This window comes from Syngnathus leptorhynchus, chromosome 5, assembly GCF_054491065.1.
Source record: "Syngnathus leptorhynchus isolate UIUO chromosome 5, UIUO_Slep, whole genome shotgun sequence".
Taxonomy (NCBI): Eukaryota; Metazoa; Chordata; class Actinopteri; order Syngnathiformes; family Syngnathidae; genus Syngnathus; species Syngnathus leptorhynchus.
This window is the reverse complement of record NC_141199.1, coordinates 13792318-14072634: the sequence shown is the minus strand read 5'-3', so window position 1 is coordinate 14072634 and position 280317 is coordinate 13792318. Positions and strand designations below refer to the sequence as shown.

The 280317-nt window shown below is 42.1% G+C and overlaps 22 protein-coding genes and 2 long non-coding RNA genes across 46 annotated transcripts in view; 12 read left to right on the top strand and 12 right to left on the bottom strand.

The window, feature by feature from the left end:
• ntn1a (netrin 1a) overlaps window positions 1-322 on the bottom strand; it is a 22790-nt gene extending 22468 nt beyond the window's left edge. The window contains exon 1 of the mRNA XM_085911462.1: window positions 1-322. This exon is cut by the window's left edge and continues 720 nt beyond it. Within this exon, the coding sequence (XP_085767588.1) occupies window positions 1-322 (322 nt within the window).
• Window positions 1-9773, top strand: part of pik3r5 (phosphoinositide-3-kinase, regulatory subunit 5) — a 25554-nt gene extending 15781 nt beyond the window's left edge. For 2 of the 4 annotated variants that reach the window (XM_085911456.1, XM_085911458.1), the window contains 18 exons: window positions 1689-1818; window positions 4816-4928; window positions 5555-5670; window positions 5743-5811; window positions 5934-6072; window positions 6161-6230; window positions 6306-6480; window positions 6594-6762; window positions 6846-6914; window positions 7033-7715; window positions 7795-7923; window positions 7994-8125; window positions 8210-8303; window positions 8767-8843; window positions 9082-9175; window positions 9259-9341; window positions 9408-9523; window positions 9623-9773. In XM_085911456.1, the coding sequence (XP_085767582.1) occupies window positions 4829-4928; window positions 5555-5670; window positions 5743-5811; window positions 5934-6072; window positions 6161-6230; window positions 6306-6480; window positions 6594-6762; window positions 6846-6914; window positions 7033-7715; window positions 7795-7923; window positions 7994-8125; window positions 8210-8303; window positions 8767-8843; window positions 9082-9175; window positions 9259-9341; window positions 9408-9523; window positions 9623-9773 (2466 nt within the window). In that variant the 5' untranslated portion in view covers window positions 1689-1818; window positions 4816-4828. Of the gene's footprint in view, window positions 1-1685; window positions 1819-4815; window positions 4929-5554; window positions 5671-5742; window positions 5812-5933; window positions 6073-6160; window positions 6231-6305; window positions 6481-6593; window positions 6763-6845; window positions 6915-7032; window positions 7716-7794; window positions 7924-7993; window positions 8126-8209; window positions 8304-8766; window positions 8844-9081; window positions 9176-9258; window positions 9342-9407; window positions 9524-9622 lie in introns of all 4 variants that reach the window. The other 2 variants (XM_085911457.1, XM_085911459.1) reach the window with 1 other exon arrangement.
• A 736-nt stretch (window positions 9774-10509) lies between these two features.
• pik3r6 (phosphoinositide-3-kinase regulatory subunit 6) lies at window positions 10510-20925 on the top strand. 2 transcript variants are annotated; one of them, XM_085911461.1, is made up of 23 exons: window positions 10510-10590; window positions 13099-13154; window positions 13591-13668; window positions 13939-14043; window positions 14205-14296; window positions 14731-14799; window positions 14912-15044; window positions 15156-15225; window positions 15289-15466; window positions 15870-16011; window positions 16903-16989; window positions 17333-17564; window positions 17882-18145; window positions 18386-18485; window positions 18599-18718; window positions 19035-19142; window positions 19302-19404; window positions 19477-19538; window positions 19620-19710; window positions 19793-19854; window positions 19940-20049; window positions 20418-20614; window positions 20680-20925. In XM_085911461.1, exons 3-22 carry the CDS (start codon window positions 13611-13613, stop codon window positions 20572-20574), a joined length of 2343 nt encoding a protein of 780 aa, XP_085767587.1. In that variant the 5' UTR covers window positions 10510-10590; window positions 13099-13154; window positions 13591-13610; the 3' UTR covers window positions 20575-20614; window positions 20680-20925. The 2 variants fall into 2 exon arrangements, with proteins under 2 accessions (XP_085767587.1, XP_085767586.1); XM_085911460.1 differs by having other exon boundaries at window positions 20418-20925.
• Window positions 20926-21254: 329 nt separating this feature from the next.
• Window positions 21255-22926, bottom strand: LOC147057098 (uncharacterized). Its single transcript, XM_085913209.1, has 4 exons — window positions 22758-22926; window positions 22090-22380; window positions 21750-22016; window positions 21255-21614 (listed from the first exon to the last, which is right to left on the bottom strand). Exons 1-4 carry the CDS (start codon window positions 22813-22815, stop codon window positions 21502-21504), a joined length of 729 nt encoding a protein of 242 aa, XP_085769335.1. The 5' UTR covers window positions 22816-22926; the 3' UTR covers window positions 21255-21501.
• A 1408-nt stretch (window positions 22927-24334) lies between these two features.
• sumo2a (small ubiquitin like modifier 2a) lies at window positions 24335-26288 on the top strand. Its single transcript, XM_085911804.1, has 4 exons — window positions 24335-24502; window positions 24868-24996; window positions 25571-25642; window positions 25919-26288. Exons 1-4 carry the CDS (start codon window positions 24482-24484, stop codon window positions 25982-25984), a joined length of 288 nt encoding a protein of 95 aa, XP_085767930.1. The 5' UTR covers window positions 24335-24481; the 3' UTR covers window positions 25985-26288.
• Window positions 26289-26897: 609 nt separating this feature from the next.
• On the top strand, window positions 26898-30542 carry jpt1a (Jupiter microtubule associated homolog 1a). Its single transcript, XM_085911803.1, has 5 exons — window positions 26898-27137; window positions 28126-28268; window positions 28639-28724; window positions 29286-29313; window positions 29489-30542. The coding sequence occupies exons 1-5, from the start codon at window positions 27082-27084 to the stop codon at window positions 29620-29622; spliced, it is 447 nt and encodes a 148-aa protein (XP_085767929.1). The 5' UTR covers window positions 26898-27081; the 3' UTR covers window positions 29623-30542.
• Window positions 30543-31008: 466 nt separating this feature from the next.
• Window positions 31009-37511, top strand: LOC147057095 (uncharacterized). The gene is made up of 8 exons (XM_085911802.1): window positions 31009-31257; window positions 33398-33477; window positions 33574-33912; window positions 34146-34460; window positions 35339-35467; window positions 36166-36204; window positions 36291-36347; window positions 36428-37511. The coding sequence occupies exons 2-7, from the start codon at window positions 33402-33404 to the stop codon at window positions 36344-36346; spliced, it is 954 nt and encodes a 317-aa protein (XP_085767928.1). The 5' UTR covers window positions 31009-31257; window positions 33398-33401; the 3' UTR covers window position 36347; window positions 36428-37511.
• A 1459-nt stretch (window positions 37512-38970) lies between these two features.
• septin9b (septin 9b) lies at window positions 38971-75823 on the top strand. Of its 4 annotated transcripts, none has more exons than XM_085911955.1 (11): window positions 38971-38990; window positions 56080-56754; window positions 69583-69780; window positions 70879-71007; window positions 71111-71192; window positions 71373-71510; window positions 72521-72638; window positions 72729-72824; window positions 72897-72993; window positions 73810-73861; window positions 73954-75823. In XM_085911955.1, the coding sequence occupies exons 2-11, from the start codon at window positions 56175-56177 to the stop codon at window positions 74171-74173; spliced, it is 1710 nt and encodes a 569-aa protein (XP_085768081.1). In that variant the 5' UTR covers window positions 38971-38990; window positions 56080-56174; the 3' UTR covers window positions 74174-75823. The 4 variants fall into 4 exon arrangements, with proteins under 4 accessions (XP_085768081.1, XP_085768082.1, XP_085768080.1 ...); XM_085911956.1 differs by lacking the exon at window positions 38971-38990 and adding an exon at window positions 42092-42184; XM_085911954.1 differs by lacking the exon at window positions 38971-38990 and adding an exon at window positions 48333-48449.
• A 461-nt stretch (window positions 75824-76284) lies between these two features.
• LOC147057093 (uncharacterized) lies at window positions 76285-79568 on the top strand. The gene is made up of 3 exons (XR_015066121.1): window positions 76285-76459; window positions 76654-76770; window positions 78770-79568. It is a non-coding gene; the product is annotated as an uncharacterized LOC147057093 (long non-coding RNA).
• A 46726-nt stretch (window positions 79569-126294) lies between these two features.
• tnrc6c2 (trinucleotide repeat containing adaptor 6C2) lies at window positions 126295-158861 on the top strand. 2 transcript variants are annotated; one of them, XM_085911038.1, is made up of 23 exons: window positions 126295-127047; window positions 134107-134207; window positions 134449-134470; window positions 140454-140831; window positions 144821-147253; window positions 147823-148026; window positions 148276-148445; window positions 148546-148623; window positions 148732-148789; window positions 148862-149004; window positions 149092-149238; window positions 149318-149461; window positions 149686-149805; window positions 149933-150016; window positions 150245-150374; window positions 150444-150530; window positions 150886-151050; window positions 151122-151313; window positions 151391-151540; window positions 151885-152100; window positions 152470-152543; window positions 152722-152861; window positions 152940-158861. In XM_085911038.1, exons 2-23 carry the CDS (start codon window positions 134145-134147, stop codon window positions 153295-153297), a joined length of 5556 nt encoding a protein of 1851 aa, XP_085767164.1. In that variant the 5' UTR covers window positions 126295-127047; window positions 134107-134144; the 3' UTR covers window positions 153298-158861. The 2 variants fall into 2 exon arrangements, with proteins under 2 accessions (XP_085767164.1, XP_085767163.1); XM_085911037.1 differs by having other exon boundaries at window positions 150245-150530.
• Window positions 158862-159479: 618 nt separating this feature from the next.
• On the bottom strand, window positions 159480-163165 carry cd7al (cd7 antigen-like). Of its 3 annotated transcripts, none has more exons than XM_085911041.1 (6): window positions 163110-163165; window positions 162579-162649; window positions 161801-162151; window positions 161174-161527; window positions 160458-160558; window positions 159480-159995 (listed from the first exon to the last, which is right to left on the bottom strand). In XM_085911041.1, the coding sequence occupies exons 2-6, from the start codon at window positions 162628-162630 to the stop codon at window positions 159816-159818; spliced, it is 1038 nt and encodes a 345-aa protein (XP_085767167.1). In that variant the 5' UTR covers window positions 162631-162649; window positions 163110-163165; the 3' UTR covers window positions 159480-159815. The 3 variants fall into 3 exon arrangements, with proteins under 3 accessions (XP_085767167.1, XP_085767165.1, XP_085767166.1); XM_085911039.1 differs by lacking the exon at window positions 163110-163165 and adding an exon at window positions 162970-163003; XM_085911040.1 differs by lacking the exon at window positions 163110-163165 and having other exon boundaries at window positions 162579-163066.
• A 6753-nt stretch (window positions 163166-169918) lies between these two features.
• Window positions 169919-173787, top strand: nuf2 (UF2 component of NDC80 kinetochore complex). The gene is made up of 13 exons (XM_085911816.1): window positions 169919-170171; window positions 170485-170559; window positions 170831-170907; window positions 171118-171179; window positions 171269-171366; window positions 171538-171611; window positions 171918-172011; window positions 172086-172148; window positions 172221-172358; window positions 172455-172595; window positions 172717-172892; window positions 173318-173453; window positions 173513-173787. The coding sequence occupies exons 1-13, from the start codon at window positions 170049-170051 to the stop codon at window positions 173621-173623; spliced, it is 1368 nt and encodes a 455-aa protein (XP_085767942.1). The 5' UTR covers window positions 169919-170048; the 3' UTR covers window positions 173624-173787.
• Window positions 171181-173271, bottom strand: LOC147057090 (uncharacterized). The gene is made up of 2 exons (XR_015066028.1): window positions 171849-173271; window positions 171181-171579 (listed from the first exon to the last, which is right to left on the bottom strand). It is a non-coding gene; the product is annotated as an uncharacterized LOC147057090 (long non-coding RNA).
• A 1208-nt stretch (window positions 173788-174995) lies between the features above and the next one.
• znf207b (zinc finger protein 207, b) lies at window positions 174996-180790 on the bottom strand. 7 transcript variants are annotated; one of them, XM_085911823.1, is made up of 11 exons: window positions 180587-180790; window positions 179976-180102; window positions 179756-179894; window positions 179291-179467; window positions 179114-179192; window positions 178951-179012; window positions 178467-178606; window positions 178190-178270; window positions 176516-176767; window positions 176111-176267; window positions 174996-175724 (listed from the first exon to the last, which is right to left on the bottom strand). In XM_085911823.1, the coding sequence occupies exons 1-11, from the start codon at window positions 180625-180627 to the stop codon at window positions 175573-175575; spliced, it is 1407 nt and encodes a 468-aa protein (XP_085767949.1). In that variant the 5' UTR covers window positions 180628-180790; the 3' UTR covers window positions 174996-175572. The 7 variants fall into 7 exon arrangements, with proteins under 7 accessions (XP_085767949.1, XP_085767948.1, XP_085767945.1 ...); XM_085911822.1 differs by having other exon boundaries at window positions 178443-178606; window positions 179120-179192; window positions 180587-180788; XM_085911819.1 differs by lacking the exon at window positions 178190-178270 and having other exon boundaries at window positions 174996-175366; window positions 175541-175724; window positions 180587-180782.
• Window positions 180791-181262: 472 nt separating this feature from the next.
• rhbdl3 (rhomboid, veinlet-like 3 (Drosophila)) lies at window positions 181263-199725 on the bottom strand. The gene is made up of 10 exons (XM_085911388.1): window positions 199521-199725; window positions 198913-199376; window positions 197902-197925; window positions 187642-187800; window positions 186104-186328; window positions 185810-185958; window positions 185011-185123; window positions 183334-183434; window positions 183057-183117; window positions 181263-182975 (listed from the first exon to the last, which is right to left on the bottom strand). The coding sequence occupies exons 2-10, from the start codon at window positions 199030-199032 to the stop codon at window positions 182704-182706; spliced, it is 1224 nt and encodes a 407-aa protein (XP_085767514.1). The 5' UTR covers window positions 199033-199376; window positions 199521-199725; the 3' UTR covers window positions 181263-182703.
• A 563-nt stretch (window positions 199726-200288) lies between these two features.
• rhot1b (ras homolog family member T1) lies at window positions 200289-208008 on the bottom strand. Of its 2 annotated transcripts, XM_085911385.1 has the most exons (20): window positions 207638-208008; window positions 207164-207222; window positions 206977-207058; window positions 206584-206627; window positions 206447-206500; window positions 206132-206184; window positions 205785-205893; window positions 205202-205303; window positions 204722-204820; window positions 204528-204636; window positions 204309-204429; window positions 204147-204231; window positions 203777-203922; window positions 203488-203588; window positions 203215-203345; window positions 203049-203132; window positions 202830-202952; window positions 202549-202751; window positions 201545-201667; window positions 200289-201136 (listed from the first exon to the last, which is right to left on the bottom strand). In XM_085911385.1, the coding sequence occupies exons 1-20, from the start codon at window positions 207672-207674 to the stop codon at window positions 201019-201021; spliced, it is 1983 nt and encodes a 660-aa protein (XP_085767511.1). In that variant the 5' UTR covers window positions 207675-208008; the 3' UTR covers window positions 200289-201018. The 2 variants fall into 2 exon arrangements, with proteins under 2 accessions (XP_085767511.1, XP_085767513.1); XM_085911387.1 differs by lacking the exon at window positions 201545-201667 and having other exon boundaries at window positions 200295-201136; window positions 207638-208007.
• Window positions 208009-208162: 154 nt separating this feature from the next.
• On the top strand, window positions 208163-211018 carry tefm (transcription elongation factor, mitochondrial). The gene is made up of 5 exons (XM_085911389.1): window positions 208163-208508; window positions 208813-209303; window positions 209419-209568; window positions 209658-209836; window positions 209908-211018. Exons 1-5 carry the CDS (start codon window positions 208466-208468, stop codon window positions 210173-210175), a joined length of 1131 nt encoding a protein of 376 aa, XP_085767515.1. The 5' UTR covers window positions 208163-208465; the 3' UTR covers window positions 210176-211018.
• Window positions 211019-211985: 967 nt separating this feature from the next.
• Window positions 211986-217097, bottom strand: suz12b (SUZ12 polycomb repressive complex 2 subunit b). 2 transcript variants are annotated; one of them, XM_085911383.1, is made up of 17 exons: window positions 216715-217097; window positions 216394-216538; window positions 215847-215893; window positions 215705-215769; window positions 215539-215607; window positions 215399-215448; window positions 214989-215074; window positions 214687-214918; window positions 214499-214604; window positions 214321-214426; window positions 214069-214246; window positions 213615-213703; window positions 213332-213475; window positions 213062-213219; window positions 212734-212932; window positions 212521-212600; window positions 211986-212412 (listed from the first exon to the last, which is right to left on the bottom strand). In XM_085911383.1, exons 1-17 carry the CDS (start codon window positions 216775-216777, stop codon window positions 212097-212099), a joined length of 2133 nt encoding a protein of 710 aa, XP_085767509.1. In that variant the 5' UTR covers window positions 216778-217097; the 3' UTR covers window positions 211986-212096. The 2 variants fall into 2 exon arrangements, with proteins under 2 accessions (XP_085767509.1, XP_085767510.1); XM_085911384.1 differs by having other exon boundaries at window positions 216763-217096.
• Window positions 217098-217538: 441 nt separating this feature from the next.
• utp6 (UTP6 small subunit processome component) lies at window positions 217539-222785 on the top strand. The gene is made up of 19 exons (XM_085912960.1): window positions 217539-217787; window positions 218015-218099; window positions 218187-218228; window positions 218320-218412; window positions 218574-218621; window positions 218694-218757; window positions 218826-218944; window positions 219027-219104; window positions 219265-219346; window positions 219430-219511; window positions 219584-219762; window positions 219849-219928; window positions 220025-220102; window positions 220161-220340; window positions 220833-220913; window positions 221002-221111; window positions 221179-221245; window positions 221748-221820; window positions 222401-222785. Exons 1-19 carry the CDS (start codon window positions 217696-217698, stop codon window positions 222553-222555), a joined length of 1788 nt encoding a protein of 595 aa, XP_085769086.1. The 5' UTR covers window positions 217539-217695; the 3' UTR covers window positions 222556-222785.
• LOC147057082 (uncharacterized) lies at window positions 221209-224573 on the bottom strand. Of its 3 annotated transcripts, none has more exons than XR_015066124.1 (3): window positions 224415-224573; window positions 223471-223766; window positions 221209-223297 (listed from the first exon to the last, which is right to left on the bottom strand). XR_015066124.1 is itself a non-coding variant. In XM_085912961.1 (3 exons), exons 1-3 carry the CDS (start codon window positions 224496-224498, stop codon window positions 223271-223273), a joined length of 396 nt encoding a protein of 131 aa, XP_085769087.1. In that variant the 5' UTR covers window positions 224499-224573; the 3' UTR covers window positions 221209-223270. The 3 variants fall into 3 exon arrangements, 1 of the variants encoding a protein (XP_085769087.1); XM_085912961.1 differs by having other exon boundaries at window positions 223516-223800; XR_015066122.1 differs by having other exon boundaries at window positions 221209-223766.
• A 3647-nt stretch (window positions 224574-228220) lies between these two features.
• LOC147057081 (uncharacterized) lies at window positions 228221-253361 on the bottom strand. Of its 2 annotated transcripts, XM_085912700.1 has the most exons (6): window positions 253240-253361; window positions 252550-252946; window positions 252292-252345; window positions 234400-234512; window positions 230175-230245; window positions 228221-228460 (listed from the first exon to the last, which is right to left on the bottom strand). In XM_085912700.1, exons 1-6 carry the CDS (start codon window positions 253358-253360, stop codon window positions 228290-228292), a joined length of 927 nt encoding a protein of 308 aa, XP_085768826.1. In that variant the 5' UTR covers window position 253361; the 3' UTR covers window positions 228221-228289. The 2 variants fall into 2 exon arrangements, with proteins under 2 accessions (XP_085768826.1, XP_085768827.1); XM_085912701.1 differs by lacking the exons at window positions 228221-228460; window positions 230175-230245; window positions 234400-234512 and adding exons at window positions 250838-251459; window positions 251551-251672.
• A 322-nt stretch (window positions 253362-253683) lies between these two features.
• rab11fip4b (RAB11 family interacting protein 4 (class II) b) lies at window positions 253684-266203 on the bottom strand. Of its 2 annotated transcripts, XM_085912802.1 has the most exons (14): window positions 266106-266203; window positions 265840-266033; window positions 260553-260785; window positions 260284-260469; window positions 258686-258820; window positions 258321-258356; window positions 257492-257591; window positions 257316-257419; window positions 257084-257224; window positions 256902-256983; window positions 256669-256806; window positions 256435-256593; window positions 255576-255719; window positions 253684-255187 (listed from the first exon to the last, which is right to left on the bottom strand). In XM_085912802.1, the coding sequence occupies exons 2-14, from the start codon at window positions 265903-265905 to the stop codon at window positions 255071-255073; spliced, it is 1641 nt and encodes a 546-aa protein (XP_085768928.1). In that variant the 5' UTR covers window positions 265906-266033; window positions 266106-266203; the 3' UTR covers window positions 253684-255070. The 2 variants fall into 2 exon arrangements, with proteins under 2 accessions (XP_085768928.1, XP_085768927.1); XM_085912801.1 differs by having other exon boundaries at window positions 265840-266194.
• A 4408-nt stretch (window positions 266204-270611) lies between these two features.
• On the top strand, window positions 270612-274001 carry LOC147057079 (uncharacterized). The gene is made up of 11 exons (XM_085912550.1): window positions 270612-270751; window positions 270882-271030; window positions 271114-271267; window positions 271865-272221; window positions 272295-272576; window positions 272663-272686; window positions 272754-272855; window positions 272926-272956; window positions 273028-273077; window positions 273169-273203; window positions 273658-274001. Exons 1-11 carry the CDS (start codon window positions 270691-270693, stop codon window positions 273733-273735), a joined length of 1323 nt encoding a protein of 440 aa, XP_085768676.1. The 5' UTR covers window positions 270612-270690; the 3' UTR covers window positions 273736-274001.
• A 532-nt stretch (window positions 274002-274533) lies between these two features.
• Window positions 274534-279607, bottom strand: misp3 (MISP family member 3). Its single transcript, XM_085913026.1, has 3 exons — window positions 277819-279607; window positions 276963-277036; window positions 274534-275602 (listed from the first exon to the last, which is right to left on the bottom strand). Exons 1-3 carry the CDS (start codon window positions 279560-279562, stop codon window positions 275507-275509), a joined length of 1914 nt encoding a protein of 637 aa, XP_085769152.1. The 5' UTR covers window positions 279563-279607; the 3' UTR covers window positions 274534-275506.
• Window positions 279608-280317: the final 710 nt, after the last annotated feature.

Below are 280317 nucleotides of genomic sequence, written 5' to 3'. Positions count from 1 at the left end.
TGGGGTCGGCCGCGTCGCACGTGTGGCAGCTGCGGCTCCTCTCGTCCGCCTTGTCCGCCGCGCTGAGCATGCAGAAGCGGCTCGCGCTCCGGTGGCCGCAGGTGCTGGACACCTTGACCTCCTTGCCGAAAGCCGAGTTGACGAAGTCCGGGATGCAACGACGCGGGGTGCCGTGCTCGTCGTAGCACGGGTCCGGCGGCGAGCTTTGAGCCGAGGAGAGAGCTGAGCTCACGCCGCCGCCGCCGCCACCGTAGCCACCCGACGTGCGCCGCAGAGAGGCGGCCAGCAACACGACGAGCGCAGCGTCCAGAGTTCGGAACATGTTCGGTGCGTGTCGGGTCCCAAAGTGTCGGTGCTGCTACTGCTGCTCTTGAAGGAGGAGGAGGAGGACCGCGAGAGATTGAGAAGAGGAGAGGGGGCGGGGGCAGGTTTAGTTGATGAGCTGCTCTTGCATGCACCATCTATCTATATATCCGCGCCTGATTCTGCACAGGGATTGTGGGGGGGGGGGGGTTGGAATCAAATTTGTATTTGTCTGTCCATATAATCCAGAAAATATCATTTATAGTCATGGCAAAATTAAAGCTATGTCTTATGTCTGAAAATAAATGACCATGTAAAGGCTACATTACTTATTTTTTTGTAGTACATTACAGGGGGGCTTATAAAGACACTTTTAATTTCATTTACTGTTTATATGTCGTATGTTATATGCACAGGAACTTTTTAGAATTTTTTTTTTTTTTTTGGTCATAGGTGAGCTTTTAATGAATGCATCGTGTGCAGTTTTATTTTGTCCTGAGACAAATTTACCGTAATCATCTGTTTTTAGTTTTCATCCGATGAACGGAGCCTGTTTAAGTGTCCCTGATTGCCATGCAGATAACATATTGGTGGATTGCAGCGTAATAGTGACATCTAGCGATTAACTGGCCGAATAACAGAACAGCCTCTGAAAAGAAAGCTTCAGGCATCTTGCATCTTTTAAGTGGGAGAACTTGCATAATTGATGGTTGACCAAATACCAAAAAAAGTATGAACATAATGCTTTAAAAAAAACTTTTTACAGAGCCAGAGAGAGAGATTAACATTGTTCTTATCCTTGAACATTTTTTAACACAAATATCAAGTTTTGAAAGTGAATCGAAATGTCTTCTGTTTTCTCACACATTTAAAGTTTTGAACTTGAAGCGAAATTTCTTCTATTTTCTTGAAGAGTTTGTTTCGTTTTAGAAGACCCTTAGATTTATAAAACATAAATTGTATTAATCTTGTCGGCGTAACTGGCAAGTTGCATGTTACGTAAAAAGCTCTGACTAATTTGATTTTTAATTCGATTTTGATTGTATTTTGATGATCATTTTTATAGCTTTTTATTTGCTATTTCATGTATTAGCCATTCTTGTCTTGGAGCGTCATGATGCACCAGAAACTTTGAAGAATACATGCAATTCCACATGAAAACTCTTGACTAAGCAAGAAGTGGGACCAAAGAAGAAGAGAAAAAAAAAACAAGTTATCCGAAGTTTTCATTCAGCATTACTTGAAACGGTGAACCAAACCAAACAATCAGTTGTGTGCAAGAAACTCGTCAAGCAGATGACTGACTTCCTGTATCCTTTCAAAATTAGACAGTGTCTGCCTTCCTCATATAGTATACTTCTTCCTGTTTTTTTGCGACGAAGCAGAGAGCGGCCGCTTGCCGCTCAGTTCCTTCTACTGAGCTGGAGACCCTTCTCGGCTCGCGGAGGGAGGCTCGGTCTGGCACTCTTCTGAGACGCTCGCCGCGAATGATGGATGCCGGACAATAGATTGCAGGTAAGATCAAAAGTTTTGATAGAACTATAACCGCGGTCGAACTATGGAACAGTCTGAGGAACTCACGCAAAGTTCAAATATTCGCCAGTAAAAAAAAAAAATAGATAGATAGATAGATAGATAGATAGATAGATAGATAGATAGATAGATAGATAGATAGATAGATAGATAGATAGATAGATAGATAGATAGATAGATAGATAGATAGATAGATAGATAGATAGATAGATAGATAGATAGATAGATAGATAGATAGATAGATAGATAGATAGATATGTTGATTAGCGGGTACAAGGAGTAAAAATGCCAAATGACTCCACAAAAGCATAAATGAAACAGAAAAATAACTTTAAAAGTATATCTACTTGTATTCTGTTGTAGATTTATATCTTGAATGGATAAAATGAAAAAGGGGTAGGAATCTAAAACGCTATGCTTCACCCCGACTCCTTTTCAAGCATTCTTTATTGTTTCTTTTCTTCAGTTTGTTGATTTATTGTTTGTTTGTTGTACGGACTTATAGATGGCACTTTGAAGTGTTTTTATCTTTTTATGTTTTAAGTATGTATAATGTAGAATCAATCAATCAGTCAATCAATTGACGAAGGTTTTTGGTTGTTGTGTTTTTATTATTATTTTATTACATGCCAACCTTTTTGATGCCCGTTTAGTATGCCCGTAAATACTAAAAATACTTGTCAACCAGGGTGAGTTATCGATGAACACAAAGGGTGGAGCAGCACATGTAGGCAAACAATATAACAGCGCTCAATAAATATAGACTTTTTTGTCATACTTTTTTTTTCTATACGTATGACGGCTTTTCAACATCATACGGAGATTATTGTCACCTTTTTAAAGGCTTTGCGTACTGCCGCCGTTGGCTCATGACGACAGACACTTCCGGTTCAGCCTCAGGAAGGGAATCATCCATTTTTCTTAGAAATGATGTCTCCATCTTCCACACAAGTTGTTGAGACATAGCTCGACGCCGGGGACTGATTGTCGTAGAGGACGACATTTAGATGAATGCACTTGTGTAGACAAAAGTATTTGGACGCCGGACCATTACACCGTCTTACGGTAAGCACGGTAAGCGTGCAGTCAAAACAAATTGATGTCATGAGAGTCTCCTCACAGACCCATACGCAAGTTGCATGATAGTTTTGGGTGCAAACGCTCAGCAACTGCGTGACCTTGACATTGATCGATTGGGTTGAAAAGTTTCCATTTTTTAATCGTTTTCAAATCGGCAGCTCGGTGGACGCCATCCATCATACGGCGAATTGAAGTATCGCTATATAAGATTGAAGTCTTTCAATCTCAAGGAAATTCCTTGTTGGTCCCTCTTCTCTCCTCCTTTAGTCTGTGGGAGTAAACCTGAGCGTTGGATCACACCACAACAATGGGGAGGCACCTGCTTCCTCAGCTCGACATGGGAAGTCGCGCTTCCCGTCAGGAAGCAGTTGGTAATGGGACCGTCAGATGTGAAGAGATGGAGGAGGAAGCCATTGAGGGGAGGGGCATGAGAAAGAAGCGCAGGTGAAGGTGCCAGCTTTGAGATAAGAGTTTCACGCCATTGGGCCGCTCTGCTCAGGTTTAAGCCCACCTTTAGAAGATTCCATTGATCATGAATATCCATTGAGGATTTTTGAAGAAAATGCTTTCATATTTTGTAGTGAGCATGAAGAAGTAAAAAAAAAAAAAAAATAGGATTAATATACATGCATCATTTGTTCAAAAGGGAAGTCACCCTGTTGACACCAAGGGACAGTATCCTCTTGCGAAATGTTCTCATAGTCATCGCACAGTTACGACATTCGACAAACTAAATAATATAAGGGCGGATAGCCATGTTTGCTTTCAATCAGCGCTAGTGATTGAAAATAATTTGTTTCTCCGTATCCCATGTAAATAAGGTTGTGAGTAAGATGATATCGGAGCAATCTGATTGGACACTAGATTTTGTCAATGTCTGACGTCATTTCGCATCTATTTATTTATTTTTTTATCCCCCACCTCTTGACCTTGTTTTTGATCATCCTCGTGTGTTAGTTTTGCTTTGTGTGTGTGTTTGTGTGTTGAAATTTGAGAAGTTTAAATGCTCTAAAAAGGAAAACTTTGAAAATGCAATATCCTCTTTTACACCGAAGGAAGTATTTGGTGCTTCTCAATTTGGATTGGACCTATTGTATATATGCGCCATGTATTGTGTTGACATGGAAACGTCCCACATAGTATTTACTGTACTGCAGTACTTCTGTCTTTGTTAGAATTTTGTTAAATGACTGAAACGGTGGTGACATGTCATTAAAATAGAGTTGTCAAAATTCAACATTCAGTCACTTTTTTAATAATGGAGTCATTGTTTTCTCAAGATCTTATCTGATCTAGGCATATCAACACGAAAAACTTATTGCAGTTTATTGAGCTCGACTGAAACTGCGCTGTGAAACTTTTCATTTGTCTGCATGGCTATATACTGCCCTCTAGTGTCCATATCACGAAGGGTTGAATTGTTTCTTGGCATTCTATTGAATTATGCGCTTGCTTTATGTTTTCTATGAAGACTACTTTTTTTATGGGGCCGTTCTGTCGGCTCTTGGAACAGATGAATGATATTTTCATTCATTCCAAAAGATAAAGATGATTTGGAACTTGTTTGCTGTTTAAAATCAACAAATATCGATAAGTTTCTTTTGTCAAACTTTTTCTCTCACTACTAATTTTATTGCTGTTTTTCACCTCACGAGATTTTTTTATTTTTTTTTTATCTTCCGGAACGATGACACCAAAACAACAGCACAAGCGTTGCCGTGTGATTCAAAATGAAAAACATCCCCTTTTTCTCTCTTTCACAGTCAATACATTGACAGTGTGCTGCTGCTGTGTGTCATGTGAGGAAGTAGCACAACCTACCAGAGTAGAGATGAATGGCTCGGTCTCTGTCTGTTTGATCATATCTCCGTATTTAATCACGATTATCGTTGTACGCAGAGCGTGAGGCAACATGCAGCACACCTCTTGCACGGAGGACAGGATCCGTCACGCTCTGGACCGATGTCTGGATGGGCTGGGATGCAGTCCCACAGCAACTCACCGCTGGGATGGTAAGATCTCACTCAGGAACTTTTGTTCTGAACCAGCAAACTGTGGACTTATTTGGGAGATTTTTATATGAAGTATCAAATGCAATGGACAGCCCTGACAATTGGCTTTTGTATCTTCAACATCTCGAAATGATCAAACCAGCTGAAACATTTCCAAGCTAGAAATGTGCCAGGCGAGATAATTGTCTTTTATATCGTCTCGTTTTCGCCGCCACGGTGGGGCACTGGTTCGCCCCGCCGCCTCACGGTTTAGATGATGTGGGTTCGATTCTCCTGATGATGGCAAGCGGTACAGAAAATAAATGGATAGATGAATTTCTTTTCCACATTTCCACCCATATAATGAATTGTCATTGTTTTTGTTTTTTTTTCTGAAGAATTGTTTTGCGTTCTAGTCATTGTTTTGTGGACTAAGAGATTCTTTAAAGCAACAACAAAAAAAAAACCTTCCTGAATTGAGTGTTAGGGGAAGTTGTGCGGCTTGACATCTGGGAGGAAGTGGCGCTGACGAGAAGTGTGTGTTTAGGTTTCACGCGTCATTCTTAACTCATTCACTGCCATCTAGACGTCAAAAATCCAACAACTGTGCTGACAGTGAATACGTAAAGTGTGTTGTTGTCTTCCAGTGCTGATGTGCTCCGTGGGCCAGTCAATGAACCGCTGGAGCCTGGAGGAAGTGGTCAAGAGGGACCCAGACAATTCCATCATCCTCTTGCAGCAGATCCTGAGGAAGACCAAAGAGGTTAGGATGGTCCAACACAATCCTCGCAAATCCTTTGACGACTAGTGAGCGAGTGTGTGTCCTTGTGTACAGGTCCAGGAGAGGTGTCATTACCAACTAGTGGCGCCGCTTGCCATCATGTTCACCTCCACGCTGCTGCAGGTACAAATTCTCTACAAATCTTTCTGCCAAGAACCCATCATTTCTTCACTTTCTCCTCACCAGGCAGATACCACCTGCTAGTCCGCACTATTTTTTGCTCAATCTTTTCCATTTTCTGCCAGACGCCGTACTGTCCTCCAGATATGGAGCTCCTCCAGACCGCTATGGAGGTGTTCAGTATTTTCCTCACGTGGCCCGAGCCGTACTGCGGCGTTTGTCGACACCTGCTTTCCACCCTCGAGCTGGAGATCAAGGCGCCGGGTATGTTGTACGCTTTTTTAAAAATAGTGGCTCTGTTTGTGAGGTGATTTCAAAATAGTGTCCTGATGTGGCTTTCTCTTCCTCAAAGGGATTTCCTTTCAGAGACTGGTGAGAGAAGAACAAGACCTGGACCTCAGCTGTCGGTCCTCCAAGACCGTGTATGTTGTTGCTGCGGTGAACATACACCACGTTCGATTGTAAATGATATTTGAATTCGTCCTATGTGACCACAGGACGGTCCTGCTGATGAACCCGAGCGAGTTGCCTGCTGACTTTGTGTCAGTGGCCGAGCAACTGAGTTGCGTTCAGCACCCGGAAAAAGATACCTTCATTACGCTCATCAAACATGCCTTCCAGTCCACGCTCGGCACCAAATATCCACTCTGCGATATTCACGCGGTCTTGCAAGTATGTTCTCGCATGCAAATACTATTATACGATATATTTTTTTTAAAAGTGGGAATTCGCTATGCTTCATTGACATAAAATATTCAATATTGTTATCGAACGAACCCGTGCAGGTCAAATCAGCCGATGAATTGAGGGAGATATTCTCCGAGGTCAGCGGTGCGTTAGAGACGGCTGCAGCCATGAGTTCTCCTCTGGACGGACGTGATCATGTGATGCGGGAACTGGAGGAACTGAGGGAGAGACTGAGCATCCCTCCATCCAGCAAAAGGAATTGTGATGGTACTCAAATTAAAAAAAAAAATTGAAAAAAATGCCAATGGTACCGTCGTGATTTCTTACTGGCATTTCTGTTTTTGTAACAGGAATGCTACAGACATTCCCAATCCCCACAACCAAGTGTCGCGTGTTCCACTGGGAAAAAGATAACTTTGGTAAAGTCAAGATATATCTCACGTCTTGGATGGATCCCACCTCACGGGGTCACTCATGAGGGCAAGTGCGAAGGAAATGAAAAGATGATTACTAATGTGATTCATTTGATACCCGCAGACGTCTTAAACACCCTTCTGGAGGACGAGCGGCAAAATCTGTCCACCGAGGAGAAACCAAAGGAGGATGAGGACGAGGTGGACATCGAGGACGACGAGGGCCACGACACCTTGTCCATTGTGTCAGAGTCTTACGCACCCTCGTTCAACTCCGGAGCAGACAGTGACTTTTTCGAGGATTCCGACGACTCCGTCGGCTCACCCAAGTCGGCCAAGTCTTCGGCTAGGCTCAGCCAGCACTTGTACCGTCTCCTCCGGAAGCCCAAGAGGTCGCTAAACCGGGCCAAAAGTTTGGGATACACGGAATCCAAAGACTTGTCGGTGGTGCGGGAGATCCGTTCCAACTCGCTACCTCACCACGTGCAACTTCGTAGTCCCGAGCCGTCATCCTCTCAGGTTCCGTCGGTTTTCAGTTCTCAGTTCCCTCGGACCGTCCGGCAGGTTTGCTTCAGAAGGCGACCCATCCTCAGCTGCGACCAGGACCACCAGAACGCCACGCTGAGGGTTGTGGTGTTCGGCGCCGACCACGTCGCCGGCAAGTTGGCTCGGGCCTACAACAGCCTGAGACAAAAAGAAAGCGCTCGTCCTCGACTCAGCCAAGCCTTCAAAATTCAGTTCTACTTTGTGCCTGTCAAGAGAGACCCGGCAGCGGGACAAGCTTGTCACACTTCTCAAGGAATCAATGTAAGTAGAACTCTTGAACTCCGCCAACAGTTCCGGTTACAATATTAAGTCACCGAACACTTTTTTTTTTACTCAACAGGAGGTCGTCAATCTTAACGGAAGCGAAGACAGCACGAATGACGTGGCCCATTTCCTCGGGATGCTGGATCCCTGGTACCAAAGAAACACTCTCAGCCTGCTTAAGTTACCCGCCAATATCGTCTGTCAGGTACAAACCACCTCTTGCGCCACTATGCTATTCTTCTTCACTGATTAAAAAGAACCATTCCGTCCTACAGCAAACATCCAAGACCGAGTCAGAGTCATACGACAGCTCATATGAACATCGACTCCCAATTCTCGCCGATCTGGTCCTTTACTATTGCCGTTACGCAACACGGCCGGCTCTGATCCAACTCTACCAAGCTGAGGTTTGACACTTCATATCCAATATTTGCGTGGATACATGGGAGGTGTCTGCTTTTGCATCTCAACTCCATTCCGCTGTCTCACAGTTGACGCTAGCCAGTGGCGAAAGACGGACGGAGGTGTTTGTCTATTCCCTCGAGTTGGGTCACACTGCCGGGACCAGAGCCATCAAGGCAATGGGTGAGCGGAAGAATCATGTTGTTCAATACAGGACGGGTTGTTACGACAACCAAATGTGGCAAATTTCAGCAGATTAACATTTGTCTCGTTGTGACCACAGCTGACACTTCGGATTTGCGTGCGGAAGTAAAAAGAGTTGATGTGTTAAAATGGGACTTTTTTTCGGGTTCATGAGTCACCCTCATCAAGTGACGTGTTCGCCGAATGTTAACACACAATGTAAAAATCCATTGATCTGCTAATGCTAATTGTTATTAAAAGGCACAGTTTTAAAAAGAAAGCCTATCTGAACACAAATGGTGGAGCAACACATGTAGACAAACAATCGAACAATGCTTACAGATGTGTGTATTGTTTGTTCACTATGAAAAATGCTTCACATTATATCATCGTGTTGACTCGTGTTGATAAAGTATTCTGTTTTTCTCTACATGACTGTCCGAATATAATTGATCTCACACAGGCACGGCCAGCAAAAGGTTTGGTATCGATGGTGACCGAGAAGCTGTGCCTTTAAAGCTTGACATCATGTATAATCAGGTATGTTGTTTACAATTTAAAAAGTCTTCCTGCATTTCCAATATCACTCTTTTCTCTATATTGTCATTAAATATCACTTTAGCCCCAAATAATAAGTTTTAATATACTACTATAGAATAATACGTTAGAATAATATTATAATAAATAAGATATGATTAAAATAACACAATAATTGTAAAATGATAAAAATCAAGAATATAATATATCATTGAATAGGATTTTTTTTTATGCTGCTTAGGTGGTGATAAGTGGGAGGAGTCAGTGTAGAAGAGAATCGAAAATGTGCACTTCAGTCAACTTGACCAAAGCCTGCAGGAATCCTGAAGAGCTAGGTGGGTTGTGTCGAGAAACAAGTATATTTCTTTCCGAGCCTTTTCAACCGAAGAATATGGTTCTAAACGTGTACCACTGTTAGACTCACAGCTGGAGTGCCTGCAACTCAGCATGACCGAAGTTCTAAAGAGACAGAACGGGAAAAGCAAGAAGAGCTACAACATGGTGAGCGAGTCATCACAGTGACCCACAAATTAATGGCTTACACAATAACATGTCTTTTATAAATAGCACCTGAGCTTGACTGAGGTGAAGGTGGACAAAGTGCAGGTCAGTGGTGCCGCAGACACCACCTTTGCCGTCTGTCTGGACCAGGATGAGAAGAAGGTACTACAAAGTGTCATCAGGTAAGACCAGCACCGGCATCACAATATGGCTCATCAGAACTCAAATGACAGGACTGCCTTGTTTGATTTTTTTTTTTTTTTTGTCTCTCTGCTGTTTAGGTGTGACATCTCCCTGTGCTCCAAACCCGACAGCTCTTCAGACTGGAGGCAGCGGCAGGCCCAAATGTCGGCCCAAATTCAGCCCCTGCACCCGACCTTCTGCTCCCTCCTCTGTCTGCCCATCGTCACCTTCAGCGGAGCACTACCCTGACCCTTAAGATCTCTGCTTTCAGGACTTTGGAAGAAAATGGTGTATATGCAAACAAAATGGATGCCTAAGACTGACTTCTCAATTCTCTTCCAAAACACTTTGCAATGACACAACTAAAAAATATGAATGTACAAATTGAGTGCAAACAATGTGTGTATCATAGACTTTTTTTGTGATGGCAGAATTTCTTCCAGGCCATTGAGAAATTATAAACAGTTTGGACAACAGAGGGCGATGTTGGCACAAATTAGGGGTTTGACTGATGCAATGAAGTGTGTACAGTTTTGGATTTATTGTGTTCATATGACTTTCCCTTCTTTAATTTCCCGAAAGAGTGGTAGCTTTAATGCGCATTTGTGTTTTGACACGTTATATTTCAACTTATTTTGCACTTTCCACATATGCGCGTTTCTTTCTGTTCGAGGAAAATGCTCGACTGATATTCCTCAAACTAGAATTATTTCATTGCAAAGAAACTCAACTATTTAAAAAAAAAATGTTCTAATGATTAATAAGGTACTTTGGGGATAGGATACCATTTTATAATTGTATGTGAATTATTCTCATTGTTATTATGGTTAACTTTATCATTTTTTTAATATGCATAAAATATTGCAATTGAAATGGTGTATTATTCTACCCTTGTTCCATCCGTCACTTTGACAAGTGATCTCATTGGTTGATCGGGCGTCATTTCAACCGGCCTCCCCATTGGTCGGCTGTTTTAATGGGCGTGGTTTAAAACCTCCCCATGATTAGTGCTGCTGAGGAAAATGTGGCCTTAAAGTTAAAGTTGACGGCAGTCGCGGTCTTCACGGTAAGATCCATTTAATTCTACCATTTATTGACATGTTTACGTTTACAAGACGTACAAGTGTGTATTTTGTTGTTGTAGCTGTTTTGGAAACGTTTACACGAGTCAGGCGAACAGGTGTCGCTCGCTCTTCTTGCTTGAGTGTGTCATGTGTTTGTGGTGCTACTTTTAACTAGGCACATCTCCGTTTATCGTATCTTATTATATAAACAATGTCCTCCATCACTCGTGTCATCTCAAAATATTTGTGACTCTGAGATATTTACATTATTAATGAACAACGCAGGTCGTTAAAATCGCCCATAACGTGCTATTTTTACACTGCTTACTATTTTAGATTTAGCTTGATGAGTCCATCATTGGACTTACTGTACAGGAAATGTGTACTTTTTTGATTTAAGATTAGGTTGAAAAAATAAATCTGTCACAAAACAAGTGTATACAGTACCAAGTTCTCCCAAACTACATTACAATAATTAATTTATTGTGTTCTTGGTAATACTATATCAATGTAGCATAGTGACTTTGTAAAATCCTACATCAGAAACCCAACATGACACAGGAAGACCCAGGGGATGCTTGTTTCAATGTTTTCCCTCCCGAGATAATAAAGGCGTTTTGATAAGAGTGCCAGATGTGATTGGAACCCCCCGAAGTGCCTTGTTGTGTCTCTTAAAATCTAAAACCACGCTTCCTTGTTTTATTGTCCGACTTCCTGTTGGCCGTGAGGGGGCATGACTGGTGTTGTTTGCCAGTGATCCTTCACTGATACCATTGACTAAATAAACTTGGAAGATATCCTTTACAAAAATTTCTTATACCAACCAAATGCCGGCCGCCAAAGCAGAAAAGACGAAAGCATCAGTATGAAGGTACTCTTAAATGGGGCAGCACAATTCCCAAAAAGGCTACCCAGCCAGAAAGGATTTCCAAAGATGCCCCGAAAGTACTTCACAATAGTGGCGTTCAAGATAAATAAGTGTTATCAAACTCAGTGAATGTTTTTTTCTCAAACAGTTTTATATCCTGCTACTGTTATTGCGATATCGCCTTTATTGGGACGGAAGAAATGTTCTGTTGTTGGCTTTGGTAAGACGGTAACTGTTTCAGTCTATTATGTCATGCTTGTGCTTCACTTTCCATGCTGATTAGTCATGCCTGGAGGTTGCGGCCGCGACGCGGGGATGACATGCCCAAGGCAAGGCCATGGTGTTCTTTTTTTCTATGTATAGCACATTACATAGACAAAGTAACTCAGTGTACTTCAGACAAGAGGCAACTATAATGCTACTTGTTTCAGTTTTGAGCCGAGTAGCATAAACGCAGTCTGTTGCTCGATTAGCATAGGTTTGTGAGGTTACCACGTACGTTAAGAAAATCGAGCGGACGTGTCTTTAAATGTAAGCCAAGATTGTGAATTATTATGAGACCCTTAGGACAATAATGTTTCAGATTGTGTTCACAATTCTTCGAACTGTCAGTCACATGGCCAACTTAGTCACTTCATAAGATGGGAGGAAGAAAAATGTCTTATGGCATTGGAGAGTTTGTATTTAAATGTGCGTTAGCTATTTTCCTTTTCTCACTTTTTGAACAAATTTGCTGAAGCCTATATGTAAATATGACCCAGTTCTCAGCGAGTATTCATGTACAGTAAGAGTTCACCTCCAAGGCGATCTTAACTTTGGGGATTTCCACTTAAGCAAAAGACGTACTTTAGCTCTGCGAGCGCACTTCCACGCATTGCTCTCAGCTCCTTCCTGTTTTCCGAGGCGTCTTAAGCGCGCCAGAAAGGAAACGCATTGTTCCCAACCTTGTTTGAGCGTCGCCACACTTATGGCAACTGTCGGCGGCAGCGAGCGAGTGGCATTGCGGACAGAGCAGAAAGTGAATCATTTGGACAGAAGAAAAATAAGTGGGGGCCTTAAAATTATTTGGGTGGGCTACAGTACTGTCTTGTATATCTTTTTAAAATACAGTTTAGGTTAAAGGTCAGCTGTGGTGTACACCCTGGATTAGTTCTGAGCCAACTGAAGCATCATACAATAACATACTATCTGTTATGAGCCTTCATGGCATGTTCCCATACACAATATTTACTTGAGGGACTGTTGACTCAAATCTTTAAAAAAAAAAATACAAATCTTTTAGCTGATGTTTTTTTTTTAACCGAGAACCTATTTATAGATTTTTTTTTTCCTTCTCCTCCTCAAGTCATCATCGTCTGCCCACTCATTCAGACAGAGGAAGCGTTGTGTACGTGTCAGCCTTTTGCACAGCGCACGCTGTCAAGTATACGCGTGGTGTTAGCGGTTAGGTTGCAGCCTTGCACACAAAACCACTCCTCAGCACGCCTGTGCGGAAATGCACCAGTGAAATCATCAAGTGTTGCCTGTGAATGTCTTGCATCAAGAAAATATACAATTTGAATTGAAGAAAAACCTGCTCTTTGGCCAACAGTATGTTGCCTCATGACCTCAACCCACCTCTTGCTCTCTCTCTCCTTCCCAGCTCTGTCAAGTTGAATGGGAGTGTGTTGCTCTGTATGGCCATGTGACATTTGTGTGGTAAGTTTGCATCGTGTCCCGAGTTGCTGAGTTATTTACCGAAGGGGCTTATTCTCCTGTTTGCACGTTTCTTATATGCCTGGACAACTGCTAGTCAACTGATAGCGCCTCTTTAGTCAACGCCCGAGAATATTGACAAGTCCTGAGATTAACTACAGCTACTGACAAATGAGCATAGAAATAAAAGTGATTAAATCAACAGGAGATCCCCCCCGCACACACACACACACACACACACACATTAAGCACTGGCTCGCATCAACCAAAAATAATACAATTTTAACACCTTCACACATTCATTGTGGGGTTTTTTATGTTCACTTTCTGTTTGATGGCGAATTTGGATGGAACTTCCTGCCTTACGTTCGCTTTCTGTTTGACGGTGAATTTGGATGGAAATTCCTGTCCGTGTCATCTTTGTAATGCTTCTTTCCAGACACGTAAAGAATGTGAGTCATGACCTGCCAGGCCCTTTGGGATAACGCCGACAGGTTGTTCAACATGGAGTCCAAGGGTAAGTGACGCACGTTTGGTGATACTGTCGATGGAGTTGAAAATAACTTGATCAAGGTGAAAATGAAAGACATTAGATGTTTTTAACCAGCCTACCTAGACTTTGCCTTACAAATATCTGCTCACACAAAATGCAAAACTAGCATCGGTGTTACGGTAACAAATAGCAAAACACGTAGACGGCACATTCAACAATTCGTTCCCTTCTTTCACCGAGCAAAATTTCTTTTCATGCGTTACAAGTCGTCTAATCTCTCTATGACGTCATCAGCTGGCTGTTTCCCGACGGTTCCGGAGCGAGAGCTGTACCGCAGCGTCCAGGCTGTGCTGCCTCGAGAAACGGACGTCCGCCAGTCCCCAGATTGTCACAACAAAGGTACTGACTGTACCATTCAACGTGTAAAATGCAAACGCCGCCATTACAGAATCAGGCAGTGTTCTGATATTAGTCAACCACTCTATTTGAATTTAACACAGTCGTACAAAATTGTGACTCGTTTAGCTAGTCGATGTGTTCAACTCTATGCTTCTGTTTAGGAATTTTAAGATGGACCTTACACAAGAAGGTTGGGAACAGTCCCGCCAACAGCTTGTCTCTACTGTGGGTTCTGATAAAAGAACTGGAGAAGGTGAATCATCTTACTCGCTTTTCAGAAGTCAAAAATGCTCCAATTAATTGAGTCGTCGATTCTTAAACTTGTCGGCAACCGTTTTGCTCATGGAATGATCGTTCAAAGTTATTTTTTTACCTTAGAATAGTCTCAGTCTAAATTGTTGTATTCATACATGAAAATAAACAGATGATCTTGTTTTTTTTCATATTTTATATTATTTTGCGTTGAATCAAAACATTTGCAAACATCTGCTTTTACAAATATTTTGTATCCTCTTGTGTGATATTATTTGGTTGTTCTTGTTTTTATCACTAAACGATACCAAATGAACAGCATTAAATGGGAGTAAAATGTATTTGATAGTGACAACCCTAATTCATTTCCGTGTTTTTAACCATTCGGCCATTAAAGATGATTCTGATTCTGAAGATGTTTGGTTTTCCCTTCAGGCGGAGAGGTGGGACAGCCTGGAATACGTCATTCCTTTGCTCCACACGCTCATGTATGCCATCATTCAGGTATACGTCTGAATTTCAAAACTCCAATAAAATGTCAAGGACACAATGTGTTTATTAAGAACGATTTAATGAACGAGCCAAAGCGAAACATTTTTTGTGCTCGACATCCCAGACAGCCTACATCCCAGATGAGTTGTATAAGCGTGTTTATGACTTCTGTAAGCGACTGCTGACCTACCCTCGGCCCTACTGCACCATTGGGCTCAGCTACACCAGGCGAATAAAAATGGAGCGCTCCTTTCCAGGTATTTATCCGTCTTTTGGTCGCAGACACCCGACAAAGGGTTTTTAGCCTTAAGATCCCTCGCAGGGTTGCTACGGTGAGCCGGTTGAACCAATGCTCACACATGCTACAGGTCTTCTGTATCAGAGGATGGTGGTAGCGGAGCAGAGACTGAAGAATGAGCATTACCCCTTTCAAGAGAGGTACGATATGAATGATAACCCTTCTTGTGACTCAACATAAACTTTGTGTCTGATTGGTTGTAGGATTTTTGTTCTGGCTGATCCGGAGGTCTTTTCTGCTTCCCTGGCACAAGTGCTGTTGGCTGACATTGAGGCGGCATCTTCAAGTTCAGTAGAGCACAAGCGCAGTGTGGTCCAACACTCCATCCAGGCCACTCTAGGAGAGCAGTGCCATGCATCCAACTTGGCGAAGATCTTGAAAGTAAGTACAACGATATTTATTTGTGTCTTCTCGCTTACCGATTACAGTTATGGTAATCCCTCGCTACGTGGCGGTTCCTTTTATTGCAGCTTTTTATCGCTGGTTTTGGAACCAACGATCTGCGTTAAACGAGGGATTACTGCTATAGTATTTTTAAATGAATGTATTTAGCGACTAGTGTTAATTTTGATTTTATGTAAAAAAAAAAAAAAAATCCTCGGCCTATATATGTGTCAAATAAAACATGCTCAATGAAGCTCTGCTCTCCATTGGCACCGGGCCTAATGTAACAGAACACACGCTTTAGGCATACACACCAAGCTGAGACCTTTCCTCTTTTTGCTATTAATACCAAGCCTGGATATATTTATCTTCCTGTGTGTATTTCTGTGTTTTGGAACAGGATATAGACGTGGAGCCTTATTTTCAGGATGTGATTGCAACTGCGGAGCGTTGTGTGGAAGAGGATTGCAGCAGGGTGGGGAGTGCGCTCAAGAGCCATCTTCAGCAGCTACACAGCGATATTGTCACAAGCCCAAACCTGGGTAGGAAATTCACCACAGCACACCAGCCATGTTGTAAGATGCGGAAAAGGATCGTCGTGGATGACTTGAACAGAAATTAGCCACTGTGACCACAGCAACGGTTGATGTAAAACAGGCTGGCGGTCACACGAGACTAAAAGATGTTTCTTTTATTCTTCGGGATAATCACAGTATTTTTTTTTTTTTTCTGTTTCTCGAATTCTATTTTTCTCAATTCACTAATTGACAGGTTTGTTGAAGGACTTGTCGTTCGCCAGTTGTATACGTAATGTTTCTCACACACACACAAAAAAAAAAAAAATGTCCTTGTTGTGTAGAAAAGATTTCTGAATGAAACAAACCAGCCTCACAAAGGACGCGTAGTATTTGCTGGCATATTTGCCTAAATAACTTGTCAGGTTTTGGAATTTACTTAAATTGTAACAGTACAGTAGATAAGTTATTAGCTGAATTGGGAGGGGAAAAAAAACTATTTTACACTTGCAGATGGGAAAACATGATTGGTGAATTAACCTTAACGGCAACATCAAGATCCTACTAAATGGCTTACAGGTACTGGTCATAATTTCATGTATTGCTTAGGTGTGACCACAAAAATAGCAAATACAAGATTTGTTTTTCTATGAACAAGCTTTCCCCGTGTTAAGCAGTTTGTGATCGACATGTTTCCACCATCAAACTTCCTGACAGTGCAGTCAGCTGACGTGTGTCTCATTTATCAAACGTATTTTTTTATTTTTTTTTAATTCTTCCCGGAAATTCACTGCAGTCACGCAGCCGAGCCATTTGACGAAACTGTCGTCGTCCCGTCTCCGAGAAAACGTGGATGTTTTGTTTTTGAATGTCATTGTGACACTTTTGGTCGGTTCTTCTTCCTCCCTCTCTGTGTAGATGCTGCTTCCGTCGGACCGCTTTTTGACTGCCCACTTCCGAATCCTGACATGAGCTTCCACCTGTGGACGGAGGAAGTGGATATCTGTGAGTGGTCCTGCTTATTGTTGGCGGACGGGGGGGGTCTACAGGAAGTTGTTCAGACCAGTCAGCTGAATAGAATCAACAGTTCAACAGGGGTCAAAAACAATTCAAACATTTCCTCTACTTACCCTCAATCATTTTTTTTATCCATAAAAACGGACATTTAGGCGCTATGCAACAAACAATAAGAAATCCTTAGCATAGAGGATAAATTAAGGATAGTCATAATTTTGATCAATATTTATAGGCAAGTCAATGTAAGGCAGCTTCATTTATATAGAAAAATACCGTAGAAAAAAAGATGACCAAAAACCCGTATCCTCTTCTCCACACTCTTAATCGACAGGGCGAGAGGTAGCCAAGTGGCTGCGATCCAGTTCGTCATCAGAGCAGTTCTCCCTCAATCCGGAGCTCGAGGACCCCGAGCTGGGCGACTCGCCGGGTGACCTGATGCCACCCGACAAGACCCGCTTCTCCGTCCTGTCCAACGACAGCGGCATCGAAAGAGACCTGCCCCACGGCGGTGACTCGTTCATCGAATCGGGCAGCGCCGGTGCCTCATGGGAACCCTGCAAGAGGTACTGTGGGGAAAAAAAGATTCGGAAAACAAGACTCAAGGGAGGGAAATTCACAGTTATGTAACTTTAAAAAAAAAAATGCATTACCGAGAAAAAACAAACAAACAAATAAACCAACACACATTGTGTGAACTGTTATGAATCAAATATGGAAACTAGGAGCTACTAATATTCTTAATGCTGAATGATGAAGCCATTTCAATTGGGAAATTATATTTGACGAAATATCCTCGATACAGTTATGAAACAATTTTAATTCAGAAGTTATATTTAATGTTTTAATGGGAACTGGGCCACATCTCCCCCCCCACCCACAGTGAACAAGAGTCTGTTAGGTTGTCCCGACGTGGAGGCATGAAGGTGAAACCGTCTGCCAAGGACAGCGTGGCGCTGATGCAGGTCACCATGGAAGGTCACGCGGGAATACTTGGCGATAAGGGCGGAGGAAGAGCGGTCACACTTCAGAGGAGAGCAGGAAGCCATGCTCTCCTCAGGCAGCAGCGGATTTTTACCGCCAGAATTGTCGTCATGGGCGGTGACGCCATCATGGGCCGCCTGGCTAAAGCCTACTACTGCTTAAGGTGAGGGACTCGATCACATAGAGTAACTTGTGGGTTGGCGATAGAAGGGGAGTAAAGTGACTCAAGTCGCAGGAGTAATGATTGATTGTGTAACTCAAAGATTATTATTCTTATTATTTTTTTGCAGGATTAGAATCTGGACTGACAGCAATGTTTTTTTTGTTTTTTTTTAAATATATTATTGCCTAATGGCCTCTGAACATTGATTGGGCTTCTCATCTGTCTCACCCTCCATTGCAGGAAAAGAGAAGCCCGGAGAGTTTTTCTTAGCATGAAAGTTAACCTGCAGTTTTACTACATCCCTGTTTGTGATTCGCCAACTCCTACATCCTCTGACAAGGTGAGGGAACTTTCTTTCCTTCAACATTTTGTTGTGTGTGTGTGTGTGTGTGTGTGTGTCTGGACTGTTGAACGCTATCACTGTAGTTGTACTAATTCAACTTCTTTATATAGGAGAACATTCAGCGCAAGCACAATCCATGCACTCTTGGATCTTACTTGAGCGTGGTGGACCCGTGGTACAACTGCAACATCAGCAGTTTAGGCTGCATGATGCCCAAACTGGCAAAAATGGTAATCAAAAAAGAAAAGAAGAGAAAAAAAAAAAAAAAAAAAAAGTACTACACGGCAACACAGAAAGTTGCATTTTTAGTCACTTTTAAATGTCTACAGGAAAATAAACACTGATTTTATCAAGAAACGTCACGTCACGGCAATACTTTTGCAGCGTGCAATCAAATCCACAATCCCAATTATGCTTTTACGGCTATGATAATACTCTATTTTAATTAGATTGAACTTAAACTGAATAATACTAGAAATAAATGTTTCCGTAATCATTGTATCCCAAGTAAGCACTTTTTTAATTCTTATTTTTATTCTTAACAAGCAACAAACCAACCCATCGAGGTCAAAAGAGCCATTTGTGTCCGACGTCATTTCCTACTACGTGCGAATGGGCCAGCAGCCAGTCAACTTCAACATCTACTTTGTCAAGGTATTCTGCCTTTTATTCATTTGATGTCTTTGAGGTTTTTTCTTTTTAATTCAATGCATCGTTTAAGAAAAAAAAAACTTATCTTTAATTCCCATTTTATAAAGTCAATGCATGAAAACCATGTTTACTTTTGTAATCAATAAAGTTTTCCATGAACAGCTTACATTTAGCAGCATGACCAAGGAACCAGTGGAAGATGTCTTCCTCACACATTTAGAGGTAGCCGTTCCTCATCTCCGTCACGCTTCAGCGCCCATGAGAGGTGATTTTAAGTTTGCAGGCATGCTGAACTATCCGCGCATACTTATCGACAGCATAATTATCTCTCAAACAGAGAAGTCGAAGAAGAGTGTGGCTGATCCACACGGAGCACTTGTCTGCGTCAGCTACAAAAAAGTGAGGTGTTTTTTTTGTTTTTTTAACAAAACAAAAAAAATGTAGCTCAAGATGCTATTGTTGCTCGCCGTGCGTGTGTAGGTGACACTAAGTGGCCGCGACACTGACAGAGGCCTCCCCATGAGGACGACTGGCGCTCGCGTCAATGCGATTCCCTCGAGTGCAAAAGAAGGTTCATTCGGTTGTCATTATTCCCCACAACAAAAAAAAAAATGTTCCAGCTTGGCGTTAAAGATATCTCTCCATAATTTTAGATCTCAACTCTTTGACACTCACCTTGAAGGAATGGTCAGCAAAAGCTAAAAACAACAACGGGGTATGTTTTCTTCCCTGTTTATTCCCCACACTAGAAATGTCTTTTTCTTTTTTTTCTCCTCCTAACACGACTTTGAAATTTCCAGGAGTTCCAAATCAGGAGCAATAACATCAAGATGTGTTCACTGGAGACTCTCTCCTCACTCAAAGTTACCTTAGACGGAGACTGTCAGAGGATCTATAATGATGTGGAGAGGTAAGAGTCAATCAAGCAGCAATACAAATAAACGGCGTTTTTCTTCGACTGAAGCATTTTACTCGTGTCAATCGATCAAGACCCATCTTGTGTCATGTCATAAAAAGAGCTTGCTGTATTTTTACTATTATTTAGATATGGGGAGCCTTTTTGGGTATAGTCACGGATGTTAAATTGAAATTGCTGGCTCTCCTTGAGCCTGGTTCAATATGGTTTACATGGTTTGAAACAGACACACACACACACACACACAACTTCATCTGCTCTCCGTCCCAAACTACTGGCTCTCTTTTGGTTGTAGTAACCTCAATGTGCGTAGACATGCACACAAAAAGGCAAATGTTTTGTCTTGCTTTTGTGCGTTGCAGCATTGAAATCATTCCCTGCCTTGACCCTGGATACTTTATCCAAAAAAACATGATGTCCAAATTGAAGCTGGGCGAGCACAAGGACGCCGGCCTGAGCAAGTACATGACCAAAGGACTCGGTGTACCCGTCAACACCTTTGCCGGCTTCATCGACTGACCTCTGCGTAAAGATGCTTTGGTGACATATCAAAGCTCAGGTGAAATGGAGTCCTCGGCTGTGGCCACTGTGTTGTTGATTGATATCCAATGTTTTGGACTAAAGGTCGGAGATGTGTTGCGATGGCACATTGTCATCATCATCACGGTCAGTCCTAGTTGAGGGCTTGTCGAAGAGCTGCCACTTGTTATCCAGGGCAAAATGCGATGGCAGATACTCACCTGTGCTTCATATGGATGCGCTGTAAGCAGTCTTTTATGCAGAGACGTCTGTGTAAATCCTGACAATCCGATCATAAATGGTGTAAATAAATGAAGTTTTCACGATTGCCTCGAGATAAAGGGTCTAGTTTGCAGCCATGTGTCACGTCCACCGGCTGACGTTGCGGGATAACTTGGGGTTGGACTTGTAAGAGACAAGCGTAGGGGCCAAAATACAGCGTCACTCGTTCTTCTTAATCATTTCTCGCAGCGAGCGATCCAGCAAGCACTTGGTCGTCAGTACCAGCCTTCAAAATTCTGCGTGTGACGTTGAGTGCGGGCTGGGAAATTTGAACTTTTTTTTTTGCCTCAGCGACCCCAAAGACATTTATTCTCTGCTCCATAGAACGGGCTTGGGGTCATGATGTGACCCAAAACGGAGTCCACTCGATGGGTGTGAGCCAAGTGCTCAAAACAAACAAGGATTGATGACTTTATTGAATATTGGGGGAAAAGAAAAATCAAGCAGGCAAAAGCAACATGCACCTACAAATCTAACTCGACGAGCTTAATCAATGACTAAATGCGCCTACAGTGGCAAAGGTTAATGATTAAATGCGCCCACAGTGGCAAATGTAAGCTTACTAAATGCGCCTATAGTGGCAAATCAATGGGAGAATGCATGCAGTGGCAAATCAATGGCTGGCGCTGCTCCACCTTGGGCTTGCTAGGCGGCCAGCTGAAGCAGCAGATGCACCAGGGTGACCGTCACCAGCAGAGCAGGTGAGCAGGACAGGCCGCCGTCGGCGGCGCTCTCGGTTGGCTTTTTGGCGCTGTCATCTGAATGGGAGAATGGCAATTGTGCAGTTTGTAAAACAAAAAGCGCCGCTGAACGAATGGGCTTGCTTTCCGGATCAATCCAAGCTTTTCGGGTCTCATACCAGCGAGCGGATTGTCCCGCAACATCAAACTCACCCACAACGCTGACTGTGAAGGACTCGGAGACTGCCGGGTCATTGTAGGTGGCCTTGTAGGTTCCCGCGTCGGTTGCCACCAGGTTCGGGATGGTCAGCTCAATTTCATTCGTTCCGCTTTTGACGTATCTGGCATCTGTAAGATCGACGGCGCCCTTGCTCCATTTGACCGCGGCGGTTGCTTCGCCTCCGACTTTCAATACGAGGTCTTTGGTCACCTTGCCCACGCAATTAACTGCGGTAGTGCCGCCCTTGCAGACCGGGGTCACTGCCAGCACGAGAAAAGCACAAGTGATCAAATGTGAAAGAAATGGCGCACAATGGCGAGCGGCTTTCCAAACCTTGGACGGTGAACACTTCGGCCTTTGCGAGGCCGCCTTCGGCGGTCTTGTACTCTCCCCCGTCTTTATCTTTCAGGTCCTTGATGGTCAGTATTTTGTTGTTATCGGCATCGAGCTCATACTTGGCGGCGTCCGCCGCTACTTTGGTAGTTCCTTTCATCCAGTCGACTGCAGCAGTAGCTGCGCCTTTGATTGTCAATTTGACCGTTTCGCCCTCCTTGCGCTTGCACGTCACGGTCGCGCCAGTGTCGTCACCAGTGCAAGTTTCGTCCGTCTGGGGCGCTCCCAGCACTACAAAAGCAGCAGCAGCAGAAGAGGGCAAGAGGGTCTATCAAAAGTCACTCTGGCAAAGTACACATTTGAGGAAAGACTGTTAGACGCTATTTGCCGTGATATTCATTTAGCCATTGTCAATTGTTGTCTTTGACTTTGTTAATGAGAGAAAAAGAAAGATGAAACTGCACTGGCGCCAAACTGTAATCCGCCATTCATCAGACCAAATTCAATGTGACCTTTTTTGCTTCCACGAGTTTTGTTTTCGACAGGCTTCGTTTGAAACAAAGAGAACATTTTGATCGCAACGCCATGTTGTGTTTTTAAATGCCAAATATTCCATTTGTCATTTGAATTGAACCCCCCAAAAATCTGAATTTATTCAATGGCTTTACCTTGCCCGAATTGCGCGATGGACAGGAGCAGCAAGCACATCAGCTTGGAGAAGTTCATCTTCTTTGGAGGAAGTGAGCGTTCGGACCTGCTGGAGCTGCGTGAAGAGGTGCGAGCGAGCGAGCGAGCGAGCGAGCCAATCCACGGAACGAGCGAGTCGGACGTAAAGACATAGGATGGTTTGGTTATGGAGCTGGAGCCGGAGCCAGCTTCTTATAAAGCTCTCAATCGCCGTCATCTTCAAGGGTTTGCACATTGGTTGCTCGTTCATTGGCTGGATTTGGGAGCTTTATGTCGAGTGCGCGTGTGATTCACGCACGCACAAGCGGCCGCCGCCGCCGCCGCCGCGTAACCTTCTATCATCCCCTTTGCCTTACGCCATACAGCTGCTTGCTCGTCTCCTTGAAGTCTTTACGAAATGTCACAACTGTTGTCGAGCGAGTCACGACCAGCGGCACTTTTTGTCCTTTCAGAAGAATCCTGGATTCTTCTCCAAATCCCCTGGCCCCGCCTGGTTATGGACTTAGTTTTTATTTATTCGTTATTGATTGATCGATTTGTTTATTGAGTTGAAATCAAAACAAATCAGACAAACAGGAAGTCTTTTGCCTAACTAAACTAAAAAGACAAAAGTTCTGCATCCCTTCTTTGGTGGTGAGGGATATCATGATTGATATGATGATAATGAAAATAATGATTCAAACAAATGCTCATGACTATATATGATGATCATTTATAGATAGCTTGGATGCTTTTGGAAGTTTCACAACAGCTTTTTTTTGTGATTTGGCCTGGCCTGGCCTGGCCTGGCTTGCCACCCCACGCAAGTGTGCGTACTTCGTGTACGTACTCGGGGTGCTTTGCGCCGTTTGACACGACAAAGCGACAAAGCGCACGCTAACTATACGAAGGTGGAGTAGATGGGGGCTGACGATTGGGGCCTTGGCAACGTCATCACCGCAAAATGACAAGTTGTACACGGCACTCGCCACGTCTGCTGCATAATGATGCTACCTTTTCCATCGTCGCACAGCAAAAGGCTTTCTCTGTATGCTTTATTGCCTTTCAAGCGATGATAGAAAGGATTTTTTTATTGAACGTCAAACATAGCCCGTGACAATGATGGCTTCGATCATAATAAAATACAAACAGTGACCATTATACAATACCAAATAAGAAGCAATAAAATAAATGATAAAAATACAACTCAAAATAGAATTTGAAAAAATAAAATTATCTAGGGCTTTTCACGTAACATGCAACTGCCAGTTACACCAACAATAATAATACAAAATGTCTCAAGGACGGTCACAAAAAGAAACAGGAAGAAAATAGAGAAAATTTTGTTTCACTTTGAAAAACTAATTTTTGTGTTGGAAAAAAAATGTCAAGAATAAGAACAGTGATGACCATAAATCATTACTGTCTTTCAAAACAACACTAAAAGAAAGATCCACCCCATCCATGGGTCCATCCATGCATCCATCCATCCATCCATCCATGCATCCATGCATCCATGCATCCATCCATCCATCCATCCATCCATCCATCCATCCATCCATCCATCCATCCATCCATCCATCCATCCATCCATCCATCCATCCATTTGTCCAACACGCTAGAGGGCGCTAACCCTTTGCCGGGCGAGCTGTGTCACGGCGAAGAAGAAGAGGTCCAGACCTTAGAGCGCGTTAGACAAGATAACGCAGATCTACCGGCAACAGCCATGACAGACGAGAATCCTAAGGTAACGTCTTACACGTGGACTTGTTTACCAGCGCCGTTCTTACATGAACCAGCGGGGAGATTGTACGAAATAGTAATACCGAGGCTGAGGTCAATAATTCGACAATAGCCAACGGAACAGACGCACAATCTAGCTAGCGGCAGGCTAATCCATTTGGGTGAAACGGACGGGAATTATAGAATAATTCCGATTATGGTGTAGACCGCGGCGTAAAAGTATTCGTCCGCCAGGCGCCAGATTTTATGGTTTATAAAGGTCATTGGCTGCCTTAAGAGTTGAACAGTTTCCACGGTGAGAAACCTGTGGCTCGCGGCCCGCATCTGAGGGACACGTGTTTAACTTGGTTCGTTGATTGTGTATGCAAGGAGGGAGTAAAAACGGAGAACGAGCACATCAACCTAAAAGTGGCTGGCCAGGACGGTTCGGTGGTGCAGTTCAAAATCAAGAGGCACACTTCACTTGTCAAACTGATGAGAGCTTATTGTGAACGGCAGGTGAGACATGCTACCTGGAATGCCAGCCCTTGACAAAAGTTGTCCTGTCCAAGTTTTATTTGATTTGATTTTTTTTCCCCCCACCTAAGATCAGTTCCACCCATAAAGGAATTGCAACAACTTTTAATTGTGCATTTTTCACTTTGCAAGGCAAATTTGAGTGTCTGGGGAAAAAAAAAAAGATTGTTCAGCCTTTGTGTATGTTAAAACAAAAAAGGGATTGCATACTTTCAGTAGAGTGTACCAAAAAAGATACCATCTATCATGACATACAGGTGTATAATAGAATTAACTTATAAAAATAGTCATTTTATTAAAATGTGTAGTAGCACCTAAATAAAACTTGTGAATTATTTGCATTAGTCGATGAGCTTTCTTAACATAAACGAATACAATATTTGTTATTCTGTTCTATAAGAGATTAAAGTGAGGTACCAAGTTTTTTAGTAGGTATAAAATAAAATTAAAATTGTCACAATGCGCACATGGTTTTTATTAGTTGCATCAATATTTATATCAAAATATTATACCAAGAATTAGTTGGGAGCATAATTTCTCAATCCTTTTTGCTCAGGGATTATCAATGAGGCAGATAAGATTTCGGTTTGATGGCCAGCCTATCAATGAAACGGACACCCCTTCTCAGGTAATAACCTCCTGTCTGAATACATATTTGGTCTAAATATATATGGCAAGACAAGTCGTCCATTTTCCATACCTATCATAAAGTAATATTTTTAAATCTTCCCACCTTCTCAATGATGATGTATTTTAGAGGTCCTTTGTGGGCGATGAGGCACATCATCAGTCCAGGGTGTACCTGCTTGCCTCTCGTCATTTATGAAAGTCTCTAGAAAACGGATGAAAATTTGCCATTTAGTTTGAATAAAGTGTGGAACCTCTCGTCTGACTTTGTTTTCAGCTGGAAATGGAGGACGAAGATACGATCGACGTGTTCCAGCAGCAAACCGGAGGATGTTTTCCATAGAGATTGTTCCTGTGTACATTTCTACCTCACTTTTCCATGTTTGTGAGCGTCTTTGTTCGGCCCCGGTTGTTGTCCCGCGTACGGAACACTTGTCGTGCAGCGGTACAAAAGTTGACGCTCTTCACGCTCATTTACGCTAACTTGCTCTCTTGGCAGTATCGGGATGTGGAGATTTAGACGTCCTTCGTTTTTTTTTATACTTTCAGCATTAAGGATTCCCGGTGGTTGTTCATTCAGCAACCCTTCGTTTTGAATCCTTTCTGATATGAATATATTTTGGAATAAAGTTATTCTATCTTTTTAATACCCTTGTGGATTTTCAGGAATATATTACATCAGATACGAAATGAAACAATTAATACCCTTTTCCATCCATTTTCTGAACCGCTGAATTTAAAGCACAAATCTTTCCCATTTCTATGGTGCTGCACATCTCAACCACCACATCTCAAGGCTCTAGCTCACAAATAGTGAAAATTCAATTTTAAACTTGGAAATTGTTCTTTTATCCCCCCCCCCCAAAAAAAAACAATTATTGAAAGAAAAATCCGATGACACTGGGAATTCCAAGAGCTCAAAAATATATGTAAAAAAAAGCTTCTAAAAGTCGAATCTGCAGGTACCAAACTGTATATTGGCTCCCCACAGTATACGCGTCATAGAAACTTTTTAAATCCAATACCTGTGAAACAAAAGTCTGAAGACGAAAACTTTAGTTTTAAAAGTTTTGACACTACACACACACACACACACACACACACACACACACACACACACACACACACATATATATATATATATATATATATATATATATATATATATATATATATATATATGTGTGTGTGTGTGTGTATATTTATATATATATTACAAAATAAACGGATGTGGTCCGAATGTGTGTACCTTTATTTTGTAGCAAGAACCGGAAGTGACATCTTAACGCTTCGTATCTAACTTGTGTCCCCGCCACACTGAGGTCGGAAGCAGGTTGATCGAAGCCGCACCGCTTTAGCCAGACAAAGATGAGGCGGTGAAATACAAGATACTTCAAACTTGCGTCTATTCCGAACTGTTTTATTGCCATTTCTGTGAAAATGACGACCACGACGACATATCAAGGGATGGAGCCTGGTGCTAAAAACAGCTCCAGGTAGGCTAATTTAAATCCATCACTACGTAAACCACCATTATGCCGTAAACCAGCCAGACTAGCATGGTTAAGAGACTCGTATCCCTTTGTCACTTTCCGTCTACCATTGCATAGAAATTAGGAATCTATTGGTGCTGATGAGATAAAGGCCTTTTAAGTGAGCCACCGCATTGATTGCAGGTCGTACTACGTCTGTAATTTGTACACTTTGCAGTCCTGCTAAACAATGATTAAACGATTACACCAGCCTATTTTGACCACAACTGCCTTGCATCATTCATCGAACTAACCGAGTTACTGTTTGCATTCATTTTAATGAAAATTGAAACAAAAGATAAGCGAAAACGCTGGTTTCTTTTACCAGAATGGGATTTTTCCAGTAGGGTGGGGCCATCCGTGTACGTGGGCTTCCCCAGCAATCGACATGCAAAGCTGACATTATGAAAAATAAAACTACTAGTAAACGGAGATATTGTCATTATTGATGAGTACTAAAGTTGGGAATTTTAAAACTGATGAAAATGCACATTTTCTGGCCAACGTCTTTGTAAAATGATCACATTTCAAAGTTATATTTGAATTTTTTTGTCATGCTACTTGGTGTCACGAGCTTGAGAACAAACACTATGGCACTCTTTTCGCAAGGTACACTTTGGCTCTTGTACTTGGAAAAGATTAACTCCTCTTCCCAAATGTCAAATCTAGTTTCTAGTTAGCTGTCGTTTGCTGTACTACTTATTGTTGCCACAAGGTGGCACTGTTAAAGCGGCAGGATGGTGTGGTACTATGCAGAAAAAGAGCATCAAGTTGGATATAAGATGGGCGTGTATGACAGACATGTGCTACACAAGTTCATTTTCTTTTTATGCCTCATTCACATTGCAGTCCACAGTTCCTGATAATAAACACCCTCATTAAATATACGTAATGTCATAGTCGACAGGAAACATTCACCTACTGACCTGGCGCTGCACATCGTTCTTCTCAGGGTTTTGCGTCCTCCCGGCGGCTCCTCCAACATTTCGTTTGGCGCCGACGAGAGCAAAACTCCCGCTCGCAAAGACAAGATGGCCTCCAGCGTTTTTGCCGAGCCAGAAGACCCTTATGCTAATAGAAGGAATAATCCGCCAGGTACTCTACTCCTCTTCATATTATGTACTAAAAATAATGTTTGTGTCATAACAAAATCTTCATTTACTTGAGATCAGCACACAGCCGTTGCGATGAATTCAGTTGTACGGTGTAAAGATTCCATAGATTAAATATTCACTAAAACCTTCGCTCACACAAATCCCCATGCATCATGGCTACAAAATCCAATCCTAGAGGTTTTCAGGTTATCTTAATTAAGTCCAAAGATCTCAAATAAATAAAGGGAAATGGCTTAATCACATTGGGTCATGTTGTTAGCGGTCAACATTTTCCGATTGCATCACAACGATACTCCCGGTTAATGATTGCATAAAAAGATATGGCAGAACACATTGTCCTCTGCTTACAGGTGGGAAGCCGACCGGCGTCCTGTGTGGCGAGTCGTCAGCCCCTCTTAGGAGAGGCGCAGTCAATTCAGCAGACGCCCCCTTGTTGGTAAAAAGATCATTTGCCTGGTCATGAGTTTCACAGGAGAGCCTGACATACAAACCAAGCCAGTACGAAAGAAAAAAAAAAAACCACATAGGAACTTTGATATCATCGACACGCTCTTTAGAAATAGGCTAGGTATTTGTCGTTATTATTTACATGGCCGCAAGTAGCGACCTCCTGTTTACGATAATGTATACGTCGCTTTTGAATGCGCCTCATTGGACTAAATAGCAGGATGGAACATTTCAAACAGGAATCCACAATTTAGTTTTGTTTACATTCTGTTCTCTTGCCAAGAATACAAGGAAGAAAATTGTGGGGAATATTTGTGATCGTCACTTTATATGTAGCACATTACATCAGAAACGAATTGGATGTGATTTCATTTAAGCAATAAAAGTTTGCTCTCTGTTTTTTTTTTTTTTGTGTGTGTAAAATGAGAAACCAAAACCAAGTGGAGTGGTAACCAATTAAATGGATAATATTAGCGTCGTGACTATTTATAATTCAAGGAAGATTTTTCATTCTGTGGTTGGATGACAGAATGTTCTTCCTTCTATTCAGGAGGGAGACACGCCTGTATGTGACAATGGTGAGTGTATTTTGGTTTCATCTGCATGTTAACAAACTGAGTGTTGCATACACCTTTTAAAATTTATGCCGAGGTGTGAGTAAAAACTCCCCCCCCCCAAAAAAAAATCTAGCTTTGTTTTGTGGCCAATCATAATCACGTGTGTGTTTTTTCTGTTTTTTTTTTGTGACTCCAGGCAGTAACGCTGCTGACCCGGCGGTTGCTCCCGAACGTCAAGATGATGCCCCCCCAGCTGAGGATCCGGCAACTGAACCACCCTCCGGACGTCGGAATCCTCCGGGAGGAAAGTCCAGCCTGATCTTAGGTTGAATCGCTTCCAAAACAGCCCGCCGTCACTCCCTTCCTCCCTGATTCCTCTTCTCCTCGAAATATCTCCAACTGGTACTTCAGACCTGCCCTTTGGTGTCTCCCTAGTGCCAGTTCTCTTCCAAATCTCAATAGCGTCGTTCTGGTACCTCCTTGTCGGAACCATTCTTTGTACTGTTCTTATTTATTTTGACAGAAGCACTTTATGTCAGCCGTTCAAGAGGCTGCAAGGATCTCGAAAGAAAGCTTTCATTTTCCAAACTAGTTCTGAACCGCCCCGCATGCCCATTTGGTCCTAACCAGAATCGCAAGTTACGAGACACTCCCTGTTGACTGTTTTTAAAATCTTTTTTTTTTTTCTGTGATACCAACATGTTGTTGTTTGTATTGTGACTGCATGGAAAGTTGAACCTTTTTACCGGGTGTAAAGAACATTGGAAAATTCTTAATTCTGCCTTTATGTATTGTAGTGGCAAAGCTCGTAATGTTTTAATTGCTCGTATTCACTCTGAAGCAAAGTGTGCCTCTTTTGCGTTGGAAAACTCCGTCAAGGTCGGATTGTCTGCTTGCATGTAAAGCAGTGACATAGCGTAACACCTTGCGTTACATTGCAAAGTCAGCAGAATGTTGTTGGGCCTGATGTTAAACAACATTTCCTACATTTGACAAGTGACCTTATGACCTATGTTTGTTATTGTTATGTGTGTACTACTTTCATTATTACACCGCTTGTATGGGTTTAAAAAAAAAAAAAAAGACTTCAAACAGCCAAATTGTTGTGTGATGTTCCACTGTCATTACAAATACTTCCCTGTGGCATACTGAACTGTTTTTGGTTACATATTTTGTCCTGATGCTGGATGTTGAAGGTTTGAAGAAATGGCACAAGTGGAAAATTGGCATTAAAAATGAATTCAGATCTTGGCTACTTGTCTTTATTAGCTTTTTTTTTTTTTTTTTTTTTTACCTTTTATTACTTTTTGTTGTTGCTTATATTACTCAACATGTTTTATGTAACAGCCTATGTTTTCTAACAGCTTCTGGAACAGATCTCACAAATTTGCTTTCTGGAGGTGGACAAAACTACTCCAAATCTGGTTTTAATTAGATCATTTTAGAACGCCACCATCATTTAGTAGCTGTTTCTTTTTCCGCTTTTTTGTTTTACTTTCGTGTACATTTTTTCGCATTTATTAGAAACAGATGAACGTTTTTTTTTAATTATTTAAAGGAAAACGTTTTTATTTTGTGTTTAAAATATGGTCAATCATTACTATCAATCAGTCTTGGTTCGATTAACACTTAACAAAAATAAATAAAATTCAAATTGCTTCACATGATTCTAAAAACGTGAACGGATATTATTTCGTTGGCATCATTCTTGCTGTGTTTTGTGTTTTCAACTCCCCCCGTCTACGCGTCGGCTTTACTCAAACCGAAACCAAACGAAAGTGAAAAAAAAGTGAAAGTAGCGGGCGGGCGGTCGGTCGGCCGGTCGGCCAACGAGCCGCAAAAGACGAAGACAAATTTGCCCCTGTTGTGTGGAGAACAGAAAAGGAGAGTGTCGTCGTCTGTCGCACATTGCCTTTTCCTCCAATATATAAACGACCACCGGCAACCACCAACGATATGCTTTAGGTGAGTCAACATATTCACGTTTAATGTGTGTTTGACTGTTTATGTCCACGTCATGTAAGGTAAACATTCCGTGCTGAGCTCAACTCATTGGCATCAGCACTTTCGTTTCAAATGTAAGTCGCTGTCAGCACCCAAAAAAATAATAATTATAAAAATTGTCATGATAAAATCTAGGGTTCTCAAGTGTTTTTAGTCAAACGACTTCATTAGAGAGTATATTATTTTTTCTAATAATTTAACGCCATCAAAAATCAACATATTGCAGTTCCCATGGGGTATATTATATTTACATTGGAACTGTCTAATAGAAAATAACTTCATCACATTCAGTTAGATTAGGTGAGTATTTCTCCATTTACTAAAGTTCTGAGGTTGGGGGTTCAGAGTTTGTGTGGGATTTGCATGATCTTTTGGTTTACACTTCTTACAGTCCAAAAATATGCATCTTACAGTGGGACAGTAACTCAAAACATAGTTTTATAGCCCAAAAAAAAAAGTGAAATGTGTTAGCTAAGTCTGTGAAATCCAATTGAGCATGTGCATACTTGAGGTTGCAAGTTCTGATTCAATTCTGATTAATATTGCATTTTTGGAATATGAGTTAGGCAGCAAAATTGCAACATAAGTTTTTTATCCAAACCAGGCGGCGGCCATTTTGTCACTTTCTGTCCACTGAAAATGACATCATTTGCCGGGTCCAGGTCACAATCAATTAGGGTTCAGCTTTACGAAATCGGTGAGCTGCACAGAACATACCGAAAACATTTGGGGATCGACTTCCCTTTAAGCAATGCAGGCGAGCGCTTGGCGGAACTAGGTCACTCTGCACTCTCTCACCATTTACAGGCCTTGACATGAGGCATAAACTGCAAAAATAACTTTCCCTTCTCTTCAGACAACTATAGTGTTCATTATTTCCAGTATGTAAAACCGCGACAAGCTCCTTGTCGTAATAATATGCATGTTCTATTGGACGAGCAGTTAGCACGTCTTCCTCTCAATTCTTAGTTTAGGGCTTTGAATATGTGGAGTTCTATTTTCCGTAATGGGGAGAATCTCTCGAGAAGAAAGATCGATGGATGCATGGTTGGATGAATATTTGGATGTCTTTACATTCTTGGCCATTTTTGTCTTTTACTGCTACTTGCTGTCAACTGAAAATGACCTATTTCCAGGGTAGGCCATCCAGCCTAATGGAAATTTTACGATTTTGAGGAGCACCCCCCCCCGCAAACGGTCCCTGGGCTGCATGTTTGAGATCGTTTCCTCACAATACTCCTAATGAAAAAAAAAAACAGGCTAAACCAGGCTTGTTGTGGCCTGTTTAGTGTAGTGGAGCATAAGATTAATCTTCTGATAATCATTTAAATCACATATTGAGCAAATGCATCTAGACTCCATCTAGGGTTCTATCATACCTTTGACTATTTCTTGTCACTTTTTTTATTTCATTTATTATTTTATATATATTTTTTTGTAGATGAGTACTCCATTCCTTGAGAAAATGTGGAGGTGCAGCTGTTCCCACATAGCAAACTCTCTAGACACCACTTCTTGCTCTGCTTTTACTTCAAGTGTTCATATTAAAAAATAGCACCGTGGGAAAATGAGAGTCCACCAAAAGAAAGAATGAAAAGAAATCTCACACTATATTGATTTAATTAGTTCAAATGAGACACGCTAAAAATAACAAGGATCTCTCAAATGATGTCATGATAAAACAATCAATTTCCTTCTCTCAAAGAATAGCTTGGTGATTTAGCAATTTTGGACTTGGTCTATGATTGAAAATTTCACATGCATTGTTAAATTCTACTTGTCATACACAAGAAAAATGTCCCAAAAAATCTACTGTGATGCACATTTGTAATATTTGTGGGACTAGTTGTTTCAAATCCGGTCCACTTCTGATAAAATGCCTCATTTCATTGTGCAGTGCAACAACAACCTTGTTTCACTGAATGAGTAAATATAATCTGAAAAGAAAAGTGAAATAGCAACAGCAAACATCCTTCATTAAATGAGTAAATATGAACCCGAAAAGAAAAGTGAAAACATCAACTGCTTGTTTACGGGAAGATTGCGCAATCCTTCCTGTTGGCGAGTGATGACCTGACCTTTTTGCTTTGTCCATTTGCAGGTGAATGACAATGGGCTCAGTGGGTTTTGTTTTGTTGCTCCTGATTGTGCTCTGGGTTGCTGGGCAACATGCATTGAATGGTAAGTTACAAAAAAAATATCCATTTCAGATAAGGGCAAATATTTTTTTCCTTGTATGTGTGAATATCTGTGATTTTTTTTTTTTTTTTTGGTCAGATTTTATTCAATTGGACTGTAAGAATGAGAACTTGGGCCGCTACGGTCAAGCGTCTATGGTGGAATGCGTGATCAGACTGTCTCCAGAGGTCAAAGACGATAGCGTGCGCATCGTCGTGTGGAAAAAAGGCGGCTCCGCCCTGCTGAAGTTTCACAACAATCAATTTAATCCCACATCACTGCCGGGCTATTCATTTGCCGAGCCGTCGTGGAATAGCAAGTCCTTGAACGTGTCCCTGCTAATCGCCAACACCTCTGCGACCAATCACGGCAACTATTCGTGCATGGTGATGACCGACAGCGGATCAGACAACAAGTCAGTCAGCCTTAATGTCACAGGTGAGAGTCCTGTAATACAGAAGAATTGATTATTCTATCAATTTTTCCGTCCAATCCAATTTTATTTGCATTGAAGCGTTTTTTTTTGGTTTTTTTTGCAACCCTGTTTTGAGTATGAGTGATCAAATATCAACTCAACATATTTCTTGTTATATTCCAATTAAATTGCAACCTTTGTATGTTCGATTTTTTTTTTTTTTATGTAACTTTATCATCTTTGCTGTCACTCCTAGCCAAATACAAGACACCTAGCATCCACACCACCTCGACAAACGTCGGCCCAAACTCGCCAGTCACCCTGACATGTCTCTCGGAAGGCGGCTACCCCGAGGGCCGGTTGGGTTGGTTTGTCGGGACGAACGCGCAACATGAGGAAAGCGCCGGAACTGTGGCCGAGGCGATGGGAAACGGACTCTTCAACCTGTCCAGCGAGCTGACTCTGTCGCAGGGGAGGGACGCCTCCAAGTACACCTGCGTGGTGTTCAACGTAAGCGGTGGAAAAGACAGCGAGGTCAGTGTGGTGCTTCCTGACCATACCCGGGTTGCAGGTAGGCCAGCACAAATTCTATTGGCTTAAAGTCCACTGATTGAAGATTTGTTCCAAAACGTTTGAATTTATGCTCTGATTTTTTTGCTGTGGTTTGCATTTTGTTCCACGGCATGTATATATAGACTGGTTCTCTGACAACCCGAATGTTTTAGGTCCGATCCTCATCTCTTCTGATCATGTCGAAGTGACGATTAAATGATTGATACATTTATCTTTGGCTTTTTTTTTTTTTTGTAGTCGGCTCGTTTCAAATCTGAACTCAAAGAGCGTGAGAAGACAAGGAGTGTGTTAGTTCTGTAGAAAAACAAAAGTTTATGTGGAAGTGAAAGACAAGTTCAAACTGGTACTGACAGAAATGAATTTTGAAAACAAAAAAAGCATAAAGTATGTTGTTTTTTTTATTTTTTTTATCTTTCCCATGACAAGAAGCGTCTTGATTTGATCAGATCTGTCAGATTTACACAATGGCCGTGGTTTAGATTTGGGAATAAAGCTCGTAAACATGCGTGGCTCCAGATAAGTTGAAAGCTACCTTCATTATTTTTTCAGAACTGGGTCGAGCGACGGTCGCGACTTTCAACTTTAGTTTCTGATGCTGTTGCATGCACTTTGTCACGACGGTACATCATATCGCCACGGCAGATTCCATTAACCTTTCAACTTGTTTATTGCACGTCGAGACGAGATAAAATCTTTTAATGTGACTTTGCTGGTTGCACAATAACAACCCTCATTGCACATGTTTCTTTTTTTAAGGGCAGAAAGAGAAAGTAAATATTTAGTTTCTGTGTGACAAAGAAAATCTTTCCAATCCTTTTGCACTCTATGCTGACGCAACAGACACTTAGAGCTGTCATGTTTTGTTTGTCTTTGTAGGGTGGGGACAAGAACCGCCAGCTAAAGACTTGGATGTGGCGAGTGAAGTCGTGGCACCGTTGGTGGTCATCGGGTCACTGATTGTCGGACTACTGCTGTTTTGGGTGCTCAGAGGGAGATGTTCTAAAAGTGAGTGTACTTTCCAATGAAACAAGGCCAAACAAGATGAGAACATAAAGTTGCATAACAAAGTCAAGTGCGGAGGTTAGCAGGTTAACTCATGTTGTAACCGCTGACAGGTTCTCCCATCTCATTCCATGCTAGTTGAAGCATGCACAGAATTTGGGTTTTGCCAGATTTGAGTTTGGCCAGGGAAATCTCAAGTATAGAAATCCACAATAACCTCAGTTTAGGATATATTATATCTCAGAGCTATCACTATCCAACATTTTTAATAATTATGTAAAGTTTTATTTTGCATAAACATGTTTTAGATTTTTTTTTCATGATTACTATACTAGATGTTTATTTGGTATTGTGATTAATAAACAGTCTAAAATGATATGGACAATTTGAAATCAATAAATCATGCCTCAAAGTCATACCTTGATAATTAAGATAGTTGTCGATTAATTTGATAAATGATTAAATCAATCGATTAATTTTGACTCCTCTAATTTGAAAACTAGGGTCTTTTTTTTTCCTAAATAGAAAAATTAAAAGTTAAACGAAGATTTGATTCCACAGCTCACTGTCTATTCTTATCCAATTCAGTTTCCATCCACAGATTAGCCAAATTCATGGTTAGGGTTAGGGTTTAGTTAGTTTAGTCCAGTTTGCATTTCAGGATGATAGTAATGAGTTGCTTGACATAATATTTGTTCCAGGGGAACCGGCTCTTCCAGTTGAAACAGATCCAGAGCAAGGTAAGCCTGTGCTAAAGTGTCAATGAAATGAAATCAATGAAATGTTTTTTCTTATTCTCACGTGTGCCTTATGTTCTCCAATAAAGGAGGAATACAGGATCTCCTTATGGTGACTTCTGAATCTCAGGAAATCAACGCGTGAGGTATTTACTGCAACAAAATGACAATTTTGTTACTTATTACCCAACTTTGACACGTTGGCATTTGTTCCTTTTTTTGTTAGGAAATGTTCGATACGACGACTTCACTGATTTACCGACAAAAATCACGAGCCGGCATTCCTCCCCTCTGCATGCTCTCACCTCAGCTATTATTTGCACTCAATAAATTACTCGGCATAATTTATGATTGTTCACCTGAGCTGCGATTGATCAAATTGCTGAATAATTGTAAGCTATGTTAAACTGATCTCCAATGGGTAAAAGAACAGTCAGTGGTGTGAAGAGCACATTTTAAAAAGTAAGCTATTTGAATGAATTGAATGAGTTGACGAAATATTAGTTCACCATACCTATTGATAATGGAAATCTTTGGCTGCTCAGTAAGATAGAAATCAATACGAAAATATTAAGCGTGACTACAGAGGTTGGAAGCATTTACAGAGACTGGAATGATCAAATAACGCAAACACGTACTGTGCAGTTTCTGTTGTTTCCTTGTTCAGTATTAGGAAGTGTGTTTGCGTGCGTGCGTGCCTGCGTGTAGGATTTGAAATCTCTTTCACATTCTACATCAACCTGTGATGGTAAATATAGCAAAAGAAATAGATTCGTAACACTATACGACTAATTCTTGTTTAAATCAATGCTCAGCATTTTATGACTATATGTAGCAATCAATACCTGGAAAACAGACAAAATGAATGACTAACCCTGTCAAAGTACTCACAATTTTTTTTATTCTATAAGCAAAAGCATCACCATCATTCGTCTATGTGCAGATGAAACAATTCAATCCTGTTTTTTCATTTTTTTCATTTAAGTTCTCGCAAAGTATTCAAAGTATTCATTATTATACATAATAATGACGCATTTTGGGAACTAAACGCACATCATTTATAGACAACATAACATTTCATTGGTATGTCCAAAAGTACAAGATTCAAGTTCAGAATAAAATGATTAATCATTAACTTGACTAACATTGCCGCTTGCCTGTATTATGCTTTTTTTTATTTCAATGAATCCCCCACACACTTATAGGAAAATGGATTTGTCCATGTGTTTGTTTCTAATCTGTACAGTTTTGAGATTTGATGTATGATTTTATATGCACAACCAATGCAGAATAAATGGGATTTGTCTTTGTTTTCTGTTGACTATATTCAGCAACTCGACACTGCCGTCTAGCGTACAAAGACCACCAAGACATGTTATGACATTGAAAACAAATGGCAGCTCTGCCTGGTGATTTAGTAAAATGTCATTTCAACAAAAACGGACAATTATTTAATTTATAATAGGAAAGGCAAGTCATCTATCAAATTGTGATATTAATTGATTAAGTATTTTTCTGAGATTTAAATCCAAAAGACTTTAAACATATTGTCTAAATGCACATGCAAATATATTTTCTCATTGATTTATATCTCTGAAAAACTCTTCCCTCGTTCATGTACAGTATTGTAAAGCTCTCCAAACACTTTTTTCTTTCGCTTTGGCTTTTTAAAAGTCATGAACGCTGTAAAAGGTTTCAAGTGTTTGGTTTCGTCAAGCCAGCAGAGGGCAGCAAATAGACGTCAAACGTATCGTTACAGATGAAACAAACTACACTAAAACAAAACAAAAGAAGAAATTAGTTTGTTCAAAAACTTATGGAAACTAAAATCTTAACTAGAAATGAAAATCCCAAACCATTACAACTGTAATTATGAAACTTCCTTTGAATAAATGCCAATTAAGAGTATTAAAAATACTGGTGTCATTATTTTGTTTGCCATACCGGCAAAATGTACAAAGTAAGACTTTAATTTAGGAGACTTTTCAAAATATTTTCAAAAGTTTAAATGAAGAATTAAAAAATGAACTCCAAGGCGCCCAATTTATTTTTAAATGCTATTTTTAAATCTGGATTTTTAACAAAAATGTTGCAACATCTTGATATTAAAAAGAAAGACACTTTAAAGTTTTGGTATTTTAACAAGAAACATTGAATTGACACACATCATTTTGCTTTTGCGGGTCACATAAAATGATGTGACGGGCCAAATCTGGCCCCCGGGCCCTGAGTTTGTCACATCCCCTCCAAGTATGTCTGCATTTAATTTTCTTGCATTAAATTTTTGCGACTTAACATAAACCCGGGACGAATTGTCTCAATATTTAATTAATATGACCTGTAACCCAAGTCAATTGTATGAGTGACTGGACTGGAGTTGACCAAATCTATTCCAATCCAGGAAGTTGTATCCCAACGGCAACTCACCTGATTCAAACCATCAGGATTGTTTCCAGGCTTTCGCAAAGCTTGCTGAACAGGAGCTCATGAGAACTGGATTTAGGCACATCTCCTCAATAGGGTGGCAGCTTCTCAAAACGAATACCCTCCTCCATATACGTCATAGGAGGGGGGGGGGGGATTCCTCACCAATCCACCCCCCCTCCCTTTAATAGGCGCGTGCTGTCTTGCATCTCAGCATCCTCACCACACAGCCAATCACGCCACGCATCCTGCTCTGTGTGCTGCACGGAGTCACGCTCTAATTAAACTGTAAAGTGAGCAACATTTCTTCTTCTGCTTCTCCATACAAGTGGAAACAGACAGCATGAAGAAAACTCCAAATCCGGGTAAGGACTATTTTCAACAGACTTGTAGTTTTAAATATGTTGAAATGTGTTATTTCTGATTATTCGTTTATCATGTGTTTGTGTCTGTAGCAAAGCCTCAATTAAAAGTTGGTTTTGGTCAGTGTATCTCTTTTGGGAGTATTTTGGAGGACAGTTGTGCATGAAACACCCAAGGGTGCGCCACTAGGTCCTTTGGATTTTAAAGTCAGATGTTCATCCCAGATGACCTTTTTTTTTTCTCTGTGGATGCACCGGCTCCCTCGGGGAATCTGGCCTCATTGTGCTCCAACAGTATTTTGCTTTTGTGTATGGAGGTTTTTAGACTGTGCATAGGATGGACAATCACACTGCACAGACATTTTATTAGGTACACCTGCACAATATAACTGCATTGATGGCAAATGTGTTCAAACTTTTGCCGGTCTAAAAAAAAATATAAAAAATATTTCCTGCCATATTTGGCTTCCAATGCTTTGACTCTTTCATGGTTTAAAAATTCTACCGTGAAGCCCCCAAAAATATTATAGTTGGTTTTCTTGACGATTTGCGAGTGGAATAAACAAGTGAAGATTGATGTAGTAGAGACTATATATATATAATTATATAGTCGTGGCTAAACTATTTATTTATTTATTTATTTATTTATTTATTTATTTATTTGACCTAAACATAAATTATGAACTTTTCTTCTGGGCCCCATCTGCATGGACAAACAGGACAGACTCATGGGAAAGGGTCGCTCCAGCTGAGACGGCCACAAGCAGATTCTTTGACGCAAAAAAGGGCACCGTGAAATCCAGGCCCAGTGAATATTTCTCAGTCATTCATTGTTGTTGACCGAAAATGACATCGCAGTCCCACATATTTGCTCCCACCTATATCGCAAAGTATTTTTTGGAGAGGATGTTGATGGCGGGACCTGGTTTGACTCGATGAGCTAAATGGACTCGTGTTATTCTCCACTTTGAATTGCAGTGACCCCGAATGAACAGGGAGATTCGTCGAGTGAATGCACTGCACTTCTTTGACTCCCCCCCCCCCCTTTTTTTTTTCTTTCAACGCATGAGAGATCACAGTCCACTGTGTTATATCGTCTCATGGCCTGTCCTCAGCTTTCAATATACTTCTCTGTGTTGGACATTTGCCCGGGGGAGCGTGTTATGAGGATTTATTCCACTTTGTAAAAGAGTGTTCTTGATGTTGACCTGCAGGTTCAAGTGAACACTGGAGCAAAAATAATGTGGTGACAGTGGAAAAGATATTTGGAAAGAAAACGGACTCGAACTTAGATGCATTGCTGTGTGACTAAGGCTCAGGTCGTAAATTATTGCTACTATTATGTAATTATTCTAATCAATACTCAACTTGTCTCAGTTACTGTAATTATAATTATATAGTTATTTAATTATTTCACATTATTATTATTATCATTATTTTTATTATTAGTAGCAGTATTTATCCTCTTTGAAGATTAAATGACTCATATTACTGCTGAACTGAGGAGCTCAGAGAGGAGCTGAGTGTTAAGTTCAATATATCTCTTGATGGGAGAAGTATGAAAAATTCAATTATGTCTTCAGAGAGCTATTTTCTTCATGAATAAAATGCATGATAAATATTTGTTTTGGTGGCAGAGGGGATTAATGGCGTTTACATTGATTTCAATGGAGAAAAGTGATGAGTTAGTGTTTTGAGAATCAAATTGAAAACAATTGAAACTAATGTGCAAATTCAATGAATCTTTTGTCACGCTTCCTCCATTGACTCTCGCAAAGTAGTAGCAGGCGAAAGGGAGTCGAAACAGTTCTTTCTTTCTCTCCCACAATGTCTGCATTTTCTTGCGCGTGACTCACACATTGACCTTAGATTGCCACCACACTGCGATTTGATTCACAATCTCGAGTAGAGCAGCCAAAACTTGGTGGGTCGTGAAATTCTTCTTATCACCTTAACCTCCCGTGCTTGAGCTCATCTATTGGGATTAAACTGCTCTTATCATTCCTCTTTAGTCAGCAGCGAGTTCAAAAGGCTCTTTGTGTCTGTGATTCTTATGAGGCGGGTTGGAGATACTTTGCATCCCGGCAAAAGTTGAATTCATCTCATCCGGAGTTGATAACTTTTTCCTTCAGCTATTATCTCAATCCTCCGGGAAATGACACATCGTACTTGCACGTGCTTCTTTTTTTTTTTTTTTTTTAACCATAATATAATCCATCCGTTCATTTTGTTATATTGCTTGTCCTACTTAACTAGATACGTAATGTGACTTTCAGAGGAAGTGTTAAATAAACAACTGAGACCATGTGGTTGCAGAAGTGTGCACCCCCCCTCTCAACTCTCACATATCCTTACGGACGAGCGCACATGCATGCAAATGTGAGTATGACATCATGTGCTACCCTGTCTAAAAATAGAACAAGTGGACCGTGACGTTCCGACGTGTAAATAACATAAGGATGTAAACGGGTCACGTCGCTGCTGCTTAGCGTGACGAGCTGCCAGCCAGTCGTGAAGTACTTTATTCATTAGACAAAACACCTGATGTAACATGCAGACGCCATTAAATCGAGTGTCTTTTTTTTTTCTTTTTCTCATTCTACGGTTTTGCTTTTGCCCCAATTAACATCAACCTAAATGTGAACATCAGAACATCTCACCGTTTGCTTCTTCCAAATAAATGCCTGGAGGATCGGAACGCTCTGCATCATTTGTATCTTTTGCATGGATTGCAGTTGTCTGGACAGAAACTTCAGATCAGATAGTGGACTTGCAGTCTTGTGTGTCCCACAGGCAAATGCAAAACAGAGGCAGTAAGCAAAGATGTCAGCAGCAGTCCAAAAAGTAGAGATGAGCCAAACAATTAACAAGAAGGCCAAAGAATGAAGTGTAGAACGAATGGCTGTTGAAAAGAACAAGGCCATAGGTTCATCTCTGGGAATCATATGTGGGGCCCATGGTGGTTTTTAGGACATTTGAATGTGAATGAACATTCATACTCACCCGCCATGTTAATTATTTTTTTAAATTACTATATGTTTCTGAACACGTCATATGCAAATAGGACTGTAATATTTGGGGATTTCAATAAGGCACTTAGGACAACTACGGGGGTCCTCATTACCCGGAAGTAGTTGACAGTGAGCGGGAGTTTCGCCGGGTCTTGACTGTTACTGCTGATGTTGCGTGTCTTTCAGGTGAGTAAAACTGTTAAAAAGACGATGAGAACTTGCGATATTGAGCTAATTATTGTTTGACAATATGATACATGCGTTTACAGTTGTACAATGTATAATTTTGCTTATAACATGGACAGTGTGTGATGTTTATAAAGGACTCTCAGTACCCGGAAGTAGTTGACAGTGAGCGGGAGTTTCGCCGGGTGTTGACTGTAACCGCCGCTGTTGTGTGTGTTTCAGTAAATTTATGATTTTAATAACAATCCCCGCATGCGTGGAGTGATTTGCGTTCATGTGTAAGATACATAGAAACATGGCCCAAAAAAAATAATAAAATAAAAACTAAGAGCCTGAAAACTTATGAAAGTGAAGATAAGCAAACAGAGAATTTACTCCTAATGTTGTTAAATGGCAGGAAAAAAAATGCGGGAAATTAAAATCTGTAATTAATGGTTGAAATTAATTTTCTAAAAATAACATCACCATAATAAAAATGAGAAATAGGGGGAAAAAAATCTAAATTATGTTATTCAAAATTAGAAGGGGGGAGCCAAGTAAATAAATTCATCCCTCGTTTGCTAATGATTTGGCATAAACCTAAGGCCCGAGACTTTGTTTACAAACAAAGAAAAAAATAGATTTACTGGTTACATTCAGGCATGGGTCATTTATGATTGGGCACAATCGATAAAAAATTCTGACCGTATGATAATAACTGAGTGAAAATATTGCAGTGTCACAGCTTCGATATTGCGACGCTAAAAAACACAATTTTGAAATCCTTGAAAAAATAACAATTCTGTTTTCCCCATTGAACAAAATCAAATTTTAAAATAAAAAAAATCCATATTCATTTTATAATTCTTCAAAATAAGTAACCGTGTCTTATGACAGATGAACTATTTTTGGAACAGACTCAAAAAGCTCATCTGATGAGCGCTAGGATTAGCTGTCATTAAAAATGTACTTTTTAAAACCAGGATAAACCATCAAATCGCAAGATCAATTCTTCAGGCGGGAAGAAGGAATTAGATCTGATTCAAATGAGTTGTGACCCTCCAACTGGGAGGGGCAGGAGAAACATCTGTCCAGAAAGCCACCTTTCCAGTATGTTTACGATACATCAGCCTACCCCCACTTCGCCGTCTTTGTGTTTTCCCAAAGTCTTCCTCAGGTATTGATTTGGGCTCCAACTTGGTCATTTGATTCACTTCCCCTGTCACGCTCATCAAACAGTCCATTCCGGGCGTGCTCTGAAGCCAAACTCCACATGAGCAGAGATGACCGCAGAGCTTATGTGTGTGTGTGTGTGTGTTTGTGTGTGTGTGTGCGCACGCACAGGCACATGTGTGCGGAGATTGTCGAGGTCCAAGTGGTGGATTTGGACATCAGGGGCTTGGCATGCTGATTATAGAGTGCCGAAGCCACGCGGAACCGCAGGAACTCTCCGTTTCTTCTCTTTCTTTTTCCAACATCATCCCTCTTTCAATTTCGGGCACATACGCCGAGTTGGAGGTGAAGGCGGTGGGGCCTCGTGCTGATGTGGCGATTTTTATCGGAGCTTTGAGGATTGGATCACAAAATAAAGTCGAGATTGATGGCCTTTTAATTCAAATGGCTTGTGATTACATGAGCTAATTATTTCGCATCATCATCTCTGCGCGAGCGGAAAAATTCATTTTGATCGCTCTTCACTGGATAGTTTGTTGTTTGATCACGCAGAAACTATGCAACTGATGTTTCAGAGACTTTTGGAATGAAGAAGAAAGAGCCACATATCAAAAGAGACTTGCATTAGAGTGGACGGAATGCAGATGACCTTTTGACCTCAGTGTGTAAAACGGTTTTGATTCAAATATCCTGTCAAGCCATCAATGTTGTTGTTTGTTGTTCTCTTCTCATCCGACCATGATTGTGACAATGTCCACAAAGGTGTCGAACTATTTTTTCAACCAGAAACCTCCTCAATCTTATAAGTGATGTTTGATGAACCCCTTCTTTACGCAAGTTGTTCTGCCAGCTGCATTTTGCGTCTAATGGTTACCGTATGGCGCGAAGGAAATATGTCAATTGCAGCACGGCCATATCGTGATGAACCGACGCTGCGGCTGGCTCGACGCTCCAACTGACCTCATGATGGGATTTCAATTGTCAGCAAAGTGCAAAAAAAGAGGAGCCTATAGTTGCGGCAGAAAAGGAGGCCGTATTTTCCGACTGGATTTGATTAGATACGCTGCGTGAGCGCGCGCACTGCTCGTATTTTGTATATGTGTGTGTGACAAGTAACAGGGTCACGAGTTGGTTCTAATTTTGTATGTTTCCCAGCGTCGGCTGGTTGGCCTTCGGCGTAGACTGGACACGATGCCAGCTGCTGACTCAACATGAGCAATGATGTGGCCTTTCTTCACCATGCTGACTTTATCAGCCCTGAAACGTCTTCACTTTTTGGGGAATCTGTGAAAAGGCTGCTTGTGATTTATGCACATTTACATTTATTGTAAGATTTTATTCTCCTTCAAGCTTCATTGTTGCCTTTACTTTCCACAATTTCTCTCGCTCTTCCTTCAGCCTCTTGGTATTTCTCCAGTCTTCCTTTTTCCGGATCGCTACTGCTGTGGTAGATGTTTATCCACCACCGCTTGCTAAGGCTGGTTGGGCCGTCCGGATCTGGTTGTGATCTTAGCTTGACTGCTCTCGACCACTTTTGGAGGTGTCTGCCATCTTGATTCTGGGACCTCTAATTTGTATTTTGCATAGCACACTAGAGTGGAACTAGCCCACAGCTACCCAGTTGCCACTCATTTTTGAAGAACTCAAATAGTTTTGATTTGATAGAATTGCCATGCGTTTGATGTTTGGCTCTATGTGCTGGGGTGGGATGATATTGAAATATATTTTTGGGCTCTTTATACTCTCCAAAATGCAACATTGTGCAACTGTCTTCAGTCAGGTGGAAGGTCTCATTGGGAAATCAAAACACATTCAGACCTTATCCTTGATGCACTTCAGAATCCTTGAAATTGATTCCAGATTTAGTATAAACTTGACATAATGGCACCAAAGGAATTATGAAGCCACTAAACAACATGCAGGACAGCTATTTTCTTAAGGAAGCACAGTCGTGAGCGTACAGGGTTAGCTTCTAAATTTGGCTTCTTTGGTGGATGAGTGATGTGAAGAGTTTTGGCATCCTCTGTACTTGCCCCAGGTTGGATGTGGAGCAAACGAGGAGGACAGCGCCTCCCCGTGCCCCCCCCCCCCCCACCTCTCTTTCTCTTTCTCTTGGCAGCACGTGCATGGCAATGTATGACGAAGACGCGGGAAGTGAGGATGGGAGGGGGGGGGGCACGTAGCGCTCTGGTGAGGTCATCCGACTGTGGCTGGCTGCACCGCATCACACTGCTCGTCTTGTTTTATTGCTCATCAGATCACATACGAGTGCGGTTCTTAAGGCTCCACTGTTCTGATCAAACTGTCTGTAGCAGCGTTTGAGTTTGAAAACATTGTGTCATTCTCCATCAACCAACAAGTTGCTCGCCTGCTAATGAAAGAACCAACCAATTAATTTAGATCATTCCCCCCCCCCCCCTTCCATCTTTTCCACTTTTTTTGACTTTTTACAGACGTCCAAGACTTGCCATGCATCAATCGCTGGCAGGCATCCCTTAAGTGGGCGCTGGCGTGCTGGTGACTTTTTTTTTTTTTTTCCAGTTGTTATGCTCCACTCTTGCGTAACTATATATAGCATGTTGGAGTCACGCGTTTTTGTGAGGGCTTACATGAATGTGCAGCCCAGGGCCCACCATCCAACCCTTTTTAGAGGGAGGATACGTGTGTGTGTGTGTGTGTGTGTGTGTGTGTGTGTGTGTGTGTGTGTGTGTGTGTGTTTTTTGCATGATTGAACAAGCACACGTGACTGTCTGTGCCTCATGACCATCTGCCCCAGTGACTGCAAATATAGGTTGCATCTTTAGCGTATGTGCTGGAAAGTGAATTTCTGATCATCTGTGTGTGTGTGTTCAGAAGATGCGCTATCATCCATGATGAATACGTTGTCAAGTCATGTGAGTTGAAACCAGAGTACGTTTAGTGTGCCTGACAGTAGGGTGTTCATTTCATTGTTCGCAGCCATTCCGTGCAGTGGGAGGGTTAGCCTTGATCTGGTTGGAATGATGGAGTGTGCAGGTGATGAAAGGTATGTGTGAGGGAGTAAGAATTATGATGTTTACAAGAGCGAGCAACCTGATTATAGGCTGACTGTCTGTTAAAGAGGGAGTTTGTAGTGTTAAAACTGTTAGCAAGATTTGGATTTGACCTAACTCACTTCAGTGTCTGATTTAAGCTACGACCCTCGCTTATTTGTGCAGCGACGAAGAAAGATGGGCATTCATAATGTCCATGTGGTGTGCTCAATATGTGTGCAATACATGATTGACACTTCTGTCTCTGATTGGTGCTTTTTTTTTCTTTTTTTTTGCTGAAGTACCAGATGGGACCAGACAGAGCTATTATTTTCAGATTATTTTCCTTATGTACCTTTGGCAGTTTGACTAAATACGACAGTCTTTTTTTTTATTTTTATGGCAGACCCCCTCTTTAAGATGCTCAGTAAAATTAAGCGTACAACCAGATGGAAATGATGTCATCCCCATATAGCCACTAGCCATTTTTTCCAAGGGGATGGGAATCAGAAAAATGTGTCAATTGACTTTTACTTAAAAAAAAAAAACAACAACAACACAATTTGAATGTGTCTTAACACGTTCTTTGCACAATAAACGCAAAAACAAATTGTCCATCAGGTGTCCTTTTGAATAAAACATTTGGAAAATGACATGACTACATTGAGGAGCATTTTAAGGACTTATTCTGTCTTTCTCTCTCTTTGTTCAAGTTTAACATCACACCATGACACAACCGGCTGATTAGCCACACGAGCAATTGTGAAGACACAAACACACACACACACTTGCCCAAGACAATGTCAACACTGTCGTGTCACAAGCAGACACGTGCTGGAATTGAACAATGGTCTTGTTGTAGCATGAACACTCAAACGACATTAGTATCTGCAAATGATGGCCTTCCCCCCACACTCATCATTTGGGTTCACGTACTCACAGAATTTTTTTTTTAATCAGCTTCCTCTGCTCTGCCTCGCATCACTGCTCCGATGTCTGAATGAGCACCAGGATTGAAGAGGGAGGGAGTCAGTTTGTTTGATCTTGATCTTCTCCATTTGTCTCCGTGCCATTTAAAGTTGAGAGATTCCCTCTTAATCACACTTGTTCGGAGCGATAGTTGTGCAACTAAAACACGTGTTGACTGAATGTTTCCTGAAAGAGAAGAGGAAGCAATATCCTGTGTCTTTTTCTTCAGCAGTTTTTCCTTTCCCAATGAGAGCGAGGCTCTATAGCGGCCTTTGACCCCTTCTGATTGGTAAATGGGGTCAGAGAGTGAATCTAAGCAATATCTCAGCACTAATGTCCACTGAATATTGTCAGGATATGATTCCGCTTTTATTTCCCCTCATGTGAGGCCACAATTTGAACAAATGCAGATGCAGTGACTTTTTTATTTGCTATGTGTCCATAAATATTGTCCCAGTGACTATTTTGCAACAAGGACAACATCTGCTACATCAGAACCAACAAAAGGCAACGATAAAAATCCTATTCTTTATTTTCAACAAAGTATTCACTCAATTCCAAATTGAATTTCCCCTCATGCCGCACTTTACAGACTATCAAGCGAGGCGACAAATCTGTGTACAGGCCTGCTGTCTCACCACGAGGAACGTCAAGCTTAGCGTGGAAACTAGCACCTCAAGCTGTAGCCCAATGAATACGCTGGGTTTTATTTCAGCTGTGGAGAACATGCAAACTCCAAGCTTGAGCTGAGATTCAAAGCCGGAACCTTAATACTGGTTCTGACCATGCGTTTCTCAACACTGACATCAATATGAGCATGAAGCCATTTTGGTGTTGACGATTAAAAAAAAAAAGGCTTAAAGAAAGCAATCAAAATGTGACTCCATATGAGTCGCACATGGCCCGCCGACGTCAGTTGTTACCCTGACAGACTGAAGACATTAAAAGTTGGAGGAAGTCAGAGGGAGGAGAGAGGGGAGGGTTGAGCACGGGGGGGGGGACAGGGTGACGGGGCTGCAGGAGTCAGTCGGTCGGGGCATGAAAGGGGGAAGTTGTTCATGAAGCAAGGGAGAGTCTTAGTTGCAAAAAAGTGGCTCTCTGAGGTGGAATTATGGAGCGAGCCAGAATAGCCAGTAAGTGCAGTCCATTTCTCAGTCCATAACTATTTTGCATGAGTGGAGGCAAAATGTGATCGTCTTAATGCCTTTCTTGCATTCTTAGATCTTAAAAAGCGCATGCACCACCATCTCGGAATAACTAGCATATGTGCAGCAAGCTCCAGAGATCGCCTCGCTGTCACCAGCACCACTTTTAATCTTCTCGTGCGAAGCGCCGGCTGCTGTGCTTGTCAATATACAAACTGTGTTAAATCCGCATGCCTCCATAGGAGATTGGATGAATTGCGGCAGATGGTTTATTTTAAGATACAAAGGAGGATATAGAGGAGCAGATGTCAGAGGTTTTGAAGGAAGATCTTGCAAGTCTTGGGATGTTTTGGTTGTGTCATCAAACTGTAACTCTGAATGCGTGGAACGTCTGCATTGAGCCCTAATCCACAATTTTAGCCTGATTTAATCCGGAACGTCATGCTGAGTGACAGTGCGCAAATTGGTTTATAATTGAAATGTGGAGGAAGCATTTTAAATCACTAGAACAGACAACGCTTGTCATTTGTGCGCAAATCGTCCACATGGTGTCAGTGTTGTTTTATCCAACATTTGTTTCTCTGAAAGGATACCTGAGTTATTCATATTTTAAAATAAAAATCTGTCCAAGTCCTCTATGTTCGATTTAAGATGGACTACTTCCTAATGTTTATCCTATGTGCTGCTCTTTCAGTTACACTGTTTGCTCCTGTTGTGATGACTCATGACAATGACCTTTCACCAGATTTTCTTTTTTTTATTTCTGCGGAACCAGTTGTTTTGTAAAGTAAAGAAAAAATATTGGGTACTACTGGTTTAAGCAAAAAAAAAAAAAAAAACCTGAACACAAATGATACCGCAACACATGTAGACATAATATGACGACGATAACGGTCATATATTCTTTGTCCTCTGCAAAGAATGATTAATATTGCACTATTTGAGTAAATCGTTTATATACATATTGCAAATTGCATGAATGTGACATGATCACATGACATGTCAAAAAAGCCCCAATTAGCCACTCGATGACTGAAAGAACTCAGAAACTATACCAGACTTGCAGCCTCCACGTAAGCATCTCAAACAGTTATGATCTCAGAATGAAGGAAATCAAGGAAGTTCAGCATGTTCCATAAAAAAGGTGTAGAGGATATCCTTTTGGAGTCAACGCCTCACATTTGCGCCTTCGCCCTCCTGCTGCGTCATATTCATTTATTTCCCGGCTCATTTTTCAAGCATAGTGAGTAATGGAGCCTTTACATAAATATGTGTATGACAGGTCAGGTGATATTCTCCAACGTCGTGATGTAAGAGGAACGCCCTCAGCTGACCGCTGAAGGTGCGAGAAGAAAATAACCAAAGATATCCAATTACAGCCAATTAGGGGAAACATTTCCTCATCATTTATATTTAAAAGCTTATAATTCAGTGTATGCATAAAATGTCAGTTCAAAACACCTTTGAATGAAATCAATTAGAAACAATGTGTGCAAATGGTATCAGCGTTATAGCAGATTTATGCTAATTAAGTCTATTATAGCTAATTTAGTTTGAATTCCTTTTGATCTTCATCCCTTTGTATTGTGGCATTGCTATAAAGTAACGTCTTAAAAATATATTTATAGTCTTTTAGTAATTCGGTTTTACACAATAAGCCTGCACTGTAGTTAAAATCATTTCTCTGAGAAGCTTTATTATTATTCAATTTTACAAAAATACACGCTAAACCCTCATTCATAAATTTTGAACTACTTAAAAAATAATGACTAATGTAACCAACTCTTGTACTTAGCACAAATAAATGATGCCAAATCTTTCAGCCATCAGACACACACACACACACACACACACACACACACACACACACACACACACACACACACACACACACACACACACACACACACACACACACACACACACACACACGTGTCTCCAGATGTTGTTTTGGAACCTTTCCTCGCTCTGTCATTCACCGCTGCCTTGCAGCCACTAGTGTGTGACCATGTTTACATAAATACACTGGCTGTGCTATCGTGTATATTTCTCACACTGTCTTTTTTGGGTTTAATTGTGTGCTCCCAAACATTGCGGCACAGCTTTTACAACACGACTCACTTTAAACTGGCATTGCCGCTGATGGGCCACACACTCTGATGCATCTAAGTACAGTGTGTATTTTTATACTTGTATTTATAAATACTATGTTGTCGACTACGTTTTTTTACCAGCACGTGCAGTTGCGCCGGCTTGAATGCACAAGTTATAAATGTGCATGCATGCGCAGCTGCCAGGATCTGTGCTATATGTTATGTGCACGCTAATTTGAAAAAAAAAAAAAAAGCAAAATGTCAAGAATTTAAGGCACAGATGTTCTCCATGATTAACTCCCTCCCTTTCCAGCACCTTTTTCTGTTCCTCATCCAGTGACACCTCCACAACGCACAATGTTTCCCTGTGTCGCCATTGGCCTGCTTTAGCCTTCCACTAGAATAGAACTATTGGCTCAAATGGACTCTTGCAGCCTGTTAAGGTACCAGCTGTGACTGCTTGCATTTTTTTTTGCCATAAGACTCTTGTGTTGTGTAATCAATGGTGATTAGATAGAACAGTCTGGAGAGTGAACGGGCCTGCTTCCTGTGTTGGGGTGTGTTGATTTCCTTTGAGTGTTGACTTTCCGTCTATAATCATATATGTTAGGCTAATACTCTCCCTTCCCGTAAATCGACAGGTCATATACAAATTAGAGTTAGGCAGTATGAGTCATATTTGTTGTTGCTTGTCTGTGCAACCAGAAGATCAACTTTGGTGGTTCATTGGTGGACCAGTCAGGTCACCGCTCACGTTACGTTAGTATAGCATCAAATCAAACGATAATGTTTGTGTTGTATTTAGTTCATTTTGGTGCGGAGTAAAAATCATTATTGGAATGATTTCAGGAATCCTTTTAGCCAATGCGGGAAAACAACATATTAAAAATCTCCGAGCCGCTTGCTATATCTATAGTTAGCTACATCACCTATACGGTTAAACCTTTAGCCACACTTAAAAGACAGATTCCAAGAAATCTAGATTTGACATTATGTACTTTTAGTGATGTAGTTAGTTGTTAACATCGACAACATCGCTTGTCGACAGTGTTGTACTAGCCCTGACCTGTTGGGATGTGCCCCTCAAGCCCAACATTTCCATTTGCCCCAATAACAAAAAGTGGGTTAGGTGCTGGAATTTGACTCATTGCCTAGAGGCGCCGTCCGTCCTGGTTTAATGTCAACTTTTACCAGGATGTCAACTCTGGTTTTTACAAGAAAGTCACAACCGCTGAAGGGAGCGCACTTTAATTAACATGCCAGATGGCTTATGGGGGCCCCTTGGTGAAAAGTGACACTTAAATCTATACATTACAGTACTTAAAGAGCCTTGGCAGTAAGGAAGGAGATCTTGACTGATTGTAGGTTGTATAAGGCTTAATTTACACACCAGTACACAATCCAATAGCATAAGTCCTTCATGGATTAATGACCAAACTATTCATTTCAATGATTTGAAAGATGATTTATGATTTAAGTTACAAGTTTACATTTATTTATTATTGTTTACTTCTGTGTTATTCCTGCCTAATGTGGATACCTGTGTCATTGTCCATGTACGTTTTGGACATTTGGCCATGAAGGTCTCACGTGTTCCGTGAATGTAAACAAAGCTACATTGGATATACGCTACTCATAATGTTGATGTACAGTAAATAGTGGACCACCCCCCCCCCCTCCCCCCCCCCCCCCCCACACACACACATACACACTCTGGACATGAAGGGAGTAGAGGGGAATGTGTCTTCTGCAGGGAGGGGAGAAGAAGGAGGAGGCATGCGTGTTTATTCTCTAAAGTTTAAAAGTGGTTCTAAGTCACAAGTTCGGGGTTGTTAAAGAGTTGTGGGCATGTGACACTTGTTGCCACCATTTGGACACGAGCAACCAACGCTAGAACTATGTCGGATTCAGGAGTCAATTCACACCTGGAGGGAATAATTTCAGATTTTGAAGGTTTGGGTTCTTTCAGAATTGACTTGATATGAGAATAATGTGTGCATGTATGTGATTGTAATGTTTATTCGAATGACTCTTGATGATGAAAAGCATTGTCAGATTTGATTGTATAATCCACGTTTTTATTTTGCCGAGAGACTAGAAAGTTCCATTTTCTTTTCCTCCCATTTATTCTGCAATGTCACCACCAAGCATCTTATACATGATGTGCCTCAGGGTGTGCTTAGCCTACCTTCGACAAATTGATTTAACAAAACAAACAAAAAACAAGTTGACAACCGGACCTAATTTGGTCACGATTTCATCTTAAATGAACTCAAAATTAAATCAGTTTAACGTTCGAGAGAGCTCCCCCCTCAAAAAAACAAAAACAAAAGACGTGTACTTTTACAAACGTCACATGTCTCCTTTGTTTGTGGAACCGACGTGGTTTCCTTTTGTCACTGTTATTTTTTTTCCCTCCCTCTTTTACCTTTTTCCTTTTCCTCCTCCGGCCACGCTTACTTCCTCCAGCTGGTCTTAAGCCCCAAAGTCACTCATTCATGTTTTTATCAACAGAAGGGCTCACGTATAGATTTTGGTAGCTTTTGTTATTTTTCCTGTTCATCTGTGGGGTGCTATGCTAAAAAAAATAAACAATACTGGACACCAAGTAGTAGGAAAAAAACACAATTGGTTTTGCATTAAATGTTAGCAAATAAGCAATTACACAATTTAAAACATTACAATAGTATAAAACACATGAACTAAAAAAATGTACTCATCAAAGGTTGTTGCCTGTGGCCGAGCATCATTTAACAGCTGGCCGGATTATTTTGTTAGCAAAAGTAAAAAATTCCAAGAGAGATGCTATTGCCCCTTAGCGATTCAAACCTTTCGGTTAAACATCTGCTACCAGGTTCTGCACGCAACCCACCGCACACGTCGTCCATCTTCATCCAGAACATGCGCAAAATTCCATTCTGAGGGTCGACCCAACCTGACAAATCTTTTCATGTGGCTTGTCCGAATTTGTTCTTCACAACGGCATCAGTGAGTAGTTAGCACGTGATGATATGGGGTGTCAAGGATTCGTCTGACAAAGCGAAATACTTTCGATAGCCTGCCCTTGGCTTGCCGAATACAGTTTGTTTTTGCTGGTTTGCACCACATGAGGATTCATCTTCCTGATGTCTAGAATTTCATAGGAGATTATGACAACAAGGTTGGCCTGAACCATTACAAGTTTTTCAACGTCTACATTGTTTCTATCTTGCGATTATTCTTATGCCAACTTTTTTTTTTGTGGGTACATAGAAAATACAGTTCTCACTTCATACTTGAAGAACTTGGGCTGTATTACGACAAATAACCATGAAGTACAGTGAAACCGCACCTGCTGCCATTTTTCTGCTGTCTGCTTTATTCTCCCACTTGAGACACTGTACGTAAATTTGCAAAAGGTAGTCCAACAGTGTTCTTAATGACCGAATCGCTCCATTCTAGCTCATAGTCTGGGAATGCCGTTTCACCGGGAACAATATTCCTTCATCGGATCTGTCATCCCCTCACTTTTCGTAGCGTTCTTGTAATAGTCATGCTCGCACGATTGGAAACCTATTTCCATGTTTATCTAGTTGACCACATCGAAAAGCCTTTAGGGAAAACATAGCATCGCAGTTGAGTGATCGCCTCGGAGATGCGTGCTTTTTCCATTCCCCTATATTCGTAAACATGAAAGGGAGAATGGCTTCCAGTCCACATCTTCTCTTAAATCATGTGCACTTCACTGCACACGCTGTAAATACAAACTCAAGCGTTCAAGTTTAGCGCTTTATTCTCAAGCCTGAGGCTGTATAATCACAAAGTAACCAAGAACACAAATAGTCATCGGAACAGGTCAATCAGTCCCGCAGCTTTTTTTGTAACAAACCATGTGAAAACGCATACAGTACATATTTGCTAATTTCATGATCAGTGTAACGTCAATAGATAAAGTAGATTAGGACTGCTACTAGTGTCAAAATGATCTTAAATTGTAAATTAGCGTGTTAAACATTTACTCTGATTGTATAATCTGCAGACTAATGTTGGCAGAGTAACACGTCAGAACTTTGGCTGGATTCAAAAGTAGCCACAACCTTGGATTGGATTTCTTTTCAACATTTAGAAAATGAAAGGAAAACTGGCAAGTGAATTAGCACAGTTCCCTAGAGTAAATATCCACTTAAAGACAAGTTGTTTTGTTGTGCTCGAGTGGATGTCAAAGTGTGTTCCCATGAGAGCAAACTAGAAAGAGAGGGATGGTTACCTAAGCGTTAACATTTGTGCTAACATTGCTAGCTGTTTAGCATGGTCACGTAGCATAAAAATAGATTCTAGCTAATTCATGACAAAATCTCACCCACTATTGTGATCTTATTGTTATTGTTTTCCAAATTTAGATTTACTCTCAGACCTGTCTAGAGTTCATCCAAACTTTTTAGATTTCAACATGAAGACAAAATAACATTTAAGGTTAGCTGTATAACCGTGGAAGCATTTTGTTTGCATTTAGATGTTAGCTAATAGAACATTAGCAAAGCATTTATGCTAACTGTAAAATGTTGATCTTGTTCTCTGAACTCATCGGTAACTTCTATTCACACTTTAGCACTAGCGATGAGTTCTTTACAATTCTCTTATGAATGTTTCTGATTGATCGGCCAAAGTTTACCTCATGACATAATTTTGTTACTTTCGCTGTCAATGTACAAGTACGTTACTCTGTACTGTACATCTGTTATTCATTTGATGGATGAGTCCTTGAGATGTCCAGTTGTTTTTGTCAAAGGGTGAATTGTATCAAATGTCCACCACGTTGAAATAAAGCGTCTTAAAGCAGTAAATTAGATTAGTCCGTTCACGTTGTTGTAGAGGGCATACGGCAAAGCGCGAGCTCCTCTCGTCTAGCTTAAAAATAAACACTAATGTATTCTCGTAATGCAGAAATTCACAAAAGAAGAGTTTGTTTCATAAGACGGCACGTACGCTCAGAAGAACCAGAGGCCACAAACTGATCAAATAATCAACAATTTGGATGAGAGCTCCTTTTAAGGGAGATGACTTCAGCTTGTGCGTCATTATGTTAGCAGCTCCTGGGCATTGGCATGCCACGTCATTCATTCCCAGCCAGTGCATTCTCCCCAAGGGGGAGTCCCATCCCTCACTATCTTCATCTTGTACAGTACATCTCTTTTCTCCTGTCACGACTAACCTCGAGGAAGGATGATGCATGCTCGTGTTACTCATAAATTCTGGGCAAGTGAGCAATTCTTGGCCCATTGTGTGCAAACACAGAATGCCTCAAATGCTCTTGCATAAAACTCCATATTTGAATGTGTTGCAGTAGATGTAGCATTAAGGTCACAAGAAACCAACTCATACATTTCCTGAAACTAAGAGCTGTGGGTGATGGGAGATGTCCCATCCCTGAACTCCAGGGTATTTAAGACTTGATGTGAACTTTTTAATTGGCTAGCTTTATGACCTTGTGGTGTGCCTATTGAAACATGTATTTTTTTTTTTTTTTTTTTGTCCTTTTCTGACAGCTCTGAAGAGGTCCTTTGAGGTAGAGGACGTTGACACTTCAGCTCACTCGTCTCCCGGTTCCAGACGCACAACCAACTCCCCCCACCGCAACGCCATGTCTCCCACCAGCATCTACTACCGCGACCTGGGCACCGCCGCCTCGGTTACAAACAACAACAACCTCAACTACACCCAGCCTCGTTCCATCATGGGCGGAGGAGGTTCCAAGACTCCGGAGCCGGTATCACGCCGCTCAGAGCTGTCCATCGATATCTGCGCCGCACCCAGCAAGCAGATGGACGCGACAAGCCCCGCATCCATGCGTTTTTCAACCAACAGCGCCCTAAAGCGCCCCGAGGTCCTCGGCCACTCCAAAACTCCGGAAATGAGCCACAAGCGGGAAGTCACTTTTGCCAAGACGGATTCCCCGGGGTCACGGCGTAACGAGGGCAGCGGTCACGCTAACGGGACCGGCCGTGCCACGGAACAAAGTCATACCCGCAAGTTTGAGCCTCCCAGTCCCGGGGACATTCGCAAACCTGAAATCAGCATCACCAGAGCTCCGGCGGAGAACAACGGTCATCACCCGGCAGTGCACCACGCGCACCATCCTAATCCTCACCACAACACCATCGTCACCACCTTCCGATGCTCCTCACCGAATCACGCCGGACGGAAATCCCCCAACCCTGACCGTGAGTCCTGCTTTTATTCAAATAAATTGTTTGCTTCCAATCACAACACTTCAATTGTTTACCAGATAAAAAAAAAAAAAAACACGAACCCTTTTTCCTCCTTTATGTTTCCATTGCCAGTAAAAAAAAGTGTGTTTAACGTAATGGCTGCAGTTACAAAGTGTCTTTTTCCTCGCAGGCCTGTCTGGCATTTATGGTAATCCATGAACTATTATGATATGTTATGAAAGCGTAACCTTGGCCATCAGTATTAGTTACACTTTAAATGCTGTCGTAAGGGGTTGATAAATAGCAGCGTTGTCATGCTACTATTCGCTGTACTGCCAAGTATTTTATAATTAGCTGTTGCTTTATGGAGAGGAGTGTGATGGCACTCTTTGCCTGTTAATTCCCATTATCCCGGAAGACGGGTCGAGTAGCAGGAATGCGAAAAAGAGTCTACGAAAACCAGAAAGCACTGGGCCCCTTGCCTTCCAACATCACTTCCAGGCTTTGGTACTGTCATTAGTAACGGTTGCTATTGACATGACAAAATGGCACATGTTGCTTATTTGAATATAATAGCAACACACATCTATTTGAAGCATGTCTTGTTTTCATTTCTCAAAACTGCTCTGGTTGGTTGGAGTGGTTTTGAGCTTGTTAGAGGATGCCCAGAGGCCGCTTTTCAATGTCAGATGCTGACACCGCAAACATCACTGCGTGCTGTTATTGATACCCCTTTCTTGGCCTGGATTCATTTAGCTCAAGCCAGACAATTTAAAGAACACTGAATTTACCAACGTCAACATTTTCTATGCAAAATCTGGATTTTTACATGTCGCTTGGAAAAAAAAATCTTGCAGCATAATCATGACAGAGAATGGAAAAATAAAAGCAAAACTTTTTGTAGAATTTGGAGTACAAGCAAAAGGTTTTTAGAGAGAAAATAATATACCTCAAAAGAAAACATCAACAAAACAAGACCAGATTTTTTTCTTTCTTATTTTTGGTCACCTCCTCTTCTGACTATTTTAACTCACTAAAGAGGAAATGACATCATGTATACCTCACACACATGTACATGCACGTGTGCGCGCGCACACATGCACGCACCCTCGCACGCACTCTCCCTTCCTTCCGGGTTACGTCAAACCGATTGTTTCCCCGCCCGCAGGAGCACTTCCCCTAAAAAAAAGAAAAAAAGAAAAAAGGAGTACTTCCTCTTTTTCTCTCAATGGTCATGTGAACCAAGTCGGTCAGCTTCCTAATGTGATCCCATCAAACTATCTGTCAAAACTCAACATGAGATTATTTTTCATCCTATGGATTCCCAGTGCTGCATTTTGACAACACATCTGTCATCTTCCAATCTCAAATCACAAACTGTACGAAGATATTGTATCATTTGGATACGTTTCAAAAGACATAAATGAGGTTGCCTTGAGACCAAGGATGAATATCGGCTCTATTTACGTGTATTAGATGTCTTATCTTGACAGACGGGGCCTGCAGTTCATCAGTCCAACAAACAGCACCTTATCTTTTCTGGAGACGTCCCGATTGTGCTGTAAAAAGACGCTAATAATGTAGCAAAGTCAACAAATAGTGCCGTTACTTCATTTTGTTTTCATCAAAGTCGATGTAGCAGTCAATAAAAGTAATATTTTCACTTTTTCACCGACATAATTAATTCAATCTGGCTCAGATCCGAAGTATATCTCGTGTTGCCCAAATAAACACTTGATCTCGTGCTGATTTATTCCCCTAAATGTGAAGTCATCATGACGGCAACAAGTGGAGCCATTTGTCTCCTCTTTGCTTTGACCTTTTCAAAGTGAAGAGGTGATTACTTTCTACCTGCCCCAAAGTTCACAAAAGGAAGTTTGCACGCAAGTTTACCAGGATTTAGAACTTAAAACAGTCATTTTCAGTGCATTAGTAGTTTGTGGGCTTCTCCTAGCGTTGTAGTACTATTAACAAGTATCTTAGTCATCAATTCTTTCTGTTGGCAATTACACCGTTTATGAGACAATTGAAATATTTCTTATCACTGTCTCTAAATGTCATTGTGTGTTTTATTATGCTAACGAGAAACAATGTTTTTATAATAACCTCAACCAGGACACGAGGAAAAAAAAAACATCCATCTATTTTCTATACCGCTTGTCCCCATAGTCCGCAAGAAAAGCGTTAACATCTGCCTTTTAACGTCATCAGTCACAAATCAAATGCACTTCCCAAACGCACCACCAGGAGGCAGTATGATACAGGTGCAACTGCCATTGTCAAGCCTTTCAGTTTTTCTATTGACACTCATTTCAGGGAGTGCAAACAAAACAACCTCGATGCATTGTAAGCGGGTATATTAAGAGAAGATAGATTTTACACATAGATTTATATCTTGGTTAAAGCATGGCTAACATAAACAAACATAAGTTTGGGGGCGTTCTGAAGTTGACGTTTACATTGAGCATCTGGGAGAAGTCAAAGGTTAAAGACGTTTCCCACCACTGCTGCATGACCTTTGTCCTTTTAAGACAGTTTGCCAAATCCCAGAACTGCCGCTAAACCCCCCGTCAATAATTTCCCCATTTTCTTTCACTTTCTCTTGCCTCCATGTATTTCTCATTCCTATTAAACACCACATGGTAAAAGTCACATGCTGTCCAAGCAGATAAAGATGCAACGATCTGTCTCTTTTTCTTCCGACAAACACACCAATCAGCCTTTGTCATCTCAAGAAAGAACAAAAACTTGTGGGTTATGTCCCACGAGTGTTTCATTAAGCCACTCATGGGAGCATTAACTCTCACTTGATAGAATCTTTCTTTAGCCAGGCAGGAAAATGAAACACGATAACAAATTGGCATTTCCATGTTAATTGAATTGGGATGTGTGGAAAGCAAAAAGTTCATACGTGGTCAGACTTGCTCTGCTCATGATGTTTGACCTGATGTTGGAGAGACAGTAATTATTGTGTGTGTGTGTGTGTGTGTGTGTGAGTGTGTGTGTTGCAGACAGGATGGCAGATGGTCAGTTGCACCCCAGTGCAGCCATCTGCTGACTTGTGCCGACATGAAGGGGGGGTTTGATGTGTGTCTGCTTGTGCGTGTGTATACATGTGAAGTGAGCATACGGTAAAACCCCCAAATGGGACAAAGAGTTTTGTGTTTCTATTCTGTTTGTGTCTTTGTACCAGCTACTTCAGTTTTGCAGGAAATCCAACAAATTAATAGAAAAAATTTTTTTCAAAACAACTTGGCATAGTAAGCAACGATGCAATGCCTTCAATAATCTATGTTAGATAGATAAATGATGATTCTTTGTCAACAAGTCAGAAGATAGAAGCGTCTCTAACATTTCTACATCTTTCTTTGTGTCACATAAACCCACAACTGTAGTCGTGGTACCTGCACAACTCCAACTGAATTGTACAACTTTTAAATGAGTTGTTCTGGGTCAGTTTAGTGAAACAAATCTGATCTTTTGAGCATCAGAACTGGGTCAGTGGTCCAAAAAAGACATACAGACTTCCGTTTCTCTGTTGTCCGTCGGAACTAACCCTCCGCTAATCCAGGAAGTGGCCACGGATTCCCCAGAAGACCAGTCCCCTGGAGATGCCGTGTTTACTCTTCATCAGGGAAGGAATTCACTGCAGAACGTCACAAATAGCGAGGAGACTAGCGTAAGCACATCACTGTCAGTCTGTTTCGTGCTGGTCTAACATTCAGGACATCAGTTAAACGGAGGTAGAGGCGCAATGGAGACACCGAAGATGGCTTCATCTTGCAGCGAGAAGCACTGCGACCGTGAAATAGAAACTCCGTGTGAGTACCCGTTTGTCTGTGAGAAGGTGTTTTTTGATTGAGGCAAATCTGTTCTTGTGGATTCGATAAGTAGACACACTCTCTCTGTGTCTTTGTATGGCCTTGGTATTTCTGCACAGTATGCAAGACAGTCCAGCTGGGAAAGCTTTGCTGGGTTTACATGGACATGAGGAAACGCAGAAGGCCAAGACGTCCTTCAAAACAAACCTTTTTATGGGATCCAGCTTTTATCCCACCTTCCTGCAAAAAAAAAAAAAGAAAATGCATGTCGCTGGATTCTTTATATTGTCCAAAGGTGTGAATGTGTGGAGACTTCACACACATGCTGTCTCCATCTGCACCACAGGGGAGCAGCGTAGCCTCAGTGCAAAAACACAACAGGAAGTCAGATTTTGCTATCATCCCTGGAGATATGTACACCGAGCCAGATGTTCCTCCTCTTTCCTCCGTTTCCATGTCTGCCTCTCACCCTTCCAACCTTTCCCAGCAGTTCCGCCTTACTGCTTTTTTTTCCTTTTTTTTCTGACCTTCGACCTTTCATGCAGGAAGTTTTACCGTGTCGCCAGGGCGGCTGAGTCACCGATGTCACTCGAGTTAATGGCCTCCATGTGCGCTGCGCTCTGATTGGTTCGCAGCAAGCGGCCAATGGCGTCGCTTTGCCTTGGGGCCTTGTGGCATCAAAAGACGCACTTCTCGCATTATGGGGCAGATGACTTCACTTTCGAAATATTTGACTCCTGCTTGACATTTGTCAACGGAAAATGGAAATCCATCGCCCCTCACCATCTGCGAGTGCTTTTCCCTCTCGCAAGGTTAACCACCGTGCTTTGAATTCGAATTCAATTTACTTACCATAAATTAGTTCCGAGCTCTGCTTTTTCAGCTCTTACCAGAACTAATAAAATAACTCTTGACACGTTTGATCTTTAGTTCCCACAAAGAAATAGTAAGGTCAAACACCACTGGTCAGAAGGTTCATACTTAATAATTGTTTCCTGAGAGCCTCAATGGAAAATTGTTGGAATAGAGATGTACTGTGGGAATGATTCGTTCCAACGGTTCAGTCTTGCAGGAAATTCATATGGTCATTAATTGGTGGCTCTGTAAGCGCATTCATTTCCAAAAGTATTTGGACACTAGCATACAGTTCTTATAGACCTCGTATATCGCCACGGATTTCAAATGATACCAGAACCAAGCGATAAAGTTGCTCGATTTACACATTTTATTTAAGATGTTAAAATGTGAAATTAAATGTGAGTGCCTTGCTCAAGCAAACATAGCACGAGTGGTGTCTATGAATAAAGAAATGAAATATGCGTTGGATTAGTGTGCTGAGTAGTATACACGGAAAACCGCAGCCAAGGGTGAAGATTGAGTGAAACATTGACAGGAAGGAAACATTTGTGCTGAATGTAGTGAAAACTGCTCTCAGTTGTGTTTTGGAGATTAAGCACAGGAACAAATAATCAAATATGTGATTTATGCTACGATAACCACAACCTTTATTTATTTTTTGGCTTGTATCAGACAAAACGTTGCCACACAGGAAGTACATTAGACCTGTGGAGATTTAGAGTTTGGAAATACAATTTAATATGTTTTCCTGCTGCTGGTTTTGACTGAGGAAGATTTTTTTGAATTGTGCAGTTTGTTGGGGAAAAATGGGGGATGATGCTAAATGATATTCGAAAGATGATATTGAATGTTTTGGAATGATAAGGGCTGATATTGATGAAAAATGTGCAGTATGGTGGTGATAAATGTGAAATTATTTTGAATGATATTGAAAAATATGGAATGATGTGAAATGTATTCAATGATACATGATATTGGGAGAGATATTGTGAAATGATCTCCATGAAAAATTTAATTTTTGGCATATGGGGGATTTTTCGAATTCCTAATGTGAAGTGAATGAGCCAAACATTTAAATTTTGGACTACAATATAAAATCTGAATGATGTAAATCATGTGATCAATGCAAAACACAAGCGATTTGAGCCCCACGTTCACAATGTGGACACTCTTGAATGAGGGGGCGTGGCTATGTCCACTGCTTGGAATGGAGGTCACGTGACTACGCGGGAGGGCGGGGTTAGTAGCAGCAACAGTGTAGCCCCACCAGCTGGACTTTGCGATTGAGGAGTGTGTGCACCAGAAAAGTGGGAGAAAGCAAGAGCAGGAGAAGAAGAGCTTTGGGTGAGTTGAAGCTGTTTTGTCTTTCAAGCTAAGGGGTGGAGAAATGTATTTGAAGGAGAGGGAGGAAGACGGAAAACTGCAATGTGGTTGGTTGAGGTGTTCCACTGGACTTGTCAGGAGTGGTGAAGATGAGTAAAACAAAAAATCTCATGTCTAGCATTGCTATCCAGTCCATTGTCTGTGAGAGAGATGTTAAAGTGGGGGGGGGGTTGTTATCACACACTCGAGCCAGCACCCCTTCTCTATACCTCCCTCCCATTGTGTCTTGCACATGCATGAATCAATGGACTCCACCGGGAGGGATGTTGTTACTTCTTAAGTGCTCCAAAGTTTGATCCTTGAAATGATGGAAGCATATACAAAAGGTGGTTTTATGATCTGGACTTTTAGTGGCAAAGTTCAGGAAGAGTTTACTGGTCCAACTGTGTTGCACGGCAGGAATTCCCCATACCAGTTGTTTGATCCTAATGCAACCACATTAAGTGCCTTTGAGTATCTTTCAAGCTTGTGGTCTTGCACATAGTTGTGTGTGTTGCCATTTTTTTCCCCGTGTTTTTGCACTCATGTTCAAGCTACGTTGCATGCAGTGAGGAAAGCATCGAAACACAAAAAAATACATGACTTCCTCTGTCCCTGTAGTTTTCAAGCCATGTGTATTTAGCGTCTCAATGGGTGCCAATTAAAGCCACTCCTGCTAGTTTGACATTGACTTCATCACATCAACTCACTGTTTGTAAATCACTTGACACACAATTCAGTAGAGTTGTTTGAAACCAGCATGAGTGTCAAAATATTTATGGCATGGGATGAAAGGCTGATATTATCACACAAAAATCTCAGATAGTAATGACGGTGATAAGCTAACATTAGCCTACCCTGAGACTACAGTAGTCCATTCCCAAATCTCCAATTTGCTGCAAGAGTTTGTTAACTTGCTGCATTCAAGCTCCTTGACTGCAAATTTGCTACATTGTATTATTTGACTATAAATGGGAAGAAATGATCAAAGTACAAACACATACTAGCATTAGCTTAAGATGTTGCTTTAAAGTATTTTACTCCATGAACTCACCTTTGATGCCCATGTTTTGAGTTTTGCTACTTTCCTCAAGAATATTTAACCTCAATGTAGGATTTGAGGATAGATAGGCTAGAAATGCCCAAAACAAACTCACACATACAAACGTTAGCTTCTTTTGCTGTAAGGCTTACCTGGACCCAAAAAAAAGCCTGTTTTTAAATGTTAATATAAGCAACCAGCTCTTGGTTGAACATGTACAGTATTTGATGGAAATGAGTCATGTGAGAGCATTTTTTATTTGGCGTGAACTACTTTTGGTCTACTTCATCTATTGCAATCATCTTCCAATTTTTCCCCCACACACTAAACCTTATGCCCCATTGTTCATTATCCAGAGAACCACAAAGGAAACCGGCTGACCCATTCAAACATCAATCCATCCATTTTCTCTAGCGCTTGTCCTCATTGTGGTCACGTGTAAGTCAAACGTTTCCAACACTGAGTGACGACCGTGAGGTGAAAGGACATCAGTTGGGACCTGCCTTTTGTTCGTCTCCTTGGGGCAGACGCGACAAAGTGGCTAAGAATGCGGCCTGAGATAATATGGCCCCGGCCGGCCGGCGTTTGATAGATCAAACAGAATCAGTACTTTTGTCACCCATGTGTTAGTTAGTAAGTCAGCTGTCCACTGGTTTGCTGTGAATTAAAACGTGCTTGATGGAAAAGGAGACAGAAAAAAAAAAAATGGTAGTGCTGGTAAAGGATTTGATAGACTTTTTTTTTCAGGTTTTCAAAATACTTTCTCATGGGAAATAACAGTCATTTAAAGAATTAATCTGCTGTGCTAATAAAGTATTTATTCATTCTTCAAGCAATGTTTTAACTTCATAGAAGTGAAATAATTCATCTGCTTTTCATTCGAGCCATTCAAGTCCTAAGTGTGAAAAAGTTTTATAGTTGTCATTCCGTCCGAAATTTCACCTAATGTAAAAATAAGACCATTTTCAAGGAGTTCCTTCTTAAATATGTGATTCAAAGTTTTTTTGGAAACATATTTTGCTTGGAAAAAAAAAAAAGAACGTGACAGCAGGAGCATTCGACTACATAGGTTCTTGTATAAATTTCTTGCAATGTTAAAAAGTGTTCTTTCCAGATGCTGGAGAAATTGATTGCACATGCCGGTATTTTGAATCGTCATCCATTTGAAGTTTGATCATGCATAGGTTCAGTTATAACCTCCTCCAAAGCCCTGACAGCCCTTTTTTCTTTTTTTGCTTTTTACTTGGTGTTTGTGTGATTTACTGTGCACTACTTGTGCGTTAGGTCTGAGCTATTTGTCATTTAATAGTTCCCCTTCTGGCTGTACCCTGTGACTTCCCTCTCCATGTGTCTCACATATGAATAGTCAGAGATCTGCATCACAACACTTCCCAACGGTTGTTGGCCTTTGCTTTGTCTGTTTACATGAATAAAAGAAAAAACTAATGTTGATGAAGCTGTTTGTAGATCAATTGTGTTTTGAAGGAAATATTGAAACATTTTCTCAAAGGTTAGATGTTTGGAAGTTTGTGATCTTTTTTTGCTCCCCCCCAACTCCATGAGGAAAACACAATTTCAACACTTAATCACTTTGCACTGCGTTAGCCCCTCGGAGGTTTAAACTGTGTAGGCCAATACAGGGTTGAAAGATGAAATAGGCCAGGAGCATTCTCCAGAGCTTTTCTGAAGCGTTTGTGGCAGCTGTGGCCGTCATCGACAAGGCCCCTGTTTTGCTTTTCCCCCTCATCACGTGGTGGCCAGAAACGCGTCAGGATTTTTAATTGGTGTGTTTTGGTGATTTGGAAGGTTTTAGTGACATTGGCATTTCTGGCATTGTAAACATTAGTGCAAAGTGTAGAGCACAAAAATATAATGCACTTATAATTCATATGTGCAATTTGGAAAAAAAACAAAACTTGCTTTTTTCATTCTATAACTAACAGCCTGCAGTTAGTGTAATGATCCCCCCCCCCCTTTTCTTTTTTTTTTATAAATCCACCGATGGGGCAATTTTGCAAAAGAAAACGAGGGGAAATATGTGAGGGGAGCCCAAGATAAATACAGTACATGCACACCTACAGGAAAGTGGGAAATCCAGTCAAGGTGAACCCAGGCAAAAATCCAGGGCTTTCCTCTCATGAGACTTTTATTTTTCTAAATAGCAAGCACTTATAACTACAGACAGTGTTTAAGGGTTGTCAGCAAACATTCGAGTAGAAGAGCAGATGAGCAAGCCTGCAGGGGAACGGCAAAAAAAAAAGCAAAGTTTTAACCTGCACACAGAAAACACACTTGAGCACGAAACATGCAGTTCGTCCCTCCAGGGATCGATTTGTTATGTCTGCGATGATCTATTCGACTTTATGCAAGTAGAGGAGAATAAAAGTTATTTATGCAATCTGATGTCATTGCAGTCGCATCATGCCACACCGCAGCAGACATTGGGGTGTTATATTCATTTCTCGTCACGGCATTTGCTTTTATTCGGTGCGTAGGGACATAGTGCAAAACAGAGAGCTCATCGGAGCACACATCTCCAAAGCTGTTTGTGTTCCATCGACACGTTAGCAAAAACGCTTCCTGGTTCACTGAGATACACGAAGCATCGTGGAAAATCAAGCAGAAGATCATTTCTGCCGAACTCGATTCCAATAAATATTGCGCTTTTTCGGCAACCTCACTCTTAAAATAAGCCGACGTTTTGTTCATTGATACAAATGCTCCAAAATGTTTTAATGTTCAGTACCAGTCGACGACAAGAAGCAGTTGCATCATTAGGGTTAACGACGTGTTGAATATTCCATGAGTCATTTTTCCCTTTTTTTTTTTTTCCCTCCGCTGCTGCTTTTCCTCCCTGAAGGATTTTTATTCTTAACTCATGCGTGGGATGAAGATAAGCAGTATAATATACAATGTGCATCCATTTTCTGATAGGTGCTGACCCAGTATGGATATTCCTTGCCAAAGTTACATTTCATTAAGGATGAGAGAGTGGAATTGTCTTTGATAGAATCCGTGCATTCATGCGCAAATTAAAAGCTCGACCTCATCTCCAGCCATCAAACAGAGCTGGAGCCACAGCTAAGCCTCTTTCCAAGTCACAAGGTGAAGACCAAAATCATCTGATCTGATGTTTTTATTGGAACTATCCTCGTCGCAGAACATCTGCTTTCAGTTTCAGCTGTTTTCACCAAGGGAGTTAAATAGAGGAATGTTTTCAGTGGCTCAAATATTTTCATGTTTTATTGTGGTGGGGGTCAGGTGTTGATCACACAGTGGGCCAGAAAGGAAATATAATTCATCTGTGCCACGCTCAAACAGAAATAGGTTTCTGGAAGACCAATCTCGTTAACAACCCAAAAAAACGTCGATTTTGAGGTGTACAGGGATATAAGAAGTCGACACACCCCTCTTCAAATGTCAGGTTTTTGTCATCTAAAGAAAATAAATTCTCCTCTCACGTGTACAACCCAATTACGGAAAACAAAATAAGTGGAATAATCCGTTTGCAAAAGTGTGCACACCCTTACAACTCCCCCCTCAAGGTATTTTACTCTACCATGTGGCCTATCTGTGTGTTACAATGCTGCGTTACGATTTGCGTGTCACGCTGTAGTGGTGATATGAGTCACACTTTACGTCTGCGCTCATTTGCCGCACCTTACTCATCCGGAAAGGCCGCGTGTGTGGCAAAGGTCATTCACGCCGTTGCCATCGTGCCGCATTAGAACGCTCTAATTAAGACGTGACGTGATGCCCCTGGAGCCTTGACACTTGGCAAATCAAATTCTTGAATCATCATGTGATAGGGCTAGCTCGAAAATCTTATTGTACATGATTGTTGTTGTTGTTTATGCATCTGTCCCTGTCAGGGTGTCGCTCTATTCTTAGAAGCACAAATTTACGACGGCCAATGATGTCTAGAAATGAAGCATGTCGATTCAGCTCATTTGCAGCCATCTCGCTCGCTAACACCAACCAATCCTTGAGGACAACGACCTGACTCGTAATCGACTTCAGCCCACTGTCGGGCGCTGTTCAGAGGTTTCATGTTACAGCGTGGATTAATCTGCATTCCTGAGTGTCAGGATTGCCTTTTGCTCATGACTCCAATGCCCTCCTTGACCTGGTCCATTTCAAGATCTTTGCCACCGCAAGGGAGTTTGTCAGTCAGCAGCAGAAAAGGTTGAAATTAGTCAAATGTTAGTTCCCAAGTTTTATCCCACGCAATTACATTGTTAAACTTTTCATTTATTTGTCAAAGGATCTTTTGTGGTTTTGGATCTCATTCTGTTCCAAACATGCTCATCGTCTACGTTTACCGAGATTTGGCCGAAGCACAGTGAGGACATTGATGCGGTCAAATCAAGTGGGAGTTGCGAGATGAAAAGCAGTGAAAGACACCACAGAGGCCGGCCGCAAGTAGGTGTGGCGCACCCTCGTGCACGACCCAAAACTGCCGCGCTTTTGTCTTTTATTGGACGAGGAGCAAACAGAGATTGAGTGGAGGGAACATGAGAACTGCCTTGTGCTGTCAATGTCTGCACACAGGGGTGCAGCAAGGCATTTTTGGGGCCTCGGTGAAACGACGATAATGATAGGCGTTTCGAACTCCACTTGGAAAGCCGCTTTATTTCCATTTCCAATGATGCCCCATTTGTAAGAAGCATGCACTCATGGGATGGATGGATGCCCATGTAGAATGTTCCAAATGTTTTTTTCTGCTGTTGTTTTTGCCTCTTGTGTGGCGTGCTTTGCTGGATTGGATGATTGGAGGCTTATAAGTAGTACTAAATTTTAATGTTTTAACCAGCGTGCTCAACTTCCTGTTTTTGTCGGATGGAGTTGCTTTTTGGGGAAATGGCAAAAGGAATCACATTTGGTCCTAGTAGAAGGACTGTGGTGGTTTTATAGCATCAATTTGAAAACACATTGTCTTTACAAACAGCAAAATGTTGGTTACTAGCTAGCTAGGCTAGCGATGGCGCAACTTTTACTTTTTTCAAAATAATGTGTTCCCGTGGCTGTCACTAAGTAACAAAAAGTGCCAAGTAAGCTATTTTATTTCAAAAATCCCACCTATGACATATTTAGGTTGGCACAAGACACAACAATTCTCTTGAATAATGCCACGGATGGGAAATACCTCTGTCCATCGTGTACAAATAAAATACAACAACAAATCATGTTTACTGCGCTTTCTTATCATGTGATAACATTTGGCATTATGAAATCGTTCAAGTCTATTGTGGCTTTTGTAATCAAATCATTGTTTCATTTTGTCCAGATGCACCAAATTTAGTAAAATACAACATCCAAATTTAGTCCTATCAACTTGAAGTCCATTATTATGTATCTGCAGACAACCTTGCGGCTTTTTGACTCGTCCACAGGATATGTTAGTTCCTCCCACAAAGGGCTCCGTGTGTTACAAACTTTTGCGCATGTTTCACTTTTGCTTGTTGCTACGGTTCCTACTCAATAAAGAGGTAAGGCGTGATTTGTAGTCGGGGGCATCGGGCTGTTGAGCTCCTATAAATCTTGAAGTCACAGGGAGCCCTTGCAAGTCAAAATATTTGCTGTAGCGTCTGCTCAACTCATTCTCATTTGCTGATTTAGTTTCGGTGAACAATAGTGAAGTCGACTTGAATGATGTTGTCAGGTGATAACGGTAAACTGAAACTGCTTGTTGTCGTAAATGTGAGATAAGCACTACTACTACTCATCTCATCCATCATCTCTCCGTGCTTCTTTCAGGGTCAGAAGTCAGTCTGGGCCACAGCAACATGTCGGACTACACCAAGCCACACCACGCCAACCCGCCGCACGGCAAAGGCGATAAGGCTCACCACGGGGGCGGCGGCGACTTCAGCTACGTCGGCATCGACGCCATCCTGGAGCAGATGAGGAGGAAGGCCATGAAGCAAGGCTTTGAGCTCAATATCATGGTTGTGGGTGAGTCCAATGAATGTCAGAAAAGTTCCTGGACTGGCGTCACAAACTATCTTCTCCCCCCCCCCCCCCCCCATTCCTCTGTTCCTTTGCGTGCATTCATTTCGGTGTCGAGTCAGGAAGTTTTGCGGTGGTAGTGGCTCAGTAAAAGTAAGTGTTGAAGTCACGCTGCTTTCAGTGCACCACTTGTCTGGGTCAACATTTGATGCGTTTACAGCCTCTGACCATAACTCATCGAGTTCACCGGCCTTGTTCCTCGGTCATGCTTTTGTTGGCGAGAGGCGATATTTATTGTCAAAATAATTCAAGATGACTTTAACTGCTCTCCAGACTCCTACAAAGCACATGCGGTCATCGCAAAAACCACGCTTGCGCTCAAATAAACGACTTACCTTTCAAGCCGTCCTGTCCTGTAACTCCACAAATGGTTACTACTTTTTTTTTTCCCCCCACTCTTTGAAACGGCCGCACATGTTTCCGATAAAACCTAAAGCTGTCATTTTTTTTCTTACGTGTTTACAACAGTTATTGACTCAGCACTCAATTCCATAAAAACAATCACATGGTATCCATTATGAATATTTGGGGGTTTTGGCTGCCACATTCCAAAATGTGGAACAAAGAAGTTCTTTTTATGGATGAACTTTAGGGCAGAATAATGAACACGCCGTGGGGACGTTGTAATAAATCCTGCACGGAAAGAATGGAATGCCATATTTCCATTTACTTGATTTAAATTTGTCCTGCTTTGATTCCAAACCCTAGAAGGTGTTAACATGTCCAAAACCATAACGCTAAACAGTTGTGCATTCCTGCTGCATTATTATTATTATTTTTCGCATAACAAAATAGAGTTAAAGGCAACGATACTGCGATCGAATGTTAAACCTTTGCGCAAATGCATTTTAATCGTCGCTCTGGGCCAATTCACCGATTTGAAGCTGACACGTGTCACCTTGCTTTCTCACCTCGAGTGCAAATGAAAGCTGAGCTCTTTGCGGTTAAGTCCACTGCGGTACCAAACGATGAAAGTGTGAAAGGTGAATGAATCATGACAGTGATTTCAAAAGAAAAATGTGTGTGTGCATTTACGGTGGACAGGGCAAAGCGGCTTGGGCAAGTCCACTCTGATGAACACGCTGTTCAAATCGAAGGTGAGCCGCAAGGCTGTTGAGCCCAACGGCGGGGACAGGATTCCAAAGACGGTAGAGATCAAGTCCATCAGTCACGGTGGGTTATGGCTCCTCTCTACATTTGACTCATTTGGGGGGGAAAAACACACCCGAGAACAAGTCGGAGCCTTCGACTAAGTCATCGGTGTTTCTGCGTGCAGATATAGAGGAGAAAGGTGTGAGGATGAAGTTGACTGTCATTGACACGCCAGGTTTTGGGGATCAGATCAACAACGAGAATTGGTGAGACCAGTGGATACAAAAAAAAAAAAAAAACGTCTTTGCTCTGTCACACAACTTAAACACAAAAACTGTGGAATCCACACGCTAATATTAGCAACATTGCAGATCATTGGTATGAGTTGTTTGGATTTCTCAGCAAAATTCTATTTGAATCATTGCAGTTGTTTTGATTTCTCTCAGCTGGCAGCCCATCATGAAGTTCATCAATGACCAGTACGAAGCCTACCTGCAGGAAGAGATCAACATCGACAGGAAGAAGAGGATTCCAGACTCTAGGGTGCACTGCTGCATATACTTCATCCCGCCCACTGGCCACTGGTGAGCACACACAGGACAACATCATGCGTTAGCCTAGCATGCTGCTAACCACACACAGCCATGTTTCCCACTCAGTTGTAGCGCAGTTGGTTCTCTCGCGACCACATGTGGAAGTCATTACCTCCTCAGAGACACTCGAGTAGGAATTTGGAGAATCGTAAAGTAACCCAACTCGGTTGTGCTCACACATTTGAGAAGATTTGAAGAAGTGTCCCGTTGACAGATAATAGCAACACATTTTCATTCTAATTTTGATTTGTACACCCCCAAAAAAAAAAAAAAAAAAGACTGCGCGTGACCTCCTTGTCTTTGTTCACTCTTGCCTCATGTTTCCGACGTCCAGCCACTACGTTTTTGCGTGTTTGACAGCCTCCCTCATGGTGTGTTCATGTCACCGCAGCTGTCGCTTCCGGAATGTGCGAGCGCTCTGTAACTATATGCCTCGGATTTGCAACACGAGGCACAACTAAACCACTTCACTGTACGTATTGTTTGTTTACATGGAGATGCAATAGTCACCATTCGCTGAATGTGTTTGAAGAAGAAGCATCTGTCAGTATGTTGGCGGGCGGGAAAACAGAGTTCTTGGCAAGCGCCACGCCGACATGGCTTGAAATGTACATTTTGGACGCATGAATGAATGAATGAAGGCTCGGAAATGCACACTCGTGAGGGAGGGATAATTAGCAAATGCCCTTTTAGAAACTTGCCGCGTTCACGGCATATCATGTTCCTCTAATTTTACTTGCATGTCGGCGATGTCATTTTATTTGGTTTTCGGATTGTTGAACAGCAGCCAGCCACTGAAGTAGGGCGCTGTTGAACAACAGCAAAGCATTCCTAATAGTAGCCAAGCCAATTCAGCCAGCCCAAATGTAACGGCTGCCATCTAGTGGTTGCTTCGGGTCGTCGCAGCCTACCGTGTCTGTGCACTGACGTCAACTTTGCATGGTGGCCATTCACACAAGAAGTGTGTTTTATAATTCTTTCTTTTCCGCTGTCCTTTGCAGTCTGAGGCCTCTGGATGTGGAGTTCATGAAGCGTCTCAGCAAGGTGGTGAACATCGTGCCCGTCATCGCCAAGGCCGACACGCTGACGCTGGAGGAGAGGGACTACTTCAAGCAGACGGTGAGCGTCGCCGCGTCAGCCAATGAACCCGGTCGAGAGCCGTTCTCCTCTTTGACCCGCTCAACCTCAAGCACTGGCTTTTCCGCTCAGATAAGGGAAGGGCTGCGAGCCAACGACATCGACGTCTACCCTCAGAAAGAGTTTGACGAGGACGCGGAGGACAGGATGATTAATGATAAAATTAGGGTAAGTTTATAAATGAAGATGAAATGTCAGTGAAATCACCATGAAACAGCTTAAGCTTGACCTTGTTTCCAGGAAATGATCCCGTTTGCAGTGGTGGGCAGTGACCAGGAGTACCAGGAGAACGGGAAGAGGATTCTGGGAAGGAGAACAAAATGGGGCACCATCGAGGGTAATGCACACGTGATATGGACAAACACGTGCAGCTTAAATGTGTTGCTTGTTTCAAAAGAAAAAAAGAATCCACCCACAAACCACCCGAGGTTTTCCTGTTTCGTTAATAGGAGTCAATGTTGAGGCAAAGAATCGGTTTCATTTTGTATTAAGAGATTAGAAATTCATGCTCGAGATATTCCTTCAAGTCTGCCGGATTCTATCCCTTCTTTATCTGTCTGCCTCTTCTACAAAGTGTGGGCGGTTTCCTTTCGGTATCTCGAAAGTATTGGGCCTGCCTGACATTTATTGTTGTTTTTGGCTCGTAAACTTGCAGTTGGGAGGTGCGGGAGGGCTTTTCCTCAACAAAAGAATGGAACTTTTTGACAGCAGAAAGTATGAGATAATTGCCTCAATCATCTAAAATTGTATTTAAATAATGTTTATGGCGGCAACCGAAATATTGTATTTCTTTTTCTGAACAAATCTCGTGCATCTGAAAAGCTTTTTTTTCTCTCAATTCAATGTAAGTGTTAGATGATATGGATTCGCTACCATGCTATCTCCTTCAGTTAAAGTAAAAGAAACTAAATTAAAGCTTAGCTCCGTGTGGTGCAAAATCCTTGCATTCGCTTTGGTGAGCAACACCGCCGCCCTGTGGCCAAGACATGACTTGCAGGCACAGTAGCGCTGAGTGGATTTATGAGCTCAATCATTTCTCATTATATCGTCAATGGCTTGCTTGCTTGATTTGAGTGTTGAGTCCCATTTGAGTGCATCAGGAGAAGAAATGATGAAATAATGGACCCACATACGTGCCTGTTTTGTTTTGCAGTCGAGAACATTGCACACTGTGAGTTCGCTTACCTGCGAGACCTTCTGATCAGGTACCTTCAAATGCAGGCCGTCACCATCATATGATTCCTTTATACTTTGCTCAAGACCACATTTGTCTGCCTTTTTTTTTTCTTTTCTCCAGGACGCACATGCAGAACATCAAAGACATCACAGGCAGCATCCATTACGAGACGTATCGCGTGCGCCGACTAAACGAGTCCAACAGTCACTTGAGCTCTCACCCGTCCGAGCGTCCTCCTGCTCAGCTCAAGGCGAACGGTCAGGCCGAGCTGCTGCCGGGCAGCGGCGTGCAGGTCAACGGAGTGGCGATCCAACATCAAGTTCTCACCCATGAGATGTAGGCCCCTCTCATATACACCCCACTCTGTTTACGTGAGCGGTGTTCCGTGAGTGTGAAACATTTTCCTAGTGAGACTTTTTTCATTAACAAGCCACTTTACTATTACTGTAATAAAGATGGAGTGGGGCATTGAACCAGCCTTCACACTTTTCAGATTGTTTATGCTAATTAGGATGGTGAGGGAAAGGCAGGGGTTCGTTTACCCATCACTGGCGGAGCTAGGATTTTTTTCCCGATGGGCAGCGAAATGGATAGCTCAGAGGGTCTGCAAAACTAAAAAACAAGTCGATTATCTGGCCGGACGCCTGATGAACCTACAAACTAGAATCCAAAAATTCTCGTTTGTAAAACATGCCCATCAGAGGAGTGCAAGAACCCTATTGGAAAGAGAGAGACAAAAATAATAGGCCAAAATAATAGGACATACCTGGGGGAGAAAAAAAAATGTGTAATTTCACGCGACTATATATCAAAAAATATAATTTATAAGATTGCATTAAAATTCCAAACAGGATTTTTTTTTTCATTTGAAAAATTCCGACATTCTCATCATACTACGCTCTTTTAAAAAAAACAACCAACAAAACAGCAACTTAATTCTAATGGGCTATATGGGTGAAAGAAAATTATTCCCGTAATCTTTTTTTTTTTTAACCCCCTCTAAAAACACAGAACAAAACTTCTTTTGAGTGTGGCCCTTTTTGCTTGTCCATTGGCCCTTGCCAAGATAAGATTGCCTAATAAAAAGCACAGGGAAGAAGCTCACATAGCATTTAAACATCAGCCAAAACGAAAACAAAAATGACTTTTTCTATTCTAGATTAGCCCTGATTCGTGCTGACCGTCCGCTTTACTTTTGTGTTGTCATTCACGTAGTTCCGTCTCAGTACTTGTCAGCATTCACTTGGAGTAGTGTGATTGTATTAAGAAGGACGTTTTGCCCCCCACCACCACTGAGAAGGTTGTTCATAAAAAAATATATATATATAGACAGATAGATATATCTATCTATATATAGATATATATAGATATAGATATAGATATAAAACCTCACTGTCTTATCTTGTCTTTGTTCAATGACCTTTCTCTTTAGTCATCTCATTCTATTGTTACTCTAAACAAATGCTTGCCATCCCTTTGTTCATTTCTTTTGGCCCCTAAACAAATATTAAAGTCACTTTTTGTTTGATAAATATTTGTGTGTTTAGTGAAGCTCTTCTTTTAGCAAGTGTTAAATTGAAGGTTTGTAGCAAGTACATTTAAGGCGAAAGGACTTGTTTGTGAAGTGCACGTGCGTGTTTGTCCTTCATAAGTGCATTTGCAATTGTAGCATTTGTTTAGTTTCAGTTGCATGTGTCGCTGTCGTTTAGAAATGAATGCCATAATTCTTCCTTAACATAAGAAGCAATTTTACGAAACTGACTCAAAGAGGATCTTTTACATTTCCATAATTACAAATCACATCCATGTAATTTCACTGCCGCTTTATTATGAAGCAAAGGAGTACAGTTCCATCTCCGAAGGAAGTTGCCGGTTACTTATTGTTCATTGTTGTGTAGTTCATTGACTTTTGTGACAGTATAATAGAATGATGGATTTATCTTTGATATGTTATGCTCAAAGAATAAAAATGGATATTTTTATTGTTTAACTTGTTTGTCTGAGACGAGATTCCAACCCCCAAGCCTGCTGGATACGAGATAGCCATGCTGTCCACTGGCGTTGCTAGGGGAGAGGAGATGGGTACATGGGGCTGGGGCATTGCAAACCACACTTTGCAAGGGCAAGCAGGGCGGAGAGCTCGAATTGAAGATCGCAGGCACGGCGTCAAACGATGTCGACCGGACGAAGGGGGCAGACGCCATTACGGCTCAAAATGAGAAGTACATCTTGGGTTCCCCCTACAATGTTGCCCTGACAATCGAGAAACTGGGAGCCGCGGACGAGGGAGAGTACAAGGCCGCCAACGGTGTTCGCCGTCCAAGGTTTTGGAAAGCCGCTCGCCACTTATTTCTTTCCCCTTTGATCACTTGTGCTTTTCTTGTGCTGCCAGCTGATTACGTGGGCAAGCTGACCAAGGACCTCGTATTGAAAGTCGGAGGCTCAGTTACCACCAAGGTCAAATGGAGCAAGGGCACCGACGTTCTTACAGATATCAGATACGTCAAAAGCGGAACGAATGAAATTGAGCTGACCATCCCAAACCTGGCGGCAACCGACGCGGGAACCTACAAGGCCGCCTACGATACCCCAGAAGTCTCCGAGTCCTTCACCGTCAGCATTCCGGGTGAGTTTGATGTTGCGGGACAATCCGCTCACTGGTATGAGACCCGAAAAGCTTGGATTGATCCGGAAAGCAAGCCCATTCGTTCAGCAGCGCTTTTTGTTTTACAAACTGCGCTCGCAGTACCGCGCGCAAAGGTGTGGGGCAAGTTCAAACGTTGCCAGCTGACCTTTTCCAATTGCCGTTCTCTCATTCAGATCCGAAAGTCAAAACCGATGGCAGCGGTAGTCCCAAAACGAACGAGCCAACTGAGGACAGCGCTGACAAGAAGCCCGACGGCGATGGCAAGAAGCCGACAGTTGACAGTCAAAAAGGTTTACTCCATATTGGCAGTTCTATGCTTTTGTAATTTGGTACATCTTGTCGGTGCCGCCCCCCCATCCCACCCTGTCAGCCAAATAGAGTGATCTATGGATAGGCGGACACCCTCTGAGGTCAGAAGGTTACTGTATGAAGGATAAGGGGGAGGATCTGTTGGCACGCAGCCAGTTTTGGGGAATATTCAAAAACATAGCGAGGCGACGGAGCGGCGGCGCTTTCGCCACATTCTGCCTGATTGTATTTATGCAGTACTGGAAGAGAGGAGGGAAAGACATGAGATCGGCTCGTAAGATGTAGGCAGGTGGAGTTTCTTTTATTTAGGATCCCTATTAGCTCTGGCAATGCCAGCGCTACTCTTCCTGGGGTCCTTGAAGACCCGTGTAATGCCCCCCCCCCCTTCCACAAAGCCAAGGACATACATACAGCCAGAAGGAACTGATTGAATGCCATGCCAATAAAAAGAAGCAGTTTCATGCGACATTGACTGAGTTGGCATCCTCGCCGTTGCTCTATGATGAAACCTTTTCCGAGGTCACTTGAATGTGAATCGCTTTATGTTCTTCAAAGTTTACCCTTGAATTATATTTCTAGTCTTGTGTGCCGAGAGACTGGCAAAATCATTCGGAGTGTTTGTTTAGCCACAGACAAAAAGATCAATTCTATTTATAGCTGAGCAACAATCATTTAATTTGAACCAGCAGTGCGCATACAGCACCAAAGATTGCGCTTTCATTCTCTCTGTCGGTAGCGCTAATAGAATTCTTGTCTTGTATCTTCTCAGCTAAGAACTTTCCTCTGTCACAATTACATTCAATCTGGATGCCTTGTTTGCCTCACGGACAAATACGCTACCGCAACATTAGCCGCATTTGGACGTATTTGTTCGACTTGTTTGATTCGCGTGCCGTGAAAACAAAAAACATGTTTTCACTGGCAGTTCTCATTAATATGTGTCAAAATATCACCAGCTAATTTTCTCAGACATGCTGGTAAAAGCCATAAGGCATCAAAGTGAAAATTGTGTATATTTTGATTTTGTTTTTTATCTCAGATTATGGGAGAGTGGACATTTTGAGACTCCTTAGCCATGGATCATTTGTACATGATAAAACAACTGTTTTAAAGTCAAACTCTGGAAAGTGGAGTCTCTTTTGATCAAGTCAAAACGAATTTTGGCCACTTTAGTCTATAAAAGCACAACGCCACAGAACCAAACATGTTACCACTATATAGGAATTGTTTTGAACTGTAATGAAAGTTCACAAAGCAGGTCTAAGTGGGTCATGTACTGCACCACTGCCCCCTGCTGTTCATCAACAACATCACCATCTCCAACTCCTACCACCATAAATAAATGAATAAATAAATGGATACATAAATAAACAAACCTGTCAATGGTGACATTAATGCATACAGTGGTCCACAAGCCCTTGTGAGACCTCCTCACTCCATCCACAGTTCCTCGCGTGCATCTTCCCAAAGCCTTATCAAATCTCTGTTTTCACGAGGAAAATTTACGCTAAGCTCACCTTATTTACATTTATATGATCTGATTTCCTGTCCTATAGAAGCTATGCAAATGTGCCCTTTTCATGTGTCGTGTAGATTTGTAGCAGGTAATGGAAGAAGGTTATAAAAAAAAAAGGAAAAAAAAAAGCAATGTATTGCCCTCTAGGAAAAAGGAAGACCTAATGTACAATTTCTGGACCTCATGAATTTTGTAATGATCAATTTTGTTTGCTGTCGGCCCCTCTGGACGTATCAGGACATTTTGAGTCACGGGGATATAAAACACGAGATTGATATACACCGTATTTCTTTCCCCAAATGTATATACAGTTCCTACCTACCCTTGGATTTTTTTTCTATGCTGTGTTCATTTTCTTTTCATCTTGTTGGCTTCTGAATTTCACCATCAGGTTGTTTTGATGGCATGTGACGCGAGGCTTTTGCAGGTTCTTTAACATGTTGATGTGCTCTATGTGTGTCCAGAAGGTCTCAGAAGGAGAAAAGCACTCAACAAGTCCAGTTTGCCTTTTGTCAGCATATTGCCAACTAGTCCTCAAATTGGAGAGGCACGTTACAGCCCACCATTCAGGCTTCCATCTCCAGCCTGGACTGGCCATCAACTTTACCTCAGCTCGAGCACGCCACGAGTCCCTGTTTCAAAAATGCTGATGGATGAAATCTTCAGGAGACATGCTAAGCGAGACCTAATAATATAATCTGGGTAATAAAGAATTCATTTTCTCCCCGACTGCTCTTTAACTCGAGTGTTGACACAAGGGTGTGTAAGAGAGATCACGAGTCGAATGCTGGTGATGGAATGTTGAACGGAATATATGGAATTTATCACATTTCCTTACCTTCCTTCTTCCCTCTCTTTCTCTATGCATCAATATTTCTGACACAGTAGCTTCCATGCACTTGTTCAACATCTTTGACTCCAGGTAATCGTGCGGGTCTAAAAAAAAGAGCAAAATATTGTGAAATACACAATATTACAGTACTCACCAGCATATCTTCTTTATCCTCTGTAAAACAAGACAAACAGTTTTCACTTACTGTAGTTATGTGGTCTTTTATTATCTGTATGACTGTATTACACTGCCCTCTGGTGGCCAAGCTAGCTACGGCAGATGGCTCAGCACAATGAATTGAGTAACCGAGATACTTTATCTGTTCAATTAATTCCTCTGTTTTTACAAAGTAAATTGTAATGCTGTTAGGGTTCCCAAGTAAAAAAAAAAAAACCATTTCATTTTAAGTAGAACAATGATTTCAGATACAAGACGTCATAACGTGAGGCCATAACTGAAGCGAAATCATATGTTCTGTTTCCGTGCACCCCTGCCCACCCCCTCCTACTCTCTGCTTGTTTTCATCTTGATGTTAATCAGGAAGTAGGAGTCCATCGCTGTCAATGCTTTGGAGTTTTATTGTTGCTCAAAACCCCCCATGCCCCCCCCCCCCCTCCTCACAAATCCAGACTGCTCTCGCCGGCCTCCAACGGGGAGACATCAATAACCCTCCCCCATAAGCACATACATGCGCTCCCTGTATGTGCCACAACGTTCATGGCCTGGCTTGCTCTTGCTTGGCATAGCCATCCATCTCTCTGCCCCCACCTGGTTGTTGCTCTCGCCTCCTCCAGCCATCACAAATGCCCCCCCCCTTCCCCCACTTTTGCATGTTCTACCTGAGCGCATTTGTCATCCCGACGCTCTGTGAGCTACGGCCGATGGGGAAGGGGAAAAAAAAAAAAAAAAGCTCTCTGAGGCAATATGCAAACATGCAAAAAAGGTAGGTTGCCCTGGCAACAGCTCGGAGGTTATTTCCAAGCTCTGATGGAAATCAATGTCATGTGCCAGGCAGGCAGGCAGGCAGGCAGGCAGGCAGGCACCTCTGTTCTTGGGTAAATTAGAAAAAGATGGGGGGGGGGGGGGGGGTAGCGTATGAAAGGACAAAGAAAAATGCAGAGAAAAGAAATGCGAACATTAACATTAAGCTCTCCTGACGTCTTCCAACAGGCTGTGGGCGCACAGCCATGGGTTATTTTCACTTTTTTTTCCCTTTTCCCACTTTGGCATTCAACGTGCACTTGGCTCTGCTCCGTGACACCCGCCTTTCCTTGTATGTTTATTCACATCAATGAAAAACAAACTCCTCAGCATGCGAGGGAGGCTATTCAGAAAGATAAATAACAGGAGAGGAGGAAGCGACGTGTTATTGTTGTCGTTGTTTCAATGACAAGAAACAATGTCACAAAATTGATTTTATTTATTTCATGTAGAACATGCTAGTCGAAACCTTTTGAATGGTTGCACGTGTCGTATTCTGTTTTGAAATAAAATATGATTTCACCTTATTGTTAGTGTGCAAGAATCAGCTTTGATGGTGACGATAATATATTTATTGAAAATATTCTTCGTGTCGCTAAAAAAGCTAAGCGTGGAGAGTCTCTGTCACACTTTTTGTCACTGTCTCTTGACCAGAATGTGATCACATGACCACATCTGCCGAGCCTTCTTATACTCTGAGCATTCAAGCCAAGCCTGTAGTTGTGCCTCCTCATTTGCATATTAACACGCTGTTCACACTCCACTTGGCACGTTGGCAGCCCACCACTTATCCCATTACACAGTGTCACTGATTGCAGCATGGTGGGCTGGTCAGCTCATCTCCCGTAGTGTTGGGATTTGGCTCCACATTCAAAGTTCCATTTTTTATTAATTTTTTTACAACAAGGGTTCTCCCGCAAGACGTCTGTGACATTTCTCTTAAGCCTCGTCATCAAGCGGTGGCAGCTTAACATGAGAATGAAAACTGGCTCAACTTTTATGCGGGCGAGGTTCTCTACGGATCACCACGGCAGATGAACTCACTCGGGTTGGTCCGATAAGATCACGTTTCATTTCGATGTGTCGTCGGCGTACACAAAACGTGAATATTCCCGCGTGTGTCTCCATATGTATCATGATGATTTCCATCCCTGTCATCAAGTTATGCAAATCACATCCTTTACATCTCCATACGCTCACTTGCGGGGCCCCACTTTCTCCTTAATTGATAGCCTGGAGAAAATCATTTGTCTTCTGAGAAAAATCACAAAGACACAACTGTTGTGAATTTTAATTGGAAGCGATAACTCTTATCTATTTTGAAGGGATGCCGTAATAGAACAAAATGGAAGATGCTGATTAAAACAATGAGTCAGTGGAGGCCAAATGATGACTTCTGTGTTTATTCACTTTTTTGTTCCAAGATTGGATATAGTTTCCGATTTTTTGCCTTTTTCTAATGTCGACCCCGATGTTTTTGTTTCCATTTATTCTCACCAAGCCTGTTGAATCTTTCATAGCGTAATTCAAATAACTCTTTTCATAGAGGTCTGTGGACTACATTGCGCAAATGAATTAGTAGCACAATCACATTTGAGATGGAAAGCGTTTGCAATTTCAACACCCCACCCGTTCTCCCTCCGACAAGCTTATTTGGAATGAGGTGTGCACATTTTCCATGCATTTTTGATTCTGCTCCTTTCAGCTGATAATTAATATCCTGTATCCAATTTCTCTGCGTATTAATACGGTCCTAGGATCTCCAACAGACAAATCGCACTGCACAATAGTTTTTTTTTAATCAAGAAAAATTCTGACATACATTCTGCTCTATTTGACAACGAGCCGAGCCCAAATGCTCGAGTTGTATGAACATTGTCAAAGTACAAAGACGTCGTCCTGCGCTCTTTAAGATGAAATGAAACAGATAGCAGGAAAAATGTGTGCTGATTTCATTTTGTGGGTGAAGCAGGTGATGATTTTTCCCTCCCTTATCTTCACAGATGAGAAGAAAAGACGAGGATAAGTCACGAGGAAGTGGAGGAGAGGAAAGGGCGTTAAATGGAGGTGAGGCTAAATGTAAAGCTGACATTCAGGTCAAGTGCTGAGCTGGCATTCCCGTTTGAAAATGCAGCATTGATAATATGCTCGGCGTGTCCCACCGCTGCATGATGAGGAATTCTTCGGACGTTCACATCAGGATTGGTCAGATCGGTAGTCCCAATTTAATTCATTCATTTATTTTTGTGAGATTGCAACAAATGCTCTGTACGAGCATACATAAAGTTGAAAGGAGTCGTTTGGAAATTGTAGTGATTTTTTTGGGGAGGTTAAATCTTGCAATTAACAGATGCTCCAGATATTTCAAGTAAAAAAAAAAAAGCTAATACAAAAGTATTTCTGAAAAAAACAAAAACAAATCTGCTCCAACAAAGAATGAAGATTAATTAAATGAACGACAATAATAAATTCAAAATCCTTCTCAGCCTGTTCTCATGTAGCATGGGACATACGTTGTCTTTTTACCAAAAAGATGGAGGTGACCCCAAACATCGTTGTTGTTCTGATTAAAAGATTCCGTGTCAGTAATTAATTTTTCATAATTTTCATCCTTCGCTATGAGTCGAATTATCAGTCCGACTGATGCATCCGGTGTCACTTCAATTTGAATTTCAAAAAAAAAAAAGTATTATCTTCTAATATTATCGTCCTCTTTGCACATTGAGAAAGAACGGCTTGTGGTGGTCTACGTAAACTCTTAAATTTCTAGTTTGAGCGGTGAGGGAGAGGAGGGGGAATCTATTCAGGATGAAAGTAGTATCTCATTGACGGAGCGCAGCGCCATGCTCAGTTCATTGCTGTCATCCCTTACATCTTTTGACATTTTCAATTACGTCTTTCACACATCGATAGGCACTTGCCCCCCACCCCCACCCCAACCCACTCCTCATCCTCCCTCTGTGCTTTTCTCATACACTTCCTCCTCCTTTTTTCCCGAACTTCCATTTATTTTTTAAGTGGCCCACTCCCTCCCTACTTTGTGCATTGGCCTTTTTCATATGTGGGGGTCAGATAGCCCAGGGATGCTATTACTCCCCCCCCCCCAACCACCCACCTAACATGGCGGGGGTGAACGAAGAAAAGGCCAGCCAAAGAGCGAGGCAGGATACTGTCAGATCTGTCAAGGGCTCTTGCTCAATTTACTCGCTCTTCTTGAGACAAAGTGCCAACAGATCTTTGAGGGTCAAGTCGTGTATCGTTATCCAAGATGCTAATAACGTCGGAAAATACTTGATGTATTGATGTCTACGCCAGTGGCCGCCCTAATTTTTGCAATCAATCACCACACAGATCAGCAGATCCAACCTTCCAACCACCAATTTATTTTTATATTTTTGCGTTTTGATCCAATTTTAAATCCATCTGCTAGTTAGCGCAAAGCTAACCGGTCGACTAGCTCCCGCTGCATTTACAAAGTCATCTGATTTTCTTTGACGGCTGTCGTTACCGCATAAAAAGCTCATCATCCTCCTCGAGACGTTGTTAGGATGCGGGATTTCTTTGTAGGATGCAGTTTTTCCTCCCCTCAACTGCCATTCCCGCCAAAAACTATCAGAGGATAACGCTAACATCAAAACTGTACTTACGCTGACGTCACCCATCTCAAAATTATAAATTGAGAATTGATATGCCATGCCCATAAATATATATATTTTGCCGAACCAACGGATGAACTAAATCGATCATCATAGAATCTCCCCAGTCTGGCAGCTGTGATGTAATGCACAGGTTTAATGACCTCAGCATAATAACCACCATTATGAAACAGACGCTCGGTTCTCAAAAGCACTTCATCATCGTCATCGGTGTGTGGCTTTCTCCCTCATTCGCATCTCTTCTGCCTCACAAAGTCAGCCAAACATAACGGCGCCAAATCACACGGCAACAAAGCTTTGTTTTGCGATCACGTCGGCATGCCGGCCGGCCGGCCGGCTGGCCGATCGCCGCCACCATCGGTGCTGGCATCCTCGTTTCGGCCCAAATTGCTATTTATATCCCTGGATGATCTTGAAAGGCTCTCTTGTCCACTTTGTCTTGTGTTGTCTCGCCAACTTGACTCCTTTTTTGCAAAGAACAGCGAGCGGTCAGCGGCAAAAAGCTGAGCACGAGACATAATGGGGGAGTAGTTGCGGTCAAGGGTTGATTAATGAGCTTTTAATTTAATCAGAGATCTCACCAAGGCCTCTGCTCCTGGCTCTGTAGCAGCTTATTATTTTTTAACAAGTGTGTGACCCCCCCGCCTCCTCTTTTTTCTTTTCTTGGCTCCTCTCCCCATGTCTGTCTTTATCAGCGGCGGGTACATGAACAGAAAGCCGATGATTAAGTGAGATTTAGGCCCGATGCGGGAATTCTCGTAATCTTAGAAATGGAATTCTGTAGGACAGGGAAGATGCAGAAATGAATTTATTTTTCCAAAACAATGTCAAGTTAAAAAAAAAAAATGGCAATAGCGATTGAGAATAGAGATGAGAGGAGCTCTTTAATTCTTTGTCTGACTGCTAAGTGCTTCGGTCCATTATCTTTACACAGTGAATAGCTGAACACCATAAAGGTAAAATGTGACTCATCCATCCTGACCTGTTATCACTTTCAATGTCTTACGTGAGCTGCGGAAGCACACACACACCTTCCTTCCATCCATCCATCCATCCATCTCCATACAGACTGACTACTTAACGTAGCACCTTTACAAAGTGCTTTTAGATTGTGCACAAGCAGGATCTCTGTTTATATGCTTTTAAAATGTGTGTCCCTTTTTTCGCATCAATGTCATTCGCGAATTGCTCGTTTCTTTGTCAGGTCATTTCTCATGTGCTATTCACTCAATCTGAGACAATGAGGAGAAGTACGGAGGTCCTCCTCTCTGCTATATCCCCTGCCCGACTCTAAGAGGTATTGCCTCTCTTATTGCTATTGAAGAGTCCCATCAGTGCTGGGCACACTGATTTATGTCGCTGATCCCCCTTCCACCTTCAGCTCCTTTCCATTAGTCTCTACAATTTTGCCCGCATTGTTCAGCTCCTGGCGTTATCGGCCCAGCGCAGGCTTGTCGGCAGGACTCGCCGCTCGCACAATCGCGCCACAAGCAGCGGCGGCGGGGAGGAGGTGAAATGGGAGAGGAGGAGGGTGGCGGCGGGCGACGGCGGGAGGAGGAGGAGGATGCGCTGCCGGGCTGTATGTGGCGCAGATTGGAGATGTCCATCCAAGCTTTTGGTTTTATTGCTTTGGAAAAGGGCAGCAAGGGTGAAGATTGAAGCTTGCGGGGTCGAGCGTAATGCTGATGGGAGGAGATGCTATTTGCTTGCATGGGCTTTTCACTTATTGCGTGTCCATTACCATCTAGCGTTTATTGCTTGGGAACGGTGGGCTATTCGAGGCGGTGTTTGTCGGGATCAAGATTGTCATTGAAGCTCCTCGTTGGCTCTTTATTGCCTTAACGGAATGCTGGGTAAAGCGTAATAATAGTCAGGTCTTTTATTGGATAGAAATGAATGGCAAGTGAATTGCAAGGGGATGTTGTATATGGAGGTCCAAAAGTACCAAAATTAAATGAACAAATACACCGTAAAATGTCATGTAATTGTAATCAATTCCGGATGGGATTCAATAAATCAAACAAATAAATAAAAGTGCCATTATATCATGAAATGCACTATTTTATAATAAAATTAATGAACGTTCTAATTTGTTCAAAATAGTAAGTAACATTTTATCTACACAATACATTCCCAAGGCGCTTTACAAAGCCTGACTTTGACAAAATGATTAAATCAAATAATCCGGCGTTTGATGTGATGTCCATCATCTAGCGTACGCCAGGAAAGTTGTTCTTTCTGTTTAAAAATGGCTTACTTTAGTCAAGAACCAATTAGGCATTGTGGCCAAAGGCAGAATCAGTTATTGCTTCGATTGTTGGAAAGAATAACATTTGTTGTGGACCAGTTCCATCCTATAGCTATAGCACTAACTAGCTAGCTAGCATTTCCTTGGGCTGGATTTGGCTAACGCCCTTCGTCTGTCGTCGTGCGTGATGGAACATGTTGCAGAGGTTTACTGGGCTCACTGCATTGTTACACAGATCAAGCCTGTAGGAGAAGCATTTGATGAGGACTCCTTGTCACTTTTATTGCCTCAAAGAAAGGTTGGATGAAGCGGCAGCGGGCCGGCCGGCGCTCTGGGTTAAAAGCACGTGGGCAGACATTTATCACACATACAACAGTCATTAAATGCTCCACGGACGATGCTTGAAAGGCTGCCCGTACAAAGGGCACACACACACACACAAGAGCAGAATGTGAATGTGTGAGGACAATTTAAAGAGATTCAGGATCGAAGCTGGCTTCGCTTAATGTGCTGCAAGTAATAGCGCTTTGGCTTATGGTTTGGATCGCAACCTCCATCAAGTAACATTCTGATGAGAGCTGTAGAGTGAGCCAAACTAAATTGGTTCCATATCATGAGTTGAATTTAGCATGTCTGTAAGCATGTTAGCATGCTAGCTAATACAGACATACATTTCAAATTAAAGCTTAATAAAAGCTCTTTGTATACAGAGGCAAGTTTGACTCTACTTTCTCACTGGAACTGAAGTCAATTGCCCACAAATGAGATTTTTCTTTTTTTTTTTTTTGGTCCCACGACTGCATTTGCTTACAACAGCGACTTGGGGGAATTTGGAATGAATTGCAAATCCTGGCTCATTTGCAATGCGACACGCGCTCCTCCTCCTCACTTTTAAAGCGTCCTTATGAGGTATACCTTTTTAACAAGGTGAAGATGAGCAATGGGGATGAAAAGGAGGAGGGGGGGGCGGCTGAGGAGGCTTGCAGATAAGCTCGCCTGCTTTCAACTGTGGAGAAGTTTTTAATATCTCTAAATCAGAAGCTGGATATTGAAAGTGTCATCTAATTGAAAATGATTTAGGACAGGGAGCCTGTCAGGCAATCACGTATAAATTCACTCCTGACACCGACTCCAAAGTCTCTCTATTTCCACGTTATGAGTCATTTGCATGGTGGGGGCCTGGGAGAGTATAAAGCATGCAAATGATATGGAGCGCTGCGCAAGGTGATGTACGCCCTCCTCCTCCATCTCTCTCATTCCCCCCCCCCCCCTTAGCCTCGGGAGAAATTCTTTCTGCTTTGCAGCTGCCTTTTGTCCAGAAAGTCATTTATTTCTCCTGTTGTTGACTCGCTTGCCATTTTACAGCCTGCCGCATAGGTTATAGCGAAGAGACGAAGAACTGTCATTTCCCATTTTTGGGGCTCATGCTGAATGTGGAAGTCATTTGCCTTATTTTGTGAAAAGATAACAGCAGATGAGAAATGTTGGTTTATATTCCTCCGGCGTCCATGCAAATCTACTGCCACATGAAGGTTGTTGTTTTTTTTTTAGGGTTGATAAAACCATGTATATGGTCTTTTGGTGCACGAATGAAATGAAATTTGGTTCATAAAAATGTAGCAGGATTTGTCAAAACAAAATTAATATATGCTTGAAAAAATCTCCTACCCACTTGTATCGACGTTAAAAACCACTTTAGTCCAAAAATAGCCAACGACAACACGCGTATCACCAAACGTATATCGCCCAACATCACGTACGCTAGCCACTGGCGTAGCTAGAATTTTTTTTTTTTTTTGGTAGTGCCATGGATATCTCAGGGCTCTGCGAAACAACAAAAATAAATATTTACAACCCCCTCAAAAATACTTCAAAAATAAAAACTGGGGACTGGGAGAAATGTGGAATTATTTTTAATTAGCACTTTCCATGAATCTTTAAATCAGAAAAAAAATGTTTTCATCTTTTGGCTTCATTTCCCACAAAATTGAGAATATTGTCGTAAATCACCAATTGACTATGATGTTCCCATAGACATATTTATTTGCTTTACCTACCTGTCAAATATATAACAATGAATGGGTTCCGCCATTAACCCCTCCCACCCCTCCAACCCCCCTCATTAGAGGATGTTCGAAGAAACATCCAACCAAATTAGCATCCAACACCTTATGGCTTTTTCGTTGTGGAAACGAGGCTAAGTCATCCCTCAGGGTGTAATTTGTGTGTAAACATGTTCATCCTCATAGACCCCCCCCTTCTTTTTGGATTTGTGGTTTTGCTGAATTTACAAAGAAGCGCAGCAGTGCACTATAATCATCTCTGCATGAATCTGAGCCTATTAATGCAACCACCGTGAATGTATGCGTCTTAATTGATGTCCATGCTTGGATACCGTATGTAAATATGTCTGCTTGTGTTGATGACTGAGTGACTGCAGCAGTCTCAAGCATTACCCGGGGAGCTCACACATACGCCGACGGTCTTGTTTGTCTACTACTGCTGCTCAAACAATGGCTCCCCGTGGACTCAGACACCATCGAGAATGACAAAGAGAGAGAGAAGGAGTCCGACTCAACTCAATTATACACACGCAGCCATCAGGTCCGATGTAGCGTTAGGAAATCTCTCGGCGTGGAGCGGCCAAAAACCTGCTTGTGTCTGGGAGTCATTTTATTCCGAACTCTGTTGATGACTGTTCTAAGTTTGAGTTGTGAATGTTTACAAGCCTGGCCAGCTTCATCGGTAGAGTACAAGACTTCATTTGGGGTTTTTTGAGTTTGAGCCCCACGTTGGGCACCACTGGACTTTTTGACCTGATAGATTTGCAAATATACTCACTGGGACTATGTCTGGGTAGCATTATTTTCTTTCTTTCTTTTTTTTCCAGTCTCTAAAACTGCAGCGTCTTGTTTCTGCACTAAATCAATTTTAGTGGACTAGGCAAGTGGACGCTACCTTCCTTGTGGCATGCCTTCGCCATTAGCAGGGGAGATGGAAAACACTGTGGATTTATTTAAATATATATATATATTTATACGGATGTGCGGATGTGTGTTTGGAGCCCATTACAGTCACAGTCGCGTATGACGAGTTGAATAGACCGCAGACACAAGTGGATTAGGTCTAATGAGGACAGGCAATACCTCGTGATGGATGGCAGCGCTCACACTGGGCTTCTTTGCTTTATGTAGCTTGAGTGTACTCAACATGCTTGTTCCTGTTTGTCTTGCAGGTCCATTATTACCTCCAGCCTTTGTGTTATTGTTATTTTTGTCAGAAAATTGGTAACAAAAAAAAAAGAGTGAGGTGGGCAGAGTGTAAATTTCACACCAAGCTGCATAAAAGCTCAAACATCAATCCAAATGTTTATCTTGTTCTCTCTCTTTTCTCTGTCCATCTCTTTAAAAAGCTATTGTGTCATAAAAAACGATATCGTACAACAAGGGTAGCTGTGTTCCTCCGGTATAGTTAACTCAGTCGTTCGACAAACAATGGCGTCGAAAGTGAGGAGGTGTGCAAGTGGCAGCTGCTTGTATAGTCAATGGGGCCTTTTTACAATCTATTTAAGGGGATGAAAGCGGGGGTCTTTCAGCATCAAAAGGCTGTCAGTGTGTTTCAAAAGGTGCTCCAGGGCCATTTAGGAGTGTCGGGGGCTTTGATTACAACGCCGACGTGCAGAGCAGACGTGACGCTCGAGTGACTTTAAATGCCGCCGTACGTACATGTATTTCCACTTTAAAATCAAACTCCGACGACAAAAGATTTATATCTAGTTTTAGCATGATTCAGCCATATTACATTTACATTTGAATTGATTTCAACATATATTTTCCTCATTTGCAACTGACCTGGGCCATTTTGGAAAAATCAAGATTGAACACACACTTGAGACCTATTAACCCTTACGTGAAATATACATATATTATCTTTGACTCTGCTTAATAAATATTTAACATAGGCTAATATATTTGCACAGGGTGCAGAGGCAAGCTAATTTGTGATGAATGACTAATAAAAAAAAAAAAAAATTGCCTTATGTTAAGAAAACAGGAAAATAAACAGGACGCCCCCCCCTCAATTTTTATTTTTTTTATTTGAACATATTCTGGCCAACAGGTAAGCTCATTTGCATAGCTTCTTTGTCACCTGCCACCCGCGTGCAAATGGATTCTTGCCGCCGTCGAGAGTCCGGTAATTAACCCAACACAACAATGTCGTCATCCGGTAATTGACCTAATTGTTGGGCTTGTCAGCGCCTGTTCCACGCGTTAAGCAATAAATATGCAGGGTGCCATTAATCAAAGCATTCACAGGAGGGGGAGGGGGGGGGGCAAAGGCACTATGTCTTGTTCTTGTTTGGCTGCCTGTTCCAAAGGGTCCATCAGGGCTTGTATAGGCTCCCATTTCCCGTTGTCTTTTAATCTCCATAACAGTTTTTACAGCCTTTAAAAGCTTGTTAAAGTGCTTGCTTTTTTACAGCTCCAACAATAGCGCATCAAATTAGGCTACAAGGTTTACTGTGCATCGTTTCCAACTTCCTACTGTAAAGCTCTCGCCTCAGTGGGCCGTGTGGCAGTCGGGGGATATGTGCGTGCATGTTGGGGCTTTTATGCACAAACAGGAAAATGATTCATTGCTTTTGAGTATGTATTTAGACATAGAATAGCTCCGGGTTGCTGTAAAAAGATTGCCTTTACTGCATGTTTCAAATGAACATTACTTTCCCTATAGCTCTTATGGTTCCCCGCACACAGATTACTCACTTATTCATCTCTGGTCAGTTTTCACCTTATTATTATTATTTTTTTTGGTATCCTACTACAAATGATGAGCTTCCGTTATATGCCACATACACACAGAGTCAGTGCATTAATAAGAATAACAATAAAGGAGTAATCAAATCTGTAAAAACAATATGTACTTAATGTTGGCTCCGAATCAAGCGCTAAAAGCCCACCTCATCAAACTGCAAATTAGTCTCACCCATAACTTTATTACGGCCCCGCCTGCCCGGAGATGGCCAGCCATAAATAATTCAACTCGCCTCCGTCTCTGAAAGTGCCCAGATTTCATTCCAGCAAATGGAACGTGTGTGCGTGTTTGTCTGCCGTGTGCCGGCCCTTGAGGCTTTCTTGTTGTTTGTATGGGTATTTATTATTTCTGAAATTACACACGCACATTCACGGAGGACTGCTGGTGTCGGCCTCCACATTAAAGCAACGTTCGCCTTCATGTAGCGGCCTGATAACGTAAGCTACCTGATCCATCACTGAGACAGCACCCAGAACCTCCCGGCTCCTACCGCCACCACACATGATTCGTGTAAATACTAGTCAGGATATCAGACTTTATGTTCATTTTAGTCCCCAGTGGAGTAGATTGGAGAAGAAAATGAAACACTTAGAATTTGGTCACTTACTTGAATGAGACTCCATCCATCCATCCATCCATCCATCCATCCATCCATCCATCCATCCATCCATCCATCCATCCATCCATCCATCCATCCATCCATCCAAAAAAAAAGAAAAAAAGCTGAGAACTAAATGATGCTATGTGTTTTTAAGGGCAATGCAATCCCATCAGGTCCAGAAAACAACAGCACAAAACCATCATTCCATTCAAATTTCTATTTTACAAACGAGTGACTTCATTTCCCTTCATTCCTTCAATTCAGGTGTCCGTGTCCCAAAAGCGTGGCCGTTCCAAATCAAAGCGCAGACAGCCGTGTTACAGATAGAAGACGTCTGCTGCCTGTGTAAATGTCATCACTCTACCTGTACCATACATCTTCATTAGTCCCACATAAAGGGAGGGGGTGAGCAACGAGGGAAATTCCCCAGGTTTGATGGAAACACTCAAGTCATGGGCTCCATGTGAGGTCGAGGTAGTCGATTTGCATGCGTAGCATGTGCAGAATGAATCTATTAGTGGCATTCAGATTTCACTAGCAGGTAGTCTCCCCAGAATAATTTGTCAGCCTGTCTCTGTGCATTTGTCTTTGCAGTAAGTGTAAAGCAGAGAGTTTAACATACTGTGGTTACCAAGGCTGGATTTTGTCCTATGACAAAATCAGTGAAGGCTGGGTATTGTGTTTTTTCCTCCCTAGTTAGAATTTCTTTGTGGACATTGTTGGATGTTGGATCAGCTTGTGTTTGTATCACGAGCACTATTTGTTGACTTTGGTTAGGGGCTTGGGTGAGCAAGCCCCACGGTGAGTTTACCAGCTTCGTGACCCAGCCGATATTTGTCCTGCCGCGTCTGATGTTATCCCCCCCGCGGCCAGCCCCCCTTGCCTGGTGGATCAGCGAGTCATGGCATGGATGCAATGGCGCGGGTGATAAGGCCGATATTACTCGGGGATAAAAGCGGAATTAACTTCCTGCTGGGAAAAATGGGCACCGCAAGCTGCGATTGAAAGCCAAGGAAGGGTAGAGGCGGCGAGTTTTCCCCCACTAAAGGCTGTGTGGCAGAATATTTGTGTTTTGGACGGGAAGGGTGGTTGTTCCATGTGATAATATTGGACTGCTGTGAGATGAATGTACTTATAACGTCCCTTCGATTTGACCTCCACCAACTCCAACCATCGCAGCTGTACTTATTTCTTGTATTGATGTGCAACAATTCTTCTGAACTATATATCAAGTCCATTTCTGGTCATCAAACTCCTGGTTCAGTCAAATCCCCATTGAGGTGTGACTGAGCCCGTTTAGTTAAACAAGTTGTTGCCTGAGGGGTTTGGAGGACTGAGGTGTGACGAAGCCCATCATTGAGCGGATAAAGGTAAATAGGGAGGCGCTGAAAAATTAATAAGGACTTGACATGGAGCCCTGTGGCACTGCAACCCAGCTTCATCATCATGGGCTGTAATGGAGCGCTATAGCAGAGCGATGCCTTCAGGGCAGCTTGCAGGAAGCAGAAGCTGCACTTTTCAACCCCGGGACCTCCCATGATGCCTCATGAGTTAACAACGGAGTTCAAAGGCCCCATTTGTCCTCAAAATAGTCCTCAATCCAACAGCGACATATCATTTAATCAAATAGAATGTGTTCTTCTTTTGTGTAAACGCTGATCTATTGTCCCGATAGCAAATGCTATGATGCCAGGACATATCTAGTACCTCCCCTCCTGTTTTTTTTTTTTCTTTTTTTTTTCCAGGCCCCTCCAGGCTGACACTTTGAACCTCTCTCAATTAGCATCCGCAATCCCTGCGGAGTGGCCCTCGGTAATGCCCAGGCTGTGAAAGGCACAGGCTTTCCTCTGCCAGCCAGCCATGTGGGCACTGTTGCTCGCCAGTTGGCACGACAACAAAGCAGGGTGTGAAAAAACTCAATCAAGGAAGGCTGTATTTGGAAACTGGGGATTTTGGCCCGCAGTATTTTTTTTTGTCACGTCTTTCCGCATTGCTCTCCTATTTAAATCACTTCATAAGCACAAGTTTGATGGAGGAAGACGGCTTGGGATTCGATTTCGAACCTCCTCCAAGGACGCAGTGTGGTGACTCATGTTACCATGAATCCCATTTTTCAGGAAACCTTGGCATGTGAATGAAAACATTTTCATGTTGCGTAAGCACGTATGTGTTTAGAGAGAAGACGGTGTGATTATGAATATTCAAAAGATGTGTGGGGGGGGGGGGGGGGTGTGAAACAAGTGTGGAAGGTGTAGTGGGAAATGTGTTGTTTTGCATAATTACCTCGTAATTTCGAGCCTATCTGTCAGTAATTGCTTTGTTTATTCGAGATTGAGGGCTAAATGAATTCCAACTGACTGGCGATACTCTCATGAGTGTCGCATGCAATGTAGCTTAACGTTTTTTGTCTTTTTTTTTTTAACATGAGTGAGGTGATGAGTCTTTAGTATAGTTCTGAGTGTGTATTTTTGTCACTCCACGGTGTTCCTAAGTCAAACTTGCTCAAGTCACATGAGGTACAATAGCAAGCATTTATTTGCAGTTTATAGTTGTAGTTTTTTTTTGTTAACATGGCTGTTGTTGTTTTGCGTAATTTCTCTCACAGAAGTAAAAAAAAAAGCCTTGTTTACTTGCAGTCTGTGTATGAGCGTTTTGCATTTTAAATTTATGCTAGCATCAAGCTAACAGACCGTTGCCGGGCAAAATTCTATGATTTCTTTTAAGCATTTGGGGTTAGAAATATATAATACACGAATTGTTTTATGTGTCAGTTTTAGAGTAAACTTAAACAGGGAATAAAACAACAATCCCAAGAAATCTAGTGAAAATAAAACTGCCTTTACGGCACAGATTACCATTTATTGCTGGAGAGGATCTGTGATAAATGTAATTCAAGTACTTGTACAAAATTCAGATCAACTCAGAGGGTTAGTTCTGCCTATAGTTCCCTTTCATTGAAAAGACACAATGGCTCTCTCTTACTTTAATGCTACTATATGCATGACATTCTCTTCACTGTGCTCGTACCGCCGCTCTCTCTGTCATTCTCTCTTCACAATTTGCAATCGAGCCCAGTGAACAAAAGCCATGACCTTCAAACTGTCTCTCACCGCGTCTCCGCTTCTCTTCTTTGTGCTGTCTTCTAAAAATAGGAGATAGCGACGCAGCGCTTCATCTGGGCCTGTGGGCACGTGCTTCGGCGGCGGGGTGCCAGGGATGAGCCTAATTAACTCGTGGTGGGAGTGAATAACGACAGCGAGATGTAGAGGGGGAAAGATGGAGTGGCACGACGACGAAGAAGGGAGAAAAAGAAGCGGTAATGAGAAGAAAGGGTCAGAGACAGAGAGGAGAGGCAAAGTAAGGTCTCAGGGGCGAGGATCTTGTCGTGAGCCCGCCGAGAGGAGAATGATGGAGAGGAGCGTTAATTAGACCAAAGAGCAAATCCTCTTTTTCACTTTACATGGTGGAAGAGGGGAAAGTCCCGGGATGGAGATGGATGCGTCGGGCGGCTGTAGTGTCGAGATATGAAAAGGAAATATGTCATCTTCAATCAAGAAATTGAGAGGGGGGGGGCAGAGGGAGAAGGAAGCCAAATGCCAGTGGTGGTAAGCCGGTCAAGTCGATTAATTGAGCACAGTCAAAAAAAATCATCAGCTCTGTCACGCGCTCAGACATGCTGGAACAGGAAATGAAAAGATGTGAAATGGACACAGCACGATGGACTGGAGGTTAACACTTGGGATTAGTGCTTAGCACGTATGCCTTGAAGTTCTGAGACCTGGAGTCTGAAACTTTGCCTTCCTTTGTGGACTTTTCATGTTGTCTCTTTCCTTCTGTGCATTTCTTTTTTTTTTTTGTGCTAGGTTCATTGAAGATTCATTGAAGACGTCTTTTTCTGTTCGACATAACGCCCTCCCACTGGGCAGAATGAACTTTTGTCTTGCAATACAAATGGGTCCAAAAATGCCAAACGTGATGTCACAGTTTGAGTCACAATCTGGAATATGCACAGATCCTTAAATTGTGTTAAAATAGTTTTTCTCAAATTAAATCCCAAGTCTGTAAAATGACACTCAATCCTTGAATCTGTCATTTAAAGATTTTAAAAATGTTGTCCAACTGAGCCAAGCTTGTTAACTATTGTAATGTAGGTCATTTATGTCCCCCGAATTAAAAAAAAAGAAAGAAATGCTCATGATAAATCGATATATTGATATCTTTATTGCTATTAACTGTGAGGGACAAAAAAAAAGTCATTTTATTCATTAGATTTTCTTTCAATTAATCGCCCGATTAATAATATCAGAATCGGTATAAAGAAAATCCATATCTGTTTTCCTTCGCATTTTATTTCTTTGCTAAACAGGCCAGCTAATAAACCATAGCAGGCAAAATTTTACAGAAAAGCTCATTTTGGGGAAAAGCACAGATGACTTGAGAGCTCAAATTGATCTTGTTGGTATGAACACTTCCGGAATGTTTTTCCTGATTTGTCTAAGCGCCCGCATTTAATGAGCATGTCGCTCATCCGTAGAAGACTGCTGCTTTTCTTCTTCCGTCGCCAAGACTACAGCACGCACGCAGCGCTCTGCCAATGTGTCTGTTTTGTCTATTCCTTTTTTTTATTTGACTGTTGCTTTTTGAATTTAAAAAAAAAAAGTTATCTGCAGAGTAAAGTTGGTGGCAGCAACATAGGCGTGACTAATCGCTGGGCCACTGCGTCTGACTGATAAAATTGAGCACATGTGGCGCTGTATACAGATGATTATGCAAAGAGGAACTTTCCACAATATTTGATGAAATTCTGCATACAAATTATAAAATCATAGTTTCTCTCCCACATACTTTAAATACATTTAAACATAAAAACACAGTAAAATTATGAAAACACCCTTGGCTAATAATGGCTCTGTCTTGGGCTAATTTATATCTGGTGTAATTCCACTACCAACCACAAGATGGGGATACACTAGATACACTATTACACTTACTGTATTAAGTTTTTTTTTTAACATCTTAGAATATCATCACCTGCTTGTAATGGCGGCAGGTTCATATTATAATGTACATCTCTGGCCATGATTATTTATGCATTATGTGAGATTTGATAGTTTAAAAGATTTAGATTTCTTAAATCTAAACACACTTTGTGATCGGTACACTGTTAGAACTCCAGTCCCTTCCCAATTGACCTGAATCTTTCAAGGGAACTACAATAATACAATTTGCTGAAATGACAAAATTCAGGCACATGGAGGAGGTGCAAAGTTTGGTGTTGATCCAAACCTGGATTGTTTAGCTTTTCCCAAGGCCAGCGCCTCTTGCATCATTCCAGCCGTGTCTTTGTGTGAGTTACGCAAGGTCACCCTCCGCTTCCTATCTGATTGCTTTGATTGCCCTGCGAAAGAAATACAAAGCTCATCCCGTATCTCCTCCGCCTTCTAAAGTGTGGTGGATAATCTTTTTTTACCCCCACAGCACACATCCTTCTTATTCATCAGTACGCGTATTTGCATTTTCAATTAATTGCCAGCATCAAGCGCAGCGACTGCAGAAGCAGCCCCGGCATTGTGTGTGACCTTTAATTGCAACCATTACGCCGGGAACCCGCCTTTGAGTGTTCAATTGTACACCGCCTTTAATTATAGGAAAGCGGTTAGAAGCATTAGTCAACAGCCTAATAGAGCCGATACTGGAGCACTTCTCTGTGAAGCCCAATGTTTGATTGCTACACTGTTCATTTCTCACACTTGCTCATTGAGTTGCTCCTTATACATTGTTTAACACGTGCATATTAGAAAATGCACTAATGGTGTTTAAAGGAATATTGCAACGATTTGCCTAATGCCTGTTACTGAGCATTTAACAAGATGGATATCTATTTAATCACTGGGCAGGGAGTCAGAGTCTGTCGCTGTGTGGAAATGCAGCACTTGAGCCACACATTTATTTACATTTATACACATATTATATCATGTGATATTATATTATGTTATATTATATATATAGTAGTCTAATTTAACACTATAGTGATTTAAGCTCACAATTCTCCTCAAAAGAAAGTCAAATGATAGTATATATATTTTTTCAATCGCATAAGGCACGGAAACAAACAGACTAAATACATAATCTTTTTATTATTTAAACTAGAATGTGTTCATACACCCATGCGGGCGCACGCCAAAAGTCAAACAGGCACACTTATTTGTTCATATACGTGCGGACGCACTCCTCTCGCAAATAGATTTAACTTATTGCAAGTAGGAACAAAGAGATGCGGTGCAAGGGGGATGCTGAAAAAAAAGGAAAGGAAAAAAAAAAAGCAATTATTGTGTCAGGAGCTCGACGCCTCACCTTTGAAGTAAATAAGTCACTGTGTGTGGGTGCGTTTACGTGTGTGTGTGTGTGTGTGTGTGTGTGTGTGTGTGTGTGTGTGTGTGTGTGTGTGTGTGTAGATCCTAGAAGCCATTACACAACAGACGTGCATACTCCCATTGGCGTGTACAGCCACACAAATCGAATCGTGCATTTCAGTGTATGTAACACACACACACACACACACACACACGATGCCATGCCACAGCCTGTCACTCATCGGTAACCAGTCTCGTGCTCCTGTAATGAACTGAGCCAATGACAAAGAGAAGTCCTCCTCCACGCTCCATTCCTGACCCGCCACCCCGCTCCACCTTTTCCCGCTTGCACTTCCCATTTTCTTCTTTGCTTTCACTTTGCACAGCCCTGATAAGAAACCGTGAGACGCGCAAAAAGAGGCGGCCGGCAATTTGACTTGAGAGAGACAGAATAGGAAGGAAGACAGCGAGAAGAGAGCAGCAATTGTGCACTTGTCAGTGTACAAGCGTAGCCTCCGATATAAATCTTAATATTCTATTTAAGGCTTCTCTTCATCATCACCGCTCTCTGATTTATTAGCGGGTCTTCCCTTTCCAATTTATCAGAATAAACCATGAGCCGAGGAGAGCAAATTAAAGCAAACAGCCGACTGAGGCAGAGAGACAAAAAGCCTCACGCTGCATGTATCATACTTCTTCACGTGGTTTTACGTTCCTCACAATAAGTGAACATTTCTGTATAAAAAGAAATGGCATACAATCGTATAAAGTCCTTTCGAAGGAAACTTCATTCAGCGTTATTGCATCGATACTTTTTCTGTCAGTTGGAAGCACCAATGAATTTCACACTCAAGATGGTTTGGTCAAGCTCTGACCTTGGGGAGGTGCATTTCTAGACTTTTGTGTTTGACGAGACGTCGTCAAACTTTGCTGGGCATGGTCTGCTCAAATTCAGCTTTGAAGGAGAAAATGAGTACTTGAAACCTCGGGGCAGTCTTTCAGTGTGTCTTCAGACTATTACGAGACATGTTTACTAAATTTTTTTGTTGTAGCTTTGGGTTGACTCAATTTGTGGATTTCTTTCTCTTAAGAATTATAAAGATGAAAAATAAAAAGCAAAAGGGCCATCTTAAAGTCTGCTCTACTCTCTAATTATCGTCATAAGTCTCTCTTACCAAGCTTTTCTTCTTCTGGCCCATCTTTATCTCCATCACAGTCTCCATGACATGTAATAAATGACCAAAACACACAGAGGCATTATGAAAGAGCATATGAGAGAGACAAATTATACAAAAACGAATTTGGTGCTAAAATATTTATTTGTAGTCACTTTATATGGATAAATAACGACCAAAAAAAGTGGGCGCTTCGGTTGAAAGCAAGAATCATTTTCTTCTGGCGGTGTCATCACTAATTCTCTTCAAATGAGTAAATGCATCATTGACCTTCGTGAGGGCAAATAATGGCAGTTCTTTGAAAAGACGCTGTGCCCCCAGCTAGTTGCTAGCTGACTCATCCACTTGGGACAAATACAGTAAGAGCTTTCTTCAAATAGACAGCTGCTTTTTTATATCAGGGAAAAAATATTAACATAAAAATATAAGAATAAAAAATATCATATAAATAAAAACAATTTAAATAATAAAATATTAACGACATAACCCAAAAAAATGAAAGCAAAATCATAAATAAATGAATAAATACATTTTGCACGCTTGTAAACGAACAAAGCTACCGGCCGGTTGAACGAGGAAAGCTCCGTCAGGATCGATCGGCGTGAGCAGCCTGCGGGCGACACGTGGCATCGACTTAACCTACCGGTCAGTCAGTTGCGCTCCCTCGATCACTAATCGTGATAGTTATAGTCTGATGGTGAAAAGGCCAGATGGTGTCATTGACCTCGTCACTCCTGACCTTGATCCTATGACCTTCGAGTGCGGTCCCAAGGGAGTCTGGCGTAGGGGACGCCTGGTGAATCGATAGCTTGTCATAAAACGAGCGCTCCCATGAGATGACCAGACTGCGCCAGTGTCCATCGTGTGAGTCACGTTTGTTTTTATGAGCAGTGACAGACCTTAAATGCTGTTACTGGGCAGATTTAACATCACAACAAATTTCTCGGCTGCCCTCTTTTCTGCCAAAGAATCTGTTGTTTTTGTTCTTCTTGATTCAAGCTGGTTTCCAACCAACCATCTCATCCTGTTCTTCCTCTCCACTTTTGTCTCGTCCATCAAGGTGGCAGTTGGGCCCCGCTGTCTGACTTCCTAATGAGCTTCAAGCACGGGTCCAGCTTGTTATGGTGATGAGGAGATCCAGGTCGGTCGAAAGGTGAAAGACCTCCCTAATAGGCGTGCCCTCGCTGCCCTCGTCGGGTTCCTCTCTGTCGTTAAGTTGATCACCTGCTAATGAAAGCACACGCCAGACCTTCGCCTAGCAACAAGATTTAGTTAGCATGCTAACTGCGTACTGTCTCACAAATATATTTGGACGTTCTGAAATGGGTTTAAGGCAATGACAACAACATCGGTGAATATAATTTATACAGCAGCAAGCCACGCTATTGTTTCAACCTTCATTGAAGACAGACAAATTGCTTGTTTTAAATGTCACCAGTGAAAACAATACTTGGATTAATTTTACGAATATGAAAAATAGTATTGACACGATGAAAATCTAATTTGTTGAACTGTAGAAATGGTCAGACTCCGCCCATCTACAAGATATTGTCAATGAACCACATGCTGCTTCATCTAATCCATCCATTCCACATTCTAACACAGAAAAACTCCCTGAATAATAAGAATCTTAAACATTTAAAAAACCCTCAACTTTAACATCTGATAAAAAGATTCTTTGTGTGGTGGGACACAAAAAGATGTGAAATTCTTTGGATTTGCCAGTTTTTTATTCCATCCAGGGATTCTGCTGTGAATTAACCTTTGGTAAATATGCGACTGTGACTGTCTCGTATTGAGCGCTGTAGCCTCGATGACTCCGTGGAGTTGCGTTCAATAAGTCACGGCGCGACCCCGTTGCTTTAGTGTCACTCTCGTTGGGTAGCAGCTCATTAAAAGAGAAAAGATGGTTCCAGAAAGACGCCTCGTTAGGACTCACTTCAACATTTGATTTTGTGAAGTTCGTTGAGGGGGGACGTGGGTGGAGGGGGGTAATCTGTTCTGCCAGCTCGTATCTTGGCTGGATGCTTACAATTGCACGCTCGCATCAAGTTATTGATATGCAGACGAGATGAGCCCTGCTGTGTAAGTGCCTGGCGAGGAAAATGCTCCTGTTCCTCTCAATGTTTTCAGGTGTTTTGTTGCTAGGGGAAATCTCCACCGATGAGACAAATAGCAATGAATGTCAGAACTTGACTTGAAAAATATGTGAATAATGAGTCTCTGTTGGTAATGCTAAATGGTTGACTTCTTTATCAAGCTCATTATCTTAAAATAGAGCTGGCTGGTATTCAGTATGTATCGTGATACATGCTTTGCGTTGCCATGACATCAATGCCACGTATATTGTGATTTTGGTTATATTGTAGAACTGGGGAGAAAAAAAAAAAAAAAAACCTCTCGCATTTGATTTGAAATCAAAACAATCGGGCGACGATGTCGCTGCTGGATATAACTGTGGCAAAAGAGCTCGTTAGCATTTAAGAGGCTATTGAAGAGCCAAATCAAAGCCGTCTCGCCGCAGCTTGTTCAAATATTTGAGACAATTTATTGAACATTATTAATAAAATTCTCCACTCTCCTCTAATTGTGTGATTGCACCACTCGGGGGTTAGCGCCACGCGGGATCTTTAGCATCATAGCTGAACTCTCCGTGTGAAGTGGTCCCGGTGATTAGCCCCTGTTAGCGTCGGGTCTCATCTACCTTTGTGTGTTATTCCTGCCGCATTAGTCTAATGGACCAGGAAACGTAGATAATGACTCGCCGCGCAGATTAGCATCTGCCATTGCAGCCTCACACTCATACGCCAACGTCACACTGTGCGTGCAGACGTTTGCGCGGAGGCCATTAGCTTGTCTTTGCACACAGACGCCAATGTACAAATTGGCTAAATCACATGCAAACAAACATGACTTGTGCTCTAGTCAAATTTGATGTATTTTTATCAACTCATTCAAATTATTATTTGTTTGCTTTATTTAACATGTCCCGCAGAGTTCACCGTTTTCTAACCACTGACGACACAATCACAATAAAAAACAGGAACATTCCATCTTGGCTAAAAAACTTAACACGTAAAATGGTTGGAAATTATACAGGCCGTCGTTTTTTGAACATCACAAGCTGTGTGGGAAGACTTATTGTCTGTTTCATAGCTTGGTTAAACTGTTTGAACATTCAACAAGATCCAGAAATGGTTAACAAAAAAAAAATATGGTCATATTATATATCATGTATTGAAGTTCACTGTGACCCATTTTATTCTCTGCAAAGCATCCTTGCGCTTCTCTAGATCAACAGACTGCTGACGTGCTGCAGTGCTGTATGTGTGTGCGGGCGTGCTTGCGTGTGTGAGTGCACGAAGGCTTGGAGGAAGCCCAAGGCATCTGCTGAGATGTTCTCAAAAGGAGACGGGATGTGTGGGTTGCTATCCAAATGAACGCATCTTTCTGTTTCTCTGCCAGTGCGCGCATATGACGTCAAGGGTTGCATGTATGCATGATGGAGACTTCCCCCACCCCCTGCAAGGCATTGAAGTAGACCAGAGGGAAGTCCGTCTCAAGTCTAGCCGTCTACAAGGTTTGCCATGGATGGATGGATGGATGGATAGATGGATGGAGGATGGATGGATGGATGGATGGATGGATGGATGGATGGATGGATGGATGGATGGTCACTTATGGTGCTGTGAGAGCCAATCTTGCATCAGTAATGATAAAGCCTTCACCTGGGTGTGTGAGTGCACGTGCAACACACCGAGCCTCTCTCGCTCAAACCCCCAAATTCCATTTTGTGTCATCAAATGAGGTTCTAGGCGTGTGTGTGTGTGCTGTGATTGCACGTGTGCATCTATGAGGATGGACAGCGCAAACCTTGAATATAACTGTCATTATTCATCAAGCTCACAATAACCTTTTTCGAAAGCTTTTGGGTTCCTTCTGTTTCTTCTTCCTCTCCTTCTATAATGATACCGGAGTCCATTAGTGGCCCCTCTTGACTGCCTGCTCTTACTGATTCACTTTGCAGATTGAGCTTTGCACTTTCCTCTGGTCTGCTTCCTCTTTTATCCCCAAATTATACTTGTATCCAGGACAGAATTGACAAATGCACTGGGGCTTGTAAGGATGTATGCAATCCTTTCAGGGATCGCTGCTTGACCTGTCGGCAATCCCTTTGGAATTGAAAAAAAAAAGTAGAAAGTAGAAGAAAAAGCACAACATGCTCAACATGACAGATAATCGTGCTAAAATGAGAAGCCTGGTTGGATGACCAGGAAATCGCATGGCAACGTTTAGACAAAAAAAAAAAAAAAATCAATATTCTAAATGTTGGACAAGTCTTCAAAGCCTCCAATTGATGTAAGAAGAATATTGAGAGGGCATGTGAGGACGCTTTGAAAAGCAAACTCTGAAAAGGAAAACATGCAAACAAAAAAGATTTGAACCCAGACAGACATGCCAACCTATTCCACCATGCTAACAATCTGTTGTATCTTTTGTTCCAAATGAGGTCTTGACCGAAGATCATTGATGAGGCGTATAGGACGTTTTTGCCGCTTTACTCACATATCGGCCCGTCATTTTCCGTCTCATTATCTTCCACAATCATTCTCCATCATTCTTTTTTTTTTTTTTTTGTCTAAAATTGTTCTTCCTGCAATTAGTGGATGGCTGTTTTGCATTGTGACCTCAAGAACATTTTAGACACACAACACAGAAAGCCCTCCGAGACAATACACACACACACACACACACGCTTACACACACATGCCTACACGCATGCACACATTGAGCCTATGTGGTATTTGCTCAATCACGTCACCAGTGTGTAACATTAACGATTTGGGCTTATTCTGACTCATTATTTCCATTTCGAAAAGTGTTGCCTGTCAATAATAGCCAACAAGAATAACAATAGTCATTGTAAAATGAATTACAGCTATTTAAAGAGTCAACAAAGTAGGGCTTTATTTGGGTGAGGCGTTTAATTTTCTGAGTAAATAGACACAACTGTTGAATGATCACTATTTCAGGAAGTACCGCCCAAAAAATTGTGTGATTCTTTGTTTGTTTTGTTCTCTGCAAATACCGCCCGCCGCCTGAGTAATGACAGGCGGCACACAAAAATCAGACATCCTCGTCATCAAGTTCCAAGATGCATTGTGCCACAAATGTGGCGTAATTGCTAATGCGAGACACTTGAAAAAAAAAAATGGCTTTGAAAATACCACATCTCCATTAAAGAAAAATTTCTGCTTTTTGTGCATGTGATATTTTCATGCTCACCTTTATGGCGACGAAATGCCAAGTATGCCATAAGATGAAACGTTGTACGTAGCCGACAATCATGATGCTTCCATTTTGAGTCATTGATGGCTTTGCTGAAGTGATTCATGCTGTGGACTGCATAGCAGCATAAAAAAAAGTGAGTTGTTATGAAAGTTAGTTTTGACATAATTTTTGAGTTTGCTTCTTGACCGTGTGAATTGCACCAATTAAACCCACCCTCACCAGAATTTTCTTCTTTTTTGTTTTTTAATAATCCAAAAACGACTCTCACTTTGCAGAATTAACTAAGGGCACATCATTCCTGCATGTATTCTTTGAAAAAAAGCCTACTTTTATTTTTATCACAGCGTAATTAGTGAGATGAAATATGTGGCATTTTGCTACGTGATGTCAGCGAGAGCCTGTTTTGTTTTGTCCCGCGAGTGTGATTGCTGCCGTCTTTAATTAAAGCCCAGGCTGTAATTGCTGTCACAAGTGCTGCAAATACTCTGTGTTATTGTGCTGAACCAGTGAAAGCCGCATTAATACAACAAAAAAGGCTGATTTAATGAATGTATTTGTGCAAGAGGAGGGAAAACATTTCCGACGGGAGGAAATCAAGCTCTATGTGACATGACTAAAGATTTTTAAACTAATTATGCATTATGCCATCACAGTGTAAAAAAAAAAAATTGATTCATTTTCAGTGAAGTTCTAAAGTTGGATTTCTTGCATTTCACCCCAAAAATATGAAATACCTTGTGTTGAACCCAAATAGAAAATATAAGTACAAAAAATAACTGCATATTAATTTGCAGCATTGAATTTTAATTTTGCCTCATTGTGCTAATTTGTATCATTGCATGAAAAAAAAAAAAGTTGAGTGAACTCAATTTTCAAATTTTAACTTGGGAGATTCAACAACATATTTTACATTTTGCTAGTGTGAAACTTTTTTCTTGACTATTCCAGCAAAAAAAGCAGAAAAAGCCCAAAACCAGGATGCACAGCGCTAAAACTAACAGAGAGAGATTCAGTATTTGAAAAATAGCTCCTCATTGATTCACCTCACCCTCTCACTGCCTCGTTTATGTAAACATGCACACACACACACATCCACACAAATATGCTACTGATTCAGTCGCATCACACAGCAATTATCAGGCCATCATCGCGGTGATAAAAAGGCTCCCTAATGCGCCGCTCCCTCAGCGGGGTGCACCGTCTCCCCCGTCTACCTGCTCCCCACTCCTCCCCTTAGGCCCGACTAGTCGCACACTGTAATTGGATTAGCCGTGACAGTAATGCACTGCCGGGGTCCCGCAAGCACAAACACATACTAATAAATTGCAAGTGAGAGAATTAAGGCTTTCTCTATCATTTACGAGAGATTATGAGTGGCAGAATTAAGTAAATGCATGAGCTCATTGATGCTTTGCTGACCTTGGAGCTATTGGAGTAATAGCATCAGAGCCGGACGGACAGTAATTAGCTAGCGCCACGGCAGAAAGACTCATAATATTGTCGTTGCTATTAATAATGAGAGTGATAAAGGCAAAGTAATTACGGTATTCATAATGATGTAAAGCTGGATCAGATTTAGCAAGCAAAAGTGTGTGTGTATATGTGTGTGTGTGTGTGTGTGTGTGTGTGTGTGTGTGTGTGTGTGTGTGTGTGTGTGTGTGTGTGTGTGTATGTGTGTGTGTGTAAATAATGTGTTTCATTACTTGGGGCAAGTGTTTATGTCATAGTGGATTTTGTATTTTTTTTTTCCAACCTCCGCAAAGAACAAAAAGCCAGAGGCGTTGTTTTATTCTAATTCAACAGCAAGGTTATGCAAAAGCAACACAACCGATTTCCATCAACATTTTAGGAAGGTTGGAACGTGTGCTGCGGGAGAACCCATAATCAAATGTTTGCCAAAATGCAAAATAGTTGAAGCTAGGTTAAAGGGAATTTTCATTTTTAAAACTGCCAGCAAGATTTGAGTGTAGCCTCACTTCATTAATCCCTCCCCTACGATTTTTCCTTTTAGTACAAGAAAATTGCTTGCTGCTTGAGTCATAATGGAATTTATAGCTCTGGCTTGGAATCAAAAATGGTACAAGGAAGTAGCCACCAAAAGCCGTGTCTTTGAATTAAAGTACAGAAAGATAATCTCAATCGAATCGTGTTCCAGTAAATCCATATCTATGTTCTGAGAAGCTCTGTCACTACTTTGTCGCTCCTAATCTGTTTTGGTAATTGTTTTTTTTTTAAGTAGCTAGCTATCGCAAAATAAATTGTATTAAACCTCTAACATTATTTAATAAATAATCACAATGAAACGGCCCCATTGCATCATCATCCAGTTGAGTAAATAAATGTCCCTTGTCACATGATTCTTCCAAAATTATTCCTTTCACAGACATTGCTGGTTTAATTGTAATCAATCAACTCAGGTATTAGTTCAGTCAGCTGTTTGGCAATTTTCCTTCGACAGAGGTCAGGGAACACAATGTTCCCGACAGCATTTTATTCACATGCAGCTCCCCCCCCCTCCTCCTCCCGTGCCGTCAGTCGACCTTTTCCAGTCGCTTCCTCTCCTAGCTTCGCCTTGACCTTATTGCCTGTCGTCGTCTCGGCTTTGGCCATTTATTTCGCCCCCAAGGTAAAATCTCACATTTGCGCTGTGATGATTTATTTATTGCTCGTGAAACAAGTTGCAGATGAAGCACAATTTTGTTCCTTTCATTTGGGAATGTACTCTTTGTTGTTGTTCCGTCTTGTACGCAGCAATAAGCTCAACAAGATACATAGAGTAAGTCAAACGTCTTCTATTTAAGTGCAATAATCCTGCAGGATGGTGGGGGAATTTGACAATTACTCGGATTTTAAGCGGAACGACCTACTAAATAAGTGACCCTGCCAATTTCACCTCGCGAGACTGTATTTTCCTTCTAATCCGGTGATTCGTGCTTGTGTTTTGATTGACTGACGGGTAGCCTAAGTGGCGTATGATTGAGGTTTATTGCGGCAGATTTGGGGAGCTCTGTTCCCATTTGCCAGAGGCTCTTTTCCATCCGCCGCATGCTTCCGAGTTGAATTCATTATCGTGCGCGCCGTAGGAGGCGGTAACTGGTGTGCTCGTAACGCTACTATGACCATTCCACTTCCGAAGTGGAAGTTTGCCTCGGGCCAGAGTTCAATCCAAGACTTCTTTTACTTTGATACCAAAGAGTGGATTTGTTCTCCTGTTGGTCCAAGCTCGGACCTTAAACACTAACGATGCAAAACGGTTTTATAAGCAACTGTAGATAGCTATATAAAAAAAATAGTAGCCTAAAAATCTTAGTGATGGAGAGAATAACATATTGCTGTTGCCATGGAAATCTTCAATCATTTAATTGGTCTAAAATATTGGTGGAACTTCACTTCCATACAAATTTGTCCATTTTTGTAAAGAACATAACCCCACGAGAATTATTGCAGCATATTATATCATCGGATAAAAAGAATCGTGTGCAAGTCTCCGTCAGACTGTGCGACCAAGTGGAATGTGTGCATCGTCAGCACTACAATACCCATAAGCCCCAGGGTGTCAGCCAACCAATTAGCTCCAAATGCTCCTGTCAGCCAATTATGCCGCAATAATCATCCCACCCTTCCAGCGCACTTGTATCGACACCCCACTGTGGACCCATGCATTCCCACACAAGCACCTTCACGTGTCCGCCACATGTGCGCCACAGATGAAATAGCCGTCTGCCAAAGGCAAGCGTGAATCCCAAATGCGCCTATAAATTGGAACCGGATGGGAATTTGAATTGAAGGATGGTGCGTTTGTGTCTCTGGGCTAAACCCAAGCGGCGGTATATGTACTCAAAAGCTCCCGTGCCTCACGTTTGAAGAAAAGAACCCGCACCACCATCACTATCACCTTCCAATTACTTGTTCAGTTTGATCCCTCTTTTTCTTGTATTGCTCGCTTTGAAGAGGACGCAGTGGGAAGTGGGTCAGCAGAGAGCCATGTCAGCTGTTTGCTGATATTTGCAGCGGGTGGAAATATGTGTGTGTGTGCGTGTGTGTAGATTTACATTGTGTTTGATGTGACTAAAGCGCACTCTGATGTTCATTAATGTGCTCTCCCTCCCAGGGTCTTCCCGATGAGATGCAAATGAAAGCCCCGGCCCTAATAATAATCGCTCTTGATGGCAATCGAAGCACTTGTGACTGTTGGAGAGATTCAATCCAATTGAACACCTCTAATTTCAAAGTCACTTTTTTTTTCTTCTCTTACAGATGAAGCATTTGACCGCAAAGATGATTTACTTGGTTCGTAGGTACAAAGCTTCGTGAAGTCTGTTCAAGAATAGATCAATTGCTTTTGTAGTTACATAAACGACACATGAACTAGAACGCATATATGTTATTAGACGCAAAGGTGCATGGACGCAATAACAACAATAAAAGTCGTAATTACAGACACTAATCGGAGCGCTCGCTAAGCTAACAGCGCCAAACCTAGCATGGGAGGCTAACTGCAGTTTTATTGTGAAAGGCGGCAGTGCAATAAGAGAACTACTCAGTTGAGCCCATAAAAAAATGGGAATAAATCAAAAATGTGGCCATTTTGATTTTTTTGTTCACTATTTGTGCTCAGTTGCAAATCAAGTCATGCATCCTGTCTGCTAGCCTGTGTGTGGATGCTGAGAAACGCCACATGAGTCCTCCCTCAGACACAAAGAGGCTAATATATGGATGTCGCAGTCTTATGGAAATACAGTCCGGCTCCTTGTCACCATGCTCCCCGCTAATGCATGCCGCGAAAGCCCCCGAATAGACCATTATGCATCTGCAGGAGAGGGGAGGGAGGGTCAAGAGACCTCCGATGGAAATGGGCATGGGGGGGTAGGCATGAGGGAGGCATTAATTCAACTTGGGTCTGGTGAGCCACTCAAATCCCATGTGCTCCTTCCATAATGCACGTACACACAAACACACACACACCTATGCATATATTTAGTCCTACCTAAAAAATATGTGCGCATACAAATAAGAGGAATATTCACCGTGAAGGATATGCAGAGTACTTTCTGGTTTCATTTGATTGTTTGAGATTTGCAACCTTGAATTCAGCATGAATATTTGTCATGTGTGATGCCATGACCTATTTTTATGCCTTTATTAAGCCAAGGCACTGAATACTGAAAATAATGATGATCTCATTTCATTTTACTGTACAATCCGGGTCTGTTGAATAGAACACAAAGCTAAAGCCCTTACTTGTTGTTGTTACTTATATAGACAGTCGCTCTATCACTGAATGGTTAATGGAACCCACACTGCTTCCTTGGAATTATCACCGCACCAGGGATGTCAGACTCATTTTTTATCGCGAGCCTCATCGTCGTCATAGTTTTCTTGGAAGGTCCATTATAACAGTCAACCCAAATAAATGGACCAACGTCTTGTATTATATACAGTATAGGCTGCACAACAAAGCAATGAATAACTAGTTTTGAATTTTGAGACTAGTAAGAACTGTTTAAATGTTTAAAAATATGAGTGGTCATAAAATTTGCTAGAAACATTTTTATTAAAGTGAAGACTATTTGTCATTTTAGTCTTGACACAAAATCGATGCGCAATTTGTCTTCACGAGCCAAATATAATTACACAGTGGACCAAATTTTGACACCATCATGGTTGCATCTCAAGGGCCCCCAAAAACCCGTTTGTCATTTCAACAAACAATACACAACACCACTTGTGCTAGCAGGTTGTTATCCTGACTTCAAAACCGAGCCCATAATCTCCCCGGCCGCCCGCTATTGCCGATCAATGCGACCATTAGACGAGAATGTCTCTTGTCTTCTCTCTCTCTTTTACTCTCCGGTGCCACCTCATCGTTGTCACTTAATCAACTTAGGGCTTGACAGTCTGCAACTGAAGGTTGTGGGCGAGAGAGAAAGATTGGGCAGATAAGAGTGAGCAAGAGAGAGAACTGGTTAATGGATATGAGCATCTTCAGAAAAAAAACGGTTCTAATGGATATGGAGCGCTATTTTCTGTCAGCACCTCTGCGTTTTCATCTTGTGTGATAGCGTCACACCATTGCTCCTCGCAACCTCCCACCCACCTCCCCCCTTTATAATCTCCTGTAACCTTGTGCTATCTTTGTCCGTCAACCTTCTCGTGTCTCAGCCCTCCCAAATATGCTTTTTATTCCATTACAAATGGCACCTTCCTTGTTTTTAAGCTCCTTCTCCGATCACATCTTCATGCAGTATTTCCAGCCTGTATTAATTGACATTTTGCAACCCCCTCCTCCCCCTCCCCCTCCCCTATCCACTGGCAGCAAGCGTCACCAAGGCAACAGAGGTAGGCCCCCACGACGACGGGGGGGGGTTGGGGTGCTAGTCTGATCCTACACTTCTTCTTCTTTAAAACACACACGTGCCCAGCAATCCTTTGACCTGACGGAACCTTGAGCTGCCCGCTAAGGGAATCGCTAATGTGTAAAAAAAATAAGAATCATGAAAAGTGGTGTTCGATATGAGCGTTTAAGCTAATTTAAGGAGTTAATGAGCATTTTATGATTTCTCTAACGCCCCCAGGGTAGCAAAGACTTTTCCAGGATGTGCTCCGTGAAGACGTACGTGCAGCTCTGCACTACACCTTGTCCATATGGCTTTTTGATATCAAGAGCAATTAAATGTCGAAAGCCATGTTGGGCGGTGGTATGATTTGCCACAAAATCTTTTTCATCGTACATTGCTCTTTGCTGCTCTCATTTTTTTCCCCATCAATTGCTTCTCTTTCCATTTCCTTTCTGCCTCTTTCAATTTGCGAGACCCTTGCCTGGACTCTGTCCGTCTGTAAAATATGTTTTCATTATTTGGCTGTTGGATTGAGCATGAGACTCTATTTAGTCTTCAAATAGCTTCATCATACTTGTTTTTGGATTGTGAATTTATTGGAAGGGCTTATTGGCTGCATGTAGCAGAATTATGATATTGCCATGTTTTTAAAGTCATCATTTACAATCCAACAAAACCAGTTCAATGCTACTCAGAGTTGCCACGCAACACTTATGGTACACATCACCGGTTACTATATAACTTTAATGGCGTCATCTTTTTTTTCTTCAACAAAACATGATTTTTTTTCCCCATATCTGTCTGTCTTCATTGTCTCCTTAGCCAAAGTCGTATCACGTGACACAGAGGCGGCGTAATAGACAATCAAGGGCATCCGCAAAAGAACACCTTGTAAACCCAGATTCTAAATTGAAGAGCGCTGCAATTTCCGTCAGGGGTGGGAATTAATACCACAAGTGAGCGAGATCCCAGTCTGTGATTATGGCGGGGATGTATGAGATATGCTTGGGTGCACACGCTACACACACGGAGCCATACCGGACTCGCGTGCACACACATATCCGGGCTTATTGGCTCTTAAAAATGCATCTATTTTGTCCTAATGCACGTGTGGCAAAGGAAAACATGTCCTCTAGTGATAAGAACATAATAGTAGATTGATATTCTGTATTGAATGTATTTTTTCACGTTATTTAAATAATATATTGATATGTCTTTAATGTAATTTAGATTTTTTTTCATGTTAAATAAGTCCCTACTAGAGTTTCAGGTGCCAAAAATTGGTCAAACAGTTACCAGTATTATCTAAAAAAAAATAATAATCGTGGAAAAAAAAAAGATTCCCATTGTCAGCCATGTTCTTCTCTCCCTCAGGTGCCCCCTCAATTTTTTCAATTAACACGTCACCTGTTAGTCGTGCAGCTTCTGTAATGTTTTATACCATCGAGCCAACATCCGTCATGGCTGAATCCCGAGCACCAGCGGAATTCTTTTCAATCATCTCCACTGTTCTCCGATGAAGCCAGGGACCAAAAACGATCCCTCAGCACTCCCTCACACGTACGAACCGAGCTTACCTCAAACACCAGCCCCTCCTTCTCCCTCCCTCTTGTGTCCCCTCACTTTAATTAGCTCCAGATTAAATTAAAAGCTATATGTTGGCGTTAATTGATTTATCTTGCAGGGTCTATAATTACAGGTTCTCAATGGAGAGATCGACTCCGCACCCCCTGCCCCTACCACCTCCCATCTCTTTGTCTGGCTATGTGTTTGTGTGCACGCCTGATCGCCAGCATAAGCATAATAAGCATTGTTTGAGTCACTCGGAGGTTAGCGGAGCATCGGGCGCTCGACGAGATGATGCAAATCGTCAGTGTCTTCCGCCGTAATGAAACACAATTACAGCTTTATTAGAAGATGTAATTATTTTGTTAGAGCGTCTCAATTTGTCCTTGTTGTGGGCCGTTTAAGTCATTACACAGTGTACACGCTCATCCATACTTGACCTGCTTTGTAATATGTGACACTTGCTTATTATTGTGCAGCGTTGTCTTCACGGCGAGAAAGAGAAATGTAAGCTGGCTGCCTGGCGAGTACAATCAGAGCACACACAAATGGAGGCGTTGCTTTGTAGCATGCATCAAAGCTAACACTGACTGATTCATGTGTAACAAAATAGACGTTTGTTTTATACAACATGCTGTATCAAACAATTTGCCTTTAGAAACATAACTACAAAGGCAACCTGCAAAACATCCAAATGTATTGGATTGAACTCCAATGTTATTCTACTCCAGTCCTGTAGGTGGCGGTAATGTTCTTGTAAACTGCAATACACCGCAAAATAGGCACACTGAAGAAGCTCTGTAAATTGTCTGGGAATTCACCTGGCACAAACTACAATTACAATATTGTTAATAAAAAACAAATATTGTGAGCTTTGTATTAGGAAACATTTTGAGGGTGTCTCTAATGTTGGCATATAGTCTTGCTTTCCTCCTGCTCTTCTTTCCACTCCACCGCATGCATCCAAGTTGTCCGTCGACTGTGACATGACAGTCAAGCCAGCCAGGTTGTGTGGAATCGCTCCATTGGGGGAAGTGAGCACGTGTCAAGCAGGGTCAGACATCCGAGTTAGTGTGATGGCAAAAAAAAAAAAGATATTTACTATTCTGTGTGAGAGATGAGAGAACAAAGGGATGAGACAGAAAGAAGAACTCATGTGGAGAATAAGGCCGAGGAAGATGGATGGCAAAGATGAGATGAAAAGAGACATGGCTCATCTGCTTTTGCTCTTTGGCTGCTGCGAGATTGCAGGATTTCCTAGATCAGCCAAGTGTGGAAGTGAATTTTTCCATTGCTTGTCACTCCCTCCTGCCCTTCTTCCACCCCTTCACCTATATAGCGCACTTTCTCCTTTGCTGTCTTTGTTCCCCTGCTCGGCTCCCCGTCACATAGGCATGGATTAACTTACTATTTTATATCAGATATCTGATTATGCTCCTTTATCCTCTTTGTGGATTCTATAGTACATAACATCCCAATACCTCTGACCTTGGAATTTCTTTGGGAAATGACACTATGATATCCTTGAAGATGCCTAAAGCTGTGGAAACCATGGAATGCATTTAAGAATTGACCACGCTGCTGTACCTCAAATCTTCAGAATACTCCCCCCCCCCCCCCCATCTATATCATTACATTGTGGACAAAGTGGTAGAAGATCCACTCCAAAAGCTAGCTTCAAAATGTTGATGATGCCAATTAGTCCCCACGCATCGACCATGACAATGTGGGAGTCTTCCAACTCGGAAGAATCAATCGAGTTAACGTCCAAGCCAATCAGTTGCACAGATCCATGCGTTTGTTGTATAGATTCGCACCGCATGTGGGACAAGGTCCTCTCAGCGGCAAGCGGTTATATGTTGTTACTTTCCTATTGAAGTGAACACAATTTGGCGTGAAATCCATCGGCTAAGCTCCATTAGGAGGCGCAGCTTGGCTAATAAAAGTCTCACCAAAACACTTTTGACTATTCTTTGATAGTAGAAAGACATTTTATGGATGTTTAACTCTTAAGGGTAATTTATAATTTGGGTGTTGATTGGTGGAGGTTTCCAAATGTGAGACTGTATAGGAGGGATTTGTGTTTATCACGTTTCCCGCCTGCCTCCATTCCTCGCTGTCCTTCAGAGTTCAAATCGGCAGACGATGGGCAGGCTCCGCCCCATCGTTTGTTAAGTGACCTATGATTAATTGCACATTATTAACTGAACTGAGATTGTTCTCCAGATACACGACCGTCGATAATCTCAGATTCCTTTCCTAATGACCCGCTCGTCATCATGTGCCTTTTTACCCTGATCCCTCCCTAATGTATTCCCGCTATGGGAAAATTCCTTTAATCTGGAGGCGGTGAAGGGAGTGGCCCGAAAAGCTCGCAAAGTGAAAAACTTTGAAAATCTGTTCATGTGTGCAAACTAATTTTAGGTAACAGTCTTTTTACTACACACAGACAAACCTTATTTGGTCGTAGATACGTTTTCTGTAGATTTTCTGTAAATTTTACAATTCAGAAGTATTGAGTGAATTTCAGTTTAGGGTTAGGTTAATTTTATGAATTAGGTTGATTTTATTATATTTATTTGATTCTGTATCATTAATTTATTGTTGTTTGTTTTTTTGGGATTTTTTTTCATTTGATTACATTTACTATGGCAATATATGGTGATATATAGCATATATATTAGGGGTGTGATTCAAGGATCGTTTATTTTAAAGTGCAACGATTCAATTCAGTGGGATTGCGAATCAATATGAAACTTCTCAGTTAGCGAGGTTATGATGCAATCATTTTCTTGGTACCATTTTTCAATTCCCTCACCCAAAAAAAGGCAACTCGATGCGAATCTCGATACATTGCAAAAATTCGATTCGGTGCACTCTTCCAAATCTGATCTTCATCTCTCCCCACTGCAGTTAGACTAAAAAGAAAAAACGTAGCAACTACAAAGGTGAGGATTCCTCACCGGATTTCTGCTTAGCGTGTGACCTCATTGCATTCGCCGATTAACACAAAGAGTAGGCTTACGGCTGCGGAGAGACACCAGCACGTTCGGTTCTCTAGCAACCGCGCTGAAGCTGATGGTTTCTACCGATTTACATTAGCCCAAGTCGCAGCAGACGGCCGTGATAATAATGCTGTGTTGACATTAGCCCAGGTGGCAACATGTCAGCCTGACATCGCCACAATCTAATCGCGAGCACTATTGTTGTATAATTAATGTTTAATTAGGAAGCGTGCTTCAGTAGGGCTCGGGTCATTAAGAGCAGCACACACGCTCTCGGGGTTTAAACAAATGTTATCTTTGCATAGGTAAATCAAGATGTCTTCTCTGGGGTTGTCACACTCCCACTGAAGTGGTGTATCATTTTCAGTGTTCTGCTCTTCTGTTTTGTACAAAAATACAGTGAGCTCGTCAAATCACAACGTAAAGTACCTTGTAAAATTTTGACCTACTTAATCTTTCGATCTGTTGTAAGATTCAACAAATACCAAAATGATACATTTTCTTCCCTGTAATTCATGTTTATTGGTGTAGGCCTTAATGTGCCCCTAGAACATTATTTCAGTCATTTGAAAAAAAAACAAAAAAAAGATTCTGATTAATCCATGATCTGATTTTATTCTGATTAATATCGGAATCAAAAAATCCGCACGGGTCTGTTTTTCTGAAAAGACAGACCTAATTTTCCCTTTCACTGTCAGATATCAGATGGAGGAAGGGCAGAAAGATTGGTGTGGAAGTGTGAGGCTATTGCAGGCTGTGCATGTGTGTGTGTGTGTGTGTGTGTGTGTGTGTGTGTGTGTGTGTGTGTGTGTGTGTGTGTGTGTGTGTGTGTGTGTGTGTGTGTGTGTGTGTGTGTGTGTGTGTGTGTGTGTGTGTGTGTGTGGTGCATATAGAGCAGTTGGGGGAAGAGATGCAGAGAGAAAAAGGGAGTCTACAGCTGGAAGAAGCAGAAATGAGCACAGGCGTGAAATTGGTACTGTACCCTCCACCACCCACAGGCCCCTTTCTCATCACAACCCCCCCGCCCCCAAGCACCACTTTCTTATCCCCTCCGCTCGGTTCCACACAAGAAAACGGCGCCTCGGCTCTAACTGTAGCCTTGCTTGTGTGCTCCCCTCGCGAACGAAGTGTGTCGCTTGCACTTGCTATGCCCAAGTAATGCATTGTTGCATTGTTACTCCACTCATATACGCATCATAAACACACACACACACACACATACACACACACACACACACACACACACACACACACACACACACACACACACACACACACACACACACACACACACAGCACCCAACCATTTCTGCTTCTTGTTCGGAGTGGTCATAACTCACCTTAATTATATTTGGTAGGTGGTGCTCAGACACGGCGTGCATGATGAAATGTAGCCAGTAAGTGGAGTGAAGCCAAGACACTGGATGGGGGGGGCAGTCCACCTATTGCCCCCCTGCAAAACACACTTTATACATTTACGGTCGATTCAAACTCACCCTTGGCTCGGATAAAATACACTCATTAAAATACACGAGTAATAGGACAGGCACTTAAAGACGGGAATGCAAAATTACTTTGGCCGTCTGCATACATGTGCATGCATTATTACATCTGCACATATTGGAGGAAACATAAAGATTTATATGGCACTGCCATTTCAAAGTAGAAACAACATCAATTTAACAGATATATTTTCTTTAAGTCTTAAATTTCATTTGGTTAAAGTTTAAATCTATCCCCAGGCAGTAACTGTAGTTGTCACCAATGCTAACCAAAACAGCAGCACCTGTGCAACAATTATATAACATAGGGAGCATTGTAATCATCTGGAGCTCATCTAGTCTGCATTCCCGTTTCATCTGTATTTTTAAATAAAAATTAAAAAAAGTAACTGTAGTTGTCTCCATTGCTAACCAAAACAGCAGCACCAGTGCAACAATTAAATAACATAAGACTATCTCATGTAGTCTGCATTCATGTTTCATGTGTATTTTTAAATAAAAATACAACACCAATTAATATAGACTCACCATATTCACATGAAATAAAAAAAAATGGGTATTTTTGTCAAGTCAGCGCTGTGCAAGAGTATCTAATGACTTAGTTGATGATTGGAGAGGCGCTCAGTTAATACCACCTTTGCTCCTCACGTGCACGTGCTTTATAATAATGATTTCTGACTCCTATACAAATCCGGTCTCACACTTGTCATATGTCTGTATGCACATACACACGCACTCTCTGGAAACCTTTAATCAGTGTCGTAGTAAATCAGGGACCTGGGGTGAAATAGTGGGTGGCATAATAAGCTCCTCTGACTGCTGAGAATGTTTGCGTGCTGATTTGTTGAAGTGACTGGATGCGAATAATTCACGCTACCCATGTCAATCCTCCTTTTTCCTTGTGTGGTTCCAAAGCTAACACTGGAAAAGATCTTAACTGGTCAATTTCACTGTCATTGCTCTAATTCACGTGTTAAAACCAGTAACAGTGATGGTAGTGGTGGAAAAATGGAACTAGAACAGGAAATAAAACGTGTGATATCGAAACATCCCCTTCCATCTATTTGTCAGAACAAGTCAAATAAAGACGGATTGCCTTCAGCATTCTCTCTGGATAAGGTTTTATTGGGTTAATAAAAAGTCTTTGGCTCAAAACAAACCTTTGGCTATAGCTGCACCGGTCATGTGAATAAACATGTCTGTTAAGGGAGTTCAAAAGGTAAAATTGCTTGAGGGGGGATCTATAGTGTTGAGTTCTTTTCCCACCAGAATAGTGAGTTGGAGTTTAAAAAAATGAAAAGAAGTGGAAGCCAATTGACTTTCCACTGCAGCAAGAGGAAATGCAACAAAACCTCGCTGCATTGTTATCTCTTGCTCCGCCTCCCTCAGTAGCTAAAAGAGGGACGGTAATTCTAATGGGGTCCTACTTCACACCTCCAATTTGTCTTTTGCCACTCCCCCCCCCCCCCCCCCTTCCCTTCTCTTCTATCCTTACTACCTCCCTCTCCTTTTTCCCTCTGCAACCATGGCGCAATGTGATGGAGATGTGTGTGTGTGTGTATGGGGGGGGGGGGGGGGGAAGGCAACATGCCCGAGGGATTATACAGCCCTCTCGCATGAAAGATTCATGATGCACAAAAGTGTGTGTCGGCGTGTGTTTGTGCGTTTGTCGGGCATGGCTGCAAAGGGAACACAGACGGTGGGGGTAAGGGGACGAAAGTGGGGGTATAGGTACAGAGTGTGTGACAAATAGGTTGAGTGCAGCAGGGTTTGCTCTCCACGTTGTGATTATACTGCTGAGCACACACACACACACACACACACACACACACACACACACACACACACACACACACACACACACACACACACACACACACACACACATATAATGTATACACAGTCTTGTTTTTTTTTCCAGACAGGCGTTAAAAAACAAAAACAAAATGTACTTATATTTGTTTACTGGGTTTATGTGAGATTATTTGACTGCCAAGTAAGCGCCGATGCGCGATTGCCTTCTCGTTCCAAGTTTCAAATCGGGGCTCAGCTTTCCAGTGTGGATTTTGCGTGATTATTTGCCGGCTGTTTCTGATTTCTCCAAAATATGGAATGATCATTGAAGATTTTAAATTGTGCGAATGTGAGCGTCAATAATCGTTTGTGTGTCCCAAATGGATGCGTGGAAAATTTGAGAATGTTATACTTTGAGATATATTTTTGATTTTGTATTGTGTTCATATGAAACCAGAAGCACCCAACATTCTGCTAACCAACAGACACAGATTTATATTTGAAACATTTTGGATGAAGCGATATTGCTACTGTTGGCTATTCTGGGTTTTATTACTTTATAAGCAAATTAATTTGTAGAGCACATTTCATTTTTCTCAGGCATTTGGCCATTTTGCTTCACTTATGACTCATATAATTGCCTGGATGAAACATTTTCAAAGACATGCTCCAAAAGCTATTTTTAATCCTCTAACGCTCATAATAGAAAATCATGCTGTTTTACCTTTATGCAGTGAAACGAATTCCAACAGCCTGTTTTCTAGCTCAAAATCAAACCTGTGCATTAAGGGAACCGCAAGACCCACCAGACCCTATTAACAGTTGGCATTCATAAAACAATCACTTCTCCCTTGACCCGACCCTCGATTTGTCCACCGTGCCAAGAATGGCTGTCTGGCAAAACGAGCAGCCAAGAGTCTGTTGGGCCAGGACAACTTAATTTGTGAGGCTGCGAACAGATGGACAAGAGGAAGCATGGCAGTGATGTGTTAAATGTATATGTGTTTGTTAAAACCTTCAGCGGGTGACCCTAATGGCACCTTGCACCCCCCCCCCCCCTCCCTCCCTGTTCTTGCCAGCATTCTCCAACTCCTTTTTATTATGGCCGCCTTTGATTGCATTTCAGATTAGAGAGGTGGACGGCACGCCCGTACGTCGACCAGACAGAAAAAGATGGATGAGAATGAGCGAGACACAACGCCGGAAGTGTGCAAGGGCAGCTCAAGGAGAGACAGACAGTTTTTAAATGAGAGATGTACAGAAACGAGGGGGGGGGGGGGGGGGAAGAGCCTCTGGGGGAGCATATTATTTGGACAAACCCCTTCCTCCCTTTGGCACAGCAGCGAATGGGAGAGGAAGAGTATCCACTATTCCGGTGACCTTGCAGGTCAGTTGCAGGAAGGCGACATTAATCAAAATGACGTCCGGGCTGAGGTGGCTGATAGCAACACACACAACAACACAACATACTCACATGCATACATTTATGAATGCTTCTCTGTTTCTTCCTCCTATTCCAAAGTGTCATCATCATAAAAGCTTTATTAACTATACAGGGAATGTTTCTAAATCTAGTGGAATTTCTCAAAAGAGACGCATTTAAATATTTGCTGTCACACAAAGCAAACCGTTAAACTCAACAATGCCGTCATTACGATTTGTTTGGGAGTGCTAATTTGAGATACAAACACAGTATGGGAGCAGAATCAGACATTGGTATTTTCTAGACCGACACTGTTAGAAATGGCCGTGTGCGCCGTAATGGGAGTGAACACAGCTGATTTATTTCTCAACCAATGGAAGTAAAGCATAACATAAAAAATGTATTTATCCTTTTATTCTTTCATAGACACAACTCCCAAAATACAACAACTGTTCCATTCCATTTTATTCTTTCATTTCTACCGTTCCTCCTTCTTTTTTTTTTTTAATCTCTTTCTTGCCTCCATCTCTTCGCAATGCCTCAAAGTCTCCGTGGAGCACGTAGTGAATTTACCCGTCACTGCATCTTCTTAATGGACTTCTAAATATCAACTCTTGCCTCTGGTTATGCCACCAACATTTACATAGAATTGAAACAGTCGCCTTCAGGCCACGTGCAGATAGTTAGATATCGATTTGCTTGTTTCTTTGTGTGCTTGTGTGAGTCTGTGTCTGGTTGTGTGTGTGTGTGGTGGTGGTGCGTGTGTATGTGGGAGGGGGAATTGTGTACATAATGAATCCACCTTGGGATTTAAAAACTGACATGCAGTCTTAGATAACTGATATTGGCCTTTCTGTGTTGCCTCTACTTTGCCCTTTTCCCTTAATGGAAAACATGCACATACAATATAATGCGCGTATATGCAACTGGAGAAACAATCATTATTGTTTCATTCACTGTTATTATTGTGAGGGGGGGGGGCTAAATATTTTGACGCACATTGTCATTTAAACTCTCACACAGACCTAAATATGCGTGCTTCGTTCCAAAAATGGAGGTAAAGATTTTTTTCCCCCGTTTTTTGTGCACAATTTGGTTTTTTTTTCCACTGGCAATTATGAATGTTAAAAACTGAACTCTGAATTAGTCATTTGTCACTAAAGTGAAATGATTTTATTACTAGTTAACTTCTTTTGATTATTTTGAGTATTTTTGAAATTGTGTGCGACCTCAGACGTTACAAAATAATAATTATGGAGATTTCCTGCTATGGCGTGATTGAAACATCAGCGCTCTTTTTCATGTTTAATCAGATTGCTGTGATTTCATTCCCTGCACTGCTCGACCTCCACAGAGGTCACAAATACAACGTATGATATGATCTCGTGTGTGGATATACTGTATTAGTTGCATTTTTCTAATTTGGCATCCCAGCAGTATCTTTCACATGTCATTTCTAAGGCAGTTGCAATTCTTACTTTTATAACAGACCAGTGACAGCATGCAATCTCAGCCTGGCAGTTGGAAATAAAGACAACAAGCAAGGGTGTAACATGGTGACGCTCGTGTGTGCACGGGTCGGTCAATATCGAGCAATCAATATGAGTAGCAGACACTCGTTGGATTGGGTGTGTATGTGTGCATGCGTGTGTGTGTTGCTCTAAGTGTACTTATAGGAGGCTGAGTAAATTGTGACCGCTTGTCTGTGCCGGTGATAGTATTGATCTGGTGAAGATCACCCGAAGGTCAAGATGTGTTGTCTCTGTTGGGCCCGGCTGTGCTTTCATAGTGGCTTTCCAAACACAATGGCTTATACCAGTGTGCGTGTATGTATGTGTGTGTGTGTGCGTGCGTGTGTTTTTATATATTTATTTTATATAGATATTTTTATTATTATTTTTTTTTAAATAAGCAACTTTATTGTCTGATTGATTTCACATATGTATACATCTCACACGTCGGTTTTGAAAAACCCAATCTCATGTGAAATGACCTTTTTTTTTGTGATTGACAGTTGCGTTACCTTCATTCTGCAAAGGTCATTAGCACACGTGAATGAAACAGAAAATAGACTTGTTAGCTCTTAATTAGTCATTTGAATCCATAAAAGCAATCAGTTAGGCTTAAGTGTGCAATAAATCTGATTAAGCTGTCAGTTCCCAAAACACCATCAAATCCATGCAAGTCTTTGAGCATGATAATGAGATTATAAATGGAAGTGGATGTGGAGCGGTGATGCTAACATAAAGATGCTAACATCAATGTGTGGCATTTGTAGCAATATTACATCATCAGGAAAATCCAAACTTCTAATGAATTGATAAACCCATGACAAAAATGAGTATTTTCAGTAACGAGGCATTTGGAATATTAAAAAAAAAATTAGAACACTATTTTTATTTTTTTTGAAATGCTTTGGATTTAGCGATCGTGTTTGCCTCTTTGGCGAAGACGCTACATGTCTCCCCCACTGTATCATTCCTCATTATTCTCTGACACCCTCCCTCCCCTCTCTCCCTCGCTGGCCTTTACCTACTTGCTTGTCTCAGGGGAAATTACCAGAGCGCCAAATCGCTGTCCTATACTGCACTGCACACACCCGTATGGACAAGTAAACACACATACATTGACAGTACAGGCATGCACGCACACACGCGGCCGCTATGTGTTACCCTACCTTGCTCTGGCTGTTTGCTGTATATTATAACATATCAATATGTAGCATCCAGAGACACAGTATTACACGACGGGATTATTAACATTTACACTGCATTTGCGTGAAGGTCATAATTTAATCGTAATGTATTGCATTTTTATGAACAGCACAACAGTTATTGCTAGCAATATGTACGTACATCGGAGTGTGGGAGGGATTCGCACGCTAATTGATCTTTATTGTGTGGAATTTGTTTTGGGTTTTTTTTTTTGCTAATACTCAGCTTCACCCATCTTGAAAAAGCGATACTCTGTATAAACGCTTTCACCCATTTCCCTCCTCCCCAGACCCGTTTTTTTTTTTGCATATGTCAAGTCCAACCTGTGGAAATGTCACTTTGATCCAAGCGGCGGTAGCTCACCGTCTGCATTTTGATTGCTCACATGCATTAAGGACAGACTCCAAAGGAAGGTTGTGTATTCATAATCAATACTGAGGCACAGCCACATTCAAGTCATCAGTCCTTGACAAACAGAACCAAACACATTCCGCAAAGCTCCATCATGGGAGGGAGGATTTCAAAGATCTGCTATCTGGCAAACCTCAATTAGAACTTGTGTTATGATTCAAGATGAAATGTTCAAGTGAGCTTTTGTACTAAGGAATAAATTTTCTTTAGGGTATTTTCGTTGCTACCGTCCCAGAAGGCCTCGAGTTATTACAAAAAAGTGAGATGAGAACGATGAAACTGCAATTGTTGCTTTTTGCGATGTAACGTAGCAAACCGCAAATGCATCTTTATCCTTGTTCCTCAATAGAAAAAGTGAAAGTTGACGATAAGTCTAAAAGTATAAGAACTCCAAAACCAGCTGGAGGCTTGTTGTGAAGAGAGTCATATATATATAGTGAGAACACAGTATTTATTGTTTTGAATTTATCATTAACTTCTTTTTACACTTGCAAGAAAGATACAAACAGCTGCATCTTGTGTGTTTCTTTGTTTCCGAGCTTCAAGGTGGCCTTTTGTGAAATATACTTTGACTCATACAAAAACCTTGGCTCCCGGGATTCTTTTTGTGCAATTTTCTTGGAAATGTTTTATGAACGCGCGAGGTTATTAATGTTTCTGAGTAGGGATACTTCCTCCTGTGGGAAATGTGTTTAAATGACAAAATGTAGCCACGGAGCACATGCATTAAATATGCATGTAACCACTGAAGACATAGCTGAGGGTGTGCATCTGCAATATGTGACCAAAATGATAGATATATAGATACTATATTCATCCACAAGAGAAAATGCATGTGGTTTGCATTTGCGGGTACACGTGCACTCTTGTGAGAGCGTGTACAGACTGACTTGAAAAAAAAAAAAAAAGACGGGAGGGCTGTCTGGCTAGAAAACAGAGCAAGGTCTTTGTCTGAGAGGGGAAGACGTGAAGTTCCGCTGCAAGTTTGTCTTTTTTTTTTTTCTTATCAGAATGTCTGGCAGATCTTTTCCCATTGCCTTGCCTTTGCCAGCAACTTGAGTAAATGTCAAACCAATTACACACACTGGAGGACTCCCGAGAAACATTAAGGAAAAGAATACGTGGTGTTAGAGAGAAAGATTTATTTATTATTATTTTATTTATCATGCACTGCGCATAATAAAACAGGCATGCTGTCTCTTAAGACGAGTGAAAATCTGACTTTTAGTGAAGTTACTTCTCGAGAAATGTTTTTTAAATTCCAAAATAATCAAAGTGTCTTCCATTTTACTTCATGGAGTCATAGGAAGATAATATGAATGGCAATTAATGAAGATAGCAGTGCACACAACATGGAATGCATTGCTCAATGCCTTTCAAGTGCTTCTGAGGTCACTTACATGTTTACGTGGTTTGTACAAGGCCCAGAATAAACCAAAGCACTGGCTGACATAGTTCACAATCCACATATCCCTCAAGGCGTTTTTTTTTTTTTTTTTCCTCCTGATGACATTCCACTCTGCGCTCACCCTCCTTAACCCTGAGTGCAGAACATCTGCTTTCTCTATTGTATTGATGCTGGTTGTCTCAAAAGCTTTGGGCATCTTGCCTAAAAATGGAGAAGAAAAAAAAGTTTTGGCCAGGGCCCCTGGCTTTCTCATTAATAGTCTCGATGAGTGATGTGAAGGAGCCCTCAGCATTTCTAAGCAAGTTCTCACTGGTCAGCCATCGCCTTTGTAATGCGCAGTCTTGACCTGTTCCCACTGCACTTTGTGTGTATAGTCTCCACGCCGGGCATTCATTTCCATGAGAAAGGAGTGTAGAGATGAACAGAGGGGCCACGTTTTCTTTCTCTAGGATGTGTGCAGACGTGATCGTAAGGGCAGAAGGGCGACCTCATCCATCATGTCGCGAATAGGCTGGAATTATGGCCCCATGTGTCTGAGCAGCACCTGGTCAAGACATTCTTGACAAAGGTCGATTTGGGTAGACCAACTATAAGAAAAAGTGCTCGAATCTGATAACTAAAGTTCTGGATGAAACGGTCAAACTATTATTACATTATATTGCTATTTATAAATTATTGACAATATCCCACTAATAGTTATGAATTATGTGGTTCTGCTGACATATCATTTCACATCAAAAGATTGTGAGATGGTTTTACACGTTACGCTAACACAGAGCTCCATTAGCATTCAATATTAAAGATGTCTTACAGGACATGTGACAAATTAAGCGCACTGTATTCATTTTTCTATCATTAACAGGTTCTTGTTGTGATGATACATGTGGGTTAATCAAAGGCGCTAGATCTAAAACCAGTGTTAGCGATAGCTACGCTACTATATGGAATTTTCTCCACATGATAAGTATCTCAGAAAATATTACAGTTTTGACTGTATCTGATGAAATACAGACATATATTACATTGGTATTATTTTTATCTCTGCTATGACATGCAAATGAAAATAAAAATGAGATTGTCTGTGCAGATGTCCTCCCCATCAGCAATACATTTGTCATAAAATACCTGCTCGCTTTAAAATGGTAAACAATAGCACCGACTCTAATTAAAGAGTGTCACTTTTAGCAAATTCAATGCAAAATGAATGTGTGTCAACAGTACAGTGGAAGAATGAAGTGTATTCACACATGGACACACATGGACAGAAACCCAACATTCAGGCTCATATTTAGAAACGGTTGTTTGCGATGTTGTGGGCGTGAACACCATCATTTGCTTTTGGCCTGTAGTGCCTCCACTCATTCTCTTTAAATCCAATACAGGGTAGATTAGATGGAGGAAACAGAAGCAGAAATAAACTCGCTAACTCCATGCAGGAGATCTTTTCCACCTCGATTGTTCAAGATCACCAGGCAGACATGTTCAATTATGTAATCATCTATGATATGACTACATTAACCTTTGACAGGTGGATTCACCCATAATTTATCACCATTGCTAATGAGCTATTTTCATCTTCTCATTTTAAATGGGGACTTTAGTTGTATGAAAAATGGATGGCTGGCTGAAAGTCTTGAGTTTTTTTTATATTGCTGTTGTTTGGGATTATTAAATATTGACATGGTGCTTTAAAAAAAATAAAAGAAAAAGCACATCAGACAGTCAGGGTGTATTGTAGTGTTTCTGGGAATGTGTCCAACAATTTCTTTCTTTCTTTCTTTAAATATGAACAATAAATTTAGGGGCGGTGCGGAGTTTTGTCGCGTCTCCCAATTGGCTGGCCTGGAGTGACGTATCCTCAGTCGCTTCCTGGTCTGGCTGCTCTCCGGGGGAGGAGGAGAGAAGCGACACTGCGGTGTTTGCTAGTCTCAACAAAATGGCTGCGAGACCACTGACGCCGAGAGCTCACTGAAACGCCTGCCATGACCGTGCTCTGCGACGTCTGGACCCTTGCAGAATGTATTTTCCCGGAGTCGCTTCTCACTTTGCATTCGCGGTAGCCGGCGCGTCACTAGTCGTCCAGCTGGTCACCTAAAAACGAAACATTTCTTTTTTTTTTTTTTGCACTTTAAACCAAGTTGGTCGGCTGGCTTTCGGACGGCTGTCGGCTATCCGGTCAAAAAACTGCGCCATTCTTTTTTTCTTTATTATTTTTTGTCTTTTTTTAGGGGTTTATCGATGCTGAACTTCTACTGGCTAACGTCTATAACAATTTAGCTGCCTTTTACAAGGTCGTTCCTATTCGTATCGTTTGTTTTTGTTGTTGTTGCCTACGCTTCCTCCCCCTCCCCGCCCCTTATTCTATATCGCATATGGCTTTTTAGCGTTTATATTTTGTGCGGCATTTTTTAAATGATTCCCTCAAGCTTCACAATACAAAATTGTGGTTTTATATGTGGGGCTGAAGAGGGGGGCGTTGTTTACCTCGCAATCCTGTCACCAAGCTGCTACGGCGGCCGCCGGCGAAGCTGCCAAGTCTTTACTGAATCTGCTCCATCGCTTTACGGGTAACTTTGGAGAGGACACCGGGGATTGATTAAAAGCTGCAAAAACCGTGTTTGACCCAAGGTAAGTTTATATTCACCACATCTCTTTAATTTTTTTTTTTCAATCCTCATACGATTATCAACTCGTAGACAGAATGTCCTTCGTTATTTTATGTTAACCCTGCGAATGAAAATTGCGATGGCTTTAATGGGGATTCCAGCAGAAATAACAAACAATGTGATGCTGAAGGTAATAGAACTATTACGTGCAGGTACACATAATTCATTACAATGCAATGAATAATGTAATCATTACATTATAAGTCTCTTTACTATGAGACTACGTGAAACTTAAGTGTTATATCACAGGTCCTCTGTGATTGGTTAAACGGGACTGAGAACACACTGCACATGTGAATAGTTTCTTTCACGTAGCGAAGAAGGTATTACTTTAGAATGCATGACTTTCCTTGGGTTTGTACAGACTTAAATGCCTTTTCAGGGGGTACTTTCTGTTGTAATGCAATGACATGATGCCAGCTTTCATATTGAATGCAAAATGCCTTTTTGAATTTGTGTAATCTGCTTGTGGTTCATGTAGCTGTGATACATCATCTTGTAACATCCCCTCCGTCATATATCTTGTAAAATCCCCTACGTTAATTCCAAGAACATTATTGAACGTAACTATCCAGACACCCATCTTCTGTTCCTCCACCACTGATTGAACTGTCGCCTTCCATTGCATTGCATCCCCCCATTTCCCGCATCCCCAGGCGCCTAAGTACAGCATTTAATATCTCTTCTGCGTGTCTTAATTGAAGTACATAATTTCCTGTTCAATTTCAACCCCCCTATCTTCCTCCCTCTGTCATCTTCTGTCAGAACCGTCTTATCTCAATCGTCACACACCAGTGCCGTGTTGAAATGAGAAAATTGTCGCGAGAAGCGACAACACGCGTTCATGTGTCGAGCTGAAATGCTTTCCTGCAGCCTCGATGTTGTTTTACTGGCGTGCGCAAGCATTTTTTGGGCCAACCTCAAGGTCCTGGCAGTTAGTTAATGCACTGCGGTTGCTAATCAGGTCATGAGGTGCCTCCCGCATGCCCTTAAACACCCAGCTGGCTCACAGACACACACACTTTTTTTTTTCCCCCTCTTCTGGAGGGTCAAGTCCCTCCGAGCCACCCACCCATCTCTCGCAAAGGCTGACGTGTTGCAAATAAAAGGGTGGCTGTGAAAAGATTTCGCAGGGGCCCTCTGCTGCCCATAAACGATAGAATAGGGGGAGGAGATGAAGCTTACGCTTGTTAAGAAGCAGTCTGCTGTTAGTCCCCCTCTATCGGCCTTTAAAGAACACATAACTTGGACTTGAGCGAGCCGCCCTGGTGGATAAAATCCTTCTACCTTTTATGATTAATGATTGCAGCTCAAATGCAGTGGCTGCCATAGAATTGTTACGGTGTGCCAGTCCCTGTTTTTATGACATTCTTGATGAGATTGAGCGGTACAAAGATGTGTCATACTCGAAGTCTGTATGACACTGTTGACTGTGAAATCTCAAGTACAGATAATGCAGTTTGTTTGTTTTTTTTGCTTTATATTCTTCTATTTTGATGCTATACTAGTTAAGACCATTCAACAGTTAAAGATCTATTGAATCAATCAAAGACAAATTAGTACATACTGTCTGGAGGAATTGTGCAAAAGTGAGGTCTGCAACACTAAGTCATCCATAGCATGTACAAGGGTTGCAGCTATCAAATATATGTGGACTCAATTCTATTGATTCATGCGATGATTATTGGGATATTTATTTAGTATTGGAATTTGTTTTCATCATTGCTTCAAGATGTTATTATAAAAATTCAATATCAGCTGTTTATTTTATTTATTTTTTGTTCGCATCATAGGTTAAGGAGGAGTTTGCAAAGGGCAGGCAGTAAATGAGTTAAGTTGTAAAGTTTAGAGGACCTAATAATGAACCCTGGTGCATTCCCACTGACAGTGTTCACCTCGTGAGGGTGAATCCTCTTACAAGTTGCCTTGAATTAGAAGAAAAGATTTGCATGTTGTTTGAAAGCTTTTATTGGAGTTTGTCAACTATAGAACATTAATTCATCTCTGGGAGCCTGTTATGCTACACTTAAGACGTTTGAGTTAAAAAGATTAGTCACGGTTGTTGTTTTTTTTCTTGGCATCTCACTATTGTTGAAGGTTGTACATTTTTTTCACATCCTCAAGAACAAACCCATTCCGCCTGCTGTGTCCTATCAGTAAACATCTGGGTCATTTGAAAATATTACTCAAGGTTTGTTTTCTATTGTCTGACCTTCTACTGATAATACACTGCACCCGGTTTGGTCCTCATGTTTCTGTCCTTGTGCCTATCACAATGGCAACTTGGAAGCTGTAGGACACTTAGTTTTTCCATCCCACAACTCCCACGTCAAACATTTTTGGCAAAGACTTCAAGCAGTTTCCCAAGAGGCTCCAAGTTCCAACGAACAAAAAGTTGCTTTCAAAAATGTCTTTTGGCTCCGCTAAGTCCTGCTTCAGAAAAGTGGCTTATGTCGTCTATCCCCTTTCCCCCGGTCATTGACCTTTGTCCAGGCTTGAACCGTGGTGGTTACTGAGCTCGTTATTATAAAGCCTTTCACACAACTGGCAAAGAACAGATAGATAACACACTTAACACCGCCACAGGGTGCTGCTCCAGTCTAAAGGGGCATTGACAGCGGAATCAGCTGGATTCACTTTGTGGCTGTCAAAAGCCATTAACATTATCATGTAGACTGCCAGTGGTTATTTTCAAAGTGTAGGGTTAGAGGGGGGGGGGGGGGGGAATAGATGCCTGTCAGTTGAATTTGATGTAGACATTGAAATAATTGAGGATGTGGATTAGGTTGTTCTCAGCCATAACGGTGAAAAAGAAAATTAATATGAGAAGGAAAACCAAGAGTTCTTCAGAACACTGAATATTTAAAATATTTCTCAAAAGAACACTTGGTTGATTAATTCAATCATTGAACGTCATCAGATGCCCGCTCCTAGTTCCAAACACTTCGTATTTTAAGACGCCGAAGCCCGGATATCACCTTTGTCCTATAGGGGGGGATTGAATAATTTACTTTTGTTGGCTCTTCTATGCCTTCTTCTCCCCCAATGTATGTGCCAGTAGAAGGGGCAGGGCTTAAGGGGCCCAACAGGGATAAGCCAGGTCAGGAAGGGGGGGCAGCCGGGACCCAACGAGCTGATGCTTGTGAGTCTTGGCACGGCTCCAGGGGAATGTTCAGTGTATAGAGCTTTATTTTGGGGGCCCCTGTTCCCTCCCTCGCTTTCGTGTCGGCTAATTGGAGGCACGGTGGGAAGGAGCATGGCATCACATGGAAGATGTCTGACTGGGAATATGCGGGATATCCAATTTAAATGTTCCAGTCTTCATTGTCAAACTAACATTAGACAGACTTGCTTATTATGTAACAGGGCTTGAGTCCCACAGCACATCTAAAGCCCTCGGTTAAGGCCTTGTAAATAGCACTAGCATACGCCGCTTGCTCTTTCCTGAGATTAGAGTTAAGGCTACAGAGTCTCCCTTTTTCAACAAGTCTTTTATTTATTTAATATCCGCACAGTTAACTGAAAATATGTCGATTGGATTTATCTTCTGTTAGGACATTTGCAAAAATCACATTTTACTTTGAAAAACAATGACTCTCTACTTGTTTCATTGTTTTTAATCACTAAAGAATACCAAATAAAGTAAAATAATTGGTGAATAAACAGTCATTGGGATATTTTTTTAGATCAAATTTAACGCCAATAAAATTGTGTCCAATTATACAATGGAGTAATCGATTCGAAAAATAATCGATAGTGGCAGCCCTAAACTTCACCATGAATTTTATAGACAATCAATCAGTCCAATAGGACACACGTGCAGAATGCCTAGACACACTTTTGCATTCTGTCAGCTTAAGCAGCCGCAGCAGGCCTCCTGCTCATTCTCGTGATGTTTTCTTTCTTAATGAGCGACCGCCGTGTTCAAGTTTCATGTCAACTTGGCTGCTTCCCCAGCGAAGCTACCCTGTGCAAACCTCAAAGGTGTTATTTATAGCACCAACTCCCTCTGCCTCAGTGTTGGACTTTATCCGCTCCCTCAACACAACTGTCCGCCCACCTTCAGTCACGTCAACAAATCCCGGCGAGCCATCCATTGATCAAATCCGGTCTCGTGGCAATAAAACACGTTTTATACTTTCATCCATCGGTGTAAAGTGAAGCTGATTACATATAACAAATTCGCTTGTTGAATTCACAGACTTGCTTTTTCCAAGTAGAACATGCCAAAATGATACAGTAGCTATATGTTTGTTAAATCCATCCATCCATTTATCTGAACCGCTTATCAGCTGATTTAGAGCAGGCAGGATATTAGAAGAAAAAAAAAAAACTTTGAACCAGCGCCACGTTTGCATTCAACTTCTGACCTTGTATAATAATCCCACAGGTAAGAACAGCTCCCGTCCTTGTTCCCTCATAAAAGTCATGTGGCTTTTTTTTTTGTAAACCACAGGAATGTCTGGCTCGGTTAACTGGCAACAGTTCCAGCTCGCAGGTTTACCACAACATCTAGCAATGGCAGAAGATATTGCTTCACTCCTGTCAGTCAAAACGCGTCACCCTTTTGTGTCTTCCCTGCAGCGTCGTCTCTTTTTTGATTCGTCTTGAGGTTCCTATCATCCGTGTATCCCTCTCGCTATTCTTTCCGCCATCCCATGGATATTAGTAATCAAGGCACATGGTTATCCCCCCGCCCCCCCCCACTCACCACCCCACTTCTCTCGCTCTCCCGCCTTGTCTGCCAGCCTCCATTATGCATACTTCCATTTTTTTCTTTCTCTTTACTACACCCAGTGAGAATTCGCTTTTCCGCCTTTCCCCACTTTCAGCCTTAGCTCCTCATTTTGTCTTGTCTGGTTTTCCGGCGGCTGTCGTTCTTAATTGGTGTTGTTCTCTGTCTGCTTTCATCCGCCGCCTGTTTTTTTTCCTCCTCTCATCCGCCCACTTGTATTTCTACTACACCCCCCCATCCCCATCTCCCTTTCGCTTTCCCCAGAATCTCTGACAGAAAGACAGGCACCAGACACATCGTCTTTCTGCTGTCTCTCTATGTCAACGTTTGCCTCTTTCTGGGCTTGACCGTGTGTGTGTGTCATCTTTCTCTGCACACTGTTCTTGCTATACGGTGTTTCATGCAGCTGTGCCAGTTACTCCCACCATGTCCGTTTATGTCATTCGGTTCTGTGGAACTACAATCAAGTCATAGTCAAAAGAAACTGTTTAGTCATACAGGGGAAACCTTTTTTTCTCAAATTCTTATTAAATTATGAGGTAAACGTTTCATGAATGACATCACACAAATAGTCCCCGTGCCTCCAGAGAACCCTGTTTATTGTGCATGAAAGGATGTTTGCCTTTTTGGGAGGCCTTTTGCCACTTTTCTTTAGAGAATAATTGGTATCAACAAGGGTTGTTAAGAAAATAACATCAGAGGAGGAGAAATAAACACCAGTATTTCCATGGAATTCATTTCTTTTGACCTTGAAGCTGATTATTTTGAGTTCTATTTTTCATTGTTTCAAAATATGAATACATCAGAGGTTGCACTTTATTTGTTTTGAGAAGACAGGGTTTGAATTATGCAGTACTGGGTCACCACTGATTAGATGCTTGTGTCAGCGGTAGAGCGCGAGAGAAAGAGAAAGAGAGGTAAGGATATGTGAGGGAGCCTACCCTGCCATTTTTCTCGTCAGCTAAAAAAGATTCCAACTGTCCTTGCTGTCGCGTTGAAAAGAAAAAACACCCACAAAAAAGTCTGTCAGTTTTCCCTCACATCTGCGCTGAAAATTTGTTTAGCACAAAAAGGATTGAAAAGCAAAACGGGTATGATTTAAAAAGTAGTGATTGGGCAGATAAAGATAAAATGGTGTGAAACTGGGAGTGGCGAGAATTCCTCGCAGATCCAAACAGTGGAAAGCAATCAATATTCAACAAGCTACATCTTTGAATAATACCAAGGATAACATTTTTATCCTTGTAATTTATTTTTATAATCCATATTGTTGACAAAACAATGTTCTTCTAGTCATTTATTATTGCAAAGATGACTGAGCTTCCACAGTGTTCAGTGCCACATCTGCCAACATTAGCCTTGCTAATTCACTATTGACTATGATTAGCATGACCTCTGAACTCTACTACTTGCTATTCAGCATCTCTTGCTAGCACAAGTAAGTTGATACCACCTCTTGTGGGAATCGCCCTAGTGGCGTGCATAATTTTAAAATGACTTGGCTGATTATGTAAATTAAGTGACAGTTGTGTTGGTAATATTTAAAATAGTCAGCTCTTGTATATCACATCTTGAGCCACGCTTCTGGCCAAAAATGTTATTAGTTTAGGCATTTTATGATGTATTAAGTTGACCCTACCGCATAGGATTGATTTCCAAGCACTCCCAAAGGTATCATATTACTCTCACATGATGATGATTAATTTTTAGGTATCATCAGTTTGATATGACAAAATATTTGGTGTCCATAGCACAACAAGAACAAGTAGACATAAACACGGACACAAGACCCATACTTCCAATAGTTTCCAAGCTGTCATGAAGGGATTACAACACATTCTGGCCTTCAGGAAAGTTATGCGTCAAGTTTGACTCACACAGCTAGTATTCTGTTATTCTGTCATTTCGTTAATGTCCTGCGTTGATTCCTTCCACAGTGATTTTGACTTTTGCTAGTCACTGCCTTTATCTGTCTTCTTAATTCATTTCATGTTGTCACTCTTCCCCCTTTCAATAGTTTCTTTTTTTCAGAGGTCTCTATTATAGTTTTTGACTAAAGGGAAAAATGTTCCTCGGACCTGTCAAGCGCAATTTACATATGAAGGGAATGTTGTTGATGGAAGGTTTTTCTCAGCACTCTTGCCATGGCTTGAAGTAAATCAAATGGAAGGAGCTTCCAGTTTACACAAATATGTTTGGAACGCTCTGATCAATGACATGTCAGTTTTGTGTACCTTGTAATATGCAGAAAGTGAATCACACAATTCTCACTCTGTTGTTTTACAGCTGAGAAAAGCAAGCTAAACAAGAACGACAACCATTTGATGGAAGAAAAGAAAAAGAAAAAACAAGAAGAGAAGATCAAGAAGGACATCGCTCAGAAAAAGGTGAATCGCACGCACTTCCATTGAATTTATGAATACATTTTATGCTTTGGTCAAACAAATTACGGAATAGTTATGACAATCAATCAGCGTTTTAGATAACTATTAATTTTTGGAATATTTTATGCGTCTGATTGTAGCTCCATGTCTGTTCAAGCCTAATGATAAATTTAAAAAAGATTTTAAAAATATATTTCTATTTATTATTATTTCAATGTAGTCTATTTCTTTCTTTGTCTCGCAGGCTGCTGAACAGAAACCCAAAGGTGAGTACCGGCCATCTATTTCTAAATGTCTATAATAAGTTATAATTGTTATAAAGCTGCAAAATTAAACAGGCATAGCATTTAGTGTCCTCGTACAACCCCGTTGGACACGTACAGTACAGTATGCGGACATGTGCGCAATTGTGTGTTCAAGATTTAAAAAAAAAAAAAAAAAAATACATACATACATACATACATACATACACAGAGCAGTCGAGTGAAATGCAAAGTGACGTCTGGTGTGCCCGCAGCAGCAAGCAGTGGAGCGTGAGGCCATCCTGACAGAGCACAGTGTGTTGTGCTTACAAAGGGCGCTAGGGAGAAGTGAAGGCAAAAAAGGGAAAAGCTGAAATAAAGGCGGTCAGCTATGTGTTTGTGTTCATGCCTCAGGACAGAGGTTGAAAAAAACAAAAAAAAAAACGTGTCCTCGCTTACCCTTAGTGTTATATGTAAAACAAGTGGACCTTTCACATCTCTTGCCGTCAATGGTACGAAATTTAGCGGAAATGTAGAGCGACAGAGAGAAGGCAACACAGAATGACAAAGTCATTGGGTGTTGTTTTCAAAAGAAAAGAAAGTGTTGTCTCGACTAATCATGCAATAAGCCACCTTTGATTTTTGCTCCTATCTGCCATTTCTCTTCAAGGCAAAGCATTTATTGACTGGAATGAGTTGTTTTCATCAAGGAGCTGAATAATAGCGGTGCATGTGTGTGTGTGGGAAGCTAACAATCAGTATGCAAGGGTGATTTGTGTCTTTCCATCCATACCGGTAAATTCAGAAATTCATAGACACATACAGATTCACGCCCCCCCCATCTTTCCTGCTCACCGGTCTGCGGGCCTTTTTGGTCTCTTAAGCATTTCAATTTGTTTGTGGTAATCGATCTCGGCCCGACGCGTTCATATGTATGAAAATGAGATAAAGCCCCAGCTCGGTGGAATTAACTTCTCTGCCCCCCATTAGGCTTAGCGCTTTGCACTAGCATAGCGCTCCATGCAGCAGGCTGCCTCATACTGCCCGTCTCTAACCCCCCCCCCCCCCCATCCGCACACACACAGATAGAGCGCTGATACAGGGCCTCCATCCTCCTTTGTCCTGGGTCTCCCCATTACCTCCACTGATTATTCATTCCATACACACACACACACACACACACACACACACACACACACACACACACACACACACACACACACACACACACATTTCTCCATCGCAATCTGCAATCACAGTCAAGTTGGTCTGTTTCACATTGCCCCCAACCTGGACAAAAGCATGCCGGCACACATAGAGAATAAGAATCAGGAAAACATGAGGTCTGTCAAACCTTGTGTCACATATTAAAAGATGTATATATACCTTCTCCTCCCTCCTTTCCATACGGAGCGATTTTTAAAGCCAGTGCTTATGTCGGCGATTTGCAAAACCAGAAATATTTGAGCTGTGGTGGTATATCGCTTGCTCGTAACCTGCCGGGAATGGCGTTTATGGAAATGTTTGCTAAGCAAAATGCTGTTTGTGAATTTGCGGCGGAACCTTGATGCAATGTGTCACATTCCAATACATCTAGTCATTTGCCATGTGTGACACGCCCACAACTTGTTGAGTTACTAACGTCATGATACGATGGCAGTTCATAATTCATCCCTGCAGTATCTGCCACAACTTGAGCGGCTCCATTGGAATGTATGCAACAGGATTTGCTACCTTGACCCTTCCTATTCGACACACTCGCCATTACTTTCATTTGGTCCTGGCAGAAATAAAAATGAATGCAATGATAGCGTCATTAATGATGATCAAAGTGAGAGAGTCACATAAACACAAGTGAAGTGCATGTTTCCGTTTTGGATTCATTTGCAATTTCATATGCTATTAATTGCGTCAACACAACAAGGGAATTTCATGAATCACAATCCAATTAGAAGCTAATTTATTTAAGCATCAACGGGCGCTCTTCTCTTCACTTAGCCACATTTACAAACACTCAGAAAAATTAATCGGGAATAGCTCGCGAATTACGTCCCTTGGATTTATGAGTGCCAAGCATAATTGTTTTCGCCTGGACCCCGACCCCCCCTCCTGTGTACTCATCCAGCCTGGATGTGGAGTGTCGGAGGAGAGCGAGAGATGAAAGGAGAGCTCGGGGTCAGTACGATAGGAAACAAGAGGGCCTCACAAACCTAAACAATGCCTTGCTCTTTGTCTATTCATACGGCGCAATCACTCGCAAGCTGCTGAAGAGAGAGGCCATTTGATGCCTCTGGACCGCCCCCCTCCTCCTCCTCGTCTTCTTTTGCCTCCCCCTCCTCCCTTGCAAAGTGAGCCTCTCTCCATCTCTAAAGTCTGGCAGATTATTAATGAGATGTGACTTAGCTTCTGTGAGTGACAGTTCTGCCCGTGCTCAGAGGCCAAGATGTTTCCGAACAAGTTTAAAGAGTTCAAAGGATGTCAGTGTGTTGGCATCAAGGGTGTTTCACTCCTCACAGGCTTGACACCACATTGAAGCAAATAGCAGTGATGCACACGATTGTTCCTCTGCATTTTTGTTACTGCTCTGGTAAAGAAGAATTATTTTACGCTATGTTTCATGATAATAATAATAATAATAATACGATAAGAGATAATAACAAGGCCTCTTTTCCTTTACATGTTTTATAATATTTTCCCCCCAGTTATTTTCTTTTATTTCATTTGGACTTTTTGCTTTTAATAATTTCATTTTAATTTGCATTGTTTTTGTTTTTGTTCGTTTTTTTAGTTTGTTTTCATATACGGAGTATTTGTTGAATGCACGACAGATACGATGAAAATAATCCCAAAGAATCGTGTAATCACATCAAGCACAATCCTCCAATGCCAGTCTGAATGTTATTTTGTTAGTTTTCTTTCACCACATTAACCTTGCAAATGACCCATTTTTATTCATTTATTTATTTATTTATTAGATTTAAAGAGCTTCCTCTCTAATAAAATATGCAGTGTGGCACTCCTACACACTTTGGCTCACTCTTTAGATTAAGATGATTACATTTAGTGCTTCAAATGTACACAAACCACATAAGCGCTTTAACACGTAGCTCTCATCCCCCATACGTCGGAGAAGTAAACGAGCGTGACCCACGAGAGAGAAGTGGGGGTGCTAGCGTGAAGATGGAGATTGGGGGTGTGGGGCACTAATTAGATGGAAAGGACGGAGGAGGCATGGCATGGGAGAAGGTCACATGAGGCCGCAAGAGGCAAACTGAGGTGCAGGAGGCAACAGTGTCAGTCTCTATGGCAACTGCCTTTTTCTTCTATAGAAAGGGTGAGGATGACAATGCTTTTGTCTTAATGTGCTGTGAATGGTTTTCGCTTATTAATACAGACAGATGGGATCTCAGAGGAGACCCCTCCCCCCTCGTGTGTCTAAAAAGTCATTGCAGTAAACATGCATATGTATAAGTTCCCATAAAATAGTTAGATCGCTTAACCTCGATTTAAAGGGCTTTCCTCAAGATTTGGAATGATCAAGACTGCATAGACATGTACCCAAATAAATAATCAATGTTTACATTATTTTATACAATTTTACACGTAGACCACCATTGTGCAAGGCGTATATGCCGGTGCATGTTGTCCATCCCCCACTATTACAAACGTGACTGCATAATGAAGTGCTTCTGAAGACAATAGACCAGATGTGGGCAAGGTACGGCCCAGGGGCCACATCTGGCCCTTGCATAATCTCTGACTGGCCCGTGTTGTGACCCTGAAGCAAAGTAAATCGCAAAATATGCTCTTTCTAAAATCTGTACATTGCAAATAATATAAAAAATGTCATTCACAAACACCTCCCTCAAATAAATGCCTTGTGATATTAGATTAGCACAGGCACAAAAAGTACAGTAACCCCTGATCCCATTTGAAGTGCATTGCATACCAAAACAGCAGCAACGTACACCACGTCACATAAACAGAATATTGTTTCATATTATTCCAAAAATATCTGTCAAAATAAAGGCCTCCCATCTGCAGTTGTGTAAATAAACAGCCCCAAGGCCATGGAAATCCGATATGCTGCGACGATTACGAGTCCAGCTGTGTTGATAGCAGTAGCTTTATTTATTTTCACATTTTTATTTGCATGCTAGAACTTCTAATATTTTGTTCTTTTGACCAAATGTGTTTATTTTTGAAGCACCTGCGAAGTTGTTGGACTGCACGTGTCTGTAATCTCTTCGTATAACAAGACGTGTGATAATAAAGGTCGATAATCGTAGTTTAGTTGCACTCTAAGACACCAGTCGAAGGCTGCTGCGCCTTCATGATTTATTAAAGTTTAATTTATGATTTGGGACTTGAGCCGCCCGTAGCGCATGAATATTCCTACAGGTCTGCTGTATTATAAATAAGACAATGACCTAAATAAAAATAAAAAAAGGAGTGTACCACAATACACAGGTTTTGTATCTCTGCTGCGTTGTTAGCGACTCCACTCGAGGATTTTATCCCTTCAAAGTGGTTCAGATGCATTACGCTTAATTTACGGTGCGCAATCTCATTCCCATTCACCGGCAGGAAGTGTAATGTGCTTTACATTCCTCATTTAATCTTTCATTCTCATCTGAGGGATTTCCCTCGTCTTCTCCATTTTTTTCCCCTTTGTGGCCTTTTGTTTGATGCTATAAAATTATTACCCAGCCCTCATGAATTACAAAAAAAAAAAATCTGTCTCCCTCCAAACTAAAGACATATCTTGGCTAATATACTTCTATTTGATCAGGGCAGAGGAGAGCTGTTATTCTCTCAGGTACAATTTTTTTTTTTCACTTTACATATTCCAACTGGTTAATTTCCAGGGAAAGATTATGGATTTTTAGAGAGACTGATACTTGTAATGTCTAATATGGTAAAAATTATGGGAAGAGAATCAAATTTCCCCATTGGGTCAAAGTTAACTCCAAGAACCAGCGTGATAATAAGATTTGCACGTTTTTCAGTCCCGAAAAGGTTTCATGGTTTTTTATTTAGTCATTGCAGTCTACTGCACCATACATAGAGCAGTTTGGCGGGCTCAAGATGGATGAAGGCACAGAGGCAGATAGAAGGCAAAAATAATGGTGATGGAGAGAGAGCCAGAGAGAAAAAAGCGGGAGAGCAGGTGGGTTATGGGTTAGCTGTGATGGAAAAACAGAAGAGCTGGCTGTAAATGCTAGGGAAGAAGAGAAGAGGAGAGGAGGGGGGGGTGCTCCCCTGCATTCCGATTGGCCGCGGGACTGTCAGGCGGGCCGAGCAGAATTTAATCAAGCGATGTGCGTCAGCGACTGCAGTTCCGGGCCGACCGCCAGCCGGATACTGCTGGAGGCTGCTCACTCTCTCTGCATGCGTGTTTAACATCACGAGGGGAAACGTGTGCTCACCAAAGACGTTTGAAGCAAACCAACAGAAGAGAGGAGTTTGTCTTTCCTCTCAACGTATAAAGTACTTGGCATCTTCCTTAGATGCATCCTGGTCATTGCTGCTCGTCTCTATTCATTCCTCCATCTTTCTTGTTATTTTTTTTAACGAATCCCTTTGCACTCGCCGCTCGAACCTCTAAGCTTACCTCTCAGATGACTTTCAACTCTTGAACTTGACTGATGCTTTATACTTTTCCCTTCTTCTGGGTTTTCAAAAGCATCCTCCCTCAGGAGAAGCACTCGCACATTCGTCCCTCGAGTGAAAGCAAGTCTCAGCTGTCGTGTCAAATGCTCTTTCTGTCTGGGGACTATACAAAACACGACCAAGTACACATTGAGTGTTTACCATCAGATCAACTCAACGTTCTTTGCAATTGCTTGGACTGTAGGTCGCGGGTTGACTCTAACACACTGTCAGTATACATATTAGGAAGCAGTGAATGCTACAAACTGTTTGCTGTATACCACCTAACGCTTCAATTAATACCTTGCTTCCTGCCTGTTTTCCATCTATGTGTTTGTGGCTCGTATCCATCTAGTGCCAGAGTCTGCTCCCACTAAGCCCAGTCCCTACACACTCCATCCCGCCAGCCCTACGCTGCCACTCTCCTCCTCATTGTCTTGTGGAAATGACAAGCGCGCCTCCTGCGGCAGCCAACTCCACAATCCGATCGCCCCTCAGCCGCAGTGCCCGTCGTCTTCTCCCGGCGCTCGCTACCCACCCCGAGAGGTGCCCCCTCGCTTCCGGCAGCACGAGCACAAGCAGCTACTGAAGAGAGGCCAGCCGCTGCCGGTTGGAGCCTTCGGTGCTCCCACAGCCTCATTGTCACCTTCGTTACCTTACTCTCAGTCTTCTACGAGTACCAGCAGCGTTAGCGCAAACTCATCAGAGTTCACTGCAGACCAACAACTCTCAGGTTTGTGCCCTTTTTCAAAAGCCCTCCATGTATTCACATTGATTTTGTTTTTGAATTTCAACACGGGCAGTGAATTATTCCGTTTTCGTGCATCTTGGCTATGTTTTGAAATTTCAAAGCAAGCCATTTTCAATCGATCAATAATACAGCCAAACACCTTCAGCTGTTCTTTAGAGGCTAGCCGGTAGCTAGTCAACAAGCCGCAGTCAGCTCTTCTGAATATGACAAACGCCCTGAGGATTTGTCTCGTGAGGATTTGTTTTATAATAACTTACATATGCGTTCATATTTCCTGTCTAAGCCTCGGGTTCAAGTAAAAGGCTTCCCTCGGCTAAATTTGGATACAGGCATTGTTGACACAAGAGTAGAAAGACTAAACCTTGGCTCCGTTTTCAAACCCGTGGTCTTAAGCACTAAAGCTCATGCGGATGAATACACGAACCTCCGTGTTTCCGCACCACGTCAGGACTGGACACCACATTTGGCAAATCATTTGGATGAGGTTATGGTGAAGGTTTTAGCTGGCTGCAGCCTTTGTACACAAAAACGGGCTCATCGGTGTTGTGGGGGTGCAGCTGTAGGAAATCTAGCCTGACCTAGTTATGTCGCCTCAGATCCGTGTCTGCCTTGCAGGCCAGCTGACACGCATGTACACACACACACACACACACACACACACACACACACACACACACACACACACACACACACACACACACACACACACACACACACACACACAGCTCAGTTGATAGAAAGCTTTTCTGTGGGTTTCAGACACAATGAAAAAGGCCAACGTAGTGTGTGGAGATTTCAACTGGCTATCCAAACGCAACACAACAGCTTTAAAAGCTGAAAGGGAAGCCCACCATAGATTCAAGGCTATTCGTCCACCGCCCCCACCCCTTTTTGCCATTTTGACATCTTGGTCTATCCAGCTGACTGGGGATCATTCAATAGTCCAGGCCAGACTGGCTTGCCCAGCAGCAGGTGCTGGAGTGGGGGTCTTTTAAGACTTGTGGGAACTTCAGCCCAACAGCTGTTTTGTGGTAGGCGGGGTGACGCATGTGTTGCTTTAAGGACCCTTGGCTCTATTGTTTGGGCAGCTTATGTTAGAGTGTGGATATATTCAAATAAGCTTTTCTGGAATGGGGGATTCCGGACACATTTCGTGTAATTTCCCATCTAGTTTCTGCTTATGAGTGTGTGAGCCTATCCCAGCTCTATTTTGCCATACTTTATTTAGAAAAAAAAAGGACAAATTTAGATATCTTTTTTTTTTTGGTGCTTTTTCTAAATCTACACAATATAAGATATATAACCCCAAAAGTACTCTGGTTTTAAAAAAAACTGTTTTTTTATTGGCCTGTTTTGCTCACACACTCAGGGCACACAAGTGAATCCCTGGGTGGCTTCATTAATCCAGCCACCATCAGTGAAACCTGAGAAGACACCATTGCACTGTTATTTTTTTTTTCCCCTTTGCCCAGCAGCGGTAAACAGACATGACTGATGAGTTTTATATCCTCGTATGACTTTTCCCCACCACCACCGCTTCCGAAACAAAAACAAGCGTATGCCTCCTTTGGTCCAAGTAGGGCTCTAAGCGCTCCTCAAAGAGTAATGGATCAGACCCATTAGATTACAAAAGACTACTAAATGTCCATTCTACTCCTGCTGCACAACACACATCGCTAACTTACATTTTACTCGATACATGCTCACGGTAACTAAAGAGGAGTTGTGCCGCCTTTGTTTTCGCTTTCTGTCGCAAGTAATCGACCCCCTGCCCCCCTCTGGACGTTCTTGCCGCGCCACCCCGCTCTCCCGATCACTGTCAAACCTCTTTCCATTTCATTTGAGGGGCATTTAATTCTTGGCAACATGCCCATTTCTATCCTGACACCTTGTCTTGTCAGAATAAATCTCTTGCTTGAATTTGTAGGCTGTTGCCATCCAGATTACAGTGTTGCCGTTTATGTTCATTTCATGTTTACGTACTGTTGTAATGCACCAACAGTCTTTTAATTATCGGAGCCCTTCACCAACTAAATTTAGGTCCAGATTGTTGCCAGTTGGCATGCACAGACTTGCACATTCATGCATGCAAACAAGCAGCTTTGTTACCATTTGGGAGTATGAGCAGAAGTAAAATGGGCGCTTTGTTTTGATTTTTTTTTTAATCATAATTGATGAATGAGCTGGTTTGACAATGAAACAACACTGCATTTACTGTGTCATTACATATAATGGATAGAAATAATTTAACACTGGCAGACTTTTTGATTGGAATGTCAAGAGCGGGAGTTGCAGCAAATGAATTTGGCCGTTTGAGGTGAAGAAAAAATATGCTGCTATATATATTATCCCGTAGCCTTATAACTCCATTAATTTATGATTATATTGTTAGGCACAATAGAATAAAATACACTACTATGCTAACTGATATCGTGGTAGGATCTTTAGTGTGTCTGCTGTGTTTCAGGACTAATAAAATATGCTGCTCTAAAGATAGTGCTGACAGATCATAGACAGTCGTAACATCAGTAGCTATTAATGATACCGTCTCTTTGTGTAAGCTTCTCTGGTTGCTAATTAAAAAGACCATCTGTGTGGTTGTCTATTTGCTTTCTGTAGAGAAGCAGCCCGCTAAGCATCAAATCTGTAATTGAAGTTGATTTGGACATGTTGACTGCTTTTTGTGGTCCATTTCCTTAAACACCTTTTATTTTCCAAATAAACATGTTGTCATATGGTAGAGAGAACCCCTTTGGCTCACAAGCCCATATGTTTACAAATATAATAACGGATTGCTGTTTTTTCCCTTGATGCAAGTGATTGCATGCATGCCAGCATTAGGGAATATGCATAGACCATCAGCCTGATGACCTTGTGCGATAAAGCTGCCTGAGAAATAAAGATAAATGTTTGGAGGCGACAACTGCATTCCCAGCTGCTTTCTTGTGTGTTATAGTGTAGCTTAAAAGCAAACAAACGCAAACAAATAAAAGAAAAATTTGGCATGTACGGTTTGGTGTTCCATCAGCTTAATATAGATTTTTAAATGGTTACAATTAGCCACTGTTTATTTAATAATGCATATTCTTTGTCCTCCCCATGGTGGAATTTCCTCTTCAAATGGTTGCTTGGCCCATGTTAGTTAGATTAATGATGGGAATTTGTGTTGTTTGAAGACTATCTGACTGGCTTATGGCTTGGGTGTGTGCTTTCTGGATCAATAGCTTTTGTTTTGCTCTGCCTCTTGAATTAACAACATCATTGATTACCCGTCACAGATTGATTAATTTCCCCCTTATAGCACTGATTCGATCAATTAGTTGCTGATGGGGTGCACTTGGGGCAAATTACTTTTTTTTTTTTGTGTGCAGTAGAATATAAATTAAATGAATTGTTTGGAGGAATTGTCCCCCTTTTTTTTTTTTTTAACCCCGCTCATAGACTTGCTATTCTATGCAGAGGGTGAGACATGTATTGTACACACTTGGGAAAAGAATTTCCTTTAGTTTATATTGTTTTGGGGGTGGAGTAGGAGTGCTGGCTGTGATGGATGATAAGCTATCTTGGCTTCATTCCGATAAATGTGCAGCGTTCCACTTGGGCTTTCCTTTCAGGCCCCAACTAACAAAACCACGATGGAGACAGATGTGCCTCTACTGTGCTGGGTGTTTGAGGAAGGAGAAAAATTAACTGCACAAGGAAAAAGGGAGGGGGACACAAAGCATGATAAAAATGGTATAGACAGAGAGAGATGGTCACTGTCTTATAACAGATTAGGGCAAGCATAAGGAAAGAATATGTTTTAAAAGGATGAGAGAGGGAAAAAGAAGAACTCTGTGGTTGACTATATCACGTGGTTAAAACACGCCCTATGGGCATTCTCTTTTTCATTTTTCTGTTTGGGTGTACTCACTTATCACGCCATTTGTTCTAATCAACCCTAACCCCACTTTGTTTCCTTCCCTTTTTAGACATATCCCCCAGGAGTGGCCCTCCTGCCCAGATTTGCCAGTGGGGAACGTCCTCGCATTCAGACAGCACTTCCGGTGCCAACAACTGGAATCAAGGAAATATTGACAGAAGTGACACTGAAGCTTGGCCCTCTATTAACCGCAGCAGTGACCCCGGCCATCCCGCATCACCAGAATGCCCCTTGGGCTCAGCTAGCTACAGCACAGACGTCAGCGCTGTCACTACCGTCGGTAATACTTTTCTGAGTATGGCCACAGGTGCCACAGGCCAGCCGGCCCACTACACATCGCTCAAATCAAACAATAACATGATGACAGGACCTGGGTCTGCCAACACATTGTCCAGTAACAGAGGTTGGGGCTCAGATGCCAAACAAGATGGAATGAACGGCGGGCGAGGAGGCACGCCTAATCATTGGGGCTCACCCGGTTTTAACTTGAATCTTAATCCCAGTGCCAACCCATCAGCGTGGCCTGTTCTCGGTCAAGAGGGCAGCGGTGGTGTTATTGGCCCAAATGGAGTCTCCCCCTCATCTCACCCACCAGGCAACGGCAATGGAAACATTGGCAACGGGAGCCTCGGAGGCACAAGCACTTGTGGCGGAGGTTGGGTTAGCATGGTTGGTGCTAATGAAAACGAACAGCAGCGCCCTTCAACCAACACGAGCTTGTCCTTCAATATGGAAACTAACCTTAACACTGATGGACCAAACCACACCAAGCAACAAGCTCAGGAGCCAATGAGCCCTCTCCATGGCTTAACTGGCTGGGGAGGTCAGTCGCCAACGGAATCATCCCAACTCAATGAAGACACAACAGGCAGCTCTGTATGGGGTAGCGGTGAGACTAAGGCAGCTGACTCCCCCAAAGACTCTGGCTGGGACGCAGCTCCCCCCGTAGGCCTCTCTGCTTGGGGCCGACAAGGAAGCGGGGGTGGTGGCAGTAATGGAAGTGGTGGCTGGGTTGACTGGGGGAAATCCTCAGGAGGTGGAGATGCATCGAAAGGCTGGGACTCTGTTGAGCCTGTCGTTACAGGTTCGGGTCAAGAGCAACAACTCGGATCATGGGGTAAGCAGGCCGGAGCTGCCCCAGCCAGCGAAGGTAGTGGGGACAGTAGAGATGGCCATTCTCACCACAGAGATAGGTCCTCAAGCATGGATTATACCCCTGTGTTACCCCGACAAGACCTGGACCCTCGGGTGCTCAGTAACACCGGTTGGGGACAGACTCCCATCCGACAGCACACGGTGTGGGAGATGGAGGAAGCCAACTCTGATGATGGCAAAAGCAACAGCAGCTCAGACACATTTGAAACTTCTAGTTCTAACAGTGGATCCGTGTGCACCAACGGCGGTACCGTCAACCCCAACATGGGTACCAATCCGAGGCATGGATCTGATGGAAAACATGAGAGTGAAGGATCATCAGGCTGGGGAGCCCCTCCACCTCCGCCAGTCGAGACTGCCTCGGGATGGGGCAATGCCCCGCATTCACAGAAAGAAGTCACCAATGGCACTACCAGTGGCTGGGGAGACCCCAGCGGACCTAAAAATGTAGGCATGACATCCTGGGGCTCTGAGGACAAGTCACCAAGATGGGACAGTGACATGACAAAAAGCCAGTCCAATAATTGGGGGGAGGGCCCGCTTAGCTCCCGTGGTTGGGGAAATAGTAATAGCGGTGCCAACAGTTCTAGCACGAGAGACTGGGGAGAACCAGAGCGGAAGAACAACGGCTCCCCCAGCAGCATGTGGGAAGGAGAAGGAGGCAATGGAGGTAATGGGAGATGGAAGGATAATCCGAGAGAGGCAATTCGAGGAGGTGCTAAACTTACTACGTCTTCTGTAAGTGGCGGCACATGGGGAGAAACATCCCGTGCCAATGGTCCAGTGCAGGGCACCTGGGGCTCCTCCAAGACCACCGAAAGCAGTGGCAGCAGCACTGGGAGTGGAGGAGGGGGTAGCATTGGTTCTTGGGGAGGTCCTGGTTCTGTCAAACAGAACACCTCCGGCTGGAGCAGTGGCAGCAAACAGGACCAAGGCTTGGAATCTACAGGTTGGGAGGAGCCCTCCCCTCCCTCTATCCGCAGAAAGATGGAGATTGATGATGGAACATCCACCTGGGGAGATCCTGGCACATACAGCAAGACTGTCAATATGTGGGATCGCAATAATCCCAATAATAATCCAGGCAACAGCGGCCCACCTCCCATTAAGAACGGTGGCATGATCACGCCCAACAATAACAATCACCCCGTTGGCCCTGGCAACAACAATCACCACCACGGCCACCCAATGCACCACCATCCTCACCATGGCAACGTTCCAAGCCATCTCCAACATCAGCATCATGGAAACAACTATGGGCCACCCAACACTTGTTCCCCACACCCAGGTGCCGGCCCCCAGAGTCGACCTCCTCTTGCTAACCCAGGTAAACAAACCAACGCGATTGAGGTCATATATGGACGTTCTTGTATGGTCTCAATACATGGAGCTAGTTCAAAACTGGTTTAAATAAGTACATCTATTTCAGTCATTATCAGATGGCATGACTAAATTCTCATTAAAACCATTATCGTCAAGAATTGTTAGGTATTCCAAGCATTATTTCTTCAAGTAATAATTCTTTTGCGGTGATTCATAAGTGGTTCGTCTTAATGACACATATGCATGATTAAGTCTGTCCAGTTATTTTAATTTATTGCACACAGTTCAAATGTGTCAAGGCGGCATATGTATGCATAAAAGACGTCAGTGCTTTCACTACTTAACTGTAACTTCTCACTTTTTGATTGAGTGACACCATTGCCCCCCCGCTGTTAACCAATTGGACTGCATTTATAAGTATAAAATGAGTAATTGAAGGGCATCGCTAATATTAAATTTAATTCCAGGGACAATAAAACTGTTAGCAATTAGTTTCCTTGATTGTGATGGCCTTTGAGATTGCTCTGGAATATCAATTACCTTTTCAGGAAATGCCCCTATCTGTTTTTCCAGGATGGGGAGAGCTCCCCAGTGTTCAGCCTAAGTCGGAGCCTGCTTGGGGGGAGCCTGCAGCTCCAACATCAGCTGTGGACAACGGCACATCTGCTTGGGGAAAACCGTCAGGCGGTTTCGGTGGATGGGGAGATGGTGTTCATGAGCCGTCTGGACCTTATGGGAGGACCAATGGACCCTCCTGTGCTGCACCCTGCAAGCCTGGTAAATGAATGTCACCCTTTGTATACCTTAGTGGTGACTTTTTGGGTTCTGGTCTTGGAATGTTTTTGAAACCAAGTGCTGCATTGAGTTACTATTCATGAGCAGTGTGTGGAAATGGAAACAGTGCCATCCAGTGGTCAAGCTCAAAACTGCCCACTCTGCTCATTTGGCATACATTTGCATTTACATAGAATTATTTTCTCGAGTATTCTAACTTTTTTTCAAACCTGCCCTCTTTTTTTCCATCAGGTCCCAAACCTATGCAAGACAGCTGGGGGAACGGAGGGGACGAAATGGGCATGTCAACAGGCCAGTGGGACACTGAGGACGGCGGGGACATGTGGAGCAGCCCCACCTCGCTAGAGAGCAGCTCCTCTTGCAATTCCTGGGGCAATGGACCCAAGAAGGGCCCAAGCAAGGTCTATGTTTGAAAAATAATATGCATCTCTCCACGTGTGCACACATTGATCATGAGATTATTATTTTTATTTTAAACGTGTTTGACTTTTGTGTCCTCAGGGCAAGATGATTAACAAACCAGATGAGACCTGGATCATGAATCGTCTCATCAAACAGCTCACTGACATGGGTTTTCCAGTATGCGTCATTTATTCTAAATATTTACTGACATTCAAACTCTATAAGCCTCCTTGAAGGCTAAGATTTTGTTTACTGTTCGAGGAACTGATGGAATCCCTGTTACAGAGAGATCCTGCTGAGGAGGCATTGAAGAGCAACAACATGAATCTTGACCAGGCCATGAGTGAGTTCACATTTTCTGAATGATGTGCCTCTATGTATATTACTAATATCGTTACCGTTATCCGCCTCTCAGGTGCTCTGCTGGAAAAGAAGACTGACCTGGACAAGCGTACAATGGGCATTTCCGATTACAGCAACGGCCTGAACAAGCCACTGGTGTGTCGACCATCCCTGCTCTCGAAAGATCCCTCCGACCGCAACGCCTACCTTGACAAGGTAGCAAGCTGGAGGCTTTAAAAAATGTCACTCGCTAGTCTTTACTCACTCTTAGCATTTGTTACTTTTATCACCGCTCAATTCCAGGATGGCGTTCTTTCCGACGATGCCCCCCCATCACCATTTATGCCTTCCCCCAACCTGAAGCTCCCCCTGGCCAACAGTAGCCTTCCTGGGCAGGGTCTGGGACCGGGCAACTCGGGGCTGGCCATGCAAAACTTGAACAACAGACAGGTATTATTCAAATTCAAAGGTTAGAGTGAATGTCTTGCTGGATCGATTCATCCATCCATCCATCCATTGTTGTACCCAGATACCCAGTGGAATGTTTGGCAACAGTGGAGCAGCACAAAGCCGGGCTATGCAGCAGCAGCAGCCTCCTCAGCCACCAGTGCCACCTCTGAGCTCCTCCATGCCTAGTCTACGTGCTCAAGTGCCTCAGTTTCTCTCCCCTCAGGTACGAAGATTCTGCCATTCAGAAATGAATCCTATGTAATCTCCATGTGGAAATATTTCCTCCTTGTGCATTGGAGTATGCTCTGTCGTAAATGTTCGTTCTGTCTTATTTGAAGCTGCTTTTATTTTCTACTATTGAATTACAACAGCTTACCTGTCATTGCACTACTCTGCCCCCCCTCCCCCCCCACACACACACACACACACACACACGTACACTTGCAGGTCCAAGCACAGCTCTTGCAATTTGCAGCAAAAAACATTGGTCTGAACCCTGCACTTTTAACCTCGCCAATAAACCCTCAACAAATGACCCTGTTGTACCAACTTCAGCAACTGCAAATGGTGAGTCACTCTTTTTGATTGATAGATTGACTTTACATATCTGATTTGACAAGGGAGTCATAAAAAAAAAATCTATTCAACAACTTATATCGCGTGCCTTTTGCTTCCCTTTTTTTTTTTTATCCAGGCTTACCAGCGTTTACAAATCCAGCAGCAGATGATGCAGGCGCAACGTAACGTTTCCGGTCCCATTCGACAACAAGAGCAGCAAGTGAGTCGACCGGCGCAATGCTGCACAAAATCCTGTGATGATCAATGTGACCCACTTCTGGAGCATGACCGCATGATCTGACTGCATAATCAATTCAGTACATCAACTTGAGTTGCTAATGTATCATTGTTACATTAGTACTTGTGCGGGCGATGTTTATTTGCACTGTTAATACTTGCCACTTTAATTTTTTTTTCCCCCCACTGCTCTATGTCTGTCCACTTATAGGTCGCACGCACAATCACCAACATGCAGCAGCAGATCCAGCAGCACCAGCGTCAGCTCTACCAGGCGCTGTTGATGAAGCAGCAGCAGCAGCTTCCCTCTCATTCCGCCTCCTCTTCCTCCTCCCAAGCTGGTCTGCATGCCCCCGGTGGCCCCACCGGAGGCCCCGGATCTGCAAAATCAACCCTGGACTCTTTCACAGGCCCACATCACGCTCCGGGCCTGGCCGACACACTGCACACCAAAGAGCCGCTGTCTTCACCCAACGCCTACAGCACCTACCCTCTTTGTGAGTCTTTAACAGAGCGCAATTAGGATCTGTGTTTACTGAAGCGCTGTCAATTTGGCAAGAGCCTTGGTTACTATGGTAGCAGCAAGTTGGGGTTTGTTAACACAGCTGTAACTTTTGGCTGCTCCCTGCCAATAAAATGGAACAATAAATAGAGAAAATTGCTTTCGGTGAAGAGGTTGTTGCCTCAGCAACAGCAGCCGAGCTAAAACACAATCCGCATTTAGCTGACCTATTTCTTTTAATAGTAACCAGTGCAGTCTTAAATACTACAGTATAAAAATGCTCAATATGAAATAATCCTTGCAATGCATGCAAAATGTGTGTTTTCAATCCTTGTTACTTGTGTGTGCAGCTGGACTGAATCCAAACATGAATGTAAACTGCATCGAGGTTGGGGGTCTGTCTCTGAAGGAGCCCCCTCAGCCCCAGTCCCGCCTGTCCCAGTGGACGCACTCCAACTCCATGGACAGCCTCGGCGGCAACACCTCAAACCTGGAGAACAACCTCAACAAACACGGTGAGTCAAACATTCCTAGCTTACCGCGACGTAAAAAAAGATGGATTTAAGTCCTTCGTATTTTTTGCTAGGTGCCATATCTGCTGCCTCTACCCTGGGGCCCCCTGGGAAGCCCTCACAGCTGGAGGATTCCTACAGCCCATACAATCTGATGTCCAGTTCGGACTCCTCCGCCAGCTCCTTGGTACCCCCAGACAGCTGGGGCCAAGGCAAGAACCCCAATGAAAAGATCACCAACGGGACCAACATTAACTGGCCTCCAGGTGAGGACAACAACAAATGAATCGCATTGCTCTTCCTCACAATATTTGTGACAATATATTTTGTTTTGCATCTTTAGAATTCTGCCCAGGCGTGCCCTGGAAGGGCCTTCAGAATATTGACCCTGAGAATGACCCCAATATGACCCCCGGTAGTGTCCCCAGCGGTCCCACTATCAACACTAACATCCATGACGTCAACAGATACCTTCTGCGTGACAGGAATGGAGGTACGAAGGGACACAAGATAAGACTAATCTAATCAGCACAGCCATTGACACTACGCCATCTTGACTGGTCAATGACATCATGGCGGTACAGAAATGATGGCGTGCCACTGTAACATTGTAGGTCCTGTAAGTTGCTTGCTGCCTCAACAACATTTTACTCACTTCCCCAACAAGCAGCTGCACCTTTGTCGACCACAAAAAGGAAATGTCAGTTAGCAGTTTCCGCATGATTTTCTCTGACGGCTTCGAAGGAATTCACAATTCAAGAAGTGATGCTGAAATAAAACACAGCCTAAAACACTGACCTAATTTGATTCGATACATTTCCCTTTGCTCTGTCATAGGTAAATTATCTGATGTGAAGTCCACCTGGTCCACAGGGTCCATAACCCAGAATCAAGCCTCCCTCACCCACGAGTTGTGGAAAGTCCCTCAAGGCCCACGCGGCTCCGCTGCCCCGTCCCGACCCCCACCGGGCCTTACCAACACCAAACCTTCCTCTACCTGGGGGGGAAACTCACTGGGCCTGGCCCAAGGCTGGAGTGGCTCTTATTCCTCTGGTGGGTATAAAATATTGTCACAGGGAGAAATATCGATAAAATCCTTCCTAAACCTCCTGCACTTGATGACTTGGAAATCTTTAATCAAATAGAGTGAAGATTACATCTGCTTTCTATTGACGGCTTATCTTGTTGCGCATACCCTGCTGAACTGACATCCTGAGGTTTACCGGCTCTCACAGAGGCCTCATTGTTTTCTTTAAACGGCTTTGTGCGTCACTTGTGCCCTTTAGAAACAATGTTTGTGTGAGCGGCCCTTTCCGGCAACAAAATAATCACAATTTCATAGGAAATTTTATACTTCTTTGTTTTACCATTTTTAAGAACGTTTCTGAAAGTTTCAAATCTCTTCTGCCCTCATTTTAACAGAGGGGACCACCTGGAGTACAGACAGCTCCAACAGAACCAGCAGCTGGCTGGTTCTGAGAAATCTCACCCCTCAAGTAAGTGTGCTCTTTATTTGAAGACTCGGTTCAAGTTGAATTGATGATCTGGTAGCTCAAACTTTACCCAAAAGAGTTTGAGTATCCACATCATGTGACTTCATTGGTCACCGCGTCCTGTTGTCTACATCCACGTCCTCTAACCTCCACGCTTTGGCATATTTTGCTGACTCTTTAGATCGACGGCTCCACTCTGCGGACCCTCTGCATGCAGCACGGCCCCTTGATCACATTCCACCTCAACCTGACCCAAGGGAACGCCGTGGTGCGCTACAGCTCCAAGGACGAGGCCGCCAAAGCCCAGAAGTCTCTGCACATGTAAGTGTTCCAAGCTGTATGGAAATATGACACGGCGGTCGGGATGATTTGGTTGAGCCGTGCTGTGTTTTGTGTCAGGTGTGTGCTAGGTAACACCACCATCCTGGCGGAGTTTGCTGGCGAGGAGGAGGTGAACCGCTTCTTTGCACAAGGCCAGTCGCTGGCCTCAAACAACACCACCAGCTGGCAGGCCAACCCCGGAACCAATCAGAATCGAATGGGCGGGGCTGCGCCGTCACACTCCATCGGCCAGTGGAGCACCGGCGGAGGAGGAGGCGGCGGCAAGGCCAGCGGAGGCGACCTGCTTTGGGGGGCAGTGCCCCAATACTCCAGCCTGTGGGGGCCTCCGAGCGGGGAGGACGCACGTGTGATCGGGAGCCCCACCCCCATTAATACCCTGCTGCCTGGTGACCTGCTGAGTGGGGAGTCCATGTAGAAGGATGCCACAGGTACGATGGATGCAGCACCACCACGACATGGATGTTGTACCAACAGGAGCAAAACCCAAGCAAATCATGTGGCGATAATCAACACCATTTGACAACTTTCTGCAACTGTGAAATGGGAAACGGAAGGCTCGACCGGCCTTCTGTTTCTTTTAAGTTACTTTTTATTCCTTTTATTTTGCAACCTAAAAAAAAACAAAAAAACTCAAGCACGACACAAAGAAACCTTTTTGAGTCTTTTTTTTTTTTAGGAGAAGCAATCAAAGCTGCCATCTACCTTTTCCCTCCAAGAAGAATCATCCCTGACAAAAAAAAAAAAAAAAGACTCTCAAGCGACCATTCCCAGCATGCCCTTGGCCAATGACGTGGTTGGATGACCTTAACTCGTTACTCTTTGTTTCTCAGCACTAATATTAGCCTTAAGTGCTCACCAGGTCCTTTCCAAACCGCCTTTTTGTTTTTTTTGTTGATGAACTGAAGAAGCAGACGGAACCTTGCACAGTTTTTGACCTCTTGAGCCAGCGACTGGTGAAAAACTCTTCGAAAGGCCCAGCTCCTCGGACTCTTCACTTCTCCTTGGACGCCGGACAGGTGGTTCATTGTTCTGATGTCCGTCCCCCCAACATATAAGCTCTGAGCAACTGCGGCGGCGCCCAATCACTGACGACATCACCTCCAGTTTGCTTGCTGGTGCTTTGTGGAATCTTCTACACCGTTTCTGGAAGTGTCATCGCAGGGAAAAGGAAAGAGGACGCGGCTTTAACTCTTTTGAACGTGACGGTTTACATTGTGCAATATACACCGTAGAACTCTCTGTCTGTCATGGCAGAGCTGGTCAGTTTTTGGAACTTGAAAGACCTTTTTGTTGTTGTTGTTGTTGTCTTTTTGGAGGGGGTTCCCCTCCGCATCGCCATTAGAAAATCCGTGCAAGGTGGAGGAAAACAAAAAAGCCGTTTGGACTTTGATGCACACTTCCTGTCTGCGTGCCGCACCCACAGCCAACAAGAGACTGAATCCCATTGGACGCCTCTGGGTGTCTGGCACAATACCAAATAAAAAAAAAAAAGGGTGGGGAGGGGGCCTGAGGGTATGTTCTCCCAATGCAGTAGACCTACGAGTGTTCCTTGTGGACACACAGGAAGGCTTCTTATCATAGCACTTATGAGGAGCTTATGGCTTCGACTCAATAAAGAAATCAAAACAAGACAAAAGCTCTGACGAAGGGAAAAACGCAACGTCATCTTTGTGACAAACGGGAACAATTGTTCAAGTGAATATCACTGTTACTCCAAAATGTCCGAGCCTTGCTCGCTCTGAAGACCGAGCGTGTGGTGGTCATCGGGGTGTGGGGCGAGTAGCGTAGGGAGGGCGTCCACTGAGTGCCTCTTCGCTGTGGTCCGCCGTCCCGACCAGGTGTCCGACAGCAGCACTTCCTCCCCCGGGCAACGTCTGGCAATAAACCAGACCAACCCTGCTCCTTCTCAGTTGTTCAAACGCAAAGATCACTTTAGCTGGAAGATCTACTAGTCATATTTCTGGATTGTCTCTTCGTTGTTGTTTTGTGTCCACGATGCATCCGAAAGAGCCTCTCACTGTTCATATGCAGAAACATTTTTGCTCAGAGGGGGCTTCTGTGTGCTCATCCTGTGTAATGAATGCAAAACATGGAGAAATACTATTGATTGTCTATCGCTTTTTGGAGCTCTTCATGCTTTCTGTTGGACAGTATTCTGTAGTACTTCCAGATCTGGGGGTGTTTTTCCCATTCTTTTGATCCAAGCTGCTCCACCTGCCCACAGGTTGCCCATTGTGACCCCCCCCCTCAACACCGGCCACATCCAGTAACAACAACCCCCCCGCCCCTGAGGCACAGAGGGCCCCTTGTATCTGTTTCTATGCAAAAGACGAGAATCCGGGGCCCTTAACAAGCACGCCGCCACTCCAGCACTGCTCCCACCCCTACTGTGAACTTTACTACGGCCGCCATTTTCTCTAGACACTGTCCCTAAAGTGGAGTGGGAAGATTTTATCAAAGGCTTGTATCCAGACTTGATCTCAGGGTAGGGGGGGGGGATACCGAGCACCACCATGCAGCTCGCACTCCACGCCTGTCCTTAGTTTCCTTGTACACACACCTCACGCAATGAAAAGACGCCAATGTACTGTGCCAACTTCATTTTGCTGAATAGAGCACTTGTGTTCCCTTTCGAAAGGAAAGGGGAAGCGGGGTGTGGGGGGGGGAGCAGCATCACACCCTGAAATGACAAATGTTTAGTTTGTTTTTTGTTTAACATAGCGCAAGGGGGGGGAGGGGGAAGAGTATCAGTTTGCTTCAGTGCACAGTTGATGATGGGTAATCCCGGGTACATATTTTTTTAAAACCAAAAAAAACCAACAACGTACAAATCACATTTTAACATCATTTTTATGAAGTTTGACATAAAAATAGTAAAGACAAAAAAAGCTTAAAAAAATTGTAAATGAGAAAACAAAAAAAACAAAAAAGATCTATGATATGTTCAAGCTCTGCACTTCTAGCTGAAACGTCTCCGGTCGTCACGTTCTGCTAACACCACAAACAAAGTAGACACACGACTGGGGTGCCTTTTATTTCAATGGATTTGATTTGTTTTTATTGTGAACGCTGTATTTATCTGATTATCGTTTTGTGTCGACATCCTGCTCAAAGCAGGCCCGACGTTGAACAGTCCATTTCCACTTGTATCGGAGTGGGTGAGAGGTACACAGTCTTAAATCAAGAAGGAAAAAAAAAAAAAAAAGGGGGTGGGGACAAAGGCTACCTTTCAGGACACTGCGTCCTGCAGCACACGAGCAAAAATCACTATTGCCTGTTTCTGTAAAACTGCCTTGATCCAAAAAGCTCAGACAGACCCAATAGTCCACCAGTACCACGCCCAGAAAGTCACAAGGGGCTTTCCCATGCTGCACCAGCATCGAGAGGCTCTCCTCTCCACAGCTCTCTACTCCATAGCAGTACATACAATATACATATATACAGTTGCATATATATACACACACAAAATGTACTTTATGTGTATATACTTTATATACATGTGCATCAACACCTCGGATGGTAGCCTCGAAAATGTTTTATTTGTGTCTGCAAGATTGAAATGAAGATGAGCAATATGTATCCCCCCCCCCCCCCCCAGACACACGCACGTGCACGCAAATATACAAAAGAAGCAATTTGGTTGTAAACGACTACTTGATCACACATTGAGCACATTCTGCTTTTCAGCCACACCATGCAGTATACGTCAAAGCCAGTGTACTGTCGTGTGTGTGCACGTGCGTGCGTTTGTTCATTAATCTGCCCTCCAGCTTTTGCTAATTTAATTTAAAAAAAAAAAAATCACATATCAAAACAATTACAAAAAATATACTATATTGAACTTGAATACTTGAACTGCGGAGTACGAATGAGTATTTGGGCCAAGAACTGCGGATTTTACACTAAAACAAGAATTAGCACTTTTTTTAAACCAAATTTATTCTTGATTTTCGCCTTCTTTTTTTTTTTCAAAATTGTATTCTCAGTATTGTCATTAGGACTTTATTCTTGCAAGATCATGACTTTACTCTCCTTGAAAGAATACAAATTATGTACAATTAGGAGTTAAGTGTTGGAAAGCTGAAAGATTTTTGAAAATAGTAACATGCTCAACTTTGAAGAAGCCTTTTGGATTACCATGACTTGGGTTATCCTTTTTTTTTTTTTTTTTCCCCCTCTCAAGACTGGCCCAAATACTCCTTGGTAATGGAGCACCAATAATGTAATGTGAAGTTAAGTCAGTAAAGGTCTCTAACTTTCTCTCGTCTACCAGCTAACATGTAGACGATGCAAATGTTTTTGCATTAAGTGAATCTTTCAGAGAGAGAAAAAAAACGAAACTGCAAGCATCAGCTACGGTTGTGTGCGACGGATGTTTGAATGTGTGCCAGAAACTGTGTATTTTTTTTTTGGGGGTCTGGTTCTAATGTTGCACTGAGTGTCTTGTGCCCCTCACTCAGCTAATCGTAGTCAAAAAGTACGGGAGGGGCGACGGTGACAATTCACGTGTACATGTTTACTCAAGGAATTTGTTTGTTTTCATTCTATCTGTACAAAAAAAAATTGATCTACCTTATAGTGGCTTTTATTGTGGAGTAATCCCGATGCGGGATTATCATTGAGTATTGCACCATTTTGTTTCAATAAGGTAAAAAAAAAAAAACTTTTCAAAAAAAGGTAAAATATAAATAAATAAATAAAAAAGAAGTAAATAAAATAAATCAAGACAAAGAGGCAAGGCCATAGTTAGGTGTAGAAGGATTGATTGACTAGTGTAGCATCAAGAAGAATTGGGAAGGAAAGGGAGGCGGGGTCATTTCAGAGGTGCCTATCATTTGTGTTCCTGTCGTTTACAAGCATTTCATTTGTGTCACCTTCAAAGAAAGTAGGAATTACTATGACAGGAATGTTGTGTTTTAATAAGCAAATCCTCTTCCGTGGAATATGGACATGAAAACCTTGCAAAATGAGGATATGTATGCTACTTTCAGAACTCTGGGATCGATCAGTGTTGTCGTCATATTTCAAGCTCGGCCCTCGTTCCTTCGTTTGTTCGCTTTCTTGCACACTTGTTGTCGAAACATTCATGAATTTTGTCTCAGGAAGGCCAGAAATTCCAACTTCCCAACTCCGCCATCATTCTTTCCCCCCCCTTTTTATTATTATTTTTTTTTTTTTTAGAATTTTTTTTTTGCTTCTCCCAAGCAAGCACTGAAGCTTTTTTCGGGGACTCTCAAAACCATGACGACAACAACATGTTTGTATTGTAGCAAGTGACATATTTACCAAATAAGACTGAGAATCAACTTTGAATATTGAGAAGTAAAAAATAAAAATAAAAAGTGCTTTACATGTGAAATCTTACGTAGAGATTGCTTTACATTTAAAAACAAGGATCAATGGAAACTCGTTTGTTTTGTTTATAAGTTTGTAAGTGCAGGATGTTCTCAATCATCTCTCCGTGTGTCCGCGCGACACTTTTCAAGCAACAGAGAGATTTCGAGCGAAAGGATCATGATCTATGCACAAAAGTGGGAGGGTTCAGGGTTTCATGTCGGCTTCTTCTTTGACTTAATGTGCTCATGTCGTTGTCTCGTGTTAGCTAACCCTTTTGACGTCACCATGCTGTGGAACCCTTCTTAACCAATGAGCGCTTGTCCTTCTGCTTAAAGCACTGTGGGTGGGCCTGAGAAGAAGCCCCGGACTTGCTTTTTGTTTGTCTTTTGAGGGAGGGATCATGTGGGTGGGGGGGGGACTTTGCCTTTCTCTCTATACTTTAACACACACACACACACAAATAATGGAAAAATGTCTGTAACTGAATTACAAAGTTGTGGCTTTTTTAATGTTGTTCCTTTTTCTCCTCATAGAATGTGATTGTTAAGACATGCACCGGGGGGAAAAAAAAAAAAAATTCCATTTGGACTATGGATCTTCTTTCGGATAATATGAATAAAAATTACATTTTCTTGGCTGTTATTTGGTGTCTTGTACTCTTTTGTTTATCCTATCGACATAAAAAGTGGAAGCCCATTGTACTGGTACCACTAATGATACTAGGCTCCCTCTAGTGGTATGTGTGGGAATCATTCTATGTCCAACTCGATTATATTTAACTTTTTCAATTGAATTTGGTTGATTTAACATATTCGTGTTTTCTATATGGCCTCGTGAGTTCATTAAACAACATTCTGAATCTATATTACCTTTGTGTAACAGGCATAGAGCAGCAAAATCTCCACCTGGTGTCGAGTGAAAATGACATCACAGTTGCTCAGGTAACAACCACTCACTGTTACATCTCAGCCACTGTTATGTGTTTCATTTTGGAGTCAGCCAGTCGCTTAAACGTTAGGCCATTTTTCCCAATTTATTTGAAGACTTCTTATTGAATGTGCTACTCTCATTATCTTGTGTTTTTACTGTAGTTTTATTTTGAATGTAAGCTGCTTTGTAACAGCTGCAGCTATTGTAAAATTTGCTGTATAAATTAAGTGGTATTGTTTTCTAGGTTTGGTGATGTGATGTCATTTTCAGTTGACTTAATATTAATTGCAATTTATTGAAAATAATTATTAATGTGGAATGAAAGGTTGATTATTTCTTGGAAAAAGTCAAGTTTATTTATAATCACACTTTCAAACTACAAATGTTGACAGAAGTGCGGTACACATTGAAATAAAATCAAATGATAAATGAAATTAAACTCAAATAGACAAGACACTAAAAATATCAAAACTATATATTCAACTTCAAAATTAACTAGACAGCTGAATAATAAGTTACCAGTGCACCCGATTTAAAATTTATACTGCAGTTCTCCCCAATTCATGCATTGGTAATGTCTAGGTAGGGTTTAAAAAAAAAAAAACTACAAAGTTCATAACCAATTCAGATTCTAATTTTGTAATACAAAGAAGAAGCCAGTGATATTTAGAAAGCTGACCTAATGGGAGTTTCGTAATGGTTTTCCGGGCAGTTTCTCTTCATTTTGTTGTTGCGATATTCTGACACCTCAATGTCGTCCATCTTAGCACTGAGGGTCTTCATCCCTGACATCTCTTCATAGATGGGCGCCGCGGGGCGTGAGGCGGCACGGCTGCGTGCTCGTTTCTGAAAACCAAATCAGTGAAGTGGGTAAACAATTCATTTCCTTTGCAAAAAAAAAAATAAAATCTGAATTCTCGCCCCTGACATGGTAGAAGTGTGGAAACAAGCAACGCAGTTGTGAAAGTACTGCGGTTAGCAGCGGAAGAGGAACCGGCGCCGCCCTGACAGCAAGCAGGTGTTAATGCTTCTGTTTGCGGTGGGACGTAGCCAAATGTAAACACATTACACTCATAATATTATGATTTTTCTTCATTTTACCATATTATTACAATGGGAGTTATGGGCAATCATCAGTAACAAATATTTTAGGAGGAAAATGCAAAGTCCCCTTTTATGTAAATTTCAGAGACTTCTTCCACTATGCTTGAACAAGAGTTGAACAAGTAGTTTTTTTTTAACTGTGTCTCTGACACAATCTTTGAGTTTTTTTCCCCCACCTCTGCACTTCAACAACTCTCAACTCACGTAATAGACGAGTATTAAAGCGAGGAACACTAGTAGGAGCAACACGGCCGAGGACAGAGCATACAGCAGCGTCCGGTAGTTGGAACACCCGCATGAACCTCCTGGGGAAAAAAAAAGACAAAAGAAGCTTTTACATTTTGCAACCAACCCCCATGAAGTAATCATATGCATGTTCATTGCAACAACAAAAAAAGCTGGTTAGGAGTACAAAGAGTTCAGTAGAATTGCGGAAGCTGACCAGTCATTTGCTTCCTAGTTTGAAGCTCAACCACAAATGATGAGGTTCCAGCTGTTGCCTGATGATTAGTGTTAGGAGATGAGTGCAATTTTAACAGATCATAGATTGAAATCACCAAGAGCCGTCAAAATGGATTAACAGGCCCGTGAAACCTTCAACGTCAAGATACTGCCGAGCTAAAATGTTCCCAAAAAAACTGTCTGTGTCTGTTAACTAATTTGCATTGGGATCAACTGAATAGAGGGGGGGGGGGGGAACTGGGCATTTACCAGATTGGGGGGTATTCACAGTACACTTAAGGTGACAAAGATTTTTTTTTTTTTTTAGAGCAACAGTATGGCTGAAACCAACATGATGAAGCAGATTTTGTTGGACGCTGGAGGTTCCACTGGATGTAAAAGTGTTATTTCGATCATCATTTCGAGGTTGTTAATTTGCCATTGTTTTGAAGCTCAGGTCCTGCTGCGCCATCACCTACCTTCCACAGATACAAAAACAGCATGTCTCATATGGAGCGAGGAGCTAATATCGTGGCGGCCCCGAAGAAGGAGCTGGCAGCTGTACAGGCCGCTATCCTCAGGCTGTAGATGTCGCAGGGTTAGGTTGTATGTGAAGCCCCCGAGGCCCGGGGCCGACCACAACTGGAATCGTGAGGAGGTGGCGGTGGGCCCATCCACCAGGTGCCGCTGGGAGTGGTAAAGTAGCTCCACGGGAGCTCGGCCTCTTCGCCGCATTAAGCTCACTCCCTCCACCGGAAGGTCCTCGCCATTTGGGGGGAGACAGGAGACGACGGCCGAGCCCCCCGCACACACATCAATGCGCTCGATGTCCACTGATCCACCGGGGAGGGGATACAAACTTAGACTCAGTGGTACTCGGTGGTTGTCGGTGCTTCCAGATGTGCAACCAAAAACATTTTCGCCTATGCTACCATTAATACAATTAATTCAGGTGTTTTGTAGAATTTTTTTTTTTTGGGGTCATGTCATTGAAATAGTCATACATATGTCAATTGTTGATTGAAAAAATATATACAACATTCTGGTCCCAACCAACCAATCCAAAACAGGCTGTGAAATAAAAAAATAAAAAAAAGGTCACTCACCGGGATTAACCAGGAGGAAAAATTCTGTGTCTCCCGGCACGAATTCGTCCTCAGACCGGTTATCGACCACAAACTCACAATAGTAGCGGTCAGTGTCGTTGGCTCTCAGATCAGATAAAGTGATGGTCAGGGAATGGTTGTTGGGGTCACCTCTGACAGCCAAGCGATGTATGTCGGCGGGGTCTTTCACATCTGCTTCGGTGCGGGTGTATTTGAAAAGCACTTCGCCGGGATGCAGCCACGTGCGCTTCATGTAGAAGCCGAAAGGAGAGGGGCTCCGGGGTTTCATGGCACATGGAAAGTCCACTGAATCACCCTCCTGCCTCTCTAGGAACTGAATGTCCCCACATACTTGGACACAAAAAAAAAAAAAAAAAAATTGTCGAGAAGATGGACTGGAAATGAAATCAAGTCAGGCAAAATTGCACAAAATCATTCCATTAGCTCCTCTCCCATTGGAGGCTTTTGTCACAGTGGACATTGATTTCCAACGTCCTGCTATACAACTAATGTGATGGAAATTACAAAGCACAAGTGCAAATATTGATTCTGCAACTATATGAATAATATGCTAGTTGTAATGTCATCAAAACAAAAATCTGAAGGTTTCTTACACGTTCAAATAAATTGGATACCATACAAATGCTAGTGGTCTTTTGTGATTGATTTTTGTTATCTCTATTCTGTTCATCCTCTCTTGTGCCAAATTGAGTTATTGCTCTGTCTGCTCCCAAACCCAAAAATTAAAAACATTCATTGAACACAAAATTCAACTCACCAAATACACTGTGAATTATCAGCAGAGTCCAGAGGTGACAGATGGTGGTCATCTTAACTTTACTGCTTAATCTTCTTTTAAAATTGCACAAAGGAGGCAGCAAAGTGAGTCATAACAACACACTATAAACCTTAAAATGGCTTTAAGAACAACCCTAACCAAGACTTCGGAAAGCGCCGCCTTCTAACCTCAAAGGAAACAAAAGAGGAAGATCCTTTTAGCTCACATTGTAATAACTTCTTTTGTTTTTCTCCTTGTCACCTTCACACAATGACAGTTTTTGTATTGATACTGCTTGCATATTTTTTTATTTTATTTATTTATGTTTTGCTCTGGGCTCTCCTAACCATACAAATCTAAAAAAGATTGGAGATTTGAATATTGTTTTCACCTTTGTATTTGTCTCCACAAGAGAGACATAGACTAAGAGAAGAAGGACATTTGTTAAAAATGTGTAGCAGGATTAGGAGAGGCGTGCTATATCACTATCAAGAATGCGCACAACTGAATGTAATGAGCGATTGGCCTCACGTTCAGAAACGAGACAGGGCCACTTTGCCACTTTCTTGACACGGACAAAAAAATGCATAAAGCTATTAGGTACGCCTGAAAATGGCGGTGTACCTAATGGAGTGTCCTTGTGACGTCACAGATCAAACAGCCAATCAGAAAGTGGGGGGTTGTTTGGGTGTGGCACTTTTCACTTTCATTTAAGCTTTGACCATGATTTTTCCCTAATGAAGTGGCCTGTTATTAGGTACACCTGAAAATGGCAGTGTACCTAATGGAGTGTCCGAATGACGTCACAGATCAAACAGCCAATCAGAAAGTGGGGGGTTGTTTGGGTGTGGCACTTTTCACTTTCATTTAAGCTTTGACCATGATTTTTCCCTAATGAAGTGGCCTGTTATTAGGTACACCTGAAAATGGCAGTGTACCTAATGGAGTGTCCGAATGACGTCACAGATCAAACAGCCAATCAGAAAGTGGGGGGTTGTTTGGGTGTGGCACTTTTCACTTTCATTTAAGCTTTGCCCATGATTTTTCCCTAATGAAGTGGCCTGTTATTAGGTACACCTGAAAATGGCAGTGTACCTAATGGAGTGTCCGAATGACGTCACAGATCAAACAGCCAATCAGAAAGTGGGGGGTTGTTTGGGTGTGGCACTTTTCACTTTCATTTAAGCTTTGCCCATGATTTTTCCCTAATGAAGTGGCCTGTTATTAGGTACACCTGAAAATGGCAGTGTACCTAATGGAGTGTCCGAATGACGTCACAGATCAAACAGCCAATCAGAAAGTGGGGGGTTGTTTGGGTGTGGCACTTTTCACTTTCATTTAAGCTTTGACCATGATTTTTCCCTAATGAAGTGGCCTGTTATTAGGTACACCTGAAAATGGCAGTGTACCTAATGGAGTGTCCGAATGACGTCACAGATCAAACAGCCAATCAGAAAGTGGGGGGTTGTTTGGGTGTGGCACTTTTCACTTTCATTTAAGCTTTGACCATGATTTTTCCCTAATGAAGTGGCCTGTTATTAGGTACACCTGAAAATGGCAGTGTACCTAATGGAGTGTCCGAATGACGTCACAGATCAAACAGCCAATCAGAAAGTGGGGGGTTGTTTGGGTGTGGCACTTTTCACTTTCATTTAAGCTTTGACCATGATTTTTCCCTAATGAAGTGGCCTGTTATTAGGTACACCTGAAAATGGCAGTGTACCTAATGGAGTGTCCGAATGACGTCACAGATCAAACAGCCAATCAGAAAGTGGGGGGTTGTTTGGGTGTGGCACTTTTCACTTTCATTTAAGCTTTGCCCATGATTTTTCCCTAATGAAGTGGCCTGTTATTAGGTACACCTGAAAATGGCAGTGTACCTAATGGAGTGTCCGAATGACGTCACAGATCAAACAGCCAATCAGAAAGTGGGGGGTTGTTTGGGTGTGGCACTTTTCACTTTCATTTAAGCTTTGCCCATGATTTTTCCCTAATGAAGTGGCCTGTTATTAGGTACACCTGAAAATGGCAGTGTACCTAATGGAGTGTCCGAATGACGTCACAGATCAAACAGCCAATCAGAAAGTGGGGGGTTGTTTGGGTGTGGCACTTTTCACTTTCATTTAAGCTTTGCCCATGATTTTTCCCTAATGAAGTGGCCTGTTATTAGGTACACCTGAAAATGGCAGTGTACCTAATGGAGTGTCCGAATGACGTCACAGATCAAACAGCCAATCAGAAAGTGGGGGGTTGTTTGGGTGTGGCACTTTTCACTTTCATTTAAGCTTTGACCATGATTTTTCCCTAATGAAGTGGCCTGTTATTAGGTACACCTGAAAATGGCAGTGTACCTAATGGAGTGTCCGAATGACGTCACAGATCAAACAGCCAATCAGAAAGTGGGGGGTTGTTTGGGTGTGGCACTTTTCACTTTCATTTAAGCTTTGACCATGATTTTTCCCTAATGAAGTGGCCTGTTATTAGGTACACCTGAAAATGGCAGTGTACCTAATGGAGTGTCCGAATGACGTCACAGATCAAACAGCCAATCAGAAAGTGGGGGGTTGTTTGGGTGTGGCACTTTTCACTTTCATTTAAGCTTTGACCATGATTTTTCCCTAATGAAGTGGCCTGTTATTAGGTACACCTGAAAATGGCAGTGTACCTAATGGAGTGTCCGAATGACGTCACAGATCAAACAGCCAATCAGAAAGTGGGGGGTTGTTTGGGTGTGGCACTTTTCACTTTCATTTAAGCTTTGCCCATGATTTTTCCCTAATGAAGTGGCCTGTTATTAGGTACACCTGAAAATGGCAGTGTACCTAATGGAGTGTCCGAATGACGTCACAGATCAAACAGCCAATCAGAAAGTGGGGGGTTGTTTGGGTGTGGCACTTTTCACTTTCATTTAAGCTTTGCCCATGATTTTTCCCTAATGAAGTGGCCTGTTATTAGGTACACCTGAAAATGGCAGTGTACCTAATGGAGTGTCCGAATGACGTCACAGATCAAACAGCCAATCAGAAAGTGGGGGGTTGTTTGGGTGTGGCACTTTTCACTTTCATTTAAGCTTTGCCCATGATTTTTCCCTAATGAAGTGGCCTGTTATTAGGTACACCTGAAAATGGCAGTGTACCTAATGGAGTGTCCGAATGACGTCACAGATCAAACAGCCAATCAGAAAGTGGGGGGTTGTTTGGGTGTGGCACTTTTCACTTTCATTTAAGCTTTGCCCATGATTTTTCCCTAATGAAGTGGCCTGTTATTAGGTACACCTGAAAATGGCAGTGTACCTAATGGAGTGTCCGAATGACGTCACAGATCAAACAGCCAATCAGAAAGTGGGGGGTTGTTTGGGTGTGGCACTTTTCACTTTCATTTAAGCTTTGCCCATGATTTTTCCCTAATGAAGTGGCCTGTTATTAGGTACACCTGAAAATGGCAGTGTACCTAATGGAGTGTCCGAATGACGTCACAGATCAAACAGCCAATCAGAAAGTGGGGGGTTGTTTGGGTGTGGCACTTTTCACTTTCATTTAAGCTTTGACCATGATTTTTCCCTAATGAAGTGGCCTGTTATTAGGTACACCTGAAAATGGCAGTGTACCTAATGGAGTGTCCGAATGACGTCACAGATCAAACAGCCAATCAGAAAGTGGGGGGTTGTTTGGGTGTGGCACTTTTCACTTTCATTTAAGCTTTGCCCATGATTTTTCCCTAATGAAGTGGCCTGTTTTTAGGTACACCTGAAAATGGCAGTGTACCTAATGGAGTGTCCGAATGACGTCACAGATCAAACAGCCAATCAGAAAGTGGGGGGTTGTTTGGGTGTGGCACTTTTCACTTTCATTTAAGCTTTGACCATGATTTTTCCCTAATGAAGTGGCCTGTTTTTAGGTACACCTGAAAATGGCAGTGTACCTAATGGAGTGTCCGAATGACGTCACAGATCAAACAGCCAATCAGAAAGTGGGGGGTTGTTTGGGTGTGGCACTTTTCACTTTCATTTAAGCTTTGACCATGATTTTTCCCTAATGAAGTGGCCTGTTATTAGGTACACCTGAAAATGGCAGTGTACCTAATGGAGTGTCCGAATGACGTCACAGATCAAACAGCCAATCAGAAAGTGGGGGGTTGTTTGGGTGTGGCACTTTTCACTTTCATTTAAGCTTTGCCCATGATTTTTCCCTAATGAAGTGGCCTGTTATTAGGTACACCTGAAAATGGCAGTGTACCTAATGGAGTGTCCGAATGACGTCACAGATCAAACAGCCAATCAGAAAGTGGGGGGTTGTTTGGGTGTGGCACTTTTCACTTTCATTTAAGCTTTGACCATGATTTTTCCCTAATGAAGTGGCCTGTTATTAGGTACACCTGAAAATGGCAGTGTACCTAATGGAGTGTCCGAATGACGTCACAGATCAAACAGCCAATCAGAAAGTGGGGGGTTGTTTGGGTGTGGCACTTTTCACTTTCATTTAAGCTTTGCCCATGATTTTTCCCTAATGAAGTGGCCTGTTATTAGGTACACCTGAAAATGGCAGTGTACCTAATGGAGTGTCCGAATGACGTCACAGATCAAACAGCCAATCAGAAAGTGGGGGGTTGTTTGGGTGTGGCACTTTTCACTTTCATTTAAGCTTTGACCATGATTTTTCCCTAATGAAGTGGCCTGTTATTAGGTACACCTGAAAATGGCAGTGTACCTAATGGAGTGTCCGAATGACGTCACAGATCAAACAGCCAATCAGAAAGTGGGGGGTTGTTTGGGTGTGGCACTTTTCACTTTCATTTAAGCTTTGACCATGATTTTTCCCTAATGAAGTGGCCTGTTATTAGGTACACCTGAAAATGGCAGTGTACCTAATGGAGTGTCCGAATGACGTCACAGATCAAACAGCCAATCAGAAAGTGGGGGGTTGTTTGGGTGTGGCACTTTTCACTTTCATTTAAGCTTTGACCATGATTTTTCCCTAATGAAGTGGCCTGTTATTAGGTACACCTGAAAATGGCAGTGTACCTAATGGAGTGTCCGAATGACGTCACAGATCAAACAGCCAATCAGAAAGTGGGGGGTTGTTTGGGTGTGGCACTTTTCACTTTCATTTAAGCTTTGCCCATGATTTTTCCCTAATGAAGTGGCCTGTTATTAGGTACACCTGAAAATGGCAGTGTACCTAATGGAGTGTCCGAATGACGTCACAGATCAAACAGCCAATCAGAAAGTGGGGGGTTGTTTGGGTGTGGCACTTTTCACTTTCATTTAAGCTTTGACCATGATTTTTCCCTAATGAAGTGGCCTGTTATTAGGTACACCTGAAAATGGCAGTGTACCTAATGGAGTGTCCGAATGACGTCACAGATCAAACAGCCAATCAGAAAGTGGGGGGTTGTTTGGGTGTGGCACTTTTCACTTTCATTTAAGCTTTGCCCATGATTTTTCCCTAATGAAGTGGCCTGTTATTAGGTACACCTGAAAATGGCAGTGTACCTAATGGAGTGTCCGAATGACGTCACAGATCAAACAGCCAATCAGAAAGTGGGGGGTTGTTTGGGTGTGGCACTTTTCACTTTCATTTAAGCTTTGACCATGATTTTTCCCTAATGAAGTGGCCTGTTATTAGGTACACCTGAAAATGGCAGTGTACCTAATGGAGTGTCCGAATGACGTCACAGATCAAACAGCCAATCAGAAAGTGGGGGGTTGTTTGGGTGTGGCACTTTTCACTTTCATTTAAGCTTTGACCATGATTTTTCCCTAATGAAGTGGCCTGTTATTAGGTACACCTGAAAATGGCAGTGTACCTAATGGAGTGTCCGAATGACGTCACAGATCAAACAGCCAATCAGAAAGTGGGGGGTTGTTTGGGTGTGGCACTTTTCACTTTCATTTAAGCTTTGACCATGATTTTTCCCTAATGAAGTGGCCTGTTTTTAGGTACACCTGAAAATGGCAGTGTACCTAATGGAGTGTCCGAATGACGTCACAGATCAAACAGCCAATCAGAAAGTGGGGGGTTGTTTGGGTGTGGCACTTTTCACTTTCATTTAAGCTTTGACCATGATTTTTCCCTAATGAAGTGGCCTGTTATTAGGTACACCTGAAAATGGCAGTGTACCTAATGGAGTGTCCGAATGACGTCACAGATCAAACAGCCAATCAGAAAGTGGGGGGTTGTTTGGGTGTGGCACTTTTCACTTTCATTTAGGCTTTGACCATGATTTTTCCCTAATGAAGTGGTCTGTTATTAGGTCAGTGCTTCTCAATTATTTTCTGTGATGCTGCCTCCCCTGGGGAAAAGAAAACATTTTGCGCCCCCCCCCATGTTATTAACATTAAAGAAAAACAAAAAGTCAACTTACAATAAAGAATAACTTTATTGATAACATTGTTTAATAGTCTGTAACATAACAGATTCAAAGTGCATCATTTTGCCTGAAATTAAAAATATTTATTAATTTATAATTATTCGTACTATAAACATTCTTGACCAACTGCCATTTTATGTTGAAAAAAAATAGCAAATATTAAATTCAAAGTTATCAGCAACATCAACTCAAATTTTCATGTGGGGGCTGTGGCTCAGGCAGTAGAGTGGGTCGTCTAGTAACCACAGTGATGGAGTTCGATCCCTGCTCTGTGACAGTAACATGCCGTCAAGTCCTGGAGCAAGGAAATTCTCACACCTTACCTCCACGTCGCCGTTGTAATCTGAGAAAATGTCACCAATTGGCTTACCTGGTAAAACATTTAATATTTTAAAAAAATTAACCTACAAAACAAACTATGAATAAAACAATTTGTGCATTTTTTAAATCAAAATGACGCAACATGACGGAGACCATATCCACGGATGAATTGTTGACAATATTCTGCCCGTTTTCGCTGAAAAACATTTGACATCTTATCGGCATGATTGGGGTGCAATGACTTTATAAGTGCCGCCTTCATTTATTTGGCTTCATACTGTCCGCTGCCAACATTGTAAGGCACAGTAAACACACCAGTCTTTTCTCGCATCGTAGTCACACTGAGCCGAGCGCTACGTACGCTTCGTCATATTTCCTTGTCTTAGCTTTCATGTAACTCTCAATTTCGTCTCTCTGTCTCTCTCCGCCGTTCTTTTCAACCCCGTTAAATATTTTTCCATGGTGACTCACTGCTCTTTTTATTGCCTGCTCTGTGCTGTGTGTGTGTATGTTGAACGATTCGTTTGAACGAATCTTTTAAGAGAACTGATTCTAAAGATTCACTTCGCTTAAAAGAACTGTAATGCACATCACTAAGTAACAGTGTTAAATACGGCGTTTAGCCTATCATCCGACACGCTAGGCGGAGTAAAGAAACAACAGCGAGCCGCAGCAGTAAAAGAAGAAGAAAAAAGAAACGAAGAAGAAATAGAAATTTTAGGCGCCATTTTTGCGGGAAGTTTGTGCTCGCGGTGTTTGTTTACACGAAGATAAAGAGCAATGGCTGAAAACGCCTATCCCGTTCACCCCGTGGATGTGGTGGTGAGGTTTTACAAAACAGAAGTCCTTCTTGGCGAAGAAGCAAAACATTTCAACAAGAGCGATCTTGCTCCGTCTCCAAAGGTAACTGTGCGCTCTGGATGAACTCCGAGCGTTTCAAAACATGAATAAAACAACAGCTTACTTTAGGCTACTACCGCAAAAGTTAAGTCATGTTTTTACATCTTGCAGAAAAGAGAAAAAAAAATTGGGGAATTGCTTTGATTACTTTGGTAATGGCCAGAACGATGTGTTTTGTTTTTGACTTAAAGTGGGCGTTAACTTCCAATGCACTTTAACTTCCTTGAATTGCCTAAGTTTGATTTGTCGTGCTCAATTTTTTTTTTTTTTTTTTTTTGCCTGAACTTTAGAAGCTTATCCCTTTCTTTCTTTACAGCCAGAAGCAGTGCAATTACTCTACATGAGAGTACTGCATCAGCTCTTCCCTTTCAGAGCTGAATACCACTCAATGGTTAAGTATTGTTTCTAAAGTTAGATGGTCACCAGATTCTTCCTCAAGGTCCCTTCAGTTTAATCAAATTTCATCTCAATTGGGAATTAATTGATTTGTTGTGGATTAAGGTCAGACCTGACAAGTGACAGCATTTCAATAGTGACACAAATTCCAAATTTCTTTCGTGCCCTTAATGTCCCTCATAATTTTGGGGCCCCTTCCTAATCTGAATATTTAGCTCCGATTGCTGTTTTGCAGAACTGACTGTTTAATATCCATTTTCCAACAGGTTACATTTGTGGAAAACATTCAGTCCCCAGAATCTTACGAGGGGGCAACTGGCATCTTCTGTATCTGCTCACAAATGTGAGGTTTTTTTTTTAAAAATGTGAAACTGTGCTCAAATTGAAACGTTTTTTTCTTACTAATTTGCTCTTGGCAAATAGCCATAATATTGGTATGATGCTATAAACACAATGCGTTGGTGAAAATCAAGCATTTCTAGTAAACTTTCTTGTGTTGCTCTTGCATTTCTTCTACTTTCTTCTCATTATACATGACATCATCTTTTTATAGGCAGCAGTTTCTCCCCATGTGTTTGGTATATGACTTCTCGCTGAATGACCTACTAGCACCAAGTAAGTTTTAAATGGATTTTTTAAATTCTATTTCTGATCAATGCATTTATGAAATGTAACCAGATCATATTTTGCTTCATCTTTTTCAGAGAAACAGCGAACACTTTCTATCTTGAGTGCCATCATGAACTTTCTTCAATTCAGGAAGCAGAGAATTGATGTCATGTCAGCAACAAAAGCCAAGTTTGTATGTGATATATCCTATTTTTTGCTTTGAAAGTGCAGGTCACTTTTCTTGCAAGTTTAGTATGCCGCAAATTATGATCCTAAAGCACTGTATTCATTTTAAACTCTTCTATGAAACAGTTGGCACTCGTTTGTTTTACGGAGGACAATGGTTAGCTTGTTTTTTCCTCAGAGGGCGGCCTTAGACATGCAGCAGACTCTTGCCAAAGGAAACCTAGAAGCAGAAAAAAAAATTCAAATGCTGAGGTAAGTCTTAAAGTAAACATGCTTGTGCATTCAGGTCACACTTTTGAACCATTCTTCACTTAAGCAACATTTTTTCAGGTGCTTGTAAGAATCACACTATCATTGTGATTTTTTCTTTTTTTTAACACCTTGATTTGCGCATGCTATAATTCACATTAAAGCTGAAGTTTGCAATTTTCAAATTGATTGCAAGATTTGAATGAAGACTCACTTTACTCCCACATTCTACGAGCTCACCTGTGAACAATGAAATTGTTGAGCTGTCCAGGGCTCCGAAGATGCTTTTATTTTTTGACACTTGTTCAGGACCATTCCACCAGAGCAACAAGCGGAGGCTGCTAAGCTGGAAGCTGCCCTCTCGGAACTGCACGCTACCACCGCACCTTTGTTAAACGAAGTAGTAAGTGGTGACGCCGTTCATCATAGCATTTAACTGTCAGTCAAGGTCAAATGAAACTGGTCATCTGCTTTCAGAAAATTAAAGACGACGCCATTACAGAGGGGAAATATAGAATCGCTGAGATTACAAAGAAACTGGTATGAGGGGTTTTGTAAACTACTGATGATGCTTCCATTTGAGATGATTGAGTGTCCCTTTTTTTTTTTTAGGCCCAGGTGAAGGTGGAAATAAACACCATGAAGGAGGACATGAATAAAGTCAAGTCTCAAATTGTTGAGTCGCCGGAGGAGTTACAGATCCAAATGGAGAGAATGAGGGAAAATATCAGTGATATAAAAAGCTCTTTAGTGAGTGAACATTCAAGTTGGATGGCAGCCAATATTACAAGTATCGAATCCAGTTCAAATTGTTTTTGAGAACTGTTTCAACTGTGTTCACCTTAGGCAAAAACGGATGGGGATATCGTGGAGCTTCAAAACATGGTCCAGAGAATGAACCGCACTGACATGGAGATGCAGCAAATGTACAATTTGTTGCTGGATCTGGAAATCTGCATGAACGACGGAAAGCGGCAGGACGAGGAGGTATGATCAGAAGGAGAAAGTTTGTCTACTGGTTTAAAGATTTTCGGATGAAACTAATGTTTCGTGCTTTGGAGTTAAAAAAAACAACAAAACATTCATTTTTCATGTGCACGTTATGCAGTACAAGCAGCTTGTTTCTCAGTATGAGAAAAAGCAGAAGGAGCTGAAGGAGCTGTGCAAAGACGAGGAGCTGCTTAAACGAACTCTTGACAAAAAGCTGGACCGGGGGGTCAAAAATAACATCCTCAGGCAAAAGAAGAAGGCCATCAAGGAGCAACATATCAATGATGTGTTGGGGTATGCACGCAAGCTTATACTATTGATCAACTTTGCATTTACTGCATTCAGTCAGTATGAGCGGGCATGTTTGATCTCTAGACATGTCTAATGTGATGTGTGTTCGAGAACTAGGGAGCTGCTGATGGTGAATCAACATTTTCCGACTGGCAAATGCAATCAAACTTACTTGCGAGTACTCCATTGAAATACGGGGAAAATGCAACACTTGCGGCATTCATTCAAACCTCTTTTAGATTACATTCATACGCATTTGCCAATCCAAAATGTTTACTCATCATTTGCAACACCTCTAAATGTGTTTGAAAAGTGAGGCCGAGTGCTACATTTTTTTTTGCTGAGGACTGACAATATTGACCTTGATACTTTTTGTGTTATGTAAATTAACATACTTTTTGCATTGGTTTTGGTCCAATCTAATCCAGAGAATGGAACAAAATAGGTCAGAAACGTGAGGAAAAGGTAGACGAAATCCAAGCGCTTTCCAGAGAGAATCAGCAGCTGAAAGTTGAGGTCCAAAGCCTGACAGGCACCTGCAGCCAACAAACCAAGAAAGCTCAGGTATGACCACAAGAATCGTTTCATTCAGTGTGGCTTCTGACATTCTTTTCTGTCTCCAGGCTATGTATGACACTCTGGCAACTGCCATGGATGAGATGGACAGGAGAATTGAGATGATGATCTTAAATATAAAAGAAAGTGCCACTAAGATGTTGGCAAGTTTCCAATAATCTTTGCAATTTTAATTCAAAATGGATGTTACACGTCTACGTGAGTTAGCGTCCAAGCTAGAATGCTAACCATTTCTCAGCAGTTGACAAAAGCATTCAGCAGTAGGTAGCGTCTTAAATCATCATGCTAACTTGTGGGTTCTGTAATAAATATATTATAGGTGTGTGTCTATTTTTCAATCCATTGTTTCACTGAGACTTGCTATATTAGGCAGATTCAATGTCCACAGTTAAGCACATAAGGCAGAATAATGGCATCACTTTCAGCGTTTATTTGTGAATGTTACAAAACAATGGCTTTGACACACATACTGCTGCCAACACCCTACAGGGGGCCACATTTCGACATGTTTTCCAAGTTTCCTTCCTACAGCTGAAATGGTTCTACAGTTGGATATGTTGGCCCAGAGTCGGACATTTCTAAAGGACCCAAACTATTGTCCACCTGGAAATCTAACTGAACAGGATTTCATGCTTGTTGTTGACTCTTTATCTTATATTACTTTTAACTCCTGCTTTAGTCTAATGCAGTTTTTTTTTGTTTGTTTACTTACCATGCAAGTCCATTCCGCGACTGTACAGTTAACTTCAATTAGCAGTTCATCGGTCTGTGCCGTCTAATAAACTTTGAACCATAGAGCATTATGAGATGAAATACAGTACAGACCCACACTACACAGAATAGCGGGTACTTACTGGGGTTTAAAGGCCTGTAGCGCCAGAAGAGTGGGTACAAGGCTGAAAAGTGGAGTGCTACAGATGACAAACACATACAAAGCAGTTAAGTAATCGGAGGGATCTTTTTAATCCACAAATAATTGTTGACAAAAATCCTTAAGAACTCAACCAACCTGATCAAATGCCTGCCCAGAAGACAGGCAGCTAACATGACAAATAGACAAGAAAGCATTTTAGTAACCCGGAATACGCATACTGCAGTAAATAAGGCTAGTTGCAGATCATTTTTGGAGGAACAAAAAAAACATTTGGCCAGGTCAGGTTTATATATGCTTCCAATTAATGAAGTTCTAGCTGCTATTTGCTGCAGTTCCTGTATTACTGGGTGTTACAGGTTTTTGGCTTAAAGCGCAAAGTGTGTGTAGGTCCTCAACATCTTGGAAGTCATTTCTATGGCAATTATTCTCAGGTTATTATGTCATGCATAGTTAGAAGCCACAAGTTGACCATCTTCATTCAAGACCAATAAGACCTTTGGTTAATGTCAATATTCAGTCTATTAGAATATGATGTCATTCTGATGGATGACACCAAAAAGTAACGATGGCCAACTTTGTGTTGCGTGTCAAAACGATACAAGACTTGGTACAAACCTTTGTGACTCACCTTCACGCACGTCACAACAAACCAGCACTGCGGTTTTAAGGTGGATTTTATTACAACAGCTTGATAAAACATTACAAAGGATGCACACAAGGATCATTTTTAAGCAGGAAATACTAAAACAAACCTGAAATAAGAAGAAAAGCTAGACTCATGAGCCACAGAAAGTACATAGTTGGAATCATCACCGAAACCCTCACCAACCAAGGTTGGGGACGCAAGTCCAACAGCATCTAAGAATGCTGTGAGGGCCTCGAGTGATCTACAAAAAAAAAAAAAATATGTTTTACAGGATAAACTTGCCTTTGTAAGGGGGGGTTGGTACGTTCATGTAAGTCCAGCAGCTTCAACAGAAATATGACTGAGTTTAACACACTTCACCCCTAAGAACCTGAGTGAAACCTACGAGGGGAAAGAATTTTATCTCCACAAGTGATCAAATGAGAAAAGAAGCTTTGTGTGGTAACATGAAATAAATGTCCATGTGTTGCCAAGAACAATTACATCTTCGCCGCCGCAGCAGGCCTTACTGCTCTTAGGTCTGAAAATGCACAAGGATGAGAGAAAGGTATGAACCTCAAACCTAATGTTGTGGCTGCTTCGCCGCTTCAGTAGCGCCCGGCGGGAGACATGACGGGCGGCCTCATGCCCATGGGAGGGCCTCCCTGGAAAGGGGGCACCAGAGGAGGACCCTGCCCAAATGGAGGCATCCCTCCAGGCATGTAGCCTGGCATGCCCTGTGGGGGAGCACCGTATTGACCTACAGAGAACACACAGAAATTTCATTTTACACGTCACATGCCATACTATTTATCAGTAACATGTTTGCGGTTGGAAATGGCCAAGATGCAATTTTTCAACCAATTCGGTTAAGCTGTAACTTAAAATTAATTATATCGTTCAAATAAAAAAAAATACATGTGACTGTTGGGGTTTCTCCATTCATGATGAGTAAAACGTTATGTTCCTTCATTGGTGATGTGGCCTGAATTTATTCCCGAGTCATCAAAAAAAAAAACCATCTGCATCAAACCAATGCGGATTGGCAGTAAGTGAGCGTTGCTTCTTGTGCCATGTGAAGAGCACAGTCAAAGTACACAACCTCACGACGTCTAATCTGGGTGCGAAAAGCGGTCGTCTTCTAACCGTGCATGGGATGCCTCATGCCAGGCTGCTGTGGTGGCAAACCTTGCTGCGGGGCCATCATGCCGCCGACAGCTGCCGCCGGGGGAGCAGCCGCGTGGGCCTGAGCTGTCCTGGCTAAGAGACGCTGGTAACGGGGCAACTGGGCTTTCAGTTCCTCCTGTGGGGAGGGACAGGACACAGAGCAGCCAATTAGATTTCCAGAAACACTGCCGTGTCCCTTTACAGCACAACCATGAATTTCCACAAAAGCAAACGAGCGAGGCCAACTAAAAAATAAAAAAAATAAACCTTTGAATTTATCGCATGCATTTACAATACTCTTCCAAAAGCGATTACGTATACTGTTATATGCATCAGTCATTACTTACTGTGCAAAGGGCAAAAAAAAGAGTTCAAGCAACTTACCAGCGAGATATCCTCATCAGGGTGGATCAACTTACTAGTTGCACTCGTGGCGGACAGGGTGGCAGGTTTAGTGGGCACTGTGGCCGGGGCTTTGGCCACAGTGCTGCTAGAGGGGTTAGAAGAGGAAGTGGAAGCGGAGGAAGAGACAGAGGGTTGGGTATATGCGGGGAATGTTGCTTTGGGCGGGTCTGAGGAGGCTGCGCTGGCGCTGTGGGGGTTTGCTGCGGCGGCTCCTGAAGCACTTTGCTGGGCCTGCGCGGAGAACAGGGAAATTAATGAACAGCACGACAGAGACCCGCTACGGACTTCACAGAGGACGCAAAGCCACCCAAACATTCCAGATAGAAGAGCGCTGACGTGAACCCCCGCTGCATCGTGGTTCGTGCCCGCTTTGAAATTTTGCATCAGTTTAACTGGGAGTGACAAAAGGCGTGAAGCAAAATACGCTGTGCTTATTTGGAAAATCGCAAGCAAGTCTTTCCTCCAAATGAAGTCACATGATCGATAATTTGTGGCAAGTTGGAGAAAAGACGTACTTTGAAAAATGTGTTTTAATAATTGCAAATGCATTTGAAATCTGATCTGCACTTCAGTTTGTATTTTTTTTAAGTAAATTTAAAAATTTAGGTCAGGCGAGGTCTGTACCACAACAAAAGGGAGGATTATTTTACAGCTGGTCTGAATAAGAACATCCTCCAATTTCTCATCACCAAAAGTGAAATCTACCAATCAAATAATGCTGCAGATAGGTTTTGCACGACGACGATAGGCTCTTGTCTAAACCGCAGATTTGAAACCTACTGCGGCTGGCTGTGTCTAGAATGTATCCCTCACGAGAAACAGGGGTCCACTGTTTTCATAATGTGGAACAATCCTTGGATTGAATTTCGATTCCATTTTTGGATTGAATGTACACATACATTTAGAATTCAATGCCAGATAATTCATGCAAGTCCACAAAGGGCAAGATGATGCAGACACATTATCGCTGTGTATCATTGTAGGGCTGGGCGATTACGGGAAAAGTACACCGATTATTTTGACTAGTATTGAAACAGTCATTAATAGTCAACTTCTCCGTGGGGTTCAAAACTTCATCTTTGTTCAACAACAACAACAAAAAAAAACCCACAAGCACCAAATAAATTAGCATCAAAGTAAAATCTAGTAAAAGTAGAATGTCGCAATTCAATTAGCTGTGCCACTCCGAGTGCTTGCGTGTGAATATTCCTTATTTGAAGGAATTTTATTCTCCGAATCTGTCAAAGGGATTTTACCACTGACAACTAGAATTAGCACCGGCGATGCTTCAAATACAAAGTATGTATTATATTTAAATATACAATGTGTAATTCGTTAAGTTGTCCGGACTTGACTTCCCCTTTAATTGTTTTTATATTGGAAATCCCAATTATTTTGGGGCGAATTGCCCAGCCCTAATTGTTAGTCCCAAAAATCTCATGCATTAGAATAAAGATGTTGTCTGGGCTTATTATGTAACCATCAGTGGCTGCCGGTCTTACCTTTGCAGCAAAAGTGCAAGGAAAACACTGTTAGCAATCTGCCTGGGTTTCAAGTAAAGTTAGTGTCTGTGTGTGTGTTTAAGGGGGAAAGGGGGGGGGGGGGGGGGGCATGCATCTAGATTGCCAGCCACAGTCTGATCTGTGAGCGTACTTGTGGGGTGTTAGGAAAGGGCGGCTGAGAGGAGGCAGACTGTTGGTCTGCAGGTGGAGAGGAAACAGCTGCTGTGCCCATCTGCAGCATGGTGAAAAGGAGATGACAGCGTCGGCATATCAAGAGTATGGAACATTACAAATAGCAGCGGGTGAGGTGCAAACCAGTTGGACGCGAGTAATGGCTCAAAAGCCCCTTCGCGTTGCAATCATATAAAAAAGAAATACATTTTGTGGAAGCGGGGCTGAAATACAAAGATGCCCTGCAGGGTACCCACCTGTGCCGCACTTGGGAAAAGAGGCTTGGAGACAGCGGGCTGGGCCGCCGGTACCGTTGGTCGACTGGGTATGACTCCTGCTACGGGGGCGGGGCTCATGTGGGGCATCCCTGGCCTGGGAGCCATGTGTGGAGGCATTCCTGAGACCCAAGATCAAAGCTTTAGGAGATTTGGAGAATGTTTATTGTGTAAATTCAAAACTCATTTTCATCTCTGAGGATTTTCCTCTTGGTTGACACGCAATAGTGGATAGATTTATTTTTTAGTATTCAGGGTTTACTGTGTGTGTGTGTGTGTGTGTGTGTGTGTGTGTGTGTGTGTGTGTGTGTGTGCCTTTGTGTTGTAATATTTCGCAAAACAGAGCCTTAGAATGCTGGTCTCCTGTTCGAAACTACTCAAAGATTAGAAAAACTTGTAGGAGAAGAGGCCTATAGTTGAGAAAATAGAGCAAAGTAAAAACTTGCTTCGCTTCAAACAAACTAACCTGGCGGCATCCCGGGCATGCCTGGCATCATGGGAGGCATCATCCCACCCATTGGCATCATTCTGAAAAAGACATTCAATTGAGTAACTGGCATTCCCAGCGACTTTCAAGCACAGCGAAAAAGCTGATGTATTATCCAACACAAAATCCTCCAAGACTGAACTGGTACCCTGGAGGCATGCCGTGCATGGGAGGCATTCCGTGCATCATGGGCGGAACACCTGGCATCATTGGAGGCATTCCTGTAACAGTGACGAAGAGAGCATTTATAAAAATGATTGGAACGACAAATGGAGGCTGCGCATATTTTCATGACCACTTTTAAGTTGGTCTCCTCAACCTTGATATGCACCGGGCGGCATCCCCGGTCCCCCAGCAACAGGGGGAATCCCTGGCTGAGCCATGGGAGCAGCATAGCCTGACTGAGGTGGCACTCCAGCCACCTGCGGCACCGATGGACCTGGTTCATCATCGTCGTCATCGTCATCCGAGTCATCTGGGTTTTTCTTTTTGCCATCTGAAAGCGTAAGATAACAAAACAATGCAGGGATGTATCTAGCTATGATCAATTAAGTCATTTATGTTGTGGATTAAGCAATAACAAGAATAAACCATATTTTATTTCCATCTCCTAATTCAAAAACAGTCAATTATTTCAAGCAGAAAATGCAACCCCAAATAATTTTGATTTAGTCACCAGTCTCTTCTGACACAAACCATTAGTCTGCTTTCATGGAGGACTACAAAAATGTGTAAATATTAACTTTACCAGGCAGTTTATTGTGTTAACTTAAATACCACAAACCTTGAGATTTCTGTTCTAACGTCCGTCTCCTCTCTTGCATGTCTTTGTCAGGAATCCCCTCCATACCATAGATCTCAAGCTCAATGTCTGTTCTTCCAGGAATCGCATTTGGCACACTGTCAATTGTCTCTTTGTGTACCTGTAATGCATCCAAAACAAGCTGATGCGTGTCACAAGATAAGGGCAATTTATTGAGAGCGATAAAACAAAGCCAACCCACCTGCATGCAGTGAATGGCCAGGCCCGGGCCAGTGTATAACTTCTTGTGGCAAATGTGGCATTTGAAATGCTTTGCCTTTTGGTGCTGGATGAGGATCTTTTCATCGTCAAAATCTCGATTGCAGTACCTTGGAGAGGAGACTTAAGGAATGTTCTCGTATTACGTAAAACAAACGAAACGAAACCACACTGTAGAAAGCGGAAGAGACTCGCTACTTTGTTTCGAACAGTTCCGGATGTTAAACCATTACATGTTTTAGCGACAAATCTGGATTTATCTTAAGGAGGAACTTGAACGCGACGTCAAAGCGCTTAGAGTACACGACGTGTTGATTCCTCAGGCGACAATGCTAGGCTAACATCTTAGCTAGCATTGGTTAGTTATACAAATAAACAAAAACTTAGATTAATTTCACCAATTCACAACTGAGACAAGATTACGGAGTACTTCTAAATAAAGCGACTCGGCAACACAAAATGACTTAAAAGCAGCATTAGTTATCTTACGCATCAATAAACGTCCGGGCTAGTTTAGGCCTGTCTTTTGTCAAGCTAGGTCCGAATTTTTACGGCTTTTTCCCCCCCGATTTGCGTTTCCATTCAGACGGATACCAGCACCAAGGCTTCATCTGCTTCTTCTTCTTTCGCCCCATGCTTGTAAAGAATACTGAAAAGCAAGTTGTCGTCTATTAAATTCTTATTATCTGTTTGACAACAGCATGCTGTAATTCAACCTCAACGCCGAAAATGGCGCCTAATGCAGGAAGTAGAAGCGGTGAGTTTTGTACGTGACGTCACACACAAAAATGACGCGCCTAATTTACGCCTATAGGACTTAACAATGTTTTTTTTTAAAATCGTAATTAACACATTTTCTTCGTTTATTGTGATAACACCGGGAATAAACTATATAGTAAATAATTTCCCGTCTGTGCACACGATGCCAGTTTGGGTGCGGCTAAAAACCCGGGACAGTACCCAGTCTCGCGAGAATACATGTAATTGGTCAAGCGTCCGCTTGATGGCGCATAATTCATATTCATTGGGAAGAAAATACTGAACTACAAAATAAAGGGCAGCATTCTTTGTCTTGACTCCACATACCACTATTGTTGTATAGCTTGACTCAGAACTAATATATGTAAATAAGTAATAAATGGCAGTGCAGTGCACTAATCCCTATATCATAGTTCTGAAGGTCAAGGAGTTGACTTTTGACCTAATGATGACATGCACTATAGCAAATGGATGTATGGATATTTAATAATAATCAACAGTTTTGTTTCTGTATAAAATGGTTTAATTACTCCAGTATTTACATATCAAATCTACAAAATATCCACGATGTTAAAATATTAGTACCCATCACATTAGTGACGTGTCACAGTCCCGATGATATATTTAGACTATTTTCAGACTCACTTTTAAATAGGAGGCATACAAGATATTATATACAATGCAGACAGGCCACACAATGCACGCAACATATCAATATCTCAGAATAAAAACAGCAAACACGTGAATCTGTGTTTAAATATACATTAATCCGTTTTGTGCGAAGCAGTTACCAGAGTAACATGAGGTTAAAATTACAGTACCAACGACAGCTCAAATCAATGCAACAACTCTTTGCAATTTTTGCATCATGACAAACTTGAGTGTGAACTAACATCGGTTTAGTGAGTCAAAGTCACACTTGTGGGCAGCTCTGTTTGTTTTGTTGCCATAATACAGATAGTAGTTCACCATCATACCAACAACAAATAAAATCAGCAGACGTTCACAATCTCTAAACACAACAGTTTGGCATCACATCTGAAAGCTTATCATTTCTGAATGGCACTTGTGCTTGTGTATTGAGCTGTATACACACATTTTGATGCAGTTGTTACAAAAAAAGGTCAAAGACACATGAATAAGGTTTGGAGGACATTGAATACAAAAAAAGCTATATGATAAAATGGAACGGTCTCATCTCACAATTTATGAATTTGAAATTATGCTTGTCGCTGATGGAAAAACTCTCCCAATTTATTTATTTTTTGACAAAAAAAAGTTTGCATGTTTTATTGCATAAAACAGTTCACAATAATCCAAAATAGCAAATCTCTCGATCTCATGATGACAAAATGATGAGTTGTGCAGATTTACTTTTCCCAAGTCATGAGTAGGCACCATCGGGTTGAGTGTAGTGAGAGACTAATGTCCACATACACATAAATTTAAAAATAAAATTCCTATCCTCATGTCCAAAATAAAAGGTATCATTTTCACTAATATTAGTGGTTTTGGTGCGTTTGGGCTGCAAATACATGCCAAAGCAGGAGGTGGTGCTATAACATCTATCAGTAAACCCCTTTGACATTCAAGCATTTGCAGAAAAGAAACAAGAGACGTCAAGGGAAAGGAGTGGATTAGCTCACTTGGAAATTAAGTTAAAAAATGAATTAGCAATAAATAAAAGTGCCACGCTTGGCAAAAGCAAATGCAGGAATACACAAGTGATGTTTTTGGATTGTGGGTGGAAGCAGAGCAGAGAGAATGCTCCACACAGGAAGGCCGGAGATCACTATGGAACCCTAAACCTTCAAAGTGCGAGGCACATGTAATAATCACTACCAATGTGCTGTCCTCATACAGAAGATCAAAATGGGGAACAAGCGTACACAGTTCTGCTACATCCCACCTTTGTTATGACTGATGCTACCTCATCAGGACAATGGTGTCACTCACGGTGGTGGAGGCAATCGTACTTCAAGCAAACTGTAGGCAAAAATGTTCCAGAACACGGCGCAGAGCACAAACAAGGTGTAAACGCAGAAGAAGATCCAAAAGAGGGATTGCTCCTGGAGCCGCTGCTCGTAGTTCTGCAGGACCACCACGCCCAAGGTGAGACCCACCATCACCCCGCCCAGGTGAGCTACAAAGCTGGGGTTGGGGCAAGGAGGAAATGCTGGCGGGTAAAAGCGGAGCCACACCGCCCGGCCAAATTCAACACTCACTGTGTGTGCAAAGAAAAAAAAAAGTTCCAAATATATTGGTTAAAATATCTTAACAGGTTGACTAAATCAATCAGACTTACTGCACACCAGAGCCATGGCCATCCGGAATAATTTAAACTGACACTTCATGCCGGACCAGTTCTATAAAGGAAAGACAGTATGAACAGTAAGACAATCAATATTATGGTCCAAAATCAAGCCTTCACAAAATGTCTAGGAATGTACGCCATGTTCAGATGGAGCTGCACCTGCAGCCGGATTCTAAAAAGAACCTGCTTTGATGATGAAGTCTAGTGAGTGATGTGATAACCATCGAACTCATCACGTTGAGTCACAAACGACACACACACTTATTACCATGACTACGTTGGCCAGGTGGGCAGAAACCAGAGCGTACACCCCACCAGAAGAACCGACCACGGGAGCCGTCATGTCAGTGACCGACACGGCCAGAGAGCCTGCGGAGATCAGATGCATCACATATGAGAGAACATCACCGAGATTAATTTTAGAACCGATACGGGAAGTGCGAGAAATGATCAAACAAGTCTTCAAAGTGTGTCTAGATTCAACCGCCCATCGCAAAATGAGAAAGCAATCTATACAGTTTTACTTCAAGGCTTCACAGTTGTAATAAAAATGAAACGATCCATTTTTCATCCATTGAAAAAGAATCTCCTAGCAATAAAGATTCTGACCCTGGAAACCAAAGTGTTTATCCTGTTAACAAAATACAATTGGCTGCATGCAAAGCACCCAAACATGAAGTTTGCTTTTTATTCTTTTCCTCTGTTTACAGCCTTCATTCAGCTGTCGACATACAAGTTCATTGAGTCCCACAAAAGGACACGAGTGTGCGTCCTACCAAAAGGGCAATTGAGCGCTCAATAACTCATGAGTTGACCTATGATCTCTGCCCTTGACCTCGTTGTTTATGTGCCAGCTGAGCCCCTGTCATGCTTGTTTCGATGTTCTTAGCACTGGATTATTTTAGTGATGAGAGGGTATAAAAAGTTTTTTATAAATGACTTCAAAAATAACACTAGATTAGCAAGGTGAAAATGCATTAAAAAAAATTTTTACTCAAATAAAAAATTATATATACATATTATTTTCTTATTAATGTCCACGGACAAAGCCGCTCCGTTCGATTTTTATAGCTGGATGTTAAATTTAGCTGTCAATGAGTGATAAAATATACTTGCAAGTAACGACTGAACAGTAAATGTGTGAGGGTGATCAAAATGTGACGCCCCATTTACACTGATGTTTATTTGATCACGTTGATGTCTGAGAGGAAATATGACTCGCAGGCAAGCACAACGAGACGGTCGATACAAACAGCCAACCTTCTCGGCGTTGGTGGTCGATATCTAATTAAAACAGCTGACTTGCGTGTGACTGATTTACGCAACCTTTCCCTGCTCATTTCACTCTGGGCTTAATTCTGTACGGGACGCTTCGGCTGCTATCCACAGGGGGCTTGTCACTGACCCCTGCACTCAACCAACACACACAGTGGGAGAGATTCAGAGACGGAGACAATTTGCATGAATAGTAATCAAAATCAGTATTTCATATTTAGCAATTTAGCACACTCCCCTTAACAACAATAGCCTGTGAAGAATAATGAAGCGAGAAGAATGCGACGACAATAGCTTCATTAAAAGGTTGAAAATCCATCTTTGGTTTGTGATTCAACCAATTATTGTGTGAAATTGTATGCCTTTTATTTGATTGAGCTACCCTAGCTATGACTCTTATGGCAGTGTTGTACATGTCAAGGGGAGGCTTTTGAGGGACCCTGCTCAACCCCCACAACTGGAAGGAATAAAACAACACAGAGCCATCTGTCCAGAAGACCCCCATCACACAGACATACACGCACATACGACATAATCGGAACGTGATTCTGAAAAGCAAACAGATGGGGTGAGCAATTAGGATTGAAAGGTGAGACCTCGTGTTTTTAAATCAGAGAGAAGATGTCCGCATATTAATATGAAGTCATGCAGCGCTTGGTGGCCCACCCACCTGCCAAGACGCCACACGCGTAGACCAGTCCGATCCTCGCCGCTCCGTGGACCATCTCCAGGGGAACTCCCACCAGCAGCTGCATGGCCATATTCAGGCTCAGGTGTTCAATGCTATCGCACACACATGCAAACACGCAAATGGAATAATCAGAAGAAAAAACAATTCATGGTGGTGTCGTAGGATTTGGAGCAAAAGCAATATTGTAATACTGAATCTAAAAACTTCTCCCTCAACCTTCAGAGCTTCAGTGTCCTTTTTGTCTCACCCTCATTTAGCATCGGACACACTCATTCATGTCCAAAATCCATAATCATCGAGCCTCTCTTCATCTGTCCCTCATTTGCTCATGTTGGCTGTCTGAATCAAAGCTCCGCTTTATGTTTGTTGACAGACAAATGACAAACTCGCAAAGGAGGAAGCGGCGGTAAATAAAGCTGAGCTCAAAAAGCAGCGAGTTAGGACTGTGTTGAGCACACAACAAAGAGCTGCAGCAGGAATGAGTGCAAACCTTCCCAGCAAACAAGAATGCAAACAATGTCCACCAAGTGTGCCAATAATCTATTTAGCGCATGACAAACCACCAACGCCAGATGGTTCAATGATCAGGAAGGAAATGATATTGATCAACTGGGTGAGGCCTGACCAAACACTCAGGGACATCTCCAGGGCAGATAACAGCATGAGGGATGACCTCTAATCTACAATCACTGAGTCTCACATGTATTAAAATGTGTCCTTGCCTATGTTGCATTTTTTTTTTTTTTTTATGGAGGCTTTAGTTGACTGGACAACTCACCCGGTGTGCATGAAAATGTAGCTGAGGTATCTCCAGGCCTGGGCCCGGAGCTGCGGGTGGTAAGGTAGAGGACTCTTAAGGAACGATGGGCTGGACACCTGCAGAACTAGGCGGTCCAGATGACATCCATAATAAAAGAAAACGACTACCTAGGACATAAAATACAGAGAGTGGCAGTGATTTACAGTGATTACAAACATGGCTCGTTACTACCATTCATTTCTTTATATTTTAGGTGATACAGTTCCGGCATTTAAGTCTCCATCTTTTCTCTTCCCTTATTCGATTATTTACCTCAAGAATAGTGATGGTCAGGATCAGCCATGGTGGGGGCCAGTAGTTGTAGCTGTCAAAATACCACTTGCGATCCACTTCGCGCGGCAACGTCTCATAAGCGACGTGTCGGACCAGGCGCTGGGAAAGACCCAGGCCGACCTCATCTCGGAGACTGTTGCCTTTTAAGTGCCTGCCCCCCTGCAGGATTGCCCTCCGGAAACTATTGGAGCGCTTGTTGCTCATCTGGAAATCAAAGACACTTGAAATGAAGTTCAACACTCTCACTGCTGTGTAAAATGCAGTCTAAATAAGTTAAGTTAAAAATGGGCGAATAAAGGACATTTATTCCTTTCCACTGTAACTCCTCAGTGTTCCAATACTTTTGTCAAGAACTGTACTCTGTCAAATCCACTCAACGCATGACTGAAGCGCCATAACACGGCTTTCTGAGAACAGGCCACACAGACTGTAGAATGCCATTATCATCACCTAGCAACCAACAAAAACTCCTCCCCTTACCGCTGTCTGCCTCCAAGGAGTTGAAATGCAAGCAAAAAATGTTCCTTGTATTGCAGCGGTCAATTTAGTCTGACAAAGTGCTTCCATAGTTTCTTTGTAAAATTATTATTATTATTTTTTTGGTAGAAATTAGTAGTAAAGATTATGCTGCAATGAGACTTTGCAGTGCAACTATAGTCAACGTGCCTTTACAACAATCACCATGACAACATAATGACTCTCTTGCATACTATTATTCGACTTTAAAAACAAACTGAAGAAAATAAAAAAAAACACTCAAGGTACAAATGTTAAAGAGACAGTATAAAACAACTCATACAAAATAAATATGTGTCATCGTAACTCCTACAGCGTGCCAAAGTGATGAATCTTGTGGTTTGCAAATAAAACAGTAAGTATAAAAAGATGGGAAATCAGGAGAAAAGTAGCAGCTGAGTTTTCTTGCACTATTTTATGAGACTTTTAGCTTTACACTAGGGATCAGTATCTGGAGGAGTTTAGTAGAAGCCAATTATTTCCCCCTTTGTCAGGAGGAAAAAAAGTGTGGGAAAATGATTAGGAGTTGCCATGGCCACTTTCAGACGGCACACCAGGGCCAACGCATGCATGGAGACGCTCTCAAGCAATACTCTATCTCTAAAAGACCCCAAAGATTGCCTTAAAGCAGAAAAAAATTCTAGTTTCTCCAGTTAATGCAGATTAAGAAATTAGGTAAAAGAGGTAAACATGGCAGATTGCAGATAAGCACGTTAGCGTGTTTAAATGCTAGCATTCATTTGGGTGCACTTTTTATTTGTCTGCCTTACATTTGGAATATTTTTTCAGTTTATTTTCCTATATTTAAAAACAGCATGAAAGGGGAATAATAATAATATGTTGTATGTGCCCCCAATAGTAAAAATTATAGAATATGAGTTAAACAGCTTCCTCAGGGGGCGGCCATTTTGCTAGTTGCTGTCAACTGACAATGACATCACAAATGCCAGGTCTCAGGTCGTCAATTATGAAAAATAACTAAAAAGTCGTGACCGTCTCACCAGGTTGACGAAATCCTGGTAGCAGATTTTCCCATCTGCGTTTCCATCTGCCAGGGCCAAGAGGACTTCGAGCTTGTGGGGGTCCAGCTCGGAGCCATGCGTCGCCAAAAGGTCCCTGAAGCGCTCGGTACTGATAAAGCCCGAATTGTCCACGTCATACTGTAGGTGAACACACACAGAAAGACAAAGCAGGTTGATGTAAAAAAAAAAAAAAGAAAAAGATTTGGCATCTATTTTCATTAAAGATAGCTTACATGTAGAATTATGCCTGTCACGGTTGTCAGAAACTGTTTGCCAAATAAAGTCAGCAGGACAACAGGCAACATGGAACTTGGCAAGCGGCCATTTTCTTTTCCCTGTGGCCCAACGAAAGTAAGGAATTTCGACCGACACACTGCCAATATTGCTTTCCGAGTGGCGTATATACACAATTTATGTCGTTTTTTCCAAGAAAAAGTAGTTAAAAATGTGAGTTGCTGATGAATCTAATAAACAGGAAAGTAGTACAATATCTTCCCCACCCACGCTGATAGATTTGAACCAGTTCAGTTTGTTGTGTGACACCAGGCAGTAAACAGAATGTTGATCGCGTGTGGGAGATGTTACATACTGCTCTCCCTGTCTAAAAAAAAAAGTAAATAATCATATTTGGCAAGTGCACTTGTACGAGACGTGAGGACGGGCAAAAATATTTCGCATCTGCTGCAGAGGAGGCGGAATATACATATTGGCTCCCTGATGAGAAAAAAAAAAGGCTGACTATGATTAAACTTGCAATGCATCTCTTAACTCGCACAATATTGTCCCCGGGAAAGCACACCACATACTGCACCACAACTATTCTAGAGAGACACACACATTTTACGTAAAAGTTAAGTTTTAGTTCACAAAAAGAGCCAACCCACCTTGTGTTGCAGCAAATCAGCTACTTTTTGTTGCAGGCATTTGCCCATGATGAAGTAAAAACACGATGTAGTGAATGTCACGACCAAGACAATGAAGGAACGGTAAGCGTGTGTGTGTGTGTGTCCTGATTGTCATATTGTGTCATATTGTTTGCACCAGACCAAAGAGGGTCATTTCCAACCAGGACAAAAGGATTACAGTTCAATCCAAGACCCTCACAGAACACCTCCCCCATCCACACAACAAACACACACACACACACACGTTAACAAAATAATACTCCTAAAAATGTCCATCATCTGGCGTGATGTATGCTTACTTGTCTGACAGCAACAATTTATTTAGACACAAAGTGAACGTGAGTCTGGAGACAGAGTGGCTTTCCATCCATCCTAAAAAAAAAATGATACTGTTCCTGTTGAAATGGAACACAATTAAATTTAAAAGCGCTTTGACTTTAGAGCATTTGAATATTTCAAACAAAGTTGCTGTCTGTAACTTAAGTGGCTTACAAAAAGAGTGAAAGGCCAAAGCACCAAATTAAAATAAGTACATGTATTGTGTGCACAGACCTCAAATGCAAAATATTCTCTTCTATAATGAGCATTCATATTGAAAGCATCTTTGCAGTCTGGAGAATGAAACGGCGGCGAGGCGAGGCAGCGGGGGTCTTTCAGAGGGCTGCAGGGTGTTTTGCATTCTCATTGTTAAAAACATAAATATTAAGGACTTGCCTAAAGCCCAAAGAAATGTCCAGCCTTGTATCAAATATGCAGAAAGGCAACAAAAACAAGAAATGCTGAAAATAGCTTGCCTTCAGGTGACTGAGTCCAAACGTAAAAATAATTATTTTAAAGCAGCTTGTGAAACTCAGAAAAAGCAAAAATGTAATCTTGAAAATACTGTTTGGGAAGTGGGGGGTGGCAGCCTCTTATTGATTCTATACTTAGTTATGTTGAAGATTGAATTTTAAAGAAATTTTAAAGACAAGCCGGGCGAGCTCTGCAGGACCCAGGGTACAAAGTGCACAGCAGTTTACTGTCGACATCCATCGACTGCCTCGTTGGACATGCCAGCTAGCTCCAGGTACAAACACCGTGCAAAGACTGACTTCCACTTTCCTTGTGTGACATGACAAGAGTGACGGGCATAGCATAAAAATAAAACAGCAGCCTGGAGGAGTCGCAATGTTCCAATAGTAACATCCCCCTGCAGGTTGATGCGGAATGGCAGGCATGACTGTGGCTAATCACCGTGGCAACTGGCGTGACAAGACCCACAGAGTGTGTGCGCGCTGCCAATAGAGTGGGTGTGCCACATTTTAGATTGATATCTTGTTTTTTTTGATGGGGAATGTCAATATAGGCAAATAATAAGAATAAAAAGTGGATTCCACATCAATACAGGCACCGAAGGACGGAAGGAAGGAAGGAAGGAAGAAAGGAAGGAAGGTATGGAGGGAGGAACGGAGGAAGGAAGGAAGGAAGGAAGGAAGGAAGGAAGGAAGGAAGGAAGGAAGGAAGGAAGGAAGGAAGGAAGGAAGGAAGGAAGGAAGGAAGGAAGGAAGGAAGGGAGGGAGGAACGGAGGAAGGAAGGGGGGAAGGAAGGAAGGAACGCAGAAAGGAAGGAAGGAAGCGCAGAAAGGAAGCGCAGGAAGGAAGGAAGCGCAGGAAGGAAGGAAGCGCAGGAGCTCGTTTCCTTTACTAATTGCACCAAGGGAGAGCAGCGAGCAGGTACAATGGAAACACATCGGCCTTCTCATGTTAATCAGGTCCTTTACACTGGGGTGGGGTCGAGCTCAATGTGACACTCTTTGAGCCGCTATTTCTGTCCTTCTGTCATACACACACACACACACACAGCAGCGAAAGACACACACTCTTTTGTCACCTTATCTGCCACAGCTGAGAGAGTACATTATCAGCGCCGTTGGCCGTCGTAAGCTCAGGGACATCGTGTGGGTCTGGGGGCTTAGCGTCGGGCCCGCCGGCAGACTTGGCCCCATTTAGCCGACTAGTTCAAGTTGAATGGAGCCGACAGCTTGTCAGCGGGCGGCGGTCTGAATGGGAGGGGTGGGAGGACTCCCTCTTTCTGACATTGGCTAAAAGGAACACAAGCCAAGTGTGCGAGGCCACCTGATGTCATGGATGCAAAAGTGGGGATGGATGGGGGCTATTTTTCCAAATCCATCTGTGTTTCTCTCATTCATTTGATTTGAGGAATGGAAATAAATGTATTGTTATTGGATACGTACATATACAAAGTAAGTCCGGCGAAATGAGGAATGAATTACTCGAAGCGGATAATTTGACCTCTACCACAGTGTGTGTCTGACCTGACAGCTCCTGGTTCGAACCGGCACCGCTGCTTGTTTCATTGTTCTCCGACAGAGGGAGGATTCAGAGTAATCCAGACAAAAGAACGATTGTTTCGCCGAGAAGGTCAAGATGCAGGAATGCTGCACGGGGCGAAATTGGTATTCCGATTCAATCCTTCGAAGACGACATGAGGAATGTGACAAGCAACTGTGACTATCACATTATTAGGTGCCCAGACATTACTTCTCCTATTGCGGAAAACCCCTCAAGAAAAGGTCAAGCGTTTGGATTCACCATTCACGTCACGGAATACGGTGACCTTAAAATGTCGGCACCGTCGTAACCGGTGGATCCCTTTGTGATTCTGTCATTTGTGTTCACTGGTGTCACAGAAGCACCAAATTTGGGGGAAAAAAAAAGTTTCAAGAAGTTGGACTCATTCTGTCGTCATGGATGAAGAAGGCTACATTAAGGCAGATTTAATTCAAGTGCTCTTACTACATCAAGATTGTAAAAAAATCACTTATAAAAAAAAATCACTTTTGAACAAAAAAAGATGACTCTCTCCCTTATAATGAAAAAAAAGACACCTCTCTGAGAATTTACAATAAATCAGCCAATCAGAGAGTAGAGTCGCCAATCCGGGTTAACAGATTAGGGCTCACACACGGACATACATGCAGCACGGTACAGACACACACTCGCCCACGCAGCCTTCTGAAGCCATCACATACATGCACCACTTCCTCACCATAATGCTCCGTAACCAAGCAACCGCCATGCCCAAAGCGGCCACGTGTGCACCTGAACACTTGACACATACTTGAAGATGAGCTAGTCTATGAAATCCCCACTCGACTATGGAGGCATTAAGAAACAGAGTTTTTTCTGATCCCAGCTAATATCATTCACATCACGGTGTCGTCTGTTCATTTTCAGATGGTATGATGTCATTTTCTGCAGTGCCGTCAGTATCGGAGTTTCCAATTATTAATCGATTAATCGGCTCAATTATTATTCCAGCCATTGATTTGAGAACAATCTGTTTTGCAAAAAAGGTATCGCAAATATATTTTCCTTGTATCCTGTTTAGTAACCAGTTGTTCTTGTTTATTTGATATTGTTAAATAATTCAACGATGGCACGAAAAGTACTCACAATTCTTTTTTTAAACCAATTTCGATGATTTACGAACTAAAAGCAAGATAAATGCGTGTTTGCATGAATGGCTACAGAAAATAATGACTGGCAGCTGAGAATGCCGAACGATTTGGAATATTTTAGGTTACATAAAATGAATCTAAACCATTCATTTGATAATCAATTAACTGTTGATGAATGAATGAATTTTCACAGCTCTAATTTTCTATCAAGTTAGCCAATTAGACTTAATTAAAAGCAAAAAGTGATTCGAATCAAAATTGCAGATTCGGTACAAAAAAAAAAAAAGAATTCAATCTTTTCTTAAAATGGTTCAGGACTAGTTAAAGGAATGAAGGAGGAGGCGTGAGAGTAAGGAACGGGAGCCCCTTGGGGCGTCTGGAGTAGCGAAAAGGGGGTCGAGCCCAGCGCCTCTCAGCAGGCACTTCAGCGTGTGTTCATATAAACACTTAACCTCCTGCTGCTGCTGCCGCCGCTCAGCAAAGCATTCACGCCCGAGAGACGGCTTGTGACATCAACAAGATGCGCAAAGTCCCTCCGGTCGGGGGGGGGGGGGGGGGGAGTCAACGTTTTGCAATAAAAGACTCCGAGATAGTCAAAAGGCACACAAGCATCAACAAAACCTTGATGGAGTGGCCGTGTCAGTCAGGCAAAGGGCGAGCTGGGGTCAATCTGAAAGGCAGACGCACGTCTGTGACCTTATCTGGCAAAAAAAAAAAAGCCTCCCCTCCCCTTTACAGCGAGGTGAGAGCCATTCATTACCGTCACACCAAAGCTTCTATCAAGCACTCTGGCTGGAATTATACAACGAGAAGAAGGGAAACAAAAAGAGGGGAGAAACATTTGTTTAACGAGCTATTCGCTGGCTGTCTTCCTCTCGCATTCAATCGCTTCTTCTCCTCCGGGCCTGCCCCTCGAGGTCAACACCCGCTCCAGCGCCAATGACGGCAGCGGCTCCATTCAGAGCAGATTTACGATTGCTAATAGCTGGCAAATGGAGCTGCGACTGTCTGCTTCCCCCCCTCCCCCTTCAATTCCTGCAAATGTGGAGGAGAAAGGAAAAGGTGTTGTTTTGGTGAAAGGTCTCATTTCTGAGTTGAACAGCCAATCAACTTGTAATGATCAATTAACCATTTCAGTAATTATGGGGGGGGGGGCATTTAGGGAGATAGCAGGAATTATGAAGGTAGAAGAAAACTGCTACTTCAACACTTTGGCACTGTTGTCAAATTTCATCAACCGTGTCCTGAAAGATGATACAGGCACGGAAAACGAAAGGTCGGGCCGTTATGACTAAGCACTGTCGCTCACCTTGGATGAGCCGAGACTGCCGAAATAAAGTGTTGTGGCTATATTGCCATTTTGTTACATCACAGTCGATAAATGAAATCTAAAGACATGGTGAAGATGATTATTTTTTTTTTCCCATACCAGTCAAATGGTTTAGCACACTTGCTAGCGCTACTGAATGGAAGATTGCCCCCTGAAGATTAATTTCCTGTGTTTAATGAATTTATATAATCTGGCGGTTTGGTTATTTCCAGCTCACGACTGAGATAAAATGTAATATATTTTATTGAGATGCATCTTCAGAATAATTAGTGTCATCATTGTCTGTAAAATCCAATTCGAATTCGAGCCCATCAGTGTCTGCAGCAGTCAAGGTCAATCTTGATCACAATCAAGACGTTGTGAGAAGATATTTGTGTGTTCCATCTGAGCAATGCTCAGAAGAATTTGACAAAGGATTTGTTGACACAAGATAGAGAGCAGAGCCAAAACGCCTCTACCAGAAGAAACAAGAAGACATTGTGTAAAGGAACAAGACCGGCACACAGAACATTTACAGCCGTCATGAAAACTACAAATCATCGTGACACATGTTCGTTTATTGATGATGTCATCATTTAAAGCATCGCATATCTAATAATATGCCGGTGAGGCAGTTTGCTTCACGGACAGTTGAGAGAATCCAACACAAAGCGATCAGAAAAGCCAACAAAGGTTTTAGAGAGCTTATCTGGCATCATAAATCTAACCCAGGCGTGTGTACACGTAGCGTATTGGAGTTGCCGTCTGCCTTTGTTGAGGATTGTTAGTGTGCCATCTGCCTTGCTAGACTAAACTTCCTCCCCGCAAATTGCACACTCGGTGAAACGTTCGCTAATGGGCCGCAAAAGAAGGCAGTTAACGGCGCGTGCTCACACACAAATACATTATTATTATTATTGGTCATTGTAATCCCATGGAAGCAGTAGAAGCAAAGAAGAATTTGATGTGTTGGCGAGGAGCCCAACTGTTGTTCATTCATCCACCCTTTGAAGACATTTTTTTGGGGGGGTATTAATGGAGACTACCCACCATTCTGTTCAAAATGCTTCGAAATGATCCGACAAAGAGTTGTAGTGCACGATGAAAGAAACTAATTCAGGGACATGTTTTTGCTGAATAAAAAAAAATTGCAGTAATGAAACGGATCAACGCTAACTAATATGTGGTGTCCTGGCTGGTCCGATAAATGTTATAAATCAGCGGGAGTCAGTGGGTTGTCATGGCAACTGCTACTCTAGCCTGGTGTCAAACCAGTTTATGTTCAGGTCAATTTATTGCATTTTGATATTTCAAACACACACACAATTAGACTGCATTGTTGGGAAAAACAAGATAGAAATCACTCCATTTCCATCCCATGCTTTGACTCACCGATTAATTTTAAAATTACACCCCAAAATAAAAAACAGAAATCATCAACTATCGCAAACTGTACCTAGCGCATGCAACATTTCAATTTCATATTGGCCCTGCTGTGAGTTTCAAGTGTGAAGCCAATTACGGCCAACCTTGGCACATCGTCTTTTTCCCATTTACCGATCAACAGGCGCGGCAGCTATTTTTACCTCCGCATAAAAGCGGAAACTGTTTTCACACTCCGCCAGCTGGAACGCTGCTTTTCAGGATGAAAATCCATTTAGGGCCCTGAGGTGGAGGAGCAGCAGAGAACAATAATCTAGAATGAAATCTTTAAATTAAATCGTTTGAGATGTCATGTGTTGTTTTCTTTTTTAAATACGCTGACGGTAATTAGCAGCTTCAACAAACTCTTTGGGATCTCCTGGACTCGGCTGGTGTCAGTCGTTTCGGGAATGTTGGATGAACGGGTCAGCAGAGCGACCTCGCCATCTGTGCACACGTCGATGGCAATTATACCGAGAAGCATATCAGCGTTCCACTGACGATATTGATTCAAAAAAATGTGAAAATTGCTAGGAAAAGGAAAAGACCACATGGTTAATACTGTTGCATTCCAAACTTGTAGCTGTCAATAAAGTACATCCAAAAAGATGTCGTGGCACAGGGAGGACGGAGAAGCCATGCTAATCGCTAAGCTAACCTACGATTGACACAGGTGATCAAGTCCACTTTGAACAACAAAATAGCAAATTATTAAGTGAGTAGACTCCAGAAAATTTACTACGATAAAATATTCATAATATCCGTCAAGTTAAAATATATCTATTTCAAGCCTTGTTACTTGTACAAGATTTGTTACAAACAAACTCCCTTGCATATCAACTTCTACTCGCACAATTGCTCAAATATCCTGACTCCCACTGAGGCTTTTTTTTTTTTTCTCCATGCATCAAGCAAGAAAAGCCATTTCATGGAAAACAGGCAGCCATGTGAAAGTGTTTAATCACTAAGCTTGTGTGGCGGGTGCATGCCGAGGGCATTTCCAACACTGCGTGGTGGCTGTCAACACAAAAAGTAATTGTGTAACACACGCGCACACACACACCACACACAAACACGTCCGACAATAACTGTAATTCCGAGGCTCTAACTGGATCTACAGAAAATCTGCCGGGAACTTCCAGGCGAGTTTCAAGACGTCTAGAACTGCTTTTAATGACTGTGTCTGATCGGTAGCTGCAGTTTCAACCTTTTCACATTTCAAGGGAATTCATCAGAGATTCTTCCCCCCCCCCCCAAGGGGAGACCAGAACCATTTAACATTGTTGTGTGATCTAAACAAGCTTAATACGGTTTATCAGATAAATACAGGACGTGAGCTACGGTCCATCCTCAAATCCCCGGAAATCCCCACAAAAACGTTTGACTGCTGACAAAGTCATGTGGAGGCTTTACTCGTTTTGTTATGTCATGATGTTTCAAAACGTCTATTAGTATTTGTGGGAATAATGTTTTTAGGGGGGGCTTGTATGTGGGTCTGGATCAAATCCTCGTTATTACGTTCCTTACCCCGGTAAAAATATCGTATCCAGAGTTTTTCAATAAGACGTCGCCGCTATCTGTGTTCAGCTTATTCCGACATGCAGAGGGAAGCACATATAAAGTAACAAAATCCTCCCCTGGGAAGTAAAAAAAAAAAAAAAAGGCCAAACTGGAATGCAAATTGCACAACACAGGACTTAAGATTCCTGAATCAGTGATTCCAAAAGCCACATATTGATAGGTTGAAAACGATATTAGTATCATTAGCATCTGTAGTATATCATAAGAGAGATGTTTTGCTTTTACAAAAGAAGCCGGAGCACTTGAAAACTGAATATAGCAAAAGATTCAGTCTGGCTTCTGACGTGTCTTCTCAATCTGACACACAAGGAGCGTTAAAATTGATGCAACGTTTTATTTGAAACACGATCGGGATTAATTGAAGCATATGTCCACAAGTTAGACTTAAAAGAAATACCCCAATCCATGTAGCATCATATCAAACTCCAATGAACTCCTTCCTGTTTATCTTTTCTGGTATCCCTGGCTCAAAAGAGACACATGAAGCGGCAATTTGGGGAAGGCAGAAAGAATAAAAGCACGTCACCTCGCCGTGTGGACACTTTTAAATCGAAAGGAAAGACTTAAGGCTTTTTGTTTACACATGGAATATCAACACCCGCACACACAAGGGAACCTCTTGCCGTTCCCGTAATCCCTTGTGACCTCACGTCTTTACAACATCAACAATAAAAAAAAAAGGCAGTCTGACACCAGCCTCTGGCTCACCCCATTAACCCTAACTCATACACACACACACATATAAACACATACAATTTCCTCGAAGAGAAGGGGCCCCAGGGCAGGCAGGTGCTGGGGCAGCCGCCCAGACTGGACTGTGTGTGTATGTATTTATGTGTGTGTGTGTGCGTGCGTGTGGTAATAGGGTCCGTCCACCGTCTGTCAGCCCGACCTGCTGCTGCTAACATCAGCTGCTTTGAGTTCTTCTCTCTTGTGATTATTACAAAAATGCCCTCGCCCATGTGTGCGCGTGCGTGTCACCCAAACCGAATTATCAACCTTAATGATGATGACGCACAAATTTCCTACAGTGTGTGTCTGCAGGAGTTTGCGTTGACAAAAATTCAAAGTCCCGGTTGCACTTTTTAATGCAGGCTTTACTGAAAAAAAAAAAAAAAAAAAAAGGATTTAAAACGAACAGCATGGTGCACTACTTAAATCTAAAAATATATTTGCCTAATGAGGCAAAACAGAAATGCAAATGATGGAAAGTGAGAGTGTCCAATCTTCAGCAGCCAAACACATTGGAGAAAATCTAACCAACAAAAATGTCTAGCAGCTACACTAAAACCTCTTAAGTCGGGTTTCGGGGGGGAAAAAGGTTGAAGGTTGAAAACTTCAGCAAACATCATTCTGACGAGCAATTAAGTCACATGGAGACTGTGTCAACATAACTTTTCAATTTTGTTCCACCTTAGAGGTTCCACTGAACAGTCGTAACACAAAAGTATCATTTGAAAGATCTCCAATTACGTCTTAACAGTCCAGCAAAATGCTTGCATGTAATCAATCAGATAACACCAAGGTCATGTGCAGGATGAACACAAATGACACATCTTACCTTGTCAAACAGCTCCTTCCATTTCTAGGAAAAAGAGAAGGACAAGAGAGAATTTAGACATGAGGCTCAAGTACCTGTTTGGAAACTTTGATACTAAAAATAATATCCTAAACAAGCCGTGTGCGCCGAGCTGTTACCTCATCATTGTGTTCACTGAGCTGCAGCCGAAGATAATATAAAAGCTTATGACAACAAGAAGCTGCACTGCCTCAGTCCTCACAAAACTAAATGACGTCATTAGCAGGTTCCATTGGTCTGGAATATGTTTTAGTGCTTTAAGTCCACGTTTAAAATCGATTTGAACTTCTCTGGGTGTTGTTGACATACAATGATGCATTGATATAATTGTTTAATTTAGGGCTTGACCAGAATTGCAATTCAAAACACTCGTATGTCAAATCATCCTTCCCCACTGAAATGAATTGAAATGCTATTAATCCATTCCAGACATCCAGAAATTTTTTGGGGCTGTCATGTGTTTTTAAACTGTAAAACAGCACGGTGTGGTTTTATACTTTATAGAATAAACAACAGTAATTGCTTAATTGAATGGAATTTAAATGAACGAAACCATTTTGATCACACTTTTTCCTTCAGTTCACAACATGATGGCGTGCACACCTGGAGACCACATCAGACATACTGAACTGTATTTTCTCCATAGTTAATTTGATACTTTATTTTTCATATTCAAGTCATACCTAAAACGGATTTTTGCCACTTGCTGTCTACTGAAAATGACATCATACGTGCTCCGATTATGGCTCAGCTAGCCAACGTTGCATGAGCCGTGATTGGCTGTTACCTGAACGCTGACCACGTGGGATGTCATTTTTAGTAAAGCCTCAAGTGGCAATATGCGTTTTTAAATGTATTTATAGGACATAAAAATAATGAGGTTATCAAATTAAATGTATAGACACCTTTTACTGCAGAAAAATGGATACATAAGTAGAATTCAGGAGTATGTTCCAATACTTTTGCCGACCAATAAAGTTGTCTCACACTTACGTCTTCGGGAGCCACGGGAAGGACGTCAGTGCTCTCCAACACTTCTATTTCCTCTCCCTCCGCGTTCGCCGCCACCGCCGGGGAGGAGGTGACCGTCAGCTCCCGGTTGCCTCCCGCCATCCTCTCCGGTCACCCGCGGTACCTCACCGACGACTCCGCATGGCTTTTTATTCCACCCCCTCCTCCGAGGCTCCTTCCTTGGCGTCACTTTCACTTGACCACCATCGTCGTGAGGTGAGTTCAAGTGATGGAGAAAACATCGGAGAAGAGGCTACTTCCACATCCGCTAGAGGAAAAGTTGACACATTCGTCGACTCGAATAAATACAAATAAAAATAAATCTTAAAACAAAGTCCATTTATGAGGAAAAAAAAATCTATTCCCAGTTTGGAGAGGAGGCGGCAAGTGTTCAAGTTTGGGAAGCAGCCAGGATGCTGCGCAACAGCGGCGAGGAGTCGAGGACTCTGAAATTTAAAATAAATAAATAAATAAATAAATAAAAATGACATCATCGACTAACACCAGAACATTACAATGAGTTCCATACGACAGGTTGAGATAAGTAAACACTGAAGCTTGCATTTTTTTTTTTAAGTGCGTCACAATACCTTTTCCCACGTCTCCCCGTTTAGAGCGTCTGCTATTTCCACCTTATGGAGGTCCCACAAGGGGGTTGTGGTGTGGAGCTGTCTGCTATGTCGTTGTTGGAGTCCTCCTCCGCCGCAGGCTGGTTCAGCTCCAGAGCTCCGCACACGGAGGGAGAAGAGCCAGGATGGAGATTGGGAAAAGCCCACCCCCCCCTCCTCCTCCCTTTCAGCAGCTGACTGTCACTCACACGCTCGGTTAAAGTCATGTATTTGTTCCTTTTATGTTGCTGTTGAATGTTGTTCTCGTGATTGTTTTGTGAACTTAATGGCAGAAGCTGTCGTTTATATAAACAAAACGAAATTGCATTTTCTCCCTCGAGTGAGCTACAATTAAAAAAAAAATGTTCGGGGGAGTTCAGACAAGCACCCATATATTTCCTGGAGATGTCACATATTAGTGGGTGTGAAGGTGCCTGGAGGATGTGACAGAAGCTTAGCAGAATGTTGCAATAGTGATAGAATGGTGTAAAAGAAAGATATTTTTTTGTTGCAAAAAAACCCCATCTACGGTCAGTAATAGGTTTTAGTGGGAATAACCTAAAATATGGCAGGATTTAACAAATGAGTCTGTACTGAATTGGTTTTAATTGGGTTTTCCGTGCCATACTGCCATCTAGTGTTAGGGGAAAAAACACTTGCTAAATTGGACTTTAATTGACTATATTGTGGGGGTAAAACAGCTCTTATGAAGCATGTCTCTTTTGCTCCCGAAGTCCACTGGAATAAAAAGCATCAATAAAGTGTATAGAAAAATGCAGATGATGTCAAAACAGAAAATTTGGATTTATTGTTTCCAAAAGTTGGGGCCTGGTAAACACTGTACATCCAATTGCACCGTGAGCAGCTGTACATTACAGACTGACATGGTTGTATCTTCTGCTACAGGGTGGTTCTTTGAATATTTCAAAATGACCATCGGGGTAACTAAATGTTTTTGCACTTTCAGCTACATAGCGCATAATTATGGCAAGTTATGCATGGAATGTGGTCAGAAAATATGACACATGCAAGTGTATTGCAGCATGACTGTAAATTGAACAGTTCAAATTCCCCATCCACTCCATTGGCCATAAAAGGCAAAATAAATAAATACTATCAATGCTTAAGTGTCAAGCTCAGTTATTTACAGAATGTACACTATCACTATTTAAAATATTGCATCTCTTACACAGCTTGACAAGTTCACTCGGCAGGAAACTTGGTGTGGGGGGGCTTTTTTTATAGAACAGACCTTATTCCCTTGTAATACACTTCCATTAAGAGCTTCTTGTTATATTCCTCCAATATAAATATATTGGTTTTTTCTCTCCATACATGTACAATAAGCAAAATGAAACACAATTCAAACAGAAAAAGAAACATTGCACAATTGCATTTTCTTCTGTTTGCTTTTGGTTGACTGTCTTAATACTTTTGTTCCTTTACGTAGAGAAGAGTTTGTGGGAGGTGATGAGAAGCATCACCGCACTTTGAGCAGAACTCTGTACATTGCGAAGCCCAACACAGCAAACATGGTGGCGCCAACGCTAGCTCGAAGCCAGAAGGTGGAGTTCTTCAGGTCCGCTTGGCTCATATGTCTGTGACAAAGAGGCGAAAAAAATCATCACATCCAACATTTGCCAGTGAGGTGGTGTATAACCAAAGGGGATGCGCAAAACAGGATGACAACAATAATGAGAAAGGATAACGACAGTCCGCAGATGAGAATCTAAAGGAAATGACAACAAAAAGAAGAGTGAAAATAGAAATGATTTCAAGGACACGCTGGACAAGGAATGTAAGCAAAAGCATTTAGTTACAAAGAGAATATGGAAGAAAAAGACAAATGAAAAAGAAAAAAAAAATAGTGAAAGTTTCCTAATGATAGCTTCCATGGCAGCCCATACTTTTTGATACATCTCTTGCAAAGTAACATGTTTGGAAATGTGGAAATGAAGGCAAAGAGTGATGCATGGATGAGTAGAAAGAAAAGCTTGGCATAGAACCTGCGGAGAACCACAGCGTGGAGTTTGGCCCTGACCGTCTGCAGCAGCTCGGAGTTGAGCAGGTTTTGACACAAGCAGAAGGTGCAGCGATTACAAGTGCACATGCAGCGCAGTCGAGCGTGGCTGAGGAGAAACACACAAAGATGAAAGACCTGACATAACGTCGAAATCTGGGAATTAAAAACGGTAATAATAGGGAGACATCAGGTCCAAGGAAATGCAGTTGAACGAAAGTGCGATGCCTCCACATGGATCCAATGGGAGCATCTTTGTGTTTGAGTCTGCGTGTGTGTGTGTAAGGGGGGGGGCAGCAGTGCCAGAGGGCAGTCGAGTGTACTGATGCGTGAAGTGAGTGAAGTCAAGTGAGCGATGCAGCAAAGTGGTGCAACATCCACCACGACAAGCCCCGGCAGATTCCTGATGCGCACACAAGGGAAAGAAGTTGAATATTAAATCAGACCTGCAGCAGGTGAAGGGGAGGAAAGACTGAAACACGGGAGGGGGGGGGGGGGGGGGGGGGAAGAAAGGAAAGAAATGAGGCAAGGAATAGACAAAGATAAAGAAAGGAATAGATGAAGTGAAGGGAGAAATGAAAAAGGTAAGTAATGGAAAAAAGAAGAAAAATAGAATAACTACTGAGTCAGGAAAGGAAGAAAACGAAGGAAGCACGTAAATGATTCCAAAATGAATGAAAGGAAGAAAAAGGAAAATGAGGAAGAAAAGAAAAAGCAAGAAAGTAAGCCATGAAAGAAAAGGGCAAAAAGTGAACGTCAGGAAGCAATGAAAGAAAGAAAGGATAGGGGAAGAGACAAGGAAAGAAAAGAAAAAAATAACAAGGAAATAAAAAAAGGAAACAAAATGGAAGAAAATCTGGAAAGGAGAGAAAATAGGAAAGAAATGTAAGTAAATGAAGGAAAGAAAGGAAGGAAAGCGAGTAAATACAGCCCTCTAGTGGCAGCACCTGTGACATACATGGAGCGAGTTAATGGCGAGAGCACACTTACGGGTACATGGCCATGGTGCTAAGTTTGGTGTAGATGTCTCTGTCGGGTGCTCCGGCAGTGTTGCAGGTGAACGACTGCGGGGGAGGCATTTTATGCTTCCGACAGAACTCCAAAGGACTGCAGCCGTACAACTGTTTGGTCTCGGGCAGGTCCGACTTGGCCGCGATCATCATGCACGGGATCTTGCAGTCCACAAAGTGTTGCTATGAAAGTATGAGTGAACAAGCCAGGATTTTATTCATTCATTCATTTTTAAGTACGGCTGCCGTGTTGAATCGTACCTTGAAGACTTTGGCGCAGTAGTCGAAGGAGTACGGGTTGCTGACGTCGTAAACCAAGCAGATGATGTCACAGGCCAGGTCGGCGTCAGACAGATAGTCCAAGTCGGGGAACACTTCATGAAGCTGAGAATGAAAAGAGGGAAGGAAAAAAAAAAAAAAAAAATGTTGACTTTAGTTTAGTCATTCAGATGGCCATGAGTCTTATAGCAAGACACTTACTAGAAGATATTTCTCCTGACCGTAAACAAAAGTCGTGCTGATGGCGTAGTAGGATTTATGTTCCTCTTTGATTATTTGCTGGTGCTGAAACAAGAATCATCGCAAAAGTGTGCAATTGAGGGAATCAATTGTCTTGACGCAAAGACGAGCCATTTTTGTGGTTTACCATCAGGTTCCTCCCCAGAAAGCCTTGGAGAAAGCCACTCTTCCCGCTGCCAACATCTCCAAAGACGTTACAGCGGAAGACACCGCGTTGTGTCTGCTTCTTCTGCAAGTCAATCTTTTTATCCCTGGTCACTGCATTGGGGTAGGGGGGGGGGGCAGGGTACGGGAAAACGTCACGAGATGGGTTAGGACCTGTCCGGTGCACGCCACATGTTCGCCAGTGGCAATCATTCCAAATAAAAAAAAATAGACAAAATGCATCGGTCCAGTTCACCTGTTATCCCGGTTGCTTGGGACTCCTGCTCAGCAATGATTGAATAACCAAGATAACCTAGATACTCCAGGCAACGCTGCACATCTAGATAAGTTGTTAACCTAGACCGCCAAAACAAAAGAAAGAAATACAAACAAATAAATAAATGGCCAAAAAACATGGTGGACCATTTTTCAAAATACATTTAAAAAAAAGAGCCACATTTTTACAAATGAAGATAATCACAACTCCAAATCATTGTCTTCTGCATGGTGATCAAGCCTCATATTTGAGAAAAGAGGCCACTCACGTCCATTGAGACAGATAGCCCTGGTAGGTGATCCAGCCCTGCTCATTGGTGCACACCGTGTTGTTGACGTCAGGACCCCAGGGCATGTAGGGGAAAACATCAAACAGGTCCCGAAGCTCCTCCGGCGACAAGGCACAGTCACGATCCTGAGATAACGCAGACGGAGAGCACAGCACGTGATTCACTTTCAATGTTGCACTTTCCCCTCTAAGCTCACCGCTAATTCTCTTCTCGGCAAGGGAAATCAAGCCTTAGCGGGGGGTCAGCTTCAGTAGGTGTGTGTGTGTGTGTGTGGGGGGGGCTATGGACTCCGTAATGCAGGCTGAGCAGCTTTTCGGACTTGAAAGAAAGACGCGGTGGAGGATTATACCTTGTCATGTTTGTCGAAGACACTCTGCAAGAAGAGGTAGGCTGTGTGGTTGAGCTCTGTGGTGCAGTTAGGGGGAACTTTCAGCCTGTAACACCACCGTCAAAATCATTTATCACTTGAATGAACAATTGGAGAATGAGAGCCAGCATGGACAAAACATACGGAGGGAAGAGGTAGTCCTGATTCAGCTCTAGGTCGTCGTCGTATCCGAACGTCCTCAGCACCGTCCACGTGGTTTCGTGGCGCCCGCGCTGGATAAAAAGCGTGTGGAGGAACAGGAAGCCTAGAGCGGGAAAAGAAAGAAGTGACATGGCTCATATTAAGACTCGGGCTATAGAAACTTCCTCAAATTGAGCGCCCGGGTTTTTAAGAGTGGAAAACCTTTTAGAGTGAGTCCATTGTCGCACACTCCATCACTCAAATTTTTCCTCACGACATTTTTCACATCCTCCAAGGCTTGCGGCTCCAATGGCGTGTTGAAACATGTTCTCTATGCGGACATAAAATAACATTTGTTGAATCATTTTGGAAGCAGTCGATTTTCAATGGTGTCAGCTAAGAGAAGAATGAATTACCTGAAAGAAGTTGAGCTCACTATCGTTGAGAATACCATCGTTGTCCAAGTCGGACACTTTGAAGATTCGTGTCAGGGCTTTTATACAAAGTGGTTTCATCTAGAAAGAAAAATACAAATGTATGATGCTTTTACATTCACACAGCTCAAGGGTCACATTTGATTTTTTTTTTTTTTCCAAACAGACAGACAGTCATTTGTAGATGAGGTTGGAAAAAAATGTACATGTAAAAACATAACAGGAAAAAAATAACTTTTAACTGGGATGTTTATAATTATTATTTAGCTAGATAAATTAATAAAATACTGATGAGAAATAAACATAAAGCAGCTAAATTAAAAAAAAACAGTTAAACTAAAATATCAGTGTCACAAACTTTTAAATGTGTGGCATGAAAGAACAACACATTATGTTAAGAGCTTAAGTATTGTTATGAACTACAATTCATCAGATATTCATTCTGTATTATTTAACACTTACATCTTTTTTCTCTGGACAGTAAAGAGGCCCTGTGGGATGGAGGACAGCCTTTTGGGCATAGTAGAACAGCTCAGAGATGTTCTTCAGATTCTTTGCGGAGCACTAAAAACAAGAATGGGTGGAAGCACGTGACTTTGTAGTTGAAAAAAATAAATAAAATAAAAAGTCTTGGGACATTTTCTCGTCCAACGTGCATGTCCACGTGTGTTAGGGGTGGCCAGACAGGGTATTAAAACACAGGATCCGTCTGAGCACCCTGACTGCTCTGATTATCCTGTCTGCGAAAAGACAGGTGATGACCCGTTATGTGAGAAGGCTTTAAGTACCATTAGTATGCTACTAGATTTAACAAAATAACTCAAAAGAATAGCATTAGTTTAGTCTCCAAACCCAAAAGATGGTTAAAATATCTTATATTAAAGTTTAAAATCACAAACTAAGATTGCATGGCAGTTTATTAAATGAGTCTGAACATTTTCTGGCACTGTAACAAACAGTGGATGCTATTCAGCATTATAATAGCAAATCCAAAATAAGATTAATGCGCTTTTGCGCTGTTTTATGAGTGAGAAAACGTTCGCACCTCGACACAGGTCTCAATCTCGCTGTACTGGTTCATAATTGGCAGGATGGTGTCCATGCTACTGTGCTCCACCAGGTCAGATTTGTTTCCCACCAGGATGAGAGGAACCCTGGACACACAGTAACACACACACATATACAAAATTAAAGGCTACGTTTTGGAAAGTTGACTTTCTATCGCATGACAGTACACAAATAGTTGCGTCTCTGGAATGCTTGCCCACCCCCATCAAGTGAAAAAATGTATCTACCCATCACATTTCACCAAATATTCTGACACCAATGCTCAGTTTTGATTGACAACGCTACAAAAAAAGGGCTGCTCTAAAATGTAGACAAAACACAAACCTGCTATCCTTGTCCGTGTTGTCAAGAATGAGAGGGATCCAATAGCTGGTCACCTAAACCAAAGAACAAAAGAGATGCTGTGGTTAAACTCTTCCCAGAAATGCTACGTTTACGGCGTTATTATTAAGGGTTAGTACACCCGTTGCGATGCATATTGCTGTTTTATATCATTGTCTATTGAAACGGGGTAAACATGCAAACTCCACACCGGAGTTGTGACTTGAACCTAGAACCTCAGAACTGTGTGGCAGCAGTACTAGCTAGCCTTTAGAACCGAGCTATTAGCATCAGGATGGTCAATATTAGTATTATTACCTTCTCTATCGATGTCTTATTGTTGACCGAGTAGACGATGCAAATCACGTTTGCCTACAGGAAAAGAGACAGGAGGTCAGTAAGTACTTGTTGGAGTCAGTACTTCACTTTACATGAGGGGGAAAAAAAATAATGACCTTTGAGATCTCTTGGAACAACTGCTCATCTGTCTGCTCAGCATCTGCACAGGTAAGACAAAGGATATGGTAAACGAAAATAAAAAATCTAACAAATGAAACTTTAAAAATAAGCCTTATTACTCGGTACGATACGACACAGTTAATTCAACATTAATTAAATGTATAATTAATTCTGCTAGACTTTGTATATATATATATATATATATATATATATATATATATATATATATATATATATATATATATATATATATATATATATATATTTTTTTTTTTACAAATGTGTGACAATAACAAATGTTGAAATGCTACTTAAAACACAGCATGTGTAGTTCATGAAGGTTTTTTTGACAGGTCGCACAATAGAAACACCTCTTCTCTGGCTTTTACCTGAATAGTCCACAATATGCGTGGGGACTCTCTCTGGAGTGACATCCGCAGGAATAGTTATCTCCTCAGCTCGGTAAGGAACCTGAAAGAAAACATTCACGTCACTTCCAAGCTCTTCTCATGAGATGACTTTTACTCTCTGTGAAATCTAACTAAAAATAAATAAATAAAAAGGGGTCATCCTTACCACAGTTGGGAATTCCTCGCTGACCAGAGACATGATGAGTGACGTCTTTCCCACCTTGGCTATTAATCCAAAAACAGGAGTGAGAATTTAGTGGTCAATGCATCAACCTTAAACCATCTATTGACCAATGAATAAAATAGAGATGTTTCCACAGAGTTAAATCTAAACGCATTACGGTGTGTGCGGAAACCACCAGGTTGCCTATTTGGTGTCATGTTACAGTAGCGTCTTTTAGAATTGTCTGTATGGACATTTATTGATCAATCAAATGTGAGAACAAATAAGGACATGCAAACTCCACACACACTATAACCAGGTGTGTAAACACGCGTTGAAGATAGTTTTGTGGTTATTGCAATAATGAAAGGGATGCACATTCTTTGAAAAATGAATAGCATCCCTTAAGTTATATTAAAGTAATGCAGATAGTCATCACGCAGCATAGCAGTCATATAAATGAAAAGGTCCACTTACGTTCGCCAACCAGTAAGATTCTGACGTCCTTGCGCATCGTCCCAGGTGTGTTGTTCACCTACGCCACGGTCGCACAACTTGTCACACATTTATGCTCCCGTGGGCAAAGAGGACGCGCGTAGCCCCCAGCTAGCAAGATAGCTAGCTAGCCGCTACGTTTGCATATCACGGCACCGATAGCAAGTGGATAAGCAAAAATATTTGTAAGATACACCGTTTATGTTACCAAGTGAGTCGTAAGACATAAAGTGCAGAGCGAAACCTCGGTGTAAATGCAGGGAGCTTGGCTAATCTACTCTGACAGCATTTAGCAGGAGGTAGCTAGTCTCTTTGACCACGCCCCTCCAAATCAGCTGACCGAGATAGGGAAGTGATGATTGTAAAAAAAAAAAAAAGGAAAAAAATGTAACTAGAAAAAAAAAAAACTTTGAAAAAACTGAAACTAAAAGTTATTAAAACAACCTTACACTTTTATTTTATTAATATTACATTACAATTTAAATTTACGGCTCTCCCACGACCTTAATGAGAACAAATGGTTTGATGTTCAAAAAGTTATGACAACAGGAAAGTTAAAAAACAAAACAGGCCAGGAGGTAACTCAACATACTTTTTTTCTCCCCTTTTTAAAAACGCGGGTTTAAATATCAAAATGACAAAACAAACGATATGAAAAACAAAAGATCTACGGAACGTAAAGCCATGTTCTTGTTTACACCGGACATTTTTAACGTCTCGGACAGCAACTACGGGACCGGACAACATAATACTTAAAGTTAAAGTCCCAATTAATATAACGATTAGTTTTGGAAGACTTCATTTGTAAACATGTGGGTCGTCAGGCGAGTGTTGTCGTCTGTTGCCCATAGCCGTAAGTAGCATTCAGGTACCTATTTCATTGCAGGGCCTGGATAGTTTGCTAGCACAAATTGTGATTTACATGTAAAATCGTTTCCAACTCACTGGTTTGCTCACGCTGTTTTAAAACGATCGATCTAACCCACATGAATAGGCAACTAAGCAGATAAAATATCGTAAGAATTACAAAGTACATCTTATAGTTTTTAAACTTTAAGGAATAATAGTTATTTGTTTAAAAAATACAGATACCTGAAAAGTTTAATCAAATATGTGTACTTACCACCCGTAATAAACTGCTTGTGTTCCCTGTGTAGGTCAATATATTGGTCACCCAGGCTTGTTCCGTTACCCGCGACCAGGTTCCCCCTCCGAGATGGAGCTGCGCTACCTTCAATGCACGTGCTGCTGGAGGAGCAGAATCCCAGTGGCGGGATTCGAGAGCCTCAACAGCACCATCTCTCCACCCTGCGAAGAGAATGATGACAGCGAGGGTCCCGCCGCTCCTCTCGATGCCTGCTACACCTCGGAGCAGCGCGACGCCATCCTAACGTTGCTCAACAACGCCTCGCTCACCGAGCTGGCGGGCGTCAAACTCCTCCGAGGGCGTAAGTCGGCCAATATCGTGGAGTACCGGAGCAAACACGGCCCCTTCAAGACACTGGAGAGCGTGGTTAACGTGCCGCTGCTTAAACACAAGAGCGCCCTTGTGGTGTTTGAGTCCATCCTCAACCCGGGGAAGAAGAAGAGGGTGCGCATCCAGCTAGCAAAGTTTATCAGGCCTGAGGTGGACAGGTCCTGGCTGGAGGTAAACATCCTTGTGATAATGGTTCTTTTTGCCACAGACCACAATGTATTTGGCAAGATACTGTTGATGAATTGTTTGATGAATCTTGTTTTTATGATATCATTACGAAATCCAGGATGCCAATTCTATCGTTTCACTCGTGTGCGCCACTAATCGAATCGCGTGGGCACACGTGGGCCGAGGGATGACAGTCATGGACTGGCAGCACCTTGATTGTCCAAACTTCCTGAAGGGCACGTACATGGCATCGTCATACTTCAACGACGTGAGTCTGGTTCTCAATTTCTCCGTTCTTCTTTAATCGATGACCTACTTCGTGGTGTGAAAATGGCGTGCGACTTTGTGAGCATCCAGGTGTCAGCGGTGGTGTCCCTCCTCCCTTCGGCGGACTTTTACATCATCGAGAAGCCCTCCATTTCACTGCAGAACACGGCGCTGTTCCCAGTCATGGCGCACTTGAGGGCGGTGGAGGCCATGTTGTTTGCGCTCCTGGAGCCCAGAAACTTCCCACAAGACACCAACGTTCCTCCCAGGTTCGATGCTTTTTCTATGAGGTTGACTTTCTGATGACGCCGACATCTTAAGAAGCATCTTCTCATGACAGAGTTCTAAACATGATGCGCACTGCCGTGGGACGCCACTTCGGACTCATGGTGGGCGAGTCACGGACTAGTGGGGGGCAAGTGGTGCGGCGGCTGATGACGGAGTCCGTGACGCAGAAGATGCCACGGATCAACTTCCCGCCAGAGCTGCTGGTCAAATACAGGAACTGGTTCCAGATGAGCAGCAGAAGAGGCGGAGGAGAAGAGCTCTGCGACGCTCTGCTGCAAGCGCTGGCTTTTTACGAGCTGCTCAGCGAATCCTCTGCTTAGCCATCTGGGAACGCAGACAAAAACACTTTAGCTGGGAGCCTTTATTTCGCCACTCCTGGTGCATAACGACGATACCTTTTCCATCGTCACGCAGCGAAAGGGTTTTTTTGCATGCTTTGTTGCCTTTCAAGGAATTATATAAATGAATTTTTTTTTTTTTTTTACTCGAACGTCTGTATCAAACATACAGTACGTGACAATATTGGCTTGGATCATAATCAAATACAACATACAAGTATGGATTATACAATGCCAAATAAAAGACAATCAGTACAATACAAAATAGAATTAAAAATAAATTTAGCTAGGATTTTTTTTCCACACAGCAATTACATACAATTTCTATGTTTCATAAGTCGAAGGGTCTTCAAAAAAGAAAAACTCATTGTGGAAATATGAGATTTGGTTTCACTTTCTAAACTTTATGGTGAAAAAAATATACATATAGGATCAGAGAAGAGTGAACCAAACTGTCATCATTAATATCCTTCAGACTGCCAAATATGGAAAGATTCACCCATTGATGGATCGAAGCAGATAAGACAAAGTTAAGCAAATGAAAATGCCTTGAAGCGTTTTGAAAATGATGCTTTAGGGAACTCTTGCCAGCTCCAGATTTTGTCCACTTAGAGGTCGACAAATTGCAAACACATCATCAGTAACCGAAGGCCCACCTAAACAATACAGGCCAAATGAGGTTGAATGTGACTTTATTTAAATACAAAACGCTTAAGTGTAATTTTTTTTTGTACATGACTCTCAATTGGGTGTTTTGGAAATAATAAAAAAAATGGCTCCCTGTTTTTAATCAAGAAATTATACTTCTAAAAACGTAGAAACTTTGGGTTGTTGGTGGACCATCTTTGACAGTTTGTCCAGTCACCCAGTAAAAAAAAAAAAGTAATCAAAATAGCGATAATAATCACTTAGTTGCACGGCACCGAAACTCCAATCTAACTGATTGTTCAAATTCTATTGCTCAGGAAAAAAAACTAAAATCAACTAAAATCTGCTTTCTTAGGGGTGGGAAGGCAAGCATAGTCTCTTATGGCACAAACTATTTGACATTTCTTGGACTCACAGTATCCACAGTGACACTAAAATGCAATTTCTCAGAGTTCTCCACTGATGGAAAAACAGGCTGCATGCCACGTTTTGCCGCAGCGCTGACTTATGCAAAATGAATATCTCTACATATAAAAACATCAAGTGCTAAAAAGAATCAGCTAAGGGTTTAAGACAAGGCTACCATCATACCACGGATGTGTACAGTTCATGTTACTGAGTACAATTTCAACTGTAGTTTTGATGATGCTCATCTATGAGCGGGAAACATTAGAATGGTGGAGAACCAGAATACAGTCCTCCTCAGTGGGCCATTGTGACTTTATTAAAAAAAAATAGGATTTTATATACACACACACACACACATATATATATATACATATATATATACATACATGTGTGTATATATATATATATACACATACATATATGTGTATATATATATATATTCATGTATATGTGTATATATATATATACATACACATATACACACATATATAAATATATATATATAATATATATATGAATATATATTATATATATGTGTGTATATATGTATATACACACACACTATATATTAGGAGCATTTGTGGGTTATAACATTGTTTGAGCCTTGTTGAAATACTCCTAAATCGGGGCTTCCCCACCCCTAGAATGCATTCATATTCACCCAGGACCTCTTTGATGCGGGCAAGTCATTTGTGCATCATTCATATTTGGTTGAGTTCAAGTTTTACAAACTGTCTGATTGCAGTCAGTCATTTGGCTGACCACCTCTTAGCACCAAAAGGCAGGAAATATTTATTGAAACAAACATGAACAACGCTCCCCCTGTGACTACTACAAGTTCCAGGCATCAGTCTGTGAGAGCGCTTTTTGTCCTCTTGCCCTGCTTCCCCGCACCGGGGGACGGCACGTTGCCGTTGCAGCTCCCCGCCGCTGCCAGCAGCGCACGTTCCTGACGCTCTTGGGCGTCCTCGGGGAGATCCTCCTGGATCTGCTTCAGTCGCGTCATGGCCCGGTCGATGGTGGCCGTGCCTACCAGGTTGAAGTCGTGCATGCTCACCAGGTGCAGGAGGAAGTTGCGGCAGAGGTTGCGGCGAACAATGTGCGCGCCGCAGTCCTCCACGAACAGCATGATGGCCTGGTTCATTTGGTTGTCGGCTATGAACCTGCCGCGCAGATCGCGACATAACTTTAGCGTGGCGAAATCACGAGCCCCGACTTATGGCAACCCGTGCAAAGTACATTCCGTTGACGATCATTTGGTGTCCACGTACCCGTTCTGCATGACGTGAAGGTTCCATAGCTTCATCACCTCCTTCTCCCCTTCGTTGACGTCGGTGAACTCATCCAGTTGCTAGACAAATACCATCATACACAATCGGTGCTGATCACGGCGCCAAATGTTTTGGCTTCCACCAAACACTTTTATCTGTTTATCTGTCTTTCATTACAGCAGAAAATGCCTGGCACTGGCAGTCCTTGCTCACCGTTGCCGTTTTCTCTCGGAGCCACTCGGGGTCCCGCTCATCCTCGCTGTCCACTTCCATCTCCTGGGGTCGCAGCGGCATGCAGCTGTCACTGTGGAAGTAGAGACGGTTGTGTCCGCTCACATAGGTCCGTTGCGGCTCCAACTCGCCGTCCTCCAACTCCAGGAACTCGGACAGGCTTGGCTTGGTCCTCTTGGGCCTGCAAAAGAAGAAGAAAAGAATTGGGCCTTCTAACGTGACCCTGTGACCTCATTGTTTAGCTGCTTCCACCATTTGAGCAGCCAGCCAGTCAGCCAGCCATTCAACGCAGCTTCCACAATGCGATTACCTGCAAACCAAAATGTGAGTGACAGCCGTCCTCTTGACAGGGCCGTTGCGGCTGAAAGCAAAGCCCGGTTGACTGTGGATGTCCTGAGGATTGCCAACGTATGAGCCATCGTAACACTCGTTGATGGAGACGTCTATTCTCGCTCCTTTGGGGTGAGGCTGCCAAGTCAAATAAGTGGGGTGGGGGGTTTCCAGAAACATGATTTCAATATTACACTCAAAGAAAATTTGAAGTTTCCATTCACAAGCAGACCTGATGGTTCTTTCTTACCACATAGTTGAAGATGAAGCGCGAGTGGGAGAGTTTGAGGTGTTTGAGGAGGCTGTAGAGCTTGCTGCAGTTCAGCGTGCACCAAGGACAGTGAAGGTCGTCCCTCGCCTCTGTCTGTTGCCGCGTATTGTTGTTGTACAGGAACTATGGCGGGAAAAGGTCACAGTGACAAAGTGAGTCACAGTGATACTTTACGGTTGTTAGTCTCGCAAACAACCCCCCCCCCCCCCAAAAAAAAACAACCAAAGTGCGTAACTAACTTTAAAATAATCAGAGCGCCGACCTGATAAAATATCCGTAACTTTTGACGCGGCTCGCACGGGACGGGTTCATTCCTCGCATGGATGTCTGTGCTGACTGCCTCTTTCACTGCTGGAAAAACAAGACAGAGGAATTTCTTCAAGCAGTACTTAAAAGTGACACTTTAGCAAACTGTAAACACAGCCAACTTTCTCCATCTCGATTTGACTGAATGGAGACCGCAAAAGTGCTCATAAGTCACCATCACTGAACTAATATTGTTGTGGTCAGAGGATGACTTGTCATGACCGGGCAGGGTTAGGGTTCGACAATTATGCCTTTGAGATCGGCGAATGGAGAATATTTGGCTCTGACGCATACAATTCAATTAGCAGAATGGTGACTTTGAACAATGTTGTGATCCTTGGGCTTGTTGCCAAGAAGACATTTTTTCTTCAGACTATGGATGGAAGGAGTAGCTCCAATAAGGGTCTTACCTAAGGGTGTTGCTCTGTGGTGACTAGTCCTGGTTTCCATGGGGCCGTGGGTGTCAGAGTTTCGGGTAGCCAGAGGTTTTGCGACGGGGGCCGTGGACTTCCCACTGGCCTCGCCGGTCCAGCGCAGAGTAAATTGCAACGTGGGTCCCTGAGAAAATGTTTCAAACGGTGGCAGCCTCTGAAATAGGCCACGCGCGACAGTTTGGTCAGTGGTCTGCTATGACAAAGCGGATTGGAGCACCGGCCTCACACCTTGCCGTCGAGGATCGTCTCCCACGTGGCTCGCTTCTTGCTCACGGGGCTGTCCTGCATTCCCTGCATGGACACCTCGTACTCTCCATCCAGCAACTGCAACCTTCTACACAGGTCATAGACAGGTTTGGTTTCAAGTCTCAACAACAAAGGTTTTATTAAGGATCAATAAATGTACCTGTTTTTATCAAAGACTGTCATTTGAGCAACATATGTCTCGGTCGTGTCCCCTTCGTCCTTAGGAGAGGAATTCCTCTTCTTTCTACTTTGAGTATCTCTCACATCTACACAGACACACTTAGGCCGTCATTACATTTGTTTCACAGAAGGCTCTTCTGTGGACCTTGCGAAGTTGATTTCTTTTACCAATGTTCTCGTTAGCTTCACCGTTGGGCAGGCCATTGGCGTCCCTCCGGCCCGTGCGTGACACCCTGAAGAGGAGCGAGTACGATTTGACCATGTGGATGTTGCTAGGCTCAAACTCGTTGCTGGACACCACTAAGGAGGGACAGGAAGCCAGCTTGCTTTGCTGGCTGTCAGGATTCAAAGGCACCTGCTTTTTACCTGTAGGCACTTGCTTAACCGGGCAGCTGACATCCTGCGAGGAGCCCAAGAACGAGAGAATGAACAAGATGGTGCCATTTGTGAGGCTGAATGTGACGCCTTACCTTGCGTTTTTTATGGCAGACTTTGACAAGTAGCACCTCCAAGGAGACGGAATTTTGCTCATTCTCCGAGTTCTGAGATGGCTTTTCTAGACCGAGGAAAGACAAAATGACATTCTCAGTAATAGAATGAAAGTCAGAGTAGATCGCCACCTCACGCAAGATTATTTTTTATACTTTGCAGGGAACTTTGGCAACATGCACGGAGACTCAATTCACGTGACAGCATTCTTTAGTATTATGACAATTAGAGATGTCATGATTAAAATAATAATAATAAATCACTAATAATGTTTTATTACATTTCTTCCTCGTATCATTTCCAGGCAGAGGACACTAATGTGTGTCGATATTCTTATTTCGGCCAGCGTATCAAGATTTTAGGGCGGAAATGCAGCCCTAGCTCTACTTACCATCCTTATGGAAGAACCCAGTGAAGGTTAACTGCAGATGTGATGACAAGCTAAAAATCACAAACGTGAAAATTAGGTTACATGTGACTATTTGGCTATTAGTAGTAGCAGCATTAAAAGATCGTAACAACCAATGTTACCTGGGAGATTCCTGCTCTCCCTTCATCTTCTCTACAGTTTGTAACATGTTATCTACTTTGAATGCTTTCCTAGAAACAAAAATAAAAAAAGAGATTTGGAATTATTGTTTCGCTCATAAGATAACACTTTGGAGCGGTATGATGCACAAGCTCAGCTTTTGTGTACCTTTTGGCATTTGAGCGACCATTTCTATGGGACATGAAGGTGAGAGTCCTGTGCAAAAATATCGGCTACAAGGCAGGGTGTAATTGTTTGTTTAGATATTCAATTATTTCAAAGCATTAATGGATACAAATCGGTAACTTACTGCAATCAAGTTCCTGGTGCGAAGGAATCTGTATATCTGTGTTGGCTCTAGGAAAGAAAGAAATCTCTTTAGCCAATCTTGTGCTGTATATTGCTGTACACTTCATAAAGAAATGGCATAAGTGCAATAAATACAATCAAACGAGTCACTAACAATTTAGGAGGCCTATCTACTTTGGATTTAATTACATTTAGGACTGACGCTAACAAGTAAGGTAAGTTTCTTTTTTACTAAAGTATTGCAAACGAGTAATGGTCCTCGGTTGTTGACAACCAACTCCAAAATGTTTCAAAAATCACACAATGTACTCAGTATGTTTTATTACAAAGTTTACCACTCTGCAGTAAACTAAATGACAGTTTGATGCTACTTCTCAGTTATTGGCTGGGGGGGCGGGGGGGGGAAGTTAATCTGTTTGGCCTAGGGAAACAACCATAACACGATCAGAATCAAACACGTAACAAACTACTAAATAGACACTGTTGTTTGCAAATGCAAATAAAATGAAACTTTAAAAAAAACAACGCATCAAGGGTTGAAGTCTCACTTTCGAAGGCCTGCAAGAAAAGCTCATGGTCGGCCTGAATCTGCTCCATCTTCGGCTTCTTCACAGAGTTCAACATCGCCGACGAGGCGGGGTACACGGCGCCGTTCGCTTTGTAACCCGCCCCGCTCATAATGTGGCCCGAATTCTATAAGCAAACAGAATATTCCCATAAAAAACACACAATCACGAGACAAACAATAGCTGTGCCGCAAAAGTTGCCGTAACCACTAGCACGGTGGCTAGCGAAACCATATTGCTAACACGCTTGTTTAGCTTGGATCGGTGCTTTTTTTTTTCGTCCGGCGTGAAACTTATACTGACCAAATAGTTGGCTTTTGTGTGTATTTGTCCCGAATAAAGGCAGCCTACCCTGGCGGATGGCATCAATTTGTTAGCCTCGCTGCCCCCAGCACAAGCCTGGATGAATCAACAGCGGAAGCCCATGAAGATGAACAGGACGCGACGAGTAGCTGGTCGCTGGCTAGTTAGCTCGTAAGGCTAGCATAGTTGACCGGTAAATACACCGGTAGCGGTACCGGGTTGCCGCTTACAGATACAAATATTGCTCTTATGTTGGATATAGATTGAATAATTTTCATGTCATTAATAACCACGCATTGGTAATTTATTACCGTGCGGCGTCCTTTCAATTTATAATGAACAACAGAGGATTGCTCATTTGTCAGCCAATGAAAGCCGGACTGTGTGAATCGTCGGCTGCGATTGGGTACTGGAATCAGGAAGTGACGCGTACCCGCTCTCGGTTTCTGCGATTTTGCGGGAAACTAAGAGAGTTTCAAGTGAATGCATGAACGCCATACGTCAGGCTTTCTTAACTGTCTATTAAATGTAAAGTACGTAAAAAAAAATTATCGCCACACATAATTTAAAATTTAAACTCACCCTACTTTCAAACTCGTAAAATCATAACTTATCCAACACATTTTCATCAGCACAGCACACAGAAAAGAAAAAAATATTTGTAATTGGCGAAATTTGATGAAAAAATGTATAACAAAGAGATTTATTTGGAAATTATAGGAGAAAATGATCAAATAATGTATCACCGTTTCCTCCTCAAAATGTGATCATAGTGTACCCCTTTTTTTTTTAATAGATATATTTTTTTCGGTCGGAGCGATTTGGTTATGGACCCGGAAGTGTAGCGCATCACAACTTCCGGACATGTGTAAGCGAAGTGGTTTGTCGCTAACGCTGTCTCGTGGTATGATCCTTGTTTGATTATCGGGACATTGAATTTAATCAGAAGATCGGTGAATATAATTATTTTGAGGGGCCAAGATGGCAGAGATCGTTCAGCAGCGGATCGAGGACAGAATACCGGAGTTGGAGCAATTGGAAAGAGTGGGACTATTCACTAAGAAAGAAGTCAAGTAAGAAAATACGATGATAAAAACGAAGAAAAAAAACCACATTATGATCGTGCGGGAGTGGTTCGACAAACATCAGGCGTAATAAACTTGTAGTTTGACTTAACATGTTCTTTACGTAAACTTGAAAGACAAAAAGAAAAAAAATCAATTAGGGTACTGTATTTGTAAATGTATATGTGACTTATGACTTTTCCTGAATTAGTCAAGCACAATTTTGTGTTTTGCAGAGCTATCATCAAAAGGGTGACATCCCTGGAGTACAAACTCCACAGGCTGATAATCAATAAAGATGACTTCATAGGATACATACAGGTAGAGTGATCAAATCCCAAATTCACTCCCCTTAATTTGACAGATATTGAAAATGCTCATTTATAGACAATGTTGTTAAAATTGCAGTATGAAATCAACGTCCTGGAGTTGATCAAGAAGAGGAGAGCGGTTGGTGGACATATTCTATTGATGACATTATCATGATATTAATCCTTGCTGTTTAACAAATTGCATTTTGTTGACACGTTTGCTTTTGCAGCATATACGCTACCAATTTAAGAGAGAAGAAATCGAGTTCCCCATCATACAAAGAATCAACAGTGTCTTCAAACGGGCCACAAACAAGTGGAAGGTATCCCGAAAAAAAAAAAAAAAAAACATAAACCCGAAAACATCCCCTTACCGATGAGTCTTGTTTTTTGTTTTTTTTATTAAAAAACAAAAAAGCTGTGACTTTTAGCGAAATGAGAAAAAACATTTAATAAATGCAAAACCAATATGTTTGCCTTGCAGGATGATGTGCAGCTTTGGCTCTCGCATGTCGCCTTTTGTAAGAAATGGGTACGTTACAAATGAATCCTTGTCAATTCTTTTCGATAAGAAAGGTGTAAATAGGTGACCATGTTTTCTCAGGGCACACAGGGGCAGCTCAGCAAGGTGTTCTCAGCAATGCTGGCCATCCACCCTGATAAACCAGGTACCCTTTGATTTTGTCACTTCTCACTCGTAGCGAATAAGGAACTTTTTGACCGTGTGTTTTTCTAGCACTTTGGATCATGGCAGCCAAGAGCGAGCTGGAAGAAAGGAATTCCTCAGAAAGTGCCCGACATTTGTTCCTAAGGGCTCTACGCTTCCACTCGGGCAACAAAAAAATCTACCAGGAGGTAGGGACTAAGCACTTACAAGACATTCTCACTCATTTTGACTCCTAAAAAGTATCCTAGCTAACTCTGTAATGTGTCGCAGTACTTCCGCATGGAGCTGCTACATTGTGAGAAATTGCGGAAGCGGAAGGCTGAGCTGGAGCAAGCTAAGATTGACATTGTGAGTGATACATTTTAAGAAATCCATCTTGAAGTCAGACTTAAAAAAAAAAAAAAAAGTAGAAACAATGGAAGTGCTTTTCAGATGCACCATAAAGCTGGATAATTAAGTCAATAAAATCATACTCCTATTTATTTTATTTTTTTTAATTGGTGAATAGGGTAAATATGAGTTATCTCCAGAGATCCTTAGCGGAAAACTAGCGATGGTTGTGTACAATGACGCCACAGACAAAAACAAAGGTAGGTGTGGTTCTTTCTTTAAAATTCTGACATTGTTTAATAAACTATGTATTAAGTAAACATTGTATGTTTTTATCCCACAGACGCAGAGTTTGTCATCTCACTCCTCAACATCGCATCCATTTTCGACTTCACTAAAGACCTCCAAGAGGCCATCTTTCAGGAGTGAGTGGCTACTCAAACTAAACCGTCCCAAAAATCCAAAATGAAACTCACCCTGGCTTTCCTGTTATCCAGCTTGCAAACCAAATTCCTTGCTGATAGTGTGACATGGGACTTCTTAGCCAAGAGGGAGCTGGAGGCTCAGTGGGCGGGGGAGGTACTCCAGACCGCCAAGGGCCGGGCTTCCGAGGTCGACCGAAGAGAGGCTGAATGCTGTCGGGTCTACGAGAAAGGACTCGAAATCATCAACACCGGTGAGAGGATTCGCACACTGTACACAAAACCGCATGTGTGCCTCGGAATGAAATTAAACTCTTCTCATATTTCTCTTCATCGTAAGAATCCATGTGGACCACCTACATTACCTTCTGTCTGGAAAGGGTGAAAAGGAAGACAAATGTCCAAGAGTTGAAAGACAAGGTAAGAAAGTTCTGTGAATGGCAACCAGTCTCCCTTTTTGCCCATTAATATGAGAAGCGAATTAGCAAATAGATAAATACAATTTGTGTTTTACAGAGACGAGAGAGGCTGCTGGGAGTTCTACAGCGTGCCCACGACTCATCACTGCTGAGGGAGGATTTCTACAAGAATTGGGTATGACAGGTGAAGAGTATTCACCCCTCGTCTTACCTAACGCAATGTCCTCGAGCAGTTGCGGATCCTGCTTTTGTCTGGAGATGAAGAGGGCGCAGCCCGCATCGGCGTAGCGGCGACGCAGCGCTACAGCCAATCAGTGTCGGCGTGGAGCTTGGCCTTGCAGACGTTGGTTCAGTTGGGGAAAGATGACGTCGGACCGTTGTTCCGGGATGCGCTCACGCACATTCATCCCAAGGTATATACACTGCTGAGGTGTTCAAATGAGCTTCCATTCCAGCCATTCAACTTAACATATCACCCCCCCCCCCCAGTGCTCATAAAAACAGTTGGCAACATAAAATGCACAAGCTTCACACACACAAAAAAGATCAGAATGAATGAAAACGATTAGGAACTATATTTAAACCTCACCACTACAAATGTATTCTTGTCGCCAAGAAAAGAGTTTGTTATTGTTTTGCTTGGCTTTTCGTAAGCAGTAGCAGCACGAGGAGGATTACTACACTTTATGTAACTTTAGAGTTGTTAAGCCTCAAGGCATCTTGAAATACTGTCAAATTAAATGCAAAACAATGGAAAAATACACATTCTGGATTTGAAACAAATTTCTGAATTACAATTAAAAAAAAAAAAAGATTTATTTTCTACAAATGTCATGGCTTTTTGGGTTTATGCTAAAAAATTGTGATTAAAAAAACGTCTTCCTGAACTTCTTTTGGGCCGGCAGGAAAGCTTACCAATTTGGCGGCTGCAGGTCCAGTGGAGCGTAGTCAAGCAGAACCCAGAGGAGACGGAGGCCGTTTTTAAGGTTCAAATTAAATCCGTCAGACAACGGCGATCCGCATTAAGCAGTTCACACGATGATAATACTTTTTGTTCTTCCCGCTTGTTCTCAGAGAGGTCTGTCCTCCACGGTGGAGGCAGTTGCCATGGAGATGAAAGAGGGCTATGTTGAGTGGTCATATTCCACTGGGGGCTACAAGAGAGCGAGAAAGACTTTCAAAAGGTAAGTTATGCCATCCTGGCAATAATGTCACTCAAAGGACTATGAAGGAATAACTTGTGCGTTTTAGTTTACAGGAAAACCGGCCTCTATCCAAATTTTTCTTCACCAAAATGATACAGATCGAGAAAGAACAGGTGTGTGCATTCAATGCTGTATGTTGGGAAAGTTTTTTTTGTGTTTAGATTTCCAAACAAATTTGACCAGAAAATAACTAAAATATATATATATCACTGGTGAACAGCAAATTTTATTCAGATATGGCTTCTTAATGTACTTTGAACTTTTTTATGGCACACATCTAAATCTTGATGGGGTTTTTGTTGGACTTACAAAAGCTTGCACGATACAGCTTATACCTTGATTTACAATTTATAGCTATAACGTTTCAGAATAAAAACCCCACCCACATTCTTAAATATTACTAAATGTGTTTCTCTATTGCACATTATATTATCTTATCCTAAAAAATATATATATAAGGGCAGATTTGGAGCCTTACTGTAACATGATGCACAGTTTGAACAATGTACCTGCACGCCATACACTCAATTAGAACACATTCCCATTGACTGCTTTAGAAACGCACTGATCTGAAATCCCCTCTAGATTTGTGTTAATGTTGTGTTGATCATGCAGGAGACCCCAAAAATGAACAATTTGAGGGACTACTATGAGAGGGTCTTGCAAGAGTTTGGCTCCTCTGATGAAGGTGAGACGCGAACAGGTCCAAACATCCATCAGACACCGTACTGTTCATAAACTATTTGTTTATAAACAAGTTCAAGTCATGAGTTCCACCAGCTGGAAAAACGGCAACAAGTAGCACCCTAAAATGTTTTAATCTATTAAAATATAGAAATTATGTCACTGAATAGAATTAAAATATGTCAAGATAATTCAATAGACATAGTGCATCTCCTTCTGGTGTGCACGCTTTGGCCAACAGGGGGCATTGTACTACCCGACATGCCTACTCCACGTACTAATTTCAAACACAGAAAAGTTATTCTCAATTAAACGGCAATAAAATAGTCATTTTTAAGGAGGATAACAAAAATATGCCTGTGAGTATATTTATGCGCTGTCTGCTGTGGTCAAGTACAAGTTTACAGTTTAGAACCACAACAGTGATGCTAGTTTTCTTGGCCTGTATGAAATTTTGCATTAACTAAACATTCATAAGACTTAATTTGCTTTGATTAAAATCACAAAATATAATTCTCCTCTCTTAGCTTTAATTTTAGTTTAGTTTGACAATAAACTTCAACCTGACCTGTTTGTTTGTCAAGATCTGTGGCTGGAGTACATCCAGGAGGAGATGGGGCCCCTTGGCCAGCCAGAGAACTGCAGCAAGATCCACTGGAGAGCCATGAAGTTTCTGGAAGGCGAAAGTGTGGAGAGGTTCATCTCCAAACATACGCTCCTGCAGACTGGGCACCTCTGAGTACAATTTGAAAAAGCAGAGGTTGCGTGTTCTATAATCAGGAGTTGCTCAGCCTGAGGAAGTTCATGAAGATTTTGGCTGGTTTTCCACAGTCGTCCATTGGACGCATGGCTTGGTTTCACCATGTTTCACTAAATCTGCTGACCAGATTCCAAATGTTTTCCAGAGATTTAGAGAGAGATGTTTCCAGTTGCAATTACTCTTCGTATTAAAGTTATGTGGCAAATTTATGTCGGTGTAATTTCCTGTCTAGACACTTCAAATAAAAGCATTCATTTGTTTTGAATAGCATCTTTGAATTCCAATGTCAATCCAAGTCATACTTACACATTTTGGTAAATCCAATTTTAATTGATTCAACCCAGAAATGAATGTCATCAGGTGGACGGAACCATTCTGATATCTAAATCCATCAGACTCATTTAAAGGTAAATAATCTCAGAAAAAATATTATACAAAAAATGCCTTTTAATGAGGAAACGTATTCACACCCCTAATTTTTCTTTCTTTTTCTAAAACTATTAATAGATATCCTGTACATATACATAAACTTTTGAGCATCTCTTGTAAGTATGATTGTATATATATTATATATAGTATATGATTAATGTAATGGTAACAAGGATGGCTTTAATGATAGTGATTTCCTTCTCTACCGGTAAACATAAAAATTACCGTACATTTCCAGATCTTGACTTTTGTCACCACGCCATCATCATACAGCAGCTAAGACGCAACGCTCCTTAGGGCAGACAAAATGGCAACAATGTATTTCAATACTGATCCCTTTTGAAATGATAGAATTAGCAAGTTAGGTATCCGTAACAGTAATAAGATATTTGAGCAATATCCAATGAAGAATCAATCTACTCAGCATCTTATTTGCTCCCAAATGTGAGATTATTACAATTTCACCTTTCAACACAATTTGAATCCCATCAGTCTGCTCGACTCTCAAACCTTCTTGACGAAGATGTAAGTGAAGAGCACCAACATGGCCGCCAACAGTAGCCCGATGGCAAACTGATGGACGCTGATGACCTTCTCCAGGGCGTGTATGCGCTCCTCCATGGCACTGGTATGGATGTAGTCATAGATGGAGGCCCCGATGCTCCACACCGCCCATACCGCATCCACCAACGCCTTGATGGTGGGAGAGACCATTGAGGGGGCTGCTTGCAGCCGGGCCACTTCTCTCCTGGCCTTCACCACTGTGATGAAGCACACATGACAATGAAGAATGACCTTTCACACACACACAAAAAAAACAATGCAAAAATGAACAGTGTCCTGATTTAACTATATTGGGTTATCACCCTGGGATGCAATTATCAATTTTAAAATTATACATCTTGTCTATAAATGACCAAATGTTTTATGTCCTGAACAAATTAAATAAATGCTAATGGAATATAGTAAACCCGGTAGGATTCTTAGATTAGGAGATTCAGGCTAATTAGTGGAGGTCAGAGTTCAAGGAAAACATGGTGAAGCAGCATTTAGCTGTTATGCTGCACGCAAATGGAATAAGACACAACTAGCGCAGGTGTCAATATTATTAAATACACGGACACGGCAATAAGATAAATCAAGAAAATAAATACAATAAATACTTTAAAAAGTAACAAAATTCACCAATATTGAAAAAAAAATCACCAATACAATTAAGGCTGTAAAAAAAAAATTATCGAGCTAAATCATGCTGATTATTGTAATGCACTGTTGATGCATCTCCATAAGTAATGGTGCATGATGAAATGAGCTCAAATGATTGTAGAAGTAGAATTCACTTCTCGAACTAAAGCTGATGAACATGAGTGCGCCTCGAAGGAATCATAAAAATAAAAAAAAAACCTCACCAACACAGGACAAATCTGAACGCAGTGGTCGATACGTTGAAGAACATGCGTCCAATTGATTCCAGAACTTGCAAATAATGTCATTTCATTTACTAAATACCACCCGATTGTTTGTTTCTGTCGTTAACACTTGTGGCTTCGCATCAAGCTCGTTTCTGGGCGTGCGCATCACTTCCGGTCACTATTTCAATCCAAGAGCACCTAATAAACTAAACAAAAATAATGGCACCGCTGGACCTATTTTTTGAATGACAGCATAGCAGCAAGAATAAAATTGCAAACATTTAAACATTATATTCGTTAAAACCAAAAATGAGCAAAAAGCATCTTTGTTGCTAACTCTCGGCTGAGTGACAGCAAGCTACACGTGACCACTCAAAACGGCCAGCTTTTTTTGACAGCTATGCAATGACGACGCGTGGCCACAAGAGGGCGCCCTGCATCCGCCACAATTTAGTACAGGGGAGGGAACGAGTGCGAGATGAACCCGACAGGGATGAAACCTTTACTGGTGCCTTGACAGTCCAACGCGTTGGAAGGAACACCTTGCCGAGAGCTGCGCAGCAACAGAACGCGTAGACATTTCCTTCCCTTGCTGATTGATTTGGAATACCCCCCCCCCGCCCCTCTCTCCAAAGACATACAACTGGAGAGGAGAAAGGTTGACACTCTTTTTGGGGAGGGCCGGGCAGCTCCTCCTTTTCCAGCTGTTTGGGAATATCCCGCTCACTCCCCGTCTTCAAGCCACACGGGGAGGAGGGGCTTCCTCCGTCTGCCTCCTGCCGGCTTGGCTCCCCCTGACACGGTGCTTTGGCTGGCGTGCGCACCCACCCGGGATCTCTCCCTGAGTGGGAGGGGGGGGGGGGTGTCGTTTTTGGGGAGGACACTGTTGCATGTGTTTGAGGAGACGATCATGCGCAAGGAGGGTGGTTGTGCTGCCGCTGCTGGCAGTGGCGGTTATGGGTTGGAGGTGGGGGGGTGGTCGGGGGGTGGACTGTCCGGGGGTTGTTGCACAAGAAGGTTTGCCCACCCACCCTTCTTAAAGGATAATGTGGACGAACGGGGAAGTTTGAACTCTCCTGCAGAGAGCCAGGCTACCAGACAGACAGTGGCTGCTGCAGCCCACAACCCCCCCCCCCCCCCCCCCCCTCCCTTTCCTCTATGAGCCTACTGTGGATGCTGCTGCATGGACGTGACTCCAACCTACCTGCAGACCAACAGGCAACATCACCTTGACTCGGTAGGTATCACTAAGCCTCGCTCAAACTGTGGCTCGTGGTCCAAAAATTGGTTTCTGGATCATTTTAATGGGTCATCAAAAGCAGCTTTAGCTTTTTCAGTAATAATCAAGCATCCAGTGTATCTTTGTGTGTGTGATGTTTTAATTTTTTTTTCACAGTATATCATTTAGTACATTTTGGTCCCAAGATAAAAACGTTTGAGAAATTGTGTTTTAAGATTATGAGGAGGAATAATTTTATTTGTGCAAGTACTATTAGGAATAAGTAAGCAGGACAGCCTCCTCTGTGAAGTCGATGATGTGTGTCTATGTGTGTGTTAGAAGCTGGGTCTTTGCGGGCAAGGTGAGTCTTCCATTTATTCAACTGGCCTACAAAGTCCCAGTTTCTGGCTCACTTGAGCAGCAAGTTCAAGAAAGCATAAGAAACATGCCAGCTAGAAAAGTCAAGTCAAGTTTATTTGTATAGCCCTAAATCATAAGCAGTCTCAAAGGGCTTCACATAGACAAACAATTGACAATTATTCTCAAAGCAAAGCTGATCTTGAGCTCCCAAAAGGGGAAGGAAAAAAATGAGAAGGTACCACAGATGGAAGGATCCCCCAGGCTGCAATGGATACAAAGAGGGCACATAAAATACATAATACGGAAATCAAAAAGTGGATGTCCAGGCCAAAGCGAAGAGCTGTCTGAGGACGTAAAAGATACAAGTAAAAGAGTTTAGAAAGATAAGTAAGCAAATGAGGAAAAAAACGAAAAGTAATTTTGCATTTCAATTAAGACAACGAATGAACTTTTCCAGACAGTCTTGTGAAAGGTAAAAAAAAAAGTTAGAGGTTGCACAACTTTTAGTTGTAATTCAATTCTGAAATGAGCCCAAATTTGAATTCAGCTTTAAAGTAAACCATCAAGAATGAATCATCCAGAGAAAAGTAAGCCGCCTATCATTTACCTTCCGCTATATTGTCTTGACATCATACGCACGTTTCATGGACAGACTCCGGGTGCTCGCTTTCCATCCCCAAAGTTGTGAAAATTGTGCCAAACGGACCAAATCTATCAAAGCTCCGTTACATTGAACAGGTGGAGAAGAAGTTGTTATGGAGGCCTGCTTCTATATTCGTCCTGACCCTGACGTGCCGTACATACTTCCCTAATGAATTTAGCATCCTGACACTAGATGCTTTATGCAATTAATAGAGGAGGGAGAAGGGTCGCGGTGGCATCTCTGTGCTGCAAGTGACACGTAGGTCAGGCATTCGCTGAAGGCTGATGTGTTTATATATTGTAAATAAAAAGAGAGAGAGGGGGGGAAATCAAAAATTCCATATTTAGTTTAACTAACATCTAAAATATCAGTATAACAATAAAAATTAAATATTGACTTGAAAGTTGAAACTAAAAGTTTCTAATGGACTCCAATCTTTTATGTGGTTGAAACCTATTTCAATGAGTGCTTTATAAAGATTGAATTTGGTTTTCGAAAAGAATAATAAGTGATCTGTCATCACAGTTTATGGGACAAGAGGAACCCTATTTGATTTTCAAAATGAATAACACATGCCTCACTGTAGAATCATGTGACTTTTCCCAGCAGACTAAGAAAAAGTCATGAAAAAAAGTCTTCATTCATTCTCGATAAATATGTTTACCGTACTGCTTCGTCATCGTTGTATAAAGATAAACCAGACTTCAACTTTTCTGATGTATACCAATAATTGCATACACTTCAAATTGATATCATTTCAATGAGTGCACTCAAATCATTTTTAAATACCAACTTCTGATTTAGACTGCCACCAGCAAGATAGAGGATCATACGGAAAACTTTAAAAGATTAATATTTCAAATCATCTTAGCAGGAATGAGTCTCCAATAAAATCTTTGGGAGCTGCTAAGCGTTGTCCTTATAAGCTATAGCAGAGCGGCGCAGGTCGCTAAAGGAATGAGAGCCAGGTCTCAAGACGTAACAAGACCACAGGGTGACTGATTAATATCAAAAGCTATAAAATGATATGAAACAGTGTCAGCTGCTCCCCCCTTGCCAAAAGGCCCTTCGACGATCAGAGTGGCCTCATCACTGGCTAGTCTGCTAACATCTTCATTTTCCTTCCCTGTCTCATATTCTCACACTATTTGTATGCAAGCGAGTAGACTTACTTAAAATAGCCCCCCCCCCTCCCCTTCATCCTGCCCACCCTCGCTTGTTTTCTACCTCGAGTTTTGCTCTCCCATCGCATCTCGGCGTTTCGACGACTGCGGTGATAGAAGCTTTGTTTAACTTTTCTCTGGAATGAACTCAGTCAACCCACCGATCCCTCATAAAAATACATCACTGGAGATGCTAATAAACCCCCGAGAAGATGTTACGCTAGGGAGGGAGGAAGGGAGAGAAAAGGCAGCAAGAAAAGTGAGGGACTTTTAGGGGCAGCTGTGTTTTATTAACCCAGTCATAATGCCCCTAAAAATCCTTATTGCTCTTGCAATGCTCCACAAAAAAACGCCGTCAACAACCTGATACAAGCTGACTCGGGACTTTTTTGTTTGCTGAAGCTGATGAGCGACTTACAAATGTTACCAAGTCCATGGGAGTGTGAAAAAAAAAAGCATCTCGCCTTCAAACAATCGCAATGTTCGCTTAGCAGGTAACATAACAGGAGGACGCCCCCCGATGATTTAGGCAGGTAGAACGAAAACGGTACAAGTCGGTGGCGACGGGAGGGAGGCCGATGTCGGGAGTCGTAAACAAGGAGACGGCTTGACAGGCAACAGATGAGCGCGCTGGCAGACAGCAGGCAGGACAGCACAGCTGGATACAGACACAAAATGGCAACCGAGATGGAAAGATTGATTTAAAAAAAAAAAACTTGGGTTGAAGGCCGACGACTCAGTCGATGGACAATCAAAACCGACAATTTGGGTTATGTTGAGGTGTTTGGAATTATTTGATTTTAATGAGATAGTTTGGGATTACATTGTTGTATTTGGGACAAGAACCATTTTCGTGGTTAAGAGGTGCTTACCTGTATTCTTTTCAGTATCAGTCTGTACTTTATTGGGGATAGCTGGATCAATAAGCCCCCCCCCCCCTTTTTTTTTTTTTTGCATGTGTCGGCTTCGTTTTAGAGGGAACAGGACAGGCCATGGAGCATTTGGGATCCATGCCTGGGTGTGGTTTGGGTTGCTGTGGTGGTTTGTCAATGTTGGCCAATGAGTCATTAGAAACTATTCTGTTGAGTCTCCTTCACTGGAATGACCTTTGCTTGGGCTTGGGAACAATCTGCTCATTTTCACCCTTTTTGCATTAATATTAGAATTCGATTTTTGATATACTAACTTCTGCTCATGCCACAGTTGTTTAGTGGCATTTTGTAAAGTTGTCTTTGTTCACGCTTAAAAGACTAAAAGTGCTCAGTCATTTCAAATGAAAAATAAATAATACTTCTTTTGCTTTTATTTTAACCTATATTTGATCACTGATTAATGTTTATTATTCCAATTCAAATTTTTGCTTGTATTTCTTAAAAGATGACCTTAAAAAAAAAATCAATTTCAGATCAAATCACAATTTGATTCTTTTTCCAAATCTTTCCGCTTTCCGCGAGCGAGACAGTTAGACAGACAGACACACGGAGGAAGGGGGAGGGAGGGAAAGTGTGGACGATGACTCAAGGCCATGAACCACATGGTGATGGAGAAGGGAGGAAGGAATAACTCATCATAGCATGTGGGATCTCATACGGCTATCACAGGACTGACTGTGTGTTTCCCCCACGGGCATCGAGCACATTGACATCACTCTCCCAAACTAGGAAGTGACTAAAGGTATCAATTGTGGTGCCCTCCCCCGTCACACAGGCATCATTCTAACTCTCATCTTTGAGGTTCCTCGAGGCGTCACGCTTGTAATCATCGGAACATAAAAGTGTTTTTATCCTCATTTTTTTCTAAATGACTGTCACATGACTCCCCTCCTTGTGGAGGTCATGCTAGTGAAAACAAACTTATTATTTCTTAAAGCCGTTTGAATTTGGAGACAGCTGCTTGCTCGGCTACCTGAGTGAGGTCGCGGAGAGTCAGACTAAATTAAATAAGTTATTTGCAGTGTAAATGCCTCGTTGGAACTCAACTTTAACTCTAGAGGGTACTTATAAAAGAGCTGTAACAAAGTACTGTAGATAAACACTGAACAAAAACACAAATAATAATAATAATAATAATAATAATAATAATATTAACAACAACAACAATAAAAATAATAAAGAAAATGATCAACATGATGTTCTTTTGTCGTATTAATTGTTTCAAAAGTCTGCATCAGCAAAATAAGTCCAGAATGTTGGGCCGACTGAACAGGTGAACAAGACACACCCACGAGCCTGTGTTTAACCAAGCTTCACATTGTTATCGGCCGTACGTTGACATCCATGCAACACTGGAGGTAGCGCTTGAATGCAGCGCAAATAATGTAGACAAAGGAGAGAAGGTGAGGGGGAAAAAAAAAAAAGTGGATAGCGCCTTACCTTGAGAACGGCCATGAACTCTGTGACCCACTCTTGCCCCATCCGCCTATTCCATTTGCCTTTATGGTAATCTGTGATAGAGATAGTAAAATTTTATGAGCGACGAGCAAACCTGGTGCTGATTAGCACAATTCTTTTTTTTTTTTTTTTTGGAAAATTCAAAATAAATGTGCAACATGACCCGTTTAGACAGGATAATAAATGATAGAAATTTGCTTAGTATGTCTGGACAGATTTGAAATCACACCCTCATCAAAAAAAACAACTGTGCTAATTAATGTTGGTGCTCAGGAATTATGCTATGAAGCAGCTTCGATTAGACAAATGCTTTGGCATCATCTTCTAGTATTTTAGTGCCTTGCAATTATGTTGTGGAGTGTCATTTATCCAAAAGTAGTGCTTTGCTGCCATTTTGTGGCTTCTTAGTTGTTTCCAAGGAATCACGTTGGAGTGAATTGAGAAGATTCTCTTAAAACAAACGCAGGTCTATGCTGACACCTTGTGTCAAGGAACTATGTTGAAGTGAGTTGAGGCGCTTCATTAAAACACCAATCGTGCTTTGCCGCCATCGTGTGGCCCCTATTGACAATTGAAAACATTTTAGCACGCCGCAAATTATGAGGCCAAAAAAAAAAAAAATACGATTTTTGCTACTCGCAAGTTTCTGTCCCTAGGAACAAACAACCGCCTTGAGATATGAGTTCAATTTGTTCCGTGGTGATGCTCGTAACTCAAAAGACTCATGGCAAACACTCTTTTTGTATTGAAACGAACTACCCTAACCCCAAAACCAGCAATGTGTATTTTAATGAGGACTGCATAAATTTTAATGGTAAAGTGTCAAATCTATACAACAATTTAAATGGAAGCCAGCCAGTTGCATGCATGTGACCTTTGAAAAAAGTGGTGTTGACACGTTGTTGCTAGTGTAAACAGCCTCGTAACGGACCCCGCGGGAAACTGAAAGTCCCCGCACACACACGTCACATGACTCTCCACATCAATTCCAGGATCTTTCCACCGGACCCTGTTTACACCTCGACCTATATGGAATGCCATTGCGTCTTTCTGCACTAGTTGAGGTTCCATGGGCTGCTCTTTGCTTCTATGCATTGTGTGAAAGTATTCCAACAGTCCTCAAAGTGGACCTTCTGCCAAGCATCCGCTGAGCCACTTTAGTTTCTAGTTGTTTTCCGCCCGTTTGGGGTCAAGCCTGCGCGTTGGTTGGCACAGCGTGGCCAAACGTTGTCGAAAGGATCAACTGCACAGTTGTGTGTTGTGTAACGCAACAGGGAGTGTGCGCGCGCCTCTATGTATGTGTGTGTGTGTGTAGTGAGGGGGAAAAAAAAAAAAAAAGAAAGAAAGTGGGTGTTTGCTTTGGCAGCGAGCGGCTTTGCCAAAGAGGCTGCCAAAAGCTCACCAAACAAACCCCGAAGCAAGCTCCGAATCTTTTATTCTTCCCACCTCTTCGCTGTCATGAAAAGGTGGCCATTTTGCTCCACACGCAAACTCAGAGGGCGGCTTTGGTTTGTGTTAGGAAAAAAAAAAAAAAGAAGAGGCAGAAGCATGGTGCAGTCGAGAATAAGAAGAACCGGTGAGGATTTGCAGCTAATCAGGGCTCGAGCAGAGACTCATAGCCATTTCCGGAGCTCAATGTTTGGCTTTGGAGTTCAGGGTTAGGAAACTCATCTTTAGTTTCTTTAAGTGATTTCAAAATAAGTTAGCCATGACATGCTTTGGAAGTGAAATGATGCAACGTTCGGCCGTGCGTGTGTGTCTTTTTCAGCCGGCTGTGTATCCGTTACATCCAGCGTTGGTAACCGTACACCTTGAACGCAAGCGGTCAGCCACTCACAATGCCAAAATAAGCTTTTGATTTACGGAGATGCTCCAGTTTGCACTTGGCTGCTGGAAGTTCAGATTTCATTTTGGTACGGAACCAGTGAGGGATAGCCAGTAAAAATGACTTCTTCTTTTTTTAAAAAGAGACTTAAGTTTACATGCAGATATATTTGCAAGATTAAATGTGATACGTGATATTTTATATCGTACCTAAAAATCGTAATCGGGTATCTTTTGCCAAATAGAGGATTGTTTTCACATTAATCAAATGAAGTGTACTAACATCCATGTCCTGGTTGGTCTACCAATGTTACCGACGACAAAAGTAGGCAATTTAGGGTTGCCGTGGCAACATGAATAATTGCAATTCTTCATTTTCAGGCCATCATTTGTAACAAGGCTGTTATTTCAAGTCAAAAAAAAAATCTGTGACGTTAGTAGGTGTTAGTTTAAATTGGTTAATCTGGCACTGCTTATGGCAACACGATGAGATAAATCTTAGAACACCTGCCTCATTGTTTTGAGGCTCCAGGTTACAATCTATGCTGTGCAAAACTACCCCCTAAAGAAAATAATATTGTGTAAAAGTATTGGGCCAACATCATCTCTTTTTTTTCTGATGAAATGACTTTTTCCAGGGCAGCACGGGGGGATAGTTGGTAGTGTAAGTACATTATAGTTGCTAAATCATAAAAATGCTAAAGATCAACAAATTTGTATTGCCTTAATGTGTTTTCATTTTTTCATGATTTAACAGTGAAATTAATTAATTATTAGAACAGAATTTATTTGTGAGTACAAAATTCCATCAATGTTTGGATTTATTTTCTTAAATAAACAACATGCACAAAGTAATCACTGGAATTTCTTTGTCATTTTAAGTCACTTCAACTAAAAACTACCCACTTGCTGCTTTTGTCTGGATTATACATTACGGCCATTAATTGTAATTCACAGTCATCTGTCTCGTAGTGTTGCTTTTTTGCTGTAGCTTTGAGGTGGGTGTGAATGTGAGGCAAGCTTAATGAGTAGGAGTGCAAAAAAAAAAAAAAAAAGGACTTGTTTTTGAAAAGCAAATGTACAGCCAAGGGTTTTGTTTCATATTAGCTTCACAATAGTTACAACAGCCACAACTTGCCAGCCACGATCAGAACGAATCCATATTAAATAGTGACTTCACTCTAAGGCTCTCCAAAAACGTGAGATTTACACCGGCGGGGTCACCAGTGGAAGTGGTGGAGCTGGAGCCGAGTGGTGCGGAGACCCTCCGCCCCCTCCTCCTGCACGTTCTCCTTTCTTTTACTGTATATGGCTCACAAAAGTGTTGTGAGCGTGTGCCGGTCCAAGTGAGGGAAAGACGTAGTTGAAAGTCATTCGCAAGTAAAAGTAGGGACACTGTGCTTCATCCAAAAGCCTCATACTTTATTTGGTTTCATGTTTTATTTTTAAATTATATCTTGGCTTAAGCTTGAGTAGCTACCGTATTTCCTCATATATAAGCGCATTTCATTAATCGGAAGACTATTGGAATTATTTTAGTGGCTCTAGTCAAAAAGGGAAACTCAGAGTGGTGCTTTGAGATACGAGTGCCCTGACTTGAGAGTTTTTTTTTTTTAAGTCAGTCGGACGATATTTTGCTCAACTTTGCAAATGCAAACTTGAGTGCTGTTTAATGCCATTGATAAGGCTTAATTATTTACAATCAGTTAAGTGATGTTATGTTTTTTTTAAGTAAACTTGACACTTGACTTCTGCTTTGTTGTAAAACAACTAATGCAGGTGAAAACGTTGCCACCCAACACGAGGGGAAAATAGACTTGCGGTATCGTCATATTATTTTCGTGTTAACTCACTTACGACTTGCTCTCTTCATCCAATGACTACTTTGCCCCATCTGCTCGGTGGGATAAAGTAAATGTAAATTACTGCACGTCATTAATTTCCTTGTCAAGCTTCCTCCGCACGCACGCTCACCCTACGTTTGACCCTCGACCCCGTCGTCCTACTACTGTTACACTAAACCAACTCTGCCCGTCAGGCAGCTCACAGATATGCTGAGGTGTTCAAGCCCCCGCACGAGTGCTGAAGGCTCGCTGAGGGGAAGCTTTCATGACAAAAAATGAATTTGAAGTCAAAGTGAACATATGACAAAGATTGCGCTAACAAGTTTAGACTAGGTTAAATTAAATTGCCCATTTTAGCTTCATCTTGAATATTCCGCAGAAAGCAATAATGAGCAATGTGTTGCTTAACTATGCAAAGTCCATAATGCTGTTCTAACTCCATCTTCTCTCATGCTAATTTTTGTCTCCAATCCAAAGCTGCTAATGAAGCGGAATGGAGTGTGTCTGTGTGTGTGTGTGTTTGTGTGTCAACAACAGACCGTGATGGCACAATGCTGAAACTTCCAACGATGAGGACGCCTCCAGCTGACCTGCCAAGCAACTATGGAGCCACTCCGCTGGGACCTTTGCAGATCTCCAGTTCCCTCTCTCCCTAGCCGGAGGGAGATTTGTGTGTGAGTTACAAGCCAGGCTTCCAATACACATACTAAAACAGACACACTTACTACATAAACGCAGTTTTGCACATTTGCAGGCATGCCGGGACACGATTAGATGGTGTGTTATGTGTAACAGAATGCACCGTCACACTCTTGAATTGTTGAGTAAAAAAAAAAAATTTAAAAAAAAGTGGAGCTGGGTGACCACTCGGTGAGACCTGAACATTTCTATACATGTGATGATGAGTGCTGGAGTTCAGTTTCTCGGAGCTAGTTTAAGGTCAGGGACCCGCAGCTGCTACCTCAGTCAGAAGGTTTGAGGTGACATTTTAACGCTCTTAATGGACACACAAGTGTTCATTCAAAGAATAAGATAGTGGACCCAGCAGTCGCAAATATCCCACTAACTCCATATTTTTGTTCCTCGTGGCGTGATAACCCACGGTCCCAAAATTGATTTGTATCCAGACTGTGTCATCATGTCTGTGTGGTTTCGATGCCTCTCAAGCCTGCTCTCTCTATTAGAACGGTCGAACAAAGTAATGGAATTTTTCCAGGAGTGATGTTTGACGAGACACGAGGGCTGTTTTTCCTTTCGGAGGTCCAAAAGTATTGTGTTGGAGACTGCCTGACACTCCGATGGAGTTGGACTGTAGGCCAGAGGGAAATTATAATTCATAATAATAATTATTATTATAAAGTTATTAGAGTATGTGTGTGTGAGGAAGTGATGCGTACATTTTCACAGATGGCATTTAATTTGTTTTAAATTTCACTGACCTACGCTGGTTTGAATGAAAAATTGAGGATGACCTTTTGGGATTTTTCAAGACGCGGCAATTTTCAATGAGGCTGTCGGCGATATCGAAAGTGGTACGCGTCTTCAAGTTTGAGATCTTGACGAAATATTTGTTGTGGTTTTTAGTTATCATGGGTGTGTTGTGAGTACAGCCTCATCTGTTTCCATGATCTCACGTGGACGAGATACATCGAAGTATCCGGCGTTCCAGTCGAGGCGGGACAATGGAGGTTTCTTGAAATAGTTCATCAAATTTTGATCATCACTGACATCTGTTCATGAGCGATAACGACACTCAAATGGGTCATACAAATATTTTATAATCATGTGTTTGGGCATGTATCTATATTCATCTCAGATCTGGCCATGGCGTCCAGAGAATGTGGCGTGGGTGTGGAGGAAGTGTCCCCGGGAGGCGGCAAAAAAGTTTCCCTCCTTGCCTCGACCCGGGAATGGACACACCCACTCAACATGCATAGCACATCTACGTAGCGGCGCGTGGCGGCCGCTTGGATGCACATTAGAGGTAGGAGGAGACAAACGTGAAATAGCCTTTCTGGGAAAAAAAGGATCAGCTCGCAGAAAAAAAAAAAAAGGTCAGACACATCCTGGTTGTCTTGTGTGGCCGCGCAATGAGAAGCACATGACTTAAATCGGGCGTGGTGCGTGACTCCTTATCAGACAAAAGCGTCCCACAACCAGGCCGAACGGGCCCCTCCCGCCATGTCCGTGGGCAGTCATGAGGTCTTTCGCCACGCTGCGTCTCGTGGCTCCTTCAAAAAAAAAAAAATCCCCGGCTTCTAAAACATCCAACCGTTGTGGCATGTTGTCAATGAATAGGTTGCCTAGCCTGAGGACAGGTTAGGGCGGAGGAAGCCATTATAGATCAATACAGATGCAAGATTGATGCCTTGTAATTTTTATATAATTACATAATCAAATTATCGAATCGCAGAGATGCAAATATGTATCGTGCAATGAATGAATGAATAGAAAAGATAAAAAATCGTAATCGGCTAACCAATCTTTATTGATGATGCCTTGATGGTAGCAATAGAAAAAAAAAATTGAAATAAAAAAAAAAACTAAAGTTCATACAATTTAATCCAAAACTAAATTCTGCTTAACTTGTATGTCTCATCTTAAATGTGCTAAAAAGAAAATCCTCTAATTTGATGTCTCATTAAAGCACTCATAGGCAGGCACTTTTTAAAAAGTGGCGAAGAAAAAAATCAAAGCGCTCTGAGAGGTAAGGCCAAGGTCATTTAAAAAAAAAAAGAAAAATCAGTTAAAAGAAAAAGAGGCCAGCAGGAAGCCAAAAAAAAATGGATTTGAGGCTTATAAGAGTTATATTTCCTCTGAATCCTCTTTGAATTTGATAACTAAGCTAGAACAAGCTGGCAAAATGTATGATTCGTTTGTGCGTGCGTCCGACCATGCCGACATCACATGGTGCCATCACAGACTGGCGATGGCCTGAGGCGGCGTGGATGAGTCCCAAAGGGAGCATTTGAAATTAGACTAACTTAAGGTCGGCGGGTTCATTGGCAGTTAACTTAAAAAGGCTTGATTGTCTTGACGCGCGCTGCTTATGGCTGTGTGCAAAAGCAACTGGAAAAAGCTTTCAATGGCTGCCCTATGCTATATGTGACTGTGGCTAATGATGGACTCAATCATTGAGAGAATGAAAAAAATGGGAGAGAGCGAGCGAGCGAGAGAGAGAGAGAGAGAAAGCAAAGTGCTCACGTGGAAAGGCTTGTAAAATGTTCTACACGCGTTCTTTGAACTCTTCATGTGTCACAAGCTTTAAATAAAGAAATAGGTATACAAGACCTCTAATGTCTATTTGTGGTTATTTTTGATTTCTTTGTATTATTTAACTGCCAACTCGAGAATAACATACCAACACATATAAACATTATGAGGATATTTTTGCTACGTCGATGTATGTGGTTTTCTATTTCTGTTCCACGATTAAGGACAAAACATTTTTTGCTTATAAGACAAAAGTGATGAGCTAATTCTCCTGTTTTAATGGCTGGTATTTAAAAAAAAAAAAGATACATTCTCTTTACAACTCAACTGAAAAAGTGCCAAATGGTTCAAAACAGCACCCCGTGTTAGCTTGTCTTTAAAAGCAAACAATAATGGAGAGAAAAAATAAAAAGGATTTTGACTCAATTTGAACATAAAATGCTTGAAGCAAATTTTTCCCTGGGATTTCTACACTGGGGACAATCCACACACCCTCTTTTTTTTTTTTTTTTCCACAGCTGTGCCTTGTTGCAATGTGCTTCCGCGTTGTCCTGTCAAAATCATCTCCATAAAATAAGCAGTATTTCTGCATTAATAAGTCACCGCTAAAGCATAAAGTTACTTTGGAGCAATAGCACGTCAGACGTGATGTTATTCTAACAATCATTGATGGACGACACATGGCATTCATTTGTTATGAAAAGCAGCCAAGGCTGATTATTCTGGCAGCTAGAAACAATTCAATGGTGTGAAGGGCCATCCTGCATATCTTAAAGTTTGCAGTGTTGTTTAACGTGTCCATCATTTTCTCAAGCATCTGTTGGAAATTTGGCTCTTAAGTTGAGAAAATCAGCATCAATCACAAACTTTGCCACTTTAAGTCATTTGTTTCCTAGATTTATTCTATTTTTTTTTATAGGGGACGGGGGGGGACAATTGAATATAAAATGGCTAAAGCTATTTTTTAGGAAAAGTGATTCTTTTTTTGACACTCCAAAAAGAAGGTGCAACCTCATTAAGGACTGTCAAGTGAAGAAGGAACGCGAGGAGAAGAACAACAACCATCACTAAACGTTGTGCAAAGTACTACAAGTAGACTCACATTACACCGATAAATACCCCAACAACAACAAAATCCAAAAATAGATTTCTCCGATCCGTGAAACACAGTCACACATTTTACCTCCTCCAGTTCTCCAAGAAAATATTCTCAATTGCCATGTAAAACAGTATTTTGAAAATTTGTCACGATGCAAAGTGATAATGGAGACGGTTGGCGGTGCGTTCACACTAGTGTAAAAAATAAATAAATAAAAAGAGGCCATCTTTGAATTGCATCTGTTCTCTGCTATGTGCTGCGAAATACTCTTCGTCATGTCTCAAGAATCTGTGGTGAGTGTTTTTGCTCCTGAAGCAGTTTTGGCAAACCACAACATTCCTCGGAATCCCACTCCCAACCGAGTGATTAACTGCACCCAACAAAGACAATGTACCTGTTTGAAAATGGCTCAACAAGTTGGAATTCAATCAAGCAGCACAGGCTCAAGTGTCTTTTCCTGACAAATACCATTGGCAGCTCTTATTTTGGAGCTTTTTGCAATCATCTGGAGCTTCCAGACCTCGGAGATGATATCCCGAGGTGTGACGTCACCCGTCTGGCTACGATGAACACGTATGATTAAAAGTTGAGCCTCGCTAAAAGTTCATGTTCACACGATGCCTCGAGAGCTGGTGTTTCCGTTGATTTGGCTCCATCTGAGTCATTGTGCACCTCGGGCAAACGCAGGCGTTGTTTGAGATGCAAACAGTCAACTCATTCGCGGTGTGTGGCACGCGGGATGGGCTCAACCTGTTTGGCAGCCTACCCCCCCCCCCCCCAGGCCAAAACACATCATTCACCAGCGAGAGTTCATCTTCAAAAAGGTATGCGGCGCCTGCTCACTGCTCCAGTACATTGGAAACAGGTTGCCGACTTAAACGTCTCTTTGCGTGATCTCCCCCCCCCAAAAAAAAAAAAGTTCTCAAAAGAACTTTTAATGTGACTCTCCCTCCCCTCTCCCAATGGTTATTGCGTGGAGCAGCCGGTTTTGCCATCCTTGTCCCAAAATAGGCAGCCTGATAGCACATCCAGGTCAGATGGTTTTGAAACATCCATGACAAGTGGAGGAGTGAAGGGGGCACTTGGCAGAAGGTCGTTTGGGAGCCGAGGCTTCGTTCACACCCGAGTGACAGTCAAGTGCGAGGTCGCGGTTATTTGCTTCGACACGCAACAGGTGGCTCTTTCCTTGGCTGCATTTTCACACACGGCGAGCAGTTTAGTGTTTTTTACTCGCCGCTATTTGCAAGGTCGTAATAATTCGCGTCGACGTGATGTGAGGGGAACTTTTTTATGGAACATCATTTTATGTGGCCGGATAAAACAAATCATGTGCGTCGACTTCATATTTCTTCTTGCAATCATCACTAAAAGGAGGGAGAAAAAAAATCTGGACTTTTAATAACTTTGAGATATTGCAAGCATTTCTTTCGTTACCACGTTTCAAAACGACATATCCGTCAATTTATCTATTTGAGGTTTGTCAGAAAAGTTCCAGGACTGGTGTCCCAAATGCTTTATCACCAGTCAATTGTCAAACTAACTTCTAATCTTTACACGTTTTTAAAATTAGTTTTTTTAAAACATACCAGCGAGAACAGTGAATCACATTTAAACCAAAAGCTTCATTCCAAAAAACTCATTTACTCTCAAAAACTACATTTACTCATCAGCAGGAAGCACACAGAAGTCACCAATGCTATCCACAAACGGAAGAAACGTCATCAAGTGGTCAAGACGTGCGAGAAAAACCATATTAAAAAAAATAAAAAATAATCCACTTATGCCTAATAAGACATCCTTCCTTCTACAAAGCACCACTTTGGCTTTTTTCATCCCGTATGACACATGGTTACAATCCCCGCCTGGCCTTCTTCCCAGCATCCTCACAACAGGAATTTATGCATTTGACTGACTTGTTTTCACGAGCAACATCAGTCATTGGACTTAAGTGCCAGAAAAGGCAACCATACGGCGGATCTATTTCCAAAGTCATTTTATGGCGTGTGGATTTGTTTCCTCTCTTATAGTTTATAGTGTGTATCATTATGACAAACGGTTCATGAGGCGAGAAAAATCAGCATTCAAGTAGCAATGCACAATGAAGGTTTGTCGCATGGGAAAGTTGAAACGATAGTAATAACCGTCAATCTTGTTAGGCGAAACCGTTTTTTTTCCAAGGGGGGGGGGGGGGGGGCTTCATTTCATTTGTTAAATAAAAAGTCTCAATTCAAATACTACCAGAGCTAAAAAACCTGAACAATTATAGACTGTATTGTATTTCCAGGTAGTAATTATAAACGTGAGAGAGTCAAAAGAATTTTGCACACTTGATTTGAATTATGGCGGTTAGTAATGAATATTATGGAAATAATCCTTCTGTTGCTCGACCAAAAATGGAGCAGATTTGCTTGGAAAAGTAGCCTGTTGTGCAGAGCTGGAGGCAAGTCTATTATTCTGCATATTTGCTTCAAAAAGGCAAAAATGTAGGAAACATGCCTCAGGAGAGAAACTGTCAAAAAAAAAAAACTCTGTCACCTATGGCCAACACACAAATGTACCTCGATCTTTTCATATGTGATGCTGGAGGTTGTAAAAATTGTTCTCTACCACTGTGCATGTAAAATCTCATTTCCACTGTCATGCGAGCAACAAGATGGCTGTTTGAGTCACATAGGAAATCCCCAGATACATTTTTAGCTTTGGCATCTTCCGTACTTCCTATCAAAGTCGCAGTTAAGTGTCATCATATAATCTCGGGCGGGCCGTGCGAACCAGGACCATCTAAAGCCACTATCATTTTTTTTTTTCTTCACCATTAGCCACTATGCAGTGCAAAAACACTTGTCTGCCTGTCAACCTGATTAAAGAACCTAAAATTGGGGTATTTAAGGTTCCATATAGACTATAATTATTTTTTTGTGTGCTATGGCTTTGTGTGTGTGTGTGAGTCAAGGCTAAGAGGCAAAGCGTTGCAGCAGTATTTGATAGCAGTCTCTGTGGCAAGCTTCAAACAAGATGTCGCTCTACTTTTGTAAGAAGCCTACACACACATCCACACAGACCCACACACACACACACACAAGCCTGCCCACGTATATGACACACACTTACACCACTTAGACTGCCTCTGAGCTAACTCTGGGATTTCAAACAGCGACAGGACCACCATTAAACATCTTCTAGCTTCCCGTTTGCAATATAGTTGTATTAACTCATGATGGTCCCAAAATTAAAAAAGGATCACTACATTGAAACCATTTACACACACACAGAAATTAAATTACAAATTAAGCCTCCTGTTGCTAACTAAAACAGCAGCACCTAAACAGTCTCACAGTTAATTACTAGATGGGGATTTACTGCATGCTGTAATCCATCCATCCATCAACAGTTGGCTAAATAATGACAGCAAATATTGTATATAATTAAATTCCCCTCCTCCAGTCTTCAAATAATGTTTGTAGTTAATTACACGACATACAAGGTTTTAATACAACGTCGTACTTCAACTGTAGTGCCACAAGTAGTCGGCTCTCTCTTGTGTGCAAGGGTACATTCGTTCCCTGAGAAAAATGAATCGATAAGTGATAATATTGTCTTTGTCATGAACACACATCTCAACTGTGCCAAGAGTGACTGACAGAGTTTACTCTTTCTTTTCTCGTGCATCACTTCCTCAAACAGATTTATCACAAGTGTTTCACAAGACATTTGATCAGCTCTGTGTGTGTGTGTTGGCTGCACGCTCCGACTCTTAACACGAGTATGGCGATGAGCGATTTGATCAGGACAAAGATATTTGAGAGCGCAGAACAAAGTAAAAGAAGAAACTATGCGGGACCAAACTAAGAGCCCTGAGGGACACTCACTTTTGAGATGCTATTGTACGTAGCCAACTTGAAAATTGAATACATGGAAAAACGGTGCCAAAAAAAACAGCTGCTCTGTGATGGTCACATCTTTACATCTGTGTGCAGTGTGTTCTAACGCTATATTGTTTTTTTTCGGATTGTGTTTTGGAAGTTGGGGTGAGGCCATATTTCTTATTCACAAAAGATAAATATGATGCGTTCAGAGGGTGTGTTGTTGTGAGATTTCTGGCAAGCAGATGTTAGTGATGAATAAAGAAAGAAAGAGAATATTCAAGTGGATTATGATGGAAAGCTAAAAAGAGACCAAGCACAAGATCACACACATATTCGGGAAGAAAGATCAAATAATGATTTTTTTTTGGGGTGTGTGTGGTGAAGCAACAACAAGCTCCTCGAGCTCATCATTTGGGAAGTAGCGAACGAGAGAGAGGAAAATTCCAGGTCAAGGCAGGCAGTGAGAGGTCACTCAAGATCATTTGAACTTCAAACAAAACACTTCAAAAGCCAAAACATTTGTACTACAAGCAAAATGTTATGGAAAAATATTCCTGAAAAGTCAACGAGGAAAAATGGAATGAAGTAGTATTGACAGTTTAGGAACAAAAAAAAACAAAACAAAAAATGTCCCACCAGGCATTGAACAACATCTGAAATAATGACAAGTCTATTATCTTGCAAAAACTAAATATTAGCCTTGGCATCAATCCAAACTTATCACAGAGTTGAGTTCTGGCCTTATAATAAATATCAAGTTATTTTGGATTTTTCACCTTTTAAACACAAGACATGTGATAGTGCTTAAAAAGCCTCATGCCAGCCGTTCTTGAGAAGGAATCTACTGTCGATTTGTGTTTTGGCAGCGGGAGAGAAGCCAAGCACATTTCTCTGAGTCATCAGAAGGCGAGGGGGGAGAAGAAGGAGGAGAAGCATTAGGTGGCAAGTCAGGAGTTTCCCTCAAGTTATTTGCAGGCAAAAGCCTTCGCAGCGCACCAACCAGAAAATCATCCACTATTGTTTCAGCGCTGCTGGCAAAGTGAGCCTTCCTGAAACTTGGTAAACACACACGCACACACACACACACACACACACACACACACACACACACACACACACGCGCACACACACACACACACACACACACACACACCGGGGGGGGTTGTGCCTGTACACAAAAAACAAGAGAGCACTGTGGAGTGAAAGGTTTTGAAGGACTTTCGCAGAATCTGCGTGTACCATGCGTGTCAAACTCATTTTTATCGTCTGCCGTTATGACGGTGACACCAAATAAATGTTTTATCGTCTCATATTAATACAAATACACAACAATGGATGGATTATTATATTTGTATTGCACGTGCAAATTAGAAAATTTTGGAACCGATTTTAGCAAGGATCATGCGAGTTGACATGACTTGTTTTCACGGGCCATATAAAATGACATGGTGAGCCGGGTCTGACCCCCAGGCCTTGAGTTTGACACCATTGTGGCCTATCAATAAAAATGCCATCATCATTATATAAAAAAAATACACTCTATTTGTCTGATGATCTTTGCTGGTGTTTTGTGAGATCTTTCTAATGTAAAACTTGTGTCTTGGCTCAAAAAAAAAAAAAGTCAGGAAGCAGTCAGCTGATTGTTAGACAAACAGGGATTTGGTCGTAAGAAGACAAAGTGTCTTTTTGTGATTGAATCACATGGGAAGAGGAACATTCTGAAGATCCTCTTGTACTTCTTAATGTGTGACAATCTACGTTGCATGTTATAATTCCCTGCTCCAGAAAAGACCACATGAGACTCGAGCAGTTCAAATTCATCTCAAGTGACCTGAAGTGACCTTTTTACAATAGCTAAGATCATCTGAACGGAACCAAAGTGTGAGCCTACCTCAAGTCATGTGACATCAGCGCAGAAGCAAAAAAAAAAAAAATCAAGCCACTACTTATAACTTGAATTGATAACGCTTATAATTTGCTGTGATAAACACCAATTATACCCTCAAAGTGGCCAACAAGGTGCTTAATCGTATTGAAATGCGGCTTTTCTTCTTGCGACCTCCCGTGATTGACAACAATCTCTCCGAGGTGTCTGCTCTCCTTTTTACGAGTCCGTGTAGCCCAATTTAGAAAACATTTCCACGTGAGCGGCACGAGCGGAATATTAAGTATACACGGTAAAACAATCTGACAGCTCGGAGTCTTCGCACCAGCTGAGCGAAAGCGGATGAGTGTTTATATGTTGGGGGGGGGGGGGGGGGGTCTAGTGCTGAAAAGCATAACGCCGATTCAGTCGCTGCCTTGTTTGTCTCCCAAACTGATAAATGACACCTTTACCTACTAGCCTGAATCTTTCATCTTATATGCAGAGTTTCTCGTATCCTCGTGACCTGCTGTTTGTTTTGCCCTGAAGAGTGTGGAGACATTTGGACCAGGGTGGCGGATAGCACGGTGTATTTTTTTTTTTCCACCTGACAGCTTCAAAGCCAGGCAGGGGGGGGGGGGGGGGGGGGGGGAACTCAAGATTGGTTTGAGCCACTTCTTGGATGCAAGAAGGAGGCCCACTGGGGGGGGGGGATTGTGTGCCAGGGTGAACCTTCTGCTTAACTGATAAGAACGATGTGTGAATGGCTTGTAGTGAATGTTTGAGAGAAAAATGAAAGAATAGTCAAAAGCGTACGCTCAAGCCGGGGGGATTTGCTAATGCTCAAGAAGATCTGTTTACACCGAGCGCCCCCGATGACCCCCCCCCTCCTCGCCCCAGAGGATGCAGCGGGCCCTGCCAAAACACACTCACGCACACACCTACCTCACTCCTCACATAGGCACATTTCTCAGCAGACATAGATATAAGGGCACCACAACTAGCGGGCAAAATTCCAAACCCAAGCATGTATCTTGAACGTAGCACTAGATAGCCTGCCTGGAGCTGAGTTTTAGGAAAAGAAACAAAAGCCTGTCCTCGAATTTCGACACTCCGATCCCGACGCTGGATTTACGGCGGAGGCCATGAGTGTGGGAGTTTAAAAAGACTTCTTGCAAAGGTAGGGAGAGTAGAGGGAGGATAACAAAATAAGTAGTATGGCCTATTTGTGCTGAAATGCTTGATTGGTTTTAATTAAAGCATGATCCAGGGCTCCCTCTACAGTTCGGAGGTGGAAGTGACTAGCAGGTGGTTCACAATTTGTTGTTAACCATTTGGCATTGGTTGATTTTTTTGCAAACATTTCACTAGTTCTGAGCAAGGATCATTTTGACAATGCAGCAATTCCCCCCCCCCAAAAATGTGCTTTTCCTAGATCACACTTTAAGCATCTAGCACAAAATGGCACAGCCCCTAAATGTGCTATAAGTAGCCCTACGGGTTTTCCCCATTCACACTTTGTCTTTGCCCTCTAGATTAGCACCGCTGTGATTTTCACATTTGCACGCCGTCGTGAGGTTCGGAGCCTGTCTGTTACATTTGGCTCGGAGGAGCCCCCTTTTGACTCACATGGACGGACGGTCACGCCAGCTGACTCACCAGACTTGTCTGTCATCGTGATTAATGTTGTGTGGAAACCATGGCTGTGCTCATGGACAATAATAGGAGCAGCAAAAAAAAAAAAAAAGATTACGATTTACAGTAGCTGAGACAAAACAAATTTACAGATTAACTCCAAATAGACTGGCTGTCACTTTGGTGTTGAAGTTGGTTCGTATAAGCATTCAAGTCCATCTCACGTTATCTTCTTGGCTAGAAAATCGAACAAGATACAAGCCGAATGTGGAACAGAATTCCGCCTCTCTTCCTCCTTCCTCTCTCTTTCATCAAAGGAGGTCACCCGTACCTACAAGCACTCAATCAACCTGCAGACGACCTTGCTCGTCCTGGATACGGTGTCCTCAGCCTTTGTCTCCGCAGTCATCGCTTTGCTAGCGGCGCCGGCTTACATAGCTTTGAGCGTACATAGACAAATAACTACGGACAATTTTGGAGCGGCTAACCGGCCTACTGTGCGTGTTTTGGGATTGTGGGAAGAAAACCAACGCAGGCGTGGAGAGAACATGCAAAACACGATACAGAATCAAACCCTGCGACTCAGAAATGTGAGGTGGATATGCTAACTAGTGCGCCATTCTCATTTAGATAAAATAAAGAACCAGCATAATATAGTTGTCAGGCAAGTGTAAGCTGATGTCACACTGCGGCTACCGCAAAGGTGTAAATTAAAGCACGAGTGCGCCGATATCAGCTACGACAGTCAAGTCAAATTCCTTTCTTATATGCGGCCTGATCCTCCCCCTCTCTGGAACGCTACTTCCAAAACGTGGATGTAGCTGAAGCCACACACAGGCTAAATGCTAATGTTTGGGTATCAACTTAAAGCTTAAATGGGTCTTTGTGTGCATTTGACATTGAACGAGAAAGCGGGAGAGGCAAACAGATAGGAAGGTTGATGTAATCTGTAAAAGGCCAGATTCCTGGGTGATGTATGGTGTATGATAGAAATGGGCGTGGGAGGTGTTTAAGTAAGTCCTTATCGCTGCACAGAGCAATGTGGGGAATGAGGATGCTGGGTTGAGCACTGCTGATCAAGGCAAAGAAAAAAGGCTGCTACTAATTTGCTCACTTTCCATTGTGCTTTCTCAAGCAAAGAATTCTTTCACACAGAAACACAAACAGATCAACAGATGACAAGCTAATGCTACGAGCAGTTGTGCCGAATGAGTCGTCTGGTTAAGTATGGGATTGGCCAAGCACTCCTTGTATTTTTTTTCTTATTTTCTTTTTTTGGACTTTTGTGTCCAAGTCTGACCTCCAACAAAGCCGCCTGAAGTCGGAATTCCTACTTGGCTTGATGTCATAACTTTGTGGAAACACCAGAATTGAAATTGGATGACTATAGCATCGCTGTCAAATATGTCACCCCAAAGAGCAATAAAAGCTGGTTTACTGGGGTGTACCTCTTAAAAAGACCACAAATGACAGTTACCAGATTTACCACGAACTATATTCCCAGCCATCGGTGCAAGGTTTTGATCTTTCAAAATATACACAGTCATAATTTTTATTTACTAGTTTCTCTATATTCTGTAGTAAATTTAATGAGGTACACCAGATTAAAAAACAAGTACCGTATTTCCGGGACTATAAGACGCACCTAAAAACCTAAAATTTTCTCAAAAGCTGACAGTGCACCTTATAGTCCCATGTGCCTTATATATGGACCAAATTCCTAAATTTAAACTGTCCCGAAGCATTGTGTCAGGAAATCAATCATAAGTGACCCGCTGAAGACTATGAATTATGAATCAAAAAGACTATGGATCATTATTTGGTGATTATAAAGTAATTTGTTGCATCTGAAGTTGAAATAAAAAAGATAAAATGGAGAATGACTTCATTTGAATTAAAAATCTGACATAATGCATTCATGGTGCGCCTTATAGTCCGGTGCGCCTTATAGTCCGGAAAATACTGTACCCCCTTAAATATTTATCTATACTCCTGTCTGTGAATGGCAAATTATTCATTTGAGATAGAGGTCAGACGGGCAAACGTGTTTGTCTTTTCAGCCATTCAGTGAGTCACCATATCGCGCGTGTGTGTGTGTGTGTGTGTGTGTGTGTGTGTGTGTGTGTGTGTGTGTGTGTGTGTGTGTATATACAGTGAGAGAGAAACAGTGTGACTGTCACGGTCTGTTTATTTCTGTGCATGTTAAGTCCCAGTAGAGTCATCGCTTGGCTCCGTAGATTGTAAGTGTGTATTAATCTAATAAGAGGAACAGAAGAAGAATGTAAGTCTGAAGATAATCAAAATGCATCAGTCTTCCATCTTGCCATTGTTAAGTTTCCCTCTTGACAACAACTTCAGTTCCCTACTCACGTATGTGAGTGGTCTGCAGGGCGCTTGTTATCCTGACATCCCTTGGCAAGGGGAGCCAGACAGCAGCAGCAAACTGCCAGGCCGTGCATGGAGACAAAAGACACGCCAAGAGAATGAAGCGTTTGGAAGCTGCTGCAGTAAAACTAATGGAGAGGAAAGTGGGGATGGGTGTGTGTCCGGAGAGGCCATCTTGTCAGAGGCAGACAGGTGGGCAAAGCAGCCAGACAAGCAGGTCGTTACAGGCTGGCGTGGTGCTACGAGCTCAGCATCTCAACACGCTGCTTAATAGCGGCTAGGCTGATTAATACCGCCCCCATCTGGGCCTGGACGGGTACTGCAGGAACTTTTATATTCTCGAGCGACTCTGTTCAATCAAATTGATTTAAATATATTTGGCTAGAGTTAATTGCTGCGTCTAACAACAAAGCTGTGGATAGAAAGGAATGGTTATTAGTGGCACTTTAGCAATTTGGTGGCTATATTTAGCAAGTCATGCCAAGGGGATGTTACGTCACAATCACAACTTTTATTTGGCTCAATGCTAAGTTTGGGGGGGAGTACGTGGTTTAATTTGTTCAATAAAATAATAATGTGGATTGTGTGGACCCCAGAGTTTCATCTCTTGTCCCCCAGCACCCAGCAAAACAAAGTAACACCAAAATGACATCTGTAAAAAATCTGTGCCCTAGCAAACTCGATCCCACATCAAGTACTTAAACGATCATTGAAATTCTTTTGACTATTGTCACTGCCCAAACTATTTTTTCATTTCAAGATGTATTATTCATATGCTTTGTTTGTGTGGCGGGGAGCCTGAGAGCTAAAAGAAATACAAATTTGATTTCTAGATAACATCAAATTATTCTACTTGAGAAAGCTCAGACAAGTGCCAATGTCAAATTAAAACTATCAATCACAGGTTGGCGCTAGATGTGTTGCGAGGTACGGTAGATAGACTTGTTTTTCCAAGTTGGAAGTGATTTTGAAACAAACTCTGCAAACATTCTTGGCTCAATAGCCATTTTGTAATACTGTCAGCTGAATGAGCAGATGGAAGTCACGTTGGCCGGTCTCAGATGTCACTATATGGGTCGCTTTAAGACGAGTCTACTTGACAGTCCGTAAATGACTGGTCAAAGTGAGACAACCAAAGACCAGGATGACAAAAGAATCTTCTCAAAATGTAAGTTGAGCAACCCGTCAGGAACTTCACGGCGTTTTTTTTTTTTTTTTACAGGACCACGTGTTAACAATTTGAACAGCAATCACATTACAGCAAAACTGTTCTGCATTAACACAGCACAGTGACACACACACACACACACACACACACACACACACACACACACACACACACACACACACACACACACACACACACACACACACACACACACACACACACACACACACACACACACACACACACACACAAACACACATACACACAGAGTTTCATTACCAGCAGCAGTAACACTGTGCTCTGCTTTCACAATACTATGGTGAAAAGAGTCCTGACTCACCGACTTGGCTAAAAGAGCTGCCTTTCTTGTGTTCGCCACATGTGGCAAGACCTTATTTCAGAACAATTCTCCCGAGAGGACTCAAATGATTACAGCCACTAGAGTGTGAGATACAAGCAAAAATCAGGTGAAGGGTTTTGCGGCCAAGAGGGACTTGTCGAGAGTATGCAAGGTTGATTTATTAGAGTGAGGAAACGTTGCGTATTGTCATGAGGGCTTGCACCATTTCTGGGCCCGGACTGCAACCCTTCAATGACCACGACATTCTGGCTACCTCCCATCTAGGTCGGGTCACAATGGAGAGGATCTTTCACAAGAATTAAAAGCACACCAGAGAGTTCACTTCCTCTGAGGATGGAGCAATCCATCAAATCCCAAACACTGGTACAATAAAGTCAAGGTCATATTGTGAAATTAAATCCAAAGTTGGCGAAAGTTGCCATACAACTCGTGGCACATTTGAGGCTTTCCATCTTTTACAGATCTACACAAGATGACTGCAGAATGCTGGCTTCTCATCTAAATGGTCAAATGTGAACCAGTTGTGGTTAGCTAACTGCAGCCATCTTTGTTTACGTGCCAGCATACTGTACAAGACAGGATCAATGAGGAAGATGATGAACAGACATACCAAGGGCAAGATGAGAAAGACTTGATTGGTTGTGAATCACACACACATGCACAGACACACACACAACACACACACAAAATTGGTGCATGCTGTTTGTATGAGCAAAGAGGAATTTATCTGTTGGCGCTGCCAACTGATGGTGGCCAAATGTGATCTTGCAGCTGGATGGGTGAGACGACCTAGTCTCAATTGGCAAAGCAGCCAACGTTTTCTCTTTTTTTGTTTTTTTTAGCATCCAATAATTACCACATTGTGGTAGAAACTTGAAGAAGTCACCCAATCATTTAAGACACTACTTGACAGCTCACACACAGGAACCAGATGACTGAATTAACTTTTGTGGCACTGAAGTGCTGCACTTTGCCTGTATTGACATTATGTGTTTACTTAAGGAAGTATCTATTTCTAAAAAGTCAATAAATGTAACCCCCTAAATAATATACGACACATTATAATAAAAATACACACCATTCTATTCCCATCATTTTGATTGACCATTTGTTGAAGGCTTTTCATATTGTAAAAACACTTAATTGGCATGTTAACAGTTGCCTTGTCGGCATTTGATGCTTGGTGGACAAAACTCCGAGGAGAAATGCAGTCAGCAAGCAAGGGGCCTTGGAAATGAACTCATTCAACTCCCGTTGCTGCTGAAAAATGACATGAAGATGCAACAATTGCACCACCCAGTGGCCAGAAAGCGTCATTGCGTTGACAAGCCTAATTTGATGATTACAGAAACTGGTGAATTAAATCAAGTGAGGTTTAAGCTTTGGGATATTTGATTTATTGGAGTTATGCAAGTGCATATCAGGTCAGAACCAATAAATGATAATATCCTAATTGGATTTTACATGTGGCGTTATGCAAGTAAACCTGATTGATTGTACACTGCACAGGATTGAAAACTCCAATTATTCATCTAATAAAACTCAATGATCAACCGCATTGATTATTAATGGAAATTAAAAGCGCTTAGACATAAATGTTACTAAAACTGAATAAACAAAAAAGTCATATTCGGTTGGCAAAAACATACAAAACGACAAACAATTGTAAAATCGGAATGTCACAATATGAAATAAAAGCTACAATATCTCATACTCACTTCTAAAAACAAATGACAAGTATGTTCATATTTTTCAACCTATGTTATCAAAGAGGAATACAAGTTATTCAAACTTGACTAACAAGTTGGACTATAAGAAATCATGATGGTCAGTAGAAAGCGTACCTACGCATCGGCAAACTGTTCAGGCTCAATCGCCATTTTGGAGTGGAACAACCGGAGTGGGTTTGGGTGGTGGATGGCTGGATTGTAACTGGTTGTGTTTGGCACATCCTCACATTGTTTCAATGTTAAATTCTGAAAAGCCATCATAAATACATCTTCTGGACCTAGAAAGAAGGAGCACAAGATGGTTGTTAGTTTTCACCCTCATAACAGCCTTCAAGGAGGCATGCATTAAAAAGACAAAACATTTCTTACCATAAGGTTGAAAGGCAAGTGTCTTTTGCAAGTGATCTTCACATTCTTTTTCCCAGTCTTCCTCCTCCTCCTCCTCCGGTGGCTGCAATGTCAGCTTCTTTCCATCTGCAGTTTTAGTGCCTCTATAAAAGGCCAACTGATTACTGAGATAAGACTAGCTGATGACATCACAGATACAAAGGGATCCCAAACCCCAAAATGTTCTGTACAGCCCAACTAGTCAAAACAGAGTGTTCGGATTAATGTTTGATATGAGGGATATGAATGAAACAGGCAAAATCCACCAGTTTTTTTGTCCATCTCGTGCAACGGCCATTAAAAATGTTCTAGCTAAATCACGACATTTTATATATGTATTTTTTATGTTGTAGTATTTCCTCAAACAGTGTCTGAGGGTAAATACTGAGAACATCGTTTTTATTTTAAGAGTGGAAACGATGATATAAAATAGTTTTGCAAGGTTTTGCATTGGGTTGCCTCGGGTTAGTTTAGTTTATTTCTGTATTTTAAGTTGTAAAAAGAAATGTTGGGTTATGCTAGTTAGGGTAAGTGGTGCTGTTTTATGTTTTAAGTCAGTATAGAGTAGAGTAAACAGAGGCACAGCAAGCATATACAACCATATGTTTTTTACTTTGAGCAACTGATTCTCCAACTTGACTTATTAAAAACAAAATACTCTATTATTAATTCAAATAGAGTGGCCATAATCCCATACATGTGACATCTGACAAAGAGGCTTACCTTAAAATACATTGTGTGCCTTCAATGCAGACCTTTATCCTTTTTTTACTCCTCCTAGGGCAGAAACATTTGAATATTTGAAAGAAATATAGAAACAGTGATTACCCAGAAGATACTGCAATTTCAATTCAATTCATGAGAAAATGACATCATACCATCAAAACCAGATATTACATCACTGCAAAGATGTACAGTTAAAATATAATACCAAATGTTGAGATTGCAATTTATTGAACTTGACATAAAATTCAGCCCTACCTCTTGTTTTTCATCCTCGCTGTCACAGGCGGGCCAGGTTCTGTTGCTGCTTGCTCAGAGGTGGCCAACACAGGGGGCTCACCGGTGGTCCCGTTGACCACAATGCCTCCTGCAGCTAAAAATGTTTCTTTCCTTTTGGCCCTAACAAGAGTTGCATTGCCAGCTTTATCCTTAACATGGTTCAAGTACCCATTAGCCACGTGTAGTGGCTTGGTAACATTTAACTGGTCTGTTTTTGTGCTTAGACTGGTTCTAATGGGAGCAGATGGGCAACTGAAGGACACAGTTAGTTCTTTAAGTAAAGACGAAACTTTTCTTCCATTGGTGCAACAGTTGTTCTTATGAGATTCTTTCCTTCCATAGCCAAAATCTGGAGAAGATCCGGACATCATGAAACCTGCGTGATAAAGTCGAGAAAAAACAAATGGATTTTAACAAGTACCACGGTTAACTTTATCAGTCTAATTTTAAATTTAATAGCGTTTGGTGAACGTTTGTGCAAATTTTCTTTCATCTAATCATAGCTGTCTGGCTAAAGGCTAAACTAATTGTAGCCGACTGATTGATATACATACATGTGCGATTAATCTGAAAAAAAGACCTCAGCGTGACCTATTAGGAGAGTATATACTTAATATCAATGTTGTTTTGACGTTACATTAATATATTTCGGATTATATTGTGCCTCACCTGTGTTGTAGGCAGAGAAGTATAGGAACACTTTTGCTCTTTGATCGATTGTTAATCGATCAGTCATCACCTGGAAGAGGAAGTTGGACACTAGCCGGCGCCAAATCTCATAGAACGCCATGTTTGTAGTTTCAAAGCGTCAGACGGCAACCGTGCTTGCTCTTTTCATAGGACAAAAATATTTTTGAACATTATACAATAATTTGACTTTTCTTGAAATATATAAAAATAAATATTTCAGTTCTTCGTTTGAATAATCATTCAAATACACAGTGTGCATCTTTGTGTACACTTGTGCAAAGTTGTTAAAACCATTAAATCCAAGAGCCGTAGTGTTTTAAAAGATAACTGTCCAGTGAAATGTTTATCGTGAGTTGTAGTTAAAACTATTATCATATACATATACGTAAAATAGAAGAGAAAGTAGCAAAGATAATAATGTGGTATATTTTAATAGCTCCATCTGATCCTTTAATTTCAATTCTAGAATGGTACAAACAGCCAAAGTGAAACCAAGACACAAAAAATATAGGTACCAGTGATAAATTAAAAATGCTGACAATGCGTATCACTGACCTCAGATTAGGAAGACAGTTTAGTAACCATAAATCAAATTTAAACTAATATGGACTTTTTTTGTGTGTGCAATGATGTAGAAATACAACAAATCCTTCTTTAGCATTGTTGTAAAATTTTTAGACTGACAAAAACTCTCAACCTTCACTCAGGTACCACACAATGTATTGCGCTATGAATCTACTTGAGCCATTGCGTCTTCTTTCCTGATAAGATCTGTAGAAAATAGATTCCTGAAAAAGACTAGCCAGTGGCATGTTTACAAATGTTCACGATATAATTCTAACATTTACAAATTGAGAGAATGGTTAAGACACAACCTAGCCTTAAAATGGTCCTCCCAAGGCACAGATTGAATGTATAAACCATGCAGAGGGAAAACAAAGCATTTTTTTTTGTGCAAGGAAGCAAAACTCAAGTTTCAGTTATTTACATAGTACAGCGTATTGTTGTCCCTTCTTACACATCAACATATTTACACTATAATAAAGTTTCACACAACTATTTGGGTTGTGTAGTCATGTTTTCTTTAGTACCACTTTACCAACACAAAAGTAGCAACATTCATTTTACCTTGTCACATTTCATTGAGTTTATTATTGCTAACAGCGACGTACCTTTCAAGCATTGGGGAGATGCTAGCTAATAGCACTGATCTAAATTTCATTTTAAAGACACTCCTCGGGCGGCTGCGCTTTCATCTCCCTAAAGTGACGACAAGTGATTTAAAAAGTGCGACGCAGCAAAAGTCACTGCCATATTTCTGGAAGACGTTCTTAAGAGGAAACCAGTATTACCTTCATTTGACTTCACCAAAAACCCTCATCTGTTGAGGTACATGACCCATTTGACTCTAAAGTCCTCCCTGACCACATTTCACAACCTTCTATGAAGACGTGCCAGAATCAAACATAACGTCAATCTTTTTTTTTTTCTCTGGTCATATTTCTCACAGTGCTAAACTACTGGCCGGCACTGATGGAACTGTCCCTTTAGAAATATGAAAACAGAAGACGGCTACATGCTGTTCCAGTTTTCATACCAGTGTATACAGTAGCTTTTGTCCAGTCCCAAAACACAGCCGCGGTACAAAAAGATAACGCTCAAAAAGTCTCAGCAGCATAACCGTCAAGTCACTCCCTTTATATCCCTGTTTTTCATTCCACAAACAGCAGGGGGCGACATTCCAGTTGTTTATGTTCCATCAGAGGGGTGTTGAATGTTCTGTACAGTCTCTTCAGACACAGAGTGACTGCTAGTTCTTTATTTCCAGGATGGACGGGTTGTGATCAAGTATAGCCAGAATGATTTTGTCCATGTACTGCCGCAGCCGCATGTTGATTTCCTCCTGCTCCTTTAGGGCTTCCATTAACTGGGGAAATATAGTAGCACAGGGCATACGTTTAAAAAGAACTCCTTTGACAAGTCAATGCTGTAATTACTTGTAATTTACATTCAGGTTTAGGCGTGACGAGTCAGCGCTGCGCTACAAATAGACCCGGTCATGATCTCTATATTGCGTAATAGCTGCACTCAGATGAGGCAAGCAGTCCTGTGCTGACTCATCTAATGCTCCTCTGCACTGCACAAGAATAGATTGGCTCAAGCCGCCTCAGTTTTGGGGGCAGTCCGTTTTCCAAAATAATACAAACGCACGACATTAAATGCCCAATGAGTCACTCTTGCTGTAAAGAAGAACAACAATGAAGACGCTCAAACGTGAAGCTTTGCGAATGCTTTACAGTGGTTTCGAACGTTACCTGGTCTCTGGAGGCGTTATCTATCTCAGCAGCCAGAGACTGGGCCTTGGTCTGCGTGGCGAACAAATTCTTGGCTTCGTATAGGCTCAGGCTGAGAATCTGACCGTTCAGCTCGTCGTTCTGCTCTTTCAGTCTCTGGTTCTCCTGGGAAGCGGATAAATAGAGAAAAGTAAGTGCTAAGGATTTGGGTCACAGGAATGGAGTTGAAGCATTAAGCAAGGTGATGAATGTTACCCCGCATTGCCTGGCGTGTTATAAAAGCGCCATGCTGACCTTGAGAGGACCACTGTCCAGCAAATGAGTGTACTCCCCCCCCCCCCCCCCCCCCCATGTATTCTTGACTTAATCATTAGTAAGGGGACTGCAGCTCTGAGCCCGGCCGGGTCAGCTGGGTCAGGTTCACGCTACTCCACTGAGATTAGTGGTTAATGTCAAATGGAGGGGTCAAGAAGCAATTTTACCATCGAACCGAGACGGAGCGGTACCCCCGACAACCTCAGCTGCTGGAATTCAGGGGGAAGAAATTCCTGGGACATAAATCGCTACACACAGACACAAAGTATAGACATTGACTTTACTGCCAAGCATGGGATAGTGACCTATTCCATCCTATGGGACACTTTAGTGGGAGTTTTTCTTATTCCAGATCACCCTTGTTTGTCTCAAATGTAAATATGAAGTCATTGAGTCGATTAAAATACTAAAATAGAAAATCCGGGTGGCAGAGGAAAAGAATTAAGAAAGTCACCAGTGTACAAAGAGAATAATCCCGGAGACATGTAAAAACACAGACAGACGTTCCTGTCATTGTTTACCTAACAGCAGGTTTGTACACTCACAACACAGTGGCAAAGAGTACCTGCTTGAGTCTCTTGACTTCATACTCCAGTTCCACCTCCCTGGTCCGACTGTTGTACTCGGACAGACTAGAGGTTGAGCTCCGCCCTCGTCCGGGCTTCTCCGTCTCCAGTTTGAAAAGCTGCAGGTGCTCCAGCTCTCGCCGCAGGTCTTCGATGAGCTGCACATAAAGGCGTGGCCATAAGTTATGTCACGCTCGATGATGTCAGTGGCAATGTAGGTGATTGATTTGCACCTCCTGCATGGCTTCTTTCTCTTGCTGGAATTGTTGCCTGCTCTGCCGCAGTTTGTCCATCATTTTCTTGTACAGGTCCATCTCATCCTTCAGCCGCAAACTGGTGTCCTCCAGCTTATCTGTCATCCTTTGCTTCTCCTGCAACGGAATTTCAATCGTTGATGTATTTTTGCAGGTATAGAAAAAAAAATAGAACTGAACTGATGGAAGAAATAAAAAAAATTCCCATGTACCTCGTCCAATTTCTCCGTCTGTGTCTTGAGTCTGCACATGCCGACGTGCATTTCATTTTTCTCATCCTCCAGCTGCTTCACGCTAAAAGTAGAAAACACACAATCGTCAACTGGGATTTGACAAATTCAACATAAAGTATATAAAATAAAATGATTAAAAATAGCTTGGGTAAAATTCTCACCGGGTGTTCAGCAGCTCAATCTGCGTGTTTTTGTCTTTCTCCATCTTGTTGAAGGCCTCTCTGTGTCGTTTCAACTCTCCTTGTAGATTTTGGTTCTCACGAGTCTCCTGGTCTTTGAGCTGCTCCTCCAGCTCATTAACTCTTTGATTATTGAAACAAAAAATAAACAATGTTATTCCTTTATTCTGTAAAAGGCTTTGAGAATTTGCGGGCACATGCTTTCGCGTGCTACCTGTGAACTAAATGAGTGTTATCCTGCTTCAATTTGGATTTGAGATCACCATTCAACAAAATTTCATTTTCCAGTTCTGCAACTTTCTTCTCCAATGAGTTCACCTGGAAAAGAGAGAGAGCTTGATAAATGCAAAATAAATAAATACATAAAGAAAGAAACAAAAACGGCCATACCTTTTCATTGATGTCGACGTCACAAGAGTCGATGCTATCTCGGAAAAGGTCCTCGGTGCTGCCGTTACTGCTACTCAAGTTGCTGTTGTGGAGCAGCTGCCTGCTCAAACACACGGTAGATCTCTTTAATGTGTTTGCATGGTTGAGAAAGTCCAAGGCACGACAAATATCTCTCCGAGGAAAACAGAATGACAGAGAGCTGCACTCGAAAGCCAATGTCAACAAGAGAAAGTGGTGCAAAGAGAATTAAAATAGCACAGGTTGCTTTAGCGTCACAGTTTTATGTCCGGATTGACATTTCAATTGCATTATTGGTGCCTTTAAAGAGCAACGGCGGCCACTCATTCTCGGGGAAACAAAAGAGGAAACTAAAAAGAGGAACGGATAACGAGGGTAATAAAAGTGGAAAAGGGAACCAAAAGAGACAAAGAGAGGACAGTGCGGGCGTCAAGTGCTATATTGAATACATAGATCAGCTCTGACAGGCCATTTTCACTCTGTCACTATGACTCAATTGGTGCGGTTGGAAGAAAGCATACAAAACATCTCAGGCCGACAGACCGTGCAGTCTGGAGCAACGATTTTACGGCACATTCTGTTAGCGATGTCAATGCTTTTATTGGAATGAGCGGTTTACTAATTAACGCACTGTTTAAGTACAAGACTGCACGTAGTGGACGAGAGATAGGAAAGTAGTTAAGACTTCAATGTGGTGATGTTAACCAAACATTTTCTTGCCTTTGCTATTTGTTGGGCTAAAGAACATTGTTCCCCTCAAAAATCCTCCAAACAAATATGAGTCCCCATTAAGACGTGTATGGTTTCTTACCTCCCAAATGCTGTGCTGGAGATTTTCCTGTTGGGGCTGCACAAAAAAAAAAAAAAGGGAGAGAGAGTTTTATCTTTGAATTGCCATGGAGATGTCTATTAGTTGAACAACACAGTAGGAAAAAAAATAAAATAAACCAGCAGCTGGCTCTTTAAATGGGCTGCGATAAGAGCGACACAAAAGACCAAATGTAATATAACCTTTATTTGCTCATGGGGTGGATATAACCCAGCAAAATAATTCCACCTACATGAATGTTTGTCTCATTTGAGTCTTTTAAAACGTAAACATCAAACGTTAAAATGTGCCAGCTTACTTTGTTTTACATTGTACACATGTTAAAACATGACTGAGTGACCTTCTACCTGTTGGCCTTGAGATTCTTGAGACGTGCTTCTAGGTCATTGAGCAGGTTGACTTTTTTGCTGCAATGAGTACAGTAGACATCCACCATCTCACTCTGGAATTGTTGACGTAGCTTACGAGGCGTCTGGCCCGCACTGTTGACACACACAAGTGAATCTCACAAGGGAGGCTCGCGGATCTCGCACAGGACTGTCATGTAACCTTGACGCAAAAGTTCCATGTCAACGCGGAGTCATCAATGTTCCTTTATACTTCTGAGTAACGCTACGAGAACAAAGCTCTGTGAAGCCACTTGTGGTTCTAATTGTTTCTTTGCCATACCTTTCCTATAATTACCCATCCTTGACATTAGGGTGTATCTCTGAAAACTGTTATTGTCTAAGCTGCGGTCTAAAGTCTTCATGCCAAGATGCAATCATAAAATGCAGATCGAATGAATTGTGGGAAAACAAAGGCTGCTACAATGTAAAACCACTTACATTCAATGGAGAGTAACCTTTCACTTTTAATTTATAGCTTAAACTCACACTGATTGTAAAAGCTTAATTGTTTGGGTCAAAGTGCGCCACAAATGTATTTACAGAGCAGTTTGTTTATTTAACTGACGATAGAGGGAGGAGTCTATTAAAAGGAGAGGCCTTTCTTTGAAAGTAGTATCACAGATTAGGTCAGGTGAAACTGTAGTTTGAAAAACAATACAGTAAAAAAAGACTTTAAAACACTAGGAAGACTACGTAATGTAGCTCCCGGGCGGATCTTAAACATGAACGTCTCTGATCAATAGCACGTCAACGTGAACTAGAATGATAATTGTCCCCCCAAAAAAAAAAGATGCAGTTGGCACGTAACAGGAGGTCTTGGTTAAAATCGTGCAGGGAACCTGCTTAAAACAGGCGTTAGCGACATAGTTTCACTGTACTCAAAAGTTCGTGTATGTACGCGGAAAACTATGTACATGAAAGGATGTCATTAGTACAGCGACTAAATTTTTTTCCCCTCCCCAATTAGTGAAAGCCTGGTCTTCATTCAAAGGAGCCATTTAGCTTACGGGGTAGACTTCAACCTGCTACAAAATGTGGCAGTTTTTAATCAACAGGGCTTAATCCATTTGATTTAATTGCATCGCTTTTGTTTACTTTTTGTTTCAATTGTCCAGCCTTGTATGTTTAACCCACTTTAAAATGCTTTCCCCAATATTGCTTCCCATAGCCTCTCCCAATGTGTAATCTAAGACTTCTCCTAAATCTGAACCTCATTTAGAATATAAAGCTCTCCAAGCCAGTTCACTTTATACCTTTGGTCTGCTTGGTATGCGTGGAAAAAATTTCAGAGAAGCTTTCTTGGCTTTAGTCTTAATCGCATTAAACAAAAGCCTCTGGTTAATATTAATGCCGTCCTGGGGGCAAAAAAAAAATGACAGCTGCTTTTAAGGTTATAAAGATAAGTGTGACAATACTGTCCGCCTGATTCAGACTCGGAAAAATGCTCCGATACTACACACCGATACCATCTTTATTATTTGTGTATCAAGGCAACATTTTTGATACCACGAGTCTCTAAAATATTGTTTAGCATCCTGTCTCCGAGTCTTTCTCACCTTGACGACACGGACGAGCCAAGATCAGAGTACCCGTTGACGCGAGTGTCGTCGTCCGGACAGGGACTGCTGGTAGCGTAGTCCGGCTCCTCTCCTTCGCCGTAGTCCTCAAACTGCTCCTCGTTTAAGGAAGCCGAGGAGCGCGTGGACAGGTCGGAAATCACAGAGTTGCTCGTGCCGCTTGTCCTGATGGCAACACAATGAAAGAATGCGGCTGAAATAAAACATCTTTCTTCATCAGAAACACGTAAAAATGAGACGCGGCTTACTTCTCAGCAGGGAAGAAGAGATCGCCCAAGATGTCTTCTTTATTGCCTCGTCGGTCGGGCCCCTCCGAAGTGTCAGAGCCTTGGGTGCTCTCCACTGCACTGTCTCGGTCTGAATCTCTCTCCTTGCCCTCGTCGTCTTCTGCATCTCCGGAGAACAGCGGGCTGCTTGGCAAGGCGTCATGATAAGGCCGCGTGCACATGATGACCGGAAAGTGCTGCTCGTCTTCGCTGGACTGATAGGAACATGATAGGAAAGAGTGAGAAACCATCAAGTTAGAATACAGACCATTCTTGGCAAATGAGTATTTGTTTCTTTGGGTGGGCCATATTAATAAATCACAGTGTAGGAAGGATTAGCTGTTCATTTGATAAATTCTCTTGGAATGTGCTTGAGGCCACCATGGGGGTCAGGAGACAAAGAGGGGAGGGTGAAAAAGTTCACAGGTCATAGGCCACAGGTCCTGCCACGCTCCATTCAAATGTTTCAGGCTTGTGTGATACAACAAGTCTTAAACTGAGCTGAAAAAAAAAAAACCCACAGAGATTTTTTTTTTTCTTTTTTAATCTTTTGAAAAGTTTAAAGAAGGTGAGCCTTTTTTTTTTTTTTCTTCCTGTGCTGCAATAATAGGTCGCATTCTGCTAGCATTTCCCCTGGCAGGTTTTCTGACAGTTCCTGTTTCACATGAGCGCTGCCAATACTGTTTACAACACAACATGTGACGCAGCGGGTGTGTCGCCATCAAACAAAGTGAACACGGTGTACACTTAGTCCAAATATTACAAGTGTGGTTTGGTTTCGATAAGTATCCAACCAGCTGGTCCGATAGTTTCAGTGTCACGCTAGTCACAGTCGAGAGATGTTACTACTTTTATTTTGATAGCTTTCTATCGATTCATGATGCATTAGGGTGTAAACAAAGAACTGTCATATCGTTTGTAACGTTTGACAAGAAAGTGAAACAAGTAGACTGCTACATTAGCCCAACATCTTAGCATTCACACGCCGGGTGTCCAGGAGTATCTCAAATGGGGATGATGTGAGGGAAGGTTTGAAATTTCTTTTGAAATGTGACGTGTCATTACAGTTGGGACACGTGCAGTGTAATTAAAATGAAAGGCTTTATGCAAAGTTGTTGAGTCCCTTGATACTTGTTCCATCGGAATTTGGGTTTCCAACTTGACAGTGTCAAATAAAATAAAATAGGCCTGAATGAACTCCCATACAAATGAAATTGATCGTCTGGATGCAAAAGGCTTTGAATCAGTGTGAGTCAGCACAGCAAAACGGAATACTCAATGAGCTGCCTGAACAATGCAGTAAGATAGAGGATGGACAGATGGATGGTGGAGAGGGAAACAAAGATGATAACAAGGAGAGAATATGCAGCAGAATTTTAATGTGCACCGGCTTTTTTCGACATTTGTAACTCTCTTCCCCTGCATTCATTCCTTTTTGCCGCCGGGCGACCTAAATGTTGGCAACACCAAAATATTCACAAGTGCATTTAATGCCTCGCCTCTGATGTTCTGGCCGAGCTGTCGCCACTGGGTACTTCTGTCATCTCAAATTCATTCAAAGTGTCCAAGGGGAAGCAACAACATTTTGAAAGTGGACTTGCCCTTCTTTAGGGATTTGCAAACAGACCAAATAACCATCACGTTTTTCTATTGATTTCAGACAGAAGTGATTCTTCATTTTCAGTGTCCCCACCTTATTTGAATAATTTTTAGAAGTCGTTGTATAAACTGAGGATTTCTTAGCAAAATGAAAATCCATTAATCCCATAACCACAGTTGATAGTAAACATAAACGCAATTAAACTTCATATGCTCGTTGTAACCACTTCCTGGAGATAAGCGATAGCATCAATGGCCAGGGACACTCAAACCACATTACTGTGATGAATGTGGAATTGGTTTTGTTTAATCATTCAGCATGTTGTCACCGTGTGTAAGACAGAAAATATAAAGTCCATGCTGCTGCGAAATTCCAGGAAAACATTATGGTTGATTGTTAAACGCACAACTCGGAGCAGCGTGCTAAGTCTCCAGTTTGACTGACGTAGAATATGGAGATCAAGGGCTGACCCATAAAAAAAAAAAGAAGTTACTTTGTACGATGTACAATTAAATATTTCACTCGTTCCACGTAGAGGAAGTCATGACTCGTATTTCCGCATCAGTTTGTTCAAACTGACAGGACTCAATGTGGTAAACCTCGTAACTCATAATTCTTTGAATTTAAATGACCTTATTTTCCTCCTTCAACTGTAAATGTTTATTTTCCAATCTGGTGAGGAATAGAGCCACGTGGAAACATCTTGACATATGGCGAATGTCAGAAGTAGTCTAGGACAGATGTCACACAAGAGATATTTCAAATCTCGGCTGCATGCAGGTATACAAAGAGTTTTGTTGTGTCTGCATAGTTGTCAGACACACACACAGGTAGTGTGTCTTGGATTACCAGAAATGTTGTCCTGGATACAGCAAAATGGAGGGAGGACACAGATTGTTTTTTTCTGCTGCATTGGCATACCAAAGCCCAAACTCACAAAGCAAGATATTTCCGTGTATGTTGGCAGAAGGCCATTGTTTGATGAGAACAAGAAAATCTGATGAATGGTAACGTCTGTGCCAGCGTCTGGTGTGACATGGCAGATACTTGTGGTACAATGACAATTGCTTTCTACACAACAGGGTGTGTGTCTCGAGTGTCAACACTTGTCATCCCATTTGTGGCTTTCCGCTATTCTAGGTCAAACTGCCCCCATTGCACCTTTGGGAGACGTGCGGGTTTAATTCGAACCCAAGCAACCCGGTCTTTTGTCTTCAGCGGATGACGCACCAAACGATTTATTAAAAGGCACGGTGATTATTAGTGGGATGGCCACGATTTGACACAAACCGAGCGCAACCGAGGCCGAGGGTGCGGAACGGCCGTTAAACAAGGAAAACCTGATCCTGATCCATAGACCGAAAGTGAGAACTCGTCCTGACAACTTTGTGACTGATCAAAAGGGCGTTCTAAATTCACATTCGGACATTTTGGAATTTAAATGATAAAGATACACTCCAAGACTTCCTTCAACTTTTGGTCAATGTTTCAACATGCAACTGATTTTGAAACACGACTTTGGTCAATCTGACCAAAATGTCTGGGTTGCTGTCATGTACAAAACGACACCATTTCTTGGGTTGTTGGCTATGTATGTGGGTCTCTCCACAAAAACAACAACAACAATTCAAAAGGATTACAAAACGATTCGAGGACGGTTCGATTAGTGTCACGATGCGGTTAAGTTCTCTAGGGTGAATAAATGACTGCTTTGCTTTTTCTAACTGAAGTGACGCTAAAGTGTGACTCAACAAAGCATACGGGATTGGTGTGCGTGTGTTAAGTCCATTTGTTCCCAGGGTGACACCGACCTGTTGAACTCTTTGTTTTACAGACCAACAACACGGATGCTTGAAATCAACGCGGAGAAGGCATAATGAAATTTCACACTAAACAGACAAGTTTGTTGTTGGCCTGGAAATAGCACAGAGATGTTTTTTTTGGGTGGTTTGTTTTCACATCAACCTTACAACTAAAAAAATTTTTCTGGCATCACCCAACGGTGAGGAATCCAAAATTCAGCTCGAGATGAGGACGGATTCTAAAAGCGATGAGCAAATTAAACATTCAAATACAAAAGAGCAAACAGATGCCACTCAGCTCTACATCCAGGAAAGTATGAAAGAGATAGCGGCCCAAATAGCTGAGGTTCTATCATCATATCCATTGTTCAAGGCTGCCGTCTTGATAGCCGAAGCATTTGGCATCACAGTGACAAGAAGGGAAGGGAAAGCCGATCTTTTTCTTCTTCATTATACATTTTATGGCTGCTGTCTGAAGCGATTTAGAATCTGCAAAATACGGTTCACATTCTTCTTGGAATAAATGATATGATTGACCTTTTGGCGATATGATGACTGAGAAGATGTGAATGTTTTTGTATTGAAGTCTCATTTGTTTTGTGTGAAGAATATTCTTCTCTCACAGTTTTATTCTGCCAGGTGACATAAAAGAAGATTGTGAGAAAGGAAGGACCATTTTAACTCCAGATTAGCCCCATTCATCCACTACAGCTCAGTCGAGTGAGGTAATCTAGTTATTCAATTGCGTGTACGGTCGGGACATTTGTGGCTTGAATATCTTGTTTCGGGGGGCTATCAAAATACAATATTGAGGGTAGTAATCTCATTTGACAGGGGAATACACCCAAACAAGATAACTGGAAGAAAAGAACAAAAGGAACTAACAAAGAGTTTTTTTGTCTGACGTAGAGTAAATCTCATTATGTAACAGCCAGTCCGGCACCTGGAGTATTCCACACGTCACATGTTGCTATTGACAATCACACGGCAACTAACTTATGTCACTATTCTACTTTTGGACTAATTTGTGATTATCACTTGCACAGCCATGTGAGAAGTCCAACATTTACGTGATCTGGTACGGTCTATGTGATTTCATGGAATGTTGTGATTAAAATAATAATAATAATAGATAAACCATTAACCAATAAACTTTTCCTTTTAGTGTTCTGTTATGTCAGACAGTCTTTAGACCCAGAAAGATTACCATGGATGTCTGATATAACAGGAGTAATGAAATTAAGCATAGAACTTCAATTAAAAAGATACGGGCAACGTTTGAGTGATTAAGTAGTCCGGAAAAAAATGTGTTTTGAGCCTGGAGGACAAACACAAATGAAAGCTGAGGTCAGAAAATGTTAGTTTCAGATATTAAGGATGGGCCGCTAAATGAATTACAATACGTCACTCATTTAGCTCATAAACGTGTTAATCCACCTCCCATCAAAACAGTTACTGATACACCATGAGCATTTGTTCAGTGAAATGTGTTTGGCATTTGGGGCTACAATCTTACGGCCCAGAAAAATGCTCTTACGTAGTTTGTATGAGGCCCGCGGGCCATAGGTTTCCCACCCGCACACGTTTTCAAGTACTACTTTTGTTTGGTTAGTTTTGATCTGTTACTATATTGTTATCTTTACACTTTTATAACATTTACTTTCGTCCGGGGAAAAGATAACAAATTGTAGCGTGATGTTTTGGACACCATTGACAGAGAGAACCGTTAAAAAAAAAAACTAATAACGCGACGAATTCAACTCAAATGAGAGCAACCTGCTGAGTATTTTACGAGCCACTCCAATACAACAATAAAAGAAAGAAAAAAGAACCCATTATTTGGAAGGGGGGAAAAAAATGGCCTCACCTCGCTTCCACCACCATCCACGGCCCCCCTTCTGGTGCCGGACAGACCTTCATCCACCGAAGTCATCCACTCGCTCCGGATGTCAAGTATGGGTACGTCGCTCCTCCGTCTCCGTTCAGCGGCTGTTACAAGAACAGGTGCGTCGGTCGTCTACTCGCCTCAGAACCTTCGCCAAAGGTCCAAAGGCTGGGTCGCTGCAAGTTGAAGTATCCCGGTCAGGGCTAAAATAAACTCGCACACACAAGGACCGAGAAGCAAGCTCACGCGGTAACGGCGGCGGTGTCCCTTGAGTGAGTCTCTTCCACGGGTGTTTGGTTCTATACACGGCCCCTCCCTCCTTCTTCTCCCTCCTCTGTGTGGGAAGTTGAGCGAGAGCAGCGGTCGTTTTTTCGTTGCTAGGTAACTGTCTATGTAGGCGGGGCTTATAGGTTCCGCCTACTCGGGCTAGGTTTGCATATAAAACCCCGCCCCCTCGGCCTGTGTGGCCCGTGAGAGAGAAGCGATTGTTCAAGGGGGAGCACAGGGTGTCTCCTGTGATGCAGCATTTTGAACAAAGATGGATCACAGTGAGAAAGAAGTCAATGGGGATCCCGAGACCATTTATATTATGCTTCAGGAATTCCATTAGTCGTTTATAAAGAGTTTTCAGGCAAAAACAGTCGGAAGTAACCACAATACGAAATTTTCCTTGATGAATCTTCCGGAAATTTTTTTGCATGTTATATTGACATAGGTATGCTTACTAATAGCGGCTTTTACATCACGTCTACAAAATCTCTAGGCCACTTTTGCAATTGTTTACTTCTACGAATGACTTTCTGGGCTGAAATGGTCATGTTTCAAATATTTGGATCTGTCTGGAAAATGTTGAATCATTCAAATCAAAAGTTTATTCGATATGACAACTGATTTTGAACAAGTGCTTTCATTTGAGTTTGGCTGCGATACATCTGCTCATGCAGCATCTGAGTTGACCTGATTTCGGCGGGGCCGCACAACAGGCAGAAGAATTGGTCTCATTCCTGCAACCAGGTCAGTGATGATAACAATTACAAACCAGTGGTGAGTAGTTGTTTGTTTATGTGCTGTTTAATGGATATACCATGGATTAATGGCTGACCTGCTGCTTTCCCTTTGCAACGCATTTGCAATTCTAATCATGTCCGTGTGACACACACAGTGACTCTGTTGAAGGTGGCTCCAGCTACAATCCAAAGAAGTCAGCTATTCCTACTTGTAGATCAATTAAGACTGAGATCAACCAAGTTCAGCTGAGACAGCACAAAGGGGATTCTCCAGCCACCGCTGCTGCGGCAAGATGAATGACGTAGCAACCCGAGAGGGTGGGTGGGGGGAGATGGAACCAAAAGGGATGCACTTTGAACAGCAGTGAATTTGTAGGCCACTTATTTGGGCCAACATTCTGGCGCAGACGTACGTGTAGCGAAAGCCATGACTACTACGACTTGCGAGGATCTTGATGATGCTGGATGTTGTGAATTAAAAAAGACTTTTTTTTTTTCCTGTTATGTGGTCACTGTCAGTGGCACGTGAGCCCAATTCAAACAATGCATGCCTTAGGAGGGATTTGGGAGGAGTTGACACACTATTGTGAATGTTGAAGTATTTTTGCATGAGTGACTTGGTTTTGTAAGATTCCTGCAAAGCAGCATGGTTCACTATAGCAACAGATGCCCATTTTTGGCCCACGACTGTCTATGCCTGCCTTTTGTGTCGTATTATACCAACTGCATAATAGATGTTCACTTCTGTGCTCACTTGCAACAAATATGAACCCTTTATTAGTGGGAAAATAAGATAAACATTTCATAAGGGAATTATTGTATGTTCTGAGTGTTGTGGGTGGTCTCGGGGTGAATGGTTGATGTTTGCATTCATTAGCAGTCCTTCCGTATAGCTCAATAGTTACAGGACAATTGTGCCAGCTCGGCGGCGTTGTCCTTGATTGTCATTGGTGGGGCTCCGCAGGGCCTTGCCGACATTTCAGCCTGTGTGTGTGTGTGTGTGTGTCTGTGTGTGTGTAAGTGTGACTCGCCCATGAATCAACTAAATGTACACAAACTTTTATCAGATTGTCTCTTCTGTTCTTTCGCTTTATCCAATGTTTATCTTTTTCAACTTTGGTCTCTTTTCAAACGCGTCGTATTCCATCAGGCGGCCTTATTGCGTTCACTCACATTATTGAGAAAAGCTAGATCCAAAGTAGCAGGAAGCAAGAAATATTTCAGGGATATATTTTGGAATTGCATTTGAACACTTTACAATTCAGACATCTGTACGACAGACGAGAGTTCTCCCGAATTAAATTCCAAAGCGACATCACTACTAAAGTTAGCGGATTTGACAGAAGGCCGCGGTGCCAACGCTGCCGCGTGACGACAAGAAAACGAGGCAATCGAAAAGACAGATCATCGTGTTCTATCACATCTCATCGCTCCAGATGCTTCGCAGCCTGACACGACATCACGTAACATTTCCACTCATGTCGATGGTGCTATCGGTCAAATAGCGGCTAGTCATCGCACTGGAAAGCTTCTCATGAGACTACCAATCGGTAGCGCAGGTCGCCAGGCATTTTCTAGCAAAATCCGTTTTTTTTGGGGGGGGGCATGAATGCGTCGACTGCTGATTGCATAATCTTTTGAATGATGGTGGTGGGGGGTGGCCAAACCCTCCCCACCCAATTTGTTTCCCCTCCCAATTGGTTTGGTCAAATCCAATTCCTTTCACATCTGACTTGGACACACACACACGCACGGCAAGTTCTCCCTGAAAAAAAAGGTTTCTTTTCAAAGCTGTGGCCTCAAATGAAGTGAAATGATCATTTACAATTGTTGTTGCAAGTCAAGAAACAAAGCAGCTAGTGACGGTGTTGCATTTCAACCACAGTGAATATTTCAAGAGCACTGAAAGTGGAGTAGATGGGGGGGGGGGGGGGGGTAGAGAATGGGGTGCTCGGTGATGTCATCAGCTCAAATACAATGTTTAATTCAGTTCACAGCGTTTTCATGAAAATATTGTGCTTAACACGGGATAAAACACTTTTATCAAATACTGTCAAGGCAGCAACTTTAAACAGCTTGTGGCGCGTGACTGAGCAGAAAGAAACAAACCTTTTCATCGTCACACAGCAAAAAGGCTTTCCCAACATGCTTTGTTGCCTTTAAGTAATTACTTTTCTTGAATTTGCAAAATACAAGGGTTCGTGAAAACAAATGTGAGAAATAACAAAAAATGTACAGGAGGTTAGACCGAGTTGTCACAAGATAAACGACTCAAAAGAGTCACAGGCAAGAAAAAGAAAAAACAAATAGCATGCATACAGAGAAACCACATGCAATTGATGAGAAAGTAAAGTACTAAACGATTTGTGGATCGGGATTTTTCTGTTTCAATACCCGTTGACACATTCTGGCCACTAGAGGGTAGTATAACACAGATGATGGAAAATGACCCCTCCTTGGATGCTGGGCGCGACGGTGATCGACACGTGCGATTTTGCAGATGTTCCTCGGTTATTCGCACAGTGCAGAAAGCGGTTCCTGCTTCTGATCCCTCACGAACTGAATAATGCATCATTCTCTTTGCAAGCTACTTCACATTTAACAATGCTCATTTTAGAAAAGCCCATGCGGTGACTTTTCCCTGGTAAGAAACCTCCCGATAGGGATTTCTGCTTACAATACCGCCTGCGCTCAAAATGGGTCACTTCTCTCCCCTGGAACTTGTAAACGGGTCACATAGTGATGTGCGCCAGAGGAGAGTTCAACTATTTCGAGACTGTAAAAAGGTCCCGGTGAAGGTGACAAAAAAAGCAGAGTAGATTGAGCTCGTGCTCTTTTATCTAAGACAATGAAAGATTTTTGAAATATAACCACATTCGTATCACGGGAATCATTCGGATTCAATGCCCTAAAGCAGACATATTCATGAATATTTTATTTTGGATTGTTTGCAAACAAATCAATTCCTTGATGAAATCAAACATTAGGACGTGAATTTGGTGATTGACAGTCACAGGGCTGAACAATTTTTGAAAAATAATCTACCGTATCTTAATAAGTCTCTTTTTCTTTTCACAGTTTGGCCTGGTGTGCGATTTATACTCGGGAGCGACTTATATTTAGAATTATTAACACATGATTATTTCTTGATCAGTGACACCACTTGACATGTTATTTTCACTTTAAACCGCACGAGGGCGCTCTGCGGAGTCATTGGAACTGCAACTGACGATCAGTCTGACATCAGCGCCGCCGTTAATACGTTACGTCAGGCACATTCTCAGTTTGTCGTTTGGGTTTATGTAGCATATCGTATGATTTAGCCTGTCGCTGCCTATTCACGTCAGTTCTCGGAGTTCTACTTTGTCAAAGTTCCCCCAAAATTGCGACTTGTACCTCAGCGTGGTCCAGCTACTGTCTCGCACAACACCGTGAAGCCGAGCGGCCACGAAGACCCTCAAGAAAATAGCTCGAGCATTCTGGGATGCAGAAAAAACCCCCAAAACAAACATCCCTGCAGTTATTGAGGTCGCTTAAAGGTTAGAAGATCATCTTGAGACAACATGAATGGACAAAAGAAAAGACAATGGCGGGCCTGCTTTTGATTCTGATGACGTCATACATCCGATCGGTGGACACCACACAAAAAGGAAATGTCTTCAGGTTCAGCCCCCTCCGTCACAACACTCCGCGTGACTTCAGGAGGATGTCATATGTGTTAAGAAAGTCGAGAGAGGAAGAGAGACGGGACGGGGAGGTGTGGGGGAATCAGCTTTTTGTCGAGGCAGCTTTAAGCAATCGCTCTTTTTCCTCGTCTTCGTCAAAGATGCAAAGTGGACGATCACTTTGGATACAAAAGCTGCTACTAACTTCTTTAGCGCTATGGAGTAAGAAACATCGTCCGATCCAATATTGTCGTCCACTTCGTCGTGTGTTTACATGTCGCTTGGCTGCGCTGTTGCTTCATCTGGAAGGGGAACTGATTCCACCAGTGTAACGTCCGCTTCTTTTGACTAGCAACACTTTGGGTTTCCACGTCTGCTCGCAGCCCGCCCGCCCCTGAGCTCGGGATCCATTCGTGGTCCGGGGCCTCGGTGACCCTGGTCTGCAGGGCCTCAGAAGGTCACCGAGGAATTCTCTTCAAATTGTTCCGATTCACCGTGGAGGTCATTCTTATTCTATAGTCTTTGTGGTTTTCTAGGATCTTTGAGTCTGTCCACTTCATTTTGTGTGTTTCCCTTTCCTTCAGGTGGACGAAGTGGAGCTGTCTCCCACCGAGGAGGTCCGCTTTAACGTCCATCCATCCGTGACAGGGGAACGTGAACTTTTTTGCTGCATGTATAAGAACCAGCAAGGCTTCTACAGTGCTTTCAGTCCTTATTTAACCATTAAACATCCAACAAGTAAGCTCTGCTGTTTCTGCTACATAATTTTTTTTTTTATAATCACTCAGCACTGATTTCACCGTTACATGTGGCACGAAATAACAAACCCTCCCATCCGCTGCAGGTGCTCCCCGCGTTGTTGTCTCATTGTCTTCCGCTCTGTGCATGTGCGGTGGTCACATCCCACAAGGCAACCCACCCACCCACTCACAACCTCAAACACAATACACATTGCAGACAGTCACAACTGGGGCTTTGGTGAGCAAGAGCGGTAAACCGCACGATAGATACTCTGTAAGCAAATCTATTTTTCTTTGGGTGTGTCGTTTTTATGCCAACCGAATACTCACCAGAGTTTTCTTCAAAATGTTTCCACGTGCGTACGTTACACCGCAAATATGTGATGATTTGGCTTATCAGGAAAACAAAGTCGGGTGAGAGCTTTTTTTTTTTTGAGGAATATCTCAAGACATGATCTTCTGTCCCCACAGCTCAGGACAGGAGGACAGCGCCAAACGACAGATTCCTCCACCAATCCCGCTGAACTAAAAAAAAGCAAATTGTGAGAACGTGAATATAAAACCGTTGTGTCATGAATATTTCTTGCCTCCACAGATGTTGCCCCCACTCTGGCTGTACCCACCCTACCACCTCCAATCTTGTCAGTGGATCCCCCCAGCGGCACGGTTGAACGTGGCGACATGTTGTCCTTCAGCTGTTCCATCCCGGCTCTTCCGTCCGCCTACAGCCCGACCTCCTTCCTTTTACTGAGGTCATCCTCAAACGAGGAATCGGCGAGCGGTCAGTTTCATGACCCTGGGATGTCAAAGCTGGAATCCCAAGCAGGAACGTTCAGTGTGGGGCCGGTGAAACGGGGAGAAGGCGGCGAGTACGCCTGCATCTACCACATCGCCACCGCGGGGGACATTTTCAATTCAACTCTCAGCAACAAGATTCAAATCACTGTGAGAGGTGATTGCACTTTGCACCCGAGTTTCATTCCTGATTCTTTGTAACTGTCTGCTTTCGGGATACCTCCATACAGAAGATCTGCCAGTACCCAGCCTTGTCCTTCAACGAGATAAACAAGTGTGGCGCATGCTCTGCACGGGTTCCCCAGCGTACCCCGGCCCAGTGTTCACCCTCTACTTATTAGACAGACAACTTCCCGTAGCCAGTCAACATGCACGCCTCACCGGCCACAAAATCACCTTTCCAGTGCCCGTGCAGGACACTTTGGTGGCTTTGTACCAGTGCCAGTACAGCGTTCTCTTGGGAGGGAAGTGGATTCATTCGGAACGTAGCCGCCCTCTGGCCATTTCCAAAGGTATTCCGTTTTGTCGCTTCTCCTCATTAGTGTTGCGAGTGAGCCTTACATGCAAAATGTTTTTTTTTTTTTTTTTTTAATTTCAGGTCTTCCTTCTCCATCGCCAGCAGGTAGCGAGCGTTATGTGAGTCCTTTGACATTTTCATGGCGCTTTTCATACGTCTCCCTTGTGTGCAGATATGTCAGGTGTGGATTGGGCTCTGATCCTTGGCTCCTTATCGACTGTGGTGCTCCTCCTCTGCTCACTGGCCCTGCTGGTGGTGGTGGTGCTTAAAAAAGGTACAGTTGGTCTCTGCGTATTTTACTTTTGTGCAGCCTTAAATTTCCTTTTTTTTTTTCCTTTTTTTAGTGAAAGCAGCAGCTGATGAAAAGAAGAAAAGGTACTGAGTTAAAAGCACGGTATTGATTTTTTTCATTTTTCATGTGAGTGTTCTCTTTTTTTTTTCGGGAGGCTGGAAGCAAAGTTTTGGACTCAAGTTCACGCCAAGGATCCCGTTGTTGGTGAGACTGATGAAAACAAAGGAAACTGATTTGTTTTTTTTCTTGATAATATAATGATGTCATGTGTGTGTTTTATTTTTCCTTTTTGCAGACCTAACGCTCAGGTGTCCCAGTGTGACCTCCCAGGTAATTATTCCTCATCAGCTATAACCCAATTTGCCGACATCATCAAAAATCATCCGGTGATTCATCTGCTGTTGTTGAGTTTGCAATCCTTTATTTCAACCTTTGTACAAATACAGATAAGACTTTTATCTCACTCACGTGTCAGCGGTAATTCTCAGTTGTCTGACTACCAAGGTCATTACACTCGAAATTAAGGGCCATCTTCTTCTTTGGTAGAATCAATGATTGTTAGCACTAAAACAACATGGGAGATGATAAGAAGACCTCGTCTTCTATTGTGGTGAGGAAAAATTTGCCACATCTGCCAGCTAATGAGTCAAATGTGAACCCCCCTCCCCCCCAAACTGTGCGAGAGTTTACCAAAAACTAAACTAGAAGCTATGCTGCAGGAAACGCTTTCATGCTGGGTTGCTTGCAGCTTGTGTTGATGTTGTGTGTATATGTGTGTGTACAGGAATGGGCCAGTGAGGACACCACCCACAGATCCCCATTATGGAACTCCCACACCACATTCACAAACCCCATCCATTAGACCCCCCCCCCCGTCTTCCCCCTCTCTGTATTTTTTCTTCATTATTGTGTAGCATAAGCTGGCTTTAAACACAGCAGGACAGGAAAAGCAATTTCCTTACTTCCTATTTCACACGGAGAGCCACGCTTCTACAATTAGACAGGATGTGATGTTTGCTTTATGTAGCTAGCTGCCACTAGTGTTGAATAAAATCTGCTAAGTGTTGATGAATGTATTGTGACATGACACACAACACGTCTTACACACTCATACACACAAGCCCTGGAAGAAAAAGTAAAAAGATATGACACGTATTTTGAATTCTTCTCGTAAAGAAATGTGATTTTCTATAGAAGCATCACTAACTTGTTTTCAGAAGCAAGGACAAAAAAAAAATTGAATTCGAAGTTGAGTATTGGTTGTCCACTGTAAGTGTCGCTAAATATCCTGTAGAGGGCGCTGCTAATGTATAATATAGTTCAAGCAGAACGTCATAAATTCTGCATTATGTTCCTCTTGATTGCGACAAAAGCAAACCAAAAAGAAGCTGCTTGGTGTGTGCAAACAGAAAATACCACAAAGGTTTTTTTTTTTGCTGTATGGAAGAAAGAACACGTCGGGGCACCTTCCAAAAAGAGCAGCTATTTTGGTTTTTTTTCTTTCACAGTCACTCAACAGACTCGAGCTCAAATGTTAAAATCCATTAAATTCAAAATCCATCCACAATATCAAAAGTCATCCCAACCTGTTGCTTATTAACAAGTTTCATTCCAAAGTTCAACATTTACTGCTTGAGTCAAAAAGGTGTCAAGGTGTGGTACAATAGAGTTACTTTTATTCACGTGTACTCTGGACTCATAATTCACCTGCAAAATCCAAACAGACTTTATTGCACCATAATCCAGGTTTTGGGATTAACTCCTGGTTTGTTCGTTCCACTATGATAAACTCATTAGAAAATTGTTAACTTTGTGATTACATGAAAAAAGAAAGTCAAAAATCACATGTAGGGCTTTTTATTTTTATTTTTTATCAGAGTCAACATTAGGGACTTCTCCATGAGCTCAAGAATTGTGGTAAAAATTCAGAATATTCAAAACGCGTATTGCAAAGTCTCGTTAATACTAGGTTGATTATGTTAAAAACTAGCTTGCATAAGCACTAAAAGGTTGCTTTTATTGGCTGGATATTGTACTGGATGACATTTGATTGCACTGATTATAAAGTGAGATGGCGTAAAAAGATAAACAGTTTGATTGTTTTTAATGAGGCACGGACAATTTTGGATTTTGGGATTTTTCGATTCTGATTTGACACAATAAAATTCCAATAACTGATTGACTGATTAATGGAAAAAATACATATTAAAATAACTTTTTTTTGTTTTTTACAACAATAAATGAGAACAATAAACAAGTTTACTTTTATACATTCTTATTTCTAAACAATTTATTGTCTTTTAGCATTTGCTTGACTATACAACAGAGTGGGAAATGTGGCTAAATTGATTGTCGTAATCATTTTCATATGTGTTAATAAAAAGAAGCAAACATTTTAACTGAATTATTTTTGATTTAGACCCAGTATTGACCAAATAAATTATCTGGTTGATTAGTCGGTCAGGACCTCTTTTTTTTTTTTTATGATTTCAGATAAATACAAGAGACTCATAAATTTGTCGAGATTAAAGCGTGTACAAGTGCAAATTGTTTCAAGTCATTTTTTTCACCCCTTTTGAAGACAATCTTGACCCTTTCCTCATTTTCCACCACCCTTCTCCACTTTCTCCTCATCATTGCTCATGGGGGTTTTGTCCGTTGACTTGTCCCGTCTCCCACAGATGCACCAAGGGGGTCTTGTGTCTGGAGCTGTGGGAGCCCCGCACCACCTAAACGACGAGAATGCACAAAGACATCAAGACTTCTTGAACAATCTTAAAAATGGTGAGTTGTGTAAAATAATTCAGGATAATCTTTCAGAGACATCTGATAAACAGGCCACTGGAGATGGACGAGAAGAAAAAAAATCTCCAACTTGGCCCGATTATTCTTACACACTATTTATTTACCCTGCCTGAAACATGGATGTTAAAATCTGATGTCGACTAATCATGTCATCTCTTTGGATGACTTTCTTGGGCGAGATTATTACGCCATAATCATCCACAGATAATGAAAGAGAGTGGAAAGAGGAGACAACACTTTAAAATAGATGCAAGAAGCCACAAGGCAGGTAACAAAACTCAACACACACACACACACACACACACACACACACACACACACACACACACACACACACACACACACACACACACACACACACACACACACACACACACACACACACACACACACACACACACACACACACACACACACACACACACACACACACACACACACACACACACACACACACACACACACACACACACACACACACACACACACACACACACACACACACACACACACACACACACACACACACACACACACACACACACACACACACACACACACACACACACACACACACACACACACACACACACACACACACACACACACACACACACACACACACACACACACACACACACACACACACACACACACACACACACACACACACACACACACACACACACACACACACACACACACACACACACACACACACACACACACACACACACACACACACACACACACACACACACACACACACACACACACACACACACACACACACACACACACACACACACACACACACACACACACACACACACACACACACACACACACACACACACACACACACACACACACACACACACACACACACACACACACACACACACAGTCCCCAGACTCTATCCCTTGTCTCCTTATCTACGAAGATAAACTGCTCGCTGTGTGTTCGGAGAGCTATCAGATGTTTTGCGGCCCACATTTGGCGCCGCCGAGACGTTTGTTTCCTGTTTGCGTTGAAGCCTGTGAACCTTTTCAACAAGAATACATTCATATTCACCCCCAACGGAGTGCCCCGTTGTTGTTTCGCTGCAGGTAGTTCCAGAGGTAACCATTTTTTTTATGAACTATATCAAGGCTTCGAAATTTGGGGAGTGTGTGTGAGCATCAGTCACGTTTGTATGATTAAATACACAGGCTATAAATCTAAGCTAGTAGCTCATTTAAGTCGGGTTCAAGTCGATGACGTACCGAAGCCCCTTTGCTTACCTTTTGCTGGTTCACTTTGTCTCCGTGGTCCTGGTCCCGGGGCCACATACCGGGTTTTCCACCAGATTGATGAGCTGGTGGAGGCAGATTCAAATTAGGGAACAAGATAAACACACACAACAAGTCCATATGAGAAAATGAATGACTATTTTTCACAATCTATTCAATTATTTGTCCAGTGTTATCATAGACACACCCAATTCACTTTGTCATCGACTTTTTGATACAAATGAGACCCGCCCAAAGACTGAGGGGAACCCAACCTGACGGCAAACACACAGTACAAAGTTCTATTTAGAAATTTCGAATGAGGTGAGAGGTGAAAGCGTGACTACAATGTGTCACGGAATGGAGCAGGGTTTATCGAAGGAAAACGGGAGTTGGAATGGAGGATGAAGGGGAACAGACAGACGGACAAACTAACATAACCACCTAGCAAAATAACAAGGTGAATGAGCGACACACTGGCTAACAGAAACGGCATTGACAGACAAAGACATGAGACGAGAACAATCCAAGAGGGAGTGATGGGCAGACGGGACTTAAATACACGACAGGTAATGAGAGGTAGGTGAGGATGATCACACTGATCGTGGGTAGGTAGACACAGGAGGGGAGGGGCGAGCACGTGAACAGACACTAGGACAACATACACAACTTTAATACATGTCGATATCTACAAAATTGAAATGGTGACTATTGTGCTAAAATAATAATCATCTTAATGATTATAATACTACACTTGGATGATCGATACGCACACGTATTTTGCAGATGGTACCTGCAGTATTACGAAATGCAACTTTGTCATTTGGATGCCCTTTTCCATTCATCCTTTATATTTTGCTGGACTGACCTGCAGTGTGTCTGCTGCAGCCACGAGACTCTGAAGAATCCAGCCCAGATGCTCGGAGGCTCCTATCCATGCCGACTGGCCTCCCGTCACTTCCATCTCCCCCGTAAAGGTTGATCCTCTGCTTGCGGAGTTCTTTCTCCCTCTCTTGAGCTTCCCGGATATCCTGCTCTACTTTAATACCATTAGTGAGGGATCGCAGCTTGAAGAAAGGGTTCTCCTTGGGTAACATCTCATCTGTGTCCACCTCTAAATTGTACCCTCCAGAACAGGATGGGAAGATGTAGGCAGATTCTGCAACTTGATCATTTCCTTCTGCATTGGTGAGGAGGTCCTTCGGTGCTGGGCCATTCGATTTGTTCTCCATGATGATGACCTGGCAAGACATTCCCTCGGATAAGCCGGGTCCTTTGGGAGTTGAAGATGCGTAAGGACCTCCCGGAGGTTCTATATTCTGTCTCCTCTCTGATTGTTTCACAGTTGACGCCTGTGATGAGGTCTCATCCTGACTATCTGAACTGGAACTGGTTCTTCTTCCAACAGACATACTTAGGGATGACTCCCTGCGGTTTTGAAAAGCTTCAAAAAGCTGTTTCTTCTCTTTCAGTTGTCGAACCGTCCCCTTATCGTAAAAACCGAGAACCTTCCCCAGCTTGACCAGATCTTGCTCGCGGCCGACGTCCTCGTGGATTTCATGTTGCATGATTTTTCCTGCCAGTTCCCTGTCCACGCCGTGGAATTTCTCCGACTTGGCGATGACCGTCTGGTTGAGAATGGTTTTCATCAGGGGAATCTCAACATACTCTGCGGCGGCATTCGGAAGACCCCGAGATCTTCTTAAACTATGTTCTCGTTCAATGGCTCGTTTGATCTCCCTCTCGATGGGGGTCTCTTTGGGTTGAGTTTCTTGGATGTTGGAAGTGCTACGTGGGGAGAAGTCTGCGGATAATCCACTATCCTCACTTGAGTCGCTCTCCATTTTGATACGACACTCAGCAATGTCCTTATTGTCTCTCTTCCCGTCCTGTGTTTGGACGAGTTCTTCAGATGGCACCAGTAGTTTGCCTTGCTCCTGTCCAAGGAACTTGTGGTACTGCTCTCCTGTTTCGCTTTCCCCTTCTGTCCTTTCCCCTGCCCCGTCTGCTTGCCTTTCTCTCACAGTGACAACGCAGACGGAGCCTTTGGAAGCCACCTCGCCCTGATTGGGTGTCTCCATGACAACGCCAGACAAAGGTGCAGAGTTCTGGCTGAGCACCTGTTGAGCAGTTTCCTGGTTCACTCCCTTGGGGGTGGGCTCATTTTGCTCTTGAGACACTAGCACCTCCTTCTGGCCGTCTAAGGGAAGAACATTTGAGGTTGAGTCGGTGCAGTGTGAACTGCACGTGTTTGTTTCTTCTTCTTCTTCTTCGTCAGCCAAAGCAGCTGAAGATGAGGATTGCTGAACATTTTGAGAACAATCTGGCTTGATATCTTCATCACCGGGCAACTCTAGCTCCTTCCGTTCCAAGCTGGAGAAAGAACCTTGTCTCATCATCTTCTGCAACTCATCCGGTTCTTCATGAGACTCGGCTTGCTGGGGATTTTGTACCCATTCTGTCATGGTCTCTCTAATTTGGCCTTGATCCTTGCATCCCTGGAACACTTCAGTGCCATCTTCTAGCTCTCCCCTGGGGGCTTTTTGGTCAAGGCAGGCGTCCACCACAGAGTCTAAGGGACCTTCTTGCTTTTGCAGGGACACTGTTGCCATGGTGACAACAGTCAGGTTCTTTTGATCTCTCGACAATCAGTAAGCACTATAAGGACATAAAGCAGAGGGTTGAGCACCACAGGGATGATTTTTTTTTTTTTTTTACAGCAGGACCACAAAGCAACAGTATAACAAATATAGAAAACAACTGCAGGATTCTGAAGTACGACATAAACTCGGAATCATTCGAAAGCACCAAATCTTGCAGCTGCTCTGTAGCCAAGGCCCTCCAATGAAACAATATACGATAACCAACCCCCGGAACACCTTTAATCCTTAATGACTGTCACTTTATTTTCACTTTTATTAACGTCAATGTGTTCATGTTAGTCGGCATTAAAGCACTGGTGAAGCATTGTGCAGCTCATAAACCCACATTATATTTAATCAGCTTAAATACACACTCACGCACACACACAAACACACACCCACACGCACACAATTTTTGAGTTTTTTTTTTTCAGCTGTGAACTAATAAACAAAATGATAATCATGATCATAAAACAATCTTTCACAAAAATTTTGATTTGAAGAAATTCTCATTTATCTGACATGACACGCACGTCATAGTACGTACGGGTATCGTAGATACAGAACGGGTCATGAGAGACTACGGATTAAAAACATCATTACATAACAAGTTTGTGTTTGCCTCATTATCCAAAGGAGCAATTTATTTTGCCATCAAAAGAAAGTCAAAATTTGAACATCATTAAAAATACATCGAGTGCAGGCGGCAATTTGAAATGAGGTTA

Bases quoted from the DNA above. Each gene is read 5' to 3' on its own strand.
- pik3r6 (XM_085911461.1), top strand. From the start codon at position 13,611: ATGACCTGCCAGGCCCTTTGGGATAACGCCGACAGGTTGTTCAACATG. The intron at 19,143-19,301 runs GTATTCTGCCTT...TTCCATGAACAG, and splicing joins TCAACATCTACTTTGTCAAG to CTTACATTTAGCAGCATGAC. The intron at 19,539-19,619 runs GTGAGGTGTTTT...GTGCGTGTGTAG, and splicing joins TCTGCGTCAGCTACAAAAAA to GTGACACTAAGTGGCCGCGA.
- LOC147057098 (XM_085913209.1), bottom strand. From the start codon at position 22,815: ATGAACTTCTCCAAGCTGATGTGCTTGCTGCTCCTGTCCATCGCGCAA. The intron at 22,381-22,757 runs GTAAAGCCATTG...CTGCTTTTGTAG, and splicing joins CATCGCGCAATTCGGGCAAG to TGCTGGGAGCGCCCCAGACG. The intron at 21,615-21,749 runs GTGAGTTTGATG...TCTCCCATTCAG, and splicing joins CTTCACAGTCAGCGTTGTGG to ATGACAGCGCCAAAAAGCCA.
- sumo2a (XM_085911804.1), top strand. From the start codon at position 24,482: ATGACAGACGAGAATCCTAAG. The intron at 24,997-25,570 runs GTGAGACATGCT...CTTTTTGCTCAG, and splicing joins GAGCTTATTGTGAACGGCAG to GGATTATCAATGAGGCAGAT. The intron at 25,643-25,918 runs GTAATAACCTCC...CTTTGTTTTCAG, and splicing joins AAACGGACACCCCTTCTCAG to CTGGAAATGGAGGACGAAGA.
- jpt1a (XM_085911803.1), top strand. From the start codon at position 27,082: ATGACGACCACGACGACATATCAAGGGATGGAGCCTGGTGCTAAAAAC. The intron at 27,138-28,125 runs GTAGGCTAATTT...CGTTCTTCTCAG, and splicing joins GGTGCTAAAAACAGCTCCAG to GGTTTTGCGTCCTCCCGGCG. The intron at 28,725-29,285 runs GTAAAAAGATCA...CCTTCTATTCAG, and splicing joins CAGCAGACGCCCCCTTGTTG to GAGGGAGACACGCCTGTATG.
- LOC147057095 (XM_085911802.1), top strand. From the start codon at position 33,402: ATGACAATGGGCTCAGTGGGTTTTGTTTTGTTGCTCCTGATTGTGCTC. The intron at 34,461-35,338 runs GTAGGCCAGCAC...TTGTCTTTGTAG, and splicing joins TGACCATACCCGGGTTGCAG to GGTGGGGACAAGAACCGCCA. The intron at 35,468-36,165 runs GTGAGTGTACTT...TATTTGTTCCAG, and splicing joins CAGAGGGAGATGTTCTAAAA to GGGAACCGGCTCTTCCAGTT.
- septin9b (XM_085911953.1), top strand. From the start codon at position 52,453: ATGTCGGATTCAGGAGTCAATTCACACCTGGAGGGAATAATTTCAGAT. The intron at 69,781-70,878 runs GTGAGTCCAATG...TACGGTGGACAG, and splicing joins GCTCAATATCATGGTTGTGG to GGCAAAGCGGCTTGGGCAAG. The intron at 71,511-72,520 runs GTGAGCACACAC...TGTCCTTTGCAG, and splicing joins ATCCCGCCCACTGGCCACTG to TCTGAGGCCTCTGGATGTGG.
- tnrc6c2 (XM_085911037.1), top strand. From the start codon at position 134,145: ATGGAAGAAAAGAAAAAGAAAAAACAAGAAGAGAAGATCAAGAAGGAC. The intron at 147,254-147,822 runs GTAAACAAACCA...CTGTTTTTCCAG, and splicing joins ACCTCCTCTTGCTAACCCAG to GATGGGGAGAGCTCCCCAGT. The intron at 149,005-149,091 runs GTAGCAAGCTGG...GCTCAATTCCAG, and splicing joins GCAACGCCTACCTTGACAAG to GATGGCGTTCTTTCCGACGA.
- cd7al (XM_085911039.1), bottom strand. From the start codon at position 162,998: ATGTCTCTCTTGTGGAGACAAATACAAAG. The intron at 162,650-162,969 runs GTGAAAACAATA...TTTTAAAAGAAG, and splicing joins TTGTGGAGACAAATACAAAG to ATTAAGCAGTAAAGTTAAGA. The intron at 161,528-161,800 runs GTGAGTGACCTT...CCGGTGGATCAG, and splicing joins TTTCCTCCTGGTTAATCCCG to TGGACATCGAGCGCATTGAT.
- nuf2 (XM_085911816.1), top strand. From the start codon at position 170,049: ATGGCTGAAAACGCCTATCCCGTTCACCCCGTGGATGTGGTGGTGAGG. The intron at 170,172-170,484 runs GTAACTGTGCGC...CTTTCTTTACAG, and splicing joins ATCTTGCTCCGTCTCCAAAG to CCAGAAGCAGTGCAATTACT. The intron at 172,359-172,454 runs GTGAGTGAACAT...TGTTCACCTTAG, and splicing joins GTGATATAAAAAGCTCTTTA to GCAAAAACGGATGGGGATAT.
- znf207b (XM_085911822.1), bottom strand. From the start codon at position 180,627: ATGGGGCGAAAGAAGAAGAAGCAGATGAAGCCTTGGTGCTG. The intron at 178,271-178,442 runs GTATTTCAGCCC...ACCATGCTGCAG, and splicing joins GTACCCTGCAGGGCATCTTT to ATGGGCACAGCAGCTGTTTC. The intron at 175,725-176,110 runs GTTAGAAGACGA...TGTTCTCTGTAG, and splicing joins CATGAGGCATCCCATGCACG to GTCAATACGGTGCTCCCCCA.
- rhbdl3 (XM_085911388.1), bottom strand. From the start codon at position 199,032: ATGGCGGGAGGCAACCGGGAGCTGACGGTCACCTCCTCCCCGGCGGTG. The intron at 187,801-197,901 runs GTAAGATGTGTC...GTTCACCTACAG, and splicing joins GGAAGGAGCTGTTTGACAAG to TATGACGTGGACAATTCGGG. The intron at 186,329-187,641 runs GTGAGACGGTCA...TTTGATTTCCAG, and splicing joins ACCAGGATTTCGTCAACCTG to ATGAGCAACAAGCGCTCCAA.
- rhot1b (XM_085911385.1), bottom strand. From the start codon at position 207,674: ATGCGCAAGGACGTCAGAATCTTACTGGTTGGCGAAC. The intron at 207,223-207,637 runs GTAAGTGGACCT...TTGGATTAATAG, and splicing joins AATCTTACTGGTTGGCGAAC to CCAAGGTGGGAAAGACGTCA. The intron at 206,185-206,446 runs GTAATAATACTA...TCTTTGGTTTAG, and splicing joins ATAAGACATCGATAGAGAAG to GTGACCAGCTATTGGATCCC.
- tefm (XM_085911389.1), top strand. From the start codon at position 208,466: ATGTGGGTCGTCAGGCGAGTGTTGTCGTCTGTTGCCCATAGCC. The intron at 209,304-209,418 runs GTAAACATCCTT...TACGAAATCCAG, and splicing joins TGGACAGGTCCTGGCTGGAG to GATGCCAATTCTATCGTTTC. The intron at 209,569-209,657 runs GTGAGTCTGGTT...GTGAGCATCCAG, and splicing joins CATCGTCATACTTCAACGAC to GTGTCAGCGGTGGTGTCCCT.
- suz12b (XM_085911383.1), bottom strand. From the start codon at position 216,777: ATGCCATCCGCCAGGGTAGGCTGCCTTTATTCGGGACAAATACACACA. The intron at 214,247-214,320 runs GTGTGAGGCCGG...GGCCTATTTCAG, and splicing joins AGACGATCCTCGACGGCAAG to AGGCTGCCACCGTTTGAAAC. The intron at 213,476-213,614 runs GTCGGCGCTCTG...TTCCCGCCATAG, and splicing joins AGTTACGGATATTTTATCAG to TTCCTGTACAACAACAATAC.
- utp6 (XM_085912960.1), top strand. From the start codon at position 217,696: ATGGCAGAGATCGTTCAGCAGCGGATCGAGGACAGAATACCGGAGTTG. The intron at 218,413-218,573 runs GTATCCCGAAAA...TTTGCCTTGCAG, and splicing joins GGGCCACAAACAAGTGGAAG to GATGATGTGCAGCTTTGGCT. The intron at 218,622-218,693 runs GTACGTTACAAA...ATGTTTTCTCAG, and splicing joins TCGCCTTTTGTAAGAAATGG to GGCACACAGGGGCAGCTCAG.
- LOC147057082 (XM_085912961.1), bottom strand. From the start codon at position 224,498: ATGACATTATTTGCAAGTTCTGGAATCAATTGGACGCATGTTCTTCAA. The intron at 223,801-224,414 runs GTGAGGTTTTTT...TGTGTGTGAAAG, and splicing joins TTCAGATTTGTCCTGTGTTG to GTCATTCTTCATTGTCATGT. The intron at 223,298-223,515 runs GTTTGAGAGTCG...GTCTGCCCTAAG, and splicing joins CTTACATCTTCGTCAAGAAG to GAGCGTTGCGTCTTAGCTGC.
- LOC147057081 (XM_085912700.1), bottom strand. From the start codon at position 253,360: ATGGCGTTCTATGAGATTTGGCGCCGGCTAGTGTCCAACTTCCTCTTC. The intron at 252,947-253,239 runs GTGAGGCACAAT...TTTATCACGCAG, and splicing joins CTTCTCTGCCTACAACACAG to GTTTCATGATGTCCGGATCT. The intron at 228,461-230,174 runs GTAAGGCGCTAT...GTCTGTATCCAG, and splicing joins AGTTCATGGCCGTTCTCAAG to CTGTGCTGTCCTGCCTGCTG.
- rab11fip4b (XM_085912802.1), bottom strand. From the start codon at position 265,905: ATGACTTCGGTGGATGAAGGTCTGTCCGGCACCAGAAGGGGGGCCGTG. The intron at 258,821-260,283 runs GTGAGAAAGACT...GTGTGTCAACAG, and splicing joins GGCTCGTCCGTGTCGTCAAG to TGCGGGCCAGACGCCTCGTA. The intron at 256,984-257,083 runs GTGAGAATTTTA...TTCTACTTTTAG, and splicing joins ATTGAGCTGCTGAACACCCG to CGTGAAGCAGCTGGAGGATG.
- LOC147057079 (XM_085912550.1), top strand. From the start codon at position 270,691: ATGCAAAGTGGACGATCACTTTGGATACAAAAGCTGCTACTAACTTCT. The intron at 270,752-270,881 runs GTAAGAAACATC...TCTTTTGACTAG, and splicing joins AACTTCTTTAGCGCTATGGA to CAACACTTTGGGTTTCCACG. The intron at 273,204-273,657 runs GTAATTATTCCT...GTGTGTGTACAG, and splicing joins GTCCCAGTGTGACCTCCCAG to GAATGGGCCAGTGAGGACAC.
- misp3 (XM_085913026.1), bottom strand. From the start codon at position 279,562: ATGGCAACAGTGTCCCTGCAAAAGCAAGAAGGTCCCTTAGACTCTGTG. The intron at 277,037-277,818 runs GTCAGTCCAGCA...TGCCTCCACCAG, and splicing joins CTGCAGCAGACACACTGCAG to CTCATCAATCTGGTGGAAAA. The intron at 275,603-276,962 runs GTAAGCAAAGGG...CTCGTCGTTTAG, and splicing joins ACAAAGTGAACCAGCAAAAG to GTGGTGCGGGGCTCCCACAG.